Source organism: Eucyclogobius newberryi, unplaced genomic scaffold, assembly GCF_026437365.1.
Source record: "Eucyclogobius newberryi isolate DKJ021-1_F unplaced genomic scaffold, fEucNew1.0.hap1 SCAF_9, whole genome shotgun sequence".
NCBI lineage: Eukaryota > Metazoa > Chordata > Actinopteri > Gobiiformes > Gobiidae > Eucyclogobius > Eucyclogobius newberryi.
The window spans coordinates 29,370,811-29,615,158 of NW_027316532.1; the positions used below are offsets into that span (position 1 = coordinate 29,370,811).

The 244,348-nt window shown below is 40.4% G+C and overlaps 1 protein-coding gene across 4 annotated transcripts; it reads right to left on the reverse strand.

The window, feature by feature from the left end:
* Window positions 1-47,191: 47,191 nt before the first annotated feature.
* negr1 (neuronal growth regulator 1) lies at window positions 47,192-213,945 on the reverse strand. Of its 4 annotated transcripts, XM_072437980.1 has the most exons (9): window positions 213,371-213,945; window positions 174,718-174,956; window positions 141,666-141,791; window positions 124,071-124,202; window positions 109,223-109,343; window positions 104,656-104,804; window positions 104,089-104,244; window positions 92,246-92,287; window positions 47,192-50,499 (listed from the first exon to the last, which is right to left on the reverse strand). In XM_072437980.1, the coding sequence occupies exons 1-9, from the start codon at window positions 213,541-213,543 to the stop codon at window positions 50,399-50,401; spliced, it is 1,239 nt and encodes a 412-aa protein (XP_072294081.1). In that variant the 5' UTR covers window positions 213,544-213,945; the 3' UTR covers window positions 47,192-50,398. The 4 variants fall into 4 exon arrangements, with proteins under 4 accessions (XP_072294081.1, XP_072294082.1, XP_072294083.1 ...); XM_072437981.1 differs by lacking the exon at window positions 92,246-92,287 and having other exon boundaries at window positions 213,371-213,944; XM_072437982.1 differs by lacking the exon at window positions 104,089-104,244 and having other exon boundaries at window positions 213,371-213,940.
* Window positions 213,946-244,348: the final 30,403 nt, after the last annotated feature.

Here is a 244,348-nt window from a genome sequence, read left to right on the forward strand (position 1 = left end):
CTGACCTCTGCTAGCTGATTCAGGCTTGTTTTCATGTTTCCTCTTTCTCTTTGTCCTCATTTTTATTGTACTGTGTCCGATCAATGTCCCCATATTGTATCAAGGGGAAAGATCTCGCCGACGTCTGTTGTATGTTTATTGAATTCACAAGGCAACATTATCAAGACATCGTCACATTTAACATTAGATGCCCTCGAATTGACACTTACAATTGTTATTTCTATCCTAAACGTTCAATGAATTATAACAAATGGCATTACATTGTACTAAATATTTGTTGGTTGTATGAATGTCATTTAATTTGAGGATATAGACATAAAATACTTACAAATATTCTACATTTACAAGCCTTGTTTAAGACTAGGTTGAGAACTACTGATTGTAATTGATGATTGACAGAGAAGAAGTGGTGCAGAATGACACAATAGTGTTTATGGAGTTCAATTTTTTTTAAATGTAATGGTAGCTATATGATGTAGTACTAATTGTTGCTTATGCATGGGTTCTAGAATAATGAAAATTAAGGACATTACCATAGTAAGTAACAATCCAAAACAAAATATTGTATCTTTTTGAAGACCCATGAATAGCCTTTTTCATAGGGACTTTTGGTGTTTGTGACAAGTTGAAAATAAACATTGTTAGAGCATTAACTGGCTTTGACATGATTGACTTATGTCTTTAAGGTCTTTTAATAATCCTCATATAAGTAACTATGTCTCACAAAATGTATCAAATTTGACGAATCACTCATTAATTCATTTATTTTAATTATTTCGTTCAGGGACAGTCCATAATAATAATAATAAGTCACATTTCAGTAAAAAATGTTAGAATTAGCCGCTCCTAAAAGTATTTGTTATAGGACAAAATGGCCTCTTTTTGGCCGTGTGTCTCTTTAATCCTTGTCCTTGTCAGGTGGAGGATGTTTGATGTGGGCGTTGTGTCCGCGCCAATCCTCCGCGGGCCACTGAAGTCTGCGCGCTCTGAAAGCTGCCTGATGATGAATAACATTTATGTAAAGGCTTGGAACGGCGCCGCTGTGCTTCTGCCACTCTCCTCGCTCCTTCGCCTGACAGCCAACATGGAAATCTATTTGTGCCTGTAAGCAAATAGCCGGATGTGATTGCACTGTTGTGTTTCGAAACTGTTTTCTTTTTTTTCAGATGGGTGTGGTAAGGTTCACAAAACAAGACCCAAAAAAAGCCAATGTGATTCCACTGTCAGTTATAACATCATGCATATCACTCGGGATGAGGGATGGGGTTGATACAATTTGCTTTCTGTGTTGTTGTGAAGTTCGTTTAACGCCTTCCATTTCTGGGTTAGTTTGACACTCAGAATTTGCAAAGAGTGCTGATTTAAGTGCTTTCTAATCCATGAGGCAATTTACGGGACATTTGAACCTGAAAAAGGTCCCAGATTCAGCAGTGTTTGGAGCATGTTAACCTGCAGTTTGTCTCCCTTTGACCCTCACCGGCGCTGTGTTTGTGCCGGTGGGCCCCTGGGAGAACCAGACTGACAGACTGGGATTTATTTGTGTGTTTCAGTCCACACTGCAGCTGTACAACCTGACTACTGCTTATGTGCGTTCTGCTGTATGGTGAGAAACTGAGAGAATTGACTTAATAAAGAATTTGGACCACTAGGTAAGCGTTTAAGGACATAAAGTACATGGCGGTGAATGCACCTTTCCAGTTAAAAGCAACAACAACAACAACAACAACAACAACAACAACAACAACAACATTAAGTAATACGCAATTTAAACAGAAACACACCGGGTGCGTACATATGTTCCCCAGTACCTATATTCCCCTGTACCTATGTTCCTACGCTAACACTAGCATAGGCTAGGGTTCCAAAGCCCCAAAACTTGTGCATCAATGTATGGTTTTACAGCATATATTATTATATAGCAGCATATAACCCTAACCCTAACCCAGGTCTCGGGAACATAGGGCTGACCCCACCACACCTCCATCAGTCAGTCACAGAGCAGCTATGGCAGAAGTAACTTTTCATCATCGCCCTAATCCAGGGGTGGGCAATTATTTTCCTCCGAGGGCCATATTCGAATCCAGGCAAGTAGCGGAGGGCCGGCCCGCTATCATTGGTGTGTGAAAAAATATATATATATTATTATTTTTCTTTTAAATATTACTTGGCATGTTTGGCGGGCCGGATTATAAAGACAAACAGGCCGTATGTGGCCCGCGGGCTATAGTTTGCCCAGGTCTGCCCTAATCTATTATTATGAAAGAATAAATACATTTTGATAGCATTCTGTTGTCTTTATCCATTGTTTTGTTTTAGATTGGTTGCTGTTGTTGAAATATACTTGTTGCGTTTTCAATTGTGTAATTGGTTTTTGGTTTTGGTTCGTTCAGACTTGCCCCATGATAGCGAGTGAAGGGACCCAGAATACTGTTGGCATATGACTGCTATAACAAACACATGTTCTGTGCAGAGCCGGACACGCTGTCATTTCGACACGCACCAGTCGACAAGCCAGCCCTTATCAGACAGCAGAGACATACAAAATGTTTACACATTATATTCTCTGGCCTGGAGAGCCAGCCCCTCTTAAGTCACATGTACACCGCATGCAAAGCAGGTTCAGCACATATTTTGAGCGGGTCATTTGCAGGACAAATGACTGTGATGCATATTTGACCAATGCAGCACAGATTCACATGGGTCTGCTTGTCTTATTACCTTACAGCCGCTCCAGACCTCTGTCGTGTCCAGGAAAAATAGACTTCTTGTGGATTCTTTCCACAGACCTGCCCCTCGCCCTGACCAGTGCCTGCAGTGCTCCGAGGTCAGTGTAACAGGGCACACTGTTTAATTGCAGGAGGGTCTGAGATCAGACTCACAGCGAAGAATTCCAAATTAATTTTAACAGAGTATAATCATTTGCATATTGAACGGCAGATGTCTGTGCTGGTTCTCTGTCCTCTGTCTTATTTTTTTCTATTTCACTCATAAGCTAGTAGGTTTATATTGACATGAAGGGATCATGTGAAAAACTTTTTTTCCACGATAGTTTTCAAAAGCTTTGGAGTGAGCGTTTCATTTTGATTGGGCAAGAAAATGATCTTATCAATCAATCAAAGACATTTTATTTGTATAGCACTTTTCCTACATTTAAAATGTAGCACAAAGTGCTTCTCACACCACAGTTAGCTACAGATAAACAACCCCCCATTGCATCCAGACTGCAGTTAAACAATACAAATAAAACATAGAACATAAAGCTCTTAAAGATGATAGTAAGAATAGACATTAGAGTGTTAAAATCAACATAAAAACAAAGTTTAAACACTTTCCTGTGCATAATTTCAGCTGTTTCATGGTAATTGTTCATGTCTTTACTTGCACACGCCAACATAAAGTTATTAGAGTTAAAGATGTGCAGTCATCTGCAGGGTCAAAACTATGTAACTCAAGTACACCATCAATCACTAAGCTCCTATTCTAAACTGTCATGAACTTTAATTAATTAAAATAAATATTTTTTTAAAATGCAATAATAAAAAATAGTACAAAGTATAAAGCAGCAATTATAATATTCCTATTAGTTTGCAAGGACTAGCTATTTAAGAGCGGTTACAAATCTGTATCCTTAGCTGCTGGTTTTCTGTAGTTTCTCTATCACTTTGAGGCGAAGAGTGTCATGTAAAGCATTTACCCCTCAATTAGACGTGAACCTGGTTTCTGGTCTTGGATTGGGGCACTGTCAAATGGGTCACTAAAACATCAGTTTTATTATCTTGAACTCATAAGAATGTATATAAGCAGTGGATTTCTGGAATCTTTTCTAAGCAGTGCATTGAACTAAATATAAAACCTGCCAAAGACAGGTGCAAACCTTTAAATATAGCACGATTATTGAACATGCAGTTAGCAGCAATGTCACAATGTGTTACATACATCTGACAGCTCCTGCGCTGAATGAACTACTTCAAAGCTAATATATGCACACATGATCCTGCAGAGCTAGTCACTGACATTGAGTCAGTGTCAGTCTGTGTTGTTTTTATGTCAAAGGTGTTCTCATTTTTCAGTGTCACTATATCCTTTGATGAAAAGCCATTTGGAATAGAAAACACTTTTGGCCATCAATAAAAGCAGACTTTGTGGAAACACATCTATAAATAATTAAGATCTCCAGGGAGGATAAGATATAAAAAAGAGACAGTTCCTCGCAAGTGTTGGAGGAGCTTCAGCGTGTGAATGCTGCAAATACTTTGTCACTCAAGTCTTTGTGCTTCTTGATGCGTCTCTCTGAGATGTCTTTCTTCTGCAACAAACAAGGCACAAGTTTGTTTTTGTGGGGAAGACTAACGAATAAGAGAATTTCCTGAATCTTTGTAAGAAAATAAACAGATTTTGACTCCATGCAGATATTATACACTTTTAGTAATGTTTGATTTCGGCTACATTTTTAATTAGAGTTTAGTTCAACAGTATTCAACAGAATCACAATGAGGGTGTTGTCCAATTATAACTATGTAAGAAAAGGGAGTTAAGACGCAAAAATTGTGCTTAAAAAGAAGTGTTGTTACCGACATACAACAAAAAATTATTGTAGCTATAAAGCACTTTTAAACAAGTAAAAAGGGATTCAAAAGAAGAAAAAAAAATCTAATCTAATCTGAAAACAAGGGTTGGGGTTTAGTCAAAAATGTGAATATAAAATGTAGGAGATTGTATAGGCAACTCACATGTACTTTATATTAATAAATACATACAACGTCATTTCACTTATTTCATAAAAATGGGTGCAATACAATGCAGCAAATCACTTTTAATAAGAGTAGTTTCTCTAGTAACTGCTTTGAATGTACTGTACATAAAAAGCATGAGTCCCTATCTCTGGCTGGCGCTCTAAGACAGACAGTTTCACAGTTCTTAGTGAAAAGAACGTTGAATGGGGAAGACGTGATAATGCAGTATTGTTCGGTGTGACAGGATAAAAAATCATCTCCCACTGGCCTGGTAATCCTCAGGCGGATAATTAAAAAGTGTGCACCACAGTCAGAGGGAAAGAAAGATAGAGAAAAAATTCAAATAAATAAATAAGTGAAGAGCACAAGAAGAGGGAAGAGGCTGGGCGCTGATCTCGAGGGGAACCATTAGAGAATGTTTTCTTGAATTGAGGTTAGGTGCATTGATCTCTGTCGAAGCCTGCACGGCTGAGAGTTAGCTCTCCCCTGCCCGCGACGCAGACTCATTTCATACATTATTCCAATTAAATCACTGTGGCTTGCCTGTCTGATTTTCTGGATTCTGAAGAACGCTGCGATTGGCGCCTGCTTGAATTAATCCCCATTCAAAAGAAGTTCAGAACAGAAAGGAGCAAAAGAAAAAAGATGGTTATTTCAGGTGATGTTTTGTCTCCAGCCACAGAGGAGACGACGTTGTGATAGATTGAGCACATTAGGAGCACGCTAATAGGTGCCCTGTTCTATACAGTGGGCCGGTGTGTCGCCCAGTGATGTATTGAGCGTTGGAAGTGTGAGCAAAGCCATTGTTCTTGTCGCCGTTTGTGCAGAATGTGAAAGGAAAAGCCCATTAGAGGACTTACTTTGGGGACACTTTTGGACATTTAACTGTGCACTTATAGTAGACTGTGAGGCGCAGGTGTTTCATGTTTTGTTTTTTTGTGACTGACTCTTTACAATTACCAGGCTTAGGTTTTTTTTGAGGTGATCTTATGATTTGGTGATTCTTCACATCGTAAAGTGAAAATGTGGGAGGGAATGGTTGTGAATTTACCTCGCTTAATGTGCTTTGAGAATGTGTTTGCATCGTTTGGCTGTAGCAACATATGAACAACTGCATGAGACAATTCACTGTACCTCTGCATCACTTGAACCAAATCCATCAACAAACCATGGCAATCAAGAAAGCCACTGATTGGCCACCTCAGACTGAAAAGCCGTATCTTCCTGTGCGAACGTATCTTCTGTGTTTACTTATTATTGTGCATTTGGAAAGCTCTTAATGCAAGAACACAAACGAGTGCGTCCTTGTCAGGCTGTTTGCGATGTCTGAACGCACCACTGTACAGCATCAGCAGCACTCTGACAGCCGGCCGCTGAGTGGAACAGATGTGACGGAGCCTGTCCCTGACGCAGTCCTGTACCGGCGCCGATCTCCTTCTGTCAGCCCGGCCCCACATCACCGCGCCGACCACAACACGCCGCACTCAAACGGGGCTGATCAAATAGCCCGGGCTGTCACCAGAACCTGACAGGCTGCTTCCATCTCTTGCGGCGCTTCGTCACCAGGACACTTATGCGCCGATCATCTCTGCGTCTGTCTTGCCGATATGAAACCATTAATTAGCTTCACACATCCGATCTATGAGTGGGAATGATTGGCGGCTAGGGCTGGTGTATTCAAAGTAGTTAAGATACTCGGCGTTTAAGTTCATGCATTCATTCATTTACATCAGAAACCTCCAAACGGAATGGCTGAGTTTCCCATCTGTTGCCAAAAGCTGGCAGATGGCACACATCTGTACTATATAAACTTCGTCCTAGCTCTTGCGTTCCACGTCTGCCACTTTCGTCTTCCGGTTTGTCGCGAGGGTTGTCTCGTAAGGGCCAGGTAAATGTCTTTTTCAATTTCCCGCAAATCTATGTATTTTAGTTCCTTTAAAATTGGCGATTTTGTATTTTAGTGCATGTCGCCGCCCTCCATTGCGCCCCATTTCCAGCTGGTCCGGCTGGCGGTGCCGGGGCCCTCCGTGTAGCCGGCTGCAAGGTTGTCATGTCCCCAGCTGGAGTCCTCGGTGTAGCTGGTACTGGGCGGGTCGGGCAGTAACGTAATGGCTCGTCGTGGGGGGCCTAACGGGATGCGTCTTGGGCTGTGGAGATTCAACGGCACTGGCCCTTTTAATCACCTGTTTTCTTTTTCTTTTACATGTGGAACATTGGAATATTGTGAACATGTGTTTGACGTAATGTGACTAAAAATGATCAGACTGCGACTCCATCAGTTAAACCTCTGCTAACCGAAAATAAATGATGTAACTTATTCATTCAGCACTGCCTCATTCAATGAACTTACCTGTGTGTCCTTTTTATTTGAATCATTTTTTTTGGATACATCTCCAGTGGCATTGTTGGCTTTTCTTAATTTAACTTTTATCACAATATCAAAACACTCCTTGCTTGCCACATCTACATTGGTCAAGTGACAGTTTGAAATAAAGTTTAGAAGAAAAAAACTCAGGATGAGCGTTCTAAAACAGAATTGCTCTCCACATGTCATAAAAACAGAAATCATAGAGACAATTAACAAACAATTAATGCATTCTTCAGACAGTTAAAACATTTTTTTTTAGTATTAGGTCTTTTTCACGATATCGGAAAGGGCGAGTTGCAGTTGCTTTATGTTCCTTTTATTCCCTATGGGGGAATAACGAAGTCTCTCTGAAATAAATCTATAATTAATGAACACAAAGTGGAGAGTGAGTTACAGCTGGATAATCACAGGCAGCATGTTGAGACCTTTATGTACCATGTAAATACTTCATCTGGAGACGCCTATATGTTTATCAAAGTAAGTGTTTTTTGTCTCGAAGCTAATGCTAACATACATAAATGTAATCAATAATGTTAAAATAACACCACAAACTGAACTAACCCCTTTACAAAAACACTCAACTTTGCATTCTACGTAATTTGATTAAGTTTGTCTGTTTTTTATTTGAGTTAATGTATGTTAGCCTTTAGCTTTGAGACAAAAACACTTTTATAAACACGTAAGTTTCCTCTGGTGATATATTTACTTGTATGTAAAAGTCTTAATATGTTGCCAGTGATTATCCATCTATAAATCACTCTCTGCAGTGACATCATTTTCATCCATCCATTTTCTACCGCTTGGTCCCTTTCGGGGTCGCGGACATCATTTTTATTAATTTTATTTATTTGAGCAAGATTCGGCTAATTCCCCCAGAGAATGAATGGAACGAGAAGTGAAGATCTGCACCTGTCATATGCACCTGTCATATGCACTCCAACACACCACTATTTTTCCCATTTAGTTTCAAGCATTCAAAAATGGAAATATGTAAATAAATAAATAAAATTGATCAAACGCAAAGTTTAACGGCATCAGATTTGTTTTAATTTTTAACTATTGCAGATGTCGGTGTAATCCCTCATTCGTCCAGGCGTGTTCCATAGTAGAAAAAGCTTCAGTTGTAGTCATCTGGACTCAGTTTGAAAAAATAGACGTTTCGACTCTCATCCAAGAGTCATTGTCAATAACAGAATTTAGGTCGAGAACTCCGATATTAATAGCCCATTAAGATTCTGAATAGGCTAGCTCGGTAGATACAAGGGGGAGTTTCTGTTGAAACAAACAACTCTTTCTACTTCAGGAAGGCTCCTCCCAATGGGCGGGTCTTACCACAGAACAGTATTAATATCGGAGTTCTCGACCTAAATTCTGTTATTGACAATGACTCTTGGATGAGAGTCGAAACGTCTATTTTTTCAAACTGAGTCCAGATGACTACAACTGAAGCTTTTTCTACAACTATTGCAGATGTTTAGCTGTTTCCTTTCCATGGGCTGTCCATACGAGATGACGTGTCGCCCCACGGCAGGCAGAACACGGAGCAATACTCCAGTGGAGCCAATAAACAGTCAAATCACCAGATTTGATGTCACTTTTGAACGTTTTCTCGATTGTGGTTGTGGGCAAAGACATCGGGGGCTTGGGTAAAAGTTTCAGGGAAGTTCAAGGAAAGTTTAACCCTCAAATTCACTTAAAAGTCAGTGGAATAAGAGAATCCACAGCACAGCGTCACATTAGCCTCTCTATTCGACTTTGCAATCTTTGAGTGATGTGTCTTTGAGTGTTTAAAGCGGCCGGGGTTTGGCAGCCATGCTTCTTTCAATCTGCTCCGGGGCAGCTGTGGTAAAACTAAAGCTCAGTGTGAGGAGTGAATTAATAATGCATGTATTAAAACAGTGTTGCAAAGACACACAATTTAATATAAAAAAACAGTCCTGTCATTAAACTAGAAGCTCACCATGACAGCTAGCATGTACCTTGAGAGAATCTGGACATAAACTGTACTAATTAGCTTCACCATTAGCATTCTTACTCGCTTCAAGTAAGTGGTCTTGAGGAGGGCTGTAATTTAACATATTTGCTAGTTCTAATTAGCATAGCACCTATGACTAATTAGCTTCTCAGTTAGCGGAATAACATTGAAAAGGTTAACCAACCGTTGTAATGGTTCACACATTTATGACAAAAGTTGCTGCAGGCTAAAAGTAGATGTCATAGCTACCAATTATCCCCAGCAAAAAAAACATATTCAAGAATAAATGAAGATGTAGCAATAGGACTCTTTCACCTTTATAGAGATCAGGATTTAAAAAAAAAGATCATACCGTTTCAACAAGTGAGCAGTGTTTGTTTGGGATGCTCAAGGAAATTTAGCCTCTGAACTTTTATTATATAAGACTAGTGAGTGGTAAAAGACAATCACAACAATACTAAGGCTTTAGGCGAGGTGGACTACATCCATTCAATCAAAAAACAAACTCTTCCATTCATTCAGAGGAAACTGAGATTCACAAAATGTCATTTACCCCAATGACGTGCTTTTTCTGGAGGATGAGACGAGGCTATAAAACCCTGTGAGACTCTACGCTTCAGTGAGGACATTTACAAGCACAAAGAACTCTGAGTGCGCAAGACAACCAAACTCAAGACGTCTTCGCACCAAAACCTGTCACACCATTCTTGTCCCGGTCTACGTGCAGCTAAAAGACGTGTGCAAGCGGGGACTGAGGGACATTCAGGGACGTCTAGTCATTTAGTATCAGCACCAAAACGTTGCATCTATAATTGGTAATAAAAACAGCTACAAGAGGATTTATTCGTACATCCATAATACACAGTTTTAACAGTTTGTTGTAATAAGTTAAGTCCAGTTATTCCAAGCAATCCTGTCCTTAAATACAGCTGACAACAATTATACAGAAAAGGAAGGGTCATCAACTGAACAAAATGTATGGTCACTGGTACAATTTGTACAATTAGACAATCCTATACACTTGTTTTATAAAATTAACTATTCTAGGCAGATATAGGTGCCATTCTTTTGCCGTTTTATCTTTTTGCTTAAGTAGTATTCATCCCCAGAGAAACCTGTCTTTGTCCTGGAAAATTGAGCAGCTGAACTTGTCTCACATCGGCGCTCCACGTGGCTGCTCTCATTGTAACTCTTTTGTGATATTCTGAATACGTTGATTGCACCATTTTCTGTGTCAGAGGTATCTGCCCTCTATGTATCCATATGGGATTTTAAAAACCGTCTGACAGCACTTTCACCACAGATTTTTACATTTGAATGTCGTTCTGTCGCAAATATCAGTTCAGAATGGAATGGGCGTTATATCAGCGTGAAATGTACAATTCCATCATGTGGTTTAAAAAAGAATGTCCTTGTCGCTTTTGTGTGAGGAAAAATGTACTCATGTAAAAGGAAAGAAAAGTGAAATTATAAATATATATATATATATATGTGGGGCTATTATGAGCTGTGCCGGATGGATTAGCTCTGCAGTCTAGCTGAGCGACGTGTTCCAGTTCGAGCTGCATAATATCCTACTTAAGGTTCTTGACCAAAGTGCATTGGTCAAGAACCTATTGTACACGTTAGCCTCGTCCAATCACTAATCAATCTTTATTGAAGTGTCCCTGAGGTGTTTTGCCATCTTATATTTGATTACCACCATGAAATGACCATAGTGAGCAACAACTTCGAAAACAAGACTGACTTATTTGGACATAGATCAACAAGTGGAAATGAAATGCAAAACCGTAAAAGCATAAATACATTATTCCAAGCTAACTTATTGAATGAATGATATTATGTGACAGCTTATAAAGATTACCTTGAACTGTGCCTACATTTATTTGATCCGAGCCTGTCTCACATTGCATCTTGTACATTCAGCTACACATAGTTTCTGCTTTAGTATTCACGTTAAATATTGCTTCACACTACACTATAACCTACAAATATGCATCTCGCTACTACGCATTGCCTTATATGGAAAACTACAATCAACAAAGCCACCGTTTTAAAGATGAAGGTCAGAAGATAATGTTATTCTACACTTTATAATTATTCACACAAACGGTTGGCCTTACGCTAACGACAATGCTCTGCCGGGGTGAAAGCAGACGCGCCTGTACATCATCCACTCATTGTTATGCCTCATACACATTTGGTTATGTTCTCTTGCATTGGAAAGATGAGCGGTGGGTGCATTTCCATTTCTGTCAGACATCTATTGTAATGTTGCCACATTCATTAGGCGGCAATGTTTTGGTTTTCCCACTTTATATTGCCAACTGCACACCGAGCCATTATGGATAAATTACTGGGATTATTTACTGTTGCTGCAAAATGTTCTAAAAAGCAGAGGCCTACGTAGGTGCACAGGCCAGTCCATTATTTGTTGCAACTCTCTATCTAATTGAAAAGCAGGGAGCAGACTCAGTAATATGCAGGCTTGTACATACCTCATGGAATAAGCAACTCCGCTCATCTTTCACCACATGCCACATTAACAAGTCTGTGTTCAAGGTATTATATTGTCTACATCTTCATTAGTTTTGATTTACTGATTCAGGTGTCTGGTATCTAATCTCCCATGAGCCTCGATGCTTCTTATTCTGCACCATTACAGCAGCAACAGTGTATGACATTAGCTTGTGTTGGCATAAAAAGGTGCACTACATGCAAGTAATAAATTAGAAACGAAGAAGAGAGAACTCCGCCATGGCATAATAAAGGTGAAATCGTCCATACTGGCCTCCTGTGGCTGGAGTCAGTAAGAGGCTACTTTACAGCTTTAATTGTGTTATAATTCAACAGTGTTAGCTCATTATTAGGTTACTCAAGGCTGTATTTAAATAGACTTATGCATGTTTTAATAATACTTCATTGTACTGCATTTCAGGCTTAAGTTCTCATCCATCCCCCAAAAAATGTCAAGTGTCACATGACCAGGCTTTAGCCAATAAACACAGTTTTGAGCGGGTAGTTTATCATCCCATAATATTAAGCAGTTTTAAATCAATAGAGCGGTTCACAATGAAATCAAATAAAAATCATTATCTACATATGTTATAATTTAATATTATATACTATAATATTATAACAACTATATAAGGATAACACCCAAAACGCATGACATGTCTTCTTCAAATGACAATAAAGGAGAGGAATTCACTTTTTGTAATATTTAAGCCTTTTCTAATGCTGCATCCTAATATAAACAGAACTGGTTATGTTTTGTTTCATTGTTTCAGTAATCGATCATGTGCTCCAGTGCTCATAATATATAAAGCCTCCCTGTTGTTGTAGAAGTTTCCATCTCTTGCATAGTCTTAACAAGGACACCATCCGTTTTAACATTGCTGACATTTCTATGTGTTTAGCTCTGTCTATGATGGCCGTCTTCCAACAGCTTCTCACATGATCAGTTTCCTTGGTCAACTTGTCTCACAGAAGCTGAATATGAGCGAGGTCTGTTTTGTTTTGTTTGTTAATTTGCCGTTTTATGGCCAACATTTCTGTTAATTTTGTTTCATATATTAGAGCATGTCACCTACACTTTGTCTCTGGAAATGTGTTGAAAAAAAAAGCAAATAAACGGGCCACTTGTGTCTCCAACGTTAAATGCAGCTCGACATTATCCGTACCTATCGCCAGAGCCACGGCAATTATTATTGTAAGCAAAACCTACAACAGAATTTAACAGGTGCAGCGTGGAACTGGCCTAAAAAAGCCATTAGACGAGAGATGCAGCTTCTTCAGTGAGTTTCAGCCTTTTATTACACCTGATTTCCACTGTATACCACTGTTTTATTTGTAAGGGCTTAGTATATTTTAATAGTTCAGTTTTAGGGACATTGTTGACTAGCCTCTGATAGAGAGGCTAACGTGACATTGTCTGTTGTTTCTCCTTTTCCACTGACACTGAAGTGAATTTGAGAGTTAAAACTTCCCCAGAAACTTCCCTAAAACTTTTACCTAAGCCCCAGATGTATTTGCCCACAACCACAATCGAGAAAACGTTAGAAAATGACCTCAAATCTATTTTTTAGCTCACTGTTCCGTTCGCTTTGTTGTGTTTTCTGCCGCCGTCGCGATCGCTCGTATGATATGCACTTCTGAGTAGACGCTAACTAAATATCTCCTGCCTCAGACATCTAGTAATGTGGTCCTTCTGTATAATTGGTTAGCCCTGTTTTTTTTATTAATGCTGCTTAAAGGGAAGCAAATTTGTAACACGGGAACTGGAACATATGCTCCAACGTAATTAATTGGGTTCTTTTTCAATTATTCTCTTTTAAACTTGAAAAACCTATAAAATTAACCAAATTGTTATTTACAAAGAGGAACATTTCCCCATTGTGGAATAACTAAAGGTTCGCTTATCGTAAGTAAAATGACATATACATTACATCATTAAATATTTACTCAGACCATCACAAAGTGGAGCCCAGGAGCTGTATTTACCACTCGCAGCTTTACAAACTGAGCTACACTTTTATTTTATTGCACACCCCGTGATCTAAATTTAAACTTAGGCTTTTAAGCTTGTTTGTAGTGTTGATTTCAAATGTTTGTCCAATAAATGCAGTCAAATAACATTGCTTCTGGGGTTTAAGATGAAAGTTACTGCTACTTTTGAAGTGATTAAGCGCTCAACTGGGAGGGAACGGCAACACTGACAAACAAGGGAGGCTAAATTGGGAATGAGCATCAGGTTTAGCTCTTTCCTTTTTGTCTGAACAAGGTGAATTCACTGGGGACGTCTCATCCACTGACAGGGCAAACTTAAAGGATAAAAGGCGTCAGTGCGTTTTGTGAGGAAAAAAAAACAACGTCTGGGGATCGTTTCTAGACTGTTGATGCTTGTGTGGTTATGGGGCACACATCAACAATCTGTCTTTTCAAATCCCCACTGACAAACACTCCCCATTATTGTATGTATTATTTTTGATATGGTAATGGGACTTAGAGGAGTGAGAGAATATACTGCAGCTGTGTGGAGGAGCTGCTGAAGGCAACCGGTCAGCAGAAGTGGTAAGAGTAACGTTACTTCAAAATAATATTACGCGATTAAAAGTACAAAGAAATTGCTCAAAGGAGAGTATAGGTGCATGGGGAAACTACTACTCAACTAGGTAATTGTAATAGTAACTGCCAGGACACAATATCTGATGGATGAATTGGAATTTATTGTAATTGGAAGGACAAAACATGAACTAATGCTCAAAATGTGGTATAGAAAATAGGGAAGATAGACCTGCAATGGACTAGTTTGAACGCAAACGCAGCACAACTGGTAGCAGGTATAATTGACAAGACTTTTTTGCAGCAGAAAGCGAGTTACCATGGATCAGGCAAATCGGCAGGATCAGGAACAAGCAGGGTAAAAATAAAACAGGTGATCAGTTCAGTGAAATCCTGGAGAGTCTTGTGCCAAAACCACGAAGAACAATCTGGCACTGAGCGAGTGTGAAACTGGAGCTTCTGCACTGGTGAGGAAACGCAAGAGAAGCTGAGGAGATGTAGAAGAGTGGCCACAGTAAGCTCTAAAGGAGGCATGCAAGAAAAACAAATGTTCAATTCCTTTGATAGTGATAACATAAAGCTTTTATCGCTTAGACACACTCACAGTGAGAAGAGTAACTAAAACTTCACCCAATTAAGAGTTCTGTTACTTCAAACTAAGGAGTAAAGGTATGCTGTCTGAAAAGGAACTGAGTAATACATATAACTGAGGACTACTAAATAATTGCCCATTGAGCTAAAAACAAAACATTTTAAGTAAACTTTGGGAAGCTTGTGCCAGAGCTCACATTATGTGATTACCGGCTTTGGATGAAGCTAATTCAACACTATCAACATATTTAACAAATGTCAGGCAGACAATCTGCAACCAACCTGCTCAAAATATGTGCCGAATCCGCCTCACATTAAGTCTACACCCGATGTTAGATTCTACGGTCTGTGCATGCAAACAAGTGCTTTATCCAGTTCCAATAAAACCCATTTGTAAAACTGAACACACAAAGCCACACCCGACAAATGCTGCCATGATAACATCTGATTGAGCGATTTTCCTCTGGGCGCTCCGCTTTCCTCCACATCAACCCAAAACATGCACAGTAAGTAAAATCCTCCAGCTAAGGTCCTGACCAAGCCTAGCACAAGACCTGGAGCTGGGTCCCTGCTCTTAACAGGTTCAACCCCTGTAGCATTGAAATGCATGATTCAAATGCAGAGGACACGTTTCCCTACGGAGACAGGGACGTTAAGTGCGCTTTAACGTCAAGATGTTGAAGTTAGCACTGCAAAACATTTCTTTTTTTTCAAGAATAGCTTTGGCCTGTAGGCTTTACAGACAGGATAGTATAGTGTGAAATGGGGGAGACGAACAGGAAGGACATTCAGCAACTTGTCAGAGAAAGGAATCGAACTCACTCGACGTTGAGCCTGGCCGCTTAGAACATTCGACTACTAATAATAACCCTAGCCTTAACATATGCATTTCTATTAGCAATCATAGCTACGGCGTTTTAGTGCTGATGCTACATCACTAGATGCACCTGAACGCTCCTCAGCCGCCGCTCGCATCTATTTGGTTCTGTTCGCTGCTGTAGACTGGGACACGGGTGGTCAATTTGAGCTCGGCTGTTCAGAGCACTCTGAGTTCCCAGTGCATGTAGTGACTGTGTAACTGAGACGGTTTCACTCAGACGCTCTGGTGGGGGGTTAGAGGCGAGTGAGAGGATTTTGCTGCTCATATTGGGATATTGTGATGGGGCAAAAGATACAGTCAAACCTGAGCCGGTAATGAAATGCAAGAAACAAAAACAACAAAAGGTGACTGATGCTCGACCCCCCTAAGCTGAATCATCTGGGGAGCATTGTCTAAGCCGTGGACGCATGCATATTCATTTTCCAGGCACGGAGCCAGGCTATCTTTCCCTTTGTTTAGATATGAACTGACAAATGGTGGCTACTGTCCGTTACTGTTTCTACAGCACAACTGCTTATTATGACGAGCGTGTCTGTCAGTCAGCAGCTTTGTGCAAGGTTCGTGCAGGTCAGCCCTTCCTCGACGCGCACACGGACCAGGGGCCAATTCAAATCCGCGCCCAGATGAGATTAACTACTTATTATGTCAAAGTGATGTGGAGGAGTCGGGCCGGGGCCACGAGGTTATCATTTATTTTACACATGTGCCCTGAAAACATTAACAAGCCCCGCACTCCACAGGCCACGGAATAACAAACAAACAGAAAGAGAATAGATGTGAAAATCCAATTGCCCACAGTAGTCCTACTTTCCACGTTGTTGTGTTCTATTTAATTGTGTTCTTATCAAAAAGGATTTATTTATGTAGTACAGTGCCATCTTTTTCTGACTGATTGAACTATTCATTCAGGAAATGAGTACTTAATTGGACAATTAATACTAGAAATAAAAGTAACTAGTAGCAGCTTAATTTCGCTCTGCAAAGTGAATTGAGAACAACCCTCAAGAACCCTTAAGAAAACACCAAAGTGTTGTTAAAGGTCCTATTTAATCAACTTTTGAATGTGTTTTAAAGTTGTGAGCAAGACTAAAAGATGCTCTCTATACAAATAAAATCATTTAACTGTGTGAAGAGTGATAGTAATGCAGATATAATGTTCATGGTTAAAAGTGTAACAGTATTTGCACTGTAAAGATGGCTCCAGAGATTGAATGTGAAGCGACCACAATTTATAAGAGTGGATGAAGGTCGTGTGTCTCATCACTCCTGACTAACTAATTAAACCTCCTTTGCCCCTTGTGTACAACTGCTGACAATGTCATTCCCGTCAGAGCGTTGTAGCAGAACCCTCTCAGAGACAAAAGCATCTTACTTGTTTCCATTTTGTTTATATACATGCCCCGGGAACATTTGTCGAGATTATAAAATAATGATAAAGGTAATTACATTAATTCTCCTGATCGCGCTGATCATGACCCGTGCACTTTGAATGCTGATTACCTTGAGCATACAAATCTCTGTGATTTTCCACAGTGATACCTTCAGACTGAAAGTGAGGCTCTGCAATCAAGAAGGTCTAACCGAGGTAACAGAAAGTACATGCTATAATGTTATTTACATGCAGAATTACACTTAAAAATGCCTCACTTGCAATGGTACAATTAGTATGTAATTAAGAAGTATCTAAAGCACAGCTGACAAACACATTCCAAATCCTCTGCACCTGAATGCTTGTGGAAACAACAAATTTCAATATGGAAGAGGAACGGAGGCTAATTGAGTTGGCCTTAAAATCATCTTTCATTTAGAATTACCATAAAAAAGCATAGAAAATATATGCAGCTTTACGGTCACAACAAAAACCCTTTTCTTTTCATTTCATGGCCAATAAACCACAAGAGTAGACCAAAAGTGACACAATATTTGTTGCCCTGCCACATTTTGTTTATGTCTTACAGCTCTGGCCTAATGACTGGGGTAATGTCGAGCTGAACAATTTCTCTATGCTAATGCGCGGCTGTACAAGACAGATCTCAAGTGGGGCACGAGGCATGAAGGATGACAGCAGGTGAATGAATGCACGACTACCTTCAGGTTGTATGAAGATGCAGAGATACAAGTGAAAATCCTGTCAGCTCTGACTCGTTATATACAATTGACGTGAATTATTTTTCTTGAATTGCATCTGCTGTTCTGCATCTGCATCTTGTTGCACCACCTAAGAAAATCATGTCTTTGTCAAAACTAGAAAGAATTACAAAATGACGAACGAGAATTTGACTAAATATTGCAAATGTGATGGAGCGACCAGTGCAAGCATTACTCTGCTGCAGTCCACATGTGTCGTACATGTATCGCTCACTTTCCTAATGCATTATGAGCATCTTAAATATTCACTGTTATGAGTCTATAAGTGCTTTTCAATTCACGGGAAAGCTAACAAACATTAGCATGCTAACAGCACACAATCAAATCAAACGCTTTACAATTAGATGTATAAAAAGCTCTGTGGTCTCCTTTTCATCCGAATCGATGCTTTTACAATACATATCTAGCTGTACGGGGGCAAAACTGATTTTACTTTATTACATGCACAAAAAAACAAACAGGTACAGCCTATTCAAGGGCAAGGTTATTTACATTTTTGAAGCTGTACAAGATAACACGATGCAAATAGGAATGGGAGCAGTCAGTCATCGTGCGGACGCTCCAAGTGCATTTGACACCAGCAGATCTTTACATACCCAACGTGTTAAGAATCACAGAGATGAATTTTGGACCAGATAAATCATTGATATTGTTAAGCCTTCAAGCCAACAGACCGTTTATCGCGCGTCCAAGGAGAAGCGGACGCCCGAGACGCTTGTCAACGTTGGCGCGCGAGAGTTAGGAGTGTTGTCATATGAGATGTACGTCATGCGCCCGGACCAGAGCTCGCACCACCCTTTCGCTTATCTGCGCCGTAAGAAGGATGCACACATTCACACGTGTAATGGACGGACATACTAGCATTCCTCCCCCACCCGCGGCGCTAAATTACCACTTGTCACACTGCTGTCATTTTTGGGAAGACAGTTTGACAGCGACACGTGGCCTCCTCCAGATATATAAGTGCATGTGTTTGTCTGGAGGGAGGTCTTCTACAGCCCCTCGCGTCTCCCTGTTATCAAGTCATCGGAAGTCAAAAGATCAAAACAGAAGCACACGGGCAAAACCAACTGAACTGAGATGGCGCTTAAGATTGGCAAAGCCCCGTGGGTAATTTGCACCTAGTCAAATCCGTGAGCGACAAATTACTCATATCGCCAGGATGAAGATGTTTCGTTAGATTGTAGCATGTGGAACTTTTGGAGTTTGAGGTGATGCCGCTTACAACTTCATCCTCCTACAAGGTTTAGCTATAAGAAAATTCCTATTAAGTCTGGTTTCTAGTTAAGAGTTGAGTGCTAAGTGTGCTCATTTGTCTGAATTTAGAAATATTTCAATTTATTTATGTATTTATTAAGATAATTTAATATTACCTATACTTAATTTCAGTCTGCATTCTTTAAAGTAATGTTGGATCAACCGGTCTGTTCAGGCGGGTCATGGAGCCAGCCAAGAATACACACTTAATGAAGACGTGTGTGAGTCTGGACACATCTCCCGGAGTTCAGATGGGCATGATTGACAGGAGCAACAGCCAATCAGGGACAATACATCTGTAAGTGACGCACAGGTCGGGGCTTTTCCAACCCTTGGGTCCTGCTATGTTGGTGTCCTCTGCCCTGTGTTAATCTGAGATGAGGGAAGTTTGATTTTGTGATAGATGAGCAATGAGTCCGTCCATTTCCCACGTGTCACCATGGGAAACTGAATGGTGACTATATATATATAAGATACAGGGAGACTCAGTGTGGATCCCTGGCAATCGCTTTGGAGCTGTGTTGAATTGCTGCAGGGGTAAACCAGCCTATTATAGAAAAACAGCCATTATACAGTAGTCTTATTTTCACTTCATATTCAGTTCATTTGTAGTCTCTTCTCTTAGTGTAGTCAGTTGCCAAGTATCTTAGTATCTTAGCCATGTGAGATATCCACTTGGGACCAGCTTGTGTTTGGAATCAGACGAGGCAAACTGAAGCATTTGTAACATATAAGCTTTATGTGCCTTGTTTTGCTGGTAAAGTTTTCTTGCTGAGGGCAGCCAAGTTGTGAACAGAGACATTCAAGGAGGAGGAGGAGGACACATTTCCCTCGTGGGACAAGTCGGGTCTCTGAAACAGTAGAGGGGGAACCTTTCAGCCCACCACCAGTCACACATTTTACTGGATCAAATTCTGCGGAGAACTGTGCCAGTTGGAAAGCAGCCTGGATGAACACTGAGCTGTCGATTATCACAATGATTTTTTTTAAATACATACAAAAAAAATAATCCAACCATGTATTCCGTGTCAGGGCTATTGCTCCTGTAACACGATTGATTTGTTAGTTCCTTCCTTCTTGTAAAGCTTATATTGGCAATCATAAGGATCATAAAACTATTACGTACAAAGTCTAATTATAGGGACAAAACAAAAAATTAAATAGAAAAGAAAGGAGAACATATGAATTTCTAAAACAGATTCCCTCTGTAATATAATCACTACTTTTGTGTGAAATGAGTTGTCTGTCAAATGACTTTTAGCATCAAACAATGTCAATACAATAAACAATTCCATCTCAATTGTCTGTATCTGTTCAAGATTTACCTATTGTTTTTTCTCAGAACTAAAAGGAAAATAATTAGTCTGAACTCTGGTAGAAAACAACATGCGCATACTAACAGGGAATTGGCTTTAAACCTCTTGATTAAAGAGAAGTAATTGGATTTTGATTTGATAAAAATCAGACTGATTGTTCAGCCCGAGTCTTCCTTGATTGACATGTGCTGTTTGCACGGGCGAACCATTTTCAGCAAATGTTAACTATTCCCACTGTTCTTTGTCTAATTAGTGCTTTTACCTAAATCAGAGGAGCTGCAGTCTCCTTCTGAGTACCAGATAGAACAAGTGGTATCATACTGATGTTTGCAACTCACAAGGACAGCACTCAGACTGGGGAAGCCATTTGTGCACTTTATCCGATAAAAGCAGCTAATGGATTTGTTCAGAAAGTGCCAGTCGCTTTGGCTCAACTAAAATGTCAAGTGCAAGTTTTCAAGGCCAACTTGTTCACAGGTTGTACAATTTCCTCTTGTAATCCATATAAATAAACAGTCTAAATTTAAAACTAAATGTAAATCATGTAGCTTTTGACTTTACTTTTTACCAAACATTACATTATAATGCATTTCTGTCTTTTTCTTCGTACCTTACAGCAAAGTGAACAGAATAATACTGTTGTACTATAATTTACAAATGATTCTGGGGAATATAGAGTGTGTACACTAAACAAACTCTCACCCATGGACACCAGAGGGGAGGTGGGTGAGCTGTCTTGCCCAAGGACACAACAGCAGACGGTGCATAATACTGCCCCCCTGTGGCACCTGATGTTACAGCAGTTTCCCATTCAAGTACCTACTAACCAGGCCGATCCCTGCTTAGCTTCTGATATCTGATGATCGGGAATTGGCAAGTTAAAATGACTTCCTGGAATATGAAGTTGTTACAAGGTTATTTATTATCGGGGAGAGAATATGTCTTAATAAATAAAGAAAATACATATATAAAAAGAGTTATATCATTAGTTATGTCACTCGCACACAGTCGTTACAGTAAGTCAGAGTTACAGAAGGGATTTGGACAGTTGAAGTCATGGAAAAGTCAGTGTTTTTTCTTGATATATTTTGTCCTGATATCTCTGCTGTGGAAGGGATGTTTGGCCTGCTGTTTGTGACAGCTTTATGTTGGACTTTTCTATCTAGGACATTTTTCATCTGATATTTTATAGAACTCCAAAAGGATCAAAGTGCCATTCTTGAACCAGCCTGAGCAACAGAAAAACTGTCCACACTAAACTGTGGAGTAGAAACTAGAGACTATGCTTTAGTTCTTTTAAAGGAATTAATAACAAAAAAGTCAATATAAGGATTAGGTTAAGTTACACTTTGGGGCCATTTTGTCTTTGTTTAGCCAATTCTTTGTTTAACCTTCTTCTTTATAAGGGTTTGGAAATAATATATTTTGTCAAAGTAAACAATGCACTGCGTATAAATGTACTGCTTATGGAGCTATACTTTTTCTTGGAGCCAATATGCTGATCATTTATACATACAAAATAATCACAGCTCATTTTCAGCTAAATAACTGCACAAGTCTGGTTTTATTAAGATTTTAAAACTGCATGTAACTCTGGCGACTACCAAAGGTTTGATTTGTTTAATGCAGCTGCAGGAAAAGCAAATGACCTGTGACCTGAGACCGTATGACATTGCCACAATGTGATCAAAATGTCGCAGTATGACGGTGTACCACAGAGTAGATCTTATTCAAGTATTTTATAACTAGATTGTGCATCATGTGATATTTCAAGTTGGAGTTGGATATTATAAATGCTTAGCAAAAATAAAGGATTTCTGATCGAGGAAAATGTGTTTATTGATGAATGGTTATGCCCTACTTTGCTCTGCAGAGATTTGGGGAAAACACAGAGCAATATATCAGGGCAAAAAAAATACAGTCAATAGGTCCATAAACCAGGATAGGCTTAAATGGACTGAAATCGACTTCAGACTTTTCATTTCTGGTTATTTACATCCTTTTAGATGTGAATGGTGTAAAACTACTCATTCATGAACTCAAGGCTGTGAGATGCGCTGTTTGTTCCACAGGTAAAATGAGATGAATTAGCTCTGTCAATACTGTCAGAAGCGGTATATATATTATACTAAATGTCAGTTTACACCTTAGAGTAGTTCAATAGACTTCCAACAGATACTCCTCACTGCAAGCAACTATGAACTGAACAAACTACTTGAATGAGTCGCAAAAGAAACATATTCTCACTTAAAACTGTAGTCCAGTTGACAGAATTCATATTTCTTTTGCTACAGATCCGACCTGGACGACACAAACATGAGACGGGTATATACATGACAAACTGTAGTGCTGCATGGTTTTTCATTATACACTGTAGTTAAGCCTAAGGACACAAAGCTGACACTAGTCGGAGGGGAAACAACCAAACAGCCAACCTTCGGATTAATAAGGGAGCATGTGAGAAAATACGCAATTGTATCGTTTAACTTGACAATCTCTGGATGACTGAAATTCCTGTTAACGCGGTGTGATTGACGTCATGATGTTTTCTTACGATACTTTTTTCTTTACCATCTGTCTGTTTGACACCGTCTTCTTCAGATACCATTCAAATTCACACCCTTTTTCACACACTATTGTTTTACCCCGTCCTCTGCTTCATTATGCCATTACGCTCTTATCCTTAAATAGCACGCCATTCATTTAGATGCCATTTTCCCCCTATAGCGAGGTGCCTGGTTAACAAAGACCGAAAGAGGAAAGAAAAGCCCATTAAAAAGAATAGCTTCCTAATCAACAGGAAGCTACCGAGATCTGCAGAGGGACAAGTTATTCCACTGAACCCTCTTAATCATCCAACAAACACAATTATCACCCTTTCCCTGGTCTGTGCCGGCTGACGTCTGCTTGGCCACACTCTCAGCCCCTCTTTAATGACTTGTACTGTTCACTTATGTGTGCTGGACCTACAGAAGCTGCCTCCGCAACGCAGGGATTGGCTCCTTTGATCAACTCGTCTTGTTTACTGCGCATTCTTTATACGATTGGGTCCTACGCATGTTGTGTTTTTTTGCCACTTTGCTGTTATGAAAGCAAGATAGAGCACGACAGAGGAAACTTGTGTTATCTCAGCGGGGCGTCGGGCTGCAGGCTCACTTACAGCGCACGTTTGTTCCCTGCAATGTTCTGTGTTCAGTAGAGAGATGCTCCTTATTTGAGATGTGAGAGGCAGCAGATGCAGTGTTTGAGTCTTGTTTTTAGGATGGATGGGCTGTGTAAGATATTTAAATTCAAATGAATACACTGGAAATCATGTTGAGAACGCGTCAACCGCTTTGTTTAATAGTCCTTTACCATTACATTGACTCATTTGTGGTTTAAATGAAGAAATATAGTTCAACATCTCTTACCCTGAGCGAAAACGCGACTCAGAACACTGATGTCGGTGGTAATTCATTAATTGCAGGGTGATGTTTATCCATTGCAAATTGGGTTTTTAGTTAATTTGTGCTGACAGAGAGAACGTTGAACTTTAAACTTGAATTTGTATCACGTGGATAGGCCTAGTAATTATAAGCCTTGTAACTACACAAAACATGTGCAAATATCAGGATAAAGTCGCAGATCCAAAAGGCTCTTGAACTCACATTTTAGATCCTTGAGACAACTTCACCTGAACTAACTTTTCGGGAATGATACAACACGCCAGTTCTCATTGTTTGGGAACAGCCAAACACATCTTTTGGCATTCATAAACGTGCCCTTTTTTCAAATGTACAGCGCCGTAACACCAATTGAGACCCTGTCATTGCATCGGAGCGTGTGGAGCCAGGACTCGCCTAATGACGGCTTCTCGTGGACTGCCAGCTTGTGTGACACACTCTACACCTCCGAGACTATTTGGCGAACTCCAACTGTTCACAGGCGAGGACCGAAACAGGGCTTGATTAGCTGCGGCGCTGCGGGGATGCGACTGTGACACGTAGAGCAAGGTATATCAACCAGATTCAAGCAATGACGGGAAACACAAGGACTTTTTGGAAATGATCGGGCTAAACAAGCGTGTGGGCAGAGCTGATGACAGGCTGGGGAGAGAAATAGACTCATTAGTGACTTATTATGCCTTATTTCGGGACTTTATAAATAATAATCACATTTGAAGATGAGCACTTTATATTTTGTTCACTGTAAATCACAATATTTATCCAAAAAGACTTAATGAGAAAGACAGGATGATTCAATTCCTGTTGAAAAGTACAGGACGTTTTTTTTGCTGCAGACTCTTTATTGTGGCATTTCACTGTAGCAATAACATGTCTCCCTTAAGTAATATATTTTACTTAAGTGCTTTGTTTTGTTCTGTTTTGTTTGAGTAGTTCCTCCACCGGCTGCTGGCAAAAATGAATGCATGAAGTGGCTAAAACAGTAGCAGAACATACACATATACAGTGTCAAAGTGAAGACAATTTTGGCAATGAAAGATCATTTAAGCTCTGGGAAAGTTGCATAAAACCAGCAATCCCGGTAGTTTACACCTCTACAAACAGATTCTGAAATGTATGGGATTCTTGTACTAGTTTAGAAGTTCATATTTCAATCTTAATCATGATTAAAATGTAAACTTACCACTGTCCAAGTATTAAAACATAAATCACACACAAATCATTACGACCTAATCAATATTCACATTGATGTTGGGCTGTCACAGCACACTTCTAATGGCCCTGTTCTGTTTTGTGACTTGCTTTCGTAGCTCTTTAGCACTTTCCGCTCGGGTCTGATGAATGCGAGCAGACAGCTAACCTTTACTCCCCACGTGCATCACCTTTCCCTGGCCGCTCTTCCCAATCTGATGAGTTCCGATCCAGATCACCGCCGAGAGGAGAGAGCAACCATTTTGGAGACGTTCTGCTTTCTATCAATCATTCTGATGCCCATGTTGAACACTTTCAAATCTTTGGCCTGGCCCCTTTCGTCAGATTCCTTTGAAAAGTGACTGTTAGTAGATATCTCACAAAAGGCGGATGGTTTAGTGGTAAGTGGAACTGTTTCCGCACAACAAAAAGTTCAATTTCTAGACTGCACGGGGCTTTTGTGTGTGGAGTTAGCATGTCGGATATCAAACTCCAAAACAGCTTTATTATTTACTGTGTCAAGATGTGGGGAATGGACTCCACGTGCTATTGACGATTGCTCATTGCTTCTGAAGGTTAAAGATTAAAAACCTACATTTATTTTAAACTACAATGAAGATTTAAAGGTTTAATAGCTCTCCTTGGCACGTCTATAGTTTTTGCATGAATTCATATTTTGGCCACAGCTTTAGAACAGTTTTTTCGGACAGAGAAGTGAAGCAGCGTGGATCAAAAACAAGCAGCCAATCAGCTCTCGTTCCAAAGCACATGGCTCTCTCCCTCACTAGATTGAAATGGATAGTTTTCTAATTAGATGAAGACAGCGTGTAGTGGTAGGAATATTCTAAATTGATCAAAAAGTTGGGTGCTTTAATGTATGTGTTTTTCACTATTACTGTCTGTGTATATAATGATATGCATCTTAATGAGTGTGTTGTGGGATCGTTTCAATCACGAGCTGCCGATGGAGAAGAAACAAAGAATCTTTAGAGTTTCCAGGCAAAATAAGAAGGTAGCTGTTGTTCTGACAGCTATATTAGGGCTAATGACAGGTTAGGAGAGTGCACACAGGGCAGGCAGCTGGACTAAGAGCAAAATGGATGCATTACAGAACCATTCAAGCCAGACAATAGAAACCTTTCATGGGTTAATTACACAGTAAGGTATATCCACAACAGGGAAAGAGCTGGATTTCCTCAGATGTAGCCTTTTCTTTTATCGAATGTTCATTTCAGGAGTGGTGGTAATAACTAATATTTGAACTAAATTAAAAAGTGACATTCATACTTTGACATCTCGATGTCACATTTAAATGTCTAATTAAAGTCTAAATGTCAGCGGCAGAACTGCAGAGATAAATAAAAATGTGAGGAGTTTGGTTTGCTGGATGAACCGTGGCTGTACCTCGAAGGATAGTAGGCAGTATAAAATATTAAATATGCTCTAACTTCTGCTTAATGATACCGTGGTAGATGGAATGCTAGATGGCCTGATATTACCCAGGTTCTCCGCTGCTTGACTTCACATTTTAGACCTCAAATACAGTATTTTATGATATGGAAGCTTTATGCCTCTTTTGATGCCAGATATGCTGGACAGAGAAGCCTTTTTTGTTCAGTCAGGAGGCAGAAAAAATTATGCATCTAATGTTACAATTTCACACATTTGAAGATACCTGACACCGACTCATACGTTTGCTAGTCAAAGAAAATCGCACATCATACACAGATTTAAATACAAACTGAATTTGGACTTTGTTGCTCAATCCTCTCTAAGCAACTCTTTTTGACATAAAAAGAAAAACATCAAAAGTGCACACTACAAAGCATTCAAGTGCAACATGATGCAAGAATCTTTTTACATCCCAAGTCCAGCTCTACACGCTCCTGACCCAATCATCTACAATCATCATGTCGCCTGACTCTTGAGATGCTGCCATTTGAAACGTAGCGTATATATGAGCTATTTCACACATATAGAAGTCTGCATCAAGGTACACATTTAGACCTCTCAAATAGTGCAATTATCTGTGTTTTTCATCATTATCAACAGCATCAGTGGTCTTTAATACAAATATAACCACCTCCTTCTATTGGTTTAGTTGTTCACACATGCAATAAGCGCTGTAAAAGTGCTGTATTGTAGCCGTGGGGACAGTTCCATCTGTTTTCCAACTCTCACAAACGCAGTCTCATTCATACACCATCGAGGGAAGAGTCTTGCCATAAGCGACATAGCGACCAAAACCACAATACGAGCGATCCACTGCTGCCCGGCGACGCCCCCCCAGGTGTAATAACCGTGCCTGACCCTGCTTTGCTTCTGTACTCAGGTGAGGTCGGGCATTCTCACGGTGCAAAATGACATTACTTAATGTGGCATTACGAGCGGTCGAGTCGTCTTCGTACCCACAGTATCTGCTTCACATGTAGAACAACGCCACCCTGTTTTTAGAGTAAGGGACAGGAAACCCTCTAATTAATTCCGCGTCATAAAGGTCACACAGGTAAGTTAGGACTGTAATGATTGGACAGAGACAAAGATACAAAAGGGTGTACATTTATTAAGCTGCATAATCATTTATATAAGTTAGTTCGATAAATTAAAACACATATTTTCATCACGTTACATTTCAGATTAGTTTGACATTTTACTCGCATCCAGCGTTGTCACCAACCACGTCAGGCTCGTCCCCACGTTTCCGCGTGCCTAAGCGCATGGATCTATCATAATATAGTTCCCTCAGTGTACGGGGCAAAATGAAGACGGAGAAAGACAGTTCGAGCTGACGCAGAAGTGGACAGAAAACTACGGGAGACGAGCGATGCGATGCGCTCCGTTGCGCTAATAAACAAACGCATGTGTGTGTTGTATCAGTCCACACGGGGGAGTGCGTATGCGCACTTCCGCCTGCGTTCTCAAATCGCCGAAAAATCGTCCATACCGCCTTTAAGTAGTCCCAGATAATATAATCACATAGTCTTAGATGGAAGGGAGACGAAGAAGAAAGAAGAGGACCGCACAATGTTATGCCCAAAGCGCGTTTTGAATGACCCCAAACGCTGATGAAAGGCATGTTAGGCTCCTGAGTTAAGGACCAGAGCGACGCAACAAGCCGACACCCGAGCCAGGTGTGAGCTAAACTACCTTGAGGCCACGACGCTTTACGCTGAAAGTAGCACTAGTTTGCCACTATCCTTCGGCTGGCCAGTCTGCGGCTCTGCGAGCTGCCATCTTTGTTTGACGTCAGAGGTGAGAGGTCGGGCAACGTAACAGACCCTCTTTTTATAGGGCGCCCTCACCTCCGTCATTACCTGCAGGTGGACAATGGACCGTCCTGCTACATTAACATTCAGTAGGTTTTCAAAACGTGCATCGGGTTAAAATCCTCCAACTAAGGCAGTCCTGACCAAGCTACAGCCTAAAGTCTGGAGATTCCTGACTAGACGATGCAAGGTATCGACATTTAGATGATATTGTTATGTTGTTTTGAGTTTTCTCACAGTATTGCCGTGAAGAATAATGCATACTAAGGCTGTGATAAAATGATGCAATGAGTGGATTTATTGTCAAACGCATTGTGGTATTGCATAACAATCATATTCTGAATACTCAACTCCGAGAATAACATTTACACGCTGTATTTGTGTAACTGGGAAAGCAGATCCTCTATTCACGCCGTAATGACTGTGGCCTTTTGGCGTGCTCTTTATTAATTTATACGCGCTGCCGTGGCACTTTGGCACCACCGTCAAAATACATTTGAATAACGCGATGTACTTCAAATGTGAAATGCGTCGGTGGAGGGAAAAGTGCACAAGGAGACACATCACGCTCATCTTTGAGGTCCGTCTAAGATAAACGCCACACCATTTGCATCTTTCGTCTATACTTATCACGTGTTGCTTTATGCCTGCTGTCCGCTCTCGTCCCTGATTAGATTTCCATTAGCTGTGCATGCGAACGGTGAGGGTTTGAATGAGATTGCGCCGCGAGAGTCGGCTGTGGCTAATGACATGGCGCGCGGGTTTGGGTTTTTGTGTGTGTGTGTTTTTTTGCAGGATTCTCCGTTTGCAGCGTCTTATTCACAGTGTTTCCGTCTCTATCTCCAAACATGGCATGAAGTGAACAGTGATGCATTAGGCTTTATAATACTGACGATAAAGTGGTTTAGCTTAAAGATGGATGGACGCTCCCTCCTGAATAAAAACATCTTGTAATGTTCCTGAATTCCAATGAGACGTAAAGCTTGTGTAGTTTGTGTTATGGAGATGTGATTTGGCTGAAAACCCGTGGCAGTCAAAACTCATCGCACTTTGGAAAGAAAGTGTACGGAACAGGATTTTAAACTATCGCTCGTGAAGGTTGTGTCAAATCAGCTGATACATCTGGCTGAAACTGTGGATATTTTTTTGGAACAGACAAAAACGGGAACTATTTTATTATAACAAAACTACCAAATTGAAAAAGGCCTAAACAAATACTTTATTTAGGATGATTCATGCTTTAGTAACTGTTTTAATAAGGAGTTGGGAGTATAAATTCAATCGTTACCAAGCCTGATTGATTTTAACAAACTATTTAACTTATTTTCCTGACTATGAGTCGCATCCGAGTCTTAAGTCGCACCAGCCAAAAAATGCATAATAGAGAATAAAAAAACATATATAAGTTGCATTGGAGTATGAAACACGGTTGGAAGTGTGAAAATTACAAATGACATCACATGTAAGTTGCTCCGGAGTAGAAGTATAAGTATATAAGTATAAATATAAGTATAAGTCGCACCCCGGCCAAAACTATGAAAATACCGTATTATGAATCAAGTCTTTGTTCACGCTTTATTTAGGCTATTAAAAGTGTAGTTATTATAAAGTACGGTCCAAAAACATTATTAAAACTTGCGCATGTTCAAATTAAATATAGTTTGACGGAATGGATATACTATAAAGTCCACCACATCATGATGTTTTTGTGTACTTGATGTCTCAGGAACTATGGCGGTAGAAACTATTCCTTCTGTTCTTTAATGAAAGTTTCTCCCTTGTGGAGTTTCGGTTTTCAGGCTCTTTCTTGCAGCCCACCGTGGTCCGGTTAGAAATGCTGCCTCCTCTCCTCCGTCCCAGCCTCACAGACGTGACAATCTCTTTTAGACCGTCCTCACAATTTACCTCAGATAAATTCCTTTTTACACTCAATTGAGAGCGATGCCTTATAAAAGGGTCTTGATGGAATTGGTGACACTGTCAATGGACGACTCCAAAAAAGTCCCTCTTGTGGTTCCAGCTGCGAGCGTGACCTGTGTCTGCAGATGAATAGTAGTGTTGTCGGGCGCTTTTTATACTTTGTGAAGCCTCTTATAATGATGGAGTTAAGTAGTGATGAGCTTGACATTATAATGATCTAGTATTCAAACCTCACAAAGGCGAAGGATTGCAACAGGAAAGGGTATCTTCATAAGCACTTTCACTGTTTGCCTTTTGTTCTTTTATTCATTTCACAGTATTTAAATGTCTCTCAGTACTTTTAGTGTTTTGTAACATTGTCTATTGTTTGTTTTTCTGGTTGTTTTTAATGTCTCTGAGCGCATGGCACATGTTTTACCAATGTGGTTCAAACTACAACCGGCAAAACTCAATTAAACTAATCTGAAACAAAACTGTCAAATTAGAAATGTCAGATTTATATTTCGGTGCTTTGTAATACTGGTGATGGTGGTTAAAGGTGCACTATGTAACTTTTCTTGTGTGGATTCTACCACATTGTAGATTGCATTTCTTTGTCCAGAATGTTCCACCATGTGACATTTAACATTTATCTTGCTGGTGTTTCTATTGCTACATATACTTGAAAAACCTTCATCCTACTGTGAACAGGGTCACCTCTCCACAGATCTGACCTGTAACATCTCCATGGAGACAAGCAGGCGGAAGAAAAAAGAAGAAAAGTTACACAGTGCAGCTTTAAGAAGAGAAAAGACTGAGGAATATGGTTTTGGCTCTGTGTAAATGAAAAGCGAAATGAATGAATCTACGTTTTGAATTTTAAGAACCAAATATCACATTTAAAAATGAAAAATGAAATTGTTTTTGTGTTTTTCGTTTCATGAACAAAACAAAATCATTTTCATATTTTTTTTTTACCCATGAATGATTGTAATTTGAAAAGCAACTGAACCAATCATTCACAGACTGTTTTGCTGCTGTATCAAGAACATTTGAAAACTAAAATATCTTTCTATCTTGATTCAAACCATGAGTAAAGAGTGTTTTCAGCCTCAGAGACCTTTCGGCTGCTCAGCCTTAAGACACAGCAGCATCGAGCCGAGTGCAGCGTCGAGCCGAGTGCAGCGTCGAGCCGAGTGCAGCGTCGAGCCGAGTGCAGCGTCGAGCCGAGTGCAGCGTCGAGCCGAGTGCAGCGTCGAGCCGAGTGCAGCGTCGAGCCGAGTGCAGCCTCTCTCCGCTTTTGCCTAATCGCGGCTGGATTGATTAGCACTTGGCGGATGGAGCTGTCTCATTACTCTCTCCTCTTGCAGGTGTTCTCAACATTTGGGCGCTCCCACTTTCACTCGGCACATGAGACTCGTTCATCTCACCCAATGATGGAGGTCACGCTCGGAATAAGTCGCCGGGAGTGACAGATGAGAAGCCGTGGAGAGAGGGAGGGAAAGAGAGGAAGAGTTAGGAAAGGAAAGGAGGAAGGGAGAGACAAAGGAGGACAGTGGAGGGAAGGATGGTGAGAGAGGGAGAGATGAAGGAAGGGAAAGAGAGAGGGAGGGAGAGAGAGGGAGGGGGGAAAGAGAGGAAGAGTTAGGAAAGGAAAGGAGGAAGGGAGAGACAAAGGAGGACAGTGGAGGGAAGGATGGTGAGAGAGGGAGAGATGAAGGAAGGGAAAGAGGGAGGGAGAGAGAGAGGGAGGGGGAAAAGAGAGGAAGAGTTAGGAAAGGAAAGGAGGAAGGGAGAGACAAAGGAGGACAGCGGAGGGAAGGATGGTGAGAGAGGGAGAGATGAAGAAAGGGAAAGAGAGAGGGAGGGAGAGAGAGGGAGGGGGGGAAAGAGAGGAAGAGTTAGGAAAGGAAAGGAGGAAGGGAAAGACAACGGAGGATGGTGGAGGGAAGGATGGTGAGAGAGGGAGAGATGAAGGAAGGGAGGGATAGAGGGAGGCAGTGATGAAGAAAGAGGTGGATTAGAGAGAGTTAGGAAGAAAAAAAGAGAAATTCGTGGAGGGAGGTTATGGAGGAAAAGAAAGGGAGAGAAGAAGGTAAAAGAGAGAAGGTGGGAGAGCGAGAAAGGAGGACAGTGAAGGGAAGGAGGGACTTTGAGGTAGAGGGAGATAAAGGGAGGAAGAGATGGGACAATGAGAAAGAGAGAGAGAGAGACCAGGAGGCAGTGAAAAAGAAGGAGAGATGGAGAGGGAGGAAGGGAAAAAGAGTTGAGAGAGACAGAGAGAAGGAGAGAGAGGGGAAATAGAGAGAAAAAGGGGGATAATTGAGGGACAGAGTTAGAGAGGGAATTAGGGGAAAAGTGAAGGGAGTGAGAGAGAGAAATGGGGGGACGGTGAAGGGAAGCAAGGGTGAGACAGTGAGGGAGAGAGGGAGGATTTGGGACGGCATCCGCATCTGTTCCAAAGTCTTTATACATTTGTTGTTGTTTTTTACGCTTCCAGGACGGCACACTTTTGCGATGACAGCACGGCGCAGCCTCGCTCCGGCGCTTATGTAAGACTCCCTGACGCAGCCGCTCTCACTTTTACTACGTCTTCATAAATCTGTGCTGCATGTGTACTTAGGGCCTGTTTATGGTGCAGCTATAACTGCACAATCTGTCTGCGCCGCTCTGACTGTCACACAGGGACACGGGGCTAAAGCGCAAATGTAGCGAGGGAAAGTAATACAGGGGATTTCTGAGGAGGTTTATACATATTTATCAAAAAAAAAGTGCTTTAGTAGTTGTGGAACAGGAGTCTTCACAGTAAATATGAACATAAGGTGGAGTACATCATGTTGTACTGTTTTATATTTCAGAAAATCAAAAATATAGAACAGAATATAGTGCTCATTTTGGAGTGAAGTGAGCAAATAACCGTAGTACCGTATTTTCTGCACTATAAGGCGCATTGGATTGTAAGGTGCACTGCATTATAAGGCGCACGGTCAATGAATGGTCAATTTTCGATCATGTTACATATATAAGGCGCATTAAGCAAAACAAAATGTGTACCACACACAATCGCTTCGAGGTCAGTAAGCACAACCAGAATGACTCCATATATAAGGCGCACTGGATTATAAAGCGCACTGTACATTTTTGAGAAAATGAAAGGCTTTTAAGTGCGTCTTATAGTGCGGAAAATTCGGTATTATTTAAAGCGGACATACCGTATTGTGCACACTTATTATGCAACTTGATGTGCTTTTATCATAGTTACAGTGGTGTTCCTTCATCATATTCTTACAGAGCGTTATTTGGATTGAGTCAAGCATGCTGGAGTAAAAATACTGTCTTGCATTTGAGGCTTGAGTGCTTTTCTTGAGTGTTTTCACCTACCCGCTATTCCCACCCACATCCTTGTACTGGATTATATGAGATACAAACTGGGTTCAAAGAATGTCCTGTGGCAATTCTTCAAAAACAAAAACACATAAATCAGAATCTGCTGATTGCTACGGTGAAATGAGTGAAAAAGATATTTGCTCATGAATTCTGCAGTTTTGAACAGGAAGTCAATGGATCTGATTCTATTGCTAAGATGTGTTAGATCAGTATTAGATAAGATACGATATGCCCTTATTTGTCCGCACAATGGGGACATTTCGGTGTTGCAACGCAAGTAGATACAGAAGAAAATAACAGATAACACTCTTAATAGAAAAAACTCTTATAAACAAAACTATGGACAGGACCTCTCATATTCTTAATAGGGAATAAAGAAAATTAAAATAAAAAATAAAATAAAAAGATAAATAAAAAGATAAATAAAATTGAAATAAAAAGATAAAAATAAGCTAACATAAGACAAAATAATACTAATCATAGTGGTAAAGTAAACACTCTTATTTACAGCAGTTATATGACAGTATTACACATGGTTATGTCAGTATTACACATGGGTATGTCAGTATTACACATGGGTATGACAGTTACACGTGTTCAGGGCTAGCAGTGTTTGTTGTAAAGTCTGACAGCAGCAGGAAGGAAAGACTTGTGAAACGTCTCCTTCACACAGCGAGGGTGGATCAGTCTCTCACTGAAGCTGCTCTCCAGAGCGGACAGAGTGTCCTGCAGGGGGTGAGACTCATGGTCCAGCATAGATGTGAGCTTTGCCAGGACCCTTCTGTCCCCCACCTCCTGCACCGAGTCCAGCCCAGGACGGAGCTGGACTTCTTGATGACTCTGTCCAGCCTCTTCCTCTCCCTCTCTGTGATGCTGCTCCAGTCGTAGAAGGTCTTCAGGAGTGGCCCTGTCACTCCAAAAGACCGAGTCTCCTCTGGCTCTTCCTGTGCAGTACGTCTGTGTTATGAGTCCAGTCCAGTTTGTGGTTCAGATGAACACCCAGGTACTTGTATGAGTCCACTCTCTCAATGTCCCTTCCCTGGATGTTCACTGGTGAGGGGGCAGTGGAGTGGCGTCTGCGGAAGTCCACCACCATCTCCTTGGTCTTCCCCGCGTTGATGAGGAGGTGGTTCCGCTGACACCAGTCCACAAAGTCCTGCTCCAGTCCTCTGTACTCCGTCGTCTGTGATGAGTCTGATGATGGCAGAGTGGTCAGAGAACTTCTGCAGGACACAGCTGTCCGTGTCATGTCTGAAGTCTGCAGTGTAGAGGGTGAAGAGAAAGGGCGCGAGGACAGTGCCCTGGGGCGCCCCCACACTGCAGGTCCGAGTGTCAGACACACAGTTCTGGGCTCTCACAAACTGGGGTCGGTCTGTGAGGTAGTCCAGGATCCACTCTGCCAGGTCATACTCCACACCAGCCGTCTCCAGCTTGTCCCTCAGGAGCAGCGGCTGGATGGTGTTGAAGGTGCTGGAGAGATCGAAGAACAGAATCCTCACAGAGCTGCCAGGCTGTTTACAATAAAGAAAATGTAAAATTATCTACATATGTTGTAGTTTAACATTGAGAAAAAAAGCATAAAAAGCTCTTAATATGCATGTAAAAATATCAAAAAGAAACAAAAATGAATCTGCCCGTGGGAGAAACTCTTCCTCGCCTTCCATCAATATAATGTGCGAGTAAGAGATCTTTAGTGGTCATAAAGATTGGCCGTGGTGTCACTTTCAGTCAGCCCCAGGGCGGCCATGGCTTCACAGGTGTCATCCAGCATTAAGTCTGAGGAGTGAACAAAAAATGGCCTGCAGAGCTATGAGAGGTTGTCAAGATTGTGAAGCACGTCAAAAACAAAAGGGAGAAAGATATACTGTTGGAAAATGTGCAGCTGTCATTCTTGAAAGACGAAAGCAAACCTGTCACTGTGTTGTGGATATAGAGATAGTGGATATAGAAGACAGAACTGCTGCATATACACGTCTAAAATGCAAAATCCACTTTACTGAGCTTTCAAAGACTCATCATTAATTTACTTCAAAGTGGAATTAGTTTGAGTTGAATTTAGATTTGACTTGTCCCGTGTTGTCCTGCATTTGAAGCTTGAGTGCTCAGACAATTCCGGGTTTTCACCTACCCCCTATCCCTAATCACACCCAGGAAAATCTCTGATGACCCAGGTGAATTTTCCCCATCTCATAGTTGAGCCAATATATTTCTGAGTGTGCATATAAAGGCCAGTGTTTCTCAGCGTTGACCTGTCAGTCATCTCAGGTACAAGCCTGGACCCTCTGGACTCGCTGGGCAGGAGCTGTCCGTCCGATAACACTTTAATCCACAAGTGTTTTTCAACCCTTGCAGAGTCGCAGCCCACCTTTTTGTTGTTGAAAATATACTGCATCACACCACCTACTAAAAGCATTACCGCGTCAAACCTGTATATAATGTGGTACGATGTCTGTGCTACTATCTGGATCTTTAAATTTGGCAATATTGAATGTTTGGCTTTTTTATTTTGTCCTAGAAGTTTGCTAAGACAATCCAAAATGATAAATTGTTCCATTAAATCAATTGTGTACATCCACTAACTCAAACTGAACATTTTTTTCAGGGAGACAAGGATGTGGAGGTCTGTTAGTTCAGTAAGGACTGACGGAGGTAAGACGTGACAGACTTTAGCGTTGCTTTTACGGCTGTGAAACCGCGTTGAATGAGACACGTTGCTCAGTGAAAGCTTTGTGCCTCAGGTAAAAAACATGGGAACAGAACAGGCAGAAGAAGAGCGAGATCAGAGGGAGAGGACAGGGTCACTCAGCGGGTTTTAATATAGAGTCAGTGGGTTTTGTTGCGGGAGAGTGGCACTTGAGAAAGATGGGTAATATGTCTGTTTTGCTGCGGGGGGGAAACAGAACAGAGGAACGCATAGAAAATGGGAGGAAAAAAGTGTGTGCGTGCATGAGGAGCAGCACTCCCTTACACCAAAACATGGACCTTTCAATTATTTCTGGCTCAATATTGTGGTTTACAATATAGTATAAGCATTAACAGCTCAAAATCAACAATACATTTAATAATTTGTGTAGTTCTATTACTATACATTGAGAAAATCAGTCTCTTACAAGTCATATTTCAGTTGTTATAAGATTTCCATTAAGTTTACCTGAATGCTAATCACTGATTGATTATTTTATGTAAAACTCTGTAGTTGTATTAATCCCAGCCCCACAGCTGATGGTAAAGATGAGGACCGTTCTGATATTGGAGACGTTTATGCAGATTTTAAGTTCAAATAAGGACTAGAACAATACGGCTGCGTTTAGGTCACATTTTTGGCATGAAGCAAGTACTTGTCTTCTTTAATATATCGTGTCAAATCAAGTTCCGCCAGAGTGGAACTGTAACTTTTCTTTCAACTTTCCACCGTCCCTCCATTGTTCTGAATAGTCTCCTCTGTGACCAAATTTGGGGTCACAAAGTCGGCGAGTACCCGTCCGGCGCGTCTCTGAAGTCCTAATTGAGGTATTAGAGCGCGGATCTAACAGCGACACAGCGCTCATTATTCTGCCTTTCATTTCACAAATACTCGGCACATCATCTCTCTGTGGCTCCTGCCGCTGTCACGTCCTGTTCTGTCTGCGAGCTGCAGAGTTCTGGATCATAAACCCCATCTCCTTCACATTTGCATTTCCCCTACAGAGCTTCTCACCTCAGCTGTCTCCCCAGGTGACGACAAGAGAGCACCATCGCACAGAAGGAACCTCTCAATCCCATAGTCATCGCAATTAAAGGGACGTGATCAGATCTGTTGTTTAAATCTGGGGTGAATTTATGCATCGTAGCGTAGTGTGTTGTCCCCAAACATCTCAGCGGGGCTTTAATTATCGGCACACTTAAAGGGAGCAGTAGAGTTTATTAGCGCAGGTAACGTTGTCGACAATGGGAAGAGGAGGAGCGGGGCGGGGGGCAATTAGAGGCAGGAGCAGCTTCCACTTGTCTCTGTCCCACAGGAGCACAGTTCGCACACTTCGGTTCCAGTCAATAATTCAGACACTGGATTTAACGGCTGCAGGGGCCTTGGGCAGGACTCCTCTCTCTCTCTCTGGCAGTGCAGCTGGACCAGAGAGCGGTGCCAAAGACATGGCAGTAACAACAACATGTGTACACAGTCATTCAAAGAGGTCGGGGTTTTATTTAGACGCACTTTTATTCCCTGGCTTTAACAGCGTGTGAGTTGCGTGGGGCTTTATTTAGCAGGTTTTTGTTGCTATGTTATTGTTTTGTTCTTGATTGCTTGATTTGTTTGAGGATTAGTCAAATTAATTGAGCATTAATTCTTTTTCTTTTTTTTTTTTACTGCTATTGTTTCTCTGAAAAACTTTGTAAATGGTTTGTTTTGTAAAATATGCCACACAAAAGTGGATTGATTGGATTTAATCAAATGTACACTAAAATAAGGAGTGGTAATATCAGTGATCTATTCTTATTTTTGAAAAGCATGAGGAGAAATGTATCTGCCTTTCAGTTTTATGCAGCTAAAATCTGGAACAGTCTTCCTGAAGATGTGAGACAGGCTTCTACTCTGACAATGTTCAAATCTAAGCTAACTTTATTTATGTAGCACATTTTATGAACAGAACAGGTTCCAAAGTGACAAAGTGACAAAACATTAAACACAACAAAAGGTATAATAATATAATAACATGCTCTATTTGGTCTTATTAGTCCTAAAACGATATAGTAAATCAAATCCTGGTCATTCACAGCTCCTGACCGCTTTCCTCTGCAGATTTGAAGAATGGGTCAAATACAAAAGACAGATGTCTTCACGTGGACATCGACAGACCCTAAGCTTTACAAAATTCACCACTTTAACTTTGAATAGTCTAAAAACTTTGATTTACAGCACATTCACACATTCACTACAATAGAATTGGGACCAAACCAGGACTTGAACTTGACCAAACCAAATCTAAATAATTAAGACTTAAATCGGTCCAAAACCAACGCACTCTAACCCTTCCATGAAATTAACGCAAGGAATTTATTTGAATGAAAGCAGTGAATCTGTTGCGTGGCCGATATGACTTCACGTGTCATAAAAACATCTCTTATATTATACCAAATTTAGATCTTAGTAAATCCAACCGCAAGAGTTCAAATCTATCTATTGCTTCATATAACAACAACAACAAAACTTATTCTCGTCTTTTACCAACATCCGTAAACATTCACAAACTCGACTGCGCTCCTAAGTGTTCATTGTACATACAAATTACCCACTCAATACAAGTTCATGCATTCCTCCGCTGAAAATGCATGCTGGACATATTTTTGCAGGAGGCAATCAAATCTTTGCAGTCAAAGGTTATTTGTGTTGACTTGGATATTGACGTATAAATATATCTCACTTCAGCAAACAGTCAATTCCATAGTAATTCAGCAGAGAAAACGGCGAGAGCTCTCTGTACGGTGAACGATATAAACCCCAGATGCACTCCCAGACAGCGGCCTCTTAGGAGTGTCTGTCAGTGACATTAAGCTTCCATATTTGGAAACAGTATCTGACAAAAAATCAATTCATTCTAGCTCATTTCCCGGACACTTGCAGATTTTAAAATGAATGTAATAAACAAATACAGATGGGCCGCTGCTTATTATGACGCTTTATTGCCGGAAATCACAAGCACCTGCTCAATAAATGGGCAGAATATTTTTAGTCTTCAACAGGCTATGAATAAATCATAATTTTCCATGGGGCAGCGTGTGAGACCGTTCATCTCATTTAATGTAGCACGTGTTAGCATATTGAGATATAGCTATGGCATGATGAATAATCTTTACAATTAAAGGATAATGGATTGTGTCATGGGATGAAAAATGTTGCTATTCATACAAAAACATGGACCTGTGTAGACAAATCCATAGTGTTTGTCTTTACGTTTGTAGTTAATGGTAAGGTAATGTAATCATTTTTGTGTCTACATTTGACTCATCCTTCATGTTTCTCTGGTGACTAACGTTTATGTGCCGCAGACTCTTTATCCAAGATCAAAGTAACTTAAGGATAAGTACATGTTTTAAGTCAAAGGCAAGGTTCCTTTATTATTATTATTTGTTGCTTACGCACAATTTTACAGTTATTTGAAGGTGCCTTTTAAGTAATTCTTCTAGTGGAGGATCCTCATGATCTGTAACTTGGCCTGGAGGTTCTGCCTGCCCTTCTCTTCCAAACATTGTTCCCTCATCAAAAACATACCTGGAATTGTATTTAGCATGTATTATTTGTTGTATTATTACATTACTTTGTGGGGCCAGTGAATGTTAATGAACATACTGTGTCATTGTCCCACATTCACTCTCACAAACACACGCTCTTCCATACACCAGCATACATGGACACTGGAGGCAAGGTGGGTGAAGTGTCTTGCTCAAGGACACAAGAGCAGTGTGCACTACCGCCCCCTGGGGCACCTAAGCTGAAGTAAGGCTTTGGCATCTTTAAAGGGCAGGTTTTAAGGGCAATGACAATACAACTATATTCATACTATTTGTCAATTAAAGCCATACAGTAGATCTCCATGACATTGACAAGCAGGTGACGGACCAGAATAGATAAATAGTGCACTTTTTAGATGGACAATCAACAATTCTTACACAGTGAAAAGCTGAAAAACCTAGAAGAACTCACAAAAACCTCTCCACTGAGACATTGTAGTGACATTGTAGTGACCACAGACCTATACACACAGCTTCATTCTTTTCTGACCCATTGTGCCTGGACTTTGAGCCTTTGAAGAATCTTTTCTCCCCAACAGTTCACAGTCCTTTTGTAAAACCAGGGCCCTGAATAGATTCTTATTTCTTCCTTGACAACATGCTGGGAAGATTAGCTTTGATTTCCCAAACACTACCTCTAATGAAACAAGTCCATCCTAAAGCAACAGCAGAAAACCTGAAAAAAATTCAATTAAGCCGGGACAGAACAATTGCTTGTCTTAACAGAGCTGTCTTCTCACGATAAACATACAGTTGAAAACAGTCACAGTAGACAACATGGGTTCTTTGCTATTGTCCGTCCCCTCTGTAGAGAAACCTGGCTTAGTCACTGGCTGGAAGCTTCATTTCCACTTGAATGGCAATAATTAGGGACAAGTTGACGAATACTTGATGCAACCCTAACAATGCGCCCAACACCAGCAGCTGCCAAAACAGGACAACCTCAAACTTCTTGGCACCTTTGTTCCAATTTGGATCTTCAACACTGATTACTACTGATTGCATCGTTTTCTCCTTTTACATTTGGATCCAAAAATGCCCGTTGCCCATCACCGGCTGGTTATGGGGCTTTTGCTGGAAGATAGAATTGTCCTGCTGCGTGACAAACATATAGAGGAAGTCTCAGTGTTTGTTGTGATATTGAGGGCTCAGTATGCAGCTCAGGCTGGCAGAGCTGGACACCGCTCGACAGTAACACACAATCTCCCAGTTACAAGTGACAAAGACTCATGACGGTTTTCATTAACCGTGGGATCGGGGTCTGCTCTGGGATCTCTATGGACTGCTCTGTGTGTGTGCTGGCTAAAAGAAGATAAGCTCTCACATTGTGGACTGGAAATGTTAATTGGTTTGTGTTTATTTAGTGGTGGAGAAATCCGCAATGATTTGAGATTAACATTGTGAGGTTTGATGTTGAGGAATTCTATGTTGTTTAAAGGTGGAATGGACGATTTTTTTCAGCAAATTTTTTACCATATTTCCTCGTGGCGTGGATAAATCATTTGTCCTGCCACGCATCAATCATAAAACACACCTACCGCTCACCTGCAGCCGCGTCAGGCTCGTCCCCACGTTTCCGCGTGCCTAAGCGCATGGATCTATCATAATATAGTTCCCTCAGTGTACGGGGCAAAATGAAGACGGAGAAAGACAGTTCGAGCTGGACAGAAATCTACGGGAGACGAGCGATGTGATGCGCTCCGTTGCGCTAATAAACAAACGCACGTGTGTGTTGTATCAGTCCGCACGGGGGAGTGCGCATGTGCACGAGGGAGTGCGCATGTGCACGGGGGAGTGCGCATGTGCACGGGGGAGTGCGCATGCGCACTTCCGCCTGTGTTCTCAAATCGCCGAAAAAACGTCCATTGCGCCTTTAAGAGTAAGACAGTGCCCAAGCAAGGGACATTTTCCCACTGAATTTCAATACAATAAACCAATGTTTTAGAGTATATTTTTTATCAGAATCTATTGCACACATGCAATCTTGAGAAATGACCAAAATATTAAAAGTACTCCAGGTTGAAATTGTTTTAAAAACAACAACAATAGGGCAGGGCACGGCACGGCAAGTTTATTTGCAGAGCCAAGCAGGGATGGGCCTGGTTTGTACTTGGATGGGAGCCCGCTGGAATGGATCCTTGGGCAAGACACTTCACCCACTCAGCGCCAGTGTCCAAGTGCTGGTGTATGAATGAGAATGTGTTTGTGAAAGGCAATGGATGGAAATGATCCCATGGCTACAATCTGGCGTGTTTACAGCATGTGTGTCATATACATACATTAACATGCACTTTCCTCATCGAATAAACAAATAATATAATATAAAATGTTTGTCTGAGCCAGATTCTAATTCACGTGCAGTGGCCTGGCCACATAGCAGCACATGAATAATTATTACAAAATCTAATGAGATTCATTTTGTCCAATTTTGGTGGAAATATCATTTTAAAATGCTATTTAGCATGGCCCATGTCCTCCCCGAACTGGAGTTTCATCAATGATACTTTATAATGAGTCCAAACTGCTGATGAATGCACTGCAGAAGTGTTTAAGGCACCGAGTTGGATTTAAAATTTTAAAATTCCAGGTGGGGACTCTCGACACGCTCGGCATTAATATTTAAAATCCTCTTATCTCCCATTTAAAAGGGACAGAGTTTGTTCCTGAGCTTTGAGCAGAGAGCAGGAGGTGAGATAACAATCTGTGGAAGACGTTGGCGGCATGGCCTCTTTTTATGTCTCCTGAGCACTTCACTTTAGTGGGTTTAACTTAAAGCTCATTATGTTGGGTTTCCATGTGTTTAACTCAGGACATTTACACAATAACTATATGAAATCAACATCATTAATACAATAGTTTTATTCTTTCTGCCAGCATTTCGTAGTGCCATTGTGCCCTTTAACAAGGCACTCCCCCTTTCATGTGTGAAGGCATGTGCAGTTGAATGAGCACTTCATGTCCCATCATGTCCTTTTGCTTTGTTTGACCATGGAACTACTGGTAATTTAATACATCCATGTTTTTTTTTATGTCAAACATGTTTGGAATCACTTCCTGCCTTTGATTACTGCTCCGCCCCTAATGTGCCACACCCACTATTCAATTTGTGTCTTTCCTTCCTCTTTTTCTCCTTGTGTTCATCCTGTATTTCCTAGAATGAACGATTTTGATGATTTTTGCCTCCTGAACTGTGATTTGTTTTACCTATTTTGGATTAATTGAAACATGTTTTAACTTCTTCCTGACTCTGGGTCTTTGAAAGCTTTTACATGTGCTCGAATATCCCGGTTATGACAGTATTTTGGATATTTAGAGTCTACGGCAAAGAACTGAACATATCAACAAATTTTTATGGCTTTTAGCGTGTTTCAAATAGCAAAAGGACAAGAAGCATTCAAATATGAACATGAGACTGTAGAATGTAGAGCAATGTCACAGCTTCAATAAAAGCTGTTTTAAGAGTGGAAAGGTTCTCTTTTAGTGTTAGTGTATTTCTTGTTCATCCCAGTGGGCCTGTTTGGGCCTGTTTGGACCCTTTTGGACCGAAGACCATTATTTTGAATTGATTCTTTATGCGGTCCACACTCTAGACTGAATGCATTGAACAAGGCAGTGTCAGATATGTAATTGCAAACCCTCCGATAATAGGACAGCCGTTTGCATCTATTTCAGAATAAAAAATTACTTCTCAAAAATAAAAAAAAATAGCTTTTAATTGCAAATGTTGTTATTCTGAGTCCGTTTTGACCCAGCACCGATATCTTACTTTTTTTTTTTTTTTTACATTTTAGAAGAAAGACACATTTTTATTTGTAGAATGATGAGACAGTTTCATGAAATATTAAAGCTTTTATGTAACTATGTATTGTTGACCCTTGACCCAAAATAAAGTGTAGAATATGTTACATCCTATGACAATACAAACCTGTAAGAAGAGCCTAATCGACTCCAGAGCTTTGTGGGAAGTCCATAATTGTAATAAAGTGAGTCTGCGACGATAATGGTGGCAGTGCAGAATAAACGCTGGATAATCCTATGTACAGTGGCATCTGGCCATCTTGGCTTGAGTGGATTTGCGCGCAAGGCCAAAGGGGACAGATCAAACATGAATAAGACGCCACAATTAAGACGACTCAACAGCAGAGGAACAGGCTAACGCAGCCTTGCACGCCAGAAACCTCTCACTTATGAACAAGTGTGCTGTCGCTGTTGTTTTGTATTAGCATCCTGGGTAAACAACTCAGCTAATTTAGGTCATTTAATTGCAACAGGGAAACAGACTGACCCTGAATTCAAATAAATTATCCAGATAGCGCTGGCAACTTCAGCACCATTCATTTTATGCTTTGGCACGAGCTGCATGTGGTAGACTGCAGGGAAACTAAAATGGCTTTTTAATAATAGAATTGGCGTAGTCATGAAAACTTGCCGCTGTTTTATTAACTTTAAGACTGAAACAGCTATTCAAACAGTGACACCTCCTGAGAAGAGGCAAAAGACAACAAACGTCAACTTCATGAGAACATTTCAGATTTATTTTGTTTTTTGTAAGCAAAACAAAGTAACTTTAGCGATAGAGCTCCCCCTGCAGCTCACTTGTGAAAATACACTGTCAGAAAAACAGACCCAAACTCTTTTTCTTTTGTTAAATAAGGCCATATATTCACATGCAAAAACATTTAACAGTGCCAAATATTAAAAAAGGATCGATGCCAGCAATGTTGCAAGGCTGGTTTACTACCCAGAGACATATTTAACCATTGAAGGGATTTACAAACACGTTTAATAATGTTTCTCTGTTTTCTTTTAAGGGAAAAACGTTAAACATACAGTTATGACTTTCATTTTAATTTTTCTATTATTAACTTAAAAAATAAAAAAAATACCATCATTAACAGGTTTATGGGACTTTAACTGTAAGATGAAGGTCAGCATGTTTTTTACATTCAAAACTTTCATTTCTCCTGGACGAATGAGGGATTATTACACCGACATTTCTCTGTTCTTGTTGTTGTCGTTTTTTGTTTGACATGGATTGTATGTATAGTTGCCCCTTGAGGAAACTGCTGCTGCTGTTGGGCATTACAAAAATAAATTGAATTGAAACAGTTATTAAATGTGCAGCACATCATCACCACAACTCATAATAGTCAGATGTATAGACATAGAAAGTACCTGGGGTCTTGACACCTGCAGCAGCTGTGTCTGACAGTCCTGCTGCTGTGGGAGAACAGCAAACAGGCAGAAGGTTTCAGGAAGTTGCCTCGGGGCGTCGACATCGGTTACTTCCCTTGTTCTGGTTGTGTCATTTTACATGAAGGAATGCAAACAAGTTACATACCAATTACAAAGCCTTTTTCAAGAGAAAGGGTGAATTGTTTAATGCAAATGAGCATGAATCATTTGACAAATTAACCTACTTTATACAGAGCGTAGCCATCTTTGATCATGCCAAATGTAACCCCTTAAGAGCATTACATTCTACAAATAAAATAATTGCATTTCAAATATAATGGTTTACATTTTCTTGATGATTGTATGTGTTGCATTGTTTAATTGATGATTGTATATGTTGCATTGTATAATTGATGATTGTATATGTTGCATTGTATAATTGATGATTGTATATGTTGCATTGTATAATTGATGATTGTATATGTTGCATTGTATAATTGATGATTGTATATGTTGCATTGTATAATTGATGATTGTATATGTTGCATTGTTTAATTGATGATTGTATATGTTGCATTGTATAATTGATGATTGTATATGTTGCATTGTTTAATTGATGATTGTATATGTTGCATTGTTTAATTGATGATTGTATATGTTGCATTGTTTAATTGATGATCGTATATGTTGCATTGTATAATTGATGATCGTATATGTTGCATTGTTTAATTGATGATCGTATATGTTGCGTTGTTTAATTGATGATTGTATATGTAGCGTTGTATAATTAATGATTGTATATGTTGCGTTGTATAATTGATGATTGTATATGTTGCATTGTTTAATTGATGATTGTATATGTTGCATTGTTTAATTGATGATTGTATATGTTGCATTGTATAATTGATGATTGTATATGTTGCATTGTATAATTGATGATTGTATATGTTGCATTGTTTAATTGATGATCGTATATGTTGCATTGTATAATTGATGATCGTATATGTTGCATTGTTTAATTGATGATCGTATATGTTGCATTGTTTAATTGATGATCGTATATGTTGCATTGTATAATTGATGATCGTATATGTTGCATTGTTTAATTGATGATTGTATATGTTGCATTGTTTAATTGATGATTGTATATGTTGCGTTGTATAATTGATGATTGTATATGTTGCATTGTTTAATTGATGATTGTATATGTTGCATTGTTTAATTGATGATTGTATATGTTGCATTGTATAATTGATGATTGTATATGTTGCATTGTTTAATTGATGATTGTATATGTTGCATTGTATAATTGATGATCGTATATGTTGCATTGTTTAATTGATGATTGTATATGTTGCATTGTTTAATTGATGATTGTATATGTTGCATTGTATAATTGATGATCGTATATGTTGCATTGTTTAATTGATGATTGTATATGTTGCATTGTTTAATTGATGATTGTATATGTTGCATTGTTTAATTGATGATTGTATATGTTGCATTGTATAATTGATGATTGTATATGTTGCATTGTATAATCGATGATTGTATATGTTGCATTGTATAATCGATGATTGTATATGTTGTAGAAATGTGTTATTTTTGTCAATGTGTTTTGATATTACATCATCTTTAACTGGTTCCTGATTCTGGATCTGTTTTATAACTAAATGTACACACTTTCATATGTTAGATGTCTCAACAACTGTTTCCAAAATCCCCTTTAATCATAAACATAAATACATTTTATAGAAGGTTAATAAATCTGAAGATGGTAGTGAAGTGAATCAGAAAGCAGAATGAGCCTCACATCTGTCTCTGAGAAAACATAAAGCTACAGGATGATTTTTTTTGTAAAACTAGAAGTAAAGTAAAAGTTTCATATATCTTAAGTAAAAGTAGTGCTTGTACATGAAGTGCCTGTACATGAAGTATTTTTATATTTTATCTTTTATCAACATGAGCAATTGAATTCTTAATATATGTTTTGCCATTTCTTTTGCTCAAAGTCGGGACTTGAGTAAGAAGTGTCCACTGAAGTAAAGTAAGACACATAAAACAAAAAGTACATAAAATACAGATCCATAAAAAAGATCCACTTTTGTATACTTCAGTTACTGTCCACAACTGCAGTCAATGCAACGTCACTGCACTGCTGTATTTGTTTGCGTCTAGACTGGCAATAACAAACCTATTAAACAGCCCATAAACTCAGATGCAGATTAATGTATTGTAACATGAAGACTTTTATTGCAAATAATAGTGATTTGATAAAAGGGACTTGTTAATACCATTATTAAAAAGAATCAACATCCATTACATTTCATGCAGTACGGCCGTGACTGCTTAGACAAGCTTCCAACAGCGGTCCAGGCAATTACGACGGTGCCATCATGAGCCGGATATTTTATTTTCTCATCAATGTCAATCATAGAAAACACAGAAAAGAACTCCTGGTGGTCAATAAGAGGTATGTATTTTAGACCAGGTCCAACTGAAAACCAAATAAGTTGTGTCCAGTCATAAGAATAAGTATGAGCACTTGTAAAATGGCCACCTCAAAAACACAGGTTAACTTGGACATGCAGCACAACCATACTCTGCACATCGTCAAACACTCTGTGTAAAATCTAGGACTAGACTGGCTCCTCTATTTTCTCCAAATATACACACATTGATTCAGCTCTATAATACTGTTATATTGGTTCACACCCTCGCGGTTTCAAAAAGTAGGTACAAACCCAATTACAGAAAGGTTAGGACACTGCGCGCCCAATGAAAGTACAACAGAAGCGACACGTCAGAAAATGTAGCAGGCTGATAATGTAACGGTCACCTCGGGGATCATTTAAACGGGAACAAGACTCGATTGGTGCATTTAGAGAACAAAACCCACACACGCAAATATGTCAAAACTCCATTCCCTACTTGCCAATCTGGAAGGGATATCAGACCAAGTACTGTGTGGCTACAGGGCTTTGCTAACCACAGTAATCCCAGTTTTACCATGACCAAAATAACTTCTCCTTCAGCAGAATTTATTTTAGTTCCGGAAGAACATTTTTCTTTAATTTTTGCTTAAGGGATTTAGAATTATTTTAATATAAAGAGTTAAACTGCACGGCGGAGACTAAGAAGCTCTGTGTTGACTAATGTCCTTGACGCGGTTTGCGGTTTCTAACGTTTTGCAAACAGATTTTAAATAAAATGATGGGTGTATTGGGCGCTCATACCATAGAGCTGATTAGCCCCGAGCAAACGTTATAACATTTAAAATATTTTTTCTGAATCTATATGGGAAATATTAATGGGAAATTGACGTCCGTAACCAAGCGGTGGTGGTCACTGTTGAGCTCCACTCCCTGTGATGTTTGATGTGCACAAATTTCAAAGTCGCTGCTACTTTTTAAATGTTTAACTATTTTAATATGACATAAGGACTGTATGACAAGTCTCATCAACTTCATTTCTTTTACAGTGTCCTAAACTTTACTTGAATTGTGGTATACAGATTGCAAATATTCATTTTTTAAAAATTGTACTCAGACAAAAGAAAATAAACTCAGTACAATTATGGCATCTAAAATGAACTCGACAACTTTGTAACCTATGCCACTTTGTGATTCATTCAAATAATATCACGTAGTTTTACATCTGTCATTATACATTGTTTTCATAAAGTAAGATAATAAATATACTTCTGAAACAGTTTTCATTATAGCTTAACACTGAAACAAGATCATACGGTGCAGTTGTTTCATAATTTGTCAAAACAAGCTGATTATAACAAGTACAAACGATAAAATAAAAATATACCGCAGATTTCAAAATAAAACACCACAATACAATTTCAGAACAGTGCGTTTGTGCTTTAAGTCTTTAACTGCGATGGCTATTTTGTATAGGTTTGCAGTTAGTAGTCAAAATACAGGACTTCATTTGAATTGTAAAAACTGGGGGGAAATACCATATGCTAACACAAGGGGGACTACTGTTAAGACGCACTGCATTTATCAAATACAACTTGGTTAGTTTGATATAATCTTGAGAATATATCGCCTAATCTGAACACTGATGGAGGATGTCTACACAGCCATCGTAAATGTGGCTAAAAAAGAAGAAGGTTATTTGTGGCTTCAAAACATGTCAATTTTGATGTTCATGGTTCTTTAAGGCATTACAGTACAGTACCGTATTTTGTTTTACACCATGGGTTGAAAAGATACTAAAAGATGAATCATATGCCATGTTGAGAAACCCCTCTGGAGTAAATGATCAGGGTTAGTTTTGTTTGTGGTAAGACTTTTATTTTGAAGACGCACCGTGGAAGCAATGGGCTATGTCCTCTTTTATTTTCGTTTACTCATAGTGCAAATGATCTGTGTCTGATTATTATTACTTATTATGTATGAATAACCATGGCATTTAGAGTTTTAATATCTTTAAATGGTGCAATAAGCTGCTCTGGAATAATTAAATTAACAAATCATGCCAAACAGTGGTGCCAAAAAAGCCAAGATAGCAATGGTTTGTGTTATCCAAAAGATATTAATTGGCAGCATCCAAAAAAATCAAACAAACATAAACATAAAATACAAATGTTCAGATTCCCATCGCTTCAAACAGCTGCATTTTTTCATAGAAGAAACAAACTTTGCCACTTAATGGTAACATTCAAGTCCCAAGGTATGGAGAATATAGTATATTTATAAATGTAAACATGTTCCTCCTTTTATACTGTACAGAAATGAGTTAATGTGTGAATGAGAAAAGCTGGTCCCACTTGACAAACAAAGCCTACACTATAGTAAAATATAAAGATACAATACATTATACTTTGCTACTTCGACGGCTGCCTGAGCAAAGCTGTTCGGCAGCTAGAGTAACTCATAAGGACCCATTTTGTAGAATACGACAACTTCAACACTGCATCCATCTATATAAGACAACACAGGTTCCCCGAAATCCCCGCCACATTTTGTTCTTTTCATTTTTTTGTGTTTTTTTTTGTGATACAATTTTAAGCACACCTCATAATCAAAATCGGTATTGTTAGGAATCTATAAGTCTTTGTTCCACAAGCCATAGTACATTCAATACAACATTGGTAGGGTAAATTCTCTAAAGAAAAACAACAACCTAATTTTAAATTTTGCACCTCCGCATGAAAGAGGTCTACGATCTTGCAAGTTCTTGGATATGACAGGAGATGGGGTGATGTTGAAAACTCATTCTCGAAAAACTTCAAACCATAAAAAATGAAACATCATCATATAGTATTTACATGACATAAAATTCACAAAAGAAAATAATGACAGTGATTATTTCCCTATCAGGTTGTTTTCAACATACAAGTTTAGACTCCAGCCATTAGCAAATGTCCGAAAAGATTGATAAATGCTCTGGACAGTCATTGTTGAGTGTTTGGGTCCCGGTTAGTAGACGCTGATGAAGGACGACAGGGCCAGGACGAGGTACCGGCAGGCCAGTGGGGCGTCCGAGCTTCCAGTGCTCCCATAGGGTGCAGTGTGGGGTGCTGCGGGCGACAAAACAAGAGAGATGTGATTAGTTTTGATTGCACTTTGAGCTCCGGCCACGCCAACCATTTGAAAAGCACCATTCAAAGACCTAGTATAGTCTTAAAATGAGACAGCAGGAGATGTAATTCCACTAATGATTGGACCTGGCAGGAGAAAAATACTTCAACTACACTAAACACACACAAAAAAAGGTGAACAAAATTATAGAGGTGGAAAGTAACTATAGAGAAAAAACTGAACCTTCCTGTGTCATTTTCCCACATAAAACATACCATAGCAACAAAGAACATTACATTTTATTTACATCACATTTTCCAAAAAAAATAAAAACATTTCATTTACTTGGCTGACAATTTACTCTTACTTTCTGGTAGTGTCTACTTATTTCAGTGCCATGCAGATTTGACTCCATCCATTCTTGAGCAAATCCTCTCAACTACACTGTTATTCATGTGTACAGGATTTCTGTTTTAGCAAAAGAACGCTTTGAATAATCTTTATTTTATCTTTATGCAACATGTGATTGTCAGTGATAGGATTTACTTTGTACTTGCAACTTCACAGACTGCTCTTTCATCACGTGCACTATTTACAACCCAAATGTAATATTATGGAACAACAATCTGCAAGACTATATTCCTCTCTCACAGAGACAGTTGAGGCTTTCGGCAAATCCACAACGCTATTGAGAAAACAATTTGAAACTCCCCAGCATTTCCGAGGTGTCTACAGTGGTCAGAACCCAAAACAAACACTGCAAAGTGCACCATATATGAAGAAAATGTTCCCATTACTATTTTTTGTTGGTATCTAACTGAGCTCAAAACTCAGAAAAGAGGTGATGTTTTTAATTCCAAAATTGAACATATTTTGTTGAAGTAATGAAGTATTTGTTACATAGGACTGAAACAAATGTGAATCAATGAATCACAACTAACTGATTATTTGAGTGTTTTAATGAAAAATATTTTAGTTTTAAATATAGTCAATAAAGTTCTCAAGTGGCATCTTTTTAGCTCCATCTTGGTCCAATTTTGTACAAATTGTGATCCAACCAACTAATCGAATAATCAAAAAAAACGATTGCTAGTTTAATCGATTACCAAAAATAATTGTTAGTTGCAGTCCTAGTCACATAGGACTGAATTAGCCTTCATAAGGTAAAATGACTATCTTTACTGATCAAAATTGATTCACTACATCCTCATTAAACCACCAATTAAAGTCACATTAAAGTTAGGTTTATGGTTGGCACGGCATTGTCCTTTTTTGCCGTCATGCCTCATCGGCGCACGACTTGATTTTCTGTGTTGGCATCATGGAGCAAATTGTAACGGACGGTTCTGCGTGGAAATTAGCGGGATTTCCCAGCAGCTAGCTCAGATTTCTACTGTTGACACCACATGAATCCCGCGCAGACTATAAATACTGCCAATGTCTTCCCCGTTGCCCCCCGCACGTCTCATTTCCACGCGGAATTTACATGCGGGAAGTATAATCCAAGCTTAACACAGAAAAGATGAGTAAAATCCATGGTGAAATGGTGTCTATGGTGAAATATGATGAAGTTCCAGTAGCATTACATTTAACCACAAACTTTCATGTTAGTGTCCAAGCCAGGGCTGTCAGGTCTCAGCAGCCAAACCAGCAGCTCCACAGAACATGGAGGGCTTTGTATTCTTAAATACTTTTACACGGAAAATTGCTCTGGCCCAACCTGCGGACAATATTACCTGAGTAGTAGAGTAGACACAGACAGTTTCATCAGGTCAAGACAAAAAAAATTGCACTCTATTGTGCTCAAATACACTGCAACGGTGCAACAAAAACTTCATAATGACATTTTCCTTATATAGTTAGGTCTTATTTCCCTTTTGTCCCCTCCAAGCAGGAGTCAAGCCATCTACACAACAGAGGGATGTCTGAGGGCACTATCTCGACAATGCTGTGCTTTTTCTGAGGCAGGCAGTTTAGTTTAGTGCTGTTTGTGTTGCCATGTCCAGCCGACAGCCACAGCAATATGAGGTGGGCCCCTCCGGAGAGCTGCGTCAGACGGAAACATAGGCCAGAGCCTTTCATTTGGAAGAACTGGTACTGCCTCCTTCAAATGCGAGACGCACCGCTTTTTAGGCTTGTGGCTCAATAAAACACCCCTCACAGGTTACTGCACACGCAAGTATATACAGCTTCATGTACAGGTCAAACACACTCAGAGCAAGGAAGGCAGAGTAAACAGGCCCGGGTGCACCAGGGGAAATCATGCAGTGCACAGGGCATATCAGCAGGGCGCCTGCTATTTACACGGCCATGTAATTAGTTCACATTGTAGCTCCTCTGATGTGGACCTCGTCTCACACAAACAGGAAGCGCTGCATTTGCAGGAAAAGGTCGCTTCTATGGGCCGGGACGATTACGGCCATTCCATAGTGTCAAAGTACTGATAGCGTTTCAATATAGAGTGCAATGATCTGGCAAGCACTGGCAGGTGGACCGAACACAGATGATGTTGTGTGCTCATATGCCGATTCAATTGATATAGGTATTGATAGGTCATAAGACTCTTAAGTTCCTCGTGTAGAACTGAAGGCTGATGATCCTGAAAGCTGGTGACAATTTGGTCAAATAGGCACAATCTCTGAGTTTTTATCTTTCACACATGGCACTAAGCCTATCTAAATGATCACAGGCTTTCAATCAGATTTCATTGGTAACTACAGCTCCATGTCATCTTTAAGTATAGCACTGAAAGTTAATGCTTTGGTTCCTAACGACATCATGTTTAGTTTTAGTTTAGTCTTTATTTGAAGGGACAATGTACAGAGACATTAAGGTGGTAAAAAACAAATATGTTTTACAGGAGTAAATAATATAGTGTAAACAAAACCTATTCAACAAGAAGATAATTTCAGAGTCCACTCTCACACAACCCTCGGTCCGGATGACGTTTCAATCTGGCCTGCTAAACATTCTAATTTGTATTTATTTATTTCCAATATATAGCGTTTTTTTATTGCTGGAATTATGACTCCCACAGTCCTTTACAGCAGCGGCACCTTTTCCAGGCTACTCGGCGCTTCTGTGCGACTAGAGTGTCTCGTCCAGAGCCAAGGGCTGTGGGCCGACTTGCACAAAACTTTACAGATTTGACTTAAGCAGAGTTATGAGCGGGCAAAGACGTGTGGCTTTGGGAAACACGTGGAAGGAAGAAAGGTTTTGTGGACGTTAGAGCAGTGCTTAAAAGCGGCGCTAATGTGGAGCTAACAACAACAAAACAAACTTATATGACGATGCTCTGTGAGGAAACCATCCAAACTAGTGTAAAACCTGGACAACAGGTAAAAAACACAGGTCAGAGTGTAATAAAGTATCAACATGACAGAGTGAAGCTGCTGTGAGCTCTGACTGTGAGAGAATGAATACTTTATTCTCACTAAGCTGACTATAAAAAATAGTGAGCTCATATTTACAGGTCTGTAATGTCAACATTGCACATCAGAAATCCTATCACTCCATATTCCTGCACCACGCTGCTAATGCATGAATAAAGACTCAAGCTATTTATTTTTTATTGTTTTATTTTCATGAGTGTCCAAATTTGGCCACCGGCCCAAAATGAGTTTGACACCCCTGATGTAGAGCATAAACAGAATCGAGGGCTTACCATAGCTAACTTTAGAATACAGGGAGAAAACTGCTGGTGAAATTGTGATATTGAAATCATACTGAAATTGCAATGCTATACTCTAGATTTAAAAGTTAGTTCACAATGCAGTGCAGCTTGTTTCCTATCGGGGGGATTTTGGACAAACACAGCACTGCAGTTGGTAATATTGTTTTGTCTCATGACAAATTGTTTGCATATATTCTAGAAAACTTTGAGCTGCTGTCACTGTGGCATATGTAACTTGTACTTTTAAATAAATGCAATTATGAGATATTTTTCTAGTTGTCCAACAGCTGGTTGGTGACACTTTTCTTTACAAGACATGTAAAGCATGTAAATAAAGTCGTTCAACCAATTATAAAGTGACAGCACTGCTTTTAACCTACAGCAAAGACTATACTGACAGAAGTGAGGAGCAAGGTGAGCATACAGTTCAGATTGGCACAAATACGGGGGTAAATTTTGATGATGGCGGAGATGGGAGAATGGTTGGCTTTGTGACGAACGACACCCCCACACACAACCCCTCCCCTTTGGCTTCCATCTCTCCGTTCTACGTTATTGTCTCTCTCACTCCTATCCAGCATACAGGATAATGACAGTTTTTGCGGTCTATGCAAGCGAACTGAGAAACGAAGTAACCATAGCAACAGCTGGCCCACTGTTGCCGAAGCGTGCGTTCGATGCATGGCGCTGCTAACCCCTGTAGCATCATTCAGGGTTGGATTTCTAGTTAGTGGGGAATAGGCAGATGTCAACCATTCCCTACTTTCCATTAGAGGACTTTTTGGCAAACTGTGGAGAGCAATTCTGGGTAGAATTGCAGTTGAGCTGATGCCGTGGGTGAGTTTGGTACCAGCTTATTTGACTTATTTTCAGATAAGAAAGAGACATGGTACTAGAAAGCGTGAAAACTAGATCACATAAATAGCATTAAGAGGTAGTAGAAAATGAACTTATGAACTTTACAACTTCACAGCTGATTCAAACTAACATACCGCAATTTTCGGGCTATAGAGCGCTCCTGAATAAAAGCCAGCGCCGGTTGTCTTTTGAACAGGGGGTCTCGTAGTGCACCCGTGCGCTCCACTTTGCATTTAGCCACCGTCTAGATTCAATTCCTCATTAGACTCTTTTGTCCGTGAATATGAGTCTGATTGTAATAGAACACACAGCGTTTTGAAGCTTATTATACAGAGAACACGACTTGTCACTGTCCGCTGACGTCTTCTTCTACAGTGTGTCAAATGCTTGCGTTTCCTGCTAGAGTGCTCCCCGGTGACAGTTAGCCAGTAAAAATCTATAGATTCGACGCACCGTTGTATGGGCCACAGGGTTCAAAGCGTGGGAAAAAAGTAGCATCTTAAAGTCCGAAAAGTACGGCAATTACACTAGTAACATGAAGGCCAATATCGCTAAAGACATTAAGGACACACCTTATTTTCTTACGTAACCACAAATGATCAAAATCTCTTGTTTAATTTGCAGGAAGATTGTTTTCATCTCCACAAAATCACCAGAACCTCATTCACAATAACCAACTCACTACTTTTCTTCCTTTAACGCATCTCTGTTTTAGTGGGCCTCTGTTGTTTTGACTGTGTGGGATGTGACTTGCCATTTTAATTAACTTCCCAGCCAGGAATTGTACGCTACACCATTACGCTGCTTATTAACATGAAGGGAATGGAAAGGGGTACGAAAGGGAGAGGGAAGTAAAAGTAATGGAGAACAAGCGGCAAGAAGGAGACAGTGATTGAAAGCAGTGCAAAAATGGTGGAAGTAACAGAAGCTTGAGCAATGTCTTTGGAGGTTGAATTTAATTGCCATGTACATCAGAGCACGACTACAATGAGGAATTCCAGACAATATATCATAGAGAAACATTGTCAAGCCGCTACTAGGACAATTGAGGCTCTAAAGGGAAAGGTGCTGAAGAGATAAGTGCAAATTGAATATTCTTTGCAACACAATTCAAATGCATGTGGACTAAACCAAAGTCATGCAAAAATAACAGTTTGTCCTATGCGATTCTGGATTTGTGCCATCCGCTTTAAATAGTGTCCAACTGGCTCACATATTGAGGTCTAACTTGCTCAAAAACCTCCATCGACGACAGTAGAGTATCTCACATATCATATGCACAACAAATGCTAAGGCCCTGAACTATGGCCGCTGTTGACAGAGATGATGAATCACTCGGAGAGATGCAAGAGTGGCACTCAGCGTCTGTTTGTGTTCGAGGAGCATCTCTGAAGCATGTTAACATTATCATTCATTATGCAAATGAGCAATTCTTTTGTATTTGACAGTTCTTTGTGTTGAACTCAAGGTGCAAATTGATTTCGGTAATACTATTTCAATGGATATCAATCCATCTTACTACATGCTTTTTCTGTTTAAGGAGGTATGCCTTTGCCTATATATATATATATATATATATATATATATATATATATATATATATATATATATATATATATATTTAACAGAGCCAAGTTGAACACGAGATCAATAGAGGCCCAGATCTACCACACCAGATTAAACCCAAGGTGTAGCTGTGCCCTGGGAGCCCTGAGACAATCCCACACATAACTGCAGGGTGCAAGATGCTGCAGGGACAGCATACATGGAGCGCCATAACCAGGTGGCTGTCATAGTGGATAGAAACATCTGTGCAGAGTATGGGCTGGAGACCCCAAGGACAAGGTGGGAAACACCTCCAAAGGTGGTGGAGAACGACCGAGCCAAGGTCCTCTGGGACTTCCAGACATAGACAGACAGAATGGTAATGGCGAACCAACCGGACATAGTGGTGGTTGACAAGGTGTAGAGGAAAGCCGTGGTGGTGGACATTGCAGTACCATGGGATGGTAACATCCGCAATAAGGAACACGAGAAACTAGAGATATACCAAGGCCTCAGAGAGGAGCTGGAGAAGGCCTGGAGCGTGAAGTTATCGGTGTTGCCCGTAGTGATTGGAGCACTTGGGGAAGTGACCCCCAAACTGGAGGAACTGTTGAACTGTGACTGCAGTCATTTTTAGTGATGGGCCAAACGAGTCGAGGCGCCGACACGTGTCGAGCTCTGAAAGTGACGCCTGTGTCAAGCTGTGTCCCTTTGTCACATTAAGAAAAGTCACGTGACCAACACATCTACTGTGTCATTTGGTGTCGCTCGTGTCAGAAGTGCTGCTGAAGCTGCAGTGCCAGGCTTGAGTCTTTCGCTTTGTCTGTTTGTTTTGTGGTTCACTGGTGATAAATATTTGCCTGTTCCTCTTTGAGGGATAATTGTGATTGTTCACAAGAATAACCTCTGCAAGCCCTATATGACTGATATCTTTACATTCATTTCGAGTCACGTCCTATATTACAGCCTACTTTATTGTACAATAGGCTGTTATTTAATTACTAAGATTGAGGGACCTTATCACTAAGTTATCTCATATTTCTTGCTCCTCAGAACATATTCTGATTCAGTGTACGCATTTTTTAATGATCAAACGCAGTCTTGTGTTAAAGCGTCTGCTTATAAAGCAGTAGGCCTACCTTTTTTATACCACCAGATCGTGCAATAGAGGGCACCAACACAGTGTCAATACAGTGTCAACACAGTATCAGAAATGTTTAACAGTATCAAGAATGTGTAACCAACCATCTACACCATCTACCCATAACTAGTCGTTTTGCAGCATTAGCTCCGTGTGCCATTCACTTTAGCCTCTGCGTCGTCGCCCGTCATCGCTGACTTTCTGTTTCATAATCATGGTCCTCTGTTCTCTTTCACACAACAAAACCCTGCTTCCAAGCCACACTCGTAAGTTTAAAATATGCCTCTTTCTCCTCTGTTGTGCTGTTGTACTTTAGTGGCAGAACAAGCGCCGTGTGAAATGAAAGTGCCACAAGTTGTTCCATGCGCCCCGTCCGCCACAGATTCATGTGGTTTTAATTCAATATGTAAATTAAATGAATCATCGAGGCAATTAAATAATAATCAAAGCTTTTTTGTAATCAAATTACTCTAAAATCGTTTCAGACCTAACTATATTGTTTGTAGGCCATAATTATTGCTATTTTCAATATTATGTATTCTTGCATAACGACCCTAACCTTTCTCTCTCATTCTTTCGCTCCTTTTTCTTTTAACACTATTGCGTAAAACACATACTTTGAAGACATAAAACAACAGTAGGTGGCGGTAAATGCACCTTTTCAGTTGGCTGTAGTGATGGGCCAAACGAGTCGAGGTGCCGACATGTATCGAGCTCTGAAAGTGACGCCTGTGTCGAGCTGTCACTCTGTCGCTTTAAGAAAAGTCACGTGACCAACACATCTACGTGTGATTTGGTGTCGGTCGCGTCAGAAGCGCAGCTGAAGCTGCAGCGCGAGGCTCAAGTTTGTTTGGTGGTTCATTGGTGATACATATATGCCTAAATATGTGAACGACCGTGGAAAAAGCAGTTACATGTCACCCCGGAGACATTGAGAGTTATTCACAGATTCTGAAAGTGTGAATTCAAAGCTTTGCATATAGGCTATTATTTGCTTTAATTACTAAGATTGAGTGACCTTCTCACTAAATTACACCAAATATTTGTTGTGGTGGTGGTAATGTAACACTTGGATACCAACCGCCACAAAACACCAAAGAAGAAGAAAGAAGAACAACAACCCTAACCGTGATGTCAGGATGTCATAAAAGCCAAGATTCTTGACACCCTCCTTTACAGTCCTTTCATTCACAAGTTAAGTTCCGTTGACTTCTGCCCAGTGGGTTCACCTGTGGTGAAACTTGTCTTTCTACTTTTGTGAGAAGCGGACTCTGTCTCACAAATCAAGGGTCTTCAACAACCAATCAGGGTAAGAAACTCCTTTCTTTGGACACTGGCTGTAGGGTATATTTCCAACCAAAATTACCTTTCTGGTCATCTCATAGTTAGTAGTAAGAGAGTTAGTGGGTATAGCTCAGTGGCAGAGCATTTGACAAGTAATCAGGATATCCTTGGTTTGATTCCAGGTACGCTCAGCACTAAAGGATTAAAAAAAAATGGGGCACTTTACCATCTAATTCTAATATTATGTGTATTTTTTTGTTGGTCTGGAACTCCAAGCCTTTAGGCAAAACATCATAAATGGGCAAAAAAGTATTGTTACATTTGCCCACTACTGATTAGTATGCACTTTCACAACTATGCTTCACACAGCCTTACGGAACTACTAATCGTTTGCTTTTATCAGCTTGTAGCGCCTGATAAAAGCATTATTTTATTATGGGTGCTTTGATTGTATGTTATTAAAAACAACTTAAAAACATGCGTCTTTACTGTCGGCAGGTTGCCTCTCCACAAACCTGACCTATAACTTGGCCTTATAGAGGTCAGGCCACCCACCTGCCCGACACCATGGAGATGTTATCACTTTTTCTGTTCCACAACTTTTTCTGTTCCACAATATGGTGTAAAAAGAAAACGTAAAAGCTGAGCCTGCCACCAGGAATCATGTGGTACTGCTTTGATTTAATTAATAACATTTAAATATTTAGTAAATTCAGCCATTTAATAAAACAAGATTATTCCAGATATGAGTATGAAATCATCACATTCTAGAATGTCAATGGTTTCCACAACGATTCTTGTATTTTTTACAGCGTTTATGACTTGTGAGTGTTAGTAACGTTTCAATTTGTTTCAGGCCAATTCAAGACTTCGATCTGTCAAACACAACTATTCAACACAACTCAACATGAAGCACGAGCGCACATGGAGTGAGGAGGACGCCGTCTCAGATGCCTCAGAAGCTGCTCTGAGTGCACAGAAACACCTATGGAATGCGTCTGTAGGAAGAGAAGGAGGATCCTCTGGGATGAGCCTGCAGGAGACACCCAGGATCCAGCCACAGCCGAGAGCCAGATAGTCCTCGAGCTCAGACGAGAGCTTATGAGAACTAAAGCTGAACTTCAGGAACAGCTCCATAGGAACAACTATCTGGAGCAAAAGGTTGAAAAACTTGAGAAGAATTTGACTGAACAGGATGAGATTATGTTATGTTAAGGAGGCGAGCACTTTCTACGCTGCTCGTTTAGAAAGTGACATTGTAACTATTGAACAGACGGTCCGCCTCAGAAACCATCTCATACTATGGTTACAACAAGAAAAAAAGGCCTTAGAAACGAGTGTGAGAGAGATAACTATGTCGAGCAGCTAGAAGAGGCCTATGTACGACGAGCTAGTGACGGAGATAAAAGAGGGGGCCCAGGGGTCTGACATTCCACAAGGGTTGCTGTGGAATGTCAGGGGATGATGATGGGAGCAGGTGACGGACATCGGCTGTGGTGAAGGTGTGCATCCCGCAAAACTTGGTCTCTCCTCTTTATCTCGCTCCCCTTACCATTGCCAAACTTCTAAGTAAGCTCATGCAATGTCCCTTTTTTCAGTGTTGGTATGAGATTTGAAGAATCGCTTGAATGAGGGTGAAAACCAGTGATGCCCACTGTCACTCGACAAAGCTTAGTCTGGCTTTTAAATTTCTATCAATGTAAAAATAAGCATGTTTCTATAGTGTATGTTTTTAAAATATAATGAATAAAGGCTGTGAATACTTATCTACTTTTTTTTATTCATCGTTAATACATTTTCAAATAATTCAAACAATCTTTCAAGTTATCATTATGAGGTATAATTTGTAGAATTTTGAGGCAGATAATGAATGTAATCTATTTTGGAATAAAGCTGTGACATAACAAAATGTGCACATGCATATGTTGCATTCAGTGTGTTTTAAGACTATAAACACTAAAACATATCATAGCCATGTTAAAAGAATCCACACACGATCCTATAGAAAACAGTGTTGTTGTTGTTGTTGTTGTTGTTGTTGTTTTATGGCGGTTGGCATCCAATTGTTGCATTACCGCCAGACTTTATTCCTCAGACTTTTCGTAGTCCTCAGACTGTCGTAGTCCGTAAAAGTACTCCTTCCATTGCTTTGGTGTTACAAAGCCCATGAAGTCATGATATGTCTTTGTGACTAGAATAGTTGTTGTTGTTTCAGAGACCAACCGGCTTTATTCCAGGGAGACTCTTCTTCATCTTCCTCTCATTCTTTGACGTTCGGTGCTTCCACCGTACAGCTTTATTCTTTAGGCTTCATTCTATAGGCTTTAATATTTCCACTGATGTCGCTGCTTGCTAGCCGTGCGTCTACGAGACTGGACGAGGACAGGAGACCACCCCCACCCCCATCTCGTCCGAGGGTTCTGGGAATGAGCAGCAGGATGAGGCTGAAGCTATTGATGTCCGGGGTGAGAGCAGAGACTGTAAGGTGATCATAAAGCTTGCACAGGATAGTGCATCCTTTAAGGAGTGGAATTCAGTGGCATTGTCAAAGAGCCTAACTGTAGCTATGGGAGTGATCAAGAGTGCGAGTGTCCTTAGAGATGGCTCGCTGCTGGTCATGTGCAAGGACGCGGCTCAGCAACGGAAGGCGATTGGAACTAAACGTCTTGGTGGAAAGGACATTCTTGTGTCTAATGCTGAAAGAAACACGGTCAGAGGAGTTATCGTAGGTGTCCCTACAGCGACGTCTGTGGATGAAGTTAAGGAGAATTTGACGGGAGTTACGGTGGTGGACGCTAGGCGTTTGAAGGTGACCCGGTTTGGGGTAAGCTGTGACAGCTTGTCGGTAATGGTAACACTTGAAGGGAGGTGCCTGCCTAGTAAGGTGTTCATTGGGTACATCTGCTATAGCGTCAGGCCATATGTTCCGCCGCCCCTGCGTTGCTTTAAGTGCCAGCGCTTTGGGCATATTGCAGCGGTCTGTAGAGGGAGGCAAAGGTGTGGTAAATGTGCAGGAGATCATGAGTATGGGAAGTGTGACGTGGGAGCAAAACTGAAGTGCTGTAACTGTGGGGAAGAACATAGCTCTGCCTACGGGGGATGCAGGTTTAGCAAAAGAGCTGCTGAGGTGCAGAAAATAAAGGTCTCTCAAGGTATATCCTATGCAGATGCAGTCAAGAAAGTTTCAAGTAACAAGTTTAGAGTAAATACAGAGAGAGGAGCCAGCGCTGCTCCCAGCCAGGGCGAAATGAGAAAGGCCAGCGTGGCTCCCAAGAAGTGTGAAGGTTTCAAGAGTGGAGGTCCCAAGTGTGCAGGTTCCAGAATTAATGAGAATACCCTGGTTGTGGATAGAGAGGATTTTGTACTCTTTATGGTGGATGTTGTAAACTGTGCTGCTCAGACTCAAAGCAGAACTGAAAGGATCAGGATCATTGCTAAAGCTGCAGGGAGATTCCTTGGAACAAAGGAGCTTGATTGGGCAGATATAGAAAACAGGCTAAAGGCGCTAAATGGGAGTCGGAGTGATGGGGGTCTGCTTTTGGGGAGTGGCGCTGATGCGAGGCATTGGGTTAACAATGTCACCACAACCAAACATGATTACTTCCATTTCTCATATAGAGTAATGGAATTATCGAGCGACTGTGTGATGCATTACACAGTCACTATTAGTTATTGTAGTTCTTTATTATAGCAACCTTTATTCGGCAAAAATGGCGATTGGAACTAAACGTCTGGGTGGAAAGGACATTCTTGTGTCTGATGCTGAAAGAAACACGGTCAGAGGAGTTATCGTAGGTGTCCCTACGGCGACGTCTGTGGATGAAGTTAAGGAGAATTTGACTGGAGCTAAGGTGCTGGACGCTAGGCGGTTGAAGGTGACCCGGTCTGGGGTAAGATGTGACAGCTTGTCGGTAATGGTAACACTTGAAGGGAGGTGCCTGCCTAGTAAGGTGTTCATTGGGTTCATGTGCCATGACGTTAGGCCATATGTTCCACCGCCCCTGCGTTGCTTTAAGTGCCAGCGCTTTGGGCATATTGCAGCGGTCTGTAGAGGGAGGCAAAGATGTGGTAAATGTGCAGGAGATCACGAGTATGGGAAGTGTGACGTGGGAGCAAAACTGAAGTGCTGTAACTGTGGGGAAGAACATAGCTCTGCCTACGGGGGATGCAGGTTTAGCAAAAGAGCTGCTGAGGTGCATAAAATAAAGGTCTCTCAAGGTATATCCTATGCAGATGCAGTCAAGAAAGTTTCAAGTAATGAGTTTAGTGTAAATACAGAGAGAGGAGCCAGCGCTGCTCCCAGCCAGGGCGAAATGAGAAAGGCCAGCGTGGCTCCCAAGAAGTGTGAAGGTTTCAAGAGTGGAGGTCCCAAGTGTGCAGGTTCCAGAATTAATGAGAATACCCTGGTTGTGGATAGAGAGGATTTTGTACTCTTTATGGTGGATGTTGTAAACTGTGCTGCTCAGACTCAAAGCAGAACTGAAAGGATCAGGATCATTGCTAGAGCTGCAGGGAGATTCCTTGGAACAAAGGAGCTTTGATTGGGCAGATATAGAAAACAGGCTAAAGGCGCTAAATGGGAGTCGGAGTGATGGGGGTCTGCTTTTGGGGAGTCAGAGTGATCAGAGTGACGAGATGGGGGTGGGGGTGGTCTCCTGTCCTCGTCCAGTCTCGTAGACGCACGGCTACCAAGTGGCGACATCAGTGGACATATTAAAGCCTATAGAATGAAGCCTAAAGAATAAAGCTGTACGATGGAAGCACCGAACGTCAAAGAAGGAGAGGAAGATGAAGAAGAGTCTCCCTGGAATAAAGCCGGTTGTTGTTGTTGTTGTTGGTGTTTTATGGCGGTTGGCATCCGAGTTTTGCATTACCGCCAGACTTTATTCCTCAGACTTTGTCGTAGTCCTTAAAAGTTCTTCTTCCCGGTTGGTCTCTGAAACAACAACAACTATTCTAGTCACAAAGACAAATCATGACCTCATGGGCTTTGTAACACCAAAGCAATGGAAGGAGTACTTTTACGGACTACGACAGAGTCTGAGGACAAAGCACTGGAAGTCAAGGCACTGGAAGAAGAACTTTTAGGACTACGACAAAGTCTAAGGAATAAAGTCTGGCGGTAATGCAACACTCGGATGTCAACCGCCATAAAACAACAACAACAACAAAAACATGGGAATCTTGGGAATCATGCGTTCTCACTGAACAGGCTCGCGGCTCCACAGATTTTGTGTTGCTTTTAATGGTGGTGGTTGTTGTTGTTGTGTTGCTTTTAATGGTGGTGGTTGTTGTTGTGTTGCTTTTAATGGTGGTTGTTGTTGTTGTGTTGCTTTTAATGGTGGTGGTTGTTGTTGTGTTGCTTTTAATGGTGGTGGTTGTTGTTGTTGTGTTGCTTTTATTGGTGGTTGTTGTTGTGTTGCTTTTATTGGTGGTTGGCAGCCAACTGAAAAGATGCATTTCCCGCCACCTACTGTAGTTGTATGTCTTGTTGTTGTTTTATTGCTGTTCAAAGTATGTGCTTTATGTTATACCATAATAAAAAAGGAGAGCGAGAAAGAAAGAAAAAGAGATTTTTTCCTATCTCTTAGAGAGTGGCGGAATGTTTGTGATGTCACGGAAGTTTTGTGCTGTGTGACATCGTCGTCACGGCAACTGTACAGAATATGGTTGTGCGTTACGCAGTTGCTCACGATGGCTTTGTGCCATTGCACAGCATCTAGTTTATTTTGATAATATTGAAGAAGTAGTAGTCATCTTTGGCCATTTCCATAAGCCCAAATGAATTGAAATACCATTGTGGATATTGTGTTACAAGCCTATATTCAAGCATCAACAAATCTGCAAAATGCAATCAACTCACTAATGTACAGAAGTAAGGCTGCAGCTATCCATTATTTTAGTAATCGAGAAATCTATCGGTTATTGTCTTTTTTTAATTTTTTTTATACATTCCGTCAACCATTTATTCAAATACACAACATTTCACTGTTCTCGCTATTGCCTAGCTTCACTTTTGTAGAGGATCTGTACCCCAAGCCCAAAACCCCCAAAATATCAATCTTCATGTTGGAATGGGACTTTGCCGTTTAGCCAATGATTAATTTAGTGGAGTTGTTGCTGGTGGTGCTGTCCTCTGAGTGATCCGGCACAGACGGCAGTATCCAGCCCGCAGCAGCCCAATCCCCAGGAGAGCGGGGTTTCAGCGATGGGCTCCTGTGTGCGCGTGAGGGAGTGGGGGGTTCACAGTGTCCTTGACCATCAATCAGTGGCCTGTGGTCCTCCCCCAGAGAGAGCCCGCATGAGACACTGCCGGGCCACAACTGATCCCCAACACAGTGCGCGGTAAATCGGGCCAAATCCCAGAACATGGAGGGTTCATGGCAAGCTGCAAGGGCTTCTTTTTTAAAACACTACAGCCATCAATGAAAGAGTAGTTTCTGCAAGACACTGTACAGAGATATACATGTCCCGTTTGAAAAAGAAATGTGTTGAACTAACCACAAATCTAATAATACCAATGATTATAGTTCAATATCCCAACTGGATTGAAGGTTGTGTGCAGTATTTTGTAACCATACTTGACTTAGCTAGGGACTTTTATATTGAAGTTCTTAGTCTTTTGTATAAAAATAAAATAAAACAAATAATCTTCCTCACCACAATTCCTTGTCACCTTTAGGAACGTCAGCAAGTAATTTTAAGTCTATTCACCTTCATTGAACCATGCTCAGACTCAAAGCAGAACTGAAAGGATCAGGATCATTGCTAAAGCTGCAGGGAGATTCCTTGGAACAAAGGAGCTTGATTGGGCAGATATAGAAAACAGGCTAAAGGCGCTAAATGGGAGTCGGAGTGATGGGGGTCTGCTTTTGGGGAGTCAGAGTGATCAGAGTGACGAGATGGGGGTGGGGGTGGTCTCCTGTCCTCGTCCAGTCTCGTAGACGCACGGCTACCAAGCAGCGACATCAGTGGAAATATTAAAGCCTGTAGAATGAAGCCTAAAGAATAAAGCTGTACGGTGGAAGCACCGAACGTCACAGAAGGAGAGGAAGATGAAGAAGAGTCTCCCTGGAATAAAGCTGGTTGTTGTCTGAAACAACAACGACTATTCTAGTCACAAAGACATATCATGACCTCATGGGCTTTGTAACACCAAAGCAATGGAAGGAGTACTTTTACGGACTACGACAGAGTCTGAGGACTACGACAAAGTCTGAGGAATAAAGTCTGGCGGTAATGCAACACTTGGATGCCAACCGCCATAAAACAACAACAACAACAACAACAACCATGCAACTTAGAACTTTGACAACACCCCCAAAGGGTTGTGCAAAGATTCCAATTCTAATCTAGATCAAGATTCAGTCATTTTAATTTTTTTAATGTATTTATTTTTAATCTAGAGGTCTACAGTCAATCCTCTGTAAGTAAAAGCAAATGGTTCTGAGCAGAGATCAGACTTTGGAGAAAGAAATTTGACTATTTTTGTTTTCGTGAAATTATGATTGAAAGCAATTTGAATGGTATTTGTTTTTTAAAACAAAGCCAAAATACACTTTTTTTAATCAATCAATCCTATCGCACAGACCTAGTTCATACCATATTTTCCAGACTATAAGTCACATCTTTTTTCATAGTTTTGGCCTTATACTCCAGAGTGACTTTTATGTGATATTATATTTGTTCTTTTCACACTGACAACCGCAAGAGGGCGTTCTGGTCTAGGCGTCACAGAAGAAGAATCAGCACTTCCTCTACCTCCAGAGTTTGCGAAGGTGTTTAGAAGTGACACCCAAGAAGAAGAATTCAATGGATTTAGTGATTTGGGATAATACTGATGCTTTGGTAAACTTGTTAGCATGTTTTTTATGCTATAGTTACGTTGACATACCAGACACTTACCACAGAAGTTGTTGTTTGTGCGTCATGTAGCTGAAGGTGTTACATTAGCATACGTACACCTATTCACCATGTTCTTTAATCTGTTATTATTTTAAATTGCATCTCCAGATGAAATGTCTGTTCTTGGTCTTGGATTTGATCAAATAAATGTCCCCCAAAAATGCTACTTATATTCCAGTGCTACTTATATATGTTTTTTCTTCTCTATTATGCATTTTTGGGCTGGTACGACTTATATTGCGGTGCGACTTATTGTACGGAAAATACAAATATGGTACATACATTTTTACTTAGTGTCTATATACTATAAGGGACCCTTCTTTTAGCAAATACATTATGTTAAAAAATGTCGTACCATGTATGCATTGACGGAAGCATACTTTTCTTCAACTCTCACAATTTCTTTATAGTTTTGTTTTTAGCATTAGCATTAGCCAGTTGTTAGTATCTAAAGTTATATATTTTCTCATCATGTAATATACAGAATTGACAAAGATGAATATGCAATATGACACATATTGATTGATTTTTGTTGAACATGAGACAGTTGGCTGAATGTTTTCTTGTTCATCGTAGCATTGACTGGAACACATCACTTTCCAGGAGGTGATCAAAGCATTACCCCATGCTTCACGGCACAGTCCACTGACATAGAAATAGACTCACTTCCTTCCCACCAATCCATCTTCGCCTCTAGCCTGTAGCAGTCAGCCATATTGAGTTGGCGCACAATTGACTCAACGACCCATCAGCCCATTCATCCATTCCCCCTTTATTCCTTCCTGTTCTTGTACAAGCAAAATGTTCATCACAATCAAAAAAAGGGAAAAAAATAATAAAATGAAAATGACTGGGCATCATCCACCATCATAAGGAGATCTGATAGGACAGAGCCCGAGAGCTCGTTATCCCACACCAATCACCTACACTACTATCCACAATGAAAAGACTCTATTAATAAGATGGCCTTCAGAGATCATTTACCCTCTGCTTCCCTGTGCTACCGTATTCACTCACACCACTCGTTTTCTTCTTTTCACATCTTGCTTTCTGCTGGTTATCAACCCGTGGCAGGATGCATTTTGGGGGTTAGAGACTAGGCCCCATATAACTCCTCTTAAGCATCCATATCTGCACTTGGAGAGTGAATGAGTGAGGAAAGACCCCCTGATAGCCCTGCTGAGTGAGCAGTGGGACCTCTCAATTGCAAGCATACATCAGCCTTCATTCTGGACTTAATCAGCACCACTCTGGGGTATCTAGACACATAAGAGAGGCCGGGCACTGCAAGGTCTGCTGGTGAGAGATATCCCAGCAGAACAAAGATTTCCAGGGTCTGCGCAGATACTGTTCCCTTTTCATTATTGATTGAGCCCTCTCACTTCTACATTATGTAATTTTTTGATCCAGTTTTTTTCCTTCGACCACTTTAAAAATACATTTCACCAGCGGTAGCAAAGAGAGTCCGACTTTTGAAAGAATCTAAAATCAGCGGTGACCTAGAGTACATGAGCACCTATCAATTCAAGGACACGGTTGAAGTATAAGAAATCACTGCGCTTGCAAATGGACTACTTTGTATGCACAGTCGCCTGATAAATCTACATTTTAAACTGTTTTATGAGTTTTCCCTTTTGTATTTCTAATCTCTAATGTAACTCCACATCAGCACATTTGGGGAGTAAACACAACAAAGAGCAAACGCAGGTTTGAGCGTCAAACGCAAGAAATTTTAATCACTGTATTTCCACGGGCATAATTATTCTGTGACTTTGACTGCTTGAGCTAAATCTACTTAATGTTCAAGGCTTAATAAAATGCACGGGGACACAAACAAATGCCGTCAGCATGTAGCTTCACGCAACCCCCCCCCCTTTGCACTCTGTAATAATCTCACGCTCATATTTGGGTCTCAGACTGACTTTCCAATAATTCCCCATGCCCTCAGTCTCTCTCACTTTTAATGCTTATCCGGGCTTTATTTCCATATGAGAGCTGCAGCGAGGCCCAAGGATTTTGCTTAGTCAGCTGCTATTTAGCTACCACACTGCTTCCGACGAGAGACACAATCTGCTCGCTTCTATGAGGAAGGCTCTGCGATGAAACCAGTCGACTTGAATCTGCATCGCTGCCCCGTTAAAACACATCCTTAACATGTTATCTCAACGGAAAACAGCTTTCTGCATTTGCGTATCCTTTATGCATGTACTTGCTTTATTCCAGTTATAACATGCACTATTGTACACTCTGCTCTGTCATCTATCAGCCTTCTGCACACAAGACTTTTGGATTTTTGGCACAATTTGCCTCTCCACAAGTTCGGGGAGGCGTGGCCCGAGTAGCGATTCTCATTGGAGGTTATATGTCAAGGTTCACAGCCAATCCAAATTAAAAAAAAAGATAAGGATAAGAGTTCAGACTTTGGAGAATGTTTGAATGTTCAGGAAACATGATGTATTTTCTCATCCATCTTCTTTCACTTATTCAGGGTCAGTCCAACCAGAGACTCTCAAACCTCCCTCACCCCAGTTTTTTAATACGACAAAATACAATCTACTTGAAAATAACTATATGATCGCTCAAGGGAAGAAAATGCAGATTCATTATTTTTGTCTCATCACTCACACACTTATGCTCTTGTGTATGAGCATTCACGTCACGAGGAGAAAGGCCCAGTGACAGAGGCGCAATGGTAGCTAGAATCGCCACTGGGCCCTCCATCAATACACTTTGATAACATCTGATCTCCAACCACATGATGACTTCCTTCACCTTATTTCTCCGCCCAAATCCTCAGGCGGTAGCAGCCTAAAAATAGCTTTCCCCCTCCGTTACGTATGTTTGATTATGATAAGACAGCTCTCTTTTATCAATTTCCATTACAGCACTGATAACTTGCCAGGCAGGACTGTAGAGGGTTAAGTGCATTTCCGACTTGATTGATATAAGATAAGTTTATCGCTGCACACTGCCTGGTTATCACACTTCACCTGGGGCTTGGTGAACCTGACCAGAATTTTCTTACACGGCGAAAAGCCCATTCACAATCTGCTCAAACAGTCACGCAAAGAATGCAGCCGAATCCATATTTTTTGTGCGTTTTGCCTACCCTCGGCTGTTAATAGATTTCTAACGGATCAATTTGGTGGTTTACAAAATTGCTGTACCAAAAAAAGACCAAAATCAATGGTCAAGCGATTAGCATATGCAGTGGATTATCCTTCTCTGTTCAAGACTTATTCATATGGAAAGGAGGTGCGTGGCATATGTTTATGTTAATTATAGCTAGCTTGCTCTGAGTCGCTGCTTTTGCTACTTACTGTATGCCCAAAGGTAGTAAGAGAGCCACACACGAAATATTCCTTTATTAAGCCAAGACAGAACCTGGGGTCGATGGGTGTATTCTGGTCTGCGGCCCCTACCTTGTTGCTCAGAGCCTGCGGGAGGTTCATATGAAAGCAGAGTCTTGAAGTGAACACATTGATTCAACAGTGTATGCCTCACACTGTCATCTGCAGGTTTGACGGAAATACAAATCTTTCTTCTGTACTAGAAACAGTGTAGATTTTCTATGCTGCACTTTGAGCTTATAATATAACTTGTTTTTATTCCATACATCATCACTAGACTCATAAATGATATCAGACAACAGGGATGCCCAAATTGTTTTCAAAAAGACAGAAAAAACATAGTTTTTTTTAAGGATTGGATAAAGAAACACACAAATGCACCAACATGCCCATTTAACCCATGTAGCTTCTGTTGATAAAGAATTTATATCGCTGATACTCAGAGCAAAACAACACTAATTAATTGTTAATATTCTCCATCTGCCGCCGTGGTGATGCGCTGTGAAAAGAGGGTGAAAACTAAAACCTCAGTCAGTGAAGCCAGAGACATTTAAACTAGGCAACTAATAAACAGAGATGAAGAGTGACTTTGACATCGGACAGATTGATGTGTTTCTTCTGACATTTTTCGGCTTAGTGCATAAGAGGGAATGACACATGATGCTTAGGTTCGGTGGGGACATAAAAATGATACTGCTCTTCTCTAACTCTTCTAAATGTACTGTTGAGACTAAGCCTTTTGTTTTTCGTTGTTTCTGTAAACTCAATATGTGATATATTGTTTTCATTTTTATTGTTTTATTTGTTGGACCTGTGAAGTAGCTTTTACGAATGGCGCTTCCCAAATATGAAATATGTTGGCAAACTAAAGTGTGGTAACTTGAAATAGAAATATTTCAACCTGCTGCAGCATAAACAAACAAAAACACAATTTGCTTGAGTCAAAAAATAGGGTGGCGTTAAGTAACTTTGCAAATCCAGTTTTGATTTAGCATATTATAACTGAGATGATGTAACATTGTAGCATACTAAAACTTCAGTGTATCGAAGGAGTATGTTGGTGTGTATTGCTATGTATTTTTTAACTTCTCTAGCCCACTGGACTTAAAAGCTATCACAATAAAAGCCAGACAGTATCACCTTAGACTCCAAAATGTTCAAAAGTCAGTCCAGCTCTTGAGTCCTTATCTTCTGTTTCACATACACCTCCTAAACCGAATCGACTCAAGTCTCTCTTTTTCTGAAGTCTTATGCTCGACGCTGCCGACTTGCGACATTCACAGCAGCAATAGCCCAACATAAGATGGTGACACACTTGTATTCTTCTGAGGGGAGACGTCGGCATCTCCCCAAGACAAACCACAACGCAGCTGGAACCTTGCGTCAGACCAGGTCAAACATTATTGAATGGAATCGCAGTGGGGGATGACTGCGCGCTTACCGACAAATTGGTCCAGTGGATTGACCCCTGGTTCAACTCAGCGGGCGAGGGAAGAGGAGCAAATATCAATATATCTTCTGCAATACATGCTCAATGATAGGTATGTAGGAGCAGATTCACATGAGTGGTTTTAAAACTTGTAAGAATCTGAAAACAATGTTTATGGTCATCCAAAATACTGAATTGTGCACAATCTGGAGAGGTTCATGGATTACGCCCTGACACGGAGCAGAAGAGGAAAGCGTTTTTGGAGAGGGAGATGAGCGTACAATATGGAGCCTTTGACATAATAGTATTTATAACCAAAGGGAGATGTGAGCATGGTAAATTTCACTTAAATTACAGAGCATTCATACCATGAAAAGTAATTATGGAGAATGTAAAAAGCCAGTGTGTAGAAATATGTACAATGATGATAGCATCAGTCTGTAAAACATAATCGAAGATTTACCAGCAATTACTAACACTACGCTGTACAATTATTAGAATCCAATTAAAGAGCTCGTTTATCTCGGTTAATTTGTAAGGTATTATGTACATGGGAAAAAGCTCAATTGACTATGGATCCATCAGGAGTATTACTGTATTTAACAACAACTTTCACAGCACACTGTGAATTGACAATGAGACGTGAGATAACATATGTTGGGTTTAATTAAAAAGCTACTCTCTTCACAGTCGGTGTAAAACAAGATTGTGTTGCGTAAAAAAGACCATTTCCCTTCAAAAATAAATGTGTAATTACCAGTCCTAAGACCTCATAAAATAGTATACTTTCATGTCAATTAGGGCTAAAATGATTCATCAACAGTGGCAGAGCGCTCGTCTTCTGATCCAAAGCTCAGCGGTTTGAATCCTGCTCACGACATTAACATTCTGGTAGAGCGGTCAGATACACTGGCCCACAGGTTGGCGGTGCAATCGCATCTGTCTCAGGTGAATACTACCGTTTTGTCCTTACACACTACACACTACACTTAACCCGCCCCCAGTGTCTGCGTAAACTGGTGTGTGAATGGGTGACTAGCTCCTTGATGTAAAGCACTTTGAGTGCCTTGAAGGTAGAAAAGTGCTATATAAAAGTGACCATTTACCTTTTTACCATTTTAATTGTGACTATAAAGAAGAATCAAACAATCATGACTATCATGATTGTTAACTGGACAATACAGATTTGGAAAACACAGGTGAAAATACTTCTGAAACTACTTTTTATCTATTTAGAAATCTTCAGTTTTATTTGGGTGATAGTGTATGTAAAACGTCTCACTGTACAATAGAAACAATTGTTTCGACTGGTATAGATACTGAAAATCAGAGGTTAGCAATAGGGGAGAGCACCACAGTATAAATGAAGCCAATGTTCTATTTGATAGGGCATCTGACCTACATCCTGGCAATACCTCTGGATGGAGGCTGTATGTTCTCTCTGTTCCATAAGGTTCATTTTGGGTACTTGAGCTTTCCTCCAGAGAGCAATCACGTGCTTGTAATCAATGGCCTTACCAAAAAACATATAGTAGCCCTAAACTACAGTGATTGAAAATGGAAAAGAAGTGGAAGTGAAGGAATAAATGAACAAATGTAAACAACTATATTAGATAATCATTCACGATGAGTCACATCAGCTTGTCTAGCTTTAATTTCCTACTCTCTCAAGTCTGTGTGCGTCTATATTCACTGTTTTGTTATATTGTTATTGACACCTAATTCCCCGCTCAAGGCTTGTTCCGATTTCCCGACCGGAGAACTGGACTCATTCGTGCCTAATGAAGACAAAAATCTGCAATTGCAAATATATAGAGTAATTCTCAACAAAGTAACAGCAGCCGAACAGCGGAGAGCGCAGTCATAAACAAGCTACACTGTTTTTATCAATAAGGTCAGAGTAAAATAGAGCAGCAATTAGGTTTTTAAGCTTTTAAGGTAATTCCTCTGACAAGTCTTGCACACCAAACCCTAAAATTATGCTTTCATACTCAAGCTCTTAAATAACAATCTAACAGTCAATGAGAATGTACACAATACATGAGAGGATAAGCGGTCATTCATCACATCTAACCAGGGCAAGACAATTTCTGTTTTGACTTTTAAAGGAAGTCTCCAATCGTTGATAAATGCCTTAGTGGAAGATTGTCAATATTTCTTCTTTTCTTATTAAATTAAGGCGTGTTCCAATTTGCAGAACAAAGAATGAGGTTTCCCGACTGTGCAAAACTGGCATCAATCACCTAAATGTCATGGTCCAAGGTAAATGGCATTCTTTTCAATAGCAATAAACTGGTAAATGTATAAAGGATGTGGAAAATGATTGTTTGAACCCCTGTCTAGTTGTATTCAAGTGTCGTCCTTCTCAGTCGAGTTGGCTTTACACTGGGATTTAGATCTGTTGCTTGGGCCCCCCTGGGCACCACCCACCAGCACTTAGATCTGCTCTAGCATTAGGAATAACAAATGTAAAGCAAAATGGATAATCCGCTCAATGTGCTCAGAGTGAAGGGCCTGGGATTCTTCGGCGCCAATTAGTGGTGTCAGCGGTGACAGAAATCTTACTTTAGAGCAGCTCAGACCATTGATTGTATCAAGCATTTTACAGTATTGCAGCAGGAAGCACTCAACTAAAATGAATACATAAAAAAGAACTAGAAGGTCCTGGGTAGCTATACGCCCAGACAAAAGAGTCACATTGTACTTGAAATATGGAGGAATTAATATGAGCTCAGACATAGATTTGAACTGAAAATGTTGCACACCACAAGTTCCCATCTGACTTAAGTGAGCTGATACCCTTCATTTGCACATGAAAGTATAACAATCTGCTTGTGACTTGAACAGCTCTACTCCTTTATTTGGCAACCCTTGTCACTTAAATATGTGCATGTTTTTTATGTCACTTGTCTAATGCAAATGAATTCCCTTTTCTCTTAAACTTACCATTTAGCTACTAGTTGCTTATTACTAAAGCCCTATCATATTATCAACCATCAACCACACGTTTTCCTTCCCGCTTCACAGACCGTTACAGCATCTTTCAACAAACACAACCTCCGTGGTGGCGGTAGCAACAATCATGTCAGACTCGTCAACAGCCTTGGTGTATTGAATCCCGGGACTATTGTGCCAGGGGCCATCTCCCAGCACACTCATTGACCTTTCTCCATCATTAGCAGATGTAAAGAGGGGTGGGATCCTTGTCAAAAGCCTTGAATAACTCATCACCACCGAGGCCAGGGGAATAGTGAAGGGTTAATGCTTTTCTGTTTGAGAGTCCTCGAAGGCTATTGGTAAGCACATGCATTTCAATAGGCTGTGGAAGAGAGCGAGGCAAGCCGGGCGGAATGGGAGATAGAGCGGCGTGCTTGTCTAGATGTGTAAAAAAAAAAAAAAAGAAGGTTTGTGCGTGCAAGGGGGGAGAGTATCATTAACTGATGGTCTCCAGTGCTAATGCAGCCAACCATCGCTGCACACTAGTACATGTCTAGAGGCAGCTGAGCAGTGAATACATTAAGTGACATGAAAATATATCCTGGACAGACCTATGCGCCAACCAGTGCAGAGGAGTTCGAAGAAGGCCGGTCTGCTCTCTTTAAGGACAACAAACGGACAGAGAAGTGAGCAGATAGAAGTAACCTTATTTAACAGCCAGACATCCAAGCCCCAAAGAGAATGCCATTTCTGAATGTCATAACCTTTTCTAACCACATTAAAAACCTCCCAAGGTCTTCAAGGTACGACTTGTCAATAAGAAGGTTTTAAGAGATCACAGAAAAGAGGGAAAGAAAAGGGGAAAAGTTGTCCATATTAGTGGAGATAGATTGTCATGTTTGTCGTACATTGAAGAGAACACGTAGTAAACGGGACAGAACATCCAGACTCCTATAGAGTGGTCAGACTCCTATTGAATGGTCAGGACCATTTCATCCTCTACTTGGTCCATATTCTGTATTTTCATGTTACTGATTTTTTTTTTTAACTTTTAAGTTTAAGTAAAAGCTTTGCAAAGTGTGTCTTCTTGCTACTTTTAAGGTTGTCTTAGCAGAACTCCCTGACAACCATTTCGTTGTCAGTTGACCTTAACTGTATATCATAGGGCTTCTGTCATGAGTTATGAGGCAAGCATCGGTTTTCTTTCCTTTTGGGTAAATATAATGGTTTTATCCATAGGGTAAAGGTACATGGCAAAAGCAGCAGTTTTTGACCAAATCAGTCTGCTTCATGCTGTCTGAATTTAAGAATTTAAGTATTGTATCAATCTAAAATCCCTAGGAATGAATTAACTACATTACATTCCTGTATGAAACAAGATGTTCTAAAGCTTTACTGGTGCCTGGAAATGTCCGAGTTTTTGTGCGAGCTAGAAACAAGATAGATTAGATAGATTCAAATATTATCGCCTTTTAAAAATCAAGTAATTCAGCTTTAACCACACAGATGTTAAACCCCCGTCACTATAAGGTGAAATTAAACGGAAAGCTGACGGAGATGTGTTGCGAGTAATCTGGTGTTTGTTTGCAGCCAGACAGAGCTAGGATCCATTTAGAAGGTGATGGACAGCAGGCCTGGTTTACGAATGAGAGGAAACTGACGTGAAAAGCATTCTTTCTCTTCAGGCTTCTCCTGGATAATTGTCTGCCAGAATAAAGCAACATTGTACTGCAGCGATGGTGCCAAGAGTACATCCGCTGGGGGTTCAAAGGTCACCAAAAAGACTTCAAAACCTGCACAGAACCGAGGAACAAATTGAAGGCATCACAAGAGTCTGGGAGTGCGACGTCTTATAATCAATACTGTTCTTCAAAAGGTGAAACAAATACATTGGATCCGTGCTGAAGTCACTCCAGGAAAGTAAAACGCCATTGTATCCTTTCCCCCACTCTGATCTCACATAACTATAAAGAGGAGACGCAAGCTTGAGCTGTTTGCCCAGGGCTGTTGAGATTATGAGGAGAGAGCTTGAATTCTATTTTAGCTATAGTTGGATGAAATGAAAACGAGTCGCCAATGCAGACGGAGCTTTGATGACTGACAAGCTTTTGAATGGAAGTCTTTGAAGGCTAGTTAAAGTTCAGCAAGGAAGGAAACATAGCAATTATGCGCACATATAAACTAAGCACACCTGTGAGAGTGAATTCAACGTTTTGCATGAAAAGGCAGCGCAAGTGCATCTCCATATCAATATGTGTGTTTGATTCATACAAGTGAAACAAATCCCGGAATGGGAAAAAAAAATGCAAATTAAGGATGAAATGGTGGTTGCTGTTAAATGCAGTGGGCGCGGTATGTTTGCTCCCCGGGCAATTTATATTGTCAGTGTCATTCAGGCCATGTCTGGAAGAGGCAAGCTACTTAGAGTGTGATTCCCAATACTTATCATAGAGTGACATATAGGGGCTTCACTCTGCAGCGTCTCCCACACATGGTTGAAGCTATGTTGATTAGGTGCACAGCCAGAGGTTTTTAATGTTATGAGGAGAGCAAGCCACTAAGTCTTAACCCTTCTGGCACAATCACATGAAAGAGGACTAATCTGCTGGCAGCCAGCTGTCATATATGAATACTTAAGAGTACACAAGGCTTACTCCTCAAGTGTGGCATCCAGGAAATGAGAGAAAGACTCAAATAACTGTATTTTCCATTTCCATCTGCAAAAACCAATGGCACTTAAATCTAACTGGTGTATTTGAAAGTACTGCACAAGGGTCATGTTAGCCATAAGTCTGTTCTGACTCTCTACATCAAATATATATATATATATATATATATATATATATATACTTCTTTATGTGAGCCCTTGTCTTGGAAACTTCTAATTCTAATCTAATTTAAATCTCTTCATTAAACACTGTTGCTGGAGCAACAGTAGCTGGACCATCAGCCATGTACATTGAAGCAAGGCATCAGCCGTAAACAAATTATATCGTGTACATTTGTGTTCCCTTTTCTATGAGTTAGCTGTACTCTTTTCTGGTAAAGGGTCCGTAAACGTACATTTTTTATTTAAGAAAAAAATGAAAAAATATGTATTCTCACATTAAAGGTTGAATAGATGATTTTTTTGGCCCAAATCTGAGTCTCATTTCCTCGTGGCGTGGACTGCCGATTAGTCCTGCCACGTATCAATCATAAAACCTCTACCGCTCACCTGCAGCCGCGTGCGGCTCGTCCCCTGAGAGCAGCACGTTTCCTCGTGTCTAAGTGCATGAATCTATCATAATATAGTTCCCTCAGTGTACGGGACAAGATGAAGACGGAGAAAGACAGTTCGAGCTGACTCAGAAGAAGACGGAAATCTACAGGAGACGAGCGATGCGATGCGATCCGTTGGGCTAATAAACAAACGCACATGTGTGTTGTATCAGTCCACACGGGGGAGTGCGCATGCGCACTTCGCAATGGACGAAAAATCGTCCATTGCGCCTTTAAGCTGACCTGGCTTTCCAGAGATCTGACTTGTAACTTCACTATTCAAAAGTTGTCTGGAGATAGATACCGTAGTTTAATGCAAAACAACGACATTACCATGGAGACAAGCAGGTAGCGGTCCCTCCCTCAGACTTACAGAACCACCTGAACTCTCAATAGATTGGGCAGTAAGTGCACAGTTTATTAAGGCCAGGAATCATTTATGTTGTGGCCTTTGGCGCGATCTGTCTGATATTTGTGCTTTATGAGCCGAGTTCAGCAGATGTCTTAGTGTTAACATCCTCACCTTTGAGATGGATGGGCTGAAGAGGCTCCTAGCAACCGTCCTCAGACTTAAGAGCGCATTTACCACATTTCAAAGGCCAGTGACAACATGTCCAGCGCAGTCTTTCCATTACGCCTAAAAGTGTGCTTCAAATTATGCTCATTTAAAGACGCGGAGGAGTGCTTTTAGCAGGGAAAAAAAGGGAGAGGGAAGACCTAAAGCACTGTAGCGCAGTATGACGCCACTAAAATCTACAAATTGGCCGAAAGAAAAGGAGAGGATATTTTCTGATTTACTGTGGCTCATACTGGAAGTGTGCGGCTTTCTTCCATCATCCACCTTAATCCACTGACCATTACAGTGTGTCCAGAAAGAAAATATACCCTGGTGTCTCAATTATAGATCAAGATCGTCTCTTACAGCAGACTTCATTGGCCTTAGCGAGAAAAGGCTATCCATTTCGCAGCCCAAGTCGAACGCAATAAACGCCTCTTTGCAACACTTGGCAATATTAATCTCTTTGACATTTGGGACCAAAATGTCAATTAAAGTTGAAGAAAACATCCCTATAGAAAACCAGCTCATACAGTTGAATTGAAGTATACACACAGAAGCATGCAAGCTTCACAACACGCTGCGCTTTGATCTGTACAAATAAAATACCCCAAAAAAATCCAAGTTGGTGATCTGCAAACTTACAGAAAGTTATTGCTAACAACAAAAAGTAATAACACAAACGGATACAACATAAATACGAAGAAGATACGTGTGGAAATTTGGAAACTGCAGCGGTGTAGACAGGTCGCTCTTTTAAATATGCTTCGCCGGTATTAGGTTTGACAATACAAAGGGATATACGATGAATGGAAGATGAAAGTTGTCTTTTGGAGTTGAATATATTGCATGTCTTCCTGGTGTGCGTGGGGTAGCTATGGTTTACATTTAATGGTCGACACTCTTGAGGAAGGAGCTGAGTGGGAGAGATGATCAGAGCTGGGAAGAGACGAAGAGGCAAGAGACACAGGCAGAGTGAGAATGGTGTGACAGGAATTAATGACGTGGGACCAAAGAGTCAATACTTTCAGGTAAATCACACAGGAGAAGGTGAGGATTTGGAGACGAGCAAACAATCTGCAATACAACCAACAGTGTAAATTGGGGTTTTCAAATTAGTTATGAAAATTAAAGTTTCAGAATCAGACAAGGTGCTGGTAATTCCTTTATGCGATATTTCTTTTTCATTTCCATATTCACTGTTTTGGGAGACTTCCAGTGGAATGACATTCAAATCTTCAGAGTAAATTGGCAGGTTGGACATGTTTTCCAAAATAGTCTTCTTTCAAATTTGTCTTTTCCTTCTGAAAATAGAGTCAATTTTTTTGCTTTGGCAAGAATTTGAGGCTGAAAAATAAATTGTATTGTGTCACCATCACCACTTACAGCCACATGTATACTACCAATTACCACGCTTTTCCAAGTGCAGTTCGAAGTCAGCCTAATTCCAAATGAAAGGCTCAAGTAGAGTGAATCAAGTATGATTCACTGCTTACTGAGGCAGCTTTAAAGCAGTTCAACAACACAAAACTACATCATTTGTTAGCAAGTTATTGTCTATTCTAGTTATATAAATACTTTTGAGAAATACATACATTTTCCCCACAACAGTGGTCCTAATGTAATCTAACCAGGGATTTTGGAAATACAGCTTGTTTCTCATCGTTTCTCATCAGTAATATTTTTTTTCGGATAAGAACTAATCATTCCACTGGTCAAGATCAAATAAACTATTTCACAAACATGAATTCACTCTCACAGGGGATTTAAGTCTATCCTTTTATGAAGCTCAATTACTTAAAACAAATAAACACATTTCACATAATTTTGCCAACCTTCCCACATTTGACAGATCCCCAGTAAGAAGTGTTTTATTGAAGCTAAATAAAGCAAGTTTAAATGAAAAAGACAAATCCATGATTACTAATATCAAAGCCACTACTCAGAACCGATCAACCAAAGAGCGCACAATAACGCCAGCCTTTAATTAGCACAAATAAAAGAAAGAATAAAGACATCCCGCAGTATTTGTTCTAATGTGTCTTCTATTACGGCAAAGTAATGGGTTTCATTTTAATAAACATGGCTGCCTCTTGCATCAAATTGAAAGTATATTAATAATGCACTGATAATTAAACTTAATAAAGGTTATTTGGAAAAATCTGACAGCAAATTGAAGCAATATAGCAATTAAATCCCTTTGGTGCCAAGCATTTTTATTATGTTGTCTTCAGAACAAATAATTTGAGGGCTACATTATCTCGACATTTGTAAGTAAGTTTGAATGAGGTTTCTGCTATAAGATGCATATAAAACTGTAAATATAATATGCACACATGGGCTTACTTTACAGCACAGTAATTTGGTTGGAAATAGCATAGTATCCAAGTATTAACATCTGTCAATCTACTTTATTTCAAGATAGGGGTGGATAATTATGACAAAAATCAAATGCATTATCTTGTCAACGATATAAGGTTACGGTTAAGGTGCACTATATTGCCCCCGTTGGACAATTTGTCCTCTGTATCTGCGCTTTCTTGCCTCTGTCACCATGACGCCGGTGTAATCAGAAGATATTTTCACAGTGCATCATGAATGTGCTAAAATGAGCCTGTAAATTAATTGAGGTTCAAATGTTGCACAGAATTTGAAGAGACCATAAAATGAACCACAAAAGTGCATAAATATAAACTTTTATACCTTTGTTTAGAAGTTTACACTGGATGTTTCTGTCTCATTTTTCATGGTTTTGAACATTGAATATTCTAATTTTGCATATATCCAGAACAGCAATTATGACATTATCAATTTTTCGATATATCTCCCACCTCTATTTCAGGGCAATGCGATGAAAACTAACCTTGACAGGAATCTTAATCCTAGCGTTAAGATGTGGATAAACGGACAATGCAATGCAAAATGCGTTGATTGCGTTATTGCCATATTCCCATCCTATCGCATACTATTACTGGTGCCTTGTGTAAGAGTCATATCAAATCCAGGACAGCGATCCCATGCTGCCCCGTGCAGGAGGAGCACTCTGAGCACTCAGGCTTGCACCGAACAGCTCGAGTGTGTATACATTGTCCTGGGATCACGGGGTCAAGTATGATAGATGACACGCCATCTGCTTATCAGGCGCTTCCAGAGATGATTGCTTGAGTTAGCGCGGTGTAAAAAAAAAAAAAAAAATGAAGGTCAACGTCCCGGCTGAAAAACAAACTCCCGGGGCAGGATTCAGGGCGGCTCCGAGGTGGCAAGAGCGGGGCAGCGAAGGTTTTGATCGCGCCATCGTACGATCAAGTACAAGTGATAAGAGTAAAAAAAAAAAAGAAGGAAAAACACGCAGTCAAAAGGGATTATCTGAGGTGTAGCGGCGAGCATGCTGGGTAATAAGAGGGGCTGGACTGTTGACTGTCAGAGCAAGAGCACGTTATGCTTCGTTTGTCACTACATTTTCAAGTAAGCAAGGCGTAGCAGCATATACACATGCATCTGTGGAACACTTATATAGCAATTAGCCTGTGAGTCACAAACAGGAGCCGTCACTCACGCTGTTGACAGTAATGTAATTGCCACTTCAAACAGCTCAGACGCCGCGCTTACAGAAACAACAGTGCGCGTCTTTTGGCAAGCCTTTATTTCAGTTACTAGACTGAACTTCATCAGGACAGTTGTTTGAAAAGCAGGTGAAGTGCTTATTTGTACTGTTACAGATGATACTTTTAAAAGTAATTGAGAAAGTCGTACCAAGGACACCTCCAGTTCGGTCCTATTTAACAACTCCAACTTCTATTATTTCCACATCAGTTAATCGTTTCAAAGGAGAAACAAACAGGAAGCTTAAACATTAATGGAAAGAAAAAGATAACATTCACACAAAGACTTTGGACGAAATGGGGCAGCTATTTTGAACAATAATTATGTGCCTTCATTTTCATGTTATGCTGCCTTTTTAAAATATATATACTTTATTTTTTTTTTAAATCTCTGAAGACACAATTAAGAGACTTCACAATGGCACCAGGATCGCACGGCCACTCGCCGACTCTTAAGAACACAGCTGTAAATCTATAGAACCATGTGTTTTTTACATGCATGTTTTTCTTACAGTGACTTGCTAACATTTTACAATTCCTTATATTTTCCTTATATTCAGGGGGGGAAGAAACAAATTACAAATAAAAGTAATTGTACTGTACTTTTTGAGTAAATTTGACTTGTAAGAAGTTCTAAGAATATGCAGATTGCAGTTAAACATATCTTATTTCAACTTATTATTGAAGTTTTATACAAAAGATTCATCCTGAAAATATCCTAAAACTGTGCTACAGGGTAAAGAAAATTTAGAGTTTTTTTGTGTGTGTACTTTTCTACTTTTTTAATTAGTGTAAGTGCAACTCTGGCAGCAATGTTTGCACTTGTACATTTACGTCTCTCCCTTTTGTGTGAGATGCTGTGTACAACGCCGCTAGATCAAGAAATTATACATGCATTATCCAGAAAGATACTCAGATTTGTAGTACTCTTTCCACCACTGCTTATAGTATTTAATATCCATTGGGTCGAATACTTGAAAATTCCCATTTGGCATTCTTCTTGTTTCTGGCACTACATTTAGAGTTGCTATGTCAGTGTCCCCCACCAGATGAAACTGACCCATATGACAGCACATAACATGGGGGTCTTTGATGTGACAAGCAGCAAAGGCCAAAGCAAGCAAAGTATCACGTCAAGTATAAATGGATTGGGAACTGGGATGATTTAATGTTCTATGCTCTACAATAAAAGCTGATAAACACTTGCATTATACGTTTCTAGTGGACGGTCTGCCAAGAATGTTCCATGGTAGAGCGTTATACTTATCTATCTCCATGGAGACAAGCTGGTGACGCCACGAGGCAGAGTTACTGGTCAGATCTGTAACGTTTTTGAGTATCAAAATAGTCTTCTCTCAAATCTCTCACTTATACAACGTTTTACTTGTGTCTTTTCGGTTATAAATCTACTTTGCTTTGGCAAGAATTTGAGGCTGAAAAAAAAAATGTGTATTGCATCACCGAATTATTTTGAATAGGGTCAAGAATGTCCCACGGTACGACATTAAGCTTATCTCTCTTCAAGGAGACAAGCAGATGCCACCAGGCCTAATTACTGGTCAGATCTGTGGATTGTGACCCCACTCACAGTAAGAAGGATTTTGAAGGTATGTTTTCCACACTAAAAACAATCAGGGGTTAAAGTGGGCCAGAACAGTCTAGGATTGTGTTCCAGCAAAAAAGAAGAAGAATAAAGCACCAATTTACCAGCAGTAAACAGAGTGAGAAGCGCAGTACAGTGTTTATTGTATAGTATTAAGAGCTGAAGTGAAGATAAGAGCAGAATCCAGGCTAGGCCCAGATTTCCCCGCTCTGTTGTTGAGTCAGGTCAGGTTTGGGTCAAGGGTCATAAGCCACGCTGCACCCTCTTCCTCAGCTGCCACTCACACCCACTCTGATAGACAGCTGCCCAAGAGCAAAGCTGAGCGTAGCCATCACTGTGTTCTTTTTAAGTAAATAACAAAATAAAGTAGCAAATTCTGCGTTACCGGGGGAGAAGACGCGTGAATGAAAGTTATGCTGTTTAGATGAGTTTTCTGGAGCGCCTGTCCATAAACTGGGCTGTGGGCTTAGTCATCGAACATCTGGCTTTAGATTTACACACGGGACAACTGGCTGTAAACACGAGCTGCAGTCACGACATGAGCAGCATTTGTGCCTTCAGAAGCCGCATTGTCAGCCGCAGACGGCACACCTTCTGCCGCCCGTGCAGCGTAGCTCAGTGCAATGCAAGAGGGGGAAGAAGAAAAGGGTCGCACCATGAGACAGGTGAAGGGGCCACACCTGTTTATTAGTCTGTGTTTTCTTCACAAAGTAGCTTATTGTTAGTCGAATCTTCTGAACACAATTATGTAAACTAGCTGCAGAGAGCTCTGACAAAATGCTGCAGAGAAAGGTGCCCTTGTGTGATCTTTAATTAGGACTAAATGATGGCTGTTGACGTAATAGGCCTTTCTCCTCCAGTGCTGAAAGAATGTTTTGTATCCACTGTCAAATAGGCATAATTATATCAAATTCAACCAAATTAAATAGGCATACCTTTGCTAACGATTCATAGTGCACATGTTATTTCAATATTTCAAAAAAGTTTACCCAACTCTGGCCTATATATATATATTACATAACGCATGTCCTTTTTCTTTACTTATGCGTAATGCTGATGAAATATGATCCAAAATACACACAATTATCTGTTTTGCTAATTATCTTTTGAGGGAACGCCAACCTTCCTTCGTTATTATGAGATTAAAAAATGCCTTAAAATTGTCGACGCATGGCAAAATTCCACCACCTCCCGAATTCCACTTTAACCGCTCGCTGTAATTGAATAAATGCAAGCGTTTATTGCCATACTGGGGAACATTCCTGTTAAAGCAATATTGTCCCCATGGTTCAAGAATCCCCACCAGAAATGTTACAGACAAAAAAACGAATGACTGTTTGCATAATGTGTTCACTTAAATTTAAACTGCTTTTGAGGTAAGATGATACAATGAAATATACATAAAATAAACATATATAGTACAAGCACATCTGAGTTTGCCATATTACCTTAACTTTACAAAGGCTTTCTTAATCTTGCTTGAATGGAAAATACTGGCTCCCAACACCTACCTTTTACAAGTTGATATCAAATTAATAAAGAACTGCTTTGCTATTAAGCATGCTGTGTGCTTGGCAAAAACAAAAACACACTCACAAAGAAAACAACGCTCTCAGTAAGATGACAGGCATCGAATTAAACCTGCAAGACCTTAAAGTTACAAAGCTTTAGACGGAGTAATTTGAGTAGTACAGTAGCCGCTCCTCGTGATAATGAGCAAGTGACTACGGGAGAATACTTAATGAGCAGATCATTGCGCTTTGATGTTGTGTCTTGGACCTTGAATAAAGAAAGAGGTATGACCCGCAGTCAGCAGGAATCAATCAGGAGAAGATATTTTAATTAAGCTGCTGGGACTATTACCAAAAACATCAAGGAAAAACCTGATCTGACTGATTTGCTGCTCAGCGTAAACCTCACCGTCCATTCATTATGACACACATTTAAAGCTAGTTCATTGGGTGGGTTTCAAATAGCCATTAATCCTCGCCTAGTTGGTAAATAGCAATACATTAACAGCAATTGGCAAGAAATATTGAGCCAATGCAAACAGTATTGTTCAATAATTTATAAGTGCTGCGCCTGATTTTTAAATCTTAAAAACAGAACTTGTTAATTTTTAACACTTGGCATCAGTCAATATGTATTTCTCACTCACCAACCGCATTGAAAATGATTCACCGCAGTGCATTTATAAGCACTTTTCACAGCTTTCAGAGGCCAGAGCAGAAGTTTGCCATCACGGTAAAGCTAACAAATAGCATGCTAAAAACACACTTGCTGTTTCGCTCTATTGGTGCAGACAGAACACAGCGGTCTCTTTTTTACCAAAATATCTGCTTTTACGATACATCTGTATTGTGGCGACACATATTTTATTTTATTACATGAAACTATCTCTTTATTTTTACTACCAAAACCATTTACCATTTCATGTGGTTAAAGATGTGGTCATGTTGGTCAGTCGTACAAGTGTAAAGATGAAATAGAACATGAGAGAATATACAGCAATAGAAACGGCAAAAATAAAGGGGTTCTTTTCAAAAACGAAAACCCTTGAAGCAAATAAAGTGAAACTACATAATTAATTTAAGAACTACATAATTAATTTAAGTTTATATTGTGCCCAGTATTCTTAAACATTGCCATGTACCTGTATTTGTTGCAATATTCACTCCAAAAACAGAGAAACAGTGAACAGATTAAAAACCCTGTGCAATATCTGGGGCACCTTACACTAGCTCTTGTCGACGTGTTTATCTGGGAGTTAACACAGCACTGGGGAATCTCTTTCTGGATAATGCATGTATAATTTCTTGATCTAGCGGCGTTGTACACAGCATCTCACACAAAAGGGAGAGAAATGTGCAGCGCTGGAGCTCCTTACAGTGTTAAGAGTATTGTTTTTCTTACTGTCAAGTGATTTGCAGAAATAAACAGGAGCGAAAGCCAGTGGGAGCAGATGCTATTATCACAGATCTACAATTCATTGGACTGACAGGGTGGCACCTCGCCAGCTGCTTTGGAGTATTGGGGCAGGGTGTAAAGCGATAAGCAAACACATTCTAATCCATACGTTAGAGATGAAAACAGCTTACGACCCTTTACTGTTAACAATGGGGCATTTCCGGTGTAGGCAGAAGGGTTTTCCACATGGTTTTCTATTTCAGTCCTTATCCAGTTTGTACAGTAGGTGCGAACATCTGACTCAAATTAGTGATCAGATGCCACTGAATATTAAACAACAAAAAGCAGCAGCTTGACTAAGAATAGGATGAGATAACGCTGCTGCTGTGCAAATCTGTTAACTCTCCAAAAGTGTGGATTTAAATTACATTCAAGCAATGTATTTCTAACATTGGATACATCTTTCCCAGTAAGCTCTTAGTTTTCCAGGACCTCCTCGTTCAGAGAGATTCCTGACTAGTACTCGATCTCCAGGTTGTATACCTTTTGTGTGTTTGTCATAGTACTTTTTCCCTTTAGCAGAGCTTTTCTGGCTGTTTTCTGAAGCAATTCTGTAGGCTTCTTGCATACGACATGCCCATTTTTCAGCATACTCTTGCTTTGTTTTACAGTCACTTTCATGTTTGTAAGACTTAAGCCAGACTTTCTTTCTGGTACTAACCTTGATACAAACAGGCAGGTGGAGCAAACAACGTGGCATGTTCACTATGCATTTCCCAACGTAACATTTGCCCAATATTCTAAAAGATTGCCATTATGTACCTGTATTTGTTGAAACACTGATCGATAAAGAAACAATAGCACCTTAAAATAATGTCGATGTAATGACACTGCTGCAGTACAAAAGTCAAGTGAAAATCGATGTTATTTGGACAATGGTTGCGTTGGTGCGAGGTGAGTGTTTGTTTACCGCTTTACGTGTTTCAATACTTCCTGTTTTCTTTGTCGTGAAGGTGTGAGCTGAAGTGGCCTTTACCCCACATCTGAGCTTTTAATCATGTTGTAATGATGTTGTAGTAATAAGCGGTGGTGTTAACCCAAATACGCCTTTCAACAAAATGACAAAATGGAAGTACTGCCCAAGTAACAGAAATTAAAAAGTCTATTAAGTATTAACATTTGCTGAACTAACAGAAGAATCCCATGCACTTCTGATCATGTTTGTACTAAGTTTACACTAAATGGTAAGCCAGATTTTACATAATAAGATGTTTGCGAAGGAAATTATGTCACTCCAATAATTACAGTCTTTGTGATTTACTCATTGATTTAATTGCTATATATCTTGCAGCTAGGCGTGGGCAATATGGGCAAAACTGAATATCTTGATATTTAGAATCAGATGATATCATGTCAACCCGACAGTCAATAGATCCATGGTTAAAACATGTCATTAAGCATAGAAATAGCATCTACACTTAAAATAAAAGATGTGTTTAAAATGAATCACAAAAATGCAGCTCTTTAAATCAGCTCTTTTTTGTAATTTCCCCCTATATAATCTGAATTTGGATATATTTCCCGGCTTTACTTCAAATCATCAAATCAAATCAATTTATTTTTGTAAGGCCCAAAATCACAACAACAGTTGCCTCTGAGGGCCACAGGGAGAAATGAATCAACAATGTCTGTGGTGGCGATGGAGTCAGACAATGTCTGTGGTGGCGAGGGACGATCCCCCTTATAAGCAGACACTTTCACACAGCTCCTTAGCCTTGCAGAAGGGGAGGACTCTGTTTCCGATCCAAAGGTCAACAGTGCTTGTCTGGATGTGGACCGGGGGGGCCTAGTGTGGCGCTCCAGCTGTCACCGCGGATCGTCTGGTGGTGGCGGTAGGAGACCGTGCACGCCTGAAGCCCTCCATCTTGCTCTTTGGTACTATCAGCTGGTGGCAGAACGCACTTCCCATCTGCCATACTCCATCATGTTTTAAAGTGGGAGGGGTTGTTCTCGGTGTTTGTCACCCTTGTCTCCTCCGCAACGTTCCAGCACAAACACAGCCTCGCAGTTTACTCGGCGTGCTGGCAACAACACTTTGTCCAACCTCCCTTTGATGACCGGGGCCAAGTGTTACCGCTCGGACCAGGAAGGACAAGTATTCAGCTTCATGTGCGCGGCAGCAGCTGGAGAGAAACTTTTAAACGTTGACCTCCAAAGTCTTAAGTTCACAGCGTACGGATAAACTTTCTCGAGAGGTTTTTACAGTTATAGTAGGAGTCTGTAGAAGGCTAAAACTTATCATAACAAAAGTGTTGGATTGTGTTGAAGATTGTAATTTATTTCAATTTCAAAAAGAGTGATTTGTGAGTAGACGACCTCGTAAGCAGCATTAATGAAACAAGCGTGCGGTTGCGTAACACGTCTCCTTTAACTGACCGGGACAGACTGTCTTTGTGCCAGATGCCCTCCCTGCCTGAAGCGTGTCTATTCATCTAGGTTTTGGACCACTAACGCGGAGCTACTGTCATGTCTTTTGTATATTTGATCTAATCTTGTGAATGTCCTTGTTGATTAATGTGAAGCACACACACGTTAATGGAGAGACACATCGATTGTTATGTTGGTATTCCCAAGATTTCTCACATGTGCTGTAATTGGTTTCTTATTGTGATTTCATTTTTGACATCAACTAGGGAAATAAAAACAGATAATAATCTGTGAAATTAATTATCAAACTTAATTAAACACGAGTAAATATAATCATCCATTTGTAAAGATCTAACTATGCCACTTATTAAAAACGGCATAACAAATATAATAAAAACATTAGACATTATATAAAACAAGAAGAGAGGGCTGCCGAGCGAGTTTATCTTTCCAATTTAAACCAGTGGCGTTCCTTTGGACCATGAAATTATCATTTGTTCTGCAAGCGTACATCAAATGAGAGTTCAGGGCTGCGTCAGGACTGTTCGGCGCCGCCAAGCCATTTTAGCTACTTATCCGGCACAATCTCCATGCATAATTATATTTAGCTCAGATAGACAGGTACTGAATGCTCACACTAATCTGGCTCTGTCTGCAAAATGACACTGTTTATTTTACAGAAGCGCTCAATATAAATCCATTCACGAAGATCCATTCAGATTCACGCACGATGTAGCGTGTTAGATAGTTTTTGTTTTATTTAGAATGTGAACTACGAATTACATCTAAAACAATCTTGATATAGTAGATTGCAGATCGCTCACACCTTTAGAGCTTTTCCAGAGGCAGTTAAAGCATGTTTCTTGAATATTTTGGTGCAGCAAATTAGATTTTTTTTGTGTGTTGAACGATTATGCAAAATATGACTCAGATGAAAATTCCCACCTCGGAGCAGTTCAATAGACTTAACAATAGATTATCCTTCCTTACAAGAAAAAGGTGTGCTAAGCCACGTTTAGACTAGCCTTGGTTCCCGGACCGGTTTACTTTTGGGGCGTCTCACAGGCATAACTAAACGCATAACTAATGTTTTCTTGATGAATAAAATGTAAATTGTACCTGAATTGTACAGTTTTTTTCTTCATACAACCGATCACAAAAGATGTTTGGTAATTCCAAGTTTGTGGCGCTGTGAGGCTAAAGCTTGAGTAAACAAGAAACAACTTCCAATTTAAATGTCAGCTTTTTCTGCATTTATTTCCCTTCTTTGTGCCTCTACGCCGCATTTCTCATTTTGAAATTAGTTGGGTTATGTTTGATGCTTTATGCGCTGTAAATATAATGTTTTCGGTCGTGAGTACCGCGCGTCGATAAACAGCTGCTCTTGGAAGCTAAGCAGTGGACCTGAGGAAAAGTTGTGTCCTTAGGCAAGACACTTCACCCACATTGCTTAGTAAATCGATTTGAGTGCCTTGAAGGTGGGAAAGCCCATTAAAAATACACTGTAATAAGAATGTCCGACTGAGGAATTACACAGACATATTTAATTGTTTTTAATGCAAAAATAAATAAATCATAATGTGAGAAAAGGATCTCGTCTTATTTTTTACATTAGTAGTCAAATGCAAATTAGAAGTAGTAAATGCAAATTAGAAGTAGTAAAATGCTAATTAGAAGTAGTGTGAGAGTTAAGCTCCAAAGTACCCCACCTTAAAAATTTCAGAGCTAAAAATAAATTGTGTATTTATCAAAACGCGTCTAGTTAACAGCACTTTACAGTCGTGCTGTGTTTCTTATTTACATGCTCGTCTGAACCACCCTGGGAGTTCTCAGTGCATTTGCATGGCCCGTGCGTGTGTGAAGCGCATTAAGCGAAAATAATGTAACCAGCATGGGAGATTACATTTTGTGACTTGTTTAAAACCATTAGAGAAGGCGAAAAGACGACCCGGCACAGGGGATTAGGCTCGACTGGAATGTGGAGGCGGCTGAACACAGTCAGGGGAAGGGTTGTGGGGGGGACAAGGGCGACATTGACAATGTGGCAACCAGAAATACAGCGACTACAGCAGCCGACCGCGTTCGGATGGCAAAGCACCAGATGATTGTTGAGCAAACACAGAGGACAGAGAGAGGATATTTAAAGATACAGAACGGGAGACAAGGGCCGGCGATAAACGAGACAGCAGCGTTTTCATCTATAAACAGCCGACCAAGAGCTTCTGCGACGAACAACATCCTGGCTTTAATGTCCAGGCGTCAGAAGAAGCAGCCATCAGCGTGAGGAAGCCCAGAGATACGAACATGGAGCAGCCATTTAGATGACATCATAGAGGTCGCTCCACATGAGGCGACAGCGACAGAAAAGGGTTTAAAGCAACACTATGTAGTTATGGATGTTAAACTAATATCTCACTCCCAACCACTTCTTATTCTTTATCACTCTGCAACTTACAAGTGTATGAGCTGCTAGGAGCTAACATATAAACATAAGATTAATGTTAGTTAAAATGGCTTTATTGAAACTTCAATATATTTCTGAATACTAAAACTGGCTATGGCATTTTGTGGTCCAATCAGAGTACTCTATTCTGAATAATTTCACATTGAGTTGCATATATTACAGTTCAAAAAAAGCTACATAGGATTAAAGTAGCTTTATAATGTTTTTGTTGTTGTTGCATTTATGAACCACTGCTCAGAAAAGGAAAAATCTCACATTCACTAACAGTGAGAGTGGTTATTTATATTTTTCTCAACAATAGCGCATGCACAGTTTGAAAACTAAACTACATTATGAGTTACCACAATGTATTCTTTTGATTTTAGGAAAGTAATTGTGTTCTCAATATAACCAAATGAAAGCGTAACTGTGCTGGATATGTATTTTCTGTGCAAGTATTCAGTTACTTCCCTACACAGCATATTTTTGATCTCAAATTTCAGCTGTCTTATGAACCAAAGCAGCAGAGAAGAAGAGAGCGACGGTTACATTGTGTTGCTTTAAAGTTGGGAATAAAGGGTGTGGCAATGACAACGGACTGCAGGTAGTATATGTGCGCAGGCTGTACAAGCTAACCAAAAAAAAATAACAAAATCAGAAACATACAATGAAGCTGTACATCCAGCAGGCATTGCAGTCAGCCAATTGTAAAAAAAAAAGGAAAAGAAAAACCAACAAAAAAGATGGGAATTTCAGACCAGGTTAGTGTGAGGCGGCACACCTCAGTGGCTGGTTTCGTGTACAGCGCAGTGACATATACTGACCTGGGCTTGAGACAGCACTAGAAGTGGTGGGTTCAATAATTGCTACAGGGGAGGAGAAGGGGGGAGAGGGGAGGGAAAGAGGACAGTCATGTATTATTAACAGAATGGAGACGTAAAATAAAAACTGAAAAGAATGCATGCAAGGACAAAAGGACAGAGGGATGGACACAGATCTTCAACGACTACAACGAGTCTCAACGGCAAAATGCAACCGCCACATGTTTTTAACAACATGCCTTATCCCCCAGGTGGGTTTGGATCCTTGCTTCTGAGACAATAACAAGGAGAATCTGTGTATGCGAGAACGCTCCGGAGGCCCTAAAGCAGTTTTCTAATAAAGCAGCAACTATAATCACACTTCCAAGCCTGGTATATGCTAAACAACCCGCTCGCCTTAACACTTTGAAGCGGCCGGCCCATGTTGCGCACAGTTAGCAGCCATAATTTCATCTGCGTATGCTAGGTGGCGCTTAAATCTCACGGTTTTAATTTTATTTTCATGTCCTATGGATTATAGAGCAGCCCTACATTTTATGACCTCATTTTCCAGCACAGTGCTTTGGGGGAAAAGGGGGAAAGTTTAGTCTTGGTTTGATCCCTCCGAGGAGCAAGTGCCGTCCCAATCTGATTACCTTCTGAACTCATTTCAGGCTCAGCCACTGTATTATGAGAAGTGAGCATTTATGTAGAGATCATGGCAGCAATTACTCTAATCAGGTACTGAATTATGACCACTGAGAGATGGAGTAAAATAACTGCATGGTCAATTGCAACAGTTCACTGCAGCCAACAACAAGAAATACTTTTATCCGACACATTTTAGAGTGTAATAGAGTGCACTAAAGACAAATCAGTTGTACCTTGAAGCAAAGACATGATTGCAATTGGTGTTCTCATAAGGTCCAAGAACTAACAATGGTAAATGGACAGTGAATTGAGTGCTGACCTCAGACAGTATGTAGAAGCAGTCGTCCTTACATCATAGTGATTGGCTGGAGACAATCACGGCTAGCATTTGAAGCGACTAATGCAGAGCCGAGTTCCATATTTGGAACTCCGAGTGTCCATTTCTTGGCAACCACAGAGGGGACAGGGGGACAAGGTACTCGCCCCTTCCTGCTGCATCGTTGGTTTTCACAGGGCGGCCATAGCTGTCAATCAAACCTGTTGCTAGTGTGGAGCAGGCCTCGGCGACAGAAGGCCTCTGATTTTTGTTCTCATGTTGATTTACCAAAACAATAGCAAAATAAAAACACCAGAAGCAAATGCAGAGCTTTCAAAAAACATTTTAAATCAAGCCTCACAGTGGCAGTCACGGAGAAGCAGGTGCCAATGTTTTAAAGGAAAGTGAAGGTGTGCCAGGCTCGAAGGTGCCAATGTGTGGCCAGGCTCACTTCCTATTTGGAATGCCAGCACTGTGCACTCATACAGTCTGTGGTGCTGACAGGTTGATGCTAAGTCTAATTGGAAAACAGTAATAGAGCATCAAAGTCTATCCACAATATTAAGCCTAATTAGTACAAACAGAATGAAACAATTGCACCATGTAACCATTTTATCTTTTCCTCATGAGATTTTTTTTGCGCTACCTAGAACATTTTAGAGATTATCTATCTAGCATATGAGAACATTTGTTGAAAGCCCCTCCACCAGAAAAGTTATATAGTATATTGCACCTCTCTTACAGCTTTGCCATCATCTATAATTAAAACAAACATTGACAATTCCTCAAAACTTGCAACTTAAACTTGCCTTCGATTTCCACATGCATTATTAAACATTGAGTAATACAAACATGACTGCAAGACTGATCTGAAGTTTGAGCTAAATAATTCAATAAGACATCTTTCCGGTTTGGTAAACAGACACTTAGTCCGCAATAAGCAGCGCGCAGATTTGCACCGTGACTCACTTGGAAGGTGTGAGCTGTCTATAGCAGAAGAACTCCAGTGCGGTAAGCCTGGTGCTGGGACTCATGGGGCGTTATTTGCTTTGCTTTAGACACAAACCAGCATGACTTAAATCAGCGGGAAAGAAGGAACTATTTATACTCGGAACGTCCATACCACCTTTCTGAACGAGCACCAAGCAGAGGAGGAGCTTGGGCTTCGGGGAACGTTGGCGTCATGATTACATCGCACAGTATAGTTAGTATTCAGAGAGTCGGAGAATCTAGGGCATGATGTTTCCAGCCCCTAGTTACAGTTTCCATTTGAATCCATTTACACGCGTTCTCAACATGGATTGAAGGGCAAAAAAAAGCGAGCGGCTCCGTACACAACGCGCTCACGTTCGAACGGCGACGGCGCCCGCAACAATGCGTTGGCTTTCATTTGGTTTCATCATTTGAGTTGCACGGGGGAACTGCGTGGGTACCTTTGTGTATTGATGAGCAATGATTAAATTCATCTTTTCATCCTCAAATGCTCCACTTTATGAGCTCCAGGGGGAAAAGGCGTTAAGTTTCTTTCTTGTGTACTAAATGGTTTGAATTTCAGTCAAGGTGAATCATTCCAAGCAGAAACGGGCAATATCAATGCTTTTTTGTTTTGATCCACTACCAAGTAATAGTATGGTCACAATATCAGCAACAGCATTATCAATGAGTTCTGTACTCAAAAACATTGAAACCCCAGTACTATAAATAATTTTACCTTGGCGTATAAAGGCTATTTAAAGGCTCCAACTCCGCTTGAACTGATCTAAAAAACATCTGTATATGTTCAGATAAACTAACACGCAAACAATTCCGTTTCAAAATATTGTAAAATATTTTTGTGTGAGAATTGATACCTTTTTATACCCCAGTTAGTATTGATATTATTGATACTATGTTATCACCTTCTCGTGTCCTTCAGTAACGCTGGTTTCTACTTCTTTCTTTTGAGTGGCAATCTTTGCTTTCACATCCTTGCACTACACTTAATTATCACTAAGGCTAAAGCTGCCACTTCATGTCGTGTGACAGAAGCAACAACTCTTGTGAAATAAAACATATTTCTTTTAACAGCAACTTACTTTATGCCAGTGCTATCCTTTTTGTTGTCTGAATAAAGAGGCTTATTTAGATGTTATAAAAGAATATACAAGTGTGGCAAGCACTTTGCATTGAGAAAAATAGTCCTGTCATTTTTGAAGATGACAAAATGAAAAGGAGATTGTAAGAAAATACAGCAACAGCAGGGGACAAATATAATTGTCCAGAATCCTAAACACAATTTTGTGAAAGATTTGAGGAGTGAGAGTATTGATTAAAACTAAAAATCTTTCAGATGTAATTTGATATTGATCTAAGTGCAATAAAAAGCTTTCTTGGGTACTCATAATGCAACTTACAGGAAGTGAGTGGTTCGATACTTGGTCTGTTAAGAGTTCATATCAGTTATGTAGAACTTGGCTCCTGGTGGGATTGTGGGTGTCTCTGTTCTCAATCCTGAGCCAAATCATGACTTATTCATCCTATGTCCTTTTAATGATGGCCAGACTATGCATCATCACGTGGGCCTGCACTGGCCGGTCATCCAGGCATGAGTCCTGTTACCGGAGCAGCTGGCTGCGCTTACTCTGTGGGTGTGGAGTGGGAGTGGATTCAGCCCATTGCCCACTGGACCGCTAAACGAACGCTCGCTTCAGCACCAAATAGTTCCTCATGGCAGTTCACATGTGAAATGTTAATTGCCTTTCTGATTGCCTGAATATGGAAATGCAGGCATTTCTATGATGGATAAATGGCACAACACCATAAGGGCACTTTTGGGAAAATAAAAGGACACTGGAAGCTCAACCGGCTTCAATCATTTTGTATGAATGTTCACAGTCAAAACGCTTTCCATTTGGACAAAAAGAGGCCTATTAACTTGAATGTGATTGACTAGTTTTGGCAAACACCTGGATGACATTTTTTGGGGGGGACATACACTGTTATTATTACACGCCCACATTTCGGAGTTCACCTTTAGCTGCCATCTCGCCGCCCGGCTGTAGCATGACTCAGGTAACAATCACAGCAAGCGACAAACAACATAATCAACAACCTGAGCAGATGAGGAGACACGTCAAAACAGCACATACACATCCGCTGATTGATACGAGCAACAAACCAGCACAATGTTCATTAAGCAACAAGCCTAGAATGTGTGTGTGTGTGTGTGTGCCAGAGGGGATGCCGAGCCTTGACAGAGAGGCGTTCACTCTCCCAAACCATCAGTCTCTTCCGATTACAGCACAGTGGGGTGGTGGGGCGAGGAGGGGGAAATGAGGGTACCAAGCAAAAGGAAAAATTCTCCAGGGCTAAGCCGAGGTGGGCAAGGGGATAAGAGCTTGACCAATTAAGCTGGAGGACGCCGGAAAAGAAATTGGAGTGAGCAGTCTCAGTCTTTTCATCAAACTTCACTTCCATCCCACACATGAAATGGCAAGTTCAAACGGTGGAGATTGCAAGTTTGGTGATTGGTAAATCACAGGCTGAAATTATTAAGGAGGGAGAATGCAGGATGCGTGCAGAGTGTCCGGAAGGCAACATGGTGACATTTAGAGATTCTCCACCAAGCAATTGCACACTCTAAATTCTAATTGTGTTTCTGATGAGCTTTTGTGCATTTTGATTATTATTGAGTTATAACTCCAGCCAATATGGTTTCATTTGAACAAATATTGTTTTGTTAATCCCGGGCAGAGACTCAGGGGTAGATGTTAGTGTATAAACTTTAGAAGACCATATACAGTGTGTGACCACGTGACGGTCTGGTTCATGTGGATTAGACGGGCTTTATTCACATAATATTTGACAAAACACTCACATGAATAATGCATGAAATGGTAAAAATGTAATGTTGCATCCAATTTCATTATATTATTTAGTCCATCCTAGCCTCCATTGATGTTATTTAAAGACATTCTTGTTCTTTCTTAGGATCTGGATAAGCTGAAAGCATACTCAAGTACATGGACAGACAGTATCAGTGGTCTACTTAAGAACAATATTTTGTCTCCAACAGCAGCAGGCGTAACTGCATCATGTATTATTGAGATGACTATACACAGAGCAGCCTAAGGACCACTGTAGAGTTCAGTTGTTTTCATATCTTGTTTTAGTCTTATGCGCTCAAAGAAGTGAAAAATTATAATTCTTTTTTGCACAGAAGGCCCCAGGTATGAAAGCGAACACTGCACAAAGACTTGACATCAGAGGAATTAACATCATTTGCATGGTAATAAAAAAACATTGAAATTAGATGGTACCAGCAAAAGCAACATTTTCATTCATTTTACTGCGAACATTGAGTCACATAAACAAGTTGAGAATACTTTTCTGTCATGTTATGTCATTTTCAACGCAAAAAAATAAAAATAAACTACAAAAAACAGCCAAGTGAGGCTCGCTTCTCTTTTTGTTTATTAAATTGGATTTTTTTTTTTTCTTTCTTAGCAGCAAGCGCATCAATCTGAGCCCACACGGTGCACATTCAAATTGACTGATTCCTTTTCAGTGCCTGATTAAACAAGAATGTAATGATTCCCTCGGAAAGCTGACACCGCACTAGACACGATTCTTTTGTTCCAGTATGTACTTTGCAGGTCACTTTGAGCCGGATGAAAAATAATGCAGGTTTGGAAACTGACTTAAAAATTCTCTTTCATTATTTTTCCCTTCCAAGTTCCATAAATGTAAGTTTGGGTGTGGAATTTGTGCCTGGATGTGGTGGTAACTGTGCACTATGTAACTTTTCTAGTGGACGGCAAATCTATCAGTCAGGTATTTCATTAGATGTGTTTTAATTGCTCAAAAATCTGTGAAAAACAAACATTTTTACCTCTTCACGGATCTGACCTATAACTTAATCGTGTGATATTCCCTGCTCGTCGCCACGGAGATAGATTTGCTAAATGCCATACAGTACTGTGAAACATTCTAAGCAAAGCAATAACATCTACATGGAGACAAAAAAGTGGTGCGCCAGAAATGTTACACATAAACCTTTAAATATCCAGATGCACAAATAAAACAATGATATCGTTTTACAGTCAGCTTCAGCATGTGGGACAATTCATTAGTTGTATTTGCAGATGACAAACTAGTGCCGACTTGATAAGCAAATGTGTTTACTTTTACACAAAGAAGGATTTCCAGGGTCAACACAGTTCATCTCCTCAAAGCTAATTGTGTGCTGCTTCATGGACTAAAAAAAACACACACTATGGGAGCTTGAGTAAAAGGGATTTACGACAAAGAACATAGTCACCTTTCACGTTTAATGAATACTATTTTGGTTCTGTTCATTTTGAAGTAACTTTACTCTTCTCCTCTGCTATGGAAAATTAAACATCTGCCATAATGTTCTCAATTATAAACAAGTTGATTTTCTAAAACTAATACTGAACATAACAGAGATTGTTGTTAGCAGAAATATGACTTCCAAAGGGCATGTTCATTTTAGAGATAAAAAAAACAATGACAAATATATTAACCTTTAGAAGGATACTGAAGAAAAAGGTATTTATCCATTTTATTATTTGGGTACACAACTAATACTAAGGAAAATACCCAATACTCGATATTGTTTTCAATTCCACGATGATGATTACTGATGATTAAATTAATTATTTTTTCTACAGAACATAATGTTATTTTCTTCACAAACAAGCCATTTATATACTTCTGCCATGTGGTTTAAGAAAGTAGTTCTGATAAAAACCAAAACCATTAAAAACAGAAAGGGCCAGTTCAAATGAGTATTTCAGTATTGCAAGTAGTCAGTAAATAGATTTTTTTGGACAACCCAAGGCTGCACAGAGTAAAAACACAGATTCCTGGAGAGATTCATAATAGTTTAAATTCCAAAGTTAATGCGTTTTTGTCTCCAGCATTTGCTTTGGACATAATCGATGAACATATTTGTCTGGATATCATCCCTACTGTGCTCTTGGCTCAGTCTTCCCACATGCTCTGCACACAAACAGAACATCGTCACTACAGACCGCGCATGCTGAGCTGTGAGTTAGAATTCACCTCTGTGTATGACGTCCTATCAAACATGCGTGGTCTTGTTTCCTCTCTCCTTGCTCATCAATAGCTATTGACTGCGTCGAAAATAGCCCTCCAAAGTCACCCCAAATGAAATGTAACCTCTGGGTTTTGCTATTTGCCGCGGTGCAGTGACAAGAGGCACCGTGCTGCGATTGACGTGCCATTTCTCATTAAGAACTACAACAGCATTGGGCCTTTTTCTGCCATTAGTGCCCATCACCGGTGTGTATGGGGAGATGGAAGGACAAACGAGTGCGTAACGATAAGGCTAAGAGATAGGAGGAAAGACAGAGCACAGATAAAGACGGAGGACGGCAGGCAGTGAGGGAAGAGGCGGGCTTTGGGTGACACAGGCTTCTTTGGCTGCCTTTGAGGCCTGCCACTGTCACATTAAGATCATCCATTTGGGGATCAGAGATGAGCCTTTGATGTTCTTTGTGAATGCACAAGCAGCAGACTATAGAGTGCCCCTTTGACAATTGCCATCGCTACATGAATATCTTTTTTGTGTTGTTGAGCGTGTTGGCCCGGTAGGTACCACGCTATCATCAGTGCCAGCGCATAACTGCTGAATAATTTACTTCACCTGTTTATATTTTATCACATAATACGTATCAAATGCAAATGTATTACCAAGTGCTGTTATAAAACTAAAAGAGAGGTCTGTTTTTCATTGCAATACCACAGATACGGGGGATTTCAATGTGTTTTCAAGTCGGTTTCCTTCGGTCCTATCTATCTTTATCTTCAAAACATCATTCAGGCTGATGTTATCTGATGTTGTATTTGTAGAGGCAGAAACACTTTATATTTTAAATGCTGTATTTTATACATGGTCTTTATAATTTTATGTACGTGCCTTTTAATGGCGTTTTTTTCCTTCAAGATTAATACAGCCACAGGTTATCTTATCTAACAAAAAAGCAATAAGATGAGTTAACAAAGCAGGGTATAGAGATCATACCAATTCATCATTTATACAGTCAAAATTACTTATATCTCATAATATAGTTGCTCTGCAGAATGCACGATTTATGTTCCTAGCACACAATGAATTTCTACTAAATTCAAAATTCAAAGACGTTTCACCAACAGACAAAATGTTATAATCTCAGAGGACAGATGAAAACACCTAAAATAAGAATGACAAAAAGAAGTTCCAGCTTATCTGTATGTGGTGTTAAGATTATGGGATGGCTTAAAAGAGGACCTCAAGGAATGTCCAAATGTGCTTAGGAGGTACAAGGTTGAAGAGTCTAAAGGAGTAACTTGCCCATGATTAACATGACAATTATTTATTGCAATAATTCTTGTTAGAAATAATCACTTTTTGTTTGTCACGACAGTTTGAAATTAAATTATTGTTTGTGCTTCCTGAGATGCAAGTTATATTAAAAAAAGATAACTTACTTAAATAAGGTCAAAGTTCTTCCCCCTCCTGTTACTACATAATGTGAAAGTGGAAATATTGTAATTATCTGCATGTGTACCAAATATGATCACCAACATGCTCAATAAACAAAACTATCTTTTCTAACTTGAGATTGCGATTGTCTAATGTACTAATAACACAGTCTGCTGTCTTGCCTCCTGTTAGTACCCTTTTGGCTCTAGTTATTTCAAATTTGTTTGTAATTTCTTAACTTTCGTCCAAGACTTCCCTGTTTTTCTGCCTGTCTGCTTACAACTTGCCTGCCATCGCCAATAAATCCACAATTTGTCTTTTGTTAATGTCTGCTTTTTTGGGTCCTTTACTAAATTGTGACAACTAATTCCTTGTTCATATCTTGGCACTGTTCTGTTAATTCCATGCAACTTTTCTTTCAGTCTTCTCCTGCAGTGTCTCAGTTCATTCAGTATAGACACTACTGACAGCATCTCATATTGATCATGTCATTCATGCCAAGAACAGGCCATTTATATCTAGAAGTTATTACTAAAACATATTCCTTGTCTTTTAATTGACCTCGTTACTGACCATGGCTGAAGGCACCGTACTGGGAATAATTGTCTGTCTGGCTGTTTCAAAGGTGCCTATTAAAAATATAATGGGCTTATTATACTTCCTCGCGCAATAAAAAACATTGATTAGACATTGAATGAGAGCTGGAGCCAATGACAGACACATGAAGTGAGTGGAAGGCGTTCCTCTCCCTTGAGGAGAAGCCACTACACCAATGTTTGTTTGAAACTGTTCTAGATACCATACATTTAGACACAGAGAACACATGTTTTCTGTGAACTGGAAAGTGCTTGGGTCCAGAACAAAGATTAATTTAATCACAGATGGAAACATGCAACATCAAAGCATTTCCCACAGGTTAATATTAAGTCTATGTAGGGAGATTCCCTGTGCCCTCTTCACAGACTCAGCAGGCCCAGAAAGAACCAAAGCACAGGATGAACTTAATGACTAACCGTGTCTTTTGCAAAAGAACCAAAACAATGAGCCGACTTGATCCCCAGGAAAGATCAGCGGGTGTCTCCCCCCATGACATGCATATGCGATAATCAAATTAGTCAATTCTTGACAGTCCTCATTTGTGCAGAAAGGAGGGACCATCTGTAAATTATTAATAAGATCCCTTGATCTTGACAGAAAAAAATACTTTAACTTCTCAATTTAATTGTAGTGGTATATGTTATAGAACTAACCCCTTAAAATACTTATGTTGTGGTTAAAGTACCTAATCAAACTGTCTTAAGAAAAAACACCACTCGTCTAACGTCATGTGACGTGTTTTACAATGTCTGTCCCTGATAAGTTATACTTTTATAATTTGTTTGAACTAGAGTTATCCCGCCATGAGTAGCATAGTTACGCCCCCTCCATGCTGCTTGACTAAATAAGACGCTCACTAAAGTTAGAGGTAGTTCAACAGTTCTTAGAGTTCAGTTAGTTCTTAAAGTTTTAGTCATCTTTTTTTTCCCCTGTATCTTTTTCCAGGCATTTTTTCTACCTCTTGGCCATATGTAAGTGTCCAAGTTTTTTTCTTTATATTTTACATCACGTTTTGCGTATGCACCTCAGAAGTAGTTGTTTGTGAATAAGTGGACGTAGGGCAATTAAGGACCTATTAGCATCGAATGTCAATGATTAGCTCCAGTGTGAACTACCTGCACGCAACAGGCACAATCTCCTCACCCGCTCCCAGCTTCGGCCCACTTGCCACTGCTCCATCCCGCTCCAGACCAGAGTATCAAAGGAGCTCCTCTCACACTCTTCTGGATCCTGCTGATTTGTGCCCTGGATGTCAAAACTCAAACTAGGTGCTCAATTCGGACTCCGGACTAGCAACAGTGGAATTTGAAACGTCTCCGCACCTCAAAGTAAGAACGGCAATTAACGAGTACAGTCTTAATTTTAAGAGGTAATACGGAAAAAAAACTTAGTTCTCACATAGATAAGCACCCAAACTCAGTTGATTCCCTTTTAATATCACTATAGCCATCATTTTTATCCTGAGTGTAATGTCTGATAAACCCAATTTGCTTTTGAGTTATCTTTATCTGCAGGAGAAGAGAGGGAGGAGAGCACTCAGGGCAGTGAGGCTCTGTGTTGTGTCATTTCTTCATAGCTTCATGCACAAACCAAAGAACGAAAACCACAGTTTGTGAATGACACTTAAAATAAATGTAATTTAGCCTATTTAAGCTCCAATTAGAACTGTTATTTCAGGCAAATGTGCACTTAAATAGTTACATTTTGTATTGTTTTATTCTATCATACTTTATCATTTCTTGAGGCTGTGGGGGGCGTGGATACATTGTTTATATCCCAAGGGGGCGTGCCAGAACAAGTTTGAGAAGCTCTGATATAAGTAATAATTTTGCACTTTATTGAGTAATTTTACAGTTAATTGATATTTCTGGTAATCAAACCTAAACTGATAGATTTAAAGACATGTTTTAACATCTTTCTGTTGGATGGACATAATATATGTAATACATAAAATGGATGAATGACTGAATACCGTTATCAGGATACTCAGGAAACTACTAAAATAATAATAATAATTATCATATTGTCTTTTCATGGGGAACAGTGAAGTCCTTGTTAACTACTACAAACTATACCACCATGCATCCTAAATTTACAAAAAATTAAAACACTTTTTCCAGTGATGTTTCATTTTCAGAATTCTTACTATAACCTGTAATAAAAATAGAACTCAATAAAAACAGCAAAGCCTTACACATTCTGGTCACGACACTCCTTTCACAATGGCCTATTGTCCGTTTCATTTGTTGGTGTTTTGTATTGGTCATAGCACTCTCTATTGTAACGCTGTCCCAAAATCAAGTGCTGGAGTTTAATGGAGTGAAAGGGCCATTTGGCCCTTGAATGGTGCCTCACATGCCATCACAGGCCTTTGTGTGCAATGAAAGGCCTAAACTGGGTGAGTCATACACGATTTTCAAAGAGTTTGATGAGACTGCTGCGTTTGAACTGTAATTAGGATACATTTACAGTATGGATGGAGAATAAGATGTATTTTTCACATGGGACTATGACACTGGCAGAAACCCACTCTGGTACTTACAGCACTTAGCAACAAAAAGTGAAACAATTCTGCTGATAATGGCTGAATTAAAACAACTCAAAGAAAAATGAAGTATGTTGACATCATTGTGGGCAGACAACAAAAGCAATGGGCTATGTCTACCAATGTGTCTTTGCAGCGAATATGTGCACAGTTTATAATAACACTGGCTTGAAGTCTAAACTTTGAAAAGGATGATGGATAAAAACCAATACAATGACTTAACAAGGTGTGTCCAGGAAGTAATGTCAATTGTCCTTCTAAATATGCACCTTTTGAATGTTCACAACCATCCAAGCGATTTTTCCATTCTTCAAAGCATCTCTGGAGATCTTCAAGTGAGGAAGAGTTATGCTCACTTTCTGGACACACCTTGTATATAGAAGTTGCCCTGAGGTACAGGTCCTGCTGCTGGGCTAGGGTCCTCACTGCATGCATTAAAAGGCATATTGGCACATTGCGGTATACATTTACATGGACATTAGATTAGTCATGTCCACAGTGAAGCTCAGTGGTGAGATATCTATATAGAAGATGAGCAATCTAACCTCTGCATGCAACAGACAACACAAGCTGACAAGTAGACACATATGCAAAAACGTGTGTTCCCTCATTCTATTTGCAGATCCTCGGAAGTGACACCAAACCTTTTATTCTCAGAAAATAAGCAAACCTAATTTTCACTTCTTTCTTTTTACAGCGTTTTTTTTAAATTATCCTTAAATTTTCCGTTAAAAATCTCATTACAACATTATATTTGAACCAGATGACTCCGGAATTGATTATCTTTCCTCTCTTTTTTTCTGTAACACGCGGAGAAGCAGAAAGGCTGAACTCACGAGCGAGAGACACGCTGGCGTTGGCCGTGCCCATCTTGTTGGTGGCGACGCATGTGTAGTTGCCGTAGCGATCCTCTGTCATGTTGGTCACTGTCAGGACTGATCTGGAGCTGACGCTTTTGATGTCGATGCCCTGGCCCTTGATAATCCTGGAGACACAAGAAAAGTCGCGCTGAATGGAGTCGCTCTTTTAGACACACAACACAAAACCAACTCATTTCACGAAATACTGTATATAACAATGCCTCAAAGCTATAGTCTTGTGTCCTGGGATTGAATTATTTTCCATACTTTTTCTTTGTTGTTGTTTCTTAAGGATGTTTTGGCCCATAGGCTTTATTAGACAGGATAGCTCAGTGTGAAATGGGGATGAGAGAGGAGGGATGACATGCAGTAAATTGTCGGAGCCGGGATTTCGAACTCGCATCATATTTTTATCAGTAACTCTGTACTGAAAATGAAAAGCTGAACAATATGGAGAAATATGATTATGGTTTAACTCATGCAATTCCAATTCAATGTGCACTATGTGTTTAAAATAAAAAATAAAAAACCTCTAAATTCAGTACATTAGAACGGTCACTAACGATTCATTTAATAGTTGACATGTCCGCAATACTTTTTACTTTAATTATGTTATACATTGAGACATCTTAATACATTACCAACCAAATAAAAGGGTGACTGATGATTATATTTCAGATTTTACAAAAGATTTTGCGTGGTTGTCCCCACTTTGACAATTTTCATAGTTTATAATGTTACTTCCTGGTTGGACATGCAGCAAATATGAAATGGGTAAAAGTAATTCCACAACTGTTACCAAGCAACCATAATGTAAACAAGATCCAGAATCCATATAAATTACACAACAGCTATGATTTGACCTGTAATTATCATTTAAACTGTCAGAAAATTCTGTCTATTGCATGCAAATTGTCTGTGTTTTCAATGATGCGTCGCCTTTTGATGACATCACAGAGAGTTGGTTTTAGAACTCAGCTCTACTTCCTGTAATTTGAATTTGCAAAGTTTATTGTTCAAAATGTCTTCACAAACTACAACTTCACAGATGTAAAACTATGATAAATATTTACCACAGCTTCCATACCACCAAACTATAATTAGAACAGGAGAACCTATCGACCATATAGACTTTAAATGATGTTCCTGTCATCGTTATAAAATAATATATTTTGAGTTTGTATAGTATAGGTTTATAACAAGTATGATTAAGATTATTTTCTATAATCGACTACTCACGATTAGTTGATAATTGTTGCAGCCCTAATACACATTTTAAACATGTTCACGAGCATTAACATTTGCGAGACGACTGAAACACTGCATCGACTAAACACACACAAGACTCCCATGCATTTCAGAACAAACATGTAGAAACAACATAATAACAGGCCATGTACCTTGCATTTGTTTTCGATACACAATATAAAAGCAGAACTACTATTAATATTTGATTGCAGCAGATTTAAACATAGTATTCATCGCATGTGTCCTGCTATTTATGACATTCTTCCACATTCTTCTGTTTTTCCCTCCTTGTATGTACATTGACATTCTTCCACACATTTCCTCCCTTGTACACTGTATCACGGCTGCTCTGAAGGAAGATGTGGTGTCCTGCAGGTGAAGCAGCTGGATGCCACTTGACACACTCATCGTTTAGTTACAGCTGCCAGGATTAGGGAAAACTCCCATTCTGCTTGTACGTGACATCTGTGCAGTCGCGATGACAAATGTTTCCCTGTTTACTATGGGAGACGATGATATTTGACTGATTTACATGATTTTTGTCAGTTTATGCCTGACTACCAAATACCAGCATGTGAAGTCTGGTGCTATTTCTTAGACGGTTTCACATTTGGCACGAGCTTGTAACTCCACCGAAAGGATATAGTGGTGTGTCGGCTCCACTTCTGCCCTTTGTAAACCGCAGCTTGGATGGACTGTGTGAGCATTTGCACTTAGCTGATGGCCATGCAACCTTGTGTGCAAGAAATGTTGTTTCATTTTGAGAACTTCAGCAAATTTGAACAGAACATTTGGCACTGTTCTCTGCCAAAAGCCCTAAAGACATTTGTATGTGTCAACAAGGAGTTAAATTACAACTGTTTTCCAAATGAACAAGATGGGGAGTTTAATGATATGCCTGCCATGTGCAAGTTTTTTTTCTTTTTTCTTTTTTTTAAATCAAGAGGTAACATTCGAAAGTCAAAATATGTTTAAAAACCAAACTGGGGAATAACTCGACGCCCACTCACGTCTACTCAGTCATCAAAGCACTGTCATCTTTGCAAAGGTTTACTTGTCAAAACTGTCTTTCAGCGCCTGATAAAGGCAAACTGGCAGCAGTTCTGTGCTGATAAACTCAATTCAAAAGCTTTAATTTTCAGAATGTATGAACAGAGGCGCTCATGCTATATTGTACCTACACGTCTATTGTGCTTGTATTAATGGGCTTTTCATGAAGAGGCACAAATGAAGAAATCCCATTTTAGTCATGCTAGAAGTCACAAAAACCCCAAGTCCTCAAATTAAGTAAAGACTAGAATCATGGCAACTTGCCTCCTTAGCAATTGGAATAAATTGAATCCAACCCATAATTACAATTAGCACAGTGTGAGCTCATGATTGAAATTGTGCTTGCCAGGAGTGGCTAAATGACGAGTAATGGGGGTAATTTGTTTTTTAAATTCAAGGAGTGACACTTGAATGTTGCCTGATTGATGTATGTGCAGCGAATGATTTGCGGACGTCGGAGGCAAACAGTATATTAGGAGGCAAGGTGAGCTTTTACACCTCATGGCACCTCCAGGCAGCAGCATATGGGGAAACAAACTAATCACACGCCTTCCCTCGGCTAATATCTGCCTTAATGCCAGCAATTAGGACACGCGCACTCAAATCACAGCATTACATGCGGCTTAGGATGGCCATAATTTCAGTCTGCTCAGGGCATGTGCAAGTATATTATAAATACCAAACGCACTTGCACCAGTGCATCAAGGTTCCAGGTTTGCATGTTTTCTCTGTGTCTGGATGGGATTGAACATTTAACATGATGAGCTAATGCTCCCAACAAGGTGGTCATCTTGATTTAGATTTGGGTGATACCCAGTGCTAAATGCTAAATTGCTCCTGACAACAAAGTGGTCAGTCCAACTATATGTAGACAGTTAAGAATACCTTACGTTTTATATGCTTAAGTCATGTAATGTGCATTCATAACGGCCAGTTGTGAAATTTTATTTATTTAAGTAGTACTCATTTCCATGAATTCGTTGTTGTTTAATGTTTTTTTTTGTGTGTTGTTTTTTTTTTTACACATACCTGTGTTTGTAGTGTATGCTCTTAAAATTTGTGGTCAATTCACAAATTACCATTAAGATCAATACATAAAAAAAATAAAAAAATGGAATAGAGTTTCATCTCCACGCCACACTTAAAATACATTTGGTGAGGCATTTAATTTTATATCAGTGACTCCATTCATTCGTATTCAGATGAGCTCTTCTCTGTGTGAGCTTTTGTTATCCTGCTTTTGTCATTTCCAGATGCAGGATTTGATTGCACACAAAGAATTCAACCTGGTGTTGAAATGAGTTCAACTGAGCAAGAGCACGGCTCCTATAATCACACACAGCTCAGTAGAAACAAAATACTGTAATCGTAAACCCTTTATTGGAATACTGAAGTAAAATCAAGCAAGCCGAGCATTTGATAATAATATCAAATGCAAGATCACAAAAAATAACAGGACTCACAGTAATATTTGTATATGGTGTGGCTGCTTTTAAATTAGCTTCTGTCTTACTATACACACATTTTAAAGAGACAGCAAGTGTCAAAATAGGAATCATTTTTCAATCTGGTGGATACAAGACACTGCTGCAAGTTTGTAATAAAGAGATAGTTTACTATGAAACAGGTTAACTGTAGTCAGAATGTCAATGTAATAATAAGGATTAGAATAACTTTAAAACTACCACTAAGGAAAGGTTTGTGATAATCAACGTAATAAACAAATATGAAAAAAATAAATTAAAAAATGTATTGGATTGGATTCAACTTAGCACTTCTTAATAAGATTCCTTGTTAGGCATGAAAACAAAACGTTAGCTGTTAGCCAGTATACGACCATTAAAGGGCTGAACAATGTGTTGCATTTACGATTCGATTGGTGATTTATGGTTTAATGGAACAATTCAGTTCAGAGTAGGGCAGATCAATCAAATTTAAATTGAGTCATTTCTATTTTTGTGTTTTAAATGATGATTAAAAGACTGTGTTATTTATGTTTAAAAAATAATATTGAAAGCCATTTTATTTGTTTTTAGAAAGAGATTGTTTTTTTAAATTTGTGATCGATTAATATGAGTAACCCTAGTTCTGAATGAACATTTTAATCACATGCGGGAGAGATGATGGACATATAAACCGCTAAACTAAAGCAAGTGCATATCAGGACATATCTGTAGGGGTCCATATTGATTTGCTTGCGATTAATCCTGCTGCTCTGTATTCATTATTTCTTAAAGAGACGTACCTTTTCTCCCCCTTGTACCACTCAAACGTGGGGAGTGGCACAGCGGTGGCCTCGCACCGGAGCAGTCCTGTGCGTCCCAAGCTCACGCCGTTACTCTTCATCTCGTGGATAGAAGGAGCGACTGTGGGCGCAAACACAACAGAGAGGTTATACTTTCAAATATATGTTTACATGTGGCTGTTACTACTTGAATTAAACTGTGTATAAAGTCAAAACTACCTGACCTGGGGACCTGGGGAGCGCTAAAGGCATTCATTCCTGAAGTTTGAGAAATGAAATAAATTGTGAGGCCCAGATAAATGGCTTAATGGAAGTTCAAAGAGCCAATGGTGGAGGCAGGTTTGTGTGAAGGCAAAACGAAGCTCTTTCATGTGCTCAAATGTGGAGTAAATATGTCTTAAAGCAGTCCTTTATACTGCACAGTGTTTACTGTGCCTACAGTTATGTATGGCACCTTGAAGAAAATGACTGTACTTATGATGCTGCTGAAAAGCTCAAATGCCTGTAAATTGATGATTTTGTGTCTTTGTGCTTTTCTCATTGTGAATGCAGACAGAAAGAAAAACACTTTCATGGTGAAAATGAACAACTTTATTTACTTTACTTACTTGATCCATTGAAGTCTATATGGCAGGTTAGACTACATATTTTTTTTGTTTTTTCCTAAACATTTTTGCCCATTTGTCCCAAGTTTGACAATTTTCTGGAGTTAAAATACAACCTTAGCAACCATAATGTGAACAAAAAGAGCCAAAATCCATATAAATTACACAATATTTATGATTTATATAATGAGAATCAATAATATCATATAACAACTTTATTTTGTCGAATGATTGTTTAAACTGTCAGAAAAGTGTATCAGTCAAGTGTAAATTGTCTGTGTTTTCAATGGCACGTCGCATATTGATGACATCACAGAGGGATTCAGTTTTAGAACTTCAGCTTTACCTTTTCAAAAAATATATAAAACTATGATTAATATTTACCACAAGTGATACACTTCCAAACTAAGTCATAATTAGAAAAACATGCACTACTTTGGGTGTCGGGTCCACCATCTGCTTGTCTCTATGGAAAGGTCTAGAATTATTAGTCATAGCAAAGTTACTGGGCAAAAGTGTGGGGGAGGTGAGCTTTAAATCTTCTTTTTTTTTAAATCCATTTATTTAAATTAAATAAATCCATTTATTTAAATTAAATAAATGTCTTGACAAAATACAAATGTATTACTCGGATTATGTTGGGGAAAAGGGGATAATGTGAAGTAACCGATGAACAGATTTATTTTATTACGACCGGTTCTTAATGAGGATGATGAAGAACAAACTAATAGCAAAGACTTGGCCCACAAGTTATATTCATGTGTTTGACCTTTTTACAGATGACTTCCCCCCATTCAGAAGACAGATCTTTTTGTTTTTTATTGGTAATTACTATAGTTAATGGTCACATTTTTATAGCGCTTTTCTACCTTCAAGGCACTCACAGTGCTTTATATCAAGAAACCGCTTACCCATTCACACAGTCAGACACACCCACACAGTCAGACACACCCACACAGTCAGACACACACACACACACACACACACACCCGCACACACACCCGCACACACACACCTACACACACCCACGCCCCCGCACACGCCCCCGCACACCCACACCCGCACACACACACACACACCTACACACACACCCGCACACACACACCTACACACCCCCACGCACACACACACACACACACCTACACACCCCCACGCACACACACACACACACACCCGCACACGCACACACACACCCGCACACACCCGCACACACACACCTACACACACCCACGCCCCCGCACACACACCCGCACACACACACCTACACACACACCCGCACACACACACCTACACACACACCCGCACACACACACCTAGGCAAGGCAAGGCAAGGCAAGATTATTTGTAGAGCACATTTCATACACAAGGCAATTCAAAGTGCTTCACACAGCAGGAAAAATGCATTCAAATCACAAAGAAATTACAGAAACAGAAATACAATAAAATTAACTAAATTAAAAATTATCAATCCAACTGATTTTCTAAACTAATAAAATCACAAACAAAAGAGAAGAGTGCAAAGAAAAAATCCTTTCAGTCATATGCGCAGCTAAACAAAACTGTTTTTAGCTTAGATTTGAACATTGTCAGAGTAGAAGCCTGTCTCACATCTTCAGGAAGACTGTTCCAGATTTTAGCTGCATAAAACTGAAACGCAGATTCCCCATGTTTTGTCCTGACTCTGGGCACCAGCAGGAGGCCGGTCCCTGAGGTCCTCAGAGTCCGAGATGGTTCATATGGCACTAACATATCCAAGATGTACTTTGGTGCTAGGCCATGGAGAGACTTGTACACAAGCAGAGCTGCTTTAAAGTCTATTCTCTGAGCCACAGGAGCCAGTGCAGAGACCTGAGAACAGGACTAATGTGATCGTACTTCCTGGTTCTAGTCAGGACCCGAGCAGCAGCGTTCTGGATGTACTGCAGCTGTTTTACAGCTCGTTTGGAGGGACCAGTGAGCAGGCCGTTACAGTAGTCTAATCTACTGGAGACAAACGCGTGGATAAGTCTCTCTAAATCTGGTTTTGACACTATATTTTTGATTTTGGCAATGTTTTTTAGATGGTAAAAAGCTGCTGATGTTATTGATTTGACGTGGCAATTAAAGTTCAAGTCTGAGTCCATTATTACCCACAGATTTCTAATTTGGTTTGTAGGTTTTAGAGCGAGACTCTGGAGGTGACCGCTAACACTTTCTCTTTGTTTCTGTGGGCCAAAAACGATTATTTCAGTCTTGTCTGAGTTCAGCTGGAGAAAGTTGTTTTGCATCCACACACTGATCTGTTGGATGCAGTGACAGAGTGAATCTACTGGTCCATAGTCACCTGCCGATAGTGAAACATAGATCTGAGTGTCGTCTGCATAATTGTGATAGGACACATTTTCACTGCGTATCAACTGACCTAACGGCAGCATGTAGAGGTTGAACAGAAGGGGACCCAGGACTGACCCTTGGGGCACTCCACAGGTCAGGGTCATGTGGTCTGAGACACAGCTACCAATTTCAACAAAGTACTTCCTGTCTTCCAGATAGGACCTTAACCAGTTTAGGGCAGTGCCAGTGATGCCTACCCAGTCCTCTAGTCTCTGTAAGAGGATCCCATGATCGACAGTGTCAAAAGCAGCACTCAGATCTAACAGAATTAAGACTGAGGCTTTGCCCGTGTCAGTGTTCAGGCGGATGTCATTTGTCACCTTGACAAGAGCAGTCTCAGTGCTGTGATGAGGTCTAAAACCTGACTGAAAAACATCAAATGAGTTGTTTATTAAGAGGAAATCTGTGAGCTGTTGGTAAACAACCTTTTCAAGGACTTTGCCCCAAAATGGCAGATTAGAGATGGGCCGGTAATGACTCAGTACTGCGGCATCAAGACTGCTCTTCTTTAGGAGAGGCTTTATGACCGCAGTTTTCAAAGACATTGGGAATGTTCCAGATTGAAGCGACATGTTAACTATGTGAGTGAATGGTGCTAACAAACTGTTCAGCACAGACTTTAGAAAACACACCTACACACACCCACACCCCCGCACACACACACACCCGCACACGCACACACACACACACACACGCACACACACACACACACACCCGCACACACACACCCGCACACACACACCTACACACACCCACGCCCCCGCACACACACCCGCACACACACACCTACACACACACCCGCACACACACACCTACACACACCCACACCCCCGCACACACACACACACCCGCACACGCACACGCACACACACACACGCACAGTATAGATACCTACTCTCGAATATAGTGAAGTAAAAGAATCCCATGTAAAAAGTAAAGTTCAGATGCTTATATTTAAGTACTGTACTTTTTCTTTTGTACTTCTTACTTTACACCCCTGGACCACTGTTGGCTATGGCTCTAACCGCTCTAATAAATAAATGTTACGTCGGAAGCGGGATTCGAACTGACGACCTTCAAATCCAAGGACAGGCACTTTATCAACAGAGCTACTGCCGTCACCAACAGCTGCAAATTCTGTGCTTTTATCCATCACTCTGAAACCTTCATGGGTAGAAGATTATACACAAAGTCCAATGAAACCTATTTGAGTGAAAACAGGGAATAAGCATAATACTCCATGTTCAACTCAGCCATAACATTGAGAACGTCTGATGATAAAAGCAGCTGGTGAAGGTGAAAAACAACATGCACGTCGCATGATTGTGAAGGAGAGCCATTCTGATGATGGATGCCCGTCCACTTTCCTCCTCATGCATTTTAATAAGCACATTCACGTTATTTGAGCAATATTTTCCACAGCAATATGTATAGCCAATTAAATAGATTTTCTACTGTGTTATTGTACTTTGCTGACTAATTTAAAGGACTCGAGAAAGTGACTCAAGCTATGGGTTACGCTGGGGCTCAGTGCATCCATTCATCACTGTGTGAAGTGCTGGTGCCACACCGAGGGGGTTGTAGCAGACCTTGACTGTCTGTCGGAGCGTGCTGTTGGTGTAAATGCCCTATGGCGCTTATGAAATATCAGCACTCAAGGCAGAGGCATCAGAAGAAGAGGCCCATGCAGGGTTTCAGATGGGGTCGCAACTATCCAAATAACTCAATTTATTTCAATTACCATAAAGTATATTGTTATTGCTTTTGGGGAAAATATAATCAACAACAAAGTAACCTTCATTTTTCATTTTTGCTTCTGAAACAATTGATTAAAGCACAGTTAACCTTAGTGTAACTGCATGACTTGCCTTTCCCGAGGTTGCTCTAAAATGACTCAGACATTGTTAAACAGGGGAGAATTTAAAATTGACCTCATCATTAGCTGAGTCAGTGTTTCATGCATGTTTGAGTAATCCTGTACTGTCCTGTATTCGAAGTTTGAATGCCAAAATAATACATACATACGTAGGGTGCAAAAATGAAAATCCGCAGCTTGATACGGTGAAATGCAGTGTTGAACTGGAAGTCAATGGACCTGTTTCTATTACTAAACCAGTTTAGATCAATATTGCAGTTTAATGATTCATGCATGTTAATGTTTTATACAAAAGACACCCCTTCCTGTGTCCTAGGCTGCACCACTGAATACAAAGCTTGATCAAAATCTTTATTGTTCTCTGTTTCTCTTTATATCACTATTCCAGACTAACCGCACAAAACAGACAGCTTCAAAAATGAACAGGAACGCGGCAAAGTTACTAATGAGAACTACAACATCTGTGCCTGCAGAGCGTATCAACTGAGATGAGAAGCGCAATCCCTGAAGAAAATGACGGAAATGTTAAGAGTCCTCTGAAGCAAACACATACAGTATATTCCAATAACAAACTATGAAATCGATGGGCTGTGGCGTCTGACAGCATTTTAGTGAATCCCTCTAATCCTCTTTCGGTGTCATTGTGCGGTTTCATCGATTATCTGGAGCTCGTGACCCAAACTGTCACATGCAACAGTCGCCGGGACAGTCTACATGGCGGCTCGGGCAGGTGCGTCGATATCATCAACTTGACTATATATTTAACATCAAGAACACAAATCTGTAAAAAAATACGCCTCGAGTGATAGGTTTGATTTGTTCCCTTTTTATCCGACAGCCACTTGAAGCGCTGCCAAAGACGAACAGCATGTTTTCTTTTGAAGCAATGCTCTTTTATTTGAAGTTTATTGGTGGAAGATTTGGCAAAACAAAGTAAGAAGATTAATGATTGTTTTGTGCTGTGGTTGAAGAAAAAAGTAAAGGATGTGCTATGTTGTAAAGAAGAATGTTGTAATGTTATATTGAATTAAAATAGATTGGTTCAACTTTTCATTTCTGTCTGCCATATGAGATAACACTTTTTTATGTTTTATTTGCACCTGATGCACAACCAGATGCAACCTTCCTCGTGTATCTCAGAATCAGAATCAGAATAGTTTTTTTTTTCTCAATGAAACAAAATCTAAAACATAGGAACGCAAAACAATAAAACAATGAAAGGGATTGGCATAAGAACATGTGTGACCCTGCAATCCAATATTATTATTGCATGAATTCCGGTAAATTTTCCACAAATAGGGGTTAGAATGCTAACATGTCCTTCTGTTTTTGTGGGTGGGCCTGAATGCTCTGATTTTATATGCATATCAATAATATCAAGTCTTTCCAAATTAAAGCTTGGCACAAACTACTGTTAAGACGGATTACAGCCATAAAATCTGGCCCAATCCAATAATTCCAATTTCTACCTGCTGACATACTCTATATCATTATATATTGTGCAATACACCTCCAGGATTTGGAAGTAATGCAAAGTAGTGCACTAAAAGCATGAAGGCCCAATAATCCAGGTAATTTACTGTCTGAAGAATGCCAGGATGGTGCATTAAATCATGTCTGTCGTCATGGTGACTCCGGCAGATGGGGGTGAGGGGTTGGGTCCAGGAATAGCACAGGCATGACAGAAAAATGGGTGCTGCAAGGCCCCGCTGGGTGACAAATGGCCAATTGCGGGTCGATCACAAACGGACTGCCACTATATCTGCGTTACATGAAGGATGTCAGGGCAAGAGGGCGGCTTCTTTAATTGAATGCTATCATGCAGCACATAAGCAGTGTGTTAATGGTGTGTACGGTGAATGACCTGCTCCTTATGTAATATTAAAGCAAAGAAATTCACCTTAATGCAAAGAGCTCCATTTACAGCGTTTCCCTTTAGCCACTCCCATGTGACTATTAATGATTAATTGGTATGCCTCAAGATTGAATATGATTTATTTAGCAACAAACTATTGTTTGCCAAGGAACCCAGAGAACGAAGGCTTTTTAATTAAAATATCAATTAATAACCCTACCTCTTCAGCCCAATTTGAAAATGAGTTTTCATTGCAATTAAGAAATGGACTCATCAGTGCATGACTTATCAGCTTACACACAGAGACACTGTTCCCCACTGCCATCTGTGGGCTTCATTGTCCTGTTTTTGTCAGTCAGGAATGCCTCTGCTGCCAACATTTATTAATTCATTAAGATTTGAGTTCAGGACGGCAGCAGAACACTGTGTTCCTTCATTTTATACAAAGCAATATAAATGTCCTGCTTTGTTTGCAGGAGTACAGTATGTGGATGTGCAAAGTGAGACTGGATGTGTTTCGTGATCAACAAAACCATAAAAAAGGATGGTTCCTTTTACAAATACAACAATAAAGATGAAATATAAAAACACTTGTACAGAGAAAACACTAAAAATCTGCTTCACTAAGTGGATATGACAAAATTCATTGTGAAATTGACGGTGCTGAAGTGGTACTAACAGAAGTTTCCAGTGAAGATCAAGATGTAGCTCATTTATTCATACCCTGCATGTGCTAAGGAATCCAAATAGCAATCAAGACAAGAGCTTTGGAGAGCCATGTAGTGAGATGGATTTACATCCAAACAGCCAGAGGCTACTGGCTTTAGTTGTACTTAGAGCTGGATCAGAATCCAATTGCAGGAAGCCTTTTGTTTTGAATGGTACGCCACAGTATTTTATTGGATAGAGCAAAACTTTGACAAATGTCCAACTTTGTGCTTCATGTGAAATACTCTCAGTAATGGATTGTACTGAAGAGAGGACAGAACATTCACTGTCCCGGTATTTTTATCTACTACACAATTCACACCAAGCTTAAAACACTATGAGGCCCACACAGTCAGGGCAGTGTCCACAGATTCACTTTGTAAACTGCCAGAGTGTGAAATAATTGTTCAGAAATGTTATGACTGGAAAAAAACATGTGCACACTCCACTGCACATTGTTTATTTCATGTCATTGCGTGTGATTTGGAGGCTGGGTGGTTTAAGGACCCAGCATGTGTTTCCTGACCACAAATAAGCAGTGATAGCCTGTTATTTATGTGAGCTGGGAGGACGCCTCCACAGCCTCAGTCTGGGGAGGCACAGGAGCATGTTGTGCTGCACCCAACAACACCGCGGCTGAATTCCAAACAACCTAGATAAGCAGGACTTTACATGCACTGACAGGGGCTGGAGCAAGAAGAGAGGGCAAAAGACTGTCAGAAATAGAACTGTTCATCCATCCAGACCCAAAACATTGCAGATATGATGTCATTGATTGCTTGTCGATGTGGGTGCATGTTCATTACTCAAAATGCCCTCAGTGAAAGCAGCAAAGAAAGTGTGCTGCTTTATTTTTAAAAGTCGGAATGGCCGTGGTGAATGTGTAAGCAGGATTCACAGCTGCAGGGTACAGGAGGAGGAAGGAGGCATAGGCAATTGGCAGCAGAACTCGGAAGCGTTACAGGGCACTGCTTATGTTTTCCAAGGTCTGGTAAACAAGAAATGATCTGCCTGCTCTACAGATAGAACCAACACAGAGCAATTGCATTTCTTGTTTTGGGGTTTTCACCACGGACAAAAAAACTTGAATTACCCTGTATGTTTTGGGAGATCAAATTATACTTTTCTGTAATTTGAAACATACATACTCTTGATTTATTTTATTGAAAGTTTTTCAAGGGAGTCATGGCCCCAGAGGGGAGGAGCCCATAGTTGTTTATTTCAGTGGTAAGGGAAACCTACACAGACACAGGGAGAACATGCAAACCCCTCACAGAAAGGCCCCATACCACCCGGGAGTTGAACTGAATCTTTTTCAACTATGAAACACTCCTGGATAAATGAGAGGATTACACCGACTCATTTAGAATAAAATTAAACTTTTCTCAACTTGTATTAACAGTGTTTTGCGCTTCACTCATTGATTCGGCATAAATCTGCCATGTTTTTTCCTTTCTTTTTCCTTAAGCAACCTTATTTGTTTTGATACGGAGCTGTTAACACGCCCATCTGAACTCAGTGACCAGATACTGTACTGTAAAGTATTGGATATGTATATTCTTGACTGGCCAGGAAAATGAACAATGTCACAACATGAATAAAACAAGAATACACGCACTGTTAAATCAGAAATACCACAATTCTTTATCTTTTAATGTTTAATGTAATGTTGTATTTCGAAACTTCCCAGATTTGAATGATATTGATTGGGACTGGTTAAACAGCCGAAAAACAGCTTGCAACATCTCAGCTCTGAAAGTCTAGTGCCATTTACTCAGTAGGACGTGAGAAGGCAGCTCTCTGGAGTGCTTGACAAAGGAATGTCAAATGCGCTCCAAAATAGCCTCTTTTTGCCTTTGTTAGTCACATAAGTACGTGCAATGGATGCTTTGATCACACAACATGACATTCTCGTTAATTAATCAATGGCATTCTGTTCCATCTCAAATGGGAGGGTTTTTTGTCAATTCGTACAGTCACCTCCATGTGATATTTACGCCTTTGAGTCACACTGTGTGGAGCCAGGATTTCAGCCAATAACTGCTCCCACCTGCTGCGAAGATAAATATGTAAATTTTAAAAGCGGGTCGGAGAGATCAAATTTCATCAGGTAAAATCACCACTGAGGGATCTTTTGAGCCTCTAAACTCATCCAGCCCTGACCTCGTGGACAACTGCCATTGTTGGGGGTTGTGCAGACAAAAGTATTCATCCAGTTTTTATTATTTTTTATATCAACTCATAATAAATACAAGGGCAGTGGATCAGGCATACAACTGTGAGCAATGGAAAGAGAATATAGTATAAAACCTAATGTGCAATAGCTGGAAAAATGCTGTATCTTATTTTTACGTTATTATAAACAACATGAAAAATCACGTACCAAAAGCATCAAACATATTTATTGGGATGAGATTAAAAGTGCTTTTCACAACTCTCTGAGCGAGTTACTAGATACTCAAATTGATATCTAATTTTAGTATAAATTATTCTGACAACCTTAGACCAGAAAATGTCTTCTTCAAGGCACCAGTTAATTAGAGGCAAGTAGGAAGCAGCAAGACAATTTTTTGAATTTAGTAGATAAAAAAGAAGCAGGAAAATGGGCCAGAGGCTGCACCTTTTTAGAAAAACAAATTAAGATTTTTGCGACATAATTTAAACACATTTAAGAAGAGTGAAATAAGAACTTCTAATACTACAAGAGAATAATTTCAGAAAATGTTTATAGAGGGCTAATTGACACGTCCCGCAACCACAAGATTTTTACTCAAACATAAAAACAGAGCGAACATGTTTTCTGGGTCGCTGAGAATTGCCCCCTTTGTCATTGTAATTGCCACCAGTCAAAAGTGTGGGTCTGCTGTGTTCCACATCCATCCAAGGTGGTTCAAGGAAGTCTGTGGACAAGTGAAGGCTCCGGATTTCCGCACACTGCTCAACAACGGGCAGAATTTAGCTGTTTTTTGGGGCAGCATATTAAGCAGATAGCATAAGACCGCCGACGTTAGGTCATTACGTTATGCCTGACCAGTGTTGTAATTGATTTTGCCCTTTAATTGTGGACTTAACATTCAAATTTGGCCACAGACTGAAAACACCTCTACTCTTCTCTTCCTATCATATAAAGCCAAATGGCAGGCTTAGTATTTGAGAAGGTCTGCTGTTATTAAAACTCTGAACGCGGTGAGGCTTAATTTTGTTTTCATTACTTGGGAGTTTGCTTATTTTAATTAGAGGCGTTAATCTGCAATTAGCCCGGAGGTCAACTATACTATAGCTGAAAAAAATTGTATTGGAAGGAGAGAGAATTTGTTTGGACATGTGTTTAATTAGAGAGTGAAGCCCGCAAATGTCAGTGTCACTGGTCCCTAAGTTGTCGCATTAGAGAGATAAAATGGTACAATGGCTGGCATGGAGGATCTAGGTATTTGACATGATTTAATGGAACTGCAATTAACAAAGTACCTGGTCAATATGTACTGCAGTGTAGATATACAACAAGAAACTCTCATCATGTTGTTACAGCGTCTTGTTTCATTGTTAAAAATATTATCAATGCAGAACGATCTCACCATCAAGAAAATTGCAAATTAAATGCAGTTTATTTATTTATTTATTTATTTTTTATTGAAAGAATAAACACAGACCAATCAAAACTTGTGTGTAAATAAAGATACAGTCCAGTAACATTGTCAAAAGAGAAAAACATTAATAAAAGAGTCAGAGGTTTGCATGTCCTTACAAGTCATGCACAGCAAAAATATGATTATTATCTGATTTCTGGAGTTATCAAACTATTGAACAGTTTCATCTGCTGTGAGTAATCTTATCTCTTTCAGATTTTTCACACCCGTGCACCTTGTTTTTGTCAAATTTATGCAAAAAACAAAAACAAAGAAAACAAGACAAAGTAATTTAGCAAAGAAAGAGCTATTTGAAAAGTCATTGTACTTTGTCTTCAAAATACAACAGTTACTCTAAATATCAATTAATTAACTGACACATGTCGCCAGGCGTTGTTGATTTCTTATAAACATGTAAACACACACCAAATATTAGATCTAATTATTAGTGTAAATTATGTAAATGTAAGATTGGTCAGACCTCCACCATACAAAAAATGCAAACATTTATGCATATTTTATCTGTTTCTTAACTATGGACATCCAATTAAATTTTGAAAATAGATTAACAGCTGATGATTCCCCCTGATTTAGTAATTTTAGAAAGTAATTCCTGTTATGTAACTTCTCCTTCTTTCCGTGTCAGCTAACTCCTTGATCTTAATTCCAACCGTGGCGAGACGCAGATGTGTGATGGTGAAGCATGAATGATACAGGAGATTAGGGATTGGACCAAATGCCTCTCTCTTTTCCTGCTGCTGAGCAAGGCCAGTGGTGCGACGAGGAGGAGGAGGAAGAGGGGCAGTGAACAGTGGCTGCCATCAGGATAAGCCTTTGCTGCAGCAGTCGGACTCTAAACTTTGACTCATTTGTTCTGACCGTTCCAGAACAAGTGAGAAAAAAGTCCCATAGGCCTATTGGATGCGGGATCGGTGTTCTGGCTAAGTAACAGACGGTCAAATTAGTGGTGGTTAGGTCCTTAGGTTAGGCAATTTTGCAAACAACCATAGCTCCCCTTCATGTCAGACGCACTTTTGTTTATGCAGGTCTCATACCCGGTTCACCATTTGGAATGCTAAACAGCTCCATAAAGCACCGCCGTGCCCAACCGTGAGGACTTGTGAGGGCAGAGAAGTCACTTACTTTGTGGCAATAGCTCATGGAGACTGTCGTAAATCAGGCAATATTTGGTGACTAAAGTGCTGCGGCGCGGAGATTTACACCTTGTGGACACAAGCTGTCTCTTCAGCTACATTAGCTTTAACTAATTGCTTACCTAAAATGATTTTGACTAATAGGGTCTTTGACGCCATAAATCATGGCAAGGGGCTCAGCATCATCAGAAACAGTGAAAGAACATGCAGCATTTGTTACATCTTAAATAAAAGATAATACTTACAACTTATTTCAAATTATTATTCTAATAATTTATACAGAGTAGAAAATAGTTCGAATATTTTTGTGTATGTTTTCTTTTGCAATGCTCTCTCTATTAATTGAGCCATTCCCTTACTATTTCTAATAAACCATTAGCTTGCCTGATAAATCATTGTCACTGACTCTGCAACATAAACAATAATTTATTCCTATTTTATAAGCACAAATGATGTAGCCAATGAGAAACCAATTTCCCTAATGCTGAGGTCCTTTGATAACACACAATACTAAAAAAGGATTAGCTGGACTATAAAATAATGGCTCGTGGTTGTGTCTGTGTCAGATAAGTGTGTCCGGAGGGTAAGTATGGCCTCAAACTGCAGCCAAACAACGACTTCAGAGCATGACCGCTGGTGACATTGTCTGACGGTTTGTAATCAGTTCATTCACCGTGGATACCCAGCACACTCCGTCGTCCCACTTTAAAAATGTGACTTCCAACTTTAACACGCCTTATCAATCATTCTGATTCTCCATTGTTGTGAAATAAAGTCTGCCAGTTGGTAGAGCACTTTTCTCCTTGAACCTGTGCCTCAATTGCACTAAAAATAGCCAGGCTGAGCCTTCTGCTCATTAGCTGCATAGAAAATGCCCACAAGAATGACTCTGTGAAAAAAGACTACAGCAGAGAGGAAAGAATTGAGTGCAACCATTACCAGATTATTCCAAGAAAAGATTTAAGTTGTCATAGGAGCATATGAAATAAAAATGAGTCCTTACTTTAAATTTGAATTTGGAAACTTGCATGATTAGCTTCTAGAAGATGGAAGATATGTGGGCCAGGAGGAGCTTTTTAACGTTGCTCACTTTGGTCTCTTTAGGTCTGCACAAGCTTAAGCACAGAGCGCCTATGCAGAAGTCTGTATGAATATCTAATAATATATAAAAAATAAAACTACTTTTCAAATAAAGAAAAATGTGATAATCGTCTTAGGCAGTCTCTCAGACCATGTGACCACGACAGCCCAGGCCCATATCATTCATTAATGCTCTGGCTCCCCATTACTGTCTGTGCGCACTTTTGAAAGACTCATTACCTGCATAATGGAATAGAGCTTAGAACAGTCAGACCTTTCCACACTGCAAATGAATCACCTACATGGACAAAAAGGGAATTCTCACATTAAATATTAAGAAACTTCAAACTTTGGCCGTGTCCGACTTCCATTCAGGTGCACAGTCAGGGACGCACTGATGAGACAGTGAGACGCTTGTATTGATGGCCAAAGGGAACGGAGCAAAGACAAATGAGATGGAGTCTGGAGATAAAAAATGAGTGGAATAGACCTATTTAGTGTTTTTCAAATTCCATCACTGTCAGGAAGAGGAACACATCATAAGTATTTGTTACTGGGTTCTGGATGACAGCGTGAAAAAAGAAAATAGTAACAACAACACAAAATAACAATGTTTTGCAAAAATATAATGATTGAAAACATTGCCTTCTAAAAGTAACTTTTTACTAATCTCATAAATGTAATACCCAGCAACATGTTGGCTTATCTTCTTTTCTTCACGTTTCATAGTTTTTTCTTGGTCTTTATTTTCTGCTGTTTTGTGTTTTCAGAAGCTACTGGCAACAGTTTATTATTATTATAATAATTCATATTTTATTATAAGCCTCTATTTGTATATGGACTTTTTATTTTGAAATATGTATATAATATTGTTTTGAATCAATATGCAGGTCTAGTTCATGATTTTCCCTTCACCTTGAGTTCACAGTTTGGGTCAGCCGAAAACCCAGAGTGCAGCGTCACATGATCTGGTCAGGTGCACCTGTCCCCTCCTTCAAGGTGTTCATCAGTCGTGACCATGATATCCAGCGCTCTGCATGAGACGTTTGCAACAAAAGCTACAGCCTACAGTGGCTAGCAATGCTAAGTCAGGGCCCCGTTTGTTTGATTTGCATTACTGTGCCGTGATCAGTCTTTAAAACCTGCCCAACCGTCCGTAAGTGACAGCTAAAGAAAGTTCTTGTTAGATCCCAAAGTTTTGAGGCTACAGTAAACGGCAGAAAGAGTACGCTCTACAAGCTACAGTCAATGGAGGTGACCCATACAGGGGGGGGGGGGGGGGGGGGGGGGGGGGGGCAGAAAGAGAGGTCTTAAAAATAAGTGCTTAAAATTTAAGACCAAACCCACATTTTTGTCAAATATAAGGCTATTTTATACCATTCAAAGATGTTTTAAGACCCCACCAGAACCCTGTTAGTGCTCCTTTATTGTAGTGGCTGAACATTCCACCTGTGCTCATACCATTTTAATGAAACTTTTCCAAACTTTGCCAACACAATGCAGTCTTCTGTTATCTGACGTCCAAGGCCAAAGCAAAACAAGTGGAGACGAAAAGAAAGACATGTACTTACAGTTGACTGTGACTTTTACTGTTTTGGTGTCTGGAGAGGCGATGTCATTTAGAGCGCTGCATTCGTAGTCCCCGGCCTGGTCCCTTGTGATAGCCGTGATGTTAAGATATTCGCCACTGTCAAACTTCCTGGCTGGAAATAGAAAAATACGAAGCAAAGTACTTACAACCAGTCTTAGAAGAATACAAACACATCGAAAAGGGAGGCAAGCGCAGGGATTTCCAAGCCATTCACACAGTGCGGAAAAAGCCTTATTAATCCTACAGAGCTTTTATGTTAAGTCCTGACAGGAAGATGCACAATGATTAGGTGTTTTGTGGAAACTGGTGATTGCCCTCCTTAGGGGAAGGGAAGATCTGCAGAGCATCAATTCATTTATAGTGACGCCAGGGCAGGAAATGAAATAATAGCACTCCCCCACTCATTCATTTACTAAGCCCCACGCTGAGCTGTTTGGAGCAGCATTCTGGAAGACAGACACATCTAATGGCTCGATGCACATGTCAGTAGCTTTATAACGAGTTAACGGTGCCAAGTGCAGTAGCAGCGAGTACCATGACTTGCTCGTTATTTGGCAGAAGTTTATGTTAATATAACGAGAAAAAGGGTACTGAATGTGCCAACGGCCCACACAGTCAGAAGTCAAAGTGTAGTAAATACTACTGCTACAGTGTTCAGACTGAATGTTTGTACCTAATGCACTCAGATGCGAGGTCCCAGTTATTCTGACAGTCAAGCTACATCTACCACTACATTTGAAGGGTGTGAAGTTTTGCTTAAGGCTATATCACAGTTTTACATATTTCCTCATAATAATTTAAGAACGGATCTAAAACAGATCTAAAAGAAAACAAATGTTATCCTGTTTTACCAATGCTGGCATGTGAAATAGGGTTTTGACAAGTAAAAGAATAAAACACATTTTAAAACATGTTCAATAAATACTAGAGACATTTATTTTGGTTTCTTTGTTTCTAATGTAAGGGTAAAGGATCGTGGTTGGAGGTGTTTCTGCCACTCTTTTCAGGTGAATGGCTTGTTTGCCCTTTGTTTGTGGAAAACAGGCTCTGGCACTGAACTGTCTGCGTTTCAGTCCAGCAATGACAATGCCCTGCTCTATAAGCTTGTCTTTCATCTTTTTCATGACTCTAATGGCGTTGGCGATTTCCTGTTTGAGTTGCACATTGTTCTGTACTGCAGTATTATATAGATGATGGCTATCCTTATGTGCCTGAATTTGATCTTCCAGCTGTTTTTTCTGTTTTATTGGAGAGTAATGTTGCCCTTTTTTTCATTCTAGGGATGTAACAATGTGCAAATCTCAAGGTAGGATATAATTGCGGAAAGGCTCACATTATTAATGAAGGGGCCACGGTATAGAAGTTGTGCTTACAATAATGAGCATAATAGCCATATTATCCTGGTGTTCATACATTGTTAAGTGAGTTTCAAAAGTTCAAGGCGGAATAATAAAATATTGTACTCCAAATGTAATCTTTTAACATGTTCTTGTTTCGTAACGCATTTTGACTACGGCCCTACGTTGTGTTGTACTCTACAAACACATTTAATACATGCAAATGTGAAGGTCCACTAAAACTGTGCAGTATATAAGTACAAGTTTATATTAAGGTTTTGTGAACGAGAAACCACGTGGATCCCTGGTGTATTCTGCAGCTGTGGACCTTGTGCTCTTGTGAGGCAGAGGCACGTTCTTTAGTTTAGTCTAGTTTAGTATGGACAGGACTGAATTCCTGAACTAGAGATATTTTGTCAAACGAGTCCTCATTGTGTTCGTATTTCCTGAGTATTTGATAGATCCACGCTGTTCTTCAGCAGAACTACTGTTTGTAGTCTCATTTACCGGGACTCATTTAGCACAACCAAACCAAATCTGGGACTTCAAAGCAGTGGGGTTTTGCTCGGCTTTCCTCTCTAATCCATTCGTTGTTCTTTGCAAACATCACTGTTCCATCTGCGTGCGGCGACAAGCGGCCGTTGTTACCAAGTGTGGAAAGCGTGTAGCGTGTGGCCCAAACTGTGACGGTGACGCGATACAAAGGATCATGGGGGACGTGCTCATCTTTGCTTTTTGAACTCAAAACATCTATATTTGACACAAATTAATGTCGTCTAATACAGAGAGCAGACAACAATGGTATTGTGGTAATATGGCAATCGCGATATCCAATACAGTAACATACCTATTAGCTTCATGTCCAATGACTTGAAGATATAGACCTAGGGCTGCTTGAATATAAACATATAATAACCATGATTATGTTTGTCATAATTGTAATCACCATTATGCAAACGAATATTCATTTTAAAAAGTTTTTTTTTTTTTTTAAAACAACACAAATAAAGTTCCTTCAGTCAATTTGTTTATTAAAATATTTTACCCTAAGTATTTACCGGTACACAGCATTTCTGCTAATCTACACATCGTCATGAGTATTTGACTCATTATTTGTTTGTCCCACTTTTAATTCCATTGGCCTATGTTATTAGTTATGTGAATAAAATGTGGATTTTAGGTGTAAATACTGACAGCAGCACATCAGCTGTATGTTAGCATCGCTTCACACTATTAGCTCCAGGAGAAAATTAATGAGGGCAATAATCCCACACTCCTTTGTCCTCTGCGTGGAGTTAGTTTAGGAGAATTTTAAAGCATTTTGCACTAAATTTGCCTTTCAAATGAGTAACATAAAGCAGTTTGCTGAGAACTCTGTGAAGTTTTGAAAGACGCTAATGCAGCGGCGGGGCTCGCGCTGTCGCATTCATTGATATTCTGAATGAATATATTTGTCTCGCATGTAACGACTTTTCTGAAAACTCAAATGTGAACAAAATAAAGCCTCAGATAAGCCCGCGGGTCACGGATGAGAACAGACAGGACACAGCAGCAGCAGCAGCAGCAGTCTGTCTTGCAGACGTGTCCCTCTGCAGTGGAGGAGGGACAGAGGGAGGTGGCAGTGGTATGCAGCAGCGGGCCAGGCGTCGAGTGTAATAATCGTAATTGAAATTTGATTATTGCACAACCCTATATAGACCTAGATACATTACCTTGGAAGGCCAACAATACTATAATACTATAATACTAATGTACAGTTGCCAGCACACTTGAACCTTGTTTGAGACTGTATCAATTTACAATTTTCCCCTCATATAATCTGGTGACCCTCTGAAGTAATGTTGTTCCATAGGAGATGCTTTCAACTCCACATTTGCAATAAAAATAAAAAGTAAAATGTACCCTAAGTGCAAAAGTTTGTGCATTTCATAAAATAACTGGTTATATATTTCAATAGATTATGACATTAAAGCATATCATTTTATATTGATGATATCTTGGCTAAATAATGCTGCACATGTAAGTATAGTGCTGTGAAAAAAAATATGATATCTACATATAACTATGTTTTGTATTGCTATAAGAATGAGAGAGGAGCCAGCTGAATAATTTCCACACATGGAAACATGTCTCTCGGCTGACCTTGGAACACCTGGGATCCCCCCAGAGCTGGAGGAAGTGTCTAGTGTGAGGGAAGTCAAAGCGGAAGAAGATGGATGGACAAAAATAATTTTACTGCATTAGCAAATTCATAGATTTTAAGATTCCTCTGTTCTCTCTCACAATTAAAATCTAAATATTATATTTTCTTACGGGGAACGGTCCTCACAAAATCCTTCAGATCAGAAGGGAATCATATGCCTGAAACCTATGAATAAAGTGCTCGTCAGATTGGTGTGGATTGTGTAGCCCTGTAACTGTGTTTCTAAATAGAAGAGGATTATAGTATATTCAGGGATAAATGTCATTCATTATACAAATATAAAAAGTAAAATGAATAATGACCAAAAAAAGCTATTATTTAAAAGTCCCCAAACCAATCCCCATTTTGTTTCATGTCAAGAGAATAACGGGTTCACTTCTGTTCATTTATTGCAGCTTCTTCAAAATATTATCCTAAAGTATCCTACATTTATATTCCTCTACAAAACTAGTTCTGCAATTACTTTTGTCCATGCCTCATATTCTAGCAGACACAGTAAGACAGCAACCAATGACTATGCTAATACAGCCACTACTCCGAGCTGTTTAATGCAGTCTTAACAAGCAGATCCTGGCTGACCAGAATTCATTTCAGCGCCACGCCTCAGCCATGAATCTAGACAGAATGCAGTGTGATGCTGAATAGACAACTATGAGAAATGTGTAAACTTAAAGGTGCACTGCAGAACTTTTCTGGTGGGGGGTCAACATTAAGGCATTAAACTTAACTATCTCCATAGAAACAAGCATGTTGCACCACCAGGCCAGGACAGATCTGGAGAGGCGACCCCCGCTCACACTAAGAAGTTCTTAACATGATTTTGGGTCATTAAAAACACCTGTAATAGAGTAAAAAACATGTTATGCATTCTAGTGGTTTTAATTGGCTTTTGGTCACTAGCATTTCACATTTTCCTCCTTAAAATAATGTCTAGATTTGGAAGACACAAATTCCTGTTTCTAAAAGAGAGTATTGCTGCCTTGGGAATGAACAATGTGAACGCTATACTGACAGGGCTATACTGACAGGTCTATACTGACAGGGCTATACTGACAGGGCTATACTGACAGGGTTATACTGATAGGGCTATACTAATGGGTTTGTCGTGAACATAAAGTGACTGCATTACTAGTCCGGTTAAAAACTGTGCAGGAGAAGTCTAGATTTTTACCCGTCCGAACAAAAGTCAGAGGGATTTGTGAGTGCTCAGAGAAGATCACCTCGTAAACAGGATTGAGCTAAATACAACTCCAGGTATGTTTTTGAGAGAGTCTGACGTCTTAAAGGAGCTCATCACCAGGCACATTTCTGCACAGTTTTCACACTATTTTCTGCAGCGTGTGAACTTGCATAACTCTACTATTCTGTCACAATGACGCTCTTTATCAACACAGCTGCCAGTTCAAACATATTTGATGGAGTAAACAGTTGATAATGAGCTTTGCTGTCTCTTCCAGCTCTGTTGTTGCGGCAACAAAAGAGTTTGTGAGCCTTGGCAGTGATAGTAAAGGCCACACAAACAGGAGCAGAAGATGAGAAGAACTGATCCATACACAATCCACGGGTGTCTGGAAAAAACACTAGTTTTAAAATAACTGGAGAAAAAAAGGGGATATGGAGGTATAACGTGTGAAGCATCTATCAGTGGGTTTGACAGTTGACATGATGATTAACCATTTACAACTAAATATTCTTATAACCTTTGAGTGGGAAATGTCGTCAAAATGTTGCATATACCAGAAAGCTGAATCCCATGAATATTGGAAGATGGAGGTTTGATATAGTGTAGGAGTGACAATATAGAATGCAAGCTCCACATTTGGCAGGTAGATTATAGCTGGTAAATGTAGTTCTGAATGTTCTTAAAAAAATGTTTTGTGACCAAATGGACCCCGTGCACAAGCTTGGCAAGTTCAGAGTTCTGCGTCACTACTTACTGTCCAATTCTGTCTCTATGGGGTTTTGCAGAGTCACTCCAAAATGTTAAATATACTTAAAGAACAAGCAGTGAAGAGTGAGTTGTGGGTCAATGTCGCTGACAACAGGTTAAAGACTTTACAAAACAGGTGAATATTTCCACAACAAATACTTGTTTGTGGATCGATGCTAATGCTAATGTTCATTTTGAAGTATAAATAAAATAAATAAATAAAAATAAAAAAGAAAACTAAAAGAATAATATATATATATATATATATATATATTAATATATCAATATTAGCTGCGAGTTGTCATTTAAACCTAAAACTGCTATAGAATAAATTAAAGTGGCCTAGGAGCGTGGAAAAGTGCCAATCATTATCAATCATACACGTTCGTCACATTGTCACACGATGAATATTGTGAGTTTGTGGACTCAATCCCAACAACAATTAGGTTCATTTGTAATATTTTTTTGGGTGGAAAACAAAATTAATTGTTAAATGTAAACATATCGAGAAACAAACTGTTTCATACTGTATTACACAATATCAGTGGGTGTACTTTCCCCCCCTCAAAATGTATTCTTTAAGCAGTCTTGTTTTCAAGCCAAAAACTGTAAAAAAACAAATGACAATTTATGTAAAAGCATCTCATGAGGAAATGCACTTACTGTTGGTATAACTCAATTCTCGGACAACAGTCAGTAAATAATGTGACTCAAATAGTGTTCTGGGTCTATAAAATCCATACATTTCCATGCTCAGTAATACTATACATTCCCTGCTCACGAAAGTTTGCGTTTATATTACAAAACCACTTTAAACACTACAACTATGGCAGATGCAATGAGATGGGACATTTTTGGATCGACTGAATAAGTAGGTCTCATGCTAAGCTACAGTAGGTCGGAAAATTGGAACACTTGAGAAAAGACAGACACTACGGGTCCATTGCAATACTTCATTTGAATGCACCAAGGACTAGATCGCACACCGACGAAATCCCCACAAGCTCTGTAAAGCTGGGTGAAGTGTGTACTGTCAACTAATAGGCGGTGCCACTAACCCAAGAAGAATATATAAAGCCTAAATATACTGTATGGAAGTCCAACAGGTCATTTTACAAAAGAAACTGTAAAAACTGTGCAATAACGCTAAATTATGTAAACAAAAAATCGTTGGAAATTCATTAAAATGTTGTGGCAAGATTTAAACTTTTAATCTCCCTTTGAATTTATGAATAAAGTTTGCTTTGCCCTTAAACGTTGTGAACTTGTAGCCCAATCTCTTGGACTTGCATTCCATGGTTGACCTATGCAGCTCCACGCAGTTCCAGTTTAATAAAATGAAAAGTGGCGGTCAAGCGTGAGACTAAAGCACACTTTACACGTCCGCTGCAATTTGCCAAATAATTGAAGCAAATGTAATGGTTTCCACAGCAAAGCACATACACTTTTCATTCACGTTCCAGAGGATTCAATCCATCATTGGAAAATTTGCTGCAAAGAACATGTCAGTCAATAGTAATCGATGTCTTTCACAACACTTTGAGTTTTCACAAATTCTGTAGTGAAAGGCAGTGTTGGACTAGCTGTATGCTCTCAATAAAACAAGTTATTCAAAGCTGGGAATGCAACTCTTTAGAAGAAATCTACCAACGTATTATTTTTTGTTTCACTATCAAGTAACGATATACACTTATAGATTGTCCAAAAAAATTATAATGAATTACTAAACGTAACACAAAACAGGTTTGAAGGTTCTACTTTCTGAGTTACCACAAAAATAATGATGATATGCTTTCTGACTCACAGTTATAGTCGTTATTATGCTAAATGCTGCTACCCCCTTCTGATTATGATCATTCCAATGAAATCAGAATCATTTGTTTCAACCAGAGATCGCGAATACTGGTCAGTGACTAAAACATCTCATAATTTGTGTAGCTATGGCTGCTGTGCTCAAGGACAATGCAATAATGTCATCTTAGATTGTGTCACTATTATTACATTTTTAGATGAAAAGTGTCTTTCATTGTTTAGTGTACCGATAACTGCAATGAGAAACCCTGATAGTTCTTTGGTTTAAACAAACACTGGAGTCTTTCTGAAACCACCAGACACATTTCCATTTCACAAATCACATCAGGCAGTAGTCTCCTTTGATAAATGAAGGCCATTTTTCCCTTTGCAGGATCTGGTAGCATCAACAGCTTGGCCGGGCGGCAAATTGTATTCTTATCGATTACAGCACGAGGGGGCTTAGCAAAGGTCAGAGCAGCCATTAAACAAGAATCACACCTTTGATATGCACTTTGTACAGAACTATATACTGAGCAACACCACGTTGTAACAGACGCCATGCATAAACAAATAACAGAATGCATAAATTTCATAAGGAGAGATCAAGCCTTACTAATCTTGTTACAGGCAGTGCATGACCCCCAAAGGACCTCGCGGTGTTAAATGGGAGTACACGCTGTGATATTTGAGAGACTCTAAAAGAAAGCCCTTCGCACCTGAGGGAGATGTCACTCTGAGCAAATTAAAGAAATCATAGCAAGGTTAATTCGGTAGTCGTCGCCAAAGCTGGCTGCGTGCCGTGGCAGTAAGCAATTTTACCACATTGTGTACTGGAGCTGTGAGTGCGCTTTCTTCAGGGCTGCAACACACAGATAGGGCAGGCATCGCTCAAGCATCCATTCTAGCAGAGAGCAGCGTTTTTTACATCAATGTATCCTTTTAAATGCTCAAAATGGAGCACCACCTGCTCTGCTACATTGTGCAGTTTTTGCCTTCTGGCCCCGGCTTAAGGTGTGGAAAAGAATTGGAGTAGAGCACCGTGGCCTTGATATTTTCACCCCTATATTAAACAATGTCAATCTGAGCTGCTAAAATCCAGCATGTGGAACTTAGCCAGGGGAGCTAAGAGTTAGGTCTGACTGCATGCACTGGAAAGACCTCACTGCATGCTGCACTGATAAAATTCCTATTATGGGCCAGATAGCGATACAGAGCGCCAGACTTAACTTCAACTGAATAGAAGGTGAGGTAATCTAATGTAGCATTCATATTTCTGCATCATTCTGGTACTCTAAAGCCCTTTTGTCACAGTTGGCTGCAGAGGAGGCAAAACATGTAAATACTGCTTGTCCAGACAATGAGGCTGATGATATTAGTTTTCAGAATCTTGCTTGGTGTGTTCAACTCGTTCAAAAAGCAGCAGCAAGATAACTGACAGGACTTAAAAGAAGAGAGCACATTACACCGGTGCTCGAGTCTCACTGGCTCCTGTTGAATTTAGAATCAAATTCATGCTATAGTACCATATTATCCAAACAGAGCTCTTTGCTCTCAAAATGCCGACCTTCTGGTGGTCCCAAGAGTCTCTAAAAGCACAGTAGGAGGTAGAGCGTTTAGATACCAAGCTCCTGTGTTATGGAATCAGCTCCTGTCCATGTTAAAGAGGCCGACAGTCTCTTCATGTCAGCACGTCAGCCTGTCCGTCCATGGGAGTCGGATCTCTCCTTCACTGTGGTTCTCCTCGAGTATTCTACTTTTTTTTCCTTGCTGAGAAGCAGGGATTAAGGACAGGGGATGGTGGGACATTTATCCATTTAATAATTTCCTATGAATCTGCTTCTCTAATTCACTGTCGCTCTTCAAGACAACTGCTGTTGTGATTGTGGGCATTAAAACAATAAAATGAATTGACTTATCTGTACAGTTTGTACAGTAACTTTAATTCCCCATGTGTAGACATGCATCTTTAGAAAACTGGGATATTAGTTTCATTGGTCAACACAAATTGTGCAAGAGAACATTTTGGATGCTAAGTAACAGATAGTTTTGAAACTTTTGGCTTCTCTCTAGCTTCTCATTGGCTTCTATCTGGGTTTGTTCTGGGTTTTCTCCAGCTTGTCTCTTTTCTCTGTTTTATGGTAAGATAAATAAAGTGCCATTACTTTGTGTGTCAAAATATTTGATCTATCACTGTGGCATCAAAATTGGTATTGCATTTCAAGAATTTTCCTTGGTATTGAAATCATGTCCCTGGATGTGATGTACAAGTCAGTCGTCGTGTTCACATCTGAGGAGAGGTGTTTATTGTGTGAAAGACTCCTGAAAAGCACATGTGCCCATTGAGCCTCTCTTTCATTAGCGGCACTCTTCACTCCAACCGCTGAAAGGAAAATGATGTTCCCGCTTCTGGAATCCAAATACAGATGTCACTGCCTGCGATTTTATCATTCACCCAGTTTCATATTTAAAGCACTCACACTGCACAATGGTTCATCGCTATAGAAAGTTAGTGCTGAATGTGAGTTTCCCATACGCAGACCTTACATCACCTAGCATCTCTAAAAACTGAACCTCAATGCAGCGGGCTAAGCTAATAAAATTATAAAGGCATAGTCGGGTTTGCTCTATAAAGTTTGCTTCAACGCTCTTAAAGACAAATGTAATTTCCGTTCAAGTAAATAGGCTTCTCACGGAGTGCGTTATGAAATATTCTCTGCACAAAATCTTGGAAGGAGAGTGAAAGACTGTGAGCGTGTCCCAGCTGTGGCCTATCAGAGAAGACAATCAAATATGTATTCTAGTCAGCCCTTTCAAAGGTCACACTTCTATCAATGGAAAGCGCTTATCAAAGCAATTTTGCATTGCATCCAGCCGTCCAGCCATTTGCCCGGATGGAGACCCACTGTACTAGAGGCTATTCCGCTACTCAGTGTGACCTATCAATGGTGAGGACTACAGCACGGCGCTCCATGCATACGCAATATCCAGCTGTGTTCATGCTCAAGCCCAGCCATTACGAGCAGTTAAGGACAGAGTCTGTGTAAAATTGGTGAATCTATGCCTTTTTATTGACTTTAGGAGTTGGACCAGAGCCGAGTATCAAACGGATGTTATTTTGTTCCAAGGAAGAGTTTCTATTTAATAGCTTTGCAGTGGGAAGCAGGTGAATGTGTGGAAAATATAATATGATTTTATAATAGACTCTATACATCATTGGTTCTCAAATGTACCATCTACGAAAATAATTAGCCATCCAAGTTTCACCAGCTCTAAACTAGGCCTATAACAGGTCTGAACTAGGTCTAAACTAGCTCTAAAATAGGACAAACACAAGGGAAGAGAGTTATATAGATAAAATTGTCTCTATATTAAGTTAACACTAAAAATTATCAGGCGTCTGCGTTCACCAGAACAAGCTCTAGTTTCAGAACCACTGCTTCATACCATTCAGGCTTAATTTGATCTTTATTTTAATATTCTGTACTTATCTGATGTGTCTTTTGTCAACACAGTGTGCCCATGAAAAAGAGAGCTTTCCTCATTGAGTTGTTCCCTTAAATAATAATACATTAAACATACGTAGCTTGTTGTTGTGTATAAGAGGTCAATCCAATAGGGGGTTCGACGCTGCAGAAGATGCTGCAGGGATCACGAGGAGCAGGTGATAAGGCAGAGGAGCATACAGATCCCATCAGTTGATAAACAGATAAAGGGATTTGAATGGGCGCTTCAGTAACACATTATCTTATCACACAACAATCGTCGCTAAACTCTACACTCTTCACAACAAAGCGCATTTTAGTTGCACGGTTAATTAAACAGCCACAAAAAGACTATTGGACATTAACCAACACAACACATGCAAGTACTATTCCCTCCATCAAAAGGATTTCTCTCTTTCCATTTACATCTCTAATTGCAGAATAGGCATCGACTATCTATGCAGACCAACTCGGGCAAATTATTGTCTCTATAAACTGTTTATGGCCACACTCCAGTGAGTGCACAAAGTTTAATACTAGCCGACAGTAGCTGGTTGGCAAGAAGGGCAGAAAAGGGGAAGAAAAATGCATACACAAAAACACTTAGGCCTGAAATAGGAACTTGACAGTCAGTCAGTGCAATTTATCATTCTGTCAAACTTCAGTGACTGCTGCAGCAGAACCATCTAGAGTGCAAAAAATGTGCAACCCCCCAAACCCAGAAATGAGAGATGAAGAGAGGAAGGGCGTCAAATTAAACCTGCCATTTGTCACTCACTGTGGAGTCATGTATTTCACCTGATTGTTCATTTGACTGGAATGAAAACAGCTGACAGTATAAATGTATTGTGATGCAAAAATAAATCATTTCTAAAAATCCTTAGATTTCATTGTAGTTGAGTGAAAACACGAAGCAGCCATCATCAGCACAGAACACGCCTGACATGGACGCTAACTTTAGCGGACTTTGCGAGGATCGTTTTTTTATTTTAGTTCTTTATCAAACAAAAGAATAATGATAGCGCAGTGAGAGGAGTTTGTCTGCGTCTGAGCCACTGCTGGGATGGCACAGCAAACAATCCCGTGTTGTTGTTATCAGGCCAACGCAGAGAGAGCAGGCTGTGACTCCTAAACTAACTCACTGTTTTCATTGTTTACAGTCACTCACGGCCCGGGTCATGTTAAAGGTGCACCACAGTCAATGCTGCATGTGCCCAGACTTTTCCCTGTGCTGGTCAAAGCATGAAACCCCTTGCCTGACCAGCCATTCCCAACACGTTTTGGCAAACTACTTCATGTGTGGGTCTGGGGCTCGACCGCTGCGCTTCAATTTCTAGGGCGGAGTTTAGAGAGCAGAGACAGAACCAATCACATAAACCCAGAAGTGACGCAAAAAACACGCTTAACCGGATATTACGTAGCCCATGTCAACAAGGCGTATTCCGCGTAATCCGTCCCCGAACGCAGAAAATGTCTCCTGAATCGCGATGACCGTATAACCGCATCTAACGCACGTTCATCACGGCGAGTAGAGCGGACTTTCCTGATTGTTCAAACCGAAGCGAGAGCAGAAGTAAACACTGGGTCACGAGCCGGGTCCGCCATCTTGAATGTTTTGGAACGGGGGTGGAAAGCGCTACTTCCGTATCTCAGTGTCCATCCATCCATCCATCCATCCATTTTCTACCGCTTGTTCCCTTTCGGGGTCGCGGGGGACTGGAGCCTATCCCAGTGACTTCGGGCCTTAGGCGGGGTACACCCTGGACAGTGGCCAACTTGTCGCAGGGCCAACACAGAGACATGGACATTACAAACAGTTCACTCTCACATTCATTCACTAGGGCCAATTTAGAGTCACCAATTTTGCCTAACACATGCATGTCTTTGGACGGTGGGAGGAAGCCGGAGAACCCGGAGAGAACCCGGAGAGAACCCACGGTAACACGGGGAGAACATGCAGACTCCACCCAGAGAGATCATGTGATGTTGGTCTGGTCCGGGAATCGAACCGTCAGTGTGACGCGTTAAAACCTCCGAATGGGATTGGTCGGTAAATGGATTACCGACGATTTCATTGGCTCTGACTCCGATTCCAGACCCTTACGCATACGAACAGAATGTGGGCGGGGCTGGCGGGTCAGGCAATGAAACCCCCAGATAAACCTGTAGGGATAATAATAAGGACTATGAGAAAATAAAACCACCTTAACATACCTTAACATGTGACAAGCTAAATGAATGTAGGTCCTGCCTTTATGAAACTTTAGTCTACCTGATAGGCCATAGATGTTAGATTGAATTAGATTGAATTTAAAAGCAGGCAGATATTGCTTTATAGACTAAAATGTCCTTATTTGATAGGCTTTGTATGGTTTATCGGGCTCATATACAGTAGCCTTGTTTGTCCATATTCACCTATAAAATAATAGTAATAGGATGAAAATAAAATGAGGTTAATTTAAAAAATGTATTATTGGGTTTCCTTTATTATTGGTAGTAAACACATGGAAATGACCAATTATCAGTATTGGTTTAAAATTTCATTATCGTGCATCCCTAATTATGACCACATTCCATGCAACAAGGCCAAACACATTCGAATAAGTAAAGTAAATACACCGGACAAGTAACACTTTGAGCAGAGCAGGTTGGGACAGTATTATTGCTTAGTCTTATATAGCAGTTTTCAAGAAATTCAATTTTGTGTTTCACTCCAGTCTGTGGTAGTAATGTCCAGTCACACAAACACTTTTATACCTATGTAGAGTAGCTGGACTATCTTGCCGAAGGACACAATAGCAGTAAGAAATGATCTGGGCTGAGCTCTAACCATGCACACGACACAAACTTTCTTCATCTCACTCTATATGCTTGCACATTTTATCCTTTAACACATTTTTATATGAAAAATAACTTTGTTCCTTATATATCTGATAATTATAATGTTTGCCTATAAGCTTAGACAGTTAACTGGCATAGTTTTTCAACAAAATGAAAATGATCTAGACACTATCAGGACAAAGATTTTTTTACATCCACTTAAACCATTGCGAGATAGGGCCATTGGAGGGGAATTGCATCATGTAGGCCTGTGCCCCTTGGACTGTGTCACGTTAACAGCTGAATTAAAAATGATTTCTACAGTGATCTCATACTCCGATCTTGTCCTGGACACAGCAGCGGCTCTGCATATCCAACAGAATTGATAGGACGCCATACGTAGGTAATTAGCCTATTAGAGCGGTTCCACTGGAAATCTTTCCTTTAGAACAAATCGTCCGCACTACAAGGAGAACGCGCGCTTCTAAATGATTCCTGCTTGATGTGCTGGGAGACGGTGTGATTACATTCAGTCCCAGACCCTTTCATTTGACCACAGCGTATCATTTCTCTCCTGGCATACTTCAAAGTGTGGACACTTCAAAGCCCGACGAGTGACTGCCACTCGGACTCGGAGGACGGCGCTCTTTTGATCATCTTCTGAAAAACTCGCCTAATGCCATCAGGGTGAGCACACCAGAGAGGAAGGATTTGACAGCCATAAGATAAATGCAGCCATCCTCGCCACCATCAGATAGGCACAGCATGTACTAATCCATTAATATGAAAATGAGTCGGGACTGCGAGCGGAAGGTCTCTCTGCAACAGTTAAATACTCCGCCATGAGTTTTCAAACGAGAAGATTTAGACTTCAAAAACAATTCATAGTATCTACCCACATAATAAACTAGGACGACAATAATGACACACTTTGCTAATGCACGTTAAATGATTAGTCACAAACCGAGACAAATTGTAGGTTGACACAGAATTATGGGGGCGGCTACGAGCTGAAAGATTCTCATAACTGTATCAAATTTACTGCATACTGAACTCGAACTCGGGCAACCTTAGAGACCTTCATTTTAAGTGTTTTCTACTGCACTTTCAGATAATTAATTAAATCTAGTTGCCTTGTTTACTCTGACGAAGGACACCAACAGCATAATACCATGGTGCCATTCAATAAACCAAAGGAGACCATGTTTTTTTTATTTCTTAAGAGTAGAATTATAATAGTGCATCTTTCAATATTGAGTTAAATGAGTCACTGATTTAATGAAGTCTCAAGTATGCTTAATAAAGAATAAACTGATTAGATTGAAGTGTATGTTCTGATGATGAACACATAAACATCCTTAACAACCTTATACTTTCTGATCATCCTCTCGACAAACAGCAGGGAGCACACTGTGGTTAAGTGCTTTGGTGCACAAACAGTGACTAAACTACAACACTAATAATGTTGTTGTTGTTGTTGTTGTTGTTTTATGGCGGTTGGCATCCAAGTGTTGCATTACCGCCAGACTTTATTCCTCAGACTTTGTCGTAGTCCTCAGACTCTGTCGTCGTAGTCCTCAGACTCTGTCGTAGTCCGTAAAAGTACTCCTTCCATTGCTTTGGTGTTACAAAGCCCATGAGGTCATGATATGTCTTTGTGACCGGCTTTATTCCAGGGAGACTCTTCTTCATCTTCCTCTCCTTCTTTGACGTTCGGTGCTTCCACCGTACAGCTTTATTCTTCAGGCTTCATTCTATAGGCTTTAATATGTCCACTGATGTCGCCGCTTGGTAGCCGTGCGTCTACGAGACTGGGCGAGGACAGGAGACCACCCCCACCCCCATCTCGTCACTCTGATCACTCTGACTCCCCACAAGCAGACCCCCATCACTCCGACTCCCATTTAGCGCCTTTAGCCTGTTTTCTATATCTGCCCAATCAAGCTCCTTTGTTCCAAGGAATCTCCCTGCAGCTTTAGCAATGATCCTGATCCTTTCAGTTCTGCTTTGAGTCTGAGCAGCACAGTTTACAACATCCACCATAAAGAGTACAAAATCCTCTCTATCCACAACCAGGGTATTCTCATTAATTCTGGAACCTGCACACATGGGACCTCCACTCTTGAAACCTTCACACTTCTTGGGAGCCACGCTGGCCTCTCTCATTTCGCCCTGGCTGGGAGCAGCGCTGGCTCCTCTCTCTGTATTTACTCTAAACTCGTTACTTGAAACTTTCTTGACTGCATCTGCATAGGATATACCTTGAGAGACCTTTATTTTCTGCACCTCAGCAGCTCTTTTGCTAAACCTGCATCCCCCGTAGGCAGAGCTATGTTCTTCCCCACAGTTACAGCACTTCAGTTTTGCACCCACGTCACACTTCCCATACTCATGATCTCCTGCACATTTACCACACCTTTGCCTCCCTCTACAGACCGCTGCAATATGCCCAAAGCGCTGGCACTTAAAGCAACGCAGGGGCGGCGGAACATATGGCCTGACGCTATAGCACATGTACCCAATGAACACCTTACTAGGCAGGCACCTCCCTTCAAGTGTTACCATTACCGACAAGCTGTCACATCTTACCCCAAACCGGGTCACCTTCAAACGCCTAGCGTCCACCACAGTAACTCCCGTCAAATTCTCCTTAACTTCATCCACAGACGTCGCCGTAGGGACACCTATGATAACTCCTCTGACCGTGTTTTTTTCAGCATTAGACACAAGAATGTCCTTTCCACCCAGACGTTTAGTTCCAATCGCCTTCCGTTGCTGAGCCGCGTCCTTGCACACGACCAGCAGCGAGCCATCTCTAAGGACACTCGCACTCTTGATCACTCCCACAGCTACAGTTAGGCTCTTTGACAATGCCACTGAATTCCACTCCTTAAAGGATGCACTATCCTGTGCAAGCTTTATGATCACCTTACAGTCTCTGCTCTCACCCCGGACATCAATAGCTTCAGCCTCATCCTGCTGCTCATTCCCAGAACCCTCGGACGAGCTAAGGGACTTTTTACGTTTCCGGGCACGTGCAGGCAGAAAAGGCTGCTCCTCCACGCCGTCCAGAACGTCTTCCATCCCCGATCCGTTGTTGTTTCACTAATAATACTAACTAATAAGGTGAAGCACTAAAATGAAATTCTTAAACTTGAAAGTGGTTTAAAAGGTTCATGACATACCCAAGAAAGAACTGTGTTGAGTCACAGTAACCTGGCTTATAATTGGGGATAGAAAATAATGTAGAGAAGAAGGGCACGGTGACATGTTTCATGAGTGCGAACACTCCTAAGGCAGTATAGGTTTTATTCAAAAAGTAATCATTAAAACCATTTCTCTATGATTCAAAGTGAAATGTGAAGCTTCAACATGTTAGACATCATTGCAATGAATAGTTCTTATTATTGATCTATTAATTCATATTTTTTTAAACATTTAGATTCCACAGTCTCTTGAATAAAAAGGTCTTTTCATATGTGTTTAGATGTTGTATAATCCAGATACTGATTATAACGGTTATCCAAATACATCTACAATTATTCTCCATAGTCGACTCGTAACGATTAGTCGATTAATTGTTTCCCCTCTAGTTTTTCTTGAGTTTTTTGAACACCGTCATACCACATACCTCAGTCAGCTATATATATTAAATCCACTATCTCGTTCTGCAAACTATAGACCTTTAGTGGTGAGGGACTATAGGAGAATGGAAATCCAGCTGTCGAGTTCTCTCCCTTCATTTCATCATTTGATTTTATGATTAAGTCTTTTCCCTATGTCTCCATCTAATCACACGTGACCCCTCGCCCTGCAATACCTGTCAATTTTCTCATTTGCAACTTAACTCGACCCCCCTCCCGCTCTGCTCAATCTATCACCTATTGATCCTTCTCTCGCCTTCTCATTTCCTGTCTACATGCATCCAACCATATTGCCCATCCACTGGCCCGTTCCTCCCGCTCGTCCGTGCACAGGCGAATGTACAGCAGAGGTGAAGCCGACTCACCTAATGGGGTTATGTGTCTCCAGGAAATGGTGGGCTCGGGTTTCCCACTCGCCATACAGATGAGTGACACGTTACTGCCCTCATTTACCGTGATGTCGGACGAGATGTCATAGATCTTGGGAGGAACTGAAGGAAAAAGAGAAGGCAGGATAAAAAATACATTAGTACAGCGCAGTGAAGAGGTAATATTAATATGAATCACAGGTCGCGTGTTTCTGATGGTAGAGACTTGAGTAAAATGTGAATATATTTTGTCTACTATACATGTGATACCTGGTAATTTTGTTGTGTATATACTGTTCATAGTGACCTTATTTAAAGGGACTATTAAGCAAGATTTTGGTTTTAAATTGGTGTAATCCTGTAATAGTCCAGAAGTGGTCCATAGTAGAAAAGGTTTAAAAGTTAGTCATCTTAAAGGTAAAGATAAAAGTGTTAAAATCAAATGGTTTGTTCTCAATTACAAAAAAAAAAAAAAAAAAAACATTGGACATGATGGCAAAGTTGTTTATGTTATAATTGGCGCTTTGGTTCAAGACGAATATCAAATCAGAAAGCAGAATGAGCCCCCCATGAGCCTCTCATTTGTGTTGCCAGTTTCAATCGACAGTAGAGAGCAAATAAAGGTAAAATAACACAGCTACTATCACTAATGAAGCTGCCTGTGTTCATTTTTCACCAAAAAGCCATTTTCTCAGAGTAGGAATTCTGAGTTGTGTTCCAGTGAAAATGTTCAGGCCAGAACTCTGAGGATGACTGGAACGCACCATTAAGCTAAAGCAGGGCTATTCAATTATACTTTCCATGAGGCCAGGCTTTTTGGAGGGCCATTGTCTGGGGCCGGACTACAAAACTGCTCCACAATTGTATTATTTATATTCAATGTCTACAAACAACTCCCAATGGAACTATTCAACAGGAATTTATTGTTTCACTGAAGTAAATACATAACATTTCTCTGTCACATACAAACAGGACTAAAGCAGGACTAATACCAACCCAGTGTCAATCAAAAAAAAACATACATTATAGAAGTGAACAAAAATAACACTAAATTTTTTTCAGCACTTTATCCTGCAGAGTTTAGAATCAAATTAAAAATCCTTACTTATAAAGCCATAAATATAATGGCCCCATCCTACCTCAAAGATGCTATAGTACCATATCATCCAAACAGAGCTCATCGCGCTCTAAATGCTGGCCTTCTGGTGGTCCCAAGAGTCCAAGCTCCTGTGTTATGGAATCAGCTCCCTGCCCATATAGGCAATTATGTGTTTTGTGTGGTTTAATGATTAGACTCTGGCCTTGAATTTGTGATGATTGAAAAAACAACAATAATACATTAATAACAATAATATGCAACTTATAGGTTATTAGACATACAATTCCCATCAGACTTCTACTGTGCGCATTTTACTCTGCATTGCATTTGTTTTGATAATTTATTTGACTAGAAGTCTGTGCTCGTCCTGATGCTCATGTCTGTGCATCTCTGCCTCGTTCCCAGCAGCAGCAGCAGCAGCAGCAGCAGCAGCAGCAGCAGCAGCAGCAGCAGGAGCAGGAGCAGCAGCAGGAGCAGCAGGAGCAGCAGCAGCAGCAGGAGCAGCAGCAGCAGCAGCAGCAGCAGCAGCAGCAGCAGCAGCAGGAGCAGGAGCAGGAGCAGCAGCAGCAGGAGCAGCAACAGCAGCAGCAGCAGCAGCAGCAGGAGCAGGAGCAGCAGCAGCAGCAGCAGCAGCAGGAGCAGCAGCAGCAGCAGCAGGCAAGGCAAGGCAAGGCAAGTTTATTTGTAGAGCACATTTCATACACAAGGCAATTCAAAGTGCTTCACAGCAGGAAAAATGCATTCAAATCACAAAGAAATTACAGAAATACAATAAAATTAACTAAATTAAAAATTATCAATCCAACTGATTTTCTAAACTAATAAAATCACAAACAAAAGAGAAGAGTGCAAAGAAAAAATCCTTTTAGTCATATGCGCAGCTAAACAAAACAGTTTTTAGCTTAGATTTGAACATTGTCAGAGTAGAAGCCTGTCTCACATCTTCAGGAAGACTGTTCCAGATTTTAGCTGCATAAAACTGAAACGCAGATTCCCCATGTTTTGTCCTGACTCTGGCACCAGCAGGAGGCCGGTCCCTGAGGTCCTCAGAGTCCGAGATGGTTCATATGGCACTAACATATCCAAGATGTACTTTGGTGCTAGGCCATGGAGAGACTTGTACACAAGCAGAGCTGCTTTAAAGTCTATTCTCTGAGCCACAGGGAGCCAGTGCAGAGACCTGAGAACAGGACTAATGTGATCATACTTCCTGGTTCTAGTCAGGACCCGAGCAGCAGCGTTCTGGATGTACTGCAGCTGTTTTACAACTCGTTTGGAGAGACCAGTGAGCAGGCCGTTACAGTAGTCTAATCTACTGGAGACAAACGCGTGGATAAGTCTCTCTAAATCTGGTTTTGACACTATATTTTTGATTTTGGCAATGTTTTTTAGATGGTAAAAAGCTGCTGATGTTATTGATTTGACGTGGCTATTAAAGTTCAAGTCTGAGTCCATTATTACCCCCAGATTTCTAATTTGGTTTGTAGGTTTTAGAGCGATACTCTGGAGGTGACCGCTAACACTTTCTCTTTGTTTCTGTGGGCCAAAAACGATTATTTCAGTCTTGTCTGAGTTCAGCTGGAGAAAGTTGTTTTGCATCCACAAACTGATCTGTTGGATGCAGTGACAGAGTGAATCTACTGGTCCATAGTCACCTGCCGATAGTGAAACATAGATCTGAGTGTCGTCTGCATAATTGTGATAGGACACATTTTCACTGCGTATCAACTGACCCAACGGCAGCATGTAGAGGTTGAACAGAAGGGGACCCAGGACTGACCCTTGGGGCACTCCACAGGTCAGGGTCATGTGGTCTGAGACACAGCTACCAATTTCAACAAAGTACTTCCTGTCTTCCAGATAGGACCTTAACCAGTTTAGGGCAGTGCCAGTGATGCCCACCCAGTCCTCTAGTCTCTGTAAGAGGATCCCATGATCGACAGTGTCAAAAGCAGCACTCAGATCTAACAGAATTAAGACTGAGGCTTTGCCCGTGTCAGTGTTCAGGCGGATGTCATTTGTCACCTTGACAAGAGCAGTCTCAGTGCTGTGATGAGGTCTAAAACCTGACTGAAAAACATCAAATGAGTTGTTTATTAAGAGGAAATCTGTGAGCTGTTGGTAAACAACCTTTTCAAGGACTTTGCCCCAAAATGGCAGATTAGTGATGGGCCGGTAATGACTCAGTACTGCGGCATCAAGACTGCTCTTCTTTAGGAGAGGCTTTATGACCGCAGTTTTCAAAGACATTGGGAATGTTCCAGATTGAAGCGACATGTTAACTATGTGAGTGAGTGGTGCTAACAAACTGTTCAGCACAGACTTTAGAAATTTGGTGGGTAACACATCAAGGCAGCATGTAGATGAACTCAGACTGGTGATGATCTCATGGACAGTTTTGTCAGTTACTGGTGCAAAGTGAGTCAGCTCTAAGTGTCTTGGTGGTTTTAGGGTAAATTTTTGCATTGTGGGATTTATAGCATTTTTAATGCCCTGAACTTTGTCATTAAAGAATAATGCAAACTCATTACACTTGGATGTGGAAATGAGTTCTAACGGCAGCTGAGCTGGAGGGTTTGTTAATCTGTTTACTGTGGCAAACAGGACACGCGAGTTGTTACTGCAGCTTCCAATTATTTCAGAAAAATATCTTTCCCTAGTTCTACATAAGATTAGGTTGTACATATTCAGCTTTTCTTTGTAAATCTCTTTTTGAACCTGGAGCTTTGACTTGCGCCATTTCCGTTCGGCCCTGCGGCACTCCCTTTTCTGTGCCCTGACCGAATCATCATTTCTCCACGGCGCCTTCTGCTTATTTTTAACCATTTTAGCCTTTATAGGGGCAGCAGCAGCAGCAGGAGCAGCAGCAGCAGCAGCAGGAGCAGCAGCAGGAGCAGCAGCAGCAGGAGCAGCAGCAGGAGCAGCAGCAGCAGCAGGAGCAGCAGCAGCAGCAGCAGCAGCAGCAGCAGCAGCAGCAGGAGCAGCAGCAGCAGCAGCAGCAGGAGCAGGAGCAGCAGCAGCAGCAGCAGCAGCAGGAGCAGCAGCAACAGCAGCAGCAGCAGCAGCAGCCCCTCCTCCTGCTCTCTGCTTCTGACAGAACAACACACAGCTCTATTCCCCTCTATTTTACTACTAAACCAATTATACCAGGTAAAGGTGTCAAAACGGGTTGTTTTCTACGAAATACTTGGACAACAATGTCTAAAAAAAGATGGAATTTTTGCACTGAGTTGCACAGCCTGTGAATTGCAAGCGGCAAATTCCTAGGTCAATTTACGTCAAATAAAAAGTGACAGAAAGATAAAACCCTCCTCTGTTAGAATATAGCAGCAGTAAGTCTGCTATTTACTTCCTCTGTGTGCGAAAGAATGGCAGGGTTTAACCCTTTCCTACCACACTAAAATATCATCACAGAGCGCACAGAGGGATATATAATTATAATAGAATTGTCCGTGTACCCTTCATTCATTTGATTTTCTATTTAAAATCAAAAACTAAAGTGTGTTGCCCGGTGGTCGAGGGCAACACACTATAGGCACAGCATAAAGGTTAGGCTCCAAGAGTAACCATTTCACCCTGTCCTCTTCTGTCTAATAAAGCCTACGGGCCACATAGTCTAAAAAAATACAAATTGAAAACAAAAAGGACAACAATTGGATTTTCAATTTTTTCGTTTTTTAGACGATAACACTATTCAAATGATTGTTTGGAGCGCAGATTCATTAATTAATTTAGCCTTATTTGTTTTCCCCTACGCGGAATTTGGTTGACAAATGAGACTGTACTAACAATGGGGTCCGAGTAGTGAGGGAAATGACTGACCCCGCACAAACATAAGGACTCATTGGACTCATTGTGAGTCTCACGCCGTGGACAGGACATGTCTGGGTGTGGATCCTCCTGGGTGTGGCTGCTGTTTGCCCCTGGAGACCGAGCAGAGTTTGATTTCTAAAAGTGGACACTTTGCATAATCTCACAAGTTTACAAGCAGATCGGTGAGATGTGTGATGACTGCACGAGCCCACTCACATGAGCAAGGCACAGCGCCGTTAACACTCAACTCTGTAGGACGTCTCCTGTACTCTACAGGGCTTCTCGGCCAAGTGCTCCTGTATTGGACACCTGTCTGTGTGGTCTGGGCCAGCACGACTGGGCCGTGCAGATTTGAACGCCTTCTTGGGACTGAAGCCTACAAGAGGACCTGATCCGACCTCTGCTCCAGAGCGTAGGCCTTTCCTCGCGCATCCTGGACCACGCAACCTTAAATCATAGACAAGGTGCATGTCACCTTGTTATGCATAACTGAACATCTTAGTGCTCAGTGGAATGATGCATGGTTCGGCGGGCGTGAGGACAGGGACAGGTACTGTGGTCAGTTCCAGAGCAGAGTTAAGCCTGATCAGGTCCTCTTGTGTTGTGCTGTCAGTCTGTACTAGTTTTGCTCAGGTTATATGACAAATTTTGAGTGGCCAAGACCACGCAGTACTGGAGCACTTGGCCGAGTAGCCCCGTACGAGAGGTGGAGGTGTCAGGCAAAGAGTGCGGCACTGTTCACGTAAGCGGGCAGGCTTTTAGCCAGGGGCCCGTCTTCCCGTATTATGGACGGGTTATTTTGAAATGTGGAAGGACGGGGTCATTTTTATTAATAAATCTTAGAAAAAAAGGGATTATCATTAAATCGGGCCAGGAAGCGTTAGTCTGCCATGGTCCGCGTTATGACAGTTTACAAGTGAAAATGTGCATGTTGCGTGCTGATTGGTCGACGACGTTTGTGTGCTTGGCTCTGATTGGCTGTCGAGGCCTATTCCGGAGATTTCTGAAGCTCCGCGTTTCCCGAAGCTCCACGTTTTTTTCGCGCACTTTGACAGAATTTCATCGACACCGCATTAAATTGACGAAGATCGCCGAAACAAGGTAAGGCACGCTGGATTTGCGAAGGTTATTTTAATCTGTCAATTGACACACTTCAACTCAAGTTGACAGAATGAAACGAAAGAAGGAACCAAGGGATCCCTTTCACGGCACGCACGGCATAACGTCAAAAGCGCCGCTTTATTTAGTTAAAACGTCGGAAAATACGGCGTGATACGCCGCTCCTAAGTGGCGGAGTGTGATCATAGGTGCACGCACATTTTTTAAGTACATTTTGCGGACAAATTTATTTGGACGGGGTGTTTACTAATCCTAAAATCTAAAAGCCTGTGGGTGCAACAAAGAACTCACTTTCCCCTCCAAAAAAAAAAGAGTATTTGCCGGTGGGTTTTTTTGCCGTCTGCCCAGACTAAACCAAGTGTACACCAGTAGGCGCTGAAGCTGCGCCGCTGTCTGGGCTATTCATAGTTTTGAAACACACAGCAACAAAAAATACATAACGCAATTTTTTTTTTTTTTTTTTAAATCAAATTTTATCATTATTTTCAATTTTAAATTGTCAGTAGGATCTCATCATCTCTTTCACTGTGCTGCATTCTATTAATATGCCCTCATATTTGAATAAGCCAAATGACAGCATGCCTTAAGCTAGGCTTTGTGAAAAAGTGGAAATTGTTGATTTTGCTCACCAGTTGTTGTTGAACGTACTTGTTCTGGAGACAAAGGTAGTCATTGATAGTTTGTGTATGGGAAGAGGCAGAGTGCTGGATGTGACATTTTCAGTGATGCATATTTAGTGAGTTCTACAGCAGATTTTAACATAATACTGACAGTTATGGTCTTGGAGCCCGTCTACCTGATAAAATGCAAGATTCTAAATAGCCATGTACAGAGACACTACTGTCTTCCCTTGGGTATAAATTTGAAGTTAAATGGAACACTATTCTGTATACATACTCTCATGAATAATTGCATCCACATATGATCTCTTGGCCTGACACAGTGATCAGGCAAAAAGGTGTTTCTGATCCACAAAGAGAACCTTTGTCTGTCCCACAATGAGGAAAGTGCTGTGTTGAAAGCTTGTTTTTTGATTTTAGGCCTAGCTCCACTTGTTTGAAATGTATTTCTGATTACAGTACTTTTAGAGCACCATTATCACTATTACGTGCAGCACTTTGGAAACTATCTTGTTTATAAAATGTCCAATACAAGTAGGATTGGATTTAACTGTCCCACAATGAAGAAAGTGCAGTGTTGAAAGTACAAGAACAGTGGAACGCTGTGCAGCTTGGTGGTCGAGTTGATAGCGAATGTGCTCTCAGTAAGAGCAAGCCTACAGGCCAAAACATCCTTTTAAAAAGGAATAAGAATGCTGAGAATATTCTTGATTAAATTGATTTTATTAAGGCCTATAAAAAGCAAGTAATTGTGTTTTAGTAAAATATCAGAATCTTCTTAAAGGTGCACTATGTAAATTTTCAAATAGGAGACCTACCACTTGCTTATTGCTTCGCCTTTAATGTTTCACTATTATGGCATTCATCTCGTCTGTCATATTTATTAAATTTGAGATGTTTTTATAGTTGAAAAATACTAACAGTACCTTGAAAAACACACATTCTTATGGGTAGACTCGCAACTCCACAGATCTGACCTGTAACTTGGCCACCAGCGATATATATACGGTTTATGCACTACTACGGACGATTCAGGAAAGTGCTAAAGTGAGCCTGTAAAAGTCTTTGTTTTATTGCATAAAATATTGAACCATAAGATGAACCACAAAAGTATAGATATATCACTTTAAATCCTTGTTTGGAAGACCACACCAGACATTTCTGTCCTCAATAAGCTCTTTTTACAGTCATTTTTAGTCATGTAAATTGCAGACGATACTCAATATTCTAATTTTACATAACACAAACAACATTTGCAATATTATAACCTACATTTTTTGGTATATCTCCAACCCCTAGTGCCCAGACATCAATCGTAGGATTCTCAGGGATCAATACTCAATCTATTGAAGTTAGACGTCACATCAATGAATAAAGCTATGACACTGTTCCATATAAAATACTTTTTAATCTCATAGTTCAGTTAAATGCGCTTTAAACCATACAGTTCCATGTAAAAGCAGCTATTAAAAAGAAAAATACAAGACTGAAGGATATCGCCAATGCATTTTGTTTTCATCCAATCAGGAGAGTAGTTGAATGAGAACCCTTTAGAAACAACTGCCTTAAGGGACTAAGTGTGCTGGGCTACTAATTAAAACAAAAACATATTCCCTCATTATTTGAATATCGGGTTCAGGTTCTTTACTACATCATGTTTCTAACTTATTACTGACACTATGTTTTTCAGCAATATGTTTGTGTTTTAGTAATATAAACAAGAAATAAATAAGCAATATTTGAAGTGGAAGACGATCCGGAGGAAATATATGTATTCAGATTGTGGTCTGGTTTCACTGGATGGCATAATCTTGCATCACATTTTAGCTAAGAAGACACAGTTTGAATATTACACAGTCTTGGTTATGTATGTGCTTTTAGAGTATTACTTGGCATAGACGCTCTCTCTCAACTTTTCTGCACAAGAAGTTATTTCTAACCAAAAAACAATTTTGAGTTCCACCAAAATACTGAGGCAGCCATCTGAATTCACATGCAACAATTGTTGGCAAGGAAAGGTTTATTTACTGCCAGTCTTCATAAGTCCTCCGCGAAAGGATATTCCATCAAAGTGAAACATAATATAATTTCCCGTTTTGCGCAGCTCATCAACAGTCCCCACTGAACATCACTTAAAAATATAATTGCAGAGTTTCTTGGTGTTTAAATTGACTTGGATGTTTGATGTTAAAAGCATTGGTATTTAGGCAAACACACATGCAGCCTCCCACATCATCAATTTATGAAAGTGTTGGAGATATTTCAAACAAAACAGGTCAAATTTTCCATGGAAAATTCCATGTGTCTTATTTTTCAAATTAAATTAAACCTTTTCTTCTAACAAGACAATTGCAAACAAGCTTATTTACCTTACATGTTCCAGAACAGATACAAAGAGCACTAAACACAACATAATTGCAATAATAAAACCTCACACCAAACTAAGGCAACTACTAATACATCCCAAGGACAAAATCCAACCAGAGAAAAAGGACAATGTATGGACGAGATCCCATGCAAAACGTGCCATAAAACCTTTCAGGGAGATGGGAAGAACATTCAACACAAAAAAAAACGGAACACCAAAAATAATGCAAAAAAGAAATACAAAGACGGTCAGATAAAGAAAAAGCAACACAGGAAAATTATAAAACCATGTTATGGACTGGGACAACGCAAAAAACGTAGGAACAGAAGGACAGAAGTACAAAAAATGGACAAGAAAGGCTATTGAAATCAGGAAGCGGGGCGCACGGACCATCATTTGAGACGAAGGAGTGTTTACTCATGGGACTCACTTCTCCAGAGACCACTTGGACAGGCGTGGTCAGTCAATAGATCTGTCAGACTGACCATGTCTGGGAATAAAACAGTGGCGTGCAGTGACTTTTATGGATGGGCAAGCAGACTTGGGATGTTCATCAGTATTAAATGGATAATAGTATAGTTAGGGGGAAAAAAAGCCCACACTATTATGCAAAGGTGGGCTTCAAACACGGGTCTCTCTCGTGAAGGGCAAACACCTATCCTTCTGTGCTAAGCTCACATACCATTTCCAAATGCTAAATGGACAAATAAGCTGACAACACGGAGCAATTCATTACACAAACTAGCACTCCGTTGTTAAATGACTGCATGTATTTCTAAACCAAGCCTAGGCTACAAACAAAGACTTGTCTCTAAAAGATAGTCCGCTGCTGTTGCTTCGCTTCTCCTCTGCACATGCTTAGTTAGGGCAAAACGTGCAAACATCCAAGATTCCCACACAGGTTTATTCAGCGTGGTTTGAGCATAGATCTATGGGTTTGAGGCTGTGTGGTCCTCAGAGTGCATGTGCAGCCCTCTAAAAGGAGCTGCCGTCCGCTCTGGTTCTAAAAGCTCATATTAGAGAGCAGAACATGGATGGGCCTCTGAACACGGGCACAGATTGCAGCGCAGTGGAAAAATCAGAATCATGCTTCCCGCGCAGTGTTGCCCAGTGGCCTGAAAGACACCGTGAGTTCAGCCAAGCTTCAGCAGCAGAAGTGAGGGGAAATTGGGCTTATTTGGATATATTTTAGAACAATTTAATTCTCTTCTATATTTTCCCTGATTGCTTTGATTGCCCTGACCGCACACCACTGGATAAAAGACACTTCACAACATCAGACGTCACCTCTGACGAAGGCGGAAGTCCAGTCACCGAAATTCGTCAGGTAAATGAGCTATTACTTGTTTAACACTGCCTTGTTGGAGGAAAAAATCATTTTAAGTCCTGTTTTGAGGAGGAAACTGTGGTTAAAATCCTTCTATGTGCGGTAAATGATGAGAGGAGTGATCATGTAACTCCAATTATGAACAACATTGTAAATAAACAGTGCTGTAATTGAGCAAACTATTTTCACAAATCTTGTGTAGGCATCCACTTAAATGTGTGTTACGGTCCAGAGGTCAGAGGTAGTGTTGAATTTCGTTTATTGCTTGTCAGACTGTGTTTACTTGCAGTGGGCCCTCTCTGTTGACACATCTCTTCGGTGTCCGATAGCACAAAATTGAAAATGTTCGCGTTGTCCACTGATGCTATCATCTCTGCTCCATATCCTGAGATGGTTCCACACTTTAAGATGGAGGGCTTCTGTCTTATTTCAACTCAACATGCAAACACCCGGATTACACAACACAACTTTAATTCGACATTTCATTATGCAGACATCCAGCTGCCTTTTTCTGACAGTCCAAAAATGTATGGATGCCATTTGCCGAGCTTGTTAGAGGTAAGATGTTATTCTCTGTGGCGTACTGCATCGCTGACTGGTTGGACACAGTGATTGCACCAACAAAAATAATCCGGCCATCTGTTGCTGTGTATTTGAAAACATTGTTTCAGCATTGTTTCATATAAGTAGCGGTGTTGTTGCTAGGTGACGGCGCTTAGACAGTGCAAGCTCTATTTGGAAGGCCCGAGGATGAACACTTGATGTTCAGGACAAGAGAGGAGTCGTATAGCTGTATATGATCAAGAACAACACTTTAACCCGAGTCAAAAGAGTAAACAGTTATTTTCACACGTCAAGCTGCGTATCCGTTGCTGAAATGGATGCTGGACGACATCTATATTCCTCAGACATATTTGGATTAGAGATGAAGTTTGTTCTTGACATTTGTGACCTCTAAAGACAAAATTATGCTTTATTTTTGTACGTAAACAGATCTGGGCATTGCACGCGTAGACATCTATATACGCAAAAATCCTGTCATCTATCTCTGTCCATTTCTCAAACTCGACAAACTCACTTGGCTAGTTATGTTAAATCAAATGTTTCTTCACATACAAATGAATGGTAAAGCCAATCCCCAAATGAGGATGTTCAGTGAGTATACATACCAGCTAAGCACACATCGGAAATCTCAACTTTCGTTCAAAAGTTAGTTAGTCTTTAGCTAAAATGCCAGTTTTACATGCTAATTATTATCACTAAAAAGTTCAAACACACCATAACTTTTATCAAGGCTTTGATGTCACCAAACTGTGGAGGCATTTACAGTGTTTTTATATCATATGTGTTGGAAAATAACTAAATTAAATACAAGTTCTGCTAGTACTGTTGTGTTCACTACTGTCCTTAGAGGTTAGCGTAATCGAGCTTGAAGAATACTTGAATACTTTTTAATGTTTGCAATCACATTTGTTATTATGAACTCTGACTTGGGCTAGTGTAGACTTGAAAACTGCAGGCAAACTGGTCCAATTATAATCGTATTACTAGTACAGAGGAAAATCTTTTTATCTTGACCAAATAACTCTTTTTTTTTCACGATCTCAACAGAATGCCCATTTGTTTTCTCTCTGCATCTGTTCATCACATCGCTCATGATTCTAACTGTTCAAACCCAGCTGCTGCAAAACAAAAGCACATTTAGTCTCCAGATACCTGAGCACATAGCCTGTTTTTTCTTTGTGCTAATTCATAAACAATGCTGTGATTGTCATGTTTGCCCACCCTGCTCCTGGAGCTTAGCGGGAGGTGCTGAGTGAGCTGCCACAGCTGATCTGAGTGCCATCGTCTCCCTCCTCGGTTGAATAAATAAGAGTCTAATGATGCCAGAGTCAATTACAGGAATGCTTACAGCCGGACTATTAAAACGCGGCTCTGGGTTTGGATTTGGGATGAACAGGACCTTGCACTCTCCTATGCATCCCGGTAGTCTTCACCACAATGATTTCCGTTGCTAAATTGCCAGACCCCATTACCCACTTAAACCTTCAGCCATCCAGTTTGCCAATTAGAGCACCAAGGGTAAGCCTAGCCACTTACAGGGGTGGCTATAGAGAAGGCAAGCCAAGGAAGAGAAACTCCTTCCTTACTTGGTGAAACATATTAGATTCTGTAACTTATTTTGTACAATTTATTTAGCTATTTAGTGCTCTCTGTGTTTCTTATAGTTAAAGTACGAGTCTCATCAAACACATGACTTTACATTTAACAGGAATGCTTTATATAGACATTGTTGAATCAAAGAGGGACAATTCCAGTGACTACTAGATGGATGAGGATTTTTTTGCCATTCCACAAATGGTAAGTTTAAAATAAACAAGGCCTCCCATCAGGTGAAGGCACAAGCCCGCAGTGAGTCACACTGGCTCTTCAGTCAGCCTGAGAAGGAACATATGCTGTGTGGGGCGAAACAAATAGATCCAGGCGAACCACTGCCAAAACTATGTGGATTTAAGAGTCCTCTGTCAGAGTTGTTTATTCCTCACGTTTAGTCTAGTTAAGGCTAAATGTGAATTCAAAATGAACGAACTCATTACCCCACATTGCTTTGCCTTAGATCAGAAGAGGGAATAGGTGTATGAAGCTTGTTTGCTCTTTGTCTTCTTCTTTTGTTAAATGTTAAATGTTAAATATGCTGACACAGTCTCTTCATTTAAGTCCAGGCTTAAAACGTTCCTCTTCGAAATCGCTTATGGTCAGACTAGTTAGGAACAGAAACATAAACCCACAGCTTCAGCTACGCTGCCCTAGGAGTAACTATGCTGGGGGAAGTATGACAGCTTGAGCACTATCCTCTTCTTCTTCTGACTACTTATGCTATCAAACAATATTTATTTTTTGATTCCACTTGCAAACTGTTCACCGCCTTCTTTTCTTTCTCTCACTCCTGAGGACCTGTGGACCCAGATGCCCCTCCCCTGGTGAAGTGGTCCCTGCCCTGTGTGGACGGTCCCTCATCTGCCTGAAGAGTGGCTCCAGTTCGCCTCCGACGGTCCCTCATCTGCCTGAAGAGTGGGTCCAGCTCGCCTCCGACGGTCCCTCTTCTGCCTGAAGAGTGGGTCCAGCTCGACTCAGACGGTCCCTCTTCTACCTGAAGAGTGGGTCCAGCTCCAGTCTCCTTGTGTCCGTCTGTCCGTCTGTGAGAGTCGGATCTCTCCTTCACTGGAACTCCTCCAGGTTTCTACGCTTTTTTCCCAAAGAGGTTTTTTTGTAGTTTTTCCTGGCCGAGAAGGAGAGTCTAAGGACAGAGGACCCTGGGACATCGTCCCTCGCCACCACAGACATTGTCTGACTCCCTCGCCACCACAGACATTGTTGATTCATTTCTCCCTGTGGCCCTCAGAGGCAACTGTTGTTGTGATTTTGGGCCTTACAAAAATAAATTGATTTGATTTGATTTGATTTTGGCAAAGCAGGCAGGGATTAGCGCGTATGTGCCTCCCACAGTGATGTTACTGCACCAGCAGATTAGTGGGAGCTCTGCATACTGGTCAGCAGCCTGTCACTGCCAAATGCAATAACACAATGATAATATACATTTCAATAAAGTGACATCAGTAAAGGCAAAACCATAGTAATCTCAATGCATAATGTGTAACTATGGACCAGGGACATCACTTAACAGCTGAGGTCCTGGCCAAGCCGAGCTCCAGATCTGTTCTGGGACCTTGAGCGCGGCGCTTTGGCAAACACTGCTCCCATCAGGTTGTCCGCATTGAAGGGGTGGTCCAATTTAGGTACAATAAAGTGGACCTTAACAACTTGCACATTTGAAAACGATCACAATTAAAAGAAGGTTAACTTTTCTATTATATTGAGAAATGTGTTTGTATACGTCCCATACATTGTAGGCCAATTTACTTTTGACATAATGCAATAACATGCTAGTTATGTTCTTTCTGTCAAAACACTAACACCAAATTATGGAATAATATTATGGACCAATTTAGCGTTATACTTCTCAGCACTTGATGTACTGACAAATCCCATGGATCTCTGATGCCGCCTCCAGACTTAGATCACCCTCAGTAAATCTCTACAAAGTGTGAGCAGTTAACACTGACACTGATACCGATTATAATATTTCAAGCACTGTGTTAAGAGCTGCCTGTGTATATAGTGCTCCTTTGTGATTTGACAGCTCCTACAAAAGTATTCCTAAAGGTTTTCTGCTCCCTCCATAAGGATGGCAGGGAGGGGGGCCCAATTTCCGGACGTTAATTAGGTGTCAGACACGGCTGCAAAACATAAACAGTGTCATATTATATTACTCGATGGGATTACCTTCATTTGCAGTGCCATATAACCGACAAAAAGTGGAAGTAGTTAACTTACTTTGGGAAAACATCATTCATGCAGAAAATGCCAGCTCTCATTTTGGCTCTTTGACAGACTATTTTCTTGGCAGTTTGTTGAAAATGAGACATAATCACCTTAAATTCTTCAAGCCCATCAATCTGTATGATCAAAGACTGAGCAGATAGTGCGTTCTGCCTTAAGGTGTAATCAAAGCCAAGTGTACAAAAACAAATTGATAAATGCTTTTTTTGCTGTTGCTATGGCGAACCCCTCACGCAGTTGAACAAATCTTTTGGAGCATATTGTGCATCAACACTTGCCATTGTTGACGACGCATGACTTACATTCTGCACAACTACAATTCAAGAAACCTTCAGCACACAATGACAGGGTGTCTTCAGTAAATTGTTCCATTCAGTTATTGATTTCACTCCGTCTTTCATTTGAAAGTTCACCTGCTACTCTCTCTGTTGCTGCTATTATTAAACATATCAATCAACTGAAGAAACATGCCAAACCATACACCAATAATAAAAATGTAATAAAAGTCCTCAGTAGAATGGATGTTTTCTTTTTCTTTCCGTTTATTTGGGCCCAGGAGCTAAAGGGCTAGGTCCTGAAATGGCAGGGTCCGCACATAAAACCTCATCACCTCTTATTGCCTGTCTGGTTTGGGCATCTTTTCATATTCCAATCTCCTTGTGGCTACAGCGTTGTCTAATAAAGAACAGTGATGTTAAAGGCACTAGCAGACAACAACGGCTCAAGACACAAATAGATTCCCAGCAAGTGCACATTAGCTGATGAACATTACTCCATAATGGGATCATTATGTATGATGAATTCTGCGATTTGCCATATTAATGCACTTGGAGAATCCATCTAAGAGCGGTGTGTGTGCTCAAGCAGAAACTATAGCCATTACAATATATTCAGCAGTTTAGTGGGTTACTGTGTAGCGTTGAGTGTAGGTGTGACCCAGTTGTTGCACTGTGTCACTGTAAAAGCACTTGCCACATTGTCAGTGTTTTTTTTTTTTAAATTATATATGCCTCTCAATCTGGAATAGTGCCCTACTTTCTTTACAAACACAATAACATCATCAGTCCTTGTGGTACTGATGTGGTACTGATGAACTGATGATTCACTGGGAGGTGCAATAGAACAATACGATGGTAAAACAATTACCGGTAAACAAAGATCAGGCAGTTTGAACATTAAAACAAAACACTTACTGCTTTGCTTTCTTTCCATTACATGTACGTGAACCAGTTGCAGTGTTTTTGCTTGTTTTACCGCAGGTGATTTTGCAGCAGTTACCAGACACAAAATGAGAGTGAAGTTGGACATAACATACAGTCAATTAGTGATGAGGAAATGTTTAAACTGCAAAGTCACTCCAAGTAATATCAAATAAATTACATGCTACACCATTTTATGTCTCTGGGTTAAGGTTACGTCCAGGACTTCACAAGGACTTTGAGTATCCTGCAGCCACTGGGTTGTCAGGGGTAAGCCGCTCACTGTCACCTGTGGCTAAATAAGTGTTGCTGAAGGCGATCCTGTGCTTTTACTTGTGTTTGTGTGTGAATTGGTTGCCCTCATGCTCTGCCTCCATCTGCTGGGTTTGACGCAGCACTAACGGTTCAAAGTTCAACCAAATAACCAAGGTCGTCTTTAATGGGGAAAGCAGTTGCTTACGTGACTATCTGGGGTCATGCGGGCTGGACATGAGATGTTCTTCACTGGTTCAAGTTTTAATGCATGTTGTGGCCAATTCCAAGTGATTGGTTATGATCTCAAAGGCAAGAAATGCTCACACAACGGGCAAACAATAAACATGTACAATAATACCTGACACTGCATGAACATTTGCAAAAAGGTTGGCCAAAGTACAAAAAGTACATTATGTAAACTTTTTGTCAACTTTTTGGCAAATACTTATTGAAATTGATACAAATTCTATGTGGTTTTCCCACTGCAAAAAAATCTGGTCCCATCTGAGCCAAGTTCAGTTCATGGCTAGACCAGACCAATCAAGTAAATATAATCCTAAATGTACAAGCTAAAATAAACAGGTGTGTTAGTTGCTTAAAAGATGTAAGACTGACGTTAGTACGAGCTGCAGTTGATCGATGGAGGGCTGACTCGCCTTAGGACAAAGTGAAAGGCCATAATCCAGCCGTGTGGTAATAAACCCATGAATTTACGGTTTAAAAGTATGTCTGAAGTTTGGCCTCAGATGGAAGAAGCTGGAGCAATCACCAGAGCAAATCTGGTCCAGATACACAACACCAAAATATGAACAGATAAATCAGACGATCTGACTTCAACAATTGCTAAAAGAACAGATCATTTTAATTCCTGCTGGAATCAGTCATTGATCCAAGCAATTTCCATGATTAAAATGTATTGATGATTCCCCTGTAGCACAGTTTAGCTTTGTCTTAAGTTGTACATACGTCCACTGTCCACTGCTCTTAGCTGTCCTTTTTATCTCAAGTACTTGACTGAAGTGGGCTATATATTATATTACACAGGGTCACAGCAAAGGCATCTCAACAAAACCTATTGGTTATGTAGTGGCATTTATTGCAATTACACTTCACTTTCACCTTGAAATATAAATGTGGCATATTTCTCATTGAATCCACTAAGGTTGGGGCAGAATTCCAATGAATAAAAAGATAGCCTGTTTTTGTATTCTTTTGTAGAATTTTGATTAAATATATTTTCTTTTACAATTTAAAAGTGCAAAACCATCTCCAGTGGGATTGCGACTGCCATGGAGGACTTCTCTATGGAGGATTTTAGGACCCTGTTAATAATAATAATAGTTATATAATAAATAGACTTGTAAACTGCTCATTAATATTACATTTGAAACATAATTGAAAAGTTGTTTTAATAAATGCTTTATACTTATTAACGTGGTCCTAAAAATCCTCCATATTTCTCTCACTTCTTTTCTAGAGGGATAATTTGGACTCAACATCACAAGGTAACACAGGTATCCACTGAGGACTCTGAAAAGGCCAAAGCTTAACCGTCAATAACACACAAAGAACTTGAAGTCTGCAGAATAATGTGTCAGTGCAGATTCAGTTTTTCATTGTTTAAAGAGTCAATGTTTTATGTATAAAAGGTCCTTTTGTTCAATGTGAGGGCAAAGTATGTGTTCTAGGCTTTGTTTTAATGCATGGCCATTGGAGACCTATTATTTATACTTCCATATAACGAAAAACAACTTTGCCATAAATATTTCGGTAGAAAAAAATATATGCAGTCTAAATTGTGAGTGATGTGGCAATGTTAAACTTTCTTTCAGACAAAAATAAGAACCTCAAGATACAACAAAAAACAAACATGAGAATGCATTTCTACACTCCATCTAACTCTCTGCATCTCATTTGTGTAAATTTGCAAACATATATATTGTTTTAAAGAAGACACAGTATGCATTCTTGTGGATTTAATTTGCTTTTTAATGCGTTTTGGTAGTATTTCACATTTTCTAACTTCAAACGATGTCTACATTTGGAAAACACACTTTAAACTGCAACTCCATTTGCAATTAGGAAATTAGGCATTGGATTGCCCTCTGCTGAACAATGAAAAAAAAGTTGTTCAGCAACGTGAATGCTATGCTAGTAGAGCTATGTGTGAAAGCGACTTGACCGCAGAACGAGTTTAGGGATTGTTTAAGGACTTTTTTACTTGTGACGTAACAATCTGTGAGCACTCTGAGACAACAACCTTGCAAACAGGATTAATAAAACAAGCGAGAATGAAGCAAAATATAATCTTTTTGATGATTACAAGTCTCAAAAAGTCATTTTTGTATGATATTTGTCCTTCAAGGGAATAGTTGAAATCTATAGTCTTTTTAATCGCACTTGACCTTGATTTTATTTCCTGTACTAGACATACTCCCTAATGCTGCTGGTCGTTCAGAGTGATATATGCAATAGTTGCGTAGGGCCAGTGAGCGCAGCTTGTGATATTTTTCTGCCCAATTAAGGGCAGTGTATCGCCATAACGCGTGGACGACGTTTCAGTCCCCGACCTCCTGCGATGGAGCTTCATGGTTCTCCTATTGTTGATGAAGGATGAAGCGTCTGATAAAAGCTGCCTGTGGGGAGCAGGCAGGGCAGGCTCCAATCCACACACAAAAGCGTGAAGAAGTCATGTGGCTGTTGTGATTTACACCTTTGAGAACCAACTGTTTAGCGCCTCTGAACTCATGGGCTGCACACAGGCGTGGGAGGACTGGCCTGCATTAAGGCTATGACCGCACTGTTTGTAGACATTAGTGGTGTTGTCACTGAAACTAATAGTAAGATGTTTAACAGATGTTGGTAGTAGAGCTAGTTAGTCCACAAATGCCTATTAGAATATATAAAATCAGTGTCGTAGACCAGTGTTTTTCCTACAAAATATGGTTTGTGCCACAACTAAACCAGACTAAACACTAAGTGTCCCTGACTAAGCATTGGCCTGTACATAAGCCAAATGACTGAAAAGCAAATAGATAATATCTCTAAATGGGATTAAATCATTACTTGAACAGCAGACAAACTACCAGTAGTGGAAGTGGTAATGTATGTCTTCCACTTGGTTTCAAGTGGAAATGTGGATTTTATTAACAACATTGACATGCAGGGTTTATTATGAATACAATATGGCCTAAAACAACATCTACTAACCTTACAAAGTAATACCGTGTATCGTGTATTGCATTGAATTGTGAGGGACCCTGTGATTCCCAGCCTTAGATTGTTATGAGACAAATTTCCACTATGGTGGCATTATGTTAAAGGCGGTATAATCAAACTTGTGACTTGAGTTTCCAAGTCACCTCCGGGACTCGTGACTTGACTTGAACATGACTGATGACTTAGGACTTGACTTGAGGTTCAGGCAAGAGTAGACAGTCCTTACCCAACGGACCTCTGTTTAATTGCTTAACAAAAACATGTTCATGTTTTTAAGTTATCAATAATTCACAGAAGGGACTAATGAGTGAGCACAGCTGGTAAAACAATTTTGTGTTAAATGAGCTGGACTTGTGACTTAGAAAAGTATATAATCCATAAAAGTTTTAGCATTGCCACAGAGTTTTCAAGCAACTTCACTTGGTCTTGGAGTAATCCCACATGTTTTGGCTTCTAGTCAATCTTCGCTAAAAACTGCTTAGTAGCCATCCTTTGGGTGTCCGTTTCTTGACTCACACAAAATCCTCACGAACAAAAACTCACGTAGTCCGTGGTGCGTTTATTTCTTTTATTTTGCACAATCAAAAAGATGCTGCGATGTTCTGCGATGTGCGCGGATATGCGCGGTCAAAGACCGTGTCGGTCACCCTCTGACTTCCATCTCGACCCGTCTCACCTGTTCCCCTTTTACCAATTAAGTTTGGCCTACTTCTCTGGCCCCGCCCTCTCCCGCTCCATACTGAAGCATGACAAAAATTATACATTTAACTTAAGGATTAGGCTTTGTTAATAATTAGAAAATTAGGAATTTATACTAAAGATTCAGATTGTAATTAAATTAATTTGATACTTAAACAAAAAAATACTTTTCTTAATTAATTCCATTATTGCTCTAACACCACATAATGACCAGGGTAAGTGCTGAGATTTTGGCTGTATTTGATGACACAAAACATCCCTTACACACTGCCCAGTAATGGTTTATCTTCTCCTCTGAGGGGAAGAAAGACGTCAGCATTGAGAAGATGACCTTTGTCCTTCCTCCTTTTAATTAAGCGTGGCTATATCAGCCATTTCCATGATGGGGACTTGCACCACACACCACACCACACACCACACCACACACACCACACACACACCACACACACCACACACACACACCACACACACACCCCACACACACCCCACACACACCCCACACACACCCCACACACACCCCACACACACACACACACACACACACACACACACACACACACACACACACACACACACACACACACACACACACACACACACACACACACACACACACACACTTGCAGAGTAAATGTCAGGGGCCATAATGGCAAATCTGTTCCTTTGGACACACATATTCTCTGCGCACATCCCTGTAATACCAATGCCAGTGTGCATTGTCCTAAGTACGACAGCGACTGGAAAGCAAGCCTCGGCAGAAAGACGAAGAAGCGCTGCATATTTTTCACTTGAAGTTGACCAACCAGAAGGACTGTTTGAACAAAGGGACTAAAAGCACTATGATTGTAGCATGTGGTTGTATGTTAAGTTGTGATTTTATTTGTCAGACTCTAGTTATCTTGCTTTGACAATTTATAAAAATGTAAAATGTAAAAAATTACATTCAGACTATATTTGATAAAAATAAATGAATAATAAAAGGATGGTTCTCAGGCAGATTATAACAAAGTGTGCATGTTGCTAATCGCAGACACACTGTGTGACATGAAACAGAAATTGATTTCCCTGCCCATTACAAACTGGACCGAGGCCCTGTATGCAGGAAGGGCCAGAGCAGACTCTACTCCTGAGGAGACTGAGGTCTTTTGGAGAGAAGGGGCCACACTCCTTGGGACCTTCTAGAACTCAGTGTGGTCTATTGGAGCAGCAGCATCACAGAGCTGGTCAAGGTCATCAAGTCCAGCTCTATCCTGGCCAGTTATCTGGAATGCACAGCACATGCCTTATCCACCTTCTCTGTGTGAAGCAGGTTTGGGTTAAGGTACACTTTATTGGCCCCGAAGTGAAATATGTCCACAGGGGCATCTCCTCAGGAGTGGTGGTCGCTGCAGGGCCCGGGGACCCATCTCCAGATCTTTGTGCCAGGCTGTTGCGGGTGGTTTGTGTTCATGGGGGAAACCGGAGTACCCACAGGAAACTCATCCAGACACGGGGAGAAACACAGAGGCAAGTACTAGCCACTCTGTCACCGTTTTACAGGTCTTTCTCTCCGGCTGCTGTCAGAAGGTACAATAAAAACTGTTATCTGCATTTCAGTTTTATGCATCTAAAATCTGGAACAGTCTTCCTGAAGATGTGAGACAGGCTTCTACTCTGACAATGTTCAAATCTAAGCTAAAAACAGTTTTGTTTAGCTGCGCATATGACTGAAAGGATTTTTATTTGCACTCTTCTCTTTTCTGTGATTTCATTAGTTTAGACAATCAGTTGGATTGATTTAAAAGGGAGTTGGACTCCAAAACATGTTACCCTTTGTGGCTAGGTGTTTTTTTATTACATTTTTTTATTTAGTTAATTTTTTAGTTAATCGTATTTCTGTTTCTGTAATTTCTTTGTGATTTTAATGCATTTTTCCTGCTGTGTGAAGCACTTTGAATTGCCTTGTGTATGAAATGTGTTCTACAAATAAACTTGCCTTGCCTTGCCTTATGATTACTACATGAGTACTACATTCATGTGCAAAACTGTACCATAATGTATATCACCACTGGTACAATTAACTGCAGTCACTTCTTCTAGCTAAAACTGTAAAATTAAGGTCTATTTTGAAATAGTTGTTTAACTGTGTTCTTTATTCTTTAACGTGGATAGCTCCTTGAGATGTGTCATCTCATTTCTGAGGGGGTCCAACTTGATTCTTGACTGCATATTTTTACTCCTCTGCTGTCCATATAAAGGTTTACTTATCTTAAAATAACTGCTAAATGTGGGTCAGTTATTACTTGAGTGAGCACTCAGAATTGCATCGATCAATTACCTGTACCACTTTTAACAATTTAGGGCAGCCTAATGTCATAATACTGCTTTTCAATCAAAAATGCTAAGCACCGTGCCATCTATTACAGTAAATTAACTCTCTAATGGTAGTAAATTATATGTTTGGTTAAACCAGGGTGAACACTGACTAAATTTCCCCAGTGTTTTAGTTCAAGAGAGAAAAAAAACCCAACATTATCACCATTAACCATTTAACTACAAATTCTAATGGGGTGAGTGCTGGCCATTTTGTTCAGGCACAGCTTTTATTTAACTGGAAAATGGGGAAAAGCAACACTACATATTTATGGTAGCGATTTCGCTTAAGAGGACTTAACAAGGGACCAATTGAGGGTGCTTACAGAATTTGATTAATGTTTATGTGGGAAAATCACATCTTTGTAAAAGTAGACCAGCAATTAATTAGAAGGACAAGACTGATAGCTTATTCAAAACAGCAGTGGTGTGCCAGGCATGTGTGTGTATGCGATACTTCAACTGGATATAAGTGCGCTGACATCAAAGAGGAAGAGCGACCCACAGGTTTAACCCCTCTCCGCTGCTCCCTGGGAAACACTTTCCCTGGGCTGACTCACTCCAGGAGTGGGCCAGCACTTTTACCATGATCCATATTAATGTCCAAAGCATTCTCTCCACACACAAGAATATGGTTTGACAGAAGTGTGCAGAGACTGACGTGTGATGAGGTGCTTTTTACAACCCTCGTACCACAAATTACTTCTATGTGTTGACTCGACTGGCCTTAATGACTGAGGGAATCAGCTTGGAGCTTGGGTAAAAATCAACCTCATCATCCTTAAAGATCATCATACAAATCACCATCTCATTCCAAATAACAGAACAGTTGAGGAAAATAATAATTGGCCATAGGAGACAGTTGGTCTCTGGGCAGCCATCTGATAGGACTGCACATAATGATCACTTTAGTATTCGACAGTTATCTTTTCTATCAGTTATTATCATTGTACACTGACATTTTAAATTGTCTATCAACCAAATAAAGGCTGAAATCTGATAATGGAAGGCTTGTAGATACATAATATATACAAATCTGAATTACATTTATGAAAATACAATTATTTTGTATTCACAATTAGTCGATGAATGGCTGCAGCCCTAGTCTCGGAACATCACCAATCCCTCACTCACACATCACATTCATGCACGGTGGGTAACATGTCTGACACAAGGACACAACAACCGTGTTAATTCCTTGAACCACTTTGACAGACTATATGGAGTGTGCTGCTTCTTACCACGACAAGATGGATTCAAAGATGAGAAGGGCTGAGCATATATTTAATACTTTATCATCGCCGCCATCTTAATTAAGATGATTAGGGTGTGGCAGAGCGGGATGGGGGGAGGTTGTTTGTGGGGCGCTAGGAAGAGCGGGTCGGGGACGATATCAATCTCTCATTCCCCACTATCCAACTGCAGATAATGGTCAGGAAGATTGTAAATAGGTCAGCATATGTACAGTGGAGACACATGGGGGGGTTGGAGAGATTCAGTGAAGCAACCGCAAGTAAAAGGACAAACGCACAGGTCGATGAGAGCCAGCTAATGGACGCAGTTCATAAGGTTGCCAGTTATGTTAGTGATATTTAAGCACCAGGAAATCAATCAATGCACAACCACAAGACAGAGGCTGTGCAGTGTAATCCAGTTAAGTAGAATCTTTGAATGGTAGCTTTTACTGGAGGAGTTACGAAACCAAAAGAGAGAAGTGAGGCTAGACGTCCATCACTGAATGTCATTGTGCCCCTATAATGTGGAATCTGCAGATCGTTATTGTACATTTCTCAAATTGCCAAATACAATTTTTTGTCTACTAATGAATAAAGTGCCAATCAAATAGGTTCATTTTTGTGTTTGGTTTGTTTCATTTCATTCTGGCAGATTTGGTGTTGTTTAAAAGGGTCAAATCAACCTTATTAATTTCTAACCATAATTATTATAACAGTGTTCCCTCATCATTAGTTCACTCTGTTTTATTTTGATTGATTTCTGCATGTTTGGGTAATACTGTGTTGTCCTGCATTCAAGGTTTTATTGCTCAGAAGATACCTGTATTCACCTACCCCTTATACTTATTTACCCAAAACATGCACAATCCTGACCAAGCCTAGACCTTGAGATGGATCCCTGACTCCTAAGGAACCCAAGCGGCATTCCTCAATGGGTCAAATGCATAAGGGAAAGATACACTTTATTGTCCCTGTAGGGATATTTGCCTTAAGGCCACAGTTATTTTATTACTTGGTTTACGGATCCACCGCACTTAGATGATTGATTTCTACAATATAAATAAAATTTATTATTATAATCTTTTTTTTTTTTTATAAAGTACCGCCGACACGGCAAAATAGCATTAAATGAAATATAAAAAGCGGTATTAAGTCAAAAGATAAGAGCGCGTGAAGCAATTTTTCGTCAAAATCCTACACGTAAATAACTCTATGAAGATGATATGATAAGGCTTATCAATTAACCCTAACCCACCTGAGTTTGGGGACAGGAAGTCAGTGGACCTGTTTCTATTACTAAGTTGTTTTAGATCAAGAGTGTGGTTTAGAATGGAAAAAAATGTAAAGTAATATTCAACATATTTTATAGTTTCCTACTAAATACCCCCAATATGTCTTCTTTAATATTGTATTGGGTCAACTTGTTTGGTATTTCAAATGGTGAGCAAATTCAGAATTTGCTGAGGCGCCACATGCTCCGAGGGGAATAAATGTCATGCTGGGATTAAATGACTGGTGTAAAGGCTGGAGCAGTCTGCCTTTTAATGCACTAGCATGGGATTCCATGGAGTATGTCAAGACCAGGACACTAACAAGAGATTCATATTATGCAGCCAGAGAATACTATAACAAAGTTATAATATCAAACTATGCAATATAATACTTTGCAACAAATATTGTATCATTATTAGAAATTACAGATACAGTTATTCATGGGTTTCAGCTTCGTGAAATATTTGTTGTGACTGCTATGTTGAAGACATCACAGCACACTGTTGCCAAAACCCACTGTTAGATAGTCATGAAAAACAAAACAAAAACTGAAAATGAAAAGGATGATACTTCTGAAGACAGAAGTTATGGGCTTTGATCCTCATCTACAGCGGCGAGTCGCTGACGTCACTTAAAGCAACAACAACAACAACAAACATTTGCAGACATTCCTCGTCCACAAGCCCTCTGCATCGGACAAGCTCTCAAAGCTTTCAAGAGCACGGACTTCATGTGCAGGTGAGTCACTGTCTGATCCTAAAATATAAAATCAGTTGGAAATGATGCTTGTTAAAACTGTCTGCAAGTAGGCTAATATGTATTAGCGTAGCCACAACAGCTCAGCGCTCATTTCTGTTTTGTTCAGTTCTGTAAGTTTCACTTCTTCCCACTGTCATTAGAACATCATTTTTTATTTTAAATGTTTTATGTCAATGGACTTAACCCATACGGATTGTATTCCCTTCTGTACCACGTGGTTGTCTTGCATGCAGCCTAAAAGAAAAGAAAGCAAATAAAAAAGCAAATAAATACTTTGACTCAAACAAGACGTGAGTTATGACCACAGCAGATATATTTTCAAGTGTATCCTAATCCTTTTCTGCTCCCATTTTCCATATAACTCTCCACCACCCAGTAATGCAGACGTGCCAACAAATCCAATGGCATGAAATCCTTTTACTTCAACTGTAACATTGGTGTAGCAGCATTAATAAATGTTGTATGCTTGGACTGGGAGAGAAGGATTAAAGTGTGTATGTTTCGGTGTTTCTTTTCCCTCTCCTCTGGCGCAGATGAAAAAGCACTGCTCCCCAAAGCCCCTGGAACATGACATCCTAGCTCTGCTGCTACATCTCATCTGTAAAGGAATCCCTCTGTTCTCCTTGAGTGGGCCAAACCGTGTACACAAGAATCTGCAGCGTGACAGGTATAATGATTCACAGCATACACTTTCCTGACAAAGCGAATAAACATAGGCACAATATGGTGTAAGTTATGGTGGTGCCGTATTTGCTGTAACATTGACATTGCAAAAAAAGAAAAAAAGCTAGAAAAAAAAAGAATGGGAGCAGCTGAAGAGATTTTTTATCTATTTTCTAAACTAGTTTGAGTTGCCTGTCCTGACTCATCAGTATTTGGGCACGGATTCCTTTGCTGCGGCTCACAGCTCCGGCTCCGCGGCCGCACACCCATTTGTTGATGACTCAGTAGCAGATTCAGATGACATAATCATCAGGCGAAAACTGAGCGATGGAAAGTGTAACGAATGTGCACCAACGCAGAGGTAATTAGATTTGAAACTGTCTCACGTGGACTTTCCTTTTGGTTTTTAAAGTTGAATTATGAGAATTAACCAGAACTATACTAATGCATGTATGCGGTTACCAAAATGATGTAAAGCTGCAAGAAATGTAGTAGTTGAGTAGTCAGCAAATATGTTTTCAACTAGTAAACAAGTCAAACAATACATTTTTAAACAAATAAATGGTGAAATAAAAGTCTTCTAGATGGAGAATACAAATGAAGGGTACCATTTATGAAAATCAGAAATTGTTCCGAAGAAATGACATGATCAATACTACGTTTGATTAGTTTGAACACTTTTACACCATAGTACACACAACACCAAATAATAGCAGTTCAATAACAATAAAATATCTCATAGTATTTACCTCAAGAAGAAAAGCAACAGCTTGACTGCGCTAATGGGGATCTACAGTAAAAAATAGTATAGATATATATATAGATCAAGCGCTATTAATAAAACTATTCAGCAAAAGTTCAGTAAAAGTTCCTTTCTTCAGTACTTGCACAAATGAATATCCATCTGTCTCTTGATGCTATTTTTATATCCGTTAGTTTGGTATAGATCGTTTTTTAGCAACCTCAACCCCAAAATGTATATTATCTGGAACCTACAGATTAGAACAGATTAGTTTTTTTTTAGGCAATCTACACATTTTTGAAAGCAACATTTTAAGAAGGTTAAAAAAGGTAAAAATTTTTACAAAGTGCACTACAGTATTCTTGTAACTTGGATATAGCAGTAGCCAATATTTCACTACAGATAAATTTGAAACACACCGTGTAGCCAAAAGTCTGCAAATCCAATTTACAATTATTCATGAGTTGCCAAACTTGTCCAATCTGTATCACGTGTATGAGGAATTCCAGGTAATCAAAAGGGAAACAGCTGTTCTCTGGCACATTAGTTTGAGTTTAAATGGAGCCATATGTCCAGCAGTGTGCGGTGCCCATGACCTAAAAAAAAAACAGGCTGGATCGCTAGCACAGAATGTTCTACACAAAATACCACCTCGACACAAACACGATTGTCAAGAAGTTTCCATTACTGCCTGCTGAGTGGAGATATGGCTCCATTTAGAGTCAACTTAAACAGTTCCATCAGACGCTGAGGCTCTGATGACTGCATTTTCTGTCACTGAGTCTTAAAGAAGTCTTAGAACGTTAAAGGCAGACAAACGTGTATCAAATGATAATGCCAAACCAGGATAGTGCTATAGGCGCGCTACTTTTCTGGTGGAGAGTCTGTCACATGCGTCCTTTCCTTTGCTTCTCTTTGTGTGGTGGAGTCATCTGCTAGTATCATGGAGATTGCTATGTTTTATGGGATATTGCAGAACATTACAGGCAAATCATCAACATTTCCATGCAGGAAAATAGGTTTCAGACCAGCCATCTAAAAACTGACATATAGTGCCGCTTTAGGCTACTTTTCCACACATACGGTATCTAGATCAGTGAATCTCAAACTGCGCCACGTGAATTATGGTATGGTCCTGTTTAAGACCTGGTTTAGACCTAGGTTTGGTGCTACTACTGGTCCAATACGGCTGGTCTAGCTCAATCTATGTAGAATCGGAATCAGATATTTCATTTTTCTCTATTCGAGTTTAAACCAGAACATGTCTGAAGTTGGATTTGCCACAAAGAGTAAAACGTATTTAAAGGTGCACTATGTAGGTGTTCTTGTGAGGGAACTGCCATCCTCTTGTCTCCATAGAAATGCCATTGCTGGGTGTGCAATGTTCCACAACATGGTATCGATCGTATCTAACTATATGTAGGTTAAATACCATACTGTAGAACATTTTAAGAGCAATAACATCTTCATGCATGGACACAAGCAGGTGATGTGCCCTCCACCAGCAAAACAAAACAAAGAACAATATTTTTCCTTATTTTTCTTCTATTTTTTGTTTGTCCTACCGTTCAAACAGCGAAAATCATCCCTACTTCAGCGAGTACCTCAGAGACACTCGCCGACATCAGCTGAGTAAACCTTTGTCTCACTCAACAACGCTACTTTTCCTAAAGACTCTGAATGAGCAATCAACCTCCACGCGTCTGCCCGCATAATAGAACCCACATCGCCGCCGCAATGAATCAAAAAGCACTTAGGCTATGTTCACACCGACCACATCAGCACCCAGCACCCACTCACTGTTATAAGTACAGCAGGATGAGATAGACGCTGTCAGATTATAGCTGGCGGTGAAGAGAATCTCAAATAACAAAATGAACTCCAGAAGTGCGTGTGCTTTTAGCCTGGCTGCTATGTTTCTGAACAGGTCCCATGCAGCACCAACAAATCGAGGCTGATCAACGAGAATTGCTTTTCACTTTCCTCCTCCAGCTAAATCAAGTGTCTTGTGGATAAATCGTTTGCCAAGGCTATTTTAATGTGCTATGGTAATGTATCAGAGAACTGCCTGTAGGCTAGGGAAAGAGCATTATTGTTGGCCTACCGTCTCAACACATCTAACATTGATGGTTAATCCATTTAGCCTACTTGTAATACATCGAAGAATGCACTGAAAACTATTGAGCCCTGCCACATCCCTATCATCAAATATATTCCAAATACATTTTACATTATTATTACAGCTCATGCACCACACATGCTAAAGAAAATACAACAACATATTTGACTTCAGCAATGGAACAAGTGTTGACATATTTTTAGTCTGCGGGCGCTAACCAAAGCCATCCTTGAGATTGAATTGAGCATTTGTCCCTGGCTGAAGCTGTTTCCATTCATTTCCGATACTTCATATTCTGTGGTCAAGATGGAGTGTGATTAAGTGTATGAAATTATTCTGGTTCTGGCAGGACAAATGTGAGTGTAGCAGCACTTTGCCAATAACACATGGCTTTATAGTTTTTACCAAACAAACAAATTGAAATAATCTCACATATTTTGGTTCACTCCATATGTTCCATCTGGCAAAGAGGCTTTTGGTTCAAATTATAGTATTCACTTGAACCAATGTCTCCACATTAATGAACATGTGAGTGAATTGTGGACTGAGTAAGCTTGCTGGCTGTAGAGAATGGATCACTCTTCTGACTTTTGTGCGGTAAAAAGTCAAGGACACACCATTATTAGAGGATCATACTTTCATGCTCACAGTTAGTCCAGAACGATGTGGAACCAACATTGAATTATTTTACAGTTTGTTTTTTTCAATCGCTTTGACACTATTGTCTAAATTTGGGCAAAAATTCCAAAACTTTCCACTCAGTGATCAAACACTGCTTATATTGGCACAACCGTTTATCCATTTTCAACCCTTAACTTAAAGGCGCAATGGACGATTTTTTGGCAATTTGAAAACGCAGGCGGAAGTGCGCATGCGCACTCCCCCGTGCGGACTGATACAACACACACGTGCGTTTGTTTATTACTGCGACGGATCGCATCGCATCTCTCATCTACAGTCTTTCTCCGTCCTCATTTTGTCCCGTACACTGAGGGAACTATATTATGATAGATCAATGCGCTTAGACACGCGAAAACGTGGGGACGAGCCGCACACGTCTGCAGGTGAGCAGTAGGTGCGTTTTATGATTGATACGTGGCAGGACTAATCGGCAGTCCACGCCACGAGGAAATAAGACTAGATTTGGGCAGAAAAAATCTTCCATTCAACCTTTAACAAATTAAAAATTACAAAACTCTTTTTGCAAAACCTAAAAAACAGACTACAATTGTAACACATTCTTAAGATAAGATAAGATATTCCTTTATTGTCCACACATGGGGAAATGTCATTGTTGCAACGCAGTAGATACAGAGGAAAAGGACAGATAACTTATAGGAAGTTTAAAAAAAAACTCTTAATAGAAGAACTCTTGTAAACAAAACTCTTATAGAGAGAACATCTCATTTCTTAATAAGGAATGGAGGGGAAAAATAAAGATAAAATAAAATAAAATAAAAACAGCTAGCGTCAGACAAAATAATACTAATAATAATAATAATAATAATGATGGTAAAATAAACACTCTATTTACATCAGTTATATGCACATACATGAATGTGACATTAGTCACAGTCTGTCCACCTAAAAACACAAATATTTTTGTTACATTGTGTAGCTTTCTCTGGGCTGTGTCTGTGAGCCGTTTTGTTCACAAAGTGGAATTCTTCAAACTTGTGTTTTGCCAATTAAATTAATTATTTTGCAAAGTGTGCTATGGTTCTGCTAGATTTATGAAAGGTTTCAGAAACTGTGCCAAAGCGATTGAAAATGCATTCATCCCACTTTTATTCTCTTATTCTATTAAAATATGTTTTGTATTGTTTTTAGCAAATATTTGTTTATTGTATTAATATTTTCACAAGCACTGGTACAGCAACTGTTTTTTGTTTGTTTTCAAATGGTTTTATGACTTTTTTATTGCCATTGTCAATGAACAGAATTCACAAAAATAGGAACTTGCTTTGGTGAAATGGTGCAACATAAAACAATGAACAATGATAAAACAACCTATATAAGTCAAAAAGTAAAACAATTAAAATCTGCTATAAGATAAAAAAAAAAAAAGAATATAGGCTTGGATCGTCCATCACCTGTTTGTCCTCCCGGAAATATTATTATTGGCATGAATGAATGAATAAATTAATGATTGTTCCACTGTTTATTCCAAAGCACGTCAGATCTATGGAGAGGCACCACCGTTCACAATAAGAATGTATGTTTATCAAGGTAAAACCGGTAATTAAATCAATTCTAGCTATACAAGTGTTATGCCATACCAGAAACAAAGCAATACCAGAGTTTTTGTGTCTTTTTAGTTTGTCTTATCATTCTTGAAAACTTGTGTTACAATGGGACTTGCCTGGCTGAGTTTGCAAAGACCTGTCTACAGTTTTAGCCTCCTCATTATCAAATGCCTCGATCCTTCATCAAATGTTTGGCCAGAATAATCCAGGAATTGGTTTGTCTTGACAGCGGATTGAGATTAATTTGGCTCAGGCACTTGAGATTCTGCTGAGTCCTGTTTACGTGGACGACAAGAGAAAGATATCGCAGCGTGTGGCAATATAAAATTAGAAAGAAAGGAGGGAATGTAACAAATTTTGCTTACCTATGACAGCCTAACTAATAACCTTAGACGCTCATAAATATTCAGGGGGGCAGGTGGACTACAGCGTGAACATGTAGCCTTGGTGCACAAATAGAGCATGACATTTGCGAGATGGATTTTACTACAGCTGTTTTCTCTGTTAGCAAAATCAGCACACAAACTCAGACATGACCTTATTATTAGAAGTACCAATTAAAAGTCAATTAGTTTTCTTTGTTGAAAAAGCCTCTCAATCCAGCAGAACGAGGACCTTTTGATCGAGATGAGATTTTGCTTTTTAATACTGGTACCGTAAAAAATACAGTTGACGCTAATGTTCATTCAAATCATCAGTCTAAAGCATAGGCATTTGCAAAACACGGTGGGATTCACTTTAGATGGAAATCTCCAGGGGACGTGGCATATGGTTGAATAAAAGATGCTTCAACTGTTGTACACATGCTAAATTGTTGTACACATGCTAAATTGTTTTAAAACAAGAAAACTTTGAGCAGTACTTTTGTAACTGCAGTGCAAGTAGAAAACACTGACAATTGTGTTTACAGAATGCAGATAAAGGACAGTTTTTAGTTTAGTATTCTTTTTTAACTATGTGCTAGTTTATAGAAAAAAGTATTTTCTGTTGTAGTCTGACTTGACCACAACTAAATATTTTCTACAATGGAAAACTCCTGGAAAAATGAGGGCTTAAACCAACCTAATTGTATCAACAAAATATAGAATACTACAATGGATTCCAAATGTTTGTGTTATTTGAATGGCGGACCTGCAAATTTGACTGCAATCAATTGCAAACCGTGGCTGTAACAATTAGGTTGGTAATAATTTAATATAGCAAATATTATTTTGAATAATTAATTACAGTAGTTGTTAAGATAGCGAAATGCCAGTGACTTGTTTTTGTTTCTTTCTAAACCAAATTTCACCCAGATGAAGCTAAAATGCTGCCACTTGATTACACCATGATGGAGAATATGATGGAGTTTTCATAACGGTTATTTGATTGCCATATTAGTTGCGATTGAGCAGTAAACTTGTATCAGGCCTATTTTCTGTCAGTTGGGTGGTTGGAGACTGTTCCAGGGTCTCCAGAAAAGTGCTTATTGATGACTTTGAGTTCGGAGGAGAAACTCTTTTGAAGGACTCTCATCTTAGAGCAGTGTGAGTTCGTCCTTACCTTTTACAATGAGGCTGAGGAGCTTTGGCCGTGGGTTGCGCTCGCTCTGAACGGAGCACGTGTACTGTCCGTCGTCGGTTATATCCACCTTCTGTATCTGCAGGCTGTACTCATGTTTGTCGCCTGGACTCGACACGATGGACACTCGAGGATCCACGGACCACTTATCGTTTCCTGCGAATATGATGCTGGAGCGGTTCAGCCATGCTCCTTTAGAGATCCCATCTAACAGGTAGCACCTAAAATAGAAAGAGTTTCAGTTAGAACATGAAAGGCTTGAGGAAAAGTGGTCTTATTTGGTGCGGCAGTAATAAGGCAATAAGCCATGAAGACCCACAATCGAACTTTAATGCTAAATATTTACCATTTTAAAATAGGCACACTAAATATTTGAATTCCTTGCCAGTCAGTTAATCACTTCCACCACAATGTTGTACAATATAAAACATTTACAGACAAGATCCCCAGTTTTTTTCTTTCTCTCTGCCTGCAATGTCTACTATTTTAATATTTACCAGTGCGAAAATAAACAGTTTTCGTTGCTGCGTGGGTGTCCTTCTTCTCTGCTACTTAGTCTGGAAACATATGCAAGCAGAAAATTACCAACTCTGCTTCCAACAGTCCGAAGGCTTGCTTTATGCATTTCTCCAGTTGTAATTGTGCTAAGGAAATCACATCATAAACTGTGACAAACCCTGTAATAATGACTGCGAAAAGAAGCAATCAAGTTTGGCTCTTTAGCTGTTGTCAACATGCCGCGCAAACTGCCAGCATCAGTACTGAAGTCACCGAGGAAATCAGTCTGGCACTAGTCACAAAGCTCCATCCCCTGTTTGCCAAGAAAGTGCCTGTCAGCCCGAGCTAGCCAAGGACAATGGTCTTGAAGCACACAATGGAAATGAATGTAGCAAAACAGGGAGGAGAATGTGTAAGACCTGCCTTTGACTCAGCCCATGGCCCACCTGAGCCAAGCGCTGGAGGCCCGAGGCTGGGCTTACTGCGGACGCCTTGAGCAGCTCTAGGCTTCTTACAGTTTTAAGAGCTAAAAGTCATCATCTGCACATCCCACAGACTCTCACTGGGGTCAGATCTGTAGTAGATTAGCTTCTACTTTTCTCTGCTTGATGTCAATGATTCGACCCTTCTCTAACACATTGAAATATTTTCCATGACCACGGGATCTGTCTCTCCACATGGTTGTTTCAGAAATGAGAAGCAACTCACTGCATCAGTTGGGTTTAAATACTGTGTTGCAGCTGAAAGATCATCACATGCAGCAGTTATCCAGTAGAAGGCTCATACCTACTGTATTTGATTGAGTTGTTGAATACAAGTGGCCACTTTTTTTGTGTATCTAACGTATAATATATACCACTATATTTTTGTACTGTGCCCAATTTAAATGTTTGTATTGGTATAGTCAATTTATTTAAAATACAAGAATAGCTATTAATTTGACAAAACACACATTTATTACAAATTGAAGTGAAATATTTTTTTCAAAATAATCACAGTTTCACACCAGTAATTTGTAAATATGTATTAAATCAAGTTTGTTTAAAGACTGTTATTAAAGTACAATAAAAGCAGCTGCTTGAATGATCAGCCAGCCATAGCAGAGCGGGAACACTCCTCGAGAGCTGCATGTTTATGATGCTTCCACCAGACGCCTTGGCTCTACACATTCAGCACTGACAGCAGCGTGCACTTATAGGTGATGAAAATACAGTTTTTTATGCCACCTGCCTGTGGTCATTATGTCAGGCTTGATAAAATAAAGTGTTTATGAAACGTTGGAAGGCGGGGATTTTCCAAGGTGGTCTACATTATGAAAGTAGGGCAGGTTGTGTGTAGAACATTATTATTCTGATGACTAAAGCAGCAAAAGGTACTCTTTCAAGGCACAGCTGCTGTGCCACTTGTTTTCTTGTTTGCCATTTTTACATTTGTATTCTTAGTAAGTTCGAAGTACACCTATTTTGGCAGAGCTGACCGCAGTGTTTGCTCTCCACATAAAACAAAAGTGTAAACGTTTTAGCTCTGAAATAAAGTTAGCAAAGTGAAAATAAGAACAGCATCATCTCCGACATCTCTAGATTGTGAGTGGAACTTTTTTGAAACCATCTCCAAAACAAATGAAAACAAACATTAAAATACATGATTTGAGTAATTGCAGGTCTTGGTGGCTCACTTGAGAGTCAATAATCGTATAGTCCTCAGCTAATTGAGTGTGCACTTATGACTCACTCTTATCAGAATCCTTTTATCAGAGAATACTAGCTGCTAACCACCTGAATTACAGACAGTTCCACATTTCAACAAAATCAAAACTGTCTTACACGCACGCACACACTTTAGAGACGAATATAATAAAAGTAAATGAAGTCATCACCTTGGTCATTGCATGCCCTTGTCCAGTTTAGTCAAAGCAGCATTAATCTCTTAACACTGTAGGTGGGCAGGGATTTCATCAAGGTTGTTTCTCTCTCAACCCACCAAGACTCTGCTTCCTGTTGCCAACATAAAGCTCCAACAGCCCCTCTGCACCAGACAAACCATGAGGGGGTCTACAAAAAGTGATAATTAATAGATTTACTGAGCCATGATGACCAAGGACAAGGCCTAACCATCATTTTAGTTTTCATCATGTAATACATTTTAAAGTCTCTGTCTAAAATCCTAAGATGTAACATGACATTATGAATTACAAAGACCATACAGACTATTATTAAATTAACAAATGGTCTTTCTGATACAAATGTCAACACAGAGCAAAGTATCTCGGAATTCAGGGATTACATAATATTACTGTTATGTAAAGGGATATTGAACTCATTTGGTGTTTAAATGTGAACAATCCATTATTGGCATCTGATGTTAAGACGGACTGAACTGCTCTAACAATTGAAGCCTTTCACCCCATAAAAAAACTTCAAAATACGGGCATTGATTTGACATTCTGTGTCAGAGGAAAGGTAAACCTGGGAAGAACTGGGTCACAGCATAAAGTTAAGTTAAAGGGGACATGGGACAATGCATACTTTACTTTTATGAGCTTTTGGTGGTGTTCCTTAAAGTTATTTTTTGATTGATGTACTTAGTTGGGATTATTTTATAAATAATCCCACATATTGGGTTAAACAAATTTCAGTAAACAGGATGTTAACGGACCAAATTCTATTACAAAGACATTTTAGATCAACAATGCATTTTACAATTAACTGAATGTAAATGTTGCTCTACTTATATTGTGGTTTAATATTAAGCTCTAGAAAAAGCATAATATGTCTCCTTTAACTCTCAATTTGCAAATGCTTTTACACAAATGCCATTTATCCAGGTTTAGGAGCACCAAAAGAGTATTTAACAGCTATTTTGTGATTTGTTCTCCCCATTTTTTACAAGATAAATAAATCAAATAAATAAATTCACATGAAAAAATGAGAATACACAAAGAGCTCAAAATGAAGCAAAAATTAAAAAAGGAGCTCCGCATGAGGGTTTATAAATCACTACAGGGCGCTAACTACATTTAAACTTCTTTACAACTGCGGGGCAAACATTTTTCCTCTCTTAAAAAGCCGCATAATTTTATTTAATACAATTTACAGAGTATAGATGTCACTTATTGCTTCTACAGACCAAAGAAGTGAGCAGTGATTCAAGATTAATTCAAGTAACTTCTATATGTTCATAACAACCCTAGAAGCACAAGCATCATTTCAATTGAGCAATGCTGTGTTCATTTTGTTTTTAGACTATGGGTTGCAATAATTAGACTAAGAGGGACCACAAAAAGCCTCCTCTAATAATGGGAAACACCGATGGACAACAATAGCTAGACTGTGCTACTTTTTGCCAGCATTAAAAAAAAATACTCAGTCTATTAGAGGTGTTTAAATACTACAATGAACTGCCGGGATATTGGCCATTCCAGCCCTGGTTAAAATGGTCTCGATGTGAAAATAACTATAATCACTGTAGTACAACACCTGCTAAAAGACAATGCCTTTGTGTGACTGCTAACAATGCCCATTTAACCCACTGGATGAAGAGTGTGTTTTGAAGAGCGAGTGTGTGTAATAGAAGCGCCATCATCATATACAAGAGAGGAATATAGTGACTAGGGTCGTACGACAGATGTTTCCGTTTGATTGTGTCATTTTACAGAAAACCAGAGCTGGCAATACCAAGCTGCCCGCCTAAATCAATTACTTTTGCCAACTCTTCCATCGACTTTCTGCACTCGACACAGCTCTGCGCTTGATGAATCACAGTGAGCTCAAAATATAAAAAAACAGCTTAATTTGAGTTCATTTTTTTTATTCTTATAAAATTGCTGCTGTGATTGTGCGCCTCGAGAACAACTGAAACAGGTGGGAAGAAAAGAGTGTCACGACAGCAATCTGGAATCTTTCAAGAGCTGACAAAAGGGTCATGTTTTTTACATTAAGTGGCACACTAGACTAAATATTATTGGTGCTTTCTGGTCATGTCTGATACAAGCGCAGAACAGGGCAATTCAGAGGAGTGGCAGAACAGTTAGAAGTGCCCAAAGTTTGATTCCCAGGTAAGAACTTTTTGTTTTCCATGAGCTGCTGCAAGGGTTGTCATGATACAAAAAGTCAAACTCAATAGTCAGAATAAGGGGTAATATTGATTTGAATGTTTAAACACATTTTACAATAGACAGTAGTGTTGAACAAAAACAAAAGTGTTGATATCTATGTGTATAATATCTTTGTGACAGGCATGGGCGGAGCCAGGCCCTGGCTTTGGGGCTTGAGCCCCGGATCTTTGTCCAAAAGCCCCGGATCATTTAATTTTGAAAAAATGCATTATGACATCACTAAGTGAATAGCGTAACAGGTAGAGTGTTAGGTTGGGACACAGGGGACAAGTGTTCGAATTCAGCAGTGGCTTCAATTCTCTTTACCCCGTTTCATTGGTTATTTTTGTTGAACTGATGTATGATTGGCTGCATGTAGAAAGTGGGCGGGAGCGTAGAAAGTGCGCGGTGTTTACAGCACCTCATGCAATCTGACCAATTTGGCCTTTTCTACATCATTTAACTGAGGTTTTGCAAAAAGTGAAGGACACATGAGCAGATCGACTGGAAAAAAGAGACATTCAGAACATGTGCTGAAAAACAAAGTTTATCTAACGTAGAATAGACAACAACAGCACATGATCGTTCAAACCATGAATTCATTGTGGTTGTCGGTGAAGCAGTGGCTCAGAGGTTTTATTCATCCACAAAGCTAAAGCAGAGAAACTACAGGACAAACAGCTCACTGAGGAAGGTGTCTACTAAAAGTAAGATTGGCCTCATTTTTCAAGGCTGACTAGCCTAGACTGCAGAGCATCAGTCTGTGGACCTTAGAGATTTGAGTTCGGGCCCTGTCAAGGGCATGATTTTCATATTTGTTTTGTCACTGATTGTTTTAAAGAACACCAAGATGTACAATTTCTTGAATACTAAATGTCACCTGTTCTGTTCTGTTCAACGTTTTTTGGAGGGAGGAGCTCTCTCAGAAGGCTATCTTTGCCTTTGGAGGATTACTGTATGTAACTGCACTAATACCACATCATATTGGCCAGAATGAACCCCCCCTTTCTTTTTGGGCTAAGCCCCGGATGTTTAGATTGTCTGGCTCCGCCTCTGGTGACAGGTAAATAAACTCACCTTAAATGCAAAATATATACAAATCAAGAAATGTAGATTGCCTAAGCCTAAGCAATAGAAAATGGTATCCAGGTATGTTTATGTAATCACTTCAACATTGAGCCAAACAAACTTACCCCTGAAGTCCAAGCCTCAGATAAAACATTAAGACGTTGAAAGATAAGAGCTTGGAGTGCTTGAGATGGACTGTATTATCCGGACGAAAATAAAGCCGTGCTCTCTATTTGAACAGAGGCGTGTGTTTGGGTTTGGGGCAGGGAAGAAAATGAGGCCAGACCGTAGAGCAGTACAACTCAGGTACGGAGCAGCCCGCTTTTAATCCCTAAAATAATCCTGTTGACTGCGGCCGGTGGGACACATCTGAAGCCCTCCAGCTATAATCCACCCAGAACTAACAGTGAAACCCACACCTACTGTTAGAGACACTGGCAGCAATTTAACACACAAGAAGGCAGCGCGGTTGTTTGGTGAGAGGTTGTACATTCAATACAAAATCAAAGAAGTATTGTTTAAAATCCATCACTATACCGAGCTATACCTAGCCAGAAACAATAGCTAATCCCTTCTCTCGCTTATAGTAAAAACCCTTTTGTGTAAACGTACAAGTCCCATCTCATCTATAACAAAACTAGAAACAGTATCAGCCCTCAGAAAAGTGACCCCTTGGAAAATACCCCCATACCCCACAACTTTTCCGTTTGTTGCACACCATGATCATGCAAGGAAAATGTCATATTCATAAAACAAAATGGACAAAATCCATACTTTACAACCATAACAATGTGAACAAACAAGAAAGTCATTCAAATATTTGATTTGCTTGTTGAATATACAGTGTATGTATGAGTGTATACAAATGCTCAATTTTAATTCTATATTCATAATGGAAATATAACCTTTTCACTCCAACCCATTATGTAGTTATCACCTCACGAAGAGTACGCATCTGATTGTCTCCATGAAGACGTAGCTTTATCTGGACTATTTTAGACCTAAAAGCTGTAAATTAACCTAGTTTAAAAGGCCTAAATAATGCTTTAAAAACATGTACACAGTTCAGAAAAAGCAAAGTTTAGTCCCACTTTAAATATGCCTAAATCTTGTACAGTCATTTGAAGGTGAAGCTGAACTCTCCACAGCTGCAAGTGCTGATCCTGACTTCAGAGTCTTTACTTTGGTAGTGTAGTCTCACTTTACAACACTTTCACGGTCATGGAACAGAAAGCCACTCACACACAAAGAGGTCATCTTTCACGTAACATCGACAAACAAAGGCTGTGTATCTCACTCTATTTCTCCTTGTTTATAACACTCAGACATGTAAGTTTGGCAAGCTGTTTATTTCAATTCCAGGCATTGACTGCGCCTCAACAAGAACTAATTTATATACAGAAAATCGTTCTCAGCTCTACAACAGAGTAATCTCTGGATTAATTCACATTATTGATTTTTCTTACACACATTAACTGTGTCGGAATAAATTTTGCTTAATGGGAAAAAATGAACAGGATTTTCAAAATAAAGGGTGTGTGAAAGACAAAAAGTCACGCTTTAATGTGGCACGAACATACATTTCAAATAACCTTATTTAAAGAGGACATATAATGGAAAATCGACCTCCTCATGCATTGGAAGCTGTATTTAATGAATCCTGCTTGTTGAGAAAACTTTATTCTCCTGCATTTCTCTGAAATGTCTTGTTCTTCGTAACACGCCCTGTGCTGTTTACTTCATTCTCCATAAAATAAAATCAAAATCGGTGATAAACTTTTATGGGACGTTTATGGTCGTTTATAGGGATGTTGCATAAAGAGACTAGCAGACTTGTTTCTTTCATTAAGTTGTCTTAGATCAATATTGCAATCCAAAACATTGAAATAAGCAGACAACAGCATAATGTATTCTTTTAATATTCATAAAACACTTGCCGTTATGCTGTCAGCTGATTAAAGTGGACGCTAAAATGAGTCTTGAGCTTGCAATTCTTTTAAGAGATTCTTTTAATCTGTTTTTGATTTACCATGTGACCTTCAGAGCGACTCACATATGGTTTATTATTTCTGCATCATAATTATTATCGTGAAATCTATGAATCAAGCACCGTATGAACACACAAAGAGAAAAAGGCAGGGTGGCAGTAGCTCAGTTGTAGAGTGCTCGTCTTCTGATCTGGTGGTCGTTGTTGCGATCGCGGCTGCCTCAGGTGAAAACTGCCGATGTGTCCTTGGGCAAGGCACTTAACCCGCCTTGCCCCCAGTGTCTGCGAACAACTGGTGCGAGATTGCGTGTGTGAATGTGTGACTTGTTCATTCATGTAAAGCGCTTTGATGGTAGAAAAAGCGCTATATAAATGTGACCATTTACCATTTTGCAGTTATAAAACAAAACGTTTCCTTGTCAAATACAACACCGACAGTAAATGAAATGCAAGGACAGCAAGTATTTGGCAGCTCAAGGAAAAGAAGTTACCCGAGATGACAATGTGCAAAGAGATAGAGTGTAGTGAAGGTCAAAGTGATGTGGGAATAGGGGACACGTTCAATTAGTACTCAATTATCAGTAATATAATTCTTGTTAATTGCATCAACCGCTGCTAAACAAAGTAAAGAAGCCGTTCCGTCTTTCCACAGTCACATGTCACACGGAGGGCTCAATGATTCTGGAGTCTGCGCGTGATAAATCTAGACACTGTATCCAATGAACACAACATGCTACAGGCTCCTTACTGTATTCACATCAGTTCAATATTGGAACACTATGCTCATGATTAAGTAGTCAAAACAAGACTCTGCTGGTGGTCACGGTATTACCAACACTGTTTTATTCACTGAAATGCTAAAAATTAAACATGTGCTTGGCCAGCCTAGACCATGCATTTACCTCAGAAAGTCGTTATGATCTGAAACCATCTCCCACGATTTCTTAGCTCAACAAATGAGAGATGCTAATGCTCTGTTCTGTGTCACAACAAACATGGCAAGTAAAAAGGAAGGAAAGCAATAACATTTCTGCAGAATCAAGGAGGAAAGCGCTAAACTATAAATCTGAAGTGAAAAGTGAGGATATTAGAGAGAATTAGCGGCTGTTACCTTCTAAATCTGGTGTCATTATTCAGCTACAAAAGAATTATTCCCTGACAAATGATCGTAAGATTTGTTGATTTTCTGTTTGCATATTTCTTCCTATAAACAGATTCTAAAATGCGGTGGATGCAACCAATTGAAGGTCAACTTTCACCAAACGAGTAGAAAAGGTAGGAAAAAAAAGCCTGAAGATGAAGAATGGAGTTCATTGCTTACGGTACAGGCTTGTCACATCGAGGACACATGTCAAGCCAAGCAGGAAAATGGAGGGCTATACAGATTTGCCGGAGATCCACAGCACAATTCAGAAGCCTAGATCAAACTGAAGCACACAGTGGGAGGCTGACAACCCCTAGAAGGCTACACTGCAGTTATGGGTGCTGCAATATTTCCTCCACCCTGGAAGTCTTCAATTTTGTATGGCCTTCCCATTGTGCTAAAGAATCAGTTGGAGTTGTATTCAAGCTTCAAAAAGATGATACTTTATGAATACATATGTGCAGAAAAGTGGATTTTAATACTGGGATACTGGGGGGGGGGGGTAACACAAACAGCTATAAAGATTCTCTCAACTAAATTACCATACACTATTTCAACATTCGAGGCAGTAGTTTAAAATCAAATTTACCCACAACTGGTAGTAGAAAAAAACACCTTTACTGCAGCCACGCTCAACAATATTACAAATTCAGATATATTTATTTTTGTAGAGCCCAAAACTACGACAGCCATTGGCTCCCAGGCTTTGTTGTTGTCAATTCAACAATGAGACAAATAGATTAGATTAGATCAATAAAAGACAAATAGATTAATCAAGATTCACAGGAAATAAGCAAACGGATAATTCTCTCAGAGCATTTCCTGTCTTTAGAGCTAAGACCATTCTTCTTGGGAAGGAAAAACTTCAAAAAACCCAGAGGGAAAAAGAAGAATGAAGGAGCTCCACTCTCATGGACGGACAGGCTGATTTGACCAAGATAACATAAATCCATTTTCAGATTAAACACATAACACAAAATGCAGTCAACTTTTTCACTCCTGTTTATTGCATGTTCAAATATTACTAGCAGTGTGTGTCTTGTGTCGCGGGTAAAGCAACACTCCGGAGGGGCCATGTTGAATTTTAGCGATCTGTTCTGGTGACATTTCGGAGCATTTTATTGCATCTGTTTCCCCAAATCCAACCGTTTGGAGGTATCCTGTTTGCCAGGCGAACATGCCCGATTGTTTTTTGAGCTGGCAAGGACAGTCCTCTGCAGCGCTGCGAGGACGTCAGCCTCCCACAGCCATCTGGGCCTAGGTTCTACTAATCCCCGCACGCCGTCAAACCATCCCATTCTCAACTCTCCCCCTCTCCTTCTCCTCTAGCTATGTTTACAACTTCAGATACTGCAGTCGCGCAAAGACATATTGTAGTCCTCAATCCATTATGACAGCTAAGGAGAGTCCTGTCAATTCTGAATGACAAGTGTGCTCAATGTCAGCGCAGTGAATCTGTGGGCTGTCTCTTTGGAAGTAACAAACTGGTGTAGTGGTGATCATGAAATTAACTTAGTAAAAGAACATTTGTGTTCACAAAACAGACTTTGAGAACAACAAAAAGTGTAGTAATCACAAAGTAAAAACACCTTGAGTTTTGTTTTTTTTGCACCTTTCGGTAGCTATATATGGTCTTTCTCCCTCTCCAGAGCTCAGAACTCATAAAGTGATAATCCAATTAACACCTCTGTGAAGGAGGTGTTAAGTAAAGCCTTGACTTTTCCTTGTAAAATCTCCATTGTTGAAGAGAAAATCAAAGTTCATTCAATTTGACTCAAATCAATTAAAATTAAATACAGCCTTTCCATCTCATTTTCTATTCTACACAAACAGCAGCGGATGCAGGTGTACTTCCTTACTTCAGCGTGTGCTTTGAAGTGCACAGAAGGCCCCGATTCCTCTCATCAGTAAGTGTACCCCGTGTGTATTCCCCTGCCAAACAGTTAAGCGGCCCAGTTAACCGCCTCAGTGACAGGTCAGGCTTGGCTGAGCTCCAGCAAGGACCATGAAAGTGGAGTCACTTTGTGTGGGGCGCAGCCACTCACAGCCTCTCCCACCACCAACACTTTCATACCAGCGTACATTCTTTATAACAGAGAAGCCTCATCAGACCAACCCAAAACATGGATGTTTGTGCAGTGTCTAGACGGCGAAAGGACACTTGAGATGACAAGAAGGGGCCATGCTTGTCGCTTTTAAATGTCACAGCAAATGAGCACTTCTGAAAGGGGGTTATGCGCCGTGTCTGGTAGTTGACACTAGTTACGGCTTTAAAACTTCAAAATAGTCGAAGATCCTGTTTGTGACAGGCATTATCTGTTATCTCTGGTAGGAAAAATATGAAAATGTTAAGAGCCAAATTGTCATCCTTATTTTACCATCCAATTTTAAAAGCCACCTCACTCACCATCTCAACACTAACAACAGAACCATCTCCTCTCTCGCCCATACTCACCTCAACAGCAAAACTACATGTGCATTGGTTTGTATGGACTGTAGGGCTATAGTCCACTATAAAACATTGTTATTGTTATCTGGACTTCACAGACTCTAAAACACACACAACTTTTTTTATTAGAGAGCGGCGTTATTAAATCAAATGTCAAAAAACAAAACGCAGGTTCTGATGTTCCACAACAATACACTTTGTGTTAATATTCTCTACGTAGACGCCTTTAGTTGCCATATTTCCACTTTAGGTTAAAAAATCTAAAATGTCTCAATATACAATAGAAAATAATCGCTGACTAGTGTTAGTGACCCCTAATAGCAAAACTACTTGGGGGGCGCTTCATGAGTCTGAAGGTATATTAAGAATTGAACCGGTCAAGTGTTCTTTGGAGATGGCGGGTGATTTCTTCTATTACAAAATATTATACATTATAGTCTGCCTATGGTAATGAGACAAAACATTGGACAGAAAAAAAAAAACAATGTTAAAAGTTAAACTACGTCTTTTTATATTCATGCAAGATTATAATCCAAAAGTTCTCCACTATATGTTGAGTATGAAACTGGTCTTCAGTAGACCTTTTTTCACCTCTTGTGAAGACACCGAGAAAACACAAGTCTATATAAATGAGGCTTCGGTCTTTGGTATAGGGTTTGAAAATGTCCAGGTGTTAAAATCCCTATATCATAAACAGTGACAGTAACAAGGCAATGTTTGTTATTGCTTTCCTGCAGGGCTTTATCCACCCTTTTTGATGTGCTCTGTCCACGGCACAAATGGACAATCCTTCATTGTCAAAGGACACTGGAACCCCTGCACAGTCCGATAGGTGCGCCCACATTCATCATCCTGACAAAGGGAAATAAGCAATTGCCACAGCACTTAACTGGTTTCACTCATCTGCAAATATTGGAATAAATACATTGAGCAGAAAAGAGGACCCTGTGGGCACGCTCATATTTTACTCGCCCCATTTGTGCTTTCTTTAAAGGTGATGCTTTTGCTGTGCGTCTCATTGTGAATCACAGGAGCTATAAAGTGCATGTCGGGTCTCGGCTCTTAGATCTTCAGTAAAATAATTTATAGCAGCAATATTTGCAAAGAAGGATAACAACATCTCCACTGAAGCGACAAAGGGATACGCGGAATTGTTTGCATGTACAGCAATTAAGGGTCCAACACATTAATTACATCAACCGCAATAGATAAAAACATTGCCATCTATTTTCTTGTATGGATGCATGTTATTGTAAGGGGATGGTGGCAGAAGCTTGATTAATGCACAAATCCAATGAATGCTCCTCTGTTTAAAATGCAGAGCCCGCGTGCTGGCAGGGACCAAAAAGTCCTTAGTTAAGCTAATCACCGGTCCATTTGGCAAGGATTAGGCCCAGCTTAGGGTGTGTCCTCCGAACAGGGTCTCTGATTCATAACGCTGATTTGAGCAAGTAATTTTGTTGATAGAGCAAATAGTCCATTTTGAGATTGTCTTAATGACACAGAGGTCTTCATTTAGAGACATCAGCAGGAGTAAAAATGCTATTAAGGCAATTAAAGCTATCAATTTATTTCCCCGGGAGAGTGGAAGCGGGGATGAGTTGAGCTAAGGACATCGAGGCACACGCCGGAAAAGAGTCAGCATTAGTTCCTGTTGACAGCCAACAGGAGCCACAGCACCAGTCCAAACAGGGTGTCTTTTCTTCACAGCGCCATTGCAATAGCAGGAGAGAAGGATGATGATGATGAACCATCAGGCATACCATTATCACCCCATTTATATTATAAAATAACATGAACTATCATTATGTTCATTATGGTAGTGTTGTAGAGGTCAGCGCAGGCCTATTCATCTTTAAGGACATATATGCATACATTATAACTTTTTGAGCTTTAAACCATTTTACAACATTGCTCGCCTCATCGAATCCATAACTGAAGTATTAAGCTTTATTCAGCTCATTTGATTGATCCTGTTTGGACAGTTTTATTATAGTCGATTCCTCGTGTGGGAAATGACAGTAACATGAAGTATGTTTTTGCTGTAAAACATGAGATGCCAAAGTAAAATAACTCACAAGCCTGTTTAAAGGCCAGCTTACAATACAAATACAATTAATGCTTAATATTTGTACTTTAAGAACCACGGGCAAGATCAGGCCTTCCAAATAATCTGACCCACCCCATTTTCCAAATATTCTAATATGTAGCCTATTTTCTTTTGCGTACTGGTTTAGTCCTGGACTATAATCCTTCTTAGATTCAGTTAGACCTGGTTTGCTCTTGGTGTAAATCTGGTTAAATAGTGGGTTAGTTCTGGTTTTGTCCTATTTTAGGTTTGGGATGGTTCTGCTACAGACCCGGTTCATAAAAATCTAACATAAGAATTGTTATATTATCATTACAGAAACAGATCTAGTGTTGAGGATATTTTAGCAACCCTAAATAACCCTCCGAAAAATCTTCTGGTGAATAAGATTCAAATGTGCACAGTATAGTCCAAAATTAATTACAGTGACGTTTACCCAGCAAAAATAATCTGCACCAAGATGGGTTTGAATTAAAAGTTGATCTCATCATAGTCTCCTCTGACATCAACAGCAAAAAAGAAAAGAAACAATCTAATTTAATATATATTAACAGCCATCTGTGGGAGCCAACAAGCCTGAAAAGCAATTAAAATACTTGACTTGACTGACAGATGCAGAAGTAGCTCCAGTGCAGGGAAAAAATAATCACAATGCAATACAAGTTAAAAAGTAATTGTGTTATGCACATGAACATGGATTTTACCCAACAATAGTCATTCAACAGCTTACTCAGACACTCTATTACCTTCTTAAGCTTAATTAGCAGGAAAAACATTGGTGCACTGTCAAGCCAAAGGAGCAACTTTTTTTTTACTAACAACTTTGACACAATCTGCAAAAAGACAAAAGGACTAACATCGCCCTAAAACAATTTCAGCACGCTTTTTCTATTGTGCGATCAGCTTTTACGGCGCCATTTTAGCACTATGAAAAAACTCAAAAGGAAACGTCTCTTCTGGCTTTCCTAATCAAATGCATTAGGCCGCAGTGTAGACACATTTACTGAGGCGATGGAACCACTCCAAATGCAGCAAAACATATTAGCATTATGATGCCGTTATCTAAGCCCTATTAACTGTGGCCGGTTCTTGTCGAGCCGTGTGCCACAAGTACGCTGCGTTACGGGAAGATGTATGCGAGACAACAGGTTCATTAGGCTGTCGCAAATTGCCGCAGCATCCGGGAATTTAGCTTCTCCGCGATCGCGCTAATCAGAGAATTCGGAGAGAACAGCACTCATCCCTTTCTCCGGGCATTGTTATGGCCCGCTAGCTCTGGCTGCTCATTACCGACACTGCACACATTAAAATAAGCCAATGGCAAGTGAAAAACAAAACACTGTACAAGGTAAGGCTGCGGCGATTAGTCATTGTACGACAAACAACGCATCGCATCGATGCTTGACTTTTTTACCTTTCCGATTGTCGACTTGACTGAATCCTGTTAGGTTCGCAAAGTGTTCAAGATGACTATTCTTCCTCAGCCCATAAGTTTAGCTAGGAGTCAAGTGTCTGATAAGAAAGCCGGCTTAGCTCATAAATTGCATGCTTATAGAAGTGTGCAAATCTAAATAAGATATAAAGGCTGCAGCCTGTAACCTGCGCGCTTTTTCTTATCAGTTTATGAAACACGCAATTAGCTGAAGTTAGCTGCAAGGTTTACCGAATAACCCCATTAAAAGAGAAGTGTTAAATAGGACCGCGCCTAAAGGCAAACATAATGGGTTTTTCCATTGACATGCTTTCTATTTGATAGGAGAGAGCGCGTTCCTTTTCCTAATGCAGCCTCAGACAACTTAAGATTCAGGCAATGTTTATACGCTGGATAATTTATGTACAATCACGCCCTAAATGGCAAAATACGTCTCACTGCAGTACACTATTAATCATGAAGGAAGAACATCTGGTTGCAATGCAAATTCTAAATATGGAGGAATTGGTTGATGTTTTTTTTTTTTACCATGCGACTGCACGTAAAGGACAGTTAGGTGAACTTAAACCAGCTCTCCTCCTCTACAACAGGAAGCAAATCATATCAACGCCGTAGAAACAGGAGGGCTTAATGGAATCTATTTTTAAACCTTGCTCAGTATAGTGTAACAGTGCTCTAGTTGCTTTGTGCTTGAATTGCCCAGGGGTTTGGTTACAACAGGACCAGTCCAGTCCTTCATACAGTATGTGGTCTACCTACATACTGTAACTATATGTATTCAAATTTCAAACGCTAAACCAAAAACTAGAGACAAGGAGCAAACGGACTTCAGGCTAGGGATGTCAAAAAACCTTACCAATTAAATGATTATTCACAATTACTGAGATCATGACAGCGGACAACAGATAATATGTCCTTCATTATCCTTTTGTTCCCTTTGTCTAACACACTAGTCCTCGAGTTGGGAACCAGCTTCATGAAATTGAACTTCTGAACGACACAAAGTACCGTATTTTCTGGACTATGAGTCGCACAAGCCAAAACATGCATAATAGAGAAGAAAAAAAACATAGAAGTTGCAATGGAGTATGAAATGCGGTTGCAAGTGTGAAAATAACAAATAATATCACATATAAGTTGCTCCTTATAAGAATAAATACAGCCAAAACTATGAAAAGGTGCAACTTATAGTCCGGAAAATACGGTAATTGGATAAAAAAAAAGGACTTTCTGGACAATAGATGTAATAAAAAATACTTCATATTTAGTTCTTAAGATTGCATTGTGACCTGAATAATCACTATAAATATTCTGCTGTCTTTGACAATATTGGTTTGATCGGGTTAACCTGGTTTTAAGGTCGTGTTATCATTGTCATCATATAAAATTCTTCTGCAAAATATCTTCATACAACCACAATCACTTTGGCCAAACTGAATGAAAGAAGAGTAGAAATAGGACATATGATTTTCAATAAACAGACTTTTTACACAGTTCTGAAGTGTGAAACCGGGCACAAAAAAGGCACGTGTTCACTCAACCTGTTTGATAGAAGGCGCTGCAGTTGCAACAATATCATCCCGATGCTGTTGCAAACACACCTGTTAAGTCACCGGTTGGAACTGTTGAATTATGGGCAGTGATCTTTCTGGCCAATTACATTCAGAGTAGCTGCAGCGGCTCCTCTGGAAGGCAATCAACTGAAATTGCAATCAGCAGGTTAGCAAATTAGTGTTTAGGAAAATATGAGTCTGGCTTGCGAATCCCAGAGAGAGAGACGCAGGATGCTGTTTGTATGTTTTTCTAACATATTGCATCAAAGTCTGTCAAAGTTCAGCAAAAATTGTTTACAGTTCTGTTTACATCCGGAAAGCTGTATTTTTGAGATGAAACATATGTCAGGAAGATTTTTTGACATGTTGCAGATGTATGTAGGTTTAAAAAAAAGACCATTTAAGTGTAAGAGCCTGCAATCTGTTGTAAACTCCCCATGGGCTAATGTAAGAGGCTAATTTCCAGCTCCGAATTAGTTGCAATGAAACTGCAACTAAATAGCTGTTTGACAGGCAAACACGGGCACACACATCGAGGCCTTTCTTCTGGACCGCACACAGACAGCACACTGCATTATTCGAAATGAATAAACTCTATTCAACACTGAGCTGATACTGGAGTCAAATAATCCCATTCCTGTAATCCTATAATGTTCTATTTCGGATCCTAAATTTGACTCTGATTGTTTTTCATAAGGTGATATTTTATACACTTTGTTCAAGCGATGAGCAAAATGAGGCACTACACTTAAGTATTTACAATGCATTACACTAACAATGAAGTGTTAATTGACAGGCAGGATTTGATCTAAATAAGTGTTTGCAGGCTAAGAGCAAACTGATTTTGCATTCAATTTTAATCAATATTTGTAGTTCTTTGGTCAGGATACAGTGATTTATAATTGCAATTACAGCCAATCATCTGTCAGTAAAAGCATGTGAGCAGAATAGAGACTTTGGAGGGAGAAATGTGTGTGTGCAAAAGTATGCATTGTTTATTTTTAGGAAATGACACTTAAAGCCATGTTAATCAATTAAGATTCTGGACCAAAAGGGACGTTTACTTTGGACTATACAGGCCTTTTATTTTCTTTGGATGTCTGTTCTTTATGCTCTCTCTGGTCTTGTTCTGTTGTTTGTGTTTGATGTTAAATTTGAATAATGAAAAAACAAATCAGTTACAATACAATGAAAAGTATCGAGATTTTTAGTTTTGTCCTACCCTAAACTCTGCATCATTGTGTTGGTAAAGCGCTATCGTTTAATGTTCCAATTCTAAGTCATAGCCCTGGACCTTTTGTTGGACATGGACTGACTAATATCATGCCATGGCTCCAAAGACATACTTTAGGTGCCTTCAGTCCACTAAATATAATAGCCACACTACACACCATTTGTGCATTAAATGTTGGGATATGATGGATGATAGATTGAAACCCAGGCTATATGTTCCAGTAAGTTCACCGGGTTGCCATTTTGTTATAAGCCCGACAACCATTGACCTTGACGGCGAGATAGGACATTCTCATCCTGAGTTTCTGATAACCACGTCATCCATCATGCGGCGCCGAACCAAAGACGCGGGTCAGCGGCGCCAAGTTAGCGAGGCACTCTCACCTATATACAAGACGTCACAACGGGGGGAAAGCCTCAGAGTCTAGCCCTTGAAAGATACCGACCCGAATGTTCATTTTTGTCAGGGATTAATGATGTATGGCCTTCCACTGCGCCTGGGAGAGATAGGGCTGTCTGTCAACCGCTCCTACAGTAAGGAACACACAGACACACAGCACAACTGAGCACGATCAATGTAATCCAAACGTGTCCGCACCTTGGCTGGATTTCCTCATGCTGTGCGAGCTTACTCTTTATTTTACTTTTTTTCCCCCAGAGCTTTGTACGGACGGTGTGTGCGGCTTTGACAAATAACCTCCTGACAGTGCACCTCCATTCCACCAGCAGTCCGCGCTAACAACAGAAAAGCAAAGATACTACTTACAGCATGTAGGTCAGCACTGTCTTTCATGACTACTGCTTAAAAGTAGATGTTATTACCAGTGGATGTTTGCTCCACTCTCCAATGGCTTCTTTTTTCTTTCAAACGGCATGTGTCTCCCGACGGGCTGGTAGCGCAGAGTACATGTTGCCATCAAGTTTAGTTCTGAAATATCCATGACCTTAAAAGCACAATACAAATCTGGTCTGGCTCGCCGAAATGATTTGCTTTTTGCTCGTGAAATGATACCTCCAATGGTGCAATAACATTTTACGCCCCTGCCAACATGAACGTCGCAGTCATCACAAAAGCCATATGGATACTGACATGGAGATAATAATTTGACTGATGAAATATTGCCATAATCGAGGGATAAAGGCCTCGATTGTGTGTGTGCAGGCGACAGTTGGTAAGCCACAAGCCATGTCATGTTGTGAGCATTTCAATTGAGCAAAATGATCTGGGTAAATTTCCCCTTGTTCCGTTTCCCCCTTGTGAGGACAGCATCTATTATACGCCATATTATATTACCTCGCACATCCCCGAGGAGAGATTATCTTAAAGTATTTTCCACATGGCCATTTCTGCTGTAAAGTGGTAGGACATAAAAACGAACAAAAGGAGTGTGCCAGAACTTGCCCATAATTCTAATACAGCGCTTTCATAAGTTCCTAAAATGATAAAACGCTGCAATAAGATAATGTGCGGGGAAGATTTTTTTAAGCTTTCATTAACTGCTGCTGACACTGTTGAGGCTGTGACAAAACGGTGAAAAGACTCACCCCTAAAAGAGGGATTTTCAACGATGATGAATTGTCATTACCACGATACCCTCCTCGTCGAGCCAAGCAGCCATTTTTGGAAGCATTATAAATGCCTCAGACGCGTTCGCACAATGTGTCACTGTTACCACGGAGAGGAACTGTTAGTTATACGAGACTGATGCAAGAGACAGGAAGTGCACTGCAAACATGGGACAGGCAGAGAGGTTATTGTGGATAATGGTCTTAATGCAGCAGCCATGTTAGAACAGGTGGACACACTTAGCTATTAGCACCCCGTTAATGTATTATAATTAATAATAACCAGCTTTAAATGTGTCTGCTGATTTAAACTCTAATAGGACAGCTCTTCATCATGACTGTCTGGTCATGCAGGACTTGGATTCTGCCTCCGCTGACCAACAACCACACGCAATGTTGACACAATCCACAAATTAAAATACCGGTACATGATGAATCAAGTAAGGGATCGTCTCAAAATAGGTTGAAGCTGAAAAGACGTAATATTTTTCGTCTTTGAAGCTTCAAAACATCGTTGTGGCAGTAATTGTTTTGAAATGCTAAAAAACTCTCTCAGCAACGAGCATTAGGCCAACATTAGGCGGCGGCGCGGAGCATGGGGAGTGCGTACGGGGGAGCACGGCGCACCGCGGCTCGTGCGAGGGAGCACCCGCTCCCCGCGCCATGGCCAGCGTGAGGAAGCACCCGCCCCACTCCCCGCGCTGGCCACGGTGCGCCGTGGACCATGTGGATTGAGTAAACAAACATGCGCAACAGGTGACATTATTTGGAGAATTCATAACTTCTACTGATAAACATACCAAAGGATGTTCAGAGATGTTCACTAGAGGTGAGCAGGGTCTATCAAACTACTATCATTTTATCAACGCGTTTACATTTTATGTGAAGCCAGTCTCGTCTTTTGAGGGGGGGAGGGGGTCCAGAGAGACGAAAAAAATTACGTCTTTTCAGCTTCAATCCATTTTGAGATGATCCCTAACATCCCACGGTTCAATTTAATGTATAGTTTAAAGCAAGTAAAAATCAATTGAGTTGGGCTGCACAATATATTAGAGTTTCCTTTATCTGCAGCGAAATCTGCAGTTTTCCTGAAGATATGAAACAGGCCTCTACTCTAAGAACGTTCAAATCTAGGCCAAAAACAGTTCTGCTTAGTTGTGCATATGACTGAAAGGATTTTATCTGCACTCTGTATTTTTAAAAGTACATTCATTCCTATTATCTGTCTGAGGGAGTTGGATCTCTCCTTCACTGTGGAACTCCTCCAGGTTTCAACTTTTTCCCAAAGAGGTTTTTTGTTTTTCCTGGCAGAGGAGGAGGGTCTAAGGACATGGGAGCTTGGAACATTTGGACATTGCCAAGTCCCTATGAACATTGTGTAATCTGTTTTTCACTAATAATAATAATAATAATAAAAATAATAATGCGGTGAAAGAAAATGCTTCCGTTGATGTTTCGCCTTTTTCCCACTAAAACTTTCATCTTGCTTTGTTTTCACACATTCAACATTTCATAGTTTGTACCTTGTCCTACTGTTTTTGACAATAACAAAAAGTGATCCAAACTGAGTGCCATCCAACATTCATGTGTTGAAAAATACCATGCCATTATGCCAGTGTCATTTGTGAAACTTCCTCACCACTGTCATTCTCCTCTCTCCTATTTTCCCTCCTCTTCTTTCTTGTGCCAGAAAGAGGGGATGGTTTGGAAGAGAAGCCTGGGAGCCGGAGTGATGATTGATGACACGCCTCCTCCGGTGCACACTTCCCCCGCTGACGCACTCTCACACCGCTACACTTTTCAGCACTAATTGGGCAAAAACCTGCAAACTTCCCTCCCAGTATGTGTGGTCCGAGGAAAAGCCACCCAGTCAGAAAAACTATGTAAACTATTTGAGCGCTGGATCCCCTCAACATTTATTAACGCACTGTGCTCTTGTTTACTGTGCCTTTTTGCCCCATTAAAGTTTATATACAAGGCCCATTTCCGTGGATAAGAACTTTTGCGTATCTTCGGAATAAGCTATTTTTATCAACTTACGAAAGGCGGAATACATTATGACAGTGACTCCAAACAATGACAAAGCAAAAGCAATTCAGACACAACAACCACTTGATATTCCCAGGCGCCGTCATGAGCCAAGGTGCTATCTAGGGCTAGCGTTATTTGTTTCTCCTGACTCCGTGGAGGGCGACTTACATAACCTATGCGATGTGTACCGAGCATTTATGAAGATGATATTAAGTGACACAATTTAGATTAAGTACCTCAAGGCTCAAGGACACATCAGCGTTCTCCTCTGCCCCTCTGCGTTTGAACTGACAACCTCGGGATTATTAATCCGTTTAGATCCGAGAGGGGAGTACATAAACAGAAGGCCCGGTGTTGAAACAGTTTGCTAAACACTGCGGCATGTTAGCATCATGACTGAGTCCACAATATTCTGTAATGCGGGCGTGGGTAATTACTGGACCCGCCAAGCATATGGTCCGGGAGATGTCTATTAACAGTCTGTGTCTGGTGGATGTTTGCTGGGTTTCAATGAAGGACAAAGGTTTAGCTTACGGATGGAGAAATTGCTGCAGTGCACTGAGGCATGACTGATTTGTGCAATTGGTGAGCACAAAGGGTATTATGCGAAGTAAAAAACCCTGCTGAATAAATATACATGATGTGAAGATATTGTAGCAAGCTGACAAACATTTTTTTTACGAGTGGACAAACTTAGTCTCGCGACAGGCCGGTGCAAAATTCCTGAGACAGGCTTTATAGTGCCGAAACTCCGACTCGGGCACCGTCTGCCAAGGCGTTCGGTCTATGTCGCAATGGGAAATGGGCATAATTTAAGCACAGGATTCCGGCTGCAACGAGTTAATTGATTAATCGCAATGAAGGAATTGATTAATCGCAACAAATCGATTATTGAGATAAACCTAGTATTAGCCGGGGTGCGACTTATACTTATATTTCTACTTATATACTTATACTCCAGAGTGACTTATATGTGATATTGTTATTATTTTCACTCTTGCAACCGCATTTTATACTCCAGTGCAACCTATATATGTTTTTTTCTTCTCCATTATGCATTGTTTGGCTGGTGCGACTTATACTCTGGTGCGAATTATAGTCTGGAAAATACGGTAATTTAGTAATTGAATATTCGTTATCTGGACTAAACACAGACTCCAAAACAAGCTATGTGCTGAAAGAAGAGGTTTTATGATAAAGACAAAGCAAGAATTACGTAAAAATGACACTGGAAACATTTAAATCTAGAGTTTTGAGTGTTTTGCCTCTAATTGAACTCGATCAGGATGGCCATTGTTTTCGCTTTGTCTGGTTCAAATTTAGCAAAACTCTAAAATTCCCCGCCTATCGCAAAAAAATAATTTCTAATGGCCCAAGTGTCTTTTGATAAGAACAATCTCATTAACGCTCCAATTAATAAGCTCCTCTCGGAAACCTTTGTGCAGTACATCCGTTTATACAGTTATTAGTCCCTGTTCTGTATTCATTGTCTCCTTTTGCATCTTGCCTTTTGTACCTGCTGCTTTTATTCCCGTGTAATTATTAATGCTTCAAAAGTCTTGGGGCCCCCCAGACGGAGTAATTAATGCCTGTCACTACTGTGCGTCAGAGTAAACCAGGGGTGGCTTTAAGATGGCACGTCTATGGGAGAATCAGAAGAACTTGGGTGGAGTAGGAGGAGGGAGACAACAGAGACGCTTTTGAATTCAACTCTCTTATCCGAGCTTAAACAGCCACTTCTAAGGAGCAGCTCCAAAGTTAAGGCGTCGGCAGCCTGGTTGATTAGCTGCTTCTCGAACCATTATGTAAGCTCACCGTCGAGTTATTTATATTATTTTTAATTACTACAAAGGAAAGCTAGCATGAATAATTTATGCCACAGTGAGTGTATAGTATAGTCTTATTGTCAAGTATAAGAAGACTGTAGTATAGGTATGCATAGAACGATATAGAAAAGTAGATACAGATTTTAATAGACAAGAAAAGATCGAATTTTAAGTGATGACAGATATGCAGATGTTTCAGTTTTGTTGGTTGTTATTACGTGTCTATTGAAGAGATTTCACATTGATGCCCAGGCTAATGTTAAGGCATTTCCTTCAGTGTTTGTCTATTGCCTTGGCAGCTGGAAAACTCAACTTGACGTTCTATGTAAAGAAAGATTGTGTGGAGCCAATAAGCACCTCCTGTCAAGAGAATTTTGTGTAGAGTGTCAGGGCTTATAGGGCAAAATTAAACCACCCGTTTGTCAAAGCGCTTTAAAACGGGCTGCTGGGCTATAATTTCTCACTCTTGAAATTCTTGACTGAACGTTATTGATTGGTTAAAAGGCCTTTTACACTTCATAGATTTGCATAAGCCAGCCACTTTCAAACAAACTCTGCACAGTTCAATGATTAAGGTCAGTTCCTTGTTCACACATAAGTAAGGATGTGAATTTCCATTTGAGTCGTGTTCACAGTGAGCACATGACCAACAGGGTTAATTACCCAGGCCAGACCAAGGACCGGCAACGCCAACATTATTGTGAGACTTCAAGTTGAGAGAGGGCAAAACCAAAAATGGCAAGAACCCTTTCAGTTCAGAGAAAACTATAGATAATTGCAATACCCCTGAAACAATTGTTGTTGTTGTTGTTTTCATCTTTTTAGCGTAAGTGGCTGGTTCTTCCATTTCTTTTCTTTTAATTACCAAACAACTGTTTGGGCTGTTCTAAAAACTTCCAGCTCTGATGAATTATTTGAAATGGCACATAGCACAACAGGGAGCTGTTGTGCCACCGTTTCCCAGAAAAAGAAAAAAAAAAAACATTATTTACTAATAATGACTTTGTTCATCAATACGGACTATTACAGACACTGTAAATACTGACCTATTATATGATGTGTTATATTACAAACAAGGGAATGGGGTCTTTAAGAAAAGGATACTTTTATGTTGCTCCCTGTCAATGTTCCTATTGAGGCCTTGTCAATGCGGGGATGGGGGTCTCATCTCTAACATGCACAAGAAGCTCTTGAGCAGCAGCTTTCACTCTGAAATGCTTCAGCTCACTCTAGGTGATTCATTTCAGTGAAAGAAAAGTCAAGCCAGTAGAAGTGAGTGGAAATGAATAAGACTAGTGGCTGTTGCACAGAATGCATACTTCATCATCTCAAACGTTTGGCTCAGTGAAGGATCAAATTTCTCTGTGTCAAAACAGGAAGCAGAATAATATTGTGGGAGACGGCATAGTACAATATAAACAACTATGTTTATTTTTACTGTATGACATTTTTCACCTTTTCTCACAGTTTCTACTTTGTAAAATGTGTTGAACCAGTTTGGCAATTTTGAAATAGTTACAGTGTATGAGCAAGGACCACATTCTGTCATAGCTTGTATTAAATGTGTTTACTATTTGGTAGAAAAGGTTAGTTGTAATTTGATGCTGCGTAATAGTTTTATTTGTTTGCTTGTTTATTAAGATCCCATTGGCTATACCTGAGGGCCAGATAATCTTCCCGGGGTTCTTATAAAATATGTAGACATGTTTTAAAAACAATATATATAGTACTATCTGATTACAAAACAATATTTTATTGGAGATTCTTTTTGTTCAGCCTGAGAAAACTGAACTGTGTAGAGTAAACCAAATCAATTTGAAGAAGCCTTAAGTAGACCAGAAGTTTATTGATTGTGCCCTAAAGGCGATTATCTGATCTTTTAATTGTCATTTGGTCAATGCCACTGGCTGAGGCAACCTTTCTGAAGGAGCTGGCTAGTACTCAAAGGCACTCTTACAGACCGGGTGGGCAGGTGGGCAAAGGCCAGGGCAACAAAAGAGTAAACATAATCCCAAACTAATTATTTCAAAATTGACTGATTTCTATAGTTTTGTTTGTTGATACAATCATCAAGAAAGTAGAAATACACACTGCCAATCATGCAACTCAACATTCTGTGTAGAATAGACTAGAATTGTTCCAACACACTAATAACACACAAATAACACTTAGCTAATATATCCAAGAGTAACTTCTACCTTGGTAGACAGTAAAAATATGATTCTATTTCAGCTGATGCAGTGAACCCAGTAAGTCCAGCAAAAATCCTGCTAGAGTACCATACCAGAGCACTTATTTGTACTTATAACAACTGTCTATGAATGAAAAGTTAACCTCTTGGACTTGTTTTATGGCTCTGAGGTGGCCACAAAAAAGCAAAGCTACTGGAGTTATCCTTTGTAGATTTAAAAAGAAAAAAACACCCCATCAGCATGCTGCAGTTAACAAAAAAGAACAAAAAACAGGGTTGAATTCAACGAAATGAAAGTGACACTCGCGAGTGGGGAAGGCAGCGGGGGTATTGTGTCGAAATCAAAGCCGATGCCTAGATTGAGGTTGGAGGCAGTAGAGAGACGACGCCGTATTGCTACTGAAGTCAACTGGCAGTTTGTGAGAAAGCTGAAAAACAGGCTACACTGGGAATAGAATCTGGCTGCTGACATCGGGAGGGCTGAGGAGGTGCCTGAAGTGCTGCAAAAACTTGAGAATAATATCAAACGACTTTCATTTGCCTGCAACAACTGACATTTATTACTGTTGTGTTATGCACAATTACATTTCCTCTTGTATTTCCTGGAGATCAATGCAAATGAATTTGAAGCTGTAATCCCCATTTGCCAGATGCATAAACAGTTGCCAAAAGAGCAGATTCTTGTGTAGGTTAATTGCATAACAGGATTTTAATAAATGTTTGTTTGAATACATCTAACAGTATTAGAGTGACTGTGAAAATTGAATCTCCATCTAGAAATTATGAATTCTAGATCAGTCTGTTAATGGGATGAATAAAAGGATGGGAATCGAGCAGCACTTTTTACTCTCTCTTTCACTACATTTGTGAGGTTTCAGCTCTGGTGACGCCGACGACCCCCAAACTAGATACATAAAACATATATGTTTTTAAATTATAAATTAGGAATAACACATTTGCAAATATCAGCAATGAGGAAACATAATTATGGTTACTGATTGGTAGAAGAAAAATAGAGGATTTTAAGGTGATGAGATAAAGGGCTTTGCAGCTCAGGGGATACATCTTGATTAATTACAAAATCTGTGTATTCATTTAGAATTGGTGTTATAATTGACTTGCTTAATACAAAATTGATTTCTATTGTGTTATGAAAAGAAAATCATCACACAAAAGCCAGTCCATTTTTTAGCTTGTTGTTGGATTATCATTTTTTTTGGGGGGGGGGCAGATAAGAGATGGTCTGTTCAACACAGATACGTTTTCCTCAGGCAGAGTGGAGCAGAGATCGAGATGGCGATGCTGCTTGCACATCTCTGTATGTGTGTGAATGCCCCCGGCTGATGCCCCAAATGTGATGATTGATCATTTCATGATTGATACGAGCCCAGGTAACTGTTAATTTTCCAGGCTTGATTTAAGGTAATAACTTTAGGACTGGCCGGTATTGTCCCTCATTTGTCCAGAAGTGCTCCATTGTAGACAAAATTCTGTTGTATCGTCTGGACTCTCTTTTTAGAAAAACAAAACGCTTTGACTCTAATCCAAGAGTCATTCTCAATCTGAGAATTGAGTCTGGGAACTCAGGTTTTATATTCTACTCTGAGTGAGCCTTTCCCACCGGGCGGGACCTTAAAGGGTGTTTTTGGTTTGACTTCAGACTGCTCTTCTCTGTTTACTATCAGATCATCTACATCCTATTGTAACCTCACTTTTGCTGCCTCCTCACTGAGTACCCGATTAGCATCAGAAGGGTGTCTCCCGCTCCAGGGTGTCAAAATATCCCTCTGCACGGTAAAAATGAAGACGGATTTAAACATGAGCCAGCACAGAATCTGCTACAAGAGTTTTTACTTATTGGGTATTTACAGTAAATGCCATTATGCAAAGCTAGCAGAGAGTGGAAGATAGGTGAAGATGATGTGCCCTTGGAGAAAAGGAAGCATTGTGCTCTGAAATCAAAGCCCCGTTATGAATAGTGAAAAGAATCTAAAATTAGAAATATAATGAGTGTCAGTCTAGGCGCCGTTGATGAATTCAGTGTTAAGTAATTGCTCAGTCTGAGAGAACGTGACTGCAGATACTTTAAAACAGTTAGAGCTGCTGCTGTACTCCAAATAATGGTACGGCATTATATACTTTTAAACATCAAACATGTATTAAAAATGGTCAAGTTAGGTACAGATTATGTGGACATCAAAACTGAGACAAGACCAGGACTAAAACAAAACCAAATCCAGACCAGAGGTCTGTACAATAAAGCTGTCTGAACTTATTCTGGATGAGTTTCTCTTATTCAGATAGACTAATCCAGACATGAGCGTCTCTGGATGAGCCGTACAAAACGCATTCACAACTCGCTCTGTTGTACAGAGTAGGGGCGGAGTTAGTGCCAGCTGACCAATCAGAACAATCGAAAGGGAAATAGCAGCATACTTAAAACTGAAGGATGTGTCAATAATAATCTCAATCGTACAGGAGGAAATAAGACATATAAAATATAAGCCAATGGAAGCTGAATGAACGGAACGCTAAGGGTATATTTGATAAAAATAAGTGTTGTGCAACACCCATAACATAATAGTTATAAAATATCACCCATATCTTGGACTCCGCTCACAAAACCAGAAATGCAGACGGCTTAGTTTGAGATTCACCTCAAACTAAGCCGAATCTGCCTCCCCCGCCCTCCCCGTGACGTAGTCTCAGCGTGAGCGTGAGTCCCCGCCCTCCCCGTGACGTAGTCTCAGCGTGAGCGTGAGTCCCCGCCCTCCCCGTGACGTAGTCTAAGCGTGAGCGTGAGTCCCCGCCCTCCCCGTGACGTAGTCTCAGCGTGAGCGTGAGTCCCCGCCCTCCCCGTGACGTAGTCTCAGCGTAAGCGTGAGTCCCCGCCCTCCCCGTGACGTAGTCTCAGCGTGAGCGTGAGTCCCCGCCCTCCCCGTGACGTAGTCTCAGCGTGAGCGTGAGTCCCCCGCCCTCCCCGTGACGTAGTCTCAGCGTGAGCGTGATTCCCCTCCCTCCCCGTGACGTAGTCTCAGCGTGAGTCCCCGCCCTCCCCGTGACGTAGTCTCAGCGTGAGCGTGATTCCCCTCCCTCCCCGTGACGTAGTCTCAGCGTGAGTCCCCGCCCTCCCCGTGACGTAGTCTCAGCGTAAGCGTGAGTCCCCGCCCTCCCCATGACGTAGTCTCAGCGTAAGCGTGAGTCCCCGCCCTCCCCGTGACGTAGTCTCAGCGTGAGCGTGAGTCCCCGCCCTCCCCGTGACGTAGTCTCAGCGTGAGCGTGTCTCCCCCGCCCTCCCGATGACGTAGTCTCAGCGTGAGCGTGAGTCCCCGCCCTCCCCGTGACGTAGTCTCAGCGTAAGCGTGAGTCCCCGCCCTCCCCGTGACGTAGTCTCAGCGTGAGCGTGAGTCCCCGCCCTCCCCGTGACGTAGTCTCAGCGTGAGCGTGAGTCCCCCGCCCTCCCCGTGACGTAGTCTCAGCGTGAGCCCCCCGCCCTCCGCGTGACGTAGTCTCAGCGCGAGCGTGAGTCCCCGCCCTCCCCGCGACGTAGTCTCAGCGTGAGCGTGAGTCCCCCGCCCTCCCCGTGACGTAGTCTCAGCGTGAGCATGAGTCCCCGCCCTCCCCATGACGTAGTCTCAGCGTAAGCGTGAGTCCCCGCCCTCCCCGTGACGTAGTCTCAGCGTGAGCGTGATTCCCCTCCCTCCCCGTGACGTAGTCTCAGCGTGAGTCCCCGCCCTCCCCGTGACGTAGTCTCAGCGTAAGCGTGAGTCCCCGCCCTCCCCGTGACGTAGTCTCAGCGTGAGTCCCCCGCCCTCCCCGTGACGTACTCTCAGCGTGAGCGTGTCTCCCCCGCCCTCCCCATGACGTAGTCTCAGCGTGAGCGTGAGTCCCCGCCCTCCCCGCGACGTAGTCTCAGCGTGAGCGTGAGTCCCCCGCCCTCCCCGTGACGTAGTCTCAGCGTGAGCGTGAGTCCCCGCCCTCCCCGTGACGTAGTCTCAGCGTGAGCGTGTCTCCCCCGCCCTCCCCGTGACGTAGTCTCAGCGTGAGCGTGAGTCCCCGCCCTCCCCGTGACTTAGTCTCAGAGTAAGCGTGTGTCCCCCGCCCTCCCCGTGACGTAGTCTCAGCGTGAGCGTGAGTCCCCGCCCTCCCCGTGACATAGTCTCAGCGTAAGCGTGAGTCCCCCGCCCTCCCCGTGACGTAGTCTCAGCGTGAGCGTGAGTCCCCCGCCCTCCCCGTGACGTAGTCTCAGCGTGAGCGTGAGTCCCCACCCTCCCCGTGACGTAGTCTCAGCGTAAGCGTGAGTCCCCGCCCTCCCCGTGACGTAGTCTCAGCGTGAGCGTGAGTCCCCGCCCTCCCCGTGACGTAGTCTTAGCGTGAGTCCCCCGCCCTCCCCGTGACGTAGTCTCAGCGTGAGCGTGAGTCCCCGCCCTCCCCGTGACGTAGTCTCAGCGTGAGCGTGTCTCCCCCGCCCTCCCCGTGACGTAGTCTCAGCGTGAGCGTGAGTCCCCGCCCTCCCCGCGACGTAGTCTCAGCGTGAGCGTGAGTCCCCCGCCCTCCCCGTGACGTAGTCTCAGCGTGAGCATGAGTCCCCGCCCTCCCCGTGACGTAGTCTCAGCGTAAGCGTGAGTCCCCGCCCTCCCCGTGACGTAGTCTCAGCGTGAGCGTGATTCCCCTCCCTCCCCGTGACGTAGTCTCAGCGTGAGTCCCCGCCCTCCCCGTGACGTAGTCTCAGCGTAAGCGTGAGTCCCCGCCCTCCCCGTGACGTAGTCTCAGCGTGAGTCCCCCGCCCTCCCCGTGACGTAGTCTCAGCGTGAGCGTGTCTCCCCCGCCCTCCCCATGACGTAGTCTCAGCGTGAGCGTGAGTCCCCGCCCTCCCCGCGACGTAGTCTCAGCGTGAGCGTGAGTCCCCCGCCCTCCCCGTGACGTAGTCTCAGCGTGAGCGTGAGTCCCCGCCCTCCCCGTGACGTAGTCTCAGCGTGAGCGTGTCTCCCCCGCCCTCCCCGTGACGTAGTCTCAGCGTGAGCGTGAGTCCCCGCCCTCCCCGTGACGTAGTCTCAGAGTAAGCGTGTGTCCCCCGCCCTCCCCGTGACGTAGTCTCAGCGTGAGCGTGAGTCCCCGCCCTCCCCGTGACATAGTCTCAGCGTAAGCGTGAGTCCCCCGCCCTCCCCATGACGTAGTCTCAGCGTGAGCGTGAGTCCCCCGCCCTCCCCGTGACGTAGTCTCAGCGTGAGCGTGAGTCCCCACCCTCCCCGTGACGTAGTCTCAGCGTAAGCGTGAGTCCCCGCCCTCCCCGTGACGTAGTCTCAGCGTGAGCGTGAGTCCCCGCCCTCCCCGTGACGTAGTCTTAGCGTGAGTCCCCCGCCCTCCCCGTGACGTAGTCTCAGCGTGAGCGTGTCTCCCCCGCCCTCCCCGTGACGTAGTCTCAGCGTAAGCGTGAGTCCCCCGCCCTCCCCGTGACGTAGTCTCAGCGTGAGCGTGAGTCCCCGCCCTCCCCGTGACGTAGTCTCAGCGTGAGCGTGAGTCCCCCGCCCTCCCCGTGACGTAGTCTCAGCGTGAGCGTGAGTCCCCGCCCTCCCCGTGACGTAGTCTCAGCGTAAGCGTGAGTCCCCGCCCTCCCCGTGACGTAGTCTCAGCGTGAGCGTGAGTCCCCGCCCTCCCCGTGACGTAGTCTCAGCGTGAGCGTGAGTCCCCCGCCCTCCCCGTGACGTAGTCTCAGCGTGAGCGTGAGTCCCCCGCCCTCCCCGTGACGTAGTCTCAGCGTGAGCGTGAGTCCCCCGCCCTCCCCGTGACGTAGTCTCAGCGTGAGCGTGAGTCCCCGCCCTCCCCGTGACGTAGTCTCAGCGTGAGCGTGAGTCCCCGCCCTCCCCGCGACGTAGTCTAGCGTGGAGACGGTGGGGAGGTAAACAGAGGCCAAAGGAACATTGAACATTGTGAACCAGCTTATTAGTACTGCTGAATCGCTGAAGTTACTTATCCAGCCTCGTAGTACAGGTCTCATGAATAATTCATGTTTTCAGTCATGATATCAAAGGACAAATATGATGCATTATTTGTATTGTTATTGGCTTTTAAGCATCCCCTTGAGAACCTGATAAGTCTAATGTTTTAAAACAAACAAAAAAAACATTTACAGAAAACAAAGCTTTGGCTCCAGAGGGAATTACACAAGTTTAATATAACCTAAACACTTCAAGCGGGCTTTTTCACTTCCTGATGTAGCCACGCAGTTGTAAAGCTCATGATTTGATAATTAGATGGGAGAAATGTACCAGAGAAATGTACCAGACGAGTCTGGCGATGATTTATGGACTTAAAAAAACAGCACAGAAGATTCTCAGAGCTACGCCACAGATTGAGAAATGTCAGTCATTGAGGAATTCAGAATGGAGTGTTTTTGACGGCCGGGAGGGGAAAGGTCTATCTAACCAGGATTCATCCAACTAGCGTGAATTAAGCTAAATACAACTCCAGGTATGTTTTTGATGAGAGAACAATGTTATGTGTTCTTTAAAGACATAGTAGACATCCAATTCCAATGCATTTTGTTAATCAGCACAATAAAAAAAATATTTTTTTTTATTTATTATTAACCTTTATTTAACCAGGTAAGAACCCATTGATATCGAGACCTCTCAATAACCTGTGGCACCTGGCATCGGTGATGTATGTATTGTGAGGTTCTGGATACCCATCCATGTTAAAGCTGTGTATTGAAATAATCTGGGTAACTACCACACTTCGTGTGGACTTTGGCTTCGTAACTACCACACTATAAAATACTGTCACAATTTTCATAGACAAATCTAAAATTACTGTGTGAAAAGTGGCTTATTTGTATATATTTCAGAACAATTTAAACATAGTTGTGTATATTTAAATTGTTACAAAATAAATCTAACGTAAGATTTGGTGGAAGTCACTGTGTCTTTTAGTAGCCACAACAGGCCACTGAGCAGCACAGCAGGAAGCTTGGTCCTTCTTCTCCTGCCCCTTTTCATTCTTTAGCCATGTTCATGCTCTGCTCTCTAACATGAGTTTTTAGAACCAGAGCGCAAAGCAGCTTCCTTTAGAGGTCTGTGCGTGAGCTCTGAGGACCACACAGCCTCAAACCACGCTAAATAAACCTGTGTGGGAATTTTGGATGTGGGCAGCTTCTGCCCTAACTGAACATGTGCAGAGGAGTCTTTGTTTGTAGCCAAGACTCTGTTCACGTTTCTAGTTAGAAATACAGGCAGTACTTTAAGAACATAGAGCACTAGTTTGTGAAATTAATTTGACTTTCTCGTTGGAGACTGGGGTATGAAACCATCTTTTGTGTGTTAGTTTTGTTTTTTTCACTTATGTCTGTTTGCCGATCCATGGAGGTCACTGCACTGTACTGATTTAAACAAGTTAAATAGTTTGTCTTACTTTCTCAAAAAGAAGATAAATGGCCTCCAGTTATTTAACTAGGAGAATGGAAGGTCAATCAACAAATATGAAACAATTGGGGTTGTAACATACTGTAGCACTCACCCCTGTGACAGCATTGTACAATTCCCATAATTAGTCATGTGCTAAAGGGACCACTTTATATTCCAATTGAGTAGACCACATTATGTTCATTATGTTCTGTATAAAACACAGAGTTAAACCATGTTATGCATCCACTATACACAAGTGTTCTTTAAGCATTAGCATGTCTGCAAAAACCTTTCTCATTATAGCGCAACATGCAGAATAGTATACGTTGTCCAAACATATTAACAAACTGAACCTGAAAATTAGATTTTTATTCCTCTCTGTGCCAAGACTTACATACTTTAGCTTGTGACCAATTGGCATTCCCAGTGATATTGATTTTCTCCACTGCCTCAATACTCCATTCAGTAATAATTACGAATGTGCACTCTTCAATTACCGTGGCTCAAACAGACCCCCTGAAAACGACACACTAATTATTCAGGTGAAAAAAAGAGGAAGGGACGCACAACCTAATCTGAATGGCTCCAATTAAAATGCTCTTACAATGCCAATGTGATATCAAAGGAATAATGGCAATAGTGCCATTACTTACTGTTATAACACTGTTCATTACCTCAGCTAAGGAAGTTATTACTGGTGTATTGACCATTGATTATGAGGAAAAACATATATAGGCCATTTGTAATTACAATCATTACATCATTACAATTTTAATCAATTTTAATCAAAGTCACCGGGTAAAGCTGGTTGTCAAGTCCTCCAAACAGACTGAGCATCAGACACACACACAATTATTACAGTATTTAGTTCTAAACAAGTGCAGTGAGAATGGATTTTTGAGATATTGAAAGATAATTTTCACACTTGTTTCTTTTAATATTTAGATGGTTCTCCTTCTATGTAAAACAATAGCGAGCAGAAACAACCCTAAACAGCCAAAATTCTAACCTAAAATGAAAACTGTTTAAGCTTATTGACAATGACTCTTGGATGAGAGTCGAAATGTCTAGCTTTTTCTAAACTGAGTCCAGATGACAACAACTAAACCTTTTTCTACAATGTGTAAGCTAGGTTTCGGATCTTCCATGACAAACAAATGTATCTCCAAACACTTGACACATCCCATGACAAAAATGAAGAATGTATCACTGTTGTTGAATCCTTACAATTAAGAAAATCGAGCTTTCACATCACCACAGAGACATCCCAGCTCTATAATTGATGTTATGCAGAAGACATCACAACAATTGGACTTTTGACAAAATTGTAAGAGTGTCAATGGTGAGTAATTAAATCTGCTCCTCTAACAGCTCAAAACATCATCCAAAACTGTCACAGTCTAATACCAGATATTTAAGTCAATCAAAAACCTTTTTATTGACAGAACCGGTACTAAGATTTTTTTCCCAGGGACAAAAAAAAAATGTTTTAATACTCTCCTCTTGGTTTTAATATTCTCCTCTTTCTCTAATTATGACAGCACTCGTGGTAAATATGAAATGAATCCCTCTACTTATGTCCTCAATGTGCAACGTGCCATTGAAAACAAATCACTTAACTGACACAATTTTACTTAAAGTTTGAACAACCATTCAATAAAATATCTATGTTATAAACAATAACATTGATATACAATAACATATATATATATATATATTTTCTGTGCCTCTGTGCGGTCATAAAATGAGTGAACTGTTTTGAAAATCCCTTTAAGCCATTGCACTACCATGTAACCTTGTCAGTTCATTTTAATTTTGGCTGCAGCACATCTATTGCGAACGCCAGAATAATGAATCTTATGAATACTTTAGTAGGCCCCATTGTAGCCCTTGAGCAAGAGACCGAGCCACTGATTTAAAGGCGTACAGTTGGTTAGGGTCCTCTTAATGTTGTATCAGCAGTTGGAGAAGCTCCTCCTTAAACCCAGCTAACATTGTGAAACATTTGGGATATTGTAGGGAAACAAAAAATACTTGTTTATACCATGCTGTCTAAACCTGCAAAACCCGCTCAAAACTGTTCACACAATGGATATTTACAACGACAAAAGAAAAGAGAGCCTCTGTATTCAGAATATCTAATACAGAGTGTGTATAGCACTATTGCAAAATAATTTAAACTCCACAATTAGTGAAGGAAAAAATATATGGGTGGCTAAATTAATAGTGAAACAACCAGTAAGAGCTAATCAGACATTGAATTTCTGAAGGTTGAAGTTGAAATATATAATGAAGATGTATAAACAGACAATCAAACAACCATGTGCTGTAAAGACAAGCAAACAGTTTGGGGATAATTAACAAAGACAGGTTTGTGTATACCCCCAGATGGACTGCACGATACAACCAGGTTTTTTGGTAAATGAGTACATGAAACTGTGAATATTTGTCGGATAACTCAAACATTTAGAGTATCCTTCCCCCGTACGTCTCCCAACAAGCTGTTAGGATTTTCCTTTAACACACAGCTGTGGCCTAATTAAAAAAATGCTGAAAAGCAAAATATGTCAAGATATTTTTTTATGGCTACACTTTGCAGGGGATAACCAACTGCAGTTTTGTATTTAAAGGTGCATCCAGGGACTTAGGAACAGTACATTCTCTTATCTCGTCTAGTAATATGCAATGGGGTAAGGATCCTAACTGTTTTACCTATGCCACGAGTGCTTATAAATGTCAAGACCTTTCAGGGGTGCAATAATGACACAGAGGAGAGAAACGATACATGCTGCTTTTCTGTGTTCAGGGTGAGACATGAACAAAATATCTACAATAAACCTTTGTACAGACAGGATTATCTTTATGAACACATCTATACAACATATTTTCAGATTTGTACTAGAACAGATTACATAACCAGTGACATCTGCACAGTGGAACAAGTGTGTGAGTAATTGTTACCCTCTCAACAACAGCTAACCCCTGAACCCATCATTAACCAATCAGATGTGCTGTCTTACACTCAGGTCTCATGGCTCTTTATTACAAGTTTGCAATGGTTAATGTTTCGCAATTAGATCCGGACAGTGGTCTGATTTGGCTGTGTACAATACACTTTAAGGGAGAAACGAAATTTACAAGAAAGAAGTTGGATTACAGCTTTGAACTGATGATTTCATAAAGCGGGACGAATAGTAACGTATTAGACAATGTGGATGAAAGAAAAACTCAAATTTAACTGGAGTTTGGTCATGCATGGTGTCCGTGAACAATCATAACACCACATTTTGATACTAGGACATCCATACACCTGAGATGGAAGCTTGTTCTTTTAGGTTTAGTTATTGAAACTGCTGTTAGCTTTCGAGTGGATTTTGGACCGCTGGAATTACAGCAATGCCAGTTAGACTTAATATGCTCCAAAAAATGCAGTCTTTTGAAGGAGAGTGCTGATCCACTGCGCCAGAATGAAAAACAATACCAAGGAAAAGCTCATTGCTTTAGTCTCAAAGTACCTCAAAGGCTGTCGTGAGTCGAGACTAAAACATTATGAGCAAAGAGCCTTGAAATTGCAAACTGTTCAAAAAGACATAATGTACAAAACTGATTAAAAAACACATACATAAACAAGAAACACACATAGACACAATAAATCAAATGCATTATGAAAGTATGTGCCATTAGAAAGTAGGTTATTCACTCATAAACAGTAAAACGTTTTAAAAAGCTTGAAAACAGTACAACTCATTTCCCTTTTCACAATATGAGCAAACATAATGCAGACACTAAAAGACTACGCTCGCTGTGTAATCTCTGTGTAGAAACTGTGAGCTGGTTTAACGTAAGTAGAAATGGTATATGTGCATAACTTATGTTCGTTCATGCACGGCAGCCCTAGCCTTTCAGAGTCAAGGGCCTCAAAATGGTCTGCAGCCCCTGTGCTATCAAAACAAATTAAAAGGCTGCATGATAATACACATGTGAACCATTCCTCATCTTCAAACGGCTTAAACCATTATTGTTATGGACCCAGTAACATGGCTGGATACGCTAAGAATTAAAGAGAGCAGAGGAGAAATTAACACGTGGCTGTGGATGCATCTTGTGGGAGCCACTCCATAATCCACAGCAATGACTAATTGCATGCTCTTGGATTTGAACGTTCATGTTTTTAGGCTGTATTGAATTTCAAGAGGCTAAACAAAATTGCTTTCGCATTGCCAAGGGTGCTGTTGATGGCACAAACTGTCATATTTCTCCAGTTTGAGTGACAATTTCTACCTCCTTTTACCTGGGGAAAATATGGACAGAAAAGATGCAAATCATAATTTAAATGTGGACCGTTTTACAAATAGCCTACACACAGCAAGTTTATGTGAAGAAAATGGTCTATGAATGGTAGCCAGCAATAAAAACATGACCCATTTATTAAAGTTCAGAAGTGTGAAACTGTATCGTACACTGGATAACATATTTTCCTCTTTTCCATTTGTACATTTCCTGCTGGCATTTACCAAGGTGACGACCTGCTTGAGAAAGTGTTGCCTTGCTGGGGGGGGGGCTGCGGTGGTGGGGGCAGCTTTATTGAGGTGATTCATAGCATAAGGATAATCTCCCGTCCAATAAAGCGCCGGGATCCAGACAAAGCGTGTGTTGCTGATCGCGGCCAACCCAGATTGACACCAGGGAATTAGACGCCCTCTCTTAAAAGACTGTCAGAGGGGTAAGTCTATCTGACAGGGTGGCCCCCGGAGGCATTGAGGGAATAAAGCAAAAAATATCTTCAAGCTGTTGCGGAGGTAATCTTAGATGTAGCTACACCAACTCATCATCGCCACATCCTACTGACAACATGATACATCGTACAACTTAAAGCTAAAGATATGACTTTTAAAAAACAGCTTTTAACAACCACGCAGAAGCAAAAAAAAAAAAAAAAAAAAAAAATGTGCCAGGCAGAGGATCTTAGGACACTTCAGCTATTCTAAATTCAAGCCCACACCCAGAAGTCAGACTCAGCAGCATCCTCAGCATTGAAAAGGGGACAGGCTCTGCCCCTGTGCCCTTCCCTCCAGTCCATCCCATAAAAAGTGGAGACAGACAGACATGAATGTGAAATACATCATCTCAAAACTCAAAAGTGTAAGCAGCAATGCCCGGTCATCTATTCACAGGTTCAGCTTCGTGTTATAAGAGACATATTCACATTGAAAACGTATAATTTTTTTTTTTTTTTTCTGGCACTGGCAACAATCACCACGAAAACACTGTAGAAATTATATACTAGTGTTGATATTAATTTATTCATTTTAACTTTTTCCCCTTTCAAACTCATCGCAAGTCTAACCCACGCGCGTGACATTAAAAGGCGGCAGCTGGCGTCGTAAGTTACGTTACGCCACGAGAGGAGACAAGAGAGACGCAGAAGACATAACTTCTTCTCCCATCCACACGCAGAAGACCTCTAAATGTGGCAGCGGAGCAGGCAGCCCCCGCTCATCACTCTGTAGTTTCGAAACTGCGACATCACACCGAAACATCCTTTTAGGTAAAAAAAAAAAAAAACACACGCATTTTTAACGACAAGCGCGCGTGTCACGTCAGCTGAGCCCCCCAAAAAAGACGCGAGGAAACGTCAAAAAAGATCACCCTTCAAGTCGAGCGTTTTGAACACACATTAGCATACGGTGACGGCGTTGTAACGACACCGGGGCGCACGTGTGACACCGCTATAACCGACAAAATGTAACAAAAAAGTCTCTTGGTCAAACTTTTATTTACGTTAGCATCATCGAGCCGAATGCTAACACCGCGTCGTGCGTAGCTCCGGTGGCGTCGCTTGCACCGCGCGCGCGAGGGACGGAGGGGACGGGAGATGGAGGGAAAACGCGCTATTGTTTACGTGTTGTCGTGTCCCGGGTGTTTACCGGAGCGTGACTACTTTGTGCCGGTGCAAAACGCGCTGTGTTCCACTCGTTGGGGTCGCGGGGAAGTGCTTCGGCTCGGACGGGTGGGGAAAGTCGCGGTAAAAAAAAAAAAAAAAAGTGAAGTTAGCGTGTGTGTGTCTTTTACCTCAGCAGAGCGGTGTCGCCTTGTCTGCTGACCACACTTTCCACCGGAGACGAGTAGTCCACGGTTTGTCCAGCGGGCAAACAGGACGGCAGAAAGCAGCAGAGGCTCAGGATGATCGCAGTAAGCCACTGACCAGACACGCAAGCATCCTGCACCGCAATCATTATGTCCATCACAGCTGTATGTGCTGTTGTCGCCTTGTTCCCCCAAAGTCTTCAGCGAAACAGCGGCGAGGGTTAGAAAAAAGAGGTGTTATTCCCCGCACTTTATGTCCTCCCGAGAAGTAGAAACGCTCCGGATCGCGCACTTTCCCGGTGTGTTGTGGCTGGATGCTACGGAGCCCACGGTGCGGGTGAAGTGTAGTCTACTCTCCAGTGGCTCGCACACCATCTAGTGAGGAAATGCGATGTAAAATGGGAGCAGACCTAGAAGCAGACAACCCCCAGGCTCTGATCCTGTTGCCATGCGGCCGTTTCCCGGGCAACCCGTTCCCAGTGGCTCGTGATGGAGCCGTGAAACCTGCGCGTATTGATACGAGCCACGAGCAATTATAGATATCAGCCGCAAAACCAGCCCTGTTTATGCCCTATAAGCAAATGAACGCGCTGAGCGTCCGTGGCAACGGACGCTCAGCGGCGATGACGCAGATGTGACCCGGAGGAAAACTTCACAATATACAGAACTTCACACTTTTATTGCCCGGCTTTTATAAGGCTCTATGAAGTTATGGCTAGTACTCAATGTTGTAAAGTGACTGAATACATGTAGCCTACCGAAAGTGAACGAGTTTCAATACTTTGGACAATCTAATTGTCTACAACAGTATAATTTATATTCCATTCTATCCTTTTTAAACTAAATTAATACAGAACTTTTTTACAGTTAAAACTCATTTAAAATGTGTGCTGAGGCAGTTGAGCAACAGGGCTGGTTTTATTATGTAATATCCAAACCAAAGGAGTTCTTTAAGAAGTGAATGCCCTGCATCATGTGAGGATTAAGATTTACCCTACATAATTCTTAACAGACGGTACAGCAGTTGCCATAGAAATGACACATTTACTGGGGATGACATGTTGACATTGAATGTGTCCATCACAGATGTGGGTCAATCAGATGCATTTATTTTTTCTTGGTTTGACAAAGTAATTTCAATTTACAGTAAAAGCTCTGTGTCCTCGTAGTACTTTTTTTGTAAATCAATATGGTGTCACGACATCATATCTTCAAATCTTATCTTGTAGGCCAGAAGGGGATTGAAGCCTTTGCTGTTATCAAGCTGCATGTCTGGACCTTTTATTGAAATTGGATGAGGTGAGTGCAAGAGCTCCTATAGTGTGCCTTTAATTTTTTGGGTTTTTTTTCAGCTTTATTTCATTTCCCGGCCCTGGTTGGAAATTGTAAATAGGATAGCCTCTAGAAATTCTTAACATGCTTTCTTGAGAGTTGAAAGAGTTCCCTGGTTTTTATTTATTTGGGAAGATAAACAGTTTATTCCAGTGGTATGGGAGCGTATGAGTTTCGGACACAGCCCTGTTTGAGTTTTGAAAGGGGCGCAAAATGTTATTTTTTGGAGCTTAGGAAGGTCAGTTCCTCATGCTGGAAATGAGTCAACAACAAATGCTCCATGACAAGCACTGCTAAAAGGGGGGGGAGTGAGGCTCCTCTCGTCATGGACTTTGCTCTAATTTGCACAACCAAAGCTCCCTCTACTGTTAATAACTGTGATAATAGTGTCAGTACAAACGCAGTCATTGTGACAGAGGTGTTTGGGTTGAGAACTATTGATGCATTTTCCCGTTTGCGTTAACACCTTGACTTTTTTTTCTCCCTTCTTTTTCATTTTATTTCTCTGATCCTTTCAAACTACCTCTGAAAATGTACCTTGCCATGCATGAAAGCCATAATTACAGTAAGTCCATTTAGCGTCTTGCACAGGCAAAGAAGTGTGACAGCCTTTAATATTCAACTCATAATAACCTTCAGGAATTATGAACAAGATGAAAGAGATCAGTGACTAGGCCATCATAATGCCGGACTGTTTTGAGTAATGGATGTGTCCAATTTTTCTTTTTACAACCAGCTTTCTTTTAATAAAGCTGTCGTACAAATCCTTGTGCGCAACAATCAAATTAAATGACTCATAAATAAAAAATATGTCTTCTAAGTTCTCGTAACATACATACTGAAAATTGTTTGAATGGTATACAATCTTGTCACCTTTTTTGAGTTTGTAAATCAATAATCCCGGAATCACAAATGTGGTTGTTTGAAGGTCACTGCAGCGTGGCTTTATTGGACAGAAGCCATACGGACTAACGTGGAGTTAAATGACCTCATGTTTTAACAGTTTGTCTTCTGCTTACAGCTCATTGCTGAGACATGTACGAGCATAATGGCTTTATTGTAAACTACTCAATCCGAACAGAGTAGGAACAGGAAAAAGTCATACTCAACTTTTTGTAATTATTTGTAGAGAAACTGTGTAAATGTTCATCCTTAAAATAAATAGCAATTTTGTATGTTAAGCACTTGAAATTTCACTACTGTCAAAATGTATAGGTGCTCTATGTAACATTTCAGACAGAAGGTTCACCACCTACATGTCTCCATGGAGATCATATTGGCCTGGGATGTCAAGATTAAGCGGTTAATAGGTTGCATGCATTTTAACTTTGAGCTGGACGTCAGGTAGTATTGGTAAGAGAAGTTTGCTGTTTCAGATTGTAGATTTATTTTTGTCCTGGTTTATGGTTCCCAGCTCTGTCATTACTGGGCCGATCCACATTCAAAACTGGTACAAAGTTCAACTTCTTCTCTGTCGGCATAAATAAACAAGTGTGATTTTATTTTTTCACAATAGCCTTGTCACTATTCAACTGTAAAGGCACAATTATTGTTATTATTATTAAATTAATTGCAGGTTTATGGCGCCAATCCAAAACAAATAATGAGAAAGTTTAACATTTGTGGATTTCTACTTTGGATATTTTTTCCAAAAACAGTAAATCTCCCATAGAGTTATATCCATGGGTTTCAGTTGTGTGACTTATTTGCTATCACTGGCATTTTTAAGACTACAAAATGTTAGATAGTCATGAAATATAGTGCATAAAATGTTAAATTAAAATGGTTGATATGTCAGGAAGACAAACGTTTTGGGCATTTGATCCATTTCTACTGCGGTGAGTCGCTGACGACACTTAAAAGCAGCAGCGACTTGCTACAACAAACTTTTGCAGACATTTACATCCAAGCTTCCTTGTCCTCAAGCCCTCTGCACCAGACAAGCTCTCAAAGCTTTCAAGAGCACAGACTTCATGTGCAGGAGTCACTGATCCTAAAACATAACACCCGGACAGTTGGGAATTAGGCTTGTTAAAACTTTCTGCAAGTACGCTAACACAATAATATGCAAACCTGCATTAGCCAGCTGCTAACTACCAGAAACTAACAGCTGTTTGTGTCACATTATCTTCAATTTTGCATTCAGAAAGATGGATTTTATGAAATGACATACAGTACTAGAAGAATACTAATCTATGTTGTGCAAGTAAATGAAGTATTTTAATGTGTGCATGAAAGTGAAAGTATTTTAATGTCAATAACTGCAAATTGTAACATTGAGCTGTTTCTTCTCACAATAATTTGTAACAGTATTTCAAATTCACATTGTATCTTGAGCCTGGATTAATCCCAAAAATATGGCATAAGTATTGATTTGGAGTGGCACCTGCTGAGATTGTGCAGGAAGAACACCGAGGGACTTTCAGTGCAATTTTGAAACGTTATAGTTTTTGCTAAATTAAGAAGTAGCATCATGCATACCATGTTTTACTTTTGTTTTACTTGTTAGCAATTATGTTTAATCAGACATAATTTTCCAACTTGGACAACATGGTCTCAGATTTGACTCCATTGTTCACTGTACTGTTTTAAGAGGCTGTGCAAGAAATTATGGTTATAACACATGTTCATTGTTAAGTTTTCATTCATGTTTGTTCTAACATTGGTCTTGTCATTAAAATGGTCTATTTCATGTGAAGGGCCATGAAGTAATGTAGAAGTAACTTAAGGACCAGAGAAGCACAACAATGTATGTGGTAAGACCCAGCTGGAACGGAAGGTGAGAACATTTGAAGTTGATTTCCTTTTTGACGATGTTGGCACAAAATTACACCATTTCAGCCAGTGTAAAATTCAGCTGTGAAAAAAATCCTCTCTGTTTTCTAGAAAATACTAAACAACCCTAATGCTCTTGCATTGCCCTCAGTTCGTCACATAAGAAATCCCATTATGTAAGGAACTAGAAATGTATTACATTTCTCAAGCAGGACCCTGCTGTCAAAAAACAAATGTACATTTATAACTCAGATGTAGTGGACAAAACACATTTGAAATGGAGTATCGAGTTTGATGTATGTAGCCCTCCAGCTGTGATTTATTTCAGGTGCCTTTCTGTACTGGTCGTGTGGGACTAAACCTCCATGAGTCATAACTGATCTCTATATTCAAGACAGCACATACTGCCAAATGAGAGACTGCTTCCAAAACTCCCTGTGATATCAGATGTAAAAGGAGGCTGATCTTAGAGGCTGCATTGAACTCGTGCCAAGTGCATTTAAGTCTGTTATCAAACCCTTGCCAAAACATGTTGAGAACATGCAGTAGAGTGCTTGTGTTTCTATTTAGTATTTGTTGTGCCAAAGACAGGATCCGTTTATAGGTGACGACCAGTAAAGTGCTTCTTGGTATAAACTTTGCTTCAGGCTACTCCGAGACCAAACATGTTACAGCCAAACTTGACAAAATGTGGAAGTGGCTGATAATAAGCACCACCAATTAAAAAAAAAAACATCCATGGTATGGCTTAAAGGAAACTGTGGTGGGTACATAAATATGTTTTAAAGTGTGAGCTGTATCGCTTCAGTTCCTCAACGCACAATAAAATATGTCTAATTTCCAGCCCCATTATTCTGATGAAAAGTTTGCGAGTGAGAAAATCTGTTGCAGATTTTTGGATCCAAACTGATTAATGTTGGTGTCAAATTCCAGCCACAGGCAAACTACTGCAGCCCTGCCTATTTACTTGTGCGTTAGACCCACTCACAACCCACCAAAACTTACTGTACTAGATGTATGCTGCAATTGTTGTGCTTGAAGTTACAGTGTTATGAATGATTCACTACATTATCTTTGTTTTATGAATATTTTATTTGAACACATAGCAAAAGCAGCAAAGACATAAGGGAAAACTGAGAAAAGTTCAAAGTGCTTTTTTGCTGTTGTTTTGCAGTATATTAATAAAAATGCCAGAGTGAACTTTTGGGAATATAGTGAGCCTTTCTCACACTTGCATGTTGTTAACTTAAGTGCCTACAGAACATCACACAACAGAACCCCCCACACACACACACACACACACACACACACACTTGGTTGTCAAGTCAGGCGAATGATAGCTCCCTGGCTTAAGTATTTCTTTGAAAACTAGTGTCATGTAAAAAATGAACAAAATAATTCAAAAAAGAGAGGATGAAATCAAGCAGATCTGTATAATTGGCTGAGAAAATGGAACCGTAACACACCATGCAATACAAAACACCGTGCATATCTCAGATTATCTTAACCAAGATAGGATATATATATATATATATATATATATATATATATATAACTCAACATATATTTTCACATTTCTTCGTTGTTATAGTTCCAGCTGTTTTTTTTTCTTTGTTTGCTCTAGCCGTTGGTGCAAACAACACATTTGAGTGTTGCTCGCGGCTCAAGTAGTGGATTCTTTAGCAGAACTTGTTGAGCCTGGAGGCAGAGTTAATATTGCATACAGCAACCTAAAAGTGCTTTCATATTATATATTTTTATCTTATCGTTTTTCTACCTTTATGCCCACCTGCCGAGTCTGCTTCTTCTCTTCATTCTTCATTCTTCAGTTCAAGCTTTGGGGAGTGAAAGACTGGTAACTTAAAAACGTCATGGATTTTTTAAGAGTTTTTTGTTTTTTAGCATGTAGATTCATTCAATTCAATTTGTGATTCTCTTGCCCAACAGTGGATTAAATTCAGACTCATATAAAGACATGTATAAATTGTATTCTTCAGCAGAACCCCTATTGCAGATTTGTTTGATTTTTTTTATATGATCCTAATTAAATCAGTGTACTACTTGTGCTTGTCACACATCCGTAAAATAAAGACAAAGGGTCATTTGGGTGTCTTGCTAAATGCTAAAAAAATCAATATTCAAATGATCAAGCTGCAGTAGATGGTTTACTGTACATCCCCAGAGAAAAGCTGAAGAGAAAATGAAATCATTGTATTTAATTGTATTACATTTAATCTCTCTCCATACAACAAAAGATTGACATTGCTTATCAATCCCCCTTCTACTCCACCCATCTGACCTCAAAGTGTCCACCCTTGTATGTGTGGGTATTAGTCAAGTCAATAAATGCCCGGAGCATGGAGGTCAACTGTAGTACAAAAATAGCACAAATTCTCCTACTGATGGCTGTTGCTGAGGGATGTAAGAAAAAGTATTTTACTTAATGAAGATCTTGAATAAATTATGATAAATGTCACTGCATTTAGCACATGTAATTTGTTGGGGTTTAATTTGAACACCTAGATGAATATGACCTTTTCAAGGCATTACAAACACCCAGCGAGGTCATTAAAGGAAATCACTGGATATTGACCTACTGACTTTTCATTTAAGGTGGATCATGCAAGATCAAAGGCATACTAGCACCTTAAGAATAATAGTATGTTAAAAAAAAAAACATTCCTTTATTGTAATGTTACCTAGTGAATTGTTTTTGTTATAGTTTTCTTTTGCATTTGACTTTTTATGCAAGTAACGGAAATTTCTGTGTCGAGGAATTATTTGTAACAGTAATTGATATTCTTCTTTAGGGTTTAAAACAATTAAATATGTTTTTCTTGTGGTCTATGTGCTGCAACACATTCCAAGCTCTGTGTCGGACTCAGCGCTATAAGATCGATTCCCTACAACTTAAAGAAAAACGACATGAGATCAGAATCACCATAATGTCCTGTCTTACAATTTATGGTTAACTCCTGATAATTCAAATTTAAATGAACATGTTTTACTCACTGAAGTCATCCTTTATATTCAGATCTATTTGAAATGAAAACCACAGATAATGAATTGGTTACACTCACAGAGAGCACAGAGCGACTCCTCTTTTTGGTACAAAAGCGTGACCTTCACACCAGAAGCCTGGGAGTTAATTTTACATCTCATTTCAAGTGCAACTTTTAGAGCTGCTCCGCTCCTATGCAGACAGCTGTCATGGAAAACTGGGATCCTCATAGCCGACTTTAATCCGTCTGACCTTCTGGCACAGAGAAATAGATTAGCCAATGCACCTCCCGAGCCCCGCTCTAACTACCTGTGCAGCTGCATGCATACCAACAAGGACATCGGACCACCACTCATCAGGCGCCTTGTGTAGGGTACATGTGCGCATTAGTGTGCACAACTGCAAGGGAAATCTTTACTAAACAAGGCCATTTGAGTGTTGGATATGGCAATGAACAAATCAGAAGATGAGTAGATTATTAAGGTTGGTGTCCTTGTCCAGTATGCTGCATTCTACTATAGGGTTTACATTTTGTATTTAAATGAATGTGTTAATGCTGGCAGCATTAAGAGCCTACTCTATGTGAGTACATATACACATATTGACACACTATATTTGTATATGAACATTTCCTATCTATTCTACATATCAAGATGTAGAGTAGATTGACGTGGATTTTTAAACTAATCCACTATCTCCAATTTACATTACCCTAGAATCTACAATGAGAAAAATAAGTATTTGAACACCCCGCGATTTTGCAAGTTTTCCCAGTTTGAAATGATGGAGGGTTCTGAAATTTGCATCGTTGGAGCATTACCACTGAGAGACGGAAAGACTTGACTTGCACTTTGTGACTTGAGACTTGACTTTGACTTGAGCTTAACTTGGAATTACTTGAATTTTATGGGCTGATTATATTTCTAGAGCACCATAATGTGCATAAATGTATTTGTGTTTACATGAGCCATGTGCTCGTCATACTTTCACTTTCATAACTGCAGTGCCTCAAATTACTTTAGGGGAGGACGGGGTGAATGTGTGTATTTTTGCATAGATTAAAACCAGACCTGAACTGCCCCTCCGGGGCACCAGGCCGGGCCATGGCAAAGCCAACAGGCCAGTGCTGGACGTAGGAGCACCGCCCCCTGCACAGTGTGGCTGCTGCACGAATGAGCCTGGTCAATAACACCAATCGCCTATAGAAAATGCTGAAATTAAGATATGAATCAACAGAAAGCAAGGGATGAGACCAAAAAGACAATCTACACGGCCTAATCCTCACGCAAGTTTTCATTTTACGCTTTCAGACCTAATATTCAATTTGTTGTGGTTATTTCTACCTCATTGAAAAAAGACATTGGTTTTCATTCAGCTCCATGTTTAGCGCAGCAGCGCACTGCATATTTCTGATGTGATTTCAGCAAAAGAGCAAAGGCTATTTTCTAAAGTTACACAAAACATGAGCTCAAACATCTTGATACAAGTCTGTGAAGCCTGTGATGTTTAGGGGCCACGTTAAACCACTTCTGTGACGTCCTGGAGCGTTATTCACAAGCAAACTCTAGGTGAATGAACAGGGGGACTGCGTGGAAAAGTATTATATTTGATGTTGTTTTCAGGCTTCGATCATTTAATTTTGATCAACAGTAACATAGTTCTAGCGTAGTCTTGTTTTTAACCTAACTCTTTTGAAGCATTAAAGTCTGTGTAACAATAAACTGCAACATTTTTATACAAGGCCATAGTTAATACCAAGTAAGCAATGTAAAATGCACTGAAACAGAAAAGCAGTCTTGGACCAAATCCCCCGTTACATTTGAATTAAATATTATACACAAATAATAAGTATCTCTTAGCTTATTGATTATGTAAATTTTATTATTTATAAATGTACAAAATTGACAGTATTTTATTGGTGCCAGGATCAAAAGATAAAGTCCTGCTACTACAGTGTAAATGCATTCAATAAGATTTGATTGATTTTTCTTCAGTTAATTTGCTTTTATAAGGCAAATGCTCTGTGTGGTGCTGAACATAGAGTTTTGGAAGATTAGGTAACACTCGCATGCATGATGAGACTTGAGAGGACTAAAAACTGTGACTTTACTTGACAAAGAGCAATGACTTGACTTGACTATTAGCTTGAAGGATGATATGATAATATGATGTGATATGTTTCAATAGATAGACATAGAAATTATTTACTTTGGATCAACATAAAATTATTACATTAAAAAAGTTGACATAATATACTAATGTGTATGCCTCCTTACTACTACTACTACTACTACTACTAATTTATCACACTCTTTTTACCCATGTACCCAAAGAATATACCTTAAAAATTGTGATAAATTAAAATGTTCCAATAATAACTAGAACATATAGTGTCTGCGAGACATCTCGCAGACACTCAATAAGTTTGTGTCAAAGCATAGAAACCCAATGTATCTGCCACTCTGCTGTGCACTTCATTGGAAGTCTGAATATGAAGCGAACAAAGACAAACAGAATAGACGTGCATTTAAAAAAAAGGCAGGCCAGTCACTGCATTTTTATTCCTCCTGTAGTGATGTCGTATGGAGCAGAGAACTCTTCAGGCTATTTTGTTGCTAGATAAAACCATTCCAAAACAAAAACATAAATAACTTTCTTGCCAACAGGGGACAACTGAGTGATTTTGTTACAGACTTTTCTCTGTGGTCACAAATGTCATTTTCACGTTGTTTTGATTCAGGGAAAGAAAGGTTGGTGTTCTTTAGTTCCCCCTCGGCGGACAGCCCTAGCAGCCGCAGCAGGAAAGCCACGACTGAGGTGAATGTGTCAGTGTGAAATTAAACGCCCATGTGTCCAGAGGGAGGCATGCTCCGTGGGGCCCGCCGCTCAAGGAGAAATAATGTTTAAGCTTACAAGGATGTTAGGCATGGACAGTTGACTGTGAAGTGAAAAGATAACTCCTAATCCGGTTAGAGAATCTGCTGAGCAATCGCAATAGTTTTACACAATTGACTGTTTTTCCGTATTTAGATGTGCTCTGTGTAACTTTTTTGGTGGGGGGTGCAATTTGCTTGTCATGGAGATGTTATTAACTTCTATCTATCGAGCATTGATTCAATTACAGGTGTTTTCACTCCCAAATACCTTGAAAAAGATGCATTGTGAGCGTGCTCTCATTAGGTTTGTGTAGCTTTTTCCTGCACACTCATACACAGTCACCGTGTGCCCAAGGCCTTTCTGTTTCTCCACCAATGACACTAAAAAACATTAATAAAGGTGTCTTGCCGATGGCCACAGCTTTGCACTGGTAGAGTGAGATTTGGACGACATAGACTTAAATTGGTTAAAGTGCAGCGGGTGTTCCAAACAGAAAATAACAGAAGGAATGTGATAAATCATACTGCATTGTTACATTCAGCATAATAGGGAATATTTACCAGCCCTTTTGTATCTGTGTCAGCCACCAGGCGCATCATGAAGGTCCTGCTTAAGACCCATAGTTGTAGGAATAGAAAAAAAAGTAATTCATGTTAATCTTGCGTAAACAACAATATAGTTATGGTCTGTTAAATGTAGATAATTTACTGTGACCATATTATAACTTTCTATGTACAAATGTGCATTATGAACATCCTCCCACTGCTTCTCGTTAGTCGTATTTCGAGACTCTCCTCCTTCCTGTCTGCTCTTTTTGTAGCTTCAGGCAATTATATCTTTAATTGACCCTGTTCACAGTTTAATTGGACACAGTTTCCTCATCATATCACATTATTCTCAATTTAACACAAATTTTGAACTTCTTCAGGTGCACTGCCGCATTCTAGTACTTGTCAGACAGCAGCTTTAAACATAGAAACTCTCTGTCACTTACTCTCAGTTTTAATGAGGACAGATTTTAGATGTGTGACTTTGTATGTGGCCCAGTCCATCTACGTCAGTCTTGAGAAGGAAGCCACTGAAGCTTGCCACAAATATGATTATGCTCTGACTCTATGCCAGAAGACAGATTTATTCAACATCAGTTGGTGTCAGACAGTCGTAGGAAATAATATTGATATGCATAAATTATATGTTCTATATGTCTTTTTATATTACATAATGATGTTGGAACTGTCTTATTTTCTCAGACAATGCATTATACATAAAATTATATAAAAGCGAAGCAACAGACAATAGGCACTGCCTTGATGCAGGCGCTGCCAATCATCTAAGGCTAGACTGCAAAAAATGTATATTAAAATTACATTTGTTTTTCAGGTATCGATTAAAGCTTCTCAGAGTTGGAATTCAATGTTAGACTTCAACTTCAGTGTGATCGGTTTTGAGACTGACATCACGTTAAGCCAAAACTAATGGGTGTAAATGAAGGGCTGATGTGGGAGTGCATAAGTAAATAATTTTATTTTCATTAGCCACCATGATATTGTTACTGAAAACACATTTAGTTAATTTGCTTTTATGATTAAAGGAAAACAAATTGCTGCTTTTTTAAAGGACAGGAGAAATTTGATTGTCAGGGGAAATCAATAAGCCTGTCGCCGTCATTAGAGCGATGAGGCTGAGCAAGGAGGACTCAGAAAAACATGACTGTAGATTCTTGTGGATCTACAGGGCAGGACCAAATTTAAAATGTTACTCAATAAGGTTATTCATTTGTAGCTGTAGTAGCAACAGTGGCAATAGAGTTTTGTGCAAACAGCGTCACAATATGTATGCATTTGTGGCCATTGCGGTCCTGTAGAATTCTCCTTGCTTCCTGTACTGTATTTATGAACAGACCTGTTTAGTCCTCAGGGAGTTTATCTTTTCTGTGTCTCCTTTTGCAAATGCACAGTATCCGGAAAGGGATAGAATTAAGAACAGAAAACACTGTTGTGTGACTGTTACAGCAACCTTATGGAAGACTTTGCATAAGGACAATTTATTATTCTTATTCAAAATGTATGATTTGATTTGGTAAAATCTGAAAAAGTTCACTATTATTATATTTATCAAAAAGTGAAGCTCAATTGCCAATTATCCAGCCAATATTATTTACTCTGTTTGCATACTGTATTAAGAATAGACATCAGAAAGAATACAAACAAAAGAATACAAGCTGCCTCAGCAACAATCTCTGTGTACTGCCTTTTACTGATCTTTATAGGGAAAACCATTAAAAAAAAAAAAAACGAGATGCGAAATTTAACATACTCGCATTTATGACCTCTCCACTAAAGTAAAACACTATTGAATTTGGTTATGCTACACTGTGTTAAAGACTTGTTCCTGTTTGTATTCATAAAACTCCTTAAGGAAATGTCTTTTTCAACAACAGTGTAGAGAAAAACAAATTATGTTGTTAAAGTAAATTTTACTTTAAAGTCTGTAATTTAGCCTAATCCATAAAGATAAATTGTGGGCACGACATCAAAGCCCTTCTTTTCTCATTGTGCCAGTGTTGTGTTTACTTCTGCTTAAAAGCTATTCAAATCAAGTGTGCCATAATGGGTAATTGTTGAGTGGCCAGCCAGCTCAGGTATATTCCAATAATAAGATAGCAATTTATAGTGCAGGCCTCGGCGCCACGAGGCCAAAGGAAATCAATACAGAGGCAGGGCATGATGGAGCCTCCACAAAACTCTTTACATTGCATTACTGTTCGTCCCGCCCTGACACACGCAATCAAACGCACCATTTGTATTTTATGGGAGGTTCTGACCCTCCATTGAAGACCTCTCACCTTTACCAAGTTCAGCACGGATTACACAAGTGGTGGTTGTCATTTCTGTTCAGCAAACTTATTTTAGCATGCTACCTCCAAAACATGACAAATGGTGGCTGGTGTGCACAGTCTATGCATGGATTCATCTGGGTTATGTATCCAGGGCAGCGCTGACCGATGTTCTGCTGTAAACTAGCTGGAAGAGCAATTTGTCCATGTTGTATCATCCTCACTAGGGCTGGTGTTGGAAACGTGGAAAGTGTGTTAGGACATAGGTGCTACCAAAATAGATCATGTTCATTGAATTTAAGTCAGAGATTAGTTGCACTCTTAAAGTAATTAACTTATTATTTTCTACTTCTATTCAAAATGACAGAAATTATTATTTTATTTTAGTAGCCAACTAGTCAACGATTAGGTTTTCCTTTGGTCGACTTGACAAATGATTATTTATTTTGTGTATTAACATTTTTGAGATACACTTAGCAAAAATATGCTAAGAATAAAGTATTGCTAAAATGCACAATATATATATATTTTTTAATTTCAATAAAGTGCTTAAATAACTTAAATGTTTGTATTAATTTATTTCAGATAACGATTAATGATCACTATAATAGTCAATGATTATTTTAATAGTTGATTAGGCACAATGAAGCTCAAGCTCAAATGCTCAGCCATCTGTCTCCCTAGACATCTAGCTCCTTCAGAAATATCAAAGTTGTTAAGTTAACCACACTTGGCCTGAAGGCAGTCAAAGTGTTGATTTCCAAAACATTGGCCAGATGACTACTTTTATTTTTTCTACTGAGGGAACATTGACACTTTTAAATTCTAAATGTTTTTGAAAATAGATCTTTAAGCAACCAAGTAATATGAAAAACAGATGTGTGATTTTCTTTTATTAAAAATTGTAGTTCCTCAAACAAATCGAGTATAAAAACAGATCTAAAGTCTGATGGATGAATAAATCAGTGATCAAAGTCATTCAATCGTCTCCAGTAACCGGGCAGTCATTGTTATAGCCGACCCATATGATTTTTCACATTGCTCCTCAATCTGTGCGCCTGTCACCTGCCGAGATGAGTTCATATGGCAGCGCGCAGCCCCCCCTGGAGTGCCGTTAGCCAGCCGCGTGCTAGCACAGAAAAAAGAGAGGAGTTGGGAGATCTGTGCATGCTGGGAGCAGAAGATGGAGCATGCTCCTCCCTCCCTGTCTCCTGGTGACAGGGCTTCTCCTCACCACCTTCACATTCTTCTAATGAGGTGATAAAGTGAATGAATGAGGCATGAAAGCAGGCATGCTTTCATGCTGCTGGGGCCACTGTGTTCCCATGATGCCACTCCCCACCCTGCAACCTTTCGCTTCTCTGTATTTCGAGGACAGTTGAAGATAACACTCACAGGAGGATGAGGCAATTTGTGCAATGTGTTGGCAATTTATCAGTCCTGCATGGGCACAGCCATAAACCATAACTGCTTGTTATGGCAAAAACATATCTAACAGTCAATGCAAATATTATTTATCAATAGAATAAACCATCAATTTAAATCAGTGTTTGAACTGCTTTTGTATTATACCAGTCTGGTTAAACTGACCAGAAAAGCATGCATTGTACATGTATCATTAACCAGAACTAGCACAGTACAAGTTCATTCAACGGAAAAAAGACATTCATCCAGGTTGTCCAGGAATATTGCCAAGAAACAAAAGTGTCTCTTTCACTTTGACTGTTCATCCATGTAAACGTTTCCGATTTGTTCAGTTCTTCAGAATTCACAGAAAGGCTTATTCACAGAACATGTGTATTCACTCAGATGCAGACAGGGTATGCCAAGCCCTATTATTAGCTCAAGTTCAATTTAGTATTTTAAAGAAATCCACTTTCTACCAGCAGAGCAGGTCTTGTGTGCTTTGGAAGAGGTTTGAACTGCCATTCTTCTGGTTGATATGTGATTGTGTAACCCACTGACTAAGCTCATTGTTTGAATGTAGTTTAACATCTTGTTTTAATTAGCATACTATGTAAGATTCAAATATACTTTTTAAAAATACATTGTTTTTTGTTGACATTTAATTTTAGTTTCCTTCATTTTCTTAATCACATTTGCTCTATTTCTATCTTCTGCAGGTCTGAAACCAAATGTAACTAAAATATTTCGACGCTCAGGCTGGGTCGCATAACGTAACATAACGTAAAAAAATAAAACAATTAAAAATATTAGAAAAAAAACAACCTTTTATAGCCTTGTAATAGTTATTTGTGGACACTGTTGCACAAATCTGCAGCTGTTGAAAGTCCATATTCATGCATTAGAAGCAGGAACAGGAATATGGTCTTAGGACAGGAATATGGTAATATCACAGACCTGTTGCTGTTGCTGCACAAACTCAATATGCGCTAACTATTTTTATAGTTTGAGCTTATTTTAGTGACAAATTATTCATGTTGCGAATCAAATGAGTCCATTGTGTTTGTATCACAGTCACATTAGTGTGGCCACAGTCAGAGCTCACAGCAGCTTCACTCTGATCTGTGTTTTTACCTGCGGCTCCTGATCTGCCCAGGTTTGCTCTGGTTTAGATGTTTTCCTCACAGAACATCATCACTGAAGATTATTTTCTCGTTGTTAGCTCCACATTAGCGCCACTTTTAGCACAGCTCTAACGTCCACAACACCATCTCCTTTCTTTCTTCCACGTGTTTCCCAAAGCCACACGCCTCTTTCCCCGCTCAAACCTCTCTGCTCAAGTCTAGTTTAGTGCACAACACTCGTCGAGCCCTCAGCCCTCGGAACTTGCTCCAGCAGCTCTGAGCAGCTTGGGGGAAGGTCGACTGTTACAAAGAATTGTAGTACTCGTAGTTCTAGCAATAAAAACGCTATATATCTATCGGAAATTAAAACATTAAATAAATTAGAAATGTTTTGTGGGCTGGAGTAAAACATCTGGGGGCATGCATGTTTGACATCCCAGGGGTAGAGGATTAATGGAATTGATTAATGGAATTACCTGATGTGGATTTGTAATGCAGATAGGATTAAGTATTGATGTAATTTCACATCACATTTTTAAAGACGCTATTCCTCAGCTGCAGAGGAAAGTAAAGGTCTTGATTGGTGAGTGCAGATCAGATTAGCTTGCTCTCTGAATGTAATGACTTTCTGCTAACATTGTAATCTTTCCGTCCAAACAGTGGGAGAGGCTCAGTATTTCACATCTCACTGAACAGATTGGTGGATTGTCTGTAGCCAAAACAGACAGGATTGTGCACTTCTCTTGCTCACTGGGGAGATCAAGTATTAGCCAAATTCATGTATTAACACAGTTTGCATTAATAGAAAGGAAGGCAGGAATCGTAAGGAAGCAAGCCATAGTCAAACACAAGACTTCGGTTGACAGTTTGTCCCCCTTCGCGGAGCAAATATGTGTTTCTGACAATGGCATTACTGCTGTATCCACATGGTCTGCCTAAATGGAAAGTAAATAATTTCGACTTCGCAATAACATACAGGAGAGGCGGTGAAAGTACTTATGGCCAGAGCAGAGCGGCAGGGGACCTCGATTGGTATTCCTGCTTGACTTGCATCCCAGAAGGCCAGCTCTCATAAATAATATGATGATGCCGTACTTCCAGCTTGCTGCTGAGGTGAGCTGTACAACAGGATGGTGAACAAAAGTACTGCTCAGCCAGAGTGACCCCAAGTGAGTGGCAAGGCTCGACAGCCGCGAGTGCATCCCGGGGTGACTGAGTTTGCAAGGCGCTCAAGCGAGTGTTGACAAGTTTAATCAAACTGTGTCAGCCTTGACAAGGGGGAAAAGATTGGGACTGTAACGTGTCTGACAGCAACCCCATGTTTATGCAGGGAAACAGAGTGTAGCCGGTACAGATCATTTACCAAGGGTTAGAGATCCAGCCCAGAAACACTTAGGTCTTTCTTTAAGAGGAGGGATCTTTGTCTTGACCCAATCTTTCAAAATCAGCCGTGCCTCCCTCTATAGGGTATTAAAGTAGAAACATTGAATTTAACAAAGCCAATGAGTGTATACATGAAAAATACAGGTCAAGTTTCTTCCTGTAGCTGCAGCATAAAGAGGAAATGAAACCAGCAGACACCTTTCCCCACACAATTCTTCAGGCAAGTGTGAGCCTTCATTGTTTCAGAGCACAAACTGTGACATCTATATAGTTATACAGTACAGTTTTCACACTTATAATTATGCTTAAAGTAGATGTGTTAACACAATGACATATTATCTTTTGTCTGTTTCTTCGTTCTTTCCTAACTTGCTTTCACTCATATTTTTCTGCCACCATTTTCCCTTTAATTTAGATGGGCACTATAATTATGCAATCACAATTGTCATATATAATGTGCCACGGTGGTGCAGTAGTTAGCACTCTTGCCTCACAGCAAGAATGTCCTGGGTTTGACTCCTGGGTGGAATTTGGAGTGTGCACGTTCTACCCATGTTTGCGTATGGTTTCTCCTACTACCATACTTAAATGTAAAATAGGCTCCTCCCCTCCCCTCTACTAGGCTTTTTCAGTTCTGAATTTCAAAGCCTGGAAGGCACCTAAGTCATTAGCATATCAAAAGGTTTTTTGTTTTTTTCCAGCATACTGATTTTGTTTGGTTTATGGATGACAACCAAATTTCGCTGCCAAAACAAGAAAACAGATGGATTTGTTTATCATTTCTCATTATTTTAATAAATGCAGACTGGCTTTTTGATCATATAAAAGTCACTGAAACTGATTATTTATCCATTTCGCAAATCAACCATCTCCACATAATGCTTTTTTGTCCTTTTAAAACAGTTAAAACATAAATAAAACCATCAATAAAATTACTATTGGCTTGCAGTACAATAATGAATGACATTAAACTTAATTTTCATGTCAGAGAAACCATATTGTTTCTGTTTCTTCTTTGTTCATGGTTATAATATTTCATATATATTATTTTAGAAAACATCAGGCAGTTTAAAGTTCAGGTTTTTACATGGATACACTGCTACTTAATGCATTTCTCTCCTCGCTTATTTCATGGAAATATACTATACACATGACTAAAGAGACAGATAAAATGCAATTATCACATTACAATTCTTGAAATCCTAACACATAGATGATAACTCTATCCATGATAATTATTTGGTTAATATCCATCATTACAAAATAATTACATCTTATTACCATGCAATTATTATAGTTTGTAGTTGGTCATACTATAACATAATGGTCCAGTGTTTTGCAGTGTGCCACACTCTGTGGTTGAATGCAGCGCCGCAGCCCTTGTGTGTCAGAGTTTATTTGTGCATTCAGCGAGAGCAGCTCTCAAACTGCTCGAATGACAAAGTCTGCCTCCGAGCCCCCATTTCAAGTACACCCTACAGAAACGAGAGGGACATCTCAAACACTGTGAGGACATGATGGAGAATTCCATCATTGAAATGGGTAAAACGCCATGAAATTCTTGCCCGAGATAATATTGATCTGCTTAAAAGTGATTCTCTTTCTCCCTTGGAGTCAGAGAGAGTAAAATGAGCATCTTCCACATTTCTTGCCCGCACAATCTGATTTACAGTCTATTGCTGTGCATATGTAGCAGTAAAAAGTACATTAAGCATGGTTTTGTCATAACAGAGGAGAAAATGGGCCTTGTAAGCGACTATCTGTTGGGTTTGAGAAGTGTTGAGATACTTCAGGGGCACCGAGCTGTCTGCTTTTCACTACTTATAGACCATTATGATACTGAGCTGTTTTTCCTGATTAACGAATGTACTTCACCAACCAATATGGCACAATTTTTCCACTTGCACTATTACAATATTGCATTGCAATTTCCTCACTGGCTGGATGGTGCATTCTTGTAAAGCACAGTTTGTGTTTCGACCATTCAAAGCTATGGGCATGTCACAGAAGTTAGATAGTTGGTGTTTGAGTTGGGTTTTAAACAAAAAATATACTATATAATGAAACTATATTATGTGTGTACTAAAGTACACACATAAAACCAAATTTTACCTTAGGAAATTATTTACAAAATGTGTTTGATATTGTGGTATCCAGTATGGAACTTTTCCCTTAGTATGCAGTTTGAAATATTAGTACGGTGAAGTTTGAGTCAATAAGGAGAGGCACTTATGCTTTAGTTTCCCTCTCATCAGAAACTGTTCATGACCCACTTTCAACTCACGTCTTCGTAATAATTAATTGAGTTGGCTACGACCAGCTGGGCCAAGTGTATATTTTATTTAATTTATTTTAAGTCAGTGGAGTGGAGTGAACTGCAATAGAAACAAAATAGTAATGTTATGTTTTTAGTTTGTGGCATCGCAGCAGGGAGATTTTGGGTTTATCTGTGACAAGAAACTATGTGCTGTGTGTCTATTTCCTGGTTGTTCACTGCCTCATGCCCACAGTTGCTTGGTTTGGCTTTTGCAACCCGTAACTATTTGTAGAACAAGAAAAAAGAAAATGTTGGCTACAGATATGTTCCTTATATATGTAAATACTAGATACAGGGGGTAAAAAAACAAAAAAAACATTTACTGGTCAGAGTCTTAGTAAAGTAAAAGTGCCCTCTATTAGTCTTACTTTGAAATGTAATGATTTATAAGCGCGCCTTTAGGGTCCTTTGAGGATTTAAAGAGCTGGGGCCATGACAGGGCTGTGATATGTTGAATTGTGACAACATTGGTCACATTGCCAGGTGCTGCTCTCTCCATTCAGGTCAGTGCCGATGCGTGACGCTGGAGAGGCAGCGGTGCGCGAATACTGCAATGTCCATCAATATACTTCCCTCACTCGTGGTGCTGAAAAACCCTGTAGAACCGGAGAAAAGGGAGTGCGTTATCGGTGCAAGAGGAGAGCGAAAAGAGCCCACTGCGTGAATGACAAGCCCAGGAGAGCGCAGAGGACATTGCATCGCCACGCTGACATTCACTCCTTGGTCGGGAGCTTACTGCCAGAGATATGGCAAAAGCCTGCGGTGCCTCCACAGACAGACGCTAACACACACACACTGCAGCTCTTGTTGTCAAGCTACTTTAACCTCAAAGTAACCCTTAGCCCTCACCTTTGTTGCGCCTCCAGACTTGCGGCAGCAGGGTCCCTTGCCAGGCCCAGGTAGTTCTAATGTGCCCCAGTGCCTTGTGGGTAGGAGGAGTGCGCAGGAGTTGGCAGGCTGTGAACTATAGGTGTGACTCGGCAGATGGAGCGAGCGGTGGGAGACTGGGTGAATCTTCTAGTCCTATGGCGAGTCCCCTGGGCCGCCAACCGAAAGTGACCGAAGTAATTAATCCGTCTTTACCCACTTTTTATCCTCTAAATATTGAGCCTGGTGGGAAGAATATTGCGTTGAAGGACACTGGGTGTACTGTATTTCTCTCTTGAAGTGATGGGGGAGAGAATGAGGGAGAAGGGCAGGGATTTTATGAAGATAATTTGTCCCTGGGTTGGGTTTAAACAGACATTTGAAACTGTCCTTACTTAGCATGTTGTATTTTACTCAATACAACCCAATGAAACGTATGACAAAAGTTAACTTATAATGGTTTGCAGGTGAACACCAAAGCAGATTCAAGAGACTGAGGCAGCTTTGAACAGTTGATTTTACAATAATGAATGATGCAGGCAGTGGAGGAAAGAAGAGGCCGACTTAGCTAGAGCACAGAGCAGGAGCGGGACGACATCAGGAGCAGACACTCAAAGGACCGAGCGTGACGGAATTATCTGGCAGAGTGGTGGTGAGACTGGTCTGATTAATGGATGAAGCGCAGTTTTGTCAGGAGAAAACAGGAGGGCGAGAGGGAACACAAACTAAACCATAATAGAAGCTTCAATATGTGGGGACTTGAGCGGCTTATTCAGAGAATGCCATAGCAATATTTGAGAAAGCTGTTGTTCTTGGTCATGAATGACTTTTTTCCATATAAGGCACCTGAAAAGCACAATATATATCTACTCACATCTGCTGCTAATAAAGGTTTGGTGTTAAAAAGGTTTTGCTGATGTTTCCCTGCTGCACTCGGCTATATTCAAATCACACATCAACAGATTTAAGATGGGTTGCAGGTGTTACCAGCTTGATTAGGTTGATCATATACTGCAGCTTCAGTCTTTCAAGTCATCAGTTGTACTGTATGGGTTGTACTATTGTCCTGTGTGAAGTGAGATGAATCATTTCTTGAACTTAACTTCACCCCTGTTTGCCTCAATTACAACAGCAGTGTTCCCCTGAGTAACACCATCATCACATTTGTTGTACCCACGAGCTCTTCTACATTTTATCCTAGCAAATGAAGAAAAAAAATGGCCAAAATATTCACATTTTTCTCCCCTTGCCGCATTTTTGTCATGAAATCTCTCCACATCTTAGAGATTGCACCAACGTTTCCATGTTGCATCATTATAAGAAAACATTTGATCAAAGCAGGCAATGTTAAAATGGTCTGTGTTAATTAGCAGCAGAACAGCTAGCACTAATTCACCAGGAACAAAGAGCTTCTGCATGTAAATGAGAAAATTAGAATTTAACTTAATTGTTAACAAGGATTCTATATAAATCCCTCAGATACAATTCACTATCCTCAGTTTCCTTTCTTTAAAGAAGGGGCCTGCAGTCAACAGCGGTGAATATGTCTAGTTGCTAAGGATTACCAAGGGTTTCTGGGAAAATATGAATAAGCAGCAGGAATACCTGAAGTCTATCCTTTAATAAGTGAGCCTTTCAATAATCGAGACAGCTTAAACCCTTATTAATCTTGCAGGTGTTTCAGTGTGGATACTGCAGCGTCACATTATTAAAGACAAAAGTCTTGGCTTGGAATTGTTTTTTGTTTTTTTTAACAATTTGACCAAATATATATATATATGTATATATATATATATATATATATATATATATATCCCAGAGGATTTATAGGGACAGCAGCGTCTTGATTTTCACAGAGACCTGGTTAACAGCAGAAATGCCAGACTCTATTGTAGGTTTGGACAATTTTCATCTGCTGCGGGCGGACAGAACTAGAGAATCCGGGAAGAAAAGAGGTGGAGGTCTGGCGGTATATGTGAACACGAGCTGGTCCAAACCCGAACACTGCACAGTGAGGGAGCAGCTATGTAACAAGGATATTGAACTATTGGCTATTGGCATGAGGCCATACTATCTGCCCCGGGAGTTCTCACATGTGATTTTAATCGCAGTCTATGTGGCCCCGTCTGCCAATGCTGAAAATGCTTGTGAAGCACTGCTCTCCTGCACTTGTAGGCTGCAAACACAGCATCCACAGGCTCTCTTCCTCATCTCTGGTGACTTTAACCACGCTTCTCCCTCTTCTGTCCTACCAACATACACCCAGTATGTTACCTGCCCCACCAGAGAGAATAGAACATTGGACTTGTTTTTTGCCAACACCAAGGAGGCTTATTCCTCTTCCCCCCTCCCTCCCCTGGGCAGCTCGGACCACAACCTTGTACATCTGAGGCCTGTGTATGAACCCATCGTGCGCAGGCAGCCTGTGGTGTCCCGTGAGGTGAGGATGTGGTCTGCTGAGAGCGAGGAGGCTCTGAGGGACTGCTTCAGCACCACTGTCTGGACTGAGCTTTATGACCCACATGGGGAGGACATCAACACCATCACAGAGTGCATCACGGACTACATCAACTTCTGTTTTGAGAACATTGTTCCCTCCCGGACGGTGCGGTGTTTTCCAAACAACAAGCCATGGATTAACCGTGAACTGAAGGCTCTGCTGAAGGAGAAGAAGAGAGCCTTCAGGTCAGGGAACAAGGAGGAGCTGAGGACTGTGCAGAAGGAGCTGAGGAGGAAGATCAGGCAGGCTGAGGCCGGCTACAAGAGGAGGATGGAGGAGCAGCTGCAGCAAAAGAACATTCAGGGAGTGTGGAGGAGCCTGAAAACCATCTCGGGCTTCAAAATCCCCCCTGCCCAGACAGAGGGGGATCTACAGTGGGTGAATGATTTAAATGCTCACTTCTTGAGGTTTGATCGGTCACCCGCCCCTCCCCCTGCACAGCTGCATGCTCCCTCTTCCACAGCTGGACAATGCCCTGCATCTGTTCCTCTTCGCTTATCTGCCCCGGACCATCAGCTCCCCACTTCGCCTGGACTCACCCATCCCCCCAGCACACGGTCCCCCTGCCAACCACTGACTGTCACAGCAGCACAGGTGAGGAGTGAGCTGAAGAGGATTAAAGTGAGGAAGGCAGCAGGACCTGATGGCATCAGCCCCAGGCTCCTTAAGTCCTGCGCAGATGAACTGTGTGGAGTTATGGAGCATGTCTTCAACATGAGCCTGAAGCTGAGGGTGGTACCACAGGTCTGGAAGACCTCCTGTCTGGTACCTGTGCCTAAGACACCGCGCCCCAAAGACCTCAACAGCTTCAGGCCAGTGGCTCTCACGTCCCACCTGATGAAGACACTGGAGCGGCTAGTCCTGGACCACCTCCGCTCCACCGTGAGCTCAGCCATGGACCCGCTGCAGTTTGCATATCGGTCTGGCATCGGAGTGGAGGACGCCGTCATCTCCCTGCTGCACCGCTCTCTCTCTCACCTGGAAAAGCCTAGCAGCTCTGTGAGGATCCTGTTCTTCGATCTCTCCAGTGCCTTCAACACCATCCAGCCGCTGCTCCTGAGGGACAAGCTGGAGACGGCTGGTGTGGAGTATGACCTGGCAGAGTGGATCCTGGACTACCTCACAGACCGACCCCAGTTTGTGAGAGCCCGGAACTGTGTGTCTGACACTCGGACCTGCAGTGTGGGGGCGCCCCAGGGCACTGTCCTCGCGCCCTTTCTCTTCACCCTTTACACTGCAGACTTCAGACATGACACGGACAGCTGTGTCCTGCAGAAGTTCTCTGACGACTCTGCCATCATCGGACTCATCACGGACGACGATGACGCGGAATACAGAGGACTGGCGCAGGACTTTGTGGACTGGTGTCAGCGGAACCACCTCCTCATCAACGCGGGGAAGACCAAGGAGATGGTGGTGGATTTCCGCAGACGCCACCCCACTGCCCCCTCACCAGTGAACATCCAGGGACGGGACATTGAGAGAGTGGACTCATACAAGTACCTGGGTGTTCATCTGAACCACAAACTGGACTGGACTCATAACACAGACGTACTGCACAGGAAGAGCCAGAGTCGGCTCTACCTCCTGAGGAGACTCAGGTCTTTTGGAGTGACAGGGCCACTCCTGAAGACCTTCTATGACTCTGTGGTGGCATCAGCCCTCCTGTACGGTGTGGCCTGCTGGAGCAGCAGCATCACAGAGAGGGAGAGGAAGAGGCTGGACAGAGTCATCAAGAAGTCCAGCTCCGTCCTGGGCTGTGCTCTGGACTCGGTGCAGGAGGTGGGGGACAGGAGGGTCCTGGCTAGATTCACATCTATGCTGGACCATGAGTGTCACCCCCTGCAGGACACTCTCTCTGCTCTTGAGAGCAGCTTCAGTGAGAGACTGATCCACCCTCGATGTGTGAAGGAAAGGTTCCGTAGGTCTTTCCTTCCTGCTGCTGTCAGACTTTATAACAAAAACTGTTAGTACTTAACACTCGCAATACTGACCTAACCTAATACTGATGTGCAACTCTGTCATATGTGCAATTGCTGTTGGAATTCATGTGCAATTCATGTGAAATTCATGTGCAACCTATGTGCTGTCGTGACACATATTCATGTGCAATTACTGTCGTGATCACATGCAATGGTATTTATGTATTTATTTATTTATTTGTCTATGGGAGTTTTTATTTATTTATAGGAGATCTTCTACTGAAAGTGTTTTTCAGACTTCCTATAAGTGATCTGTTCTTCTGTATCTATCTCTGTATCTACCTGCGTTGCACCAATGAAATTTCCCCATGTGGGACAATAAAGGAATATCTTATATATATATATATATATTTATATATATATTTTTACTTTGAAGCAACATGCAATACTAAATGAGACAACCTTGGTTGGGCTGGGGCTGCTGATGACGTCAGGTCCTTTCTCCTGCTGCTCCCCTCTCCTGACATTGTCCCAGTGGCATTGCAGGACTGATGGGTCAAATGTTGATAATGAATATCCCCCACGGACAATACATATAGTATACTTTAGCCTTAACCTCCTTCTCACTAGACCAGGACATGGACTTCTCCTCCCATAAGCCTGTGAGCCCGGGGGTTGTAACATAAATTGTCAAAATACTTTTTTTCCCTGTGACTTTAGACAAACTGTGCCTCAGACTAAACTGTGAAGTTGAGAGAAGTATAAATAAAAACTGATAATTGTTAGTATGAGATAGAAGAGTGTGAACATACCATGAACATACTTACCTATTACCAGTACTGGCTCGATTATCTATATTCTTACAACATGAATTGTTATTTATTTTAATTGTTATCTAGTTTTAAAAAAAATATAAATTACTTCCAACCCATAAATGCATTGGTAACTATAACTTTGTAGCGTTTAGAATAGTTTTGATGGGATGAAATACTAATGTTTCAAACGTTGTTACATTACTATAACCAATATAATATTTTTTTATATTACTCACCGTCTTATGCTGTAATGAGCTGCAGCCCATCCAAGCTGCATTGCAGGTTTGCTGTCTAATCAACACAAAAGACTTACACAATACAATTGTTCTCACACTTCACTCACTACAAGTAATTTAACTTTTGCTCTTCACCTATGACAGAGGCCCTTACTTCTGCACCACCATGCAGATTTGTCATTTACTAATACTGTAAATCATTACAATAACGCCAGTGTGGAAGAGGGTAAACCAATATTCATGTGAACTGTTTGGATTAGACAAATGGATTAGAAAGTAAATATTCAATTATGCGGTTAAGACTTGCTTACACTCCCTGCTTGCAGAAGCTTACAGATTTGTGTGCATATATATTATGTTTGCCTTAAGGGACTGAATATAAGGCACAGGAATGACAATACACCATTGTGTAACCAGCCTGTTCATCCCAGAATGTTTTCTAGATACTAAGCTAAACCAAATGCTGATATACTGATGCTTAAACTTGATATAAGTGCTAATAAAAACTACTCACTATATTAATATATATTGGGAACAGGTGTAGTAAATAAGCCATAGGCTTTTCACAAGGGCTACAATTAATCAACTAATTCTGACTAGTTGACTATAAAACATAATTGTAGTTGTATTTTGATAATCATAATTGTTTTGACTGTACAGACGTTAAAACACTTTTAAAACAGACCTTTTATAACAAACACAACAGCAATATTTGATCAAAAAATTATAATTTCCCCATTAATAAATAGGGACTGTCTGCAGTGCCGCGGCGCGCGGCCGAAACTGCCATGTTATTTTTGTGCCGGCCGCGCGCCGCGGCTCCTGAAACTGCGCCGCTATTTGACCGCGTTTTAGCGTTGTTTTAGACCGCGCCGGGTTAAGGTTAGGGTTAAGGTTAAGGTTAAGGTTAAGGTTAGGGTTAGGGTTAAGGTTAAAGTTAGGGTTAGGGTTAAGGTTAGGGTTAGGGTTAAGGTTAGGGTTAGGGTTAGGGTTAGGGTTAAGGTTAAGGTTAGGGTTAGGGTCAGGGTTAAGGTTAAGGTTAGGGTTAAGGTTAAAGGTGGTATGGATGATTTTTTTCAGCAAATTTTTTTATCATATTTCCTCGTGGCGTGGATAAATCATTTGTCCTGCCACGTATCAATCATAAAACGCACCTACCGCTCACCTGCAGCCGCGTGCGGTTCGTCCCCACGTTTCCGCATGCCTAAGCGCATGGATCTATCATAATATATTAGGGAACTATATTATAGTTCCCGCAGTGTACGGGGCAAAATGAAGACGGAGAAAGACAGTTCGAGCTGACGCAGAAGTGGACAGAAATCTACGGGAGACGAGAGATGCGCTGCGATCCGTTGCGCTAATAAACAAACGCACATGTGTGTTGTATCAGTCCGCACGCACTCCCCCGTGCGGACTGATTCCGCCTGCGTTCTCAAATCGCCGAAAAATCGTCCATTGCGCCTTTAAGGTTAAGGTTAGGGTTAAGGTTAGCCATGACGCTATAAGAGAAGTCCCGCGGTTCCTGAAACTGCGCGGCCATTTGACCGCGGGCCGCGGCACTGCAGCCACGGCCTAATAAATAATACCGGTATTCATGTTTTATATTCTCTAGAAAAATAGAAAACTTCACTTCTCATATTTCAACCTTTATTTGGTTAATGCGCAATAGAATAACACAGATTAATCATCATTAATAACTGTATCGACTGGAACAACTCTTTTATTTATTTTATTGTGTGTTCAGATAAAAAGGTGAAATACGCAGCTTATTATTTATGAAACCAAAGTGGGCTGGTGGTCATAATGTTATGGCTGATTTGTGTTCTCTCCACAGTCTGTATTTTCCGATGCAACACTGGTCCCTCTTTGTGGTCCTCCCAAAGCCCACCGATAAAGACATAAGGGGATGATATCCACATGAAGCTGCTATTTAACACATTGATGCACATTGGTCGGCTTTGTCACTGGATGAGTGCAGGAGCTGGGAGCTAGGTGAGAAAAGCGACGTGTTGGCACAGACCAGTAAACAGGCGCTCACTGCGCCATGATAAATTGTCTCTGGCACCTGGTCCTGGCACATTTCACTTGTGTCATTGTAAAGTTTGTTAAGGCAGATTATTTTTCTCATGTCTCTGTAGTCTCTTTGCTTATCATTTTCTTCATTAATTTTCATTTCCTGTTTTTTGGGGAAGGAAAATGTAATTTCATTATGAGCGTGACAATATATTAACTTATATTTTAGGCATAGGGGAGGAGACCACCCAAACAAAACTGTATTACATTACTATTATTATTGCCACTACCACATGCTACCACTGCTAATACTATTAGTATTACTACCATTACTTTAATATCTACTATTCATTGAGATTGTATTTGACATGTTGCCAATTACTTAGTTTACTATGTATGTATGTATGTATGTATGTGTGTGTGTGTGTGTGTATTAGAGCTGCACCGATTCCAAAATTCTTGGCCGATACCGATTTCCGGTTTTTAAGGAGGTCTGACCTGCCAAAACCGATTTTTCCGATACCGATTTTCTATCTAGCCACTGATTTTCCCACAAACTACCCAGTATTTTATGAAAAAGTTGCATGTGTACAGGACTCACGTTTTATAATATAAAATGTTATTTATTTTGTGGAAAAATAAATAACTATATATAAAAATAATATATAAATACAGAACTATATACTAACTAATATGGCCTGGAGAAGAGTGGGGGACACAGAGGAAAAAGGAGTCCATTTCTCCTGCAGAAGATGCAGCTCCAATGGTTCCAGATTGAAATCAAATAAACTATTTTCATATAGTAATTTATACATTTGTAATTTTACACATTCTTTTGAATGAGCTGGAACCCTCTGCAGGAGAGGAAGCAGGTGGAACATGAGGAGGGTCAGTCCCAGAGCGCTGCCAGCACCTCCCTCTCAAAGCTGGAGGACTCTGGCTCCAGGTCCTCTTCCTCGTGGTTCTACAAAAAAAACACACATTGCAATTTAGATGACACAGGCTAAAAAACAAATTGTAATCCAACCAAATGCTTTTACACCTGTGGGTGTAGCAGAAGGACCAGCATCCCCTGAAGGAGCAGGAGCAGCAGGGGCAACAGGGGCAGGAGCAACAGGAGCAGGAGCAGCAGGGGCAGGAGCAACAGGAGCAGGAGCAGCAGGGGCAGGAGCAACAGGAGCAGGAGCAGCAGGGGCAGGAGCAACAGGAGCAGGAGCAGCAGGAGCAACAGGGAGGGCTGAAGGCAAATCCAGATCTTAAAGAACATTGTACAGCAGTTATATTTGAGCCTAGTACATTTACTGCAATATTATTCAAACTTTTACTATTATAATACAGTATATTAAATGAGGCACATTTGTGTTGCCAATATCATGTTCCAGTTTCATCAGCTCTTTGATAACTTCACACACTCACTAGAAGCACAATCAGCTGTGCACTATAGATTCTAGAGCACTATATATTCTAGTGCACAGCTGATTATGTAAACATGGCTTTGAGGCTGTGGGACAATTAAATAGTCCTGACATTAGATTGTAGTCACTCATTTCGCTGTTCGAGTCAGTAATTTAAGTTTTGTATCTACGTAATGTGATCTCAAATGCATCAACGTATTTTTAAAGTCTCATTTCAAAGTGGATGAGATCTCTTTTTAGCATTAGCTCGTAGCTTAGCTCTCTGCTAGTTGAGCAGAACAACAACTCTTCTGACAGCCCTGCTGCTGCTTCTTCTGGCCCCTTCATGTGTTCCTACTCTTCTGCAGATAACTCTGAATAAACACATGAACTCGTCAAACACAAACCAGCGCAAATTATTTTGACCGCATCAACTATCAACACGTAGATTTTACTCGTCTCAAAGTTATAATAACTTACCCCACAGTCCAGTCTCCTCTGATCCTCCTCCAGGCTCGCTCCTTCTTCTATTCCACCAAAGTTGAACAAATCTGAACTTTTCTGCGACGAACAATTTTAACGCTTTGAAGCTTATGCTTGTCAAAGCGTCTAGAGCGGAAAACGGCAAAACGCACCCTCCGCGCTCCACGCCGAAAAAGCAGGAATCGCGCCGTGGGAAACGCAGGAGGTGCTCGACGCGCGTTTACATAGACTTGAATGTAAACTGGACACTTTGGCCGCCGCGCTCTGAAAGAGTCTTGTAGTTTTTAGCTGTTTTGCGTTGGGCGTTGAGCTGCTATGCACCGCGTAGCAGCTCAACAGCTCAGCAGCTCGATCAGTTTGGATCGGCCGAAAACCGGCAATTACGACATGGACCGGCCAGTCACCGATTCTGGCCGATTCAGCATAAAACCGGCTTTTTAAATCGGCGGCCGATTGATCGGTTCATCTCTAGTATGCATGTATGTATGTATGTGTGTGTGTGTGTGTGTGTGTGTGTGTAAAATCCACTGTAACTTAAGTACAATTTAGTTTGAGGTATTTTCTACCCAAACTACTTTAATTAGAGTCGTTATCTCAAGCATGCTTTTTCTCTCAACTCTTTGTGTGTAGGAGATCAAACGATCAAAAGCTTTCTCCAACAATGACCACTTAGCTCCACTTTGTCTCACAGGTAATTGATGCAGAAAAGAGAGGATATAATTTTGTCTAGAACTATTTTAGGCAAGAAAGTTAATTGCTTTGCACTGTGTTTTAAATTTACCTCTTCCTTAGTGAACTCTTAAGTCCCTTCATTAGTTAGAAGAGGTGCTTAATTACTATGAACTGTCATGATGAGACTAAATGTAATTTCTGCCATGAACAATATGACTACAAAAGGGAGTCCCAGAGGACAATAATGACCATATTATGATGCATTGTGGTCTCTGTAGAGCCTTTAGCGTTATACTAAAGCTTTCCAAGTGCAACATGTGAAAATAATGTACCAAAGTCGAAATAAAGTAAATTGCATGCTTCCCCTTTATAATTACCTGATCCCAGTGGGTCGTATTGGCTTATAAAGCTGTACTTTTCCAAGCTAAATTAAAAGTTTGCTCTTCGGTCCTTGCAGCATATGCAGGAGTGAATGAAGATAGAAAAGTACAATAGGATGAATATTGCCGGTGTCATCCCTCAGGATGAATATTGTTGTTTCTTCTGGAGCAAAATTCAACAGCAGTGTGGCAACTGTGTCTGCCTTTGACTCTTTAACTGTGATTGATGGCAAACACAAAGCACTTGACTTCATAATGGCTGGGTTCAACAGGTACAGTGCGAAGGCTGAAAACATATTTACTGAAGGTACATATTATGGAACTGTAGACTTTTGATAATGCAGGAATTGGGATGCTGTATCAATATTTCACAGAACTACGTTGTTGCTCATTTGATGAAGGGAATCGTGTTTATGTTATACATTTAAAATATGTAGTGTGTGATTATTAACGTTTGTTTCACAGCCGCGGCTGCAAACACTCGTGTGTTGTGAGCTACTAGTGACTCTTGTGACGCCAAAGAGAACTAAACTTTCTGATGTACGTTTTGAAAAACTCCCTCTCCTTTGGTATAACCTCAATTTTGTATCTGAGGAGTAAATGTGGGGTTGATTTGATTTAAATTAACTACA

Excerpts from the sequence above, each read along its gene's own strand:
- negr1 (XM_072437980.1), bottom strand. The coding sequence starts at position 213,543 with ATGGACATAATGATTGCGGTGCAGGATGCTTGCGTGTCTGGTCAGTGG. Across the intron at positions 141,792-174,717 it reads CCTCAGCCTCATTGTAAAAG|TTCCTCCCAAGATCTATGAC; the intron begins GTAAGGACGAAC and ends TTTTTCCTTCAG. Across the intron at positions 50,500-92,245 it reads TAGTGCTGTCTCAAGCCCAG|CACCCCACACTGCACCCTAT; the intron begins GTCAGTATATGT and ends TGTCGCCCGCAG.